This window comes from Callorhinus ursinus, unplaced genomic scaffold (assembly GCF_003265705.2).
Source record: "Callorhinus ursinus isolate GAN/ISIS: 27379988/994484 unplaced genomic scaffold, GSC_fseal_2.0 scaffold152, whole genome shotgun sequence".
In the NCBI taxonomy this organism is placed as follows: domain Eukaryota; kingdom Metazoa; phylum Chordata; class Mammalia; order Carnivora; family Otariidae; genus Callorhinus; species Callorhinus ursinus.
Window position 1 is genome coordinate 1 of NW_027397214.1, and position 254,162 is coordinate 254,162.

The 254,162-nt window shown below is 40.1% G+C and overlaps 1 protein-coding gene and 1 pseudogene across 5 annotated transcripts; one reads left to right on the plus strand and one right to left on the minus strand.

The window, feature by feature from the left end:
• The first annotated feature begins 5,969 nt into the window (after positions 1 to 5,969).
• LOC141371974 (serine-rich coiled-coil domain-containing protein 2) lies at positions 5,970 to 110,247 on the plus strand. 5 transcript variants are annotated; one of them, XM_073890426.1, is made up of 8 exons: positions 5,970 to 6,056; positions 16,006 to 16,168; positions 28,872 to 29,067; positions 53,424 to 53,507; positions 59,450 to 59,536; positions 79,290 to 79,379; positions 95,870 to 95,954; positions 108,893 to 109,126. In XM_073890426.1, the coding sequence occupies exons 1-8, from the start codon at positions 6,014 to 6,016 to the stop codon at positions 108,985 to 108,987; spliced, it is 843 nt and encodes a 280-aa protein (XP_073746527.1). In that variant the 5' UTR covers positions 5,970 to 6,013; the 3' UTR covers positions 108,988 to 109,126. The 5 variants fall into 5 exon arrangements, with proteins under 5 accessions (XP_073746527.1, XP_073746523.1, XP_073746526.1 ...); XM_073890422.1 differs by lacking the exon at positions 95,870 to 95,954 and having other exon boundaries at positions 108,893 to 110,247; XM_073890423.1 differs by lacking the exons at positions 5,970 to 6,056; positions 95,870 to 95,954 and adding an exon at positions 15,153 to 15,308 and having other exon boundaries at positions 108,893 to 110,247.
• A 116,014-nt stretch (positions 110,248 to 226,261) lies between these two features.
• Positions 226,262 to 226,728, minus strand: LOC112830957 (dnaJ homolog subfamily C member 15 pseudogene; annotated as a pseudogene).
• Between the last annotated feature and the right edge of the window lie 27,434 nt (positions 226,729 to 254,162).

Sequence of the window (254,162 nt, forward strand, 5' to 3'; positions counted from 1 at the left end):
GATATTGGCTCTCAATAAGTGCAGGCTTGCCAGTGAGAGGAGCCTGGTATAACAAACATGGGAACAGAAACTCTTTCTCACATTAACCAATCTCCATGCTACATGGTTTTCTTTCTTTCTATAATAATGATACAGCTCCTAACCTGTGCAGACGACGGATTTCTAAGTTGGTGAAGAGAAATTACAGTAGATCAATTTTTTTTCTTTCTCTCTTTGCCTGGTTCCTTACTGAAAAGTCTCAAATAATATCTCTGATATAACTCAGAGAAACATAGACCTCCTATAAAGATGAATAGGGGGAAATTGTCTAAAACAGATGTTAGAATTCAGTCTTCAACTCTGTACTGTCCCTCTTGTGAAACTCCTTATTCAGCTTTCTATGTCATCAGTGTGGTGCTGACTCCCACACCTCAAATCTCTTTGCCCAACTCCACACTCATATATTGTCATCTGCTGAACATGTCTTCTCAGAGATGCAGTAAGCATGTCAAAATTACCAGGTTCTAAAATTATATATTAATTCTTTTATCTCCTACTAGATTTGGTTTTCCTTTTTTTATACTTTATTTCAGTGAATAGGAATTATCCATTTGTTTCTTAAGCCAGGAACCAAGGAGCTATTTGTGGCTCCTTCCTTACCTCTCAGTGAGCTTTGGTTCTATAGATCCTAACTCCTCAGTATGTTTCCTAACTGCTTATTTTTCATTCTCACTGACACTGATTAATGTCAGACCACCATCATATGTCACATGCATTCTGCAATAGCCACAAAACTGCTTTTTCTTTCCTACTTAAATTCATTTTGTACACAGCAGCCAGAATAATATTTCTTTAATGTAAATCTCAATTTACCACTTGTGAAAACTCATCAGTCATACCGCCTTCATTGACATAAAGTCCAAACTCCTTAATGTGGCCTAAATAGTTTTTCACGATATAGATCTACTTCTCTGTTTGAGTGTTGTCTTAGTCATCTAGGGCTACTATAACAAAATACTGTAGACTGAGAGTGGTTTAAACAACAGACATTTATTTCAGTTTTGGAGGCTGGAAGTCCAAGATCAAGGTGTTGGCAAATTCATTTCCTGGTGAAGACCCTCTTCTTGGCTTTCAGACAGCCACCTTCTTACTATATACTCACATGGTGCGGGGAGAGAAAGTGTGTGCTCTGGTTTCTTTCTCTTCTCTTCTAATCCCATCATGGGGTTCCCACCATCATGACCCTGTCTAAAACTAATTACCTCCTGAAGACCCTACCTCCACATACACTCATATTGTGGGTTAGGGCTTCAGTATAAGAACTTTGGGAAAATACAGATACTCGGTCCATAACAATTATTAACGAACTACTTGCAATTATTTGCATTGAGCAGGTCAGCAAACTGTGTCATATAAGCCACATCTGGCCAACCACCTTGTTTTTTACAGCTTGGGGAAAATGTTTTTTATATTTTAGGTGGTTATATTTTAAATGGTTATATAAGTACCTATATAATATACTGAGTTTGTCTGTGGGCCTGTAAAATCTAAGTATTTACTTTTGTCTTTTAAAAACAAATTTGCTAACACTTAGAATAGGTTATGCTTTTTGATTCCTTGCCTTTAGCATACTGTTTATGCATAAGGTATTCTCCTCTTTCATGTTCTAGAGGCCATATTTGCTTGTTCTTTAGATTTTCTCTGATTTGACTTTGTTTTAGGCTTTTTCTGACAAGCTAAGACTTAGATATCCATCCATTGGGCTTTCATGGTAGTTGAGCCACTATCATACTGTAAAGGAACTGTTTGAGGGAAGACAAGTAGCCTTGGAGGGTTGTTCAAATTTGTTAAATTAACATTTGTGAAGTAGAGCCCTGGAGTGTTGGATGGTGAACCCCAGTTCAATAAAAGACCACAAAGGAAATTGAAATAGAGAAGTGTTTATTACTAACAGATTCTGAAGGAAGTGTTTGGCATGCCTGAAGGGGCCATAAAAGTGCAGATAGGGAGTCACAGGATCTGGGATATGTGACTTTATTAGGGTTGATGACTAGAGTGCTTTGGGATTCCTGAACTAAGTCTGAATTGGTCAAGTCAAACCAAAAAGAGCAGGGTTTTTATAAGTCCCATGGGGGCTTATTTAAGGGGTACACAAGGGGAAGGCCCTGGGAAGCAGGGTGATTATTGCTCACAAGGGCTGTTGGAGAAGTCATATCAGGAATTTACATTTGCTTTTGATGCTGAGGCTGTTACGTAGGGCATGAACTCATGGGAGGGGCTAGTTTCAGTTCAAGACCCCTGTAGGTCCTTTGACCACACTAAATGGATGCCAAGGCAGCAATATCATAGAGTAGTTTAGCTAAACTCTTGACAAAGACGTGCCTTCCATATATTGGTTTTTTTAATGTGTTGAGTTATTGAGAGTGTGTCTTTCAGTTACCACATGGAGGGACAGGGTCTACTTCCCTCCCCCCAAATTTGTTTAGATGTCAAGACTGTATACTGAGAAGGTATGAAACAATTTATTACTCACATAATGATGCTTTATGGGGAGAGCAGTGCAGGTACCCAACGTGGTCCAGAATAGTTTGAGTGAAGTTAGGAGGGGCAGATATCTCTGGTTTTTATTGTTGTTAAGGGATGTGCCAGGTTGATGGGTTCCCACACTCAGGCTAGATTTGTGTGGTTTGAACTTCTCTGCTGATCCCAAGAAAGGTACGCTTTTTCCAACATGAAGTTTTGCATATTATAAAAGCTTACTACAGAAAAAAAAGAATATAAAGAACATAAGTACATATTATCTCACATAATGGAAAATTATAATAATCCTTTGGCTTTTTCAGTATTAAAGATGAAGTTATATTGTACATATGCAATCTTCTTTCCCCTATCCCCATGTGACAGACCATCTTCCCACGTGACTAAATTTATGAAACATCATATGCAGTGATTTATTGTGAGTGTTAAGTTGAGGCATAAATGTGGATGGTTTTCCCTCTCTTCTTTTCTCCCTGTAACTACAGATAACTGTGTTCCCCTTCCTTTTCCACTGGGTTTTCTTAGTACTTTCTCAGTGTGATATCAAAATTATTCTATTACTTTTACGTTCATTGAAACAGGCTCATTCTCATTCTTTAAGATTAATTTTTAAACCTTTCATTATAAAATAAAACCTACAGAAAACAACACAAAACAAATGTAGGATTTAGTTAGTTATTAAAAGTTGAACATCTTTTTGGCAGTGGTGACAGGGCTGCTTTTGCTGATTGGTGTGTCTCAGCAAGGCAAGTAAGTCCTGCTCTGGACTTAGAAAATGAGGTTCTCTATTGCCTTTGATTCTTTGCTGCATCCTTATTTATCAGAGATGGCTTGGGGCACCCACCATTATTTTGTTTCACACATACTTATATATACACAGACAACCAAATGTTTTTATAGGAGATAGGATTTTTTTAGTAAAACTACATGTCAGTGCTTAATGCAGAAAATGAGAAAATGCAAGTACTCTAACAAAAACAAAAGAAAACAAAGAAAAAGAAAAACTCCATAACCCATGTTTTGGCTTCCTTTCAACTTTTTTCTTTGAATTTATATAGTGTGGTTTTTTTTCCCATAAAATGTATAATTCTGTACATACTGTTTTACAGACCTAGTTTTTTAAGTTAATATCTAGGCCTTTTCAGTGGAAAAAATGTATTTTCTCATTTAAGATTAAAAACATTTTGTGTTCATACCAATACTTTGCACTTATATTCAGGAACATAGGGTTTTAATTTAATTTCATTCTTTTTTTGCATCCTTTTTTCTTTTTCCTAATATGAGAATCCACTTTTCAACAAACACCAATATAACCGTTTTCATTTATACCCATATATACACAACTAGAATAATGACACCATACTACCATCCATAATATAATTACTGAAAATAGTTTGGAAATTTTTCCTCACTTGAAACAGTTTGAGTATAATGCCATAAACTTAATATACAGTTAGACTTATGTATTTTAATTTACTTTTGACTTATAGGGGTTCATCAAAACATCTATAAGAGCAAAAGATTAGAAACAACCTAGTCTGTTTTCTCCCCAGTTGATATTTTTCCGTGTCTATAAATATATTTTCATTATTATTTTTTAATAAAACATAATATTCTGTTGTATGACTGTGTCATACTTTGTGTTTAGTCATTTTTCTGTTCTTGGGCATTTCTACTTTTTTGCCATTCTAAATAATGCTGCAATAACCATATTTACACATACATTTTTGTTTATTTCTGAGGGCTAAAAAGACAAAGGAAGAACTTGTCTTTTTAAAAAGGTTTTAGTTAGGGGCGCCTGGGTGGCTCAGTCAGTTAAGCTTCTGCCTTCAGCTCAGGTCCTGGGATCGAGTCCTGCTTCGGGCTCCCTGCTTCTCCCTCTCATTCTGCCCCTCCACCCAACTCATGCTCTCTGTCACTCACTCTCTCTCAAATAAATAAATAAAATCTTTAAAAAGAATAATTAAAAAAAAATAAAAAGGTTTTAGTTAAATTTTGACCAATTGTCTTCCAGGAAGTTTATGAATCTAATCCTATCTGCAATATTAATGAGTACTAGATTCTTTTCAATTGTGTTGTCACCATGGGTGTTAGCATTTTTTCCTACATCATATTTATTGGCTGTTTATTTTATATTTTGTGAATTGTCTATTATGGCCTTGCCAGTTTTTTTCCATGTCCATCTTTTTTTTTTTTTTCTTGGCTTTTAGGAAGACATATATTAGGGACAGCAGGTATTTCATGATGGAAAGAGGTTCTGTGAAATAATCCCTTTTTGTGTCAAGATTAAATAATTATCCAGAGGTGTTTTTTGTTTCTGCTTTTTCAGAAACAATTATTCCATTTGCTTTAGTCATTAGTGCATCCTGGAAGGAAGGCCAACAACACAAAACTGGAAAGTTTTGGATGGAATACCCAACATAGGAAACAAATTCTAATTTTATTCATATCATCTGTAATAAAGTAGATATCCCCCTTCTATAATGGTTTTTCAAGCCCATAATCTCTAAATTGTTTAAAAATTTGTGGATTTTTTTTATCTTTTTTTTTTTATATATACTAATGAAAGGTCTTGCAGTATTGAATCAGTTCTTGGATTGGAAGGATCTGCTGGTGGGCTACAGGTCGAACTAAGTCCTGACTTTAAACTTAGTTTTTATTTTGCTAATTTGACTTCAGAATAAGAGTCTTTGAAAGCAAAACATTACTTTTCTCAGGATAGGTGAGAGCTGGCGAGGTTGCAAATAGAGCCCAGGAGTGGCTGCTTATACCAGTTTGACTAGTCCAGTACTATTTGTCTTTTATAGAAAAACAAATTAAGGCAAACCAAGCCAAGGTAATAGTGGTGCTGAAGTTAAGAGTAGGTGGGTTTGGCATAAGAAAGGAAATGGAATAATCATGTAGTTAAATGCTTTTGTTATTTACATGAGTGGTCCAATCTCTATATATAATCAAACACAACCTCACACCAAATATGAGTAAATTTTGGGAGATTCTTTACCATCTTTGATTATTCAAGGAGATTGGTAAAAGCACGGACTCAGGAGGTAGACTTTTTGTGTTTGCATCCTATTTTGGCTCTCTGTACATTAATTTCTAGTAATCTTACTAGTCATTAAATCATAGAGTTATTTTGAAGATTAAATAAATGAGTTAATATTTGTAAAGTACTAAGAACAATATCTTGTGGACAGTGAGCATTGTGTAAGTTTTTAAAAATGAATTAAAAATTTCTTGGTGGGAGGAAGAGTAGGAGAAGAATGTTACAAATAGTTTAATAAGTAAACCAATTGAATCTTTTTTATTAAAAAATTTTTATCTTAAAAATTTATTTTTACAACACAAACATTGAGTAAATTCGGACTATCATGAGTGATGTTTTCAAAAGTAACGATTACATACGTTTCTTGAGGGAGGTTATAGCATTTTTTACTGCTTTTGTTCACAGGATATTCTGAATAATCTTGAATCATGTGACCTTGAGGATGATGACCTTATGCTTGATGTGGATCTGCCTGAGGATGCACCTCTTGAAAATGGTAAGTGAGGACAATATTGAAATTCCAGAGGCGTATATAGTTGAGCTGCTTGTCTAGGGCCAATTTACTATTATTTACAAACTTCTTAATCTCAGTGAAGGAAGTCTTTCAGACTGAGAATCAGTCTTAAGTGATATTAAATAAATTCATTTGCAAACTTATTTAAATGTTTAAAACCTCGATTTCGTAGGTCTTAGATATAATTCTGTATGATCCAATAAAATTGTATATCTGTATTATAAAGTAAGTAGTAGATAGGATGTGTCCTTTTTGCCCCGTGTACATATCCAGCTTTTCTTCCCTTTCATTTTGATTCTAAGAAATACATTTAGAGAAACAGATTTCATTTGACTTGTGATACAGCAGTAAAACTCATTAAGTTTTACTTATGATAAATAAGTTTTACCAAGAATAAATATTTTTAAAAGATCAATTCTGAGAAAATTTTAAAAAGATTAATTCTGGGAAAATGGTGACCTTCTGAATGAATCATTCCACTTTTTTTTTTACTCCCAAATCCAATCTCTCATCCTCTCTGGATCCCAGTAATGCTGGAGTAGGGATTTAGACAATCCATATGCAAGAGAGGCCTAGGTACTCTTGCCCCCACTGACTTAATATTTGTAGGATTTCCTATCTTAAGGACTGATCTAGAATCAGATAGCAGCCTAAAAAAGCCCCTGGGGCAAGGGTTGAAATGGGAATTCTCTGGAAAGAGGAATGGCTCCAGAAGATCTGTGGATTCCCTGTCAGTCAACATTTGCCTGGTCTCTCAGGCCTCCCAGGGGCAAGAGATGAACCACAGAAGGTGGTGAAGTCCTTTTTATACATGATGCTAGAAAAATGCAGGGATATTTTGAAGAGGGCAGGTGTTTGTTCTGGTGCTATTGAAGGTACTAGGAGCTCATGTTTGTCACTCCTCCCTCCCCCGCCCCATGCTGCCAGGATGCTCTGTTAACAATCTCAAAATCTCAGTGGCTTTCAAAATAAACATTTATTTTCCGTATTCATGAATCTATAGATTAGCTGGGACAGCTCAGGCTGTAGGATTGAGTTCAGGTCTACTCCTTGTTTCTTCATTTTGAGACCAAGATTACCTGGAGCAGGTTGCTCTCATGGCAGATGGCAAAAGGACAACAGGTTGAACAGAAACGAAAATATATTATCTCTTAGGGTCTTGACTTAGAACCAACACACTGTTACTTCTGCCCACATCTGTTGGCCAAAGCAAGTTATTTACCAGTGGGACTGGGAAGTGGATTCTGTTTGCAGTTAGAAACTCTGTGGCGGAGGACACTGAATATATAATTCTACTAAAGGAGAGAGTGAAGAGCTGAGAACAATATCTACTCTACCACAGGGGTAGAGACTCTAGCACCTTCTCATGGTTCTGCTGTCACCTGGGATACTCTGGCAACCAGAGTTGAGTTCCAGTCAACTGAGAAAGAAAAGTCGCAGCCAACATCCAGGAAGAAGAATAGGGAAAACAACAGAACTCCCAGGATTAGAGTGGCCCAAGGAAATAATAATGAAAGCACTTAAGGAAATAACAATTGCAGTACAGTGCTTTCTGGAGCTATAAAAGATTTCCTAATAGAACAGTTCAGTAGATGACAGAAAGCATAGCTGCTGTTGAAATCCAAATTAGTGTCCTGGGAGATCAAGTGGAAAAATACTGGAGAACAGGGGGAAAACATAAACCATTGACAATTATGGGGGGAAAATGAGATGATGATCTAGGAGAATTCATGTGAAGTTTTAAGGGCTGACAGTGAGGAGTGAGGGATATACTTCCTTGGAATAAATCACATCCTAGATAATGCATTTTACTTTGACAGATTTTAACTTCTCTTTGGAAACTTTATACCCTTTCTGAGCTATAGGAATTGGTATTAGAACCTGCCTCATCTTTAGAGGACAACATAAAGTTATCCTCATGATAGATAAAATTGGAATCATAGGGAAATTTAAAATCTTCGAGGTCTTGGTTGGGGACTTATGAAAAGTAGTAGGGAACCCCTGAGGTATAACATCTCACATATATTGTAGATTTTCCTCAGAGAAGGCAAACAGATTTTGACTGTTTTGAGCTAACTGAACACTGAAGAAAGCAGAACATAAGTCTAAAATATGTAGCCTTCTGAGGCACCAAACATAAAATAGTATTCAGGTTTGGTACTACTGGGGAGTAAGGAGTGACTGTTCTCTTTATAGCTCTGAGGTCCTGGATGACTATACCCCCCCCTGAGTTTTTTGATTGGGAGGATAGGAATGTTACAAGGACTGGTACTAGGTTTAAAGGAGTTTTCTAATATACTTTTGACTATTGATTTTCATTCCCTTTAGCTTCTGGTTTTGGTGGCTATTATTCAAATTTGGGTAGAGTTTTGAATGGGTCACTCTGAAGCTTGGTGTGTTCAGCATCACTAATTCTGCCAATATCAGTGAAATTTTTACCAACAAGAAGTCTGAGACTTTGTTGAGATCTTTAGTTTGGGTTTGACTTTGGACACAAGCTTGTTATGACTTCATTGTGAATAAGGGATCTTCTGGGATTTCAAGGAAGAGGCCATGAGAATATTCATCTGGCAATTATATTTGTGTAGTAAGTCATGACCTATTAGGTAGCATATGTGATAATACAGAGGAGGAAAGAATGTTTGTTGGTCAGGTGTTTCTTGGATTGTTATGGGCTAGGATTTGGGAAGTGAGAGTTTTCAGAAATATCCATAACTGAGTTGTTTGGTGACACTGAGGGGGGCGATTTTACAACTATAGTAGGATTTAAGGTTGATATCCTAGTGCCTGTAGCAATAAAACATTTGCAAGATTTTCTTTTAATATTTAGAGAAAATTTGGGGCACCTGGGTGGCTCAGTTGTTAAGTGTCTGCCTTCGGCTCAGGTCATGATCCCAGGGTCCTGGGATCGAACCCCGCATTGGGCTTCCTGCTCAGCGGAAAGCCTGTTTCTCCCTCTCTCAATCCCCCTTGCTTTGTATTCCCTCTCTCACCGTGTCTCTCTCTGTCAAATAAATAAATAAAATCTTTAAAAAAATATTTAGAGAAAATTATCTTTTGAGTGCAAGGATAAAATTGGAAATTGAGTACTTGATCTCCCCTTCAGAACACTTTGATTAATCACCTACTTTATTTTTTTCTTTTATTTCATAGGTGATGCAGGACACTTGTTTTTCCAGTGCCCTGCTGTTGTAAGTGTACTAAGAGACTTCTTCCTCTAGTGTTTAATTGGCTGTGGTGGAAGCATCTAGTTGTGATATATGAAGGATATCATTTTATTCTGAGTTGTATTCTACTTTTTTCTAAGGCTCTTTCCAAATATTAGAAGTCTGGCAATGAGGCTATATTTATCCTATTTCTGCCTTAAAATCCTTTACAGAATGTGAGAAGAGAGACTGGTCACATCTCTTTCAGAATCTACCCCTGAATGCTATCTAAAGGTGTTAGTCTACTCTTGAAGTCTGCAGTGGATTTATCCTTTCTTTCCTTACAGAACTGAATCAGAGCCCAATCTACATTTATAGAGAAGACTTTGTTGACAGCCTCTGAAAGTCCTTTTCTAACCTCTTCTAGTTTCTTATAAAATTGATGGAGTTCAGTATGGTACTACCCCAAAATATGGCACCTGGCATATTGAATAGTTTAAGCTCAAGGAGTTTGAGAAAATGGCAGAAGCAAGAAAGTCACTTTGACCTCCTCCCCACCTCACCGTCCTTCCCTGAAACAGATCATAAAACCCTCATGTGAGAGGTACCCTCCCTATACCCAGAGGAAAGGCGCATTCTTTTTTTTTTAAATTTTTTATTGTTATGTTAATCACCATACATTACATCATTAGTTCTTGATGTAGTGTTCCATGATTCATTGTTTGTGCATAACACCCAGTGCTCCACGCAGAATGTGCCCTCTTTAATACCCATCACCAGACTAACCCATCCCTCCACCCTTCTCCCCTCTAGAACCCTCAGTTTGTTTTTCAGAGTCCATCGTCTCTCATGGTTCGTCTCCCCCTCTGACTTACTCCCCTTCATTCTTCCCCTCCTGCTATCTTCTTCTTTTTCTTTTTTCTTAACATATGTTGCATTATTTGTTTCAGAAGTACAGATCTGTGATTCAACAGTCTTGCACAGTTCACAGCGCTCACCATAGCACATACCCTCCCCACTATCACCCAGCCACCCCATCCCTCCCACCCCCCCACCACTCCAGCAACACTCAGTTTGTTTCCTGAGATTAAGAATTCCTCATATCAGTGAGGTCATATGATACATGTCTTTCTCTGATTGACTTATTTCACTCAGCATAACACCCTCCAGTTCCATCCACGTCGTTGCAAATGGCAAGATCTCATTCCTTTTGATGGCTGCATAATATTCCATTGTGTATATATACCACATCTTCTTTATCCATTCATCTGTTGATGGACATCTTGGCTCTTTCCACAGTTTGGCTATTGTGGACATTGCTGCTATAAACATTGGGGTGCACGTACCCCTTCGGATCCCTACATTTGTATCTTTGTGGTAAATACCCAGTATTTGCAATTGCTGGATCGTATGGTAGCTCTATTTTCAACTGTTTGAGGAACCTCTATACTGTTTTCCAGAGTGGCTGCACCAGCTTGCATTCCCACCAACAGTGTAGGAGGGTTCCCCTTTCTCCGCATCCCCACCAACATCTGTCGGGAAAGGCGCATTCTTAATTCCAAGACAAAGAGACTCCCAAGAAGAATCCTAAAAAATAGGGCTTGCTAAGTTTCCCTCAGTTTACTACAGTTACCTCGTACTCCTTAACCTGTCATATTCCTCCATGACTGACCACTTTTTATCAAACCTAGCATAAAAATACACAGGTCTGGGGTGCCTGGATCGCTGAGTCGTTAAGTGTCTGCCTTCGGCTCAGGTTATGATCCCAGGGTCCTGGGATTGAGCCCTGAATCAGGCTCCCTGCTCAGCAGGAAGCCTGCTTCTCCCTCTCCCACTCCCCCTGCTTGTGTTCCTGCTCTCGCTATCTCTCTCTTTCAAATAAATAAAATCTTTAAAAAAAAAGTACACAGTTCTAACTCTTTCTTTGGGTCTTTATTTCCTTGTGAAGGCTCCCCTGTTACATATAATAAATAAGTTTGTATGCTTTCCTTCAGTTTAATTTTCTGACCCTACAAGATCAAGAAAAACTCTTTCCTCTTCTACACAATCAATCATGGTTCTTAAGTTACATGACCTTCAGATTCTTCACACTGTGCCTTTTCCATTTTATTTTTTGCACCTGGGTTTCCCTCAGTATATGAACTAATAATGTGTAATAGGGATCCTGGATTATCAATTCCTGAAACTATTCTAAATTCCTCTGCAAATTTCTCCCAATCTTATTTAGATCTTAGAAAACATGCAGCCATGACTCTCAGCTTAGAATGAGTCCAGGTCTTAAAAATCAATCTTATGGGGTTTTCCCTCTTCTGAAAGAGGTTTAACTTTAAGAGATAATGAGACTTTGAGGTTTCTGGCCAGCTTCAGGGTAGGGAAACAGGTCAAGGGAGAGATGGGGCAGAACAAAATTGAGGAGCGTAGAATGAGGGAAAAAGAATAAAACGAGAAAGGACTTTAGGTTTCAGTTGTGATTAGGAAGGATCTGAAAGACAAAATTGTTTTAATTCTTTTAAATTTTTTCTTTTACCTTTGTCAAGGAATCTCTTAAGGAAACAGTTTTGGTTCTGAATTTCTTTTGGCAGACTGTTAAGTATTTGATATTTTCACCTTTTTTGTTCTACAGTGTCTCACAAATGAACTGTTCAGGTTGTATCAAAAACACAATTGTATGGCTTTATTCTCTTGCTGTGGAACATCTAATAGTCACTCATTGCCGACAGATTAAAGCCTAGCATTTGGCATATTTATAGTTTAATCTTCAGGTTTATGATGTTTCCATAGTATATACCTTGTTACATGTGCTATTTCATCTACTCCTTCTGTTTTTAAACTTTTCTCTGGAAAAAGATGTCTTCTGGGGCGCCTGGGTGGCACAGTTGGTTAAGTGTCTACCTTTGGTTCAGGTCATGATCCCCAGGTCCTTGGATCAAGCCCTGCATCAGGCTCCCTGCTCAGCAGGGAGTCTGCTTCTCCCTCTCCCTCTGCCTCTCCCCCCCACCTCGTGCTCAAATAAATAAATAAATAAATAAAATCTTAAAAAAAAGAGAGATATCTTTCTAATTACTTCCTGAATCCCACACCACAGCAAGTTATGGTTCCTATTAAATTGTACTTATTCTGTGTTATATTTCCTAAGGCCACATTTTTGCTTTTATTGAATTATATGAGTTCTATAGTATTATCCTTGATCACTTTCCAGTTACTGTGTTTTCTTCTGGAAATTTCTCTTTCTTTTTCAGTGCTAATTGTGTTTAGTAATAACAAGGCTCGTGATTATTATTATTATTTTTTTTTTAGATGAGCTTTTCTTCTTTTGAACCAAATTTTAGTTCAGAGCTTTTCTGATCAGACTGTAAAACCTCCTGCAAAGCACATTCTTTCTAGGCTTTGTAATGTGTAATTTCTTCCTGCCATCTTCATAGCCAATTGTTATTCACAGGTGGAAATAATACCTATGTCATCCATTACCTTCCTATGACTTTAAATAATCAGAGAAATAATCTAGGTTACTTTTGGTGTTATATTTTTTCCTTTATCAAATCAGAAGAAATGAGTGTGATGAGTGGTAGATCTAGGCATCCCAAGTCCCATACCTTTCAGTTAGCTATCTATATTAGATCCTCTTTCCCTACTCCTACTCACAGTAAAAGAACTAAAATCTGCTGCCTCTTACTTTTGGGCCTGGAAACCTCCTTCACAGGCCCTTTCTTTTCTTTAAAGATTTTATTTATTTATTCATGAGAGACAGAGAGAGAGAGGCAGAGGGAGAAGCAGGCTTCCCGCAGAGCAGGGAGCCCGATGTGGGACCCGATCCCAGGACCTGGGATCATGACCTGAGCCGAAGGCAGATGCCTAACCATCTGAGCCACCCAGGCGCCCCAGGGCCTTTATTTTCTAGTCCTAAATGCATAGTTAGGGCAAAATCTGGTGTGTAGAGAGCTGTGATCAACATACTGGGTTAAAATTTTTCAAACCAGGATATGTTTTGGTTTGCCTCATCATGCCTTATGGTATTTCATGTTCAGAGGGATTTATTTCCTTTCTTAGTCTTCTTTGTCCTGTTCCATCATTGGCTGTGGAAATGGTTTTGATTTATCTCCATCGTGTAATTTTGCTTGCTTTCCATTTTCTTCTCTATGTTATTTCTTTCTTTCTGTCAGAGAACCCCCTAATCTTATCTAAGAAACCACCACTAATATTATTTCACATTATCTTCTTAGTAACATTTTAAAGTACATAAATATATGTTTGATGGATGCCTCAGATAGGAATATAGTTAACCCTTGAACAACACAGGTTTGGAATGTGTGGGTTCATTTATATGTGGGTTTTTTCAGTTAATAAAGGACAGTACTGTAAATGTGTTTATTTTCCTTATGATTTTCTTAATAACATTTTCTTTTTTTGATACAGTGCAGTACTGTAAATGTATTTTTTCTTAAGATTTTCTTATTTACATTTTATTTTCTCTAGCTTATTGTAATACAGTATATAGTACATATAATGTACAAAACATGTCTTAAATGACTATGTTATTGGTAAGGTTTCCGGTCAACATAAGCTATTAGTAGTTAAGTTTTGGGGGAGTCAAAAATTATACACGGATTTTTGACTATGCAGGGGGTCCCATACTCTAACACCCACATTGTTCAAAGGTCAACTATATAAGCAGAAACCTTAAAAAGTCTTGGAGCAGTCTTTTATCTGAGAATTTAGGCCTGTCTATCTCAGTGTTTACCAGTAGTCTTTTGTGGTCATGGCAAATGTTTGTTTCCACCGTTTATTTGCCATTGTGTCTGTGGTTCAGTTCTTGTTTCAATAAAGGGGCTTTAATTTGTAGCCTGTGTGTAGTATCAACAACCTCTTTAGCAAAAACAAAAGTGGCACATCAATTTTATGCACTTTAATTTCCCACAGTATTTAACCCCATCTCCTGGCCTATTTGCCTGGTTCATTTGCTTCTTGCTACTCTGTATGCACTGTGTTGATGATATCCTAATTACGTATCAGATTTTTATTATGACAGAATTTCTTGTTTGGGGAGTGAGTGGAATTTTACTTGCCTGAATTAAATATGAATTCAGATAAAAGTAGATACAGATTATCTCTAGCTTTATAGAATTGCTTAAACTAAAGTAACATTTTAATGACATGTAGAAATACTTGATGAGCTTAACTGAGTCTTTGAGTGTAATAGAAATGTGAACTAAAATCAGTTTTAAGCCTTTCTGGGATATTTTTAAATTTATTTTTTTTTTCCGATCTCATCTTCTACTCCTTATTTTTTTCATTATAATGGTCACCATGTCTTTATCTAACAGTTAGGTTTTCTATAATGAACTTTAAAAAAAATAGATTGTAATTTATCTCAATAAAATGACAAGAAATTGAAATAATTTCAAATGTAAGGCTTCTTTAGAAAATGTTTTCTTTAAATTTGTTTGAACTATAAAATGTATAGTTTTCCCCCAAAATTGATTTCTTTAATGGTTATAAACAAAATTTCAAAGTGTTTTAAAAAGTTATACGAAATTATTATGCATTTAGAAGAAACTATGTTACAGTGAGTTTAGTGTATATGAGAATTGAACATCTGCACTTTAACTACTTTTTTGGAGTGGGGTAGTTTGTTTTTATCTGGTGTACTGTAATGAAACACTTCCCTATTTCAAATTCAAGTTTTAGGTTAAGTGAAAATAATCACTTAAATAATGAATTTTTTTTAAAATTGGGGATCACATTGATTTCTGTAGCTTCTTTATTCTAAGCATTTCGGATTTGAACTTTCTCATGTAATAATTCTAAGACTAGAGAAACCTTTTCTGTTCCTGGCTGAGTTAGTGTTTAGTTGTATTTTTAGTAACAGTCCTAACTCAGTAGCTATGTAACCACTGAGCGAAGATGGAGTCACAGGGTAAACTGGGCTTGCTTCCCACAGGGAGGGCTGGGAGTTGAGCAGGAAGGAAGGCCTGTTTGTCAGTGCCCTGTATGCAACTATGTCTGAGTAGGCAGCCGGCGACACAATGTCTCCCTTGTACAAAGTAACTCTCTTAGTGAGTGCTCAGATATGTGAGGAAAAAGTGTTTGGGTAAGTGAAGGAGAAGCTTGGGGTGTTTGAAGGAGGTTCTTCTCGTGTTTTTGTGGCATTTGGATTTCAGGGAGTGTACTATTTGTTGCGGCAAAGTACTGGCTTTGTTTTCAGTGACATTTTAGACTTTTTGAACAAGCTCTACAGTAGGCATATTGAAGCTTCTTACTTTCTAAACTGTGAGTTTAATTTAAAAAAAATACGATTTGTTTGTGATGAAAACTTAATCTGTGCTTCTTGAAATCAGTGAAAGCTAATTGTGGCATTTATTTTTGGGAACAAGTTCTCTGCTAGACTTAAAATCTTATACTTTTTCTAATCATTTTCATTCTGAAGTCAGAACCAGCTAGTGATAATGATGAAAACCACTAAAAACTAATTAGTGGTGTTTAAAATGTATACTGTTGATAACAAGGGTAATTTGCTTGTTTTAAAACACTGGGATAGTTGTTACTTAAGTGCCTATGATATGAAAGTTTTATAATTTTCAGTTTGAATACTATAAAGTTCAGTTTTCACCAAAAGAACTGGTTACTTTTCTTCTGGATATTTTGATTTTGTGATTAGCTAATATAAATGGCTGGTGTTTTTAGCATATCATTTTTATATTCTGAGCAGCATTTAATTATCAAGCTATAAGTAGTTAACTTTAAGAGTGTGTGCATGTTTATAGTGTTTTGCTTTTGAATCTGTCTAGTGGAGTGTGACAATATGAACCGCTTTGACCGGTCAGACAGAAATGTTCGGCAGTCTCAGGAAGGATTTTGGAAAAGGCCACCCCAGAGGTGGAGTGGACAGGAGCATTACCACCTCAGCCATCCTGACCACTATCATCACCATGGAAAAAGTGACTTGAGCAGGTGAGTCTAATTTAGATTATATTCCCTATCTTTTGATTAATTTTGAATCCTAATATTCCCCTGCCCCCTCAAAACTATTTTTTAATTTGGTTTTTAGAGGCACCAAAAAATATTTCAAATTATATATGGTACTAATTGGAATAATTTGTCCAATTCTTTCCTTTTGGCCCAAATCTTTTTTCATTAGCTTTATCATAAATAAAAGTATTTTATTTATGTCTGCTATTTGTACTTCATATTTTGGTGTGATTTTCTAGTTCTCCTTTGGGAATGATTATATGTTGAATTTGTTAAAGTTAATTATTTTTAAAATAATATATGAAATTAGTGCCAAGTGATTTGTCTTCTTTTGCTTATATAATAAATTAAAACTTGAAAGTTCCTCAAGTACTGTTAGAAACGAAGATACTGTACAATGCCAGGATTCTTTTCCTTTTTGAAGCATAGCATAGTTTTTAATTTGATAAGATATGTAATATGGCTCTGTAGTCAGTCAAACCTGAGGTCAAACCATGGCCTGACACAGATTAGCTTTGTGAGCTTAAATAATTTATTTAAACCCTCTTTATTTCAGTTTATCATCTGTAAAACATAGTTAATAGTACCTTTCTCTCACTGTTCAAGGATGAGAGACAGAAGTGCTTGAGCAGTATATGGCTTAGAGTAGGTACCCAGTGATGGTAGTTATTATTAATTTTTTTCCTTTTCACTTCCTCATCTCATTTCACTAGGGATTTGAGATCATTTGGGGGCACAGTTACCAAGCAGATAATAAAATTGGATAAAGAATCAATGGAAGGGAAATGTGTGGGCCCATATAGTTCTTGAAGTAAGAAAAAAAAATTGGCTCTAAGAATCCTTGCAGCAAAAACAAAGAACAAACCTCGATGCATTACAAGATTTATTCTATACATAAGAAAGAATGTGTTTCTCCTGAACTGATTTGCTTTCATGAGACAGAAACCTGAAAGAAGTTGCTTTGCATGAGTTCTTAGAGAAGGGGAATACTTTGTGATACAGTGAACAGGTCTCAGCTTCCCAAAGTGGAAATGATAAATTCCTTAAGTCAGTTTTTTACTTATGTTCTCCAGTGCAAGCTACAAAGAACTCCAGACTAGTGAGAAAAGGCAGTTCTGCAATGGGCACAAAATAATGAGGTTTAACTAAGGATCCCTCTGTTGGTATAATTGGATAAAATGATAAAATGTAGAAGATCTAGAATACACGGAGTATATATTTTTCCAGGCATTATTTTGGCTGTTGGTTTTTTATAGCAGCTTTTGATAAGGAATGGACATCAGAGTTGTTGTCAGGCAAGAATATGAAGTAAAGATAGTCATGATTGTAAATAATGAAGATTATGCTTCCCTTATTTTTGATGGTTGGTTTATAAGAAGGTAAATTTGAGGCCAACTTATGAAAATTTAGAAGCCTAACTAAAATATGAATTGCTTATACTTCTGATAATATTTATTCATCCATTTAACAAATATTCATTGAGAACCTATATGTTGAACTCTGTGCTAAATTCTCAAGCTGGGTTGAATTTGGAAATAGTGTGAGAGGTGATAGCTGTGGATTGGTAATGGCTTCTTAGAGCATTGTTCTGAGGATTCTAAAAACAATTATGTAATGCATGAGCTCAGTTGGAGTCATTACAGTTATTGGTTATGTAGAAGATTCATGTTCCTCTTCCATACGAAGTTGAGTAGTAAATATTTCTTGGATGTTGAGTCTGTGGGAGAGGCAGGTATATTACAATATTAGTGCAGTACAATGATGATGGGTGCCTTAATTAAAGTGATTTATATAGGACTCCAGAAGCATGCAGCATCTGTTTTTTGTCTAAGGTAGTGGTGTGTAAAGGAGGTTACTATTGAATGGGTAAGTGTGACTGTAGAGATTGCAGAGGAGTGGTTTCTATAGGAGAAGGATGAGTATTCAGATGGAAAAAAATAGCATGTACAAAACCATATATCAGTACTGTGGCATTTTTAGAGAACTAAGTTCATAGCTGGATTGCTAGGTCATTTGGAGGAGTGAATAGATGTGCTCTCTAACTCTAACAGCAAAACTCTCTATTTTAAGATAACAAGTGACAAATTGCAGCTTAAAATGGGATTATAAATCAGACTGTCCCAAATGGAAGGAGTTACCTGGATGGAGGTAGTAATCTCTGTCCCTGGGAATGATCAAGCTGAGACTGATTAGTCATCTTTCAGAAAAGTTAAAGAACATTTTCCAAAAACCATATTCCTAGATGTTAATAGGTGTAGAAGAGCAATTATCTGATCAAATAAGTACAGGAATAAACAAATTAATATTAAATGAGTTTTTTGTAAAGTGGACTTTGCATTGCCTTTAATATATATAGTACTATGATTTTGCAAAATGTGGTAAAAGATACAATATGTAGCCATTTTGTAAAACATATGACTGCAGATTCCTTTTACACAGTGTATTTTGAGGGACTAGTAATTTGTGGATCACACTGTTGAGTCTCAGGGAGGAGAGAGAAATGCACCATATTCTTGGGGGTTGCTCATTTGACTCAATGCAGAACTTCCCAACAAGTGGGCACACTGGTTTGTCATGAATAGTTATAGGTTAACCGTTTTATTGATCCCTTCAGGCTTTCGGGTGGCCAGCTGGGTGTGGGTTATCTAGATCCCCTAGAACTAGTTATGAAGTTGGGTGGTACAGAGGGAAACCCCATTTAAGACAAGGCTTACTCTCCAGTTTACCTTAAAACTATTCTTTTCTCTCCATGCCTTGATTTTTAAAAGCTTGGATACACTAATCCCAGGGCCTTTTTGACATTACATGTGTAAAAGTATCTCTTCCCATTCTATGACTTCTTGAGTGTAAGTTCCCTTTCCTTTCTGTCCTTTAATTCCCATCATTGTCTTTTTTTTTTTTTTAATTATAGGAATCTGTCTTATCCATAATTTAGGGGACTGGTAGTTCAGTTTCCTTTATATTTTTATCATAATACTATGCTCTCTTTTCATCTGGCCTAAGCTTTCACTCCTCTTTCTCCTGCAACCTCCTTCTTTCCCTATACTTTTCATTATGCTGTATGGAATTCTCTCACATCCTAACAAACTCACATTTTTTACCCCTTTGCCTACATTCTCCTGATTGCAACTGAAATCTCACTCTTTCCTAAATGTACTAGTTCCATAGTAGTATTTTTATATGAAGGATTCTTATTTTCCAATCACTCTAGTACTTTACTGTTTAGAGGTGGGGTCTTTGTCTTCACTCCTTATTTGCTTCTAATCAAAATATTCTTCAGTCTCTTTCCTCGAGACTTAGGGCATTTGGCTGTATCAAATCCTCCTTATTGGTCCCTACCCCTCGCTCACAAAAATCTTGACCCTTGGCTTATTTTCCCTCTTCATTGTAAGCTTTGCTGCAATCCTGAATGCCTCCAGCATTCATGTACATGATTCTTTAACCTCCTGGCTCCTTAGTTTCTTAGAATTCTCTGTATATGAGATCATGTCATCAGAGAATGGAGATAGTTTTACTTTTTTCATTCCCATCTGGGTACTTCTCTTTTTTTACTCCTGCATAATTCCTATGGCTAGAACCTCCAATATAGTGTTGAGCAGGAGTGGTGAGAGCAAACATTTGTGCCTTTCTAATATTACGGGTAAAGCATTCAGTCTTTCACTGTTAAGTATGATGTTAGCACTGCTTTTTCATAGGTAGTCTTTATCAGTTGAGGAAGTTCCCTTCTATTCATATTTTGTTGAGTGTTTTTGTCATGAAAGACAGTTGGAGTTTGTCAGATGATATTTCTGTGACTATTGAGATAATCATTTTTTGGTGTTCATTCTCTTAATGTGGTATATGACATTGACTGATTTACAGATGTTGAACCAGCCTTGCATTTCTTGGATAAATTCTACTTGGTCATGGTATATAATCCTTTTTATGTATTGCTAGATTCAATTTGCTAGTATTGTGTTGAGGATTTTTGTGTATATATTCATAATAAGTATTGGCCTATAATTTTATTTTTTTGAGATGTTTTTGTGTGGTTTTGGTATTATGATCATATAGATTGAATAGGGAAGTGTTTCTTTCATTTCTGTTTTTGGAAGATCTTATAGAATTCACGAATGCAGTTATTTGGGTTTAGGCTTTTCTTTGTGGAAATTTTTTTGATTACTAGTTTAATCTCTGTAGATGTTCTGTAGGTATCTATTGGGTTTTGTTAGTTTGTGGTATTGTTCACATCTTCTATTTCCTTGCTGACCTTTTTTCTAGTTCTGTCCATTAATGAGGAAGTATTAAAGTCTCCAACTGTAGTTTATCTTGTAGGGAAGGTCTGATAGCAACACATTCTCTCAGTTTTTGTTTATATGATGATGTTTTAATTTCTCTTTAATTTTGAAGACTAATTTTGCTGGATATAGAATTCTTGGTTTACAATCTTCCCTTTAACATTTTGACCCCCATGCTTTCTTATGAAAAATCAGCATGTCTTCTCATGAGTCATATTTTTCTTGCATTGTTCAGGATTCTCACTTTTTCTTTAGCTTTTGATAGTTTATGATGTGTTTCTCTTAATATATTTTGGAGTTTGTTGAGCTAATGACTAAACAATTTTTTTTTAAATGTTTTGAACCTGTAAGTATCCCAGCCTTTGCCAAGGGGCTCTATATGTGTATGTGTTTAGGGATACTTTGAACAACCTGGTATTGTAGCTCTGCCTTAGCCTTCGTTTCCTCCTTGCTCAGAGACTCAGGGTCAGTCAAATGTGAGAGGTGAAGGTCTTTCCATGTATTTCCTTGGCATGCATAGCCCTACATAGGTGTATGGCCTTCTCTATGTCCACGAATATGTTGGGGCATTTCAAAGCCTCCTGTAGGCATCTCCTTCCTCAGGTTTTTCTTTAAGTTTTTTGATCACCATCTCTGGCAGCTTGAAATTTTAAACAATTGCACTGATTTTTTCCAACAAATGTGCTAGAGATAAGGCTGTTCCCACTGAGAAACCTTGGAATTGGGTCAAATAAAACAACTGAGAATGGGCCTTTTCTTAGGGAGGTGCTAGTTAGGTCAAATAGTAACTATTTTCTGGAAATGGTGCTTTTCCAAGAATTCCAAACTCAGTTTACCATTCACCCCTCCCCCTAGTGATTGCTGAATTTCACTGCTATTATGCTTGTAAGGCTCTTGTTTTTCAAGCTACCACGGAGCTGGGGAGATAGGCATGGCAATAGAGTAAATTAAAATCCACAGAGCTTGTTCTCACCAAGATTCAGCTTTTTTTTTTTTTTTTGGTAAGTGCTCCTTGGTTGTGGCAGGCATTTGGTTGATTTCCATAGTACTGAATAAGTTGATTTTGACAAATTCGCCAGTGTTCTCAATGCTTTTATGGAGGAGTGGACTTTTTGGAGATCTTTATTCTGCCATTCTAGAAATACTTCCTTCTGTCTTTTTTTTAATTAATGGACTTCATTTCTTAGAGCAGTTTTAGTCTTAGCAATATTGAGCAGAAAGCACAGAGAATTCTCATATACTCCCTCACCTTCTTTTATACAATTTTTCCTATTATTAACATCTTGCATTAGCTGTTGCAATTGATCAGTCAGTATTGATACACTTTTTTTTAAAGATTTTATTATTCATTTGGGACACAGAGAAACAGAGAGAGAGAGAGAGAGAGCATGAGCAGGGGGAGAGGGAGAAGCAGGCTCCCCACCGAGCCAGGAGCCCGACGTGGGGCTCGATCCCAGGACCCTGGGATCATGACCTGAGCCGAAGGCAGACGCCCAACCATCTGAGCCACCCAGGCACCCCAATATTGATACACTGTTATTAACTAAAATCCATAGTTTACATTAGGGTTCACTCTTTTGTACATTCTGTAGCCTTTGACAAATGCATAATGATCTGTATCTACCATTACCTATCATACAGAATAATTTCACTCCCTTAGACTACCACATCCTCCTTGTATTATCCCTTCCTTCTCCCTCAACCCCCACCAATACTAATGGCAACCACTGATCTTTACTGCCTTCATAGCTTTGCCTTTTCCAGAATGCCATATAAGTTGTAGTCTTTTCAGATTGGCGTTTTTCACTCAGCAATATGCATTTAAGTTTCCTCCATGCCTTTTCATGGCTTGATAGCGCATTTGTTTTTATCACTAAATAATAGTCTATTGTGTACGTGTACTATATAGTTCATTTATCCATTCACCTCCTGAAACACATCTTGATTGCTTCCAAAATTTGGCAATTATGGATAAAGCTACTCTAAACCTTTACGTGTGTAAGTTTTGAACTCATTTTGATAAATATCAAGAAGCACAGTTGCTGGCTCATATAGTAAGATGTTTAGTTTGGTACAAAACTGCCAAATTGGCTGTACATTTTGCATTTTCTCCAGCAATGAATGAAAGCTCCCGATGTTACACATCCTCACCAGCATTTGGTGGTGTGTTTTGAATTTTAACCATTCTAATAGGTAGGTAGTGATATCTCATTGTTGTTTTAATTTGTAGTTCCCTAAGGATATATAATATTGAGCATTTTTTCATATGCTTATTTGCCATTTGTACATTTTCTTTAGTGAGATGTCTGCTTAGAACTTTTGCTCGTTTTTAAATTTGGTTTGTTTTCTTGTTGAATTTTAAGAGTTCTTTATATATTTTAGATACCAGTCCTTTATCAGATATTTTACAAATATTTTTTTCCCAGTCTGTGACTTCCTTTTCAAATCTCCTAATGATGTTTTTTCAAAGAGCAGATGTTTTAAATTTTATGCAGTCAGGTTTATAAATTTTTTCTTTCATGCGTTGTACTTTTGTGTTGTCTCTAAAAAGTTATTGCCCAACCCAATGTCACCTGGATTTTCTTCTTTGTTACCTTGTAGTTTTATGTTTTACATTTAGGTCTTTGATACATGTTGAGTTAATTTTTGTGAGCAGTGTGAAGGATCATTTTTTTCTGTATGGATTCTAGTTTTTGGAGTATCACTTGTTGAAAAAACTATCCAGTCTCTTTTGTTTTTTTGTTTTTTTTTCTTTTTGTAGGTTTTCTTTACTTTTTAATTGAAGTATAATTAACATACAGTGTTATTAGTTTCAGGTGTACAACATTTTGATTCAACAGTTCTGTACATTACTCAGTACTCACCATAAATATAGTCACCGTCTGTCACCAAAACAGCATTATTGTAATATTACTGACTAAATTCTCTGTGCTGTACTTCTCATCTCTGTGACTTATTTATTTTATAACTGGAAATTTGTACCCACGAATACCCTTTACTCATTTCACTCATCCCCCGACTTAGATTCCCATTGGCAACCATCAGTTTGTTCTCTGTATTTAAGAGTCTGTTTCTTTGTTTGTTTCTTTGTTTGTTTTTTAGATTCCACATATAAGTGAAATTATGGCATTTGTCTTTTTGTCTGACTTATTTCATCTAGCATAATACCTTGTAGGTCCACTCATGTTGTTGCAAATGGCAAGATCTTTTCTTTTTCTTTTTTAAATAGCTGAGTAATATTCCATTGTGTGCATACACACACTTACACACACCACATCTTTATCCATTCATCTATCAGTGGACACTTGGGTTGCTTCCATATCTCAGCTATTATAAATAATGCTGCAGTAAACATAGGGTGCATGTATCTTTTCAAATTAGTATTTTTGTTTTCTTGGGTAAATACCCAGTAGTGGAATTACTAGATCATATGGTATTTCTGTCATCCTGTCTCCTTTGAATTGCCTTTACTCTTTTGTCAAAGATCATTTGACTATATGTGTGGATATATTTTGGATTCTCTCTTTTGTTCCACTGATCTATTTGTCTATTTTTTCATCCATACCACAGTCTCGATTACTGTCACTTTATGTAGTAAGACTGGAAATCAGATAGTGTCAGTATTCTGACTTTCTTTTTCTTTGTATTGGTTATTCCAGCTCTTCTTCCTGTTCATATAAACTTTAGAATCACTTTGTTGATATTCACAAAATAATTTGGTGGGATTTTGATTGAGATTGTGTTGAATCTAACATTGAAAAAATATAATAACCATGAATATAAAATACATATATTTAACTTTTAATATACAATTTTTATTAAAGATGAAAAAAGAAACACTAAGGGTTTTGTGAAGTTGAAGTGCGACTCGGATTAGGAAATAAATGAAGAAGAAAAATTCTCTTTCTCCCTGTCTCTTACACACACATTTCCACTTGCTATTCTAATGTGTGAATCACAAGCCTTCAGATTAGCACAGAATCATACATCTTAGTAATTGAGAAGCTTGGGTAGAAGTGAAGGATATAAGTATATGGGTACAGCCACGTAATTTGGAGAGATTCCTTTAAAACTGCAATAATGATTATGCAGTGATGTGATTATTAGGTGTGTGGATTGAATATCAGGTGCTGCTATTGTATGGATTCAGTTTAAATGGGTTTTAAAAAAGCTTATCTCTTTGAGATTCCTTTTTAGTTATTCTGATCCCATTTCTGGGGGATGATTTTATTGGCTGTACTTCTAGAACAATGTTAAATAATATTGGTGATGGTGGACAATTCTTTCTCACGCTTCTATAACTACTGGACTCATTTTTGCTGTAACCCATACCTGTATTGGTTCACTTCTTCATATTCAACAGCCTGCTTGGCCTGTGGTCAGCTACATAGAGTCTGCCTGTGCCAACACACTACTAACTGTCCAGGGTATTCCCGCAAACAGCATGCAGTCTTCTGTTGCTTTCACTGTCTGAGTTCTCTACCAGAAATCCACGATTGTTAAAATCTGTATACAAATACAGATTTATGCCTGTCAACTTATTATGAGGTGTTGGGTCCAATAATTCCTCTGTTGTGTCATATTTATTTTTCTTTACATTCTTTATGTCTTCAACCCTCGGTTTGTGCTTGTACTCTTGGAAAGTGATTTTGCCTCTCATTCTGTTTTAAAGGTTCAGATTTCCATGTGTGAACTGCATCATTCTCTCAGAATGTGGAATCTCAAAATCCTCATTATCTTTCTGTCCTATTTTTTTCCTCTCCTGTCTTTAATAGTGTCCTTTTATTTTCTGAAAATAACCCCTGTTTTATATTTGCTTTCTGTTCCATCTTTGTTTTCTTTTGCCTCTTGACCTTTTCAGTTATCTTCATTTTTTTCCAGCAAAGTTCAGTAAGGTGTTAATGTTATTTCCAATGTATTGTCAGATGGTTTCACACCAAATACACAAGTATAAACAAATTGTGTTAAAATTTACCAATTGGGGAATATAGGTGAAGGTTGTATGGCTTTATAGTATTCTTTTGACATTTATGTTAGAAAATTTTTTCAATATAAAGAAGTTGGAAATTATCGTAACAACAATAATACAATAGCAATTAGTTTTTATTTAACATTTACTATACGTCAGGCACTGTTCCAAACACTTTAACATATACTACCTCATTTGAGACTTATACCAACCTAATGAGGTAAGTACTCTTATTATCCTCATTTTATAGATCAAGAAAATGAAGGATTGCTAAAGTAACTTGTCCTGTTACTAGCTAATTGACAAAGCTGAGATTTGAACTCAGGTAATCTGTGCAGATAATATAAAAATAGGACATGGTCCTGCTTTCAAAGGGCATGTAATCTAATTAGAGGTAACAGCTATATAGATTTCTTTAATTGTACTAAATAAATTAAGGATCCTAAAGTGCTAGTTTTATCTAGTTGAGGGGATCAGGAAGGGCTTTAGGAGGAAGTAGCATTTTAGTATGAGGAGAATATGTAAGTTTCATTTTGGATCTCATAGTGGAAGTATTTGAAATGCAACCTAAGGTATATCAACTTTATTTCGCACTGGAATTTCGCACAAGAACATTGAGAGTTAAAGAAATTATGGCCCAAAGATATTAAGTATTTTCAGTAGGTAGTTACTGTCAGTCAGGATTTAAACCTTAATCCTAGGCAAGAGGTGGCTCTTTTATACCACTGTGGTTTTCTAGATACCAAATCTTTGACCCTATATTATTAGTGATAAAGACTTCTGGCTCTTCCTTTGAACGTTTTTAATTCATTAGTTCCTTGCATGTGGTTAATATTTAGTAAACCTAAAATAAGCCTTGCTCTGTACCTGTTTCTTATAGATTGCAGACCAGTCTCCTTCAGTCTCTTCCCTCTCTAATCTTTGTTTTATTCACTTGGTAACATAGCAGGTAAAGTTTAATTTGATTATTAACTGGGATTTTTTAATGTAACTGCTTCCAGATTATAATTTTAAAGTAGTAGCTAAAGAACTTTAGAATTTCAGCGATGGAAGCTTGAAAAGAAACAACCTAGGGGTTAAAATCTATGATCCTTAATATTCAGTGAAAGCAACAGCAACAAAAATAAATAAAAAGCTAACTGGTCTCTGACATAGAGGAAAAGCATATATAGTCTGTGTCTTCATGGAGTTTATAATTTGGCACAGATTGCAAATGAACACAATATACTATGTCAGGTAATATGGTGGGGCATACTAGAAGGGCTCTATAAGGACACCTGTGGAAGTACCAAGCCCTGCTTTGGGGGATTAAGGAAGCTTTCCCTAGGAAATGCCAACTAATTTAAGATGAAGAAGAGTTACCATTCTCCAGATCCAGTGTGCAGTGGAGGGCAGGGTGGGTAGCCTGGCCAGGAGTACAGAAAGATTGACATAGGTTTGGAGATGGAGGAGATTGTAGCATGCTTCAGGCAATCTCAGGTAATTGACTGTGGATTAAGAAGTCAGTCTGTGGGAGGCAGATGTGTTAAGGGATGAAGTTAAAGAATAAATTGGATTCGGGCTATCTTTGGGCTCTTAAGCCATATTTAAGAGTATCCCTGTCCCTGAAAAACATGCCTTGCACTTTGTGCCATTGCTTTTCATTTTCATTCTCCAGAAAGCCTTCACTTTTCATTCCAGTCAAATTCAAACCTCATACTTTATAGTTCACCCAGGTTCTTTTCTGTCCAAGAAAATCTTCCAAAGTATGTCAGCTTTTTTCTTGGAAAACATCGCTTATCTCACTCTTCATAGGCCAGATGATTCTATATTTTTGTTTTACTGCTTTGCTACCTTATTATTACTATATATTTTTTATCATTTCATGTATAGATTGTCCATTTATTCAGTAATGAATGGTTAAATCATATTAATTGATCAGTATTTGAAATTTAATAATTCAACTATAATTTGAACCAATAAAAATAAAGCAGAATTATATATAAATACATTAGGTCTTAACTATGGATCAAAATTTAAAAGTTCTTAAATTTTTTTTCCTTGGTTAAAACAAAAATCAGACTTGAAATCAAATATGAAAAATAGTTTCAGAGAAATATAATCTTGTAAAAATCAAACTTATATTGAATATTTAAGAGTTTGGGGATTTGGGAATATTTGTTTAAAAACTAGAGAATTTAGTGAAAACCATGTTTCTACTTTTTCAGTCTGGTTAAAAATTAATGTGTGTGGCTTTTGCAAATTTAATGCATCATGAATTTAACTTTAATCCTGATATGTTAACATAGCCATTATATTGGAGAGAATACTCTTTCAGTGTGTTATTTTATATATTTTATATGTTTTTTATTTTTATATTTAAATATACATATATATGCATATATATTGACATATATAAAAAGTTCATGCCTTAAGAACCAACTGGAATTATGTATTATGTGAATGAAGTAATTTCAAAATTGCTGTAGCTTAATGACTTCTAATTAAAACATTGTGTTTTTCACATCTTTGAAACACATCAGCCCTAGTTGTTTATTTTTTTTCAGCATGTATATTGTATGAAACTAAAGGGAAGTTTAAATTTTCTTAGAGTCAATTTTTTTTTTAAAGATTTTATTTATTTACTTGACAGAGAGAGACACAGCGAGAGAGGGAACACAAGCAGGGAGAGTGGGAGAGGGAGAAGCAGGCTTCCTACCGAGCAGGGACCCTGGACCCTGGGATCAAGACCTGAGCCGAAGGCAGCCACTTAACGACTGAGGCACCTAGGCACCCCTTAGAGTCGATTTTTTTTAAATATAGTTTAAGATTAGAAATACGTGGTGTATATAAGACTTTTTTAAAACCAAGTTTAACTTTTATTGGAAAAGAAGATTTATCAATAATGTAAAAACAAAATAAGAAGTAACAGTTCGTCTGTCTTAACTGTTTTCTGGGACTTACAAGAGACCGGAATCTAGGGGTATGTGACCAAACTGGGAATTAACATAGGCAGCATAGTTATGGGGCTAAAAAAAGATGTGAAGTTTAAGAGGCCAATTAAAGTCAAAAGCTAAAGCGCAGACAATCTGTTCAGGCAAGGAAAATAAGTATAGTTTTTTTCAGGCAAGGCCTTTCCCTAGAGTTTTTTGTTTCTCTCCATTTCCTAAGGAATAAGGTTTATTCACCAATGTGTAAAATGCACAAAAAGGGGGAGGAGTGAGAAGATAATTATATTAATGAGAACTAGAACTGATATCATATCAAACCATGTCATTATGGTTTATATGATTGGAAATTTTGGTGGAAATAAATTCAGTGTCTGAGGAAAGCAAAAGTCAAAGGCTATGTGATAATGATAAATGATTTGTAATAATCACTGCAATAATTTCATTACCCTATTTCTTTCTGAAATTATATTGTATATCTTTTCCTCCAACTTCTTCCCCTGCCCTTCCAGAGGCTCTCCCTATAGAGAATCTCCTTTGGGTCATTTTGAAAGCTATGGCGGGACCCCCTTTTTCCAGGCTCAGAAGATGTTTGTAGATGTACCCGAAAATACAGTGATACTGGATGAGATGACGCTCCGGCACATGGTCCAAGATTGTACTGCTGTAAAAACTCAGTTACTCAAACTGAAACGTCTGTTGCATCAGGTGAGTATATGTGAACATTTTTAGCTCTGAAATTTTGAATTGCAAAATGGATTAACTTTACTTTTTTTTTCAGTTAATTGGGTTTCTAACATCTATTCAGATTTCTGTAGAAATAACGCTTGTAAATAATACATAACAAACTTTCGTTGGAGAAAACATGAGATTTTGTGTGATATTTCAGTACAGTCCCCAACATTTATGAGCTGTGTGGTATTTGGTAAGCCAATTTTTCTCCTGTTTGTTTATTTTCGTAGTACCCACATTTAAGATTATTGACAGAATTAGAAATAGTAGTTGTAAATTTAGAGATCTAATACCTGAAGTATGGTATTCAGGCATTCAGTCATCAGTGGCTGCTACTATAATTTCAGCTAAGTAGGAAATAAACAGCAGTTTTTACTTACATAATCATAGTCATATAATTTAATTTTTGTTTGAAAGCTTCAAGTTTAGTCTTCCTCAGTCCTTTCATTTTTTTAATTTTTTTATTGTTATGTTAATCACCATACATTACATCATTAGTTTTTGATGTAGTGTTCCATGATTCATAGTTTGTGCATAACACCCAGTGCTCCATGCAGAACGTGCCCTCTTTAATACCCATCACCAGGCTAACCCATCCCCCCACCCCCCTCCCCTCTAGAACCCTCAGTTTGTTTTTCAGAGTCCATCGTCTCTCATGGTTTGTCTCCCCCTCCGGCTTACTCCCCTTCATTCTTCCCCTCCTGCTATCTTCTTCTTCTTCTTTTTTTTTTTTTTCTTAACATATATTGCATTATTTGTTTCAGAGGACAGATCTGTGATTCAACAGTCTTGCACAATTCACAGCGCTCACCATAGCACATACCCTCCCCAATGTCTATCACCCAGCCACCCCATTCCTCCCACCCCCTGCCACTCCAGCAACCCTCAGTTTGTTTCTTGAGGTTAAAAATTCCTCATATCAGTGAGGTCATATGATACATGTCTTTCTCTGATTGACTTATTTCACTCAGCATAACACCCTCCAGTTCCATCCATGTCGTTGCAAATGGCAAGATCTCATTCCTTTTTATGGCTGCATAATATTCCATTGTGTATATATACCACATCTTCTTTATCCATTTATCTTTTGATAGTCCTTTCATTTTTTTGAGAAAATCTAGACTCATAGCAGTGATGTGACTTGTCCAAAGTCCAAAGACACAAGGTGAGCTGATGTTAGAACCTGACTTCTCATTCAATAGTACTTTTTTTTTGTTCAAACTTACAGACAAGGTCAGATAAATAGCAGGAAACTAAGGAATAAAATACTAATTTTAAATCATGGATATCTTTTGGTTAGTTTTAAAGCTGTGTTTATTTTTTGTAGACTAGCCACGTTTTTGCTTAAAATTATGGTTGAGAATGAACAGTCTAGCTTCTCTGCTGAATTTATTTTCTAGATTACCTTTCTCAGGATTGTATGTTATAGCTTCTTATGAACAGGGACCAATTCTTAGAATTCCTCGTGTCAATCAAAACCAAACTCTTGATATATGCTCAGTAAAGGCTAGTTGAAGTGAAGGCTCCTGTGTTAGTAATAGTAATGACGATTTGTGTAAATATCCTGTTGAATTCATGAAAATTGTTATGTAAGTACTTGATGGTGGATTCTTTGGACTACTCTTCTCCATTCTTGTGGATGTTGGATTACTTTTTGAAAATAAACTCTGTGCTATGGCTGGGAGCAAGAAAGTGGAAGATCTTTTTCAGATCTGAGATCCTGAGACTTCTTTAGAGGGAGAAAGAGATTTCATGATTGAAATATCCAAACATAGAGCTTAGGGTTTTAACTGTAACTAGGAGATATACTCTGGTTTATAGTATTTTTCTGCTCACTAGTCTGGGGAGATTTTCTTATCAGAAGCTTCAGAGTCAAAGGAAAGAGAAGGTAGAAGTGGTGGGGAGTAGCTTAAATATGTTCGATATATACTTTGAATCAGTCCTTGTACTACCTATACCACATACCCTCTTTTTTGTCTGGGTTTATTGCTCTGAAACATGAAGCACGATAAATACCAGCTAACCAGACCAGGCCTAATCTCTAATAATGGGAGAAATAGTATAATTCAGGAGAGAATACGTGAAATGATAACCAATGATAAAATACCATAAAAACAGAAAACTTTTTTTAGACACATTAAGAAAAATTGTGACTCTCTTAATGGTTCTTTTTTGTCATTATGACCTCTGAAATGTTATAGTAAACACTGGTTAAGTTAACTTTACTTTTTGTTTATGCAGTGAAAACAAAATTATGAGAAGAAAAATTGCAGAATCTTTTTAGGGCATCTTTGAAATTTCCCAAAATGCTAATAGAAGTTAAAAGCTGAGTGAGTTTAAGATTTCATATAACTATCTCTATTTTTTCCAGTTTAATATTACTAAATTTAAAGAAGTTCAGTATGATACATATACATAGTTTTAAAACATTCACATAGTATTTAGAGACTTAATGAAAATGCACTATTTCTGTCCTTTTCTCCACCTCAATTAACCTTTTTAGTCTGAACAGATTACCATCTGAAGATTTCTCTAGAGCTATCATGCAGGGCTTTCCTTTTGTCATATTCTGGGATTGGGTATACTATTCCTTGTGTATCTTTTTTTGTTTGTTTGTTTATTCCCTCATTTTGCTAGAGTATATATTTACTTTCTAAGAGAGGGCAAATGGATGGTAAATTTTAGTTACTGCATTACTGAAAATTTCTTTTATCTACTCTAATATTTGATATTAATGATTTGGCAGGGATGGAAGAAATGAGTTTTCCTTTAGAAGTCTGAATGCATTGCTTTTCTAGGATTCAGGTTAGCCACTGAGAAGAGTCTACATTCTGATCCATTTTACATTTTATATTGCCCGTTTTTATTTTTCTGAGAGATTTGTAATTTTTTTTCTGGCACTTTAATCTTTTATTTCTGGCATTATGTAGTTTCGCAGAGATGTCCTGGGATTTGAGTTTTGCTGTAGTTGTTTATATGTTTCCCACTTAATGTATGGATAATTTAGTAGACTCTTTGGAGATTCATATTGTGTGAAATTTTCTTTTTTTTTTTAACTTCACTTTCTCTGCATCTTTCTGGAATTCTTGGTAATTACAAACTGGAACTTCTGAGTTGATTTTCAATCTTTCATCTTTTTCTTTCATATTTTCCTTTGGATTTGATTATCTTTTCTGGTATATTTGCTCAACATCATATTCCAGCTCTTCATTTCTGTGAATTACTTATCTTAGCAATTGTATCCTCATTTCCAAGAACTCTTTATTATATACCACTCCTTATTTATATCATTCAATTTTTGTTTCATCACTAACTATATTAAGTAGAGTGTTCCTGTTAGGTTTTGTTAAGATTTCTTAGGTTCATTGTATTATCTCTCTCTTTCCAAATAGTCATTTTGTTCTTTGTGTTTATTTTGGTTTCTTTCTTTTGGAATCTTTTTTCAAATATCTAATGATTATTTGTTGTTTATTAATATTTAAGAGTGAGGAATTAAAAAGTTGATTCAGGACTCTTTGTACATGGGCTGGGCTGGTCAACTGGCTGGCTTGATTTTATAGTACTAGATGGATAGTGGAGGACCCTGAGTATCTCTTGAGTGGAGGATTTTTCTTTCTTAGGTTGTTCTATTTTCTCCAGAGAAGCAACCTCTGATTTTTTTTGCTTGGAATAGAGGTAGAAGACTGGAAGTCTGTTCTTGCCTTATGCAGACTTCCAGTTAATTCCCATCATCTTTAACTCTGATCGGTCATATTCTTACTTTTTTCAGTATCTAGCATTTTGACCCTGTTTGGGGTTGTGGGGAGCAAATTGGTTCTCTTTTTATCCATGTTCCTCATCTATACATACTTCAGGTCTTTTTCCAGTCCTGCTAAATCACTTATTAAAGTTTCTGTCCCCTTTGTAATGCTCTTTATCATTATGGTTTATATGTTTTTAAAAATTTCTTCTCTGTTGGGAAGCCTGGGTGGCAAAGTGGTTAAGCGTCTGCCTTCAGCTCAGGTCATGATCCCAGAGTCCTGGGATCAAGCCCCACATTGGGCTCCCCGCTTGGTGGGAAGTCTGCTTCTCCCTCTCCCGCTCCCCCTGCTTGTGTTCCTTCTCTCACTGTCTGTCAAATAAATAAATAAAATATTTTTAAAAAAATTTCTTCTCTATCATTTTAATATAGGTTTAAAAGAAAAGATAAAAGTATCTCTAATCAGGGACACCTGGGTGGCTCAGTTATTAAACATCTGCCTTCGGCTCAGGTCATGATCCCAGGATCCTGGGATCGAGTCCCTCATCGGGCTCCCTGCTCAGCAGGGAGCCTGTTTCTCCTTCTCCCACTCCCCCTGCTTGTGTTCCCTCTCTTGCTGTCTCTCTCTCTGTCAAATAAATAAATAAAATCTTAAAAAAAAAAAAGTGTCTCTAATCAAAAGTCCTCTTCTTTTGGGGCACGTGGGTGGCTCAATTGGTTAAGCATCCGCTCTTGATTTTGGCTCAAGTCATGATCTCAGGATGGTGAGATCGATCCCTGCCTTGGGCTCTGCACTAGGTGTGGAACCTGCTTAAGATTCTCCCTCCCCTTCTCCTCCTCCTCCCTTTCCCCCTGCGCCCCCCCTTTTAAAAAAAAGTTCTCTTCTTTTTAAAAATATAGAGAAAATATTTTTAAAATTACTTTAGCTGTGTGAATGCTTCCTTTTGAAATTTCATTGTGTCACAGCTCAAAATTTGATTATTCTTTGTACGTTCTTGTTGTTTGCTGGATTTGCTATTAGAGAGGTGGGGTTTTGCACTCATTTGCAAACATAAGAACTTAAATAAGCACTGGTAACCAGTATCTGCTTGGGCCTACTCATAAGAGATTGATTATTATAGGGAGGAGTCACCCTGATTTCAGTAAAATATGAAGCCCTGAAAGATTTTGACTGAGTACTAGCTCAGAAAGAAGAATGTCCACAAAGAAAGAGGTAGTTGCATTATCTCTTATGTTCTTTTACTTTGCTGTTCTCTTTTCCAGATGGTTTACCTCAAGGCAATGTTCCTTAAATTTAGACAGAAATCTTTTCCTTGATTATTTTTAGCAGTTTAGTTAGGCTATTTCCCTTATAAGATTGAATTAAATTGGGCACCTGGTTGGCTTAGTTGGTCAAGCGTCTGCCTTCAGCTCAGGTCATGATTCCAGGGTCCTGGGATTGAGCCCCATGTCAGGCTGCTTGCTCACTGGGGAGTCTGCTTCTCCCTCTTCTTCTACCCCATGGAGGTTGTTTTGGTAGAAGTATTGTGAGCAAAGAAGCAAAACCATATCCAGAGTAAGTGTCTATTCCAGTAAGAACAAAACATTGTCCTTTCCATGATGGAAGTGGTCTAGTATAATCAGCCTGCCACCACGTAGCTGGCTGATCGTCCAAGGAGTGGTGCCATATCAGGGGCTCAGTTTTGATCTCTGCTGCTGGCAGGTTAGGCACAAAGCAATAACCATAGCCAAGGTGGCCATGTTGCTAAGTCTATGCGTAACCTTCATCTCTGCCATCATTGCCATTTTGTTCATGAACCTGTTGGGGGATGACAGAGGTGGCTGGGGAAAGAGGCTGACTGGTATCCAGGAATGGATCAGACTATCCACTTAATTTTTTAAATTCTTTTTTGCTGAGGTCACCCTTTGGTGAGCATTCACGTGAGACACACATCTTCATGTTTTTTGCCCATTCACAGAGGTCTATCCACATACCTCTTCCCCAGATTTACTTGTCACCAGTTTTTCAATCATGTTTCTTCTAAGTCCCTGACCATTGGCCCATGTAGTGCTATATAATTGCATGTCTGGACATTTTTCCTTCTAAGTAAAGTGAACAACCCATGCAGTGCTTGAAGTTCTGTCCCCTGGAAGGATTTCACTTCCCTGCTATCCTTCCAGGATGTACCAGAAAGGAGCTGTAATGCTGCAGCTGTCCACTTTCAGATGTTGTCTGCGTATCATATGGAACCATCTGTAAACTACACCTGAGTCTTCTCTTCCTCTGTCAGCTGATTCTAGGGAACTCCCCATGAGGCCATAGTGTAGTTTGGGAGAGAGAAGACAGTGTAGGAGGAGTGGGGACCACGGGCATTTGAGCCACTTCTTCATGTGACCTATTTGTATCCTTAGGGCCCATTTAGGCCCAATCACATTTATACCACTTCCATTTGATAATGGAATGTTTCTGTGCACCTCCAACTTTATGACTTTGTGTGTCAGATAACACCCTGTTCACGATGGGCAGCTCAGGTAGCATGGTAACTTGGTGGCCCAAGATTAAGCATTCAGTCACTACTAATACACAGTAGCAGGCCAAAAGCTGTATTTCAAAAGGACAGTAGTTGTCTACAAAGAATGGCAGGATTTTGCTCCAAAATCTTAAGGGCCTGCACTGAGATTCACCTACAAAGGCCCGCTCTAGTCTCAAACAGTATCCCTATCTGTCATTGACACTTCCACATCATGGGACCTGCCGGGTCATATGACCCACAGAGCAGAGCAGCTTGCACAGCAGCCTGGACCTGTTGCAGAACCTTCTGGGCCCTACTGAAAACTAGCAGCTATTTGGGTCACGTGGTAAGTGGGCCAGAATAACACATCCAAATGAGGAGTGTGTTGCCTCCAGAGATGCCCACTACGTACTGTACATCTTTTTTCGTTATAGCGGGCTCCAGGTGCAATGACCTGTCCTTTACCTTAGAAGGGATATTTTGATACACCCATGGTCCTTACTCCTGCACACTGCCTTCTTTCTCTACAAACAATTTTTTATATTCCTTTTGTGTTCCTGGCAGTTAAGGGTAAATTGATGATTGGACAGTGCTATTCAAAGTAGCTTATACAAGTATTTGTTGTTAGTCCATGGAGAGTTAAAGGAGCTCTTGCCAGAATCAAAATAAATGCATTTCATCCTTCTTCCAGAAATTCTTGCTATCAAATAAAAAAACTGAGCCAAAACTAAACTGTGTTTAGTAACTAGTTGATTTATAGTCTGGTGCAAGCTTTTTATTGTGTCACAGACAGAAAATAGTTTGTGCCACAAGTGATCTGCAAATCAAACTGTAAGTAACACTGGTGAAAGATACTATCCTTACTTCTGAAAGAGAAGTCCAGGAAATGAAAAAGGTATGCGACCAAATATTACACTAGAGGTATCTTTTTTTTAAATTTTTTTATTGCTATGTTAATCACCATACATTACATCATTAGTTTTTGATGTAGGGTTCCATGATTCATTGTTTGTGCATAACACCCAGTGCTCCACGCAGAATGTGCCCTCCTTAATACCCATCACCAGGCTAACCCATCCCCCCACCTTCCTCCCCTCTAGAACCCTCAGTTTGTTTTTCAGAGTCCATCGTCTTTCATGGTTTGTCTCCCCCTCCGGCTTACTCCCCTTCATTCTTCCCCTCCTGCTATCTTCTTTTTCTTTTTTCATAACATATGTTGCATTATTTGTTTCAGAAATACAGATCTGTGATTCAACAGTCTTGCACAATTCACAGTGCTCACCATAGCACATACCCTCCCCAATGTCTATCACCCAGCCACCCCATCCCTCCCACCCCCCACCACTCCGGCAACACTCAGTTTGTTTCCTGAGATTAAGAATTCCTCATATCAGTGAGGTCATATGATACATGTCTTTCTCTGATTGACTTATTTCACTCAGCATAACACCCTCCAGTTCCATCCACATCATTGCAAATGGCAAGATCTCATTCCTTTTGATGGCTGCATAATATCCATTGTGTATATATACCACATCTTCTTTATCCATTCATCTGTCAGTGGACATCTTGGCTCTTTCCACAGTTTGGCTATTGTGGACATTGCTGCTATAAACATCGGGGTGCACGTACCCCTTCGGATCCCTACATTTGTATCTTTTACACTAGAGGTATCTTTATGTAGTATACGAAATAGAAAAATTGCTCTGCGATTGGAAATGAAGAAATTCATTCTATGGCATTATGGAGAAGATGTGAAACTGTAAGTTGAGTTTATCAGGTGAAGAATTTGAGGGAGATCAATGGAATCAGTATGAACATAGTTAGAGGTTCTTGAGAGCACGAGCTGCATTTGTCATAATGACTTTGGGAAAACCCATGAGTACATAAGATAATCAGTAAAGAGAAAGCCAGAAAAAGCAGTGCTCACTTGATACATTTTGAGATAACTTTTTTTTATTCTTATGTTAATCACCATACATTACATCATTAGTTTTTGATGTAGTTGAGATAACTTTTAATACAACTTCTTACTTTAAAAATGTTTATTAATAAGAATTAAGCATTTATATTGCATTTGTAGTGGTGTCTATATTTCAGTAACTAAATCCTTAATGAAATAGGATTGAATTTTGCTGAATGCCAGCAAATAAATGTAGAAAGTCTGATAAAATTAGAAAAACATCATTTTACAAAGCCTAAAGAAATTTCTGCTTTATGCCAGGATTATTAATTGTTGCTATAGCTGTTAGGTGAATGGGCAGTGGGTTCCTGGTCAGTTCTTATTGTGCCAAAGTAACACCATATAAATTATTTATGATTGCAAGAGAAAAACATTCTTGTTCACTGGAGAGATCAAACTGGTTTTTTGTTTGTTTGGTTTGTTTTTAAAGATTTTTATTTATTTGAGAGGGAGAGAGAGAGAGTGAGCGAGTGAATGAGAGCGTACGAGCAGGGGGAGGGAGAAACAGACTTCCTACTGAACAGGGCGCCCCATGTGGGGACTCGATCCCAGGACCCCAGGATCATGACCTGAGCTGAAGGCAGATGCTTAGCTGAGCCACCCAGGCGCCAGGAGAGATCAAACTGTTATCATCCTAATCCAGAGATGGTTTTCCCATTACTAATGCATTGAATTATCCAGATAATATGTATTTGCTCATATGATACATGTAATTGTGCATAATATATTCTAGCAAAACCATTTAATTTTAATTCCTCAAGCCATTGCTTACAACTTTCTTTTTATAGGATAAACAGGTGATAGAAGAAAAAGAGAGGAAAGAACCAGACAAATTCGTATGGTTGAAAACTCTAGGAAAAACAGTAATATCCCTTTAGCTTGTTATTGTCCTAAAAAGTTGATGCAGGGAGGTGAAAGTGCTACATTAAAAGAAATTTAATGGACAACTGGATGTAATGTGAGATTCTGAATTGGATGTTGGTTGACAGATCAACTGTAGAAGCCATTTTTGGCCAATTGGGGGATATTTGAATATGGCCTATGTTTAGATGAGGTAGAAATTTACTGAAATGGAAAGGTAAAGATTGTTGACTGAAGATAGGTTATAAAACAGTATGGGCATTATAGTCATATATCTATATATGTGTATCTCCAAAAGGAAATGCACTAAGGTGTTAATAGTGATGATACCCAGATGGTGAGAATGTTATGCCTTTTTTTAATCTACATTTTCTAATTTCTAATTTTCTGTAATATGTATTTATTTGGGGGGGAAAAAGGTATTGAAAAAGTACATGTCCGTATTTTTCGTATGGGATATGGTTAAAACGTAGGATGCTGGAGAAGAGGCAGTAGTGATCATTAGGTTTAGGGCAGATTATAAAGGGCCTATGTGCCACAGAAGGACCTTGAGCATTACTCTTTAGGCAGTAGTAAGCCAGATGAGTGACATGACCAAATTGTTATTTTAAAAATATTATTTGAAGGAATTTGTGGAAAATGAATAGCAGAGGGAATGACTTAAATCTTAATATTTAAGAGGCTGTTGCAGACATCGAAATTTTAGCCTAAATTTGTTAAATTTAATTGCTTTGAAAATAGTTAAAATTGTGTTCTCTTTCATGCATATGTCCTACAGAGTTGTGTATGTAAAACTTTTATATAGTTGTCTATATTGCGTACTGGGCATTTTTCTAGGTTTTCTAATGTTCATTATCTCTCGTCCTTGAAAAGTAGGTGATCATTGCTTCAACTCACAGCTGAAGAAGTTGAGGCTCAGAAAGCTAATTAGTGGGGCAGCTGGGTGGCTCAGTTGGTTAAGTATCGGACTCTTGATTTCAGCTCAGGTCATGATCTCAGGGTCATGAGATTGAGCTGAATAGGGCTCCGAGCTCAGCGAGGAGTCTGCTTCTCTAATCTTAAAAAGAAAAGAAAAAAAAAAGATAGCTAATTAGTGATAAAACCAGGATTTTTTTTTCTCCCTCAGTCTTCATGACCCCAAGGCCTGTCGCACACAGTGGCATTCTTAGGAGATTCACGGAGGACAACAGGGAGAGGAGAATGTGAAGGCAGCTCCCCACCCCTCACCGTCACCCTGCATCCCCTCAGCCAAACCCACAGCTATGGAGTCTTTATTAAACAGGCCTCTATATTTAAGCATTCACTTGAACAGAGTTCTCATTGCACACAGATAAAATTTAAAATTGTGAACCATTTGGCCTTTGATCTATTTTTTGTTTTATATGTAGTTCAAGGTTATTTCATAGTTTAAACAGCACTTTCATGTACACTGTTTTCTTTATTACAGCGACACTGTGGGGCAGAGAGGATTTCAGTAATCTTATTTTAATGGCAGAGAATTGAGAGTCCCAGATTTAATTGTTTTTCTCAAGCCCACACAGTTGCATTCTAATGCAGAATGCATTTTAAACTCAGGGCTTTTGAAATTTTTTAGTTTAGTACTTCTCGTATTGTGTTGGCTAATTTAGAGATATTTAAATAAGAATTTTGATCCTGCTCTGGAACAAGGGGACATACAAAAAAAACTAATCTTTCAGTGGTGTCTTGTCTCCTTACTTTAATTCCGTATACCCTATTTCAAACACTTGAGAAGTTACAGTTAATAAATGTCTATCTCTGTCTTCACAAACTGAAAATACACATGTAGACAGCACCCAGTAAGAAACAGAACTTTACCAGAACCCCCAAACAGAAGCATCACTACCCCTCATTTCTTTTTTTTTTTTTTTTAAGATTTTATTTATTTATTTGACAGAGAGAGACAGCAAGAGAGGGAACACAAGCAGGGGGAGTGGGAGAGGGAGAAGCAGGCTTCCCGCTGAGCAGGGAGCCCGACACGGGGCTCGATCCCAGGACCCTGGGATCATGACCTGAGCCAAAGGCAGACGCTTAATGACTGAGCCACCCAGGCGCCCCACTACCCGTCATTTCTAATGGTGACTACTAGTTTTTGAAAACATAGATTTGTTTGCCTGTGTTTTAACTTTATATAAGTGAAATTGTATATACTCTTTTTGTATCTGGCTTCTTTTGGTCAACATTTTGTTTGTAAGTCATCCATTTTCTGCATTCATTCACGTTGCTGTAGATAAGAGTATTACATAATGTGAATATACACAGTTTATTTGTTCTACAGTTGATAAGCATTTAGCAGTTTTCCAGTTTGGGATTACTATGAATAATGCTGCTATAATATTCTAATATGTGTCTTTTGGTGAACATATGTGTACATTTTTGTTGGGTCTATATGACTGGAATAGCTGAATCATAAAGTATGTAGATATTCAGCTTTCATATATAATGCAAAAGCAGTTTTCCAAAGTAGTTATGCCCATCCATTTTCTTGCCTCCCATCTTTTTTCATTATTTTCCCTGTTTGCTTTTATCATATTATCATTGTCAGCATCTGTTTTAACCCTAGGGTAGGAAATGAAAACTCTAAGATGGAATAACGAGAAGAGCATGATGATACCTCTTTCTGACATTTTCTTTGGGATTGTAAAATATTTGATCCTGATGATTCATACCCTATCTACCTGTTTAGGGGATAAAAATAAGTGTATAACAGTGTTTTATGAACTGTCAAGTGTAATATACAAATGTTTTATTTCATTATTTCCTCTCACCTCCAATGTTGAGAATAAAACCATTAATTTTTCCCTCTTTTTTTTTTTTAAAGATTTTATTTTGTTTTGACAGAGAGAGACACAGCGAGAGAGGGAACACAAGCAAGGGGAGTGGGAGAGGGAGAAGCAGGCATCCGTGGAGCAGGGAGCCCAAAGTGGGGCTCGATCCCAGGACCCTGGGATCATGACCCGAGCCGAAGGCAGACGCTTAATGACTGAGCCACCCAGGCGCCCCTAATTTTTCCCTCTTCTAATGCTTCTTTCTGCCCCTACCTTGGCTCTTGCTCTCTGTGTAAGTGAGTGAGGGAGAGTGTGTGTGTGTGTGTGTGTGTGTGTGTCTCTAATGGATGGAATATTTAAAGCAGCAGCATCCTGGGTGAGTGTACTAAGAATTAAGGAGCTGCTGAAATAATGCCTCTTGGTGGCAGAGAACCACAGAAAAGCCAGGGACATCATGCTTCTTTATCTCCGGACTTCTTTCATCATTCTAGGGGGAAAAAGTTTATGAAATATACATGGAAAGCATATACACAACATAAGGGTACAATTAAATGAATAATGTGAAACAGTTTTGTACTCACCACCCAGGCTAAGCTTAAAGGAGGCATTAAGAAGCTCCTCTGTACTCCTTCCTGATTACAGTGACTTCTCTTCCAGAGTCTAGCATTTCCCTTGTTTTTCTGTTAAATTTTAGCCATCTGTGTTTGTAATCCTGTGATACTGGTTTTGACTCTTTTAGAAGTTTATATAGATGAAATTATACTCTTAAGTGTTTCTCTGTGATCTTAAGGCATTTTAAGCATTTTAAGGTTCATTCACATTTATGTTCTGTTTCATAAATTTTCCATTTCTGTATTTTATGAACAAACAATAATTTCTTTGCCCATTTTACTCTTGATGTACACTTTGTTTCTTTCCAGTTTGGGGTTTTTTCCTGCTATGACAAATAATATGAACATTTTCCTGGTACACATGTACGAAAATTCTTCTGGATTCATTAGGAGTGGAATTTCTGAATCATGGGGCATAGAATTATTGTACTCTAGAAATATCATATTTTCCAAAATTGTTCAATCTGTTTCACTCCCCTTAAGTAGTTTATGCTGTTTTCCATTGTTCTACATCTGTGCAACACTTGCTGTTATCCAACTTCTTAATTTTTGTCATGTGATGGGAATATAATGATACTTAATTGTGGCTTTATTCTGCATTTCTTTGACTAATAATAAAATTGAGCTTCTTTCTGTGTTTATGGAATGTTTGTTGCCTGGTCATGTCTTTTGTCTGTGTGTGTGTTTTAGAGTTTTTTTGTATATTCTAGATATAAGTATTTTGTTATGTGTTGCAGATACCTTCTTCTCTTCTGTAGCCTCCTTTTTCATTCTGTGGTATCTTTTCATGAAGAAATATTCTCAACTCTAATGTAGTTGAATTTATCAGACCTTTTCTTGTGTGTGTGGGTTTTTTTTCCTTTCAGAAATCTTTGTTTAAGAAATCTCTCCTTGCCCTGAGGTTATAGACATAATCTCCCTTTCTTTTCTAAAAAATTAAGAGTTTTGACCTTCACAATTAAATTACAAATACCTTGGAATTGATGTCAGTGTGTGTAAGTGTGAGATAGAGATCCACTTTCATTTTTTTCTATATGAATAATCAGTGGGTTCGGTACTAAAAGTATTAAGAATCCACTCTTTTTCCTCGGATATGCGGTACTTGTCCATATATGTGACATTATCCCAATGTCAAGTCACACAGTCTAACATTTATAATACGGCTTGATAATACATCATCATGGTTCCCTATCTTGCTCTTCTGCTAAAATATCTTAACTATTCTTAGTCTTTTGCTTTTTCATAAAATGTTAGAATCATTTTGTTGAGTCCTATGAAAAATTCTTTTGGGATTTTAATGGGAATAACAATGAACTAATAGATCAATTTCAGAAAGAATTAACATCTTATAATATTTATTTACTTATTTAAAAAAGATTTTATGTATTTGACACAGAGAGAGAGAGAAAGAGAGAGGGAGCATGAGCACAAGCAGGGGGAGTGGCAGAGGGAGAAGCAGGCTCCCCACTGAGCAAGGAGCCTGACATGGGGCTTGATCCCAGGAATAAAGTTTTATACTTTTTTATTTAGAAGACTTGTATAATTTTTTTTAGATTTATTTCTAGTACTTAAAGTTTTTGTTGCTATTTTAAGTGCTATCATTTTCTAACAGATTGTTGCTGGTTTACAGAAGTGCAATAGACTCTTGATATATTGAGTTTGTATCCAGCAACCTAGATACAGTTATTAGTTATTTAATAATTTATCCATAGATTTATTTGGAATTTTTTATTTAGATTATTATATAATTTGCAATAATGACAGTTCTTTTTCCTTTTCAGTGTTTGTATTTTTCCTTGCCTTATGGACTGGCTAGCAATTCCAGGTTAATATTGATTTGTTCCTGTCTTGCTCCTGAACTTAACAGGAGTATTTTCAGTGTTTGCCTGTTAAACATGATATCTACTATATCTTTTTTGTGGATACCCTTTATGAGATGAAGGAAATTTGTTTTTTATTTTATTTTTTAATATGAAAGTTTAAAAAAAAACATTCTAATTCTTACAAAAACATTTTAAGGGTCTCCTGGGTGGCTCAGTCGCTAAGCGTCTGCCTTCGGCTCAGGTCATGATCCCAGGGTCCTGGGATCGAGCCCCGCACCGGGCTCCCTGCTCCACGGGAAGCCTGCTTCTCCCTCTCCCACTCCCCCTGCCTGTGTTCCCTCTCTCGCTGTGTCTCTCTCTGTCAAATAAATAAAATCTTTTAAAAAAAAGATACGTTATAAAGGGCAAAAGATAAGATACAAACTGAGTGTGTGATTGGAACGTATAGTTCTTCCCAGTATTATTTTTATAGATGTAATACCATTTCAGTCTAAATCAAAACACCTTTGTGGTGTTCATGAAAGTGACTCCAAAGCTGTTAACACCAAAAGAGCTTGTTCTTTGTGTTCTTTGAGAAAGACTGAAAGAGAAAGGGGGGTGGGAAGGAACTCTTTAGAGCAGGATTATAATACTGACACAAATAGAAACATAAAGCAGTGGAAAAGAATAGAAATGCAGACATATGCACCCAGTTATCTACTAAAAAACAATTGGACACAGAAAGATTTTAAAGGAAATGTTGAGGAAAAACTCAGTAGTATAGAAGCAGTTATTTAGTTCATACTATAGTAAACAGGTGGTTTGAAGAGTTTTTTTTAATTAAAAAAATTAGAAGAAATTTACAACTAATATTTTCAAGTAACAGAAGAAACCTGTAGAAAAGGATATCCTATCTCAGATATATATAATTAGGGCTCAATATAAAAGCTGAAACAGAGGAAATTTGTAAATACTATTTGCTTAGAATATTACAGACCTGTCCATATATAACAATGTTCTAGTCAATTGAAATGCCAGATTTTTCTGTTTTAAAAATGTCTTTACCCCAACCATTTGTTAGGATCACCTCATCTCTGCAGCTGTTATTGAAAATCAGACTTTATAAGTTTGCGTTCTAGAAATCCTCTCAAGTATAGCTTCAATGATTAGATGTTAAATCCCATAAGTGAATTACAGCATTACTCAAAAATTATTCTCAGTGCACATTGTAGAGTCTATGTGATTGTTCATCCATATACTTTTGTTTTTAAAGAAACGACTTTTCAAAAAGAAAATGAAAAAAATCAATCTCTCCTCTTCCTCTACTCCCTTTCCTAGGATGCCTCTTGTGATTGTGTTGTAGCATATCTGAAAAACAAGGCAGCTTTGTTGACATCACTGATGATGCTTGTCAGCAGAGATTGGTCAACGCTGCCAAAACTTTTTTGTTAGTCATTTCAAGTATCCATGTCCATTGCAGCTGCTCTGGAACTCATAGGAAGATCCCAGTTTTTGCAAACTCATGGAAGAACCACTTGGGTAAGATGGAGTTTGTTATAGGGTTTTCCAGTAAGTTAATATGTGGAAGAGTTAAAATGTTAGAACGAAAGTTTACCTTGATGCTATGTCAAAAGAGAAAAGTGAAAGATGGCTTGCTGACAGTAGTCTCCTAATGCTCTTAGAATAAAGGAAAGTTTATCTATCTTTTTGAATCTTAAATAAAATGTGAATGGCACAAGAGTTAATTAAGGTTAATTATATTTAGAGTTTAAAAATCCTAACTAGAACCCATAGAAACTTCTGAGACACTTCACTTAGTAAAGCGGCCCAGCATACTTGAACAATCAGTTAACTATGAATTGCTTATTTTTCGTGCATTGGTGTGTTGTAGTTATTATGTATTTTTGCATCTGTGCATTTGTTAAATATGTTTATGCAAAATGCTTAGAACAGTGCCAGCATTGTCCAATAAATGTTAGCTTCTTAGTATATGTAATATGAAGCATGAACATTGCATGCATGATTGTTATTCAGTGTTTTTTTAAAAAGAGAAGGTTTTCTGTCCATTTTATATTTTTCTTCCCCCTCTAATGCTTAAAGAAGCTTTTCCTAATTTAGGCTTAGGCACTTTTCATTTGAATCAAGGTTTAATAGGGAGTACTACCATTGGTTAGTCTCAGAGTTATTTGGAGGGGAGATGGTTTAGTTGGAGATTTTATTCATGATCTTTAGGCTCTTGTACTCTGATGGAAATAAATTTTTCCCTGTTTGATTGCCTAAGTCTAGACTGCTGGACATTAATAAAAAGTGGAATTTTTTTTCTTTGAGGCATAGCAAATAACTTAAACATTAATAACTCTTCATTGTCTTGGCCTATACTATAAACATTTTATTTAGAATAATATTTTTTCAGTTTTCAAAAATACTGGTTTATGTATGGGCTTTCATTTTTTATTGATTTCTAGTCTTAGTACATTAACAGTAAAGAACATCTATATGATATAAGTCCTTTGGAATGTGTCAATATTTGCTTTTGTGTCCTAAAGCAGGGGTTGGAAGACTTTTCCTTAGAAGGCCACATAGTAAATATTCTCGCTTTTTGGAGCAAGAAACAAAATTGCAGCTCTTATGTTGATATTTATAAAATCATTTAAAGTGGAATCATTTAAAAATGTAAAAGCCATTCTTAGCTCATGGACTGTAATAAAAATAGACATCTGGCTGGATTTGTCCCATGGACCATAATTAATTATTCCCTGGCTTAGAGTATGTTCAATTTTTGTGACCATTCTGTGTTTGTTTGAAAAGAACATATATTCTCTATATTTTAGGTAGCAGTATATCTATTATATTAAGCTTTTTAATTGTATTATTTATATCTTATTCATTCTTACTAAATTTTTATCTTTGATCTGTGAGTTTCTGAGAGTAGTGTTAATTTCCTGCTATAATTATAGATTTTTCAGCTTTTAATGCTGTCAGTTTTTGTTTTAGTATCTTCAGGCAATTTTATTAGGTATATAAATGTTTGTGATTGGCATATCATCTTGGTGGAGTGTTTCTTTGATCACTAAAGTCCTTTTTTTATCATTAATACTTTTTATCTTTAATTCTTCCTTGCCTCTTGTGTTATAGTAATATTGGTATGTCAATTTTCTTTTTCTTGTGATTGTGAGATTTATCTGGTGTTACACTCTCCCTTTGTTTGCTTTAAAATTTTTTTTAGTCAGGTCTTTTACTAATTTTATAGGGCTGCCATAATAAAGTACAAGCTAGGTGGCATATAACACAGAAATTTGTTCTCTCAAAGTTCTGAAGGCTAGAAATCTGAAGTCAAGGTGTTGTCAGGGCCATGTGCTCTCTGGAGGATCTAGGAGAGGAATCTTCCTTGCTTCTTTAGCTTCTGGTGGTTGCTGGCAATCTCGGGCATTCTTTGCCTTGTAGGTACATCACCACTGTCTCTGCCTCCCATCTTCACATAACCTTCACATGACCTCTGTGTGTGTGTGTGTGTGTGTGTCCAAATTTTTCTCTTCTTATAAAGACACCAGTCATATTGGATTTAAACTTGATACTAATCCATTATGACCTCAACTTGATTACGTTTGCAAAAACCCTATTTCCAAATGAAGTCACATTCCCAAGTTTTGGATTGGCATGAATTTCTAGGAGGACACTATTCAATCTAGTACAGCTCTTTTGAGGTATAATTTACAAGCACTAAAATTCAGCCTTTTTTGTTGTATAGTCTGTGAGCTTGACAAATCTGTACAATTGCACAGGTATTACAATCATCCCCAAAATTCCACCCCCCCCTTTTTTTAACTTTTACAGTCAATCCTTATACCCACTGCTAGCTCCTGGCAACCACTGATCTTTTTTTATGTCTCTGTAGTTTTGCCTTTTCAAGACTGTCATATAAATGGAATCGTATATAGTCCTTTGAGTCTGGCTTTTTTCACTTACCATAAGTAATTTCAAATTCATTCATGCTGTCCTCGTATCACTAATTTATTCCTGCTTATTGGTGAGTAGTATTCCATTGTATGCATGTATCATAGTTTGTTTATCCATTCACGAGTCGAAGGATATTTGTGTCACTTTCCAGTTTTGGGCATTTATGAATAAAGCTTCTATAAACATTTATGCACACATTTTCATGTGTACATGTTTTCATTTCTCTGGGGTAAGTGCCTTGGTATAAGATTTCTGGGTTTTATGGTAAGTATATATTTAACTTAAGAAATTGCTGAACTGTTTTCCAAAGTGACTGTCTGATTTTGTATTCCTACCAGTGATTAATGGAAGTCACAGCTGTTTTGCATCCTTGCCTGTGCCTGGTATTGTGTTTTTCCAAAAGCCCTTCACAGAGATATGTAATGGTATCTCACTGTGGTTTTAATTTGCATTTGCCTAATGACTAATGATTTTGAGCATATTTGCATGTACTTATTTACTATTTGTGTATCTTCTTTGTTGTCTCTTATTTTGCCCATAAACAAAATATCCGTTTTATTATTGATTTTTGATAGTTCTTTATGTATTTATGTATATAAGTACTTAAGCAGGCATGTGAATGATGAAACAAATGAATATTGAAAAAGTGGAATTTGCTTTTTAGGCAGCTATGTACAATTCTGAGTTAATGAAGTCTGTACAAAACCTCACATTATCATTATTTTTACTGTCGCTATTGTTTAAAAAGTAGCTAACAATTTATAAATGCTCTCTATGAGTTACACACTATGCTCAGTATTTTACCTGAATTATTGCAAATATTTTCTCCCAGTTCATAGCTTCTCTTTTCATTCTGTTAATCGTTTTGTAAAGAACAGAAGTTCTCTTGAAGTCAAAGTTGTCAGTTTTTTTATGGTCATTTCTGCAGTATCATATTTAAGAAATCTTTGCCCAACCCAAGGTTACAAAGATTTTCTGTTTATTTGGAGAATGTTTTAAGTTTAACATTTAGGTCTATAGACTGTTTTGAGAATTTTTGTGTATGGTGTGCGGTATGAGTGAAGTTAATTTTATTGTATATGGATGGGTGTTCTAGTACCATTTGTTGAAAAAACTTTCTTTGTTGAATTGCTTTGGCACTTTGGTCAAAAATGCCTTTGAACATATATGTGGGTCTATTTCTGGACTCTTTTGTTTCTTTGATCAATGTTTGTCCTTTTGCCAATATCACATTCTCTTGATTACTATAGCTTTATACTAAGCCTTGAAGTAGTATGGTATCTCCCAGCTTTATTTTTAAAAGTGTTTGGCTGTTTTAGTTCTATTACCTTATGGTATAAATTTTAGAAGCAGCTTTTCTATTTCTGCAAAAAATTCTGCTGGGAATTGGGGGAGGGCACTGATCTGTAGTTGAATTTGGAAGAGAATTGACATTTCAAAAATACTGAGTCTTTAAATTCATTAACAGAATATGCCTCTCAATTTATGTAAGTCACCTCTGATTTCTTTCATCAATTTTTTTTTGTTTTTAATATAGTTTATCTGTTTTGTTAGATCTGTACCCAAATATGTCTTTTTTTTTTTTTAGAATTTTTGATTTTGATTTTTTTTTTTTAGTTTTGATTGTTTTTTATTTCTTGGATTTTGGTTTAATGTAAATAGAAGTAATTTTTTTATTTCAATTTTCAGTTCTTTACCACAGAAATGGTAGATTTTTGTATATTGACCTTGTATTTTGTGACTTTCCTAAATTCATGTATTAGTTCTAGTAGTAGTATTATAGATAACTTGGGAATTGCTATGGCTAAAATTATATTACTGAATGGAGATGGTTTTATTTCTTCTTTTCCTACTTGTGTTTTTTATTTCTATTTTTCTTGCTTTATTGCACTGGTTCCTGGTTTTAGGGGTAAAACATTCAGTCTTTCACTTAATATGATATTAATTTCAAGGTTTTTTAAGATTTTATCAGGTTGAGCAAGTTCTCTTCTATTCCTAGTTTGCTGAGGCTTTGTCATGAATGATGTTGAATTTTGGCAGAAATGTTTTCTGTGTCTGTTGGTGTAATAATGTAGATATCTCTTGATATGTGGAATCACATTGCTTTTTAACTGTTGAATAAGCTTTACATTCCAAGGATCAACTCCACTTGTGTACGATCTTTTTTTCCTTTTTACATATTGTTGAATTTGATTTAAAGATGTTTTGTTAAGGACTTTTGTGTCCTTAGGACTTTTCATGAAGGTTATTGATCTATCAGTCTTCTTTTTTCTTTCTTTCTTTCTTTTTTTTTTTCTTTAGAGAGGGAGAAAGGAGTGGGGAGGGGCAGAGGGAGAGGAAGAGAGAATCTTAAGCAGGCCCCACGCCCAGCATGAGCCTGACATGGGGCTCCATCTCACAACCCTGAGATTATGACTTTGAGCCGAAATCAGGAGTCAGATGCTTAACTGACTTGAGCCACCCCAGTGCCCTGATCTAGAAGTCTTCTTACACTGTCTTTGTTTGGTATCAGGAAAGTACTAGCCTCATTTTTTTTTTCTTTTTTTTTACCAGGATAGGGGAGAGGCAGAGGGCGAGGGAGAATCTTAAGCAGGCTCCATGCCCAGCACAGAGCCTGAAGCAGGGCTCAGTCTCATAACCCTGAGATCATGTCCCCAGCCGAAATCAAGAGTTGGATGCTCAGTCAGCTGAGCCATACAGGCACCCCAAGGCTCATTAACTTGATTAATTTTCTAATTTAATTTGATTTATGTTTTTGGTAAGAGATTATATAGAACTGATATTATTCCTTTAAACTTTGGAAGAATTTGCTAGGAAAACATCTGGCCTTCAATATTTCTTTTACAGAAGGTTTAAATTATGAATTAAATTTATTAATAATCACAGATTCCTCAGGCTGTCCGTTTCATTTGGAGTGAGTTTTGATAGTCTGGTTTTTGAGTAATTCTCCATTACATGTAAGCTGTCAAATTTGTGTGCATAGAGTCACTCATAGTATTATTGCCTTATTTACTTTTAATGCCTGAGACATCTGTAGTGATATCCCTGCTTTCATTCCTGATGTATGTTTTCTGTGTCCTGGTATGTGTCTGATTTGTGCCTTCTATTTTGTTCTTTGGCAGTTTTGCAATTATCAGATAACCAGTTTTTGGTTTCATTGCTTTCTTTCTATTTCTTGATTTTCAATTTCATTAATTTCTGCTCTTTATTATTTTTTTCTTTCTGCTTGTTCTGGGTTTATTTTGCTCCAGTTGTGGATTTGACACCTTTGTATTAATATAAGCATCTCCTACAGTAATTTTTCCTCTAAGCATTGCCTTATTTGAATTCCACAAATTTTGATAATGTGGTATCTTCATTTTCCTTCAAATCAAAATAATTCCTTATTTGCCTTCAGGTTTCTTTTTTGACCTACGGATGATTTAGAAGATTGTTGTTTACTTTCCAAGAGTTTGAAGATTTCTAATTAAATTCCCTTATATTCAGAGAGCATGCTTCATGTGTTCTAGTCTTTTAAATTGAGATACTCAAATATGTAGATTTATGTCTTTAACCATATTTGAGGTGTATATATCCATTATTTCTTCAAACATTTTTTTTTCTGCCCTCCACCCTTCCTTCTGTGACTTTAATGGTATGAGTTTTAGATCTTTCGTTTTTGTCCCATAGCCCCCTCAGCAGGCTGTGTTTTTTGTTTTTTGTTTCCACCAGTCTTTTTTCTTTTCATGGCTCAGATTGCATGATTTCTGTTGATCTGTCTTCAAGTTCAGTCTGTCATCTCAAATGCTGGTATTCAGCCCTGCTAGTGCATTTTAAAATTTGGCTATTGAATTTTTTCAGTTTTAAAGTTTGCATATGTTTCCACTTTATATATTCTGTTTCTTTGCTGAGACTTTCTCTTTCTATTCCCTTCAAGAGTTCTCTTTTACTTTTAGAGAATTTTTATAATAGCCCTTTTAAAATCTCTTTCAATTAATTCCAACCTCTGTCTTGTTGTGGCATTGGTGTTTGTTGATTGTCTTTTCCTGTGTGAGTTGAGATTTTCCTTGTTGTTTGTAGGTTGAGTAGTTCTGGATTGTATCTTAGATCTTTGCATGTTTTGTTATGAGACACTTAATTTTGTTTAAATGAACAGAGAATACTGTGGGATTTCTTGGGGTTTTTGTTTTTGGTTTTTGTTTTAATTTTAAAGCAGGTAAACACTCTGGTTGGATTCAGGCTATAATTTACAACTAGCCAGCTACCTTTTGTAATGTCAGTTCTATTTCAAAGCCTTTGCTGTGCTTGTCAGATCTGTTCTTAGTATACATCTTTCAGAGGCTAGATTAGGTCTGGGCAATGGTCTTAGTTTATTTCTCCAAGTCTTTGATATACTGTTTAGATTGAAGCCAAAGTGCTGCTGAGGGGTGAACCTAGAAAGTTACATACAGCTTTCTGGAGTCACTTTCCTGAGCTGGTACTTCGTGGTCTCCCTGATATTTTCTCTTTACCTGGGGATCCCCTTTTTGTTCCTTCACCCTGAAAGCTGATGTTTTATTTTTCCTGTTCTGCTACTTACTTTCCACAGCTATGAACATGTGCAAGACAAAAGTGGTGTATACTTGTGTTGTGTCCCATTCTTTGGGGTTCCTGCTTTGTAGTGGGCAGGAAGATGATAACTGACATGTTTGAAAATAAGTGAGATTTTACAGCTCCTCTTTTCTCAAATATATAGTTATATGTAGGACTGTTTTTATATGTCAAGGTATTTACAGCAGAGATGAACTTTTACTGAGATGAATCTTGTAAAATTTCTTTCTTTTTTATTTTAAACATTTAACATTCTAAAGACATTTAGTTATTCATTAGGACATTGCCTTCACTCTCAGGTCAAATTCTTAATCTCCAAAAAATATAATTTATTTATTGTAGAAATTTGACAAATGCTTATTTTTTGCTGTCAGTCAATATTACCTATTGAACTTTACTAAATACACATTTGTAGACCCCATACCTAGAGATTCTGATTCAGTGGGTATATAGTATAGTATATAAAGAAGAAAATGACCTACATGCTATGTCTTCTACTTTAACATTCTTCTTTTAATACAGGACATTTCTATGGCCTAGACTTCCTCAGAACAGATATGTCTGAGGAGGATTATGATAATAGCACTCTTGAAGGTTGTTGATTCAATGGGTGTCCCAAAGCAGCTAGGTACCATCTGAACAAACCAGGTGTCCAGCCACACTTGTGCTGCCTTCTTGGTCAGGGGCTCAGTCCCTCACCATCATCCCAGGCATATTCTTTACTGGTTCATCTTTCTCAAAGTTGTCTGTGAATTATTTAACATGCCATTTCTTAGTTGGTTATTCCTAACCAGTTCAGCAAGGGGTAGGCCTTAATTCTTATCTTGTCATTTTCGTTATTGCATTTAAGGATGAGAGTTTAAGGTGCTTAAGGTATACCAATTGTAAGTGTATAACGAACTTTTCGTATATACTTACCCACATAACCACCATACAGTCAAGACATTTCCAGCATCCTAGTAGATTTGCTAATGCTCTTTCCCAGTCAATAGCCCCTTTCCCCTGAGTCAATCCCTGTTCTTATTTCTAGCACAATAAATTAGTTTTTCCTACTCTCAGGCTTCGTATAAATAGAGTCATGGAATGTGTATGCCCCTATCTAGTATTTTTAATTAAATGATTTTTGTGACCACGCCTTGTTGGGTTATTGTTTCTGACTAAAAAGAAAAAATACTCAAAAAACTATATTTAAACTAAAGCAGATTTAGTTTGACTTTCATTTTGTATTTTTTGTAGGTGAGTTAATCTTCAAATTTTCTAGGAAATTTTCCATATTCCTTTTCCCACTCTAAAACTTTCAGTGGCTTTTTGCTTCTTGCTTCATCCACTCATGTAGTATCTTATTTATTTCCACAAATTATTCTTGCCCTAGCTCTCTTTTTCCCTCTTCCACATTTTCTTCTACCTGTGCATAGGGATAAAAAGGAGATTTCTGGAATCTTATTTCCTGTTTGTTCTTTGCCATTGCTAGCATTTGGTTGGGGTGAATTCAGGTTGAAATGAGTGTCTGCAGATACTGTATTAATTTCATGTTTTCCTTCTCTTCTGACAGCATGATGGAAGTGGTTCATTGCACGATATTCAACTCTCTTTGCCATCCAGTCCAGAACCAGAAGATGGTGATCAAATATATAAGGTATAATTAGGAGTCATGGTAAATTTTTCAAAATTCTTTTTTATTACTAAAATTATAAAGTAGTAACAATTAAAACATTTAATAATAAATATGTTAAAACCTGAAGCTTTGCTGTGTTGAGTTTTAATCAGGTCTGTTTTTAACTTTTGCTACCTTACTAAGTTAAAATGATATCACTGTGGTACTTTAATTTGAATTTATTTTATCATTTGGGTAATTATTTGTCTATTACTGGTGCAGGATTCTTTTTCTTAAATCAAGAAATTATTAAATTTTTAAATTCTTTTCGATAATTATGAATAGCAGTTTTTAAAATATAACTACCAATTAAATGATTAACAGGTACTCCTCATATATAATCACATTGAAGAAATATACAGAAAATGAAATTAATTTATCTTTTTTCAGGTTTAAAAGTATAATTATAGAAACCGGATGCATTTTAGTTTTTGAAAATATATTTTTTATAATTTTCATTTTTAGTTGAAAAAATTTTTTTCTGGGTACCTGGGTGGCTCAGTCAGTTAAGTGTCTGCCTTCAGCTCAGGTCATGATCCCAGGGTCCTGGGATCAAGTCCTGCGTTTGGCTCCCTGCTCTGCAGGGAGTCTGCTTTTCCCTCTGCCCCTCCCCCCACTCCGCTCAGTCTCTCCCCCTCTCAAATAAATAAATAAAATCTTAAAAAAAAAAAAAGAAAGCTCTTTTCTTTTGCAGTTATTTCTGAACTACTATTTCTTAAGCACACTAAAGCATTCTTGGTTTAATGTTTCCAAGTAAAATTATTTTTTTCTTTTACATTCTATTTTCAGGGTTTGCTAGTCAACAAATAATCTTGAAATACTGGTGGCTTACAATGACAAGAATGTATTTCTCACTTGTTATTTTTCTGTATGTTACATATTGACTAGATATCAGCTGGGACTCTATGCTTCTCCTTCATTCTGGGACCCAAGCTGAAGGATCAGCCCCTATCCTGGGACATGTCTTTGTACCTGAGGGAAAAGAGCACTGGCAGAACCACGTGTGGATTCTGCTCGCATGTTGCGTATTTCACTTCCAAATCAAGTCAAGTAGCCAACAGCTGGTATTAGAGGTCAGAAAAGCATAATTTTCTCGTAGGATATAGGGTGACTTATTGGGAACAAGACTGTATATAAAACAACCAAAATCAAAAGAATATAGGATTAATAGTCACATCTGGTTATCTAGTCTTGGTTTTTCAACATGTTATCTTACCTGTTTTTGCACAGATTTCTTCCCATCTCTGTGCTTCCATCCTATTGTGGGTATGTGTAGTATTCTAAATCAGCAGGTCTGCAGTAGGACATCTCTTTTTTTAAAAAAGCTTTACATATACACCAGTTGAGAACCATTGACTTAGATGGTCTCTGATCATCTCTCAATTTTGTTTTGTGACTGACATTTTTAAAGTAAAGTTGACTTTTCCTGCATTCTTTTTTGTGAAAAACTTTTAGAAATAAAATAATTTTTAAAGAAAAAATTTAATTCCAACTTTTTTACACAACTAGTGTCTGTTTTTTTTCTGTGTTCCTTTCCAGTTTGTCTATATATTTAGTGTTACATGATAAATATATTGTTACACGGCATTTATTTCTTGTCCCTATTCCATTTCCTTCCAAGCAGGTAGTTCCTAGTCTTCCTTCTTTTCCAAGGTGAGATGCTATAGCTGATACTGTTTCCAGTACACTGGACTCTCTTGCACTTTGATCATCAAATTCCCAGTTATGTCCCCTGTTCATCCAAGATGGTTTAGCATACAAATATGGCGACTTGTGTCATTGCAAATTTAGGGTCTAAAATCTCCACTGGACCTGCCATATCTCTAATCTGTCTTTTATCTCAGGACAGCTCCCACTTCCATTCCCCTGATGAGCTAGTCTCAACATTGACCACTCTCTTCAAGCCTCATTCTTAGCTGCTCTTCTGTTTCTGCAGGTGGCCTTGTGTTCATCAAGCAAGATCTGCTACCTTCCTTTCTGCCTTCTGACTTACCTGTGTCTGTTATCATTCTCATTCACTTTGTTCCAGTTATAGGACAAAAATGGCCACTATGCTGTGGAAGACCATCCTTTGTTAGGTTCTTGACTATCTTCTGCTGCTGTTAAGGACCTAACTAGCTCCTCCTCTCTCATCTCTCTTCTCAATGCTTTCTCTACTTTCTCTTCATTCTCAGTTTATAAATTTCTGTATCATAAATTTGTCATAAATTCAGTAAACCAAATAAACTTTTCCTTGACTCTCCTTAAACCTTTTTCCAGTTAACATGGAAGCCTGGAAAGATGAAAGCAGCTACTTATTTTAATGCTATAAACATTTGTGTGACTGTTGTTTTAAAAGCTTTATCCTTTATTTTTATGTCACTTCTCTCTAAAATTCCTTACACTCCTCAACATTTTTCCATTTTCCCATTTCCTTCGTAGGTTCCTTCTCTTCTGTAGAATAGAGATTTATATATTTTGTCCATTTCTTTCTGAACTTTTTACTGTCGTGATTTCATATATGATATATGTGTTGATAACATATACAATTTCCCTTTCGTACTTGGTGATCCACTTGCCTACTGGACATTTCCACTGTGTCCCTTCCACAGGTATCTCTAATAGTATATCTAAAACTCACAAATATTCCTCCTCTTTTATTTATGTATTTCTCCTCTTTTATTCTCCATATCTTTTGGTGGCACAACTAATCACCATATCACCCAAGCTAGAAATACAGGTAATCACTCTTGACTGCCCCTTGTGCTCTTTCACATGGAGACAGTCACCAATATCTCCTAATTTTCATTCCTGCTCTTCCTTTTTCTCCCTGTTATCACTCTCTTGGGTCAGATTCCTACTGTCATCTGAAGTATTACGACATCTTGGTAACAAGTTCCCTAGTCTAATTTTGTTGTTGTTGTTGTTATCAAGTGTGTTCTCTAAACAGTTGTCAAAGACATCTCAAATGCACTGTCACTCCCCTGGCTTATTAGGCCATGCTTGATGTTCATGGCCCTCTATGATTTAGCCCTTGCCTAGTTTACTAACCACATTGGTACCCACTCTTCGCTATAGCCTTTGTGTGACAACATCACTGCTTGTAATTCTCCAAATATGCTATGCTTGCCTTCATCTCTGTATTGTATGATACTGAGACTCTCTTACTCTAAAATCCAAAGCCTGACATACTTCGGTGTCTTCAGAACTTTTTACTTCTCCTTTAAAACTTCACTGGAGTTACCCATTTCCTGATATGTTTTTGCCCATCTTTATGTGTAAAATTCTTAGAGCAGTGCCTGTCATAAAGTTAAGTACTATGTACATGGTCATTAATACATTATCGCATCGTATTTGGATTTCATTTTCAGGTCCGTTTCTTCCAACACTGGCAGGACCTAGCAGTGACTGAAAGATGGCTACATAGTATTTCATCAAATTGCTACATTTTATTTCAGTTGCCCCCTTTTTGAACAATTATAAATTTATCTCTTTCATACTTGGTGATCCACTGGCCTACTGGACATTTCCACTGTGTCCCTCCCACAGGTACCTCTAATAGTATATCTAAAACTCAACATTGTTTCTTTTTTTCTTTTTTAAAGATTTTATTTATTTATTTGAGAGAGAGAGAATGAGAGAGAGAGAGAGAGCATGAGAGGGAAGTCACATTGTTTCTTTGGCATAGTTTCCAGGAGTGGGACAGCTGAAGCAGAGTGCAAGCATTTTTATGACTCTTCTATGTACAGCCATGTGTTTGTCCAGAAAGGCCAGTTTTGATGTCTGATAATGTATCATTTTTTCCTGCAATTTTGTTAATCACATTGACTATTTCTCCCCCCAACTTAATACCTATAAAATAATACCTTAATACTTGAATTTATATTTCTTCAATGAGTCATATAGAACATTTTACCAGTTATCTGTATTTGTGAGAACTGGTTTATTTGTCTTGGGGCCTAAAAAATGATCTGTATGTTTGAACAGGCTCTTAATATACTTGAGTATAAATCCTTTGTCATAATTGGATAGGTTTTCACCAGCTTTTAACTTCAATGATAACTGTATAGATGCTTTAAAATTTTATATAGTCAAATATACTTATCATTTCTTAATAGCTTCATTTGCCACATAGCTTAAAAGTATATCCTTCACGATCTGCAATCCGATTCTCTCTTTGGTTGGTCTTGATTTGTGATTAAAAAAATTAAATTCTTTAAATTCAACTGGAAATCATTTTTTATATATAATAAACAGTCTTGTCCAATTGCAGTATACATAACAGCATTACAAAAATCTTTTCTTCCCCAAGATAACAGGAGAGGAAGAAAAGGGGAGTATGTCAGAGGGGGAGACGAACCATGAGAGATGATGGACTCTGAAAAACTGAGGGTTCTAGAGGGTAGGGGGGTGGGGGGATGGGTTAGCCTGGTGATGGGTATTGAGGAGGGCACGTTTTGCATGGTGCACTGGGTGTTATGAACAAACAATGAATCATGGAACACTGCATCAAAAACTAATGATGTAATATATGGTGATTAACATAACAATAAAAAAATTAAAAAAAAAATCTTTTCTTCCCCATTTTTGTGATGCTTATATGTATTGTTAAAGCCTTTGTAAAATGTCTGTTACTGATCTCTTGTTAAAGCGACTGCAGTATTTTGTGTTTGTTCCCAATGTATCTGCAAGAGATGCCATACTTTGCTCAGTAACAACATATTATAATTATTTGCTTACATATTTTTCTCTCTAGAAAGATATATCATTCACATATATATATTCTTATTTCCTTGCTTGTACTGTTTCCTCAGTATATATTTCTGGATAATTGAATAGTAGTAAACACGGTGGACTAACTATAAGGTAATGATACTTTACACTTCGAAATGTAACTGGATTCCTGCTTAAGAAGCTTGACAGTAGGTTTCCATTTAATACTATTAGGAATTTCTTATAGACTAAATTGACAGGCAGTTCTCAGGAAAGTGGCTCATGGAAAAAAGAATCTCCCTGTTACCCTGCCATGCATATTTATCTTTCTGCTGATTTCTGAACCAGCTGTGAAATGACTCTGTGCCTTTAATTATGCTGTTCTTCTGTTAGTTGTGCACAGCATTGTTCTTGGTAGGCAACTCTCATACATCTCTTTAAATCTACCTGAAGTTTCTGTTTTATATGTAATTTATTTTACTATGGGCCTCTGTCCCTGTTTCCTTATCTGCAAAGGGGGATAATAGTATCTACCTCAGGTTCTCAGGGTCATACTCAGGATCAAATGCTTAGATATCTAAAAGTACTTCGTTCTTAGCACCTAAAAAGTACTTAATGTTAGCTGTGTTGCTATTATTGTTCATTTTTCACATGTTGGTCTCCATTACAAGATGAATTCTTTTTTTCAAAGATTTTATTTATGGGGCACCTGGGTGGCTCAGTCATTAAGCATCTACCTTAGGCTCAGGTCATGATCCCAGGGTCCTGGGATCAAGCCCTGCGTCGGGCTCCCTGCTTCTCCCTCTTCCCCTACCCCTCCTTGTGTTCCCTCTCTCACTGTGTCTTTCTCTGTCAAATAAATAAATAAAATCTTTAAAAAGTAAATATTTATTTATTTGAGATAGAAACAGAGAGCATGAACGGGGTGAGGGGCAGAGGAGGAGGGACAAGCAGACTTCTCACTGAGCATGGAGCCCCATGTGGGGCTCAATTCCAGGATCCTAAGATGACCTGAGCTGAAGTCAGTCGCTTAACCAACTGAGCCACCCAGGCACCCCTACACTATGAATTCTTAGAAGACCAAAATGGGTTTTTGCTTGTTTTGTTTGTGTATAGGTTAATAGCTGGCATATTTAAGAAGAGTTCTCCCTTTAATTTCCCCTTAACAAAAACCATTCATTCTTCAGTCTTTATCATTGATTTAATGATTGATAATTTTTTAAATATTTCAGAATGAAGATTTATTAAATGAGATAAAACAGCTTAAAGAGGAAATAAAGAAAAAAGATGAAAAAATTCAACTATTAGAACATCAGCTTGTAAGTATTATAGTATAGTACATAAAGTAGAGGCTTTTCAAACTACACAATATACGTGTTTGTTTGTTTTTTATAAAAGTCTGGCCAGAATTGAAATTTGACTTTATTTTTGGCTCTCAAAGTTGCACTCTTGTATTATATTTAGATTATATGCACTCTAAAAGTATGTGATCTACTTCAGTCTAAATATTAAGAAAGTTTTGTCTAAATATTAAGTATTCAAAGTGTAAAGAAAATCTTCATCAATCCATTTTCAGTGGCCTTTATTTGGAGGTTCTGAAATTCACCAACTTATCGTTCATGTTATTTGATGAAGGGTAAATGTCTTTCTTCATATATGTTAAAGAAATGAACTGGTGAGTTGAGAGCAGTATTTTTTTCTCTCTGAGAGCAGAAATTAAACTGGATTTTAGGGTTAAGTTTCTGTCAGTAAGACTGTCAGAGTGAACAGTAGTCCAAGAAAATGTTTCTTCCCATGGATGATATTGAGTGATCCCTCAGAGTCATGTTTGGATCTTTGTAATTTTATAATTGTTACAATTTCAAGTGTTAGTCTCATATAAAAACAATTTGTACACTCTTGAGTGTAATTATAAGTTAGTTCATAAAATCTAAAAGGCAAGGATAACAACATAATGGCATAAAAATGACAGCAGGCCAAGGAAAATCTTTGTTGGAAGTCAAAGGCATATTTTGGTATAGCAAAGCTTTTAGTAATATAAAATATTAATAGCACTTAGAATATAAAGGATATAATATACTGAACTCTGAGCCACTGAGGTCAGATCACAGAGATCCAATTCATGAATAAATAATAAGGCCAGTCAGATGTTATGTTTTAAGAGTATGAAGAAAACTTAAAAATCTGAAAAATGAATGAATGAATATTGCAAATTGAGGGCCTACCAAATATAAAATTAAAAAGGAAAATAATAAGACCTAATGTTTGTATTTCAAAACTAAAGATAAAAACCTAGCTAGTTTGCAGGGAGAAGAAAAACAGCATTAGGATATTACAGAGCACAAGAATTGTGTCTAGTGCACTTCAGAAAAAGGTTATGCCCTCATATTTTATATCTAAACAAATTTTTATTCATATACCAAGGTAAGTTTTCAGACCTTCCATCCAGTTATCTTTGTAAAATTGCATTTTTTTTAAATAATGCATTCCAAATACTTGAGGGAGAGATTTAAAAATAACTCAAGAATTAGGAGGTAAAGGGGGCGCCTGGGTGGCTCAGTCAGTTAAGCATCTGCCTTCAGCTCAGATCATCATCTCAGGGTCCTGGGATCAAGCCCCGCATTGGGCTCCCTGCTCAGGAGGGAGTCTACTTCTCCCTCTCCCTCTGCCCTTCCCCCTGGCTCATGCTTCTCTCTCTCTCTCTCAAATAAATAAAATGTTTAGAAAAAAAAATTAGGAGGTAAAGATTAAAATGAATGAAGAATGAAATGAAAACCATTTTGGGGGCATCTGGGTGGCTCAGTCAGTTAAGCGTCTGTTTTTGGCTCAGGTCATGATCCCAGGACCCTGCTTGGTGAGGAGCCTGCTTCTCCTTCTGCTTGCTGCTTCCCCTGCTTGTGTGCATGCTCTCTCTCTCTCTTCTTCTCTGTCAAATAAATAAATAAAATCTTTAAAAAAAAAAAAAAAAGGAAAGACCATTTTTAGGTAGGCTAGATGAGATAAACTTAGTAATGGGAGAAAATTTATTGCATCTTACGTAATTATATATCATTTGAATGTTGGACTTTTTGAATTTATACATTCTTATTTTCTTGAAATTGAAAGTTTTTAGTTTTTAAAATTTTAAATTACTATTAAATTCTTGAAAATGTTTACATTCAGTAAAATACAGGTTTGAGGAAGGAAATGAGTATCCTGAAGAAGTCGTATTGAAGTTTTAATCTTCTGCAAATGGATATTAAAATTATTTTTAAAATTATTTTGATATACTTACATAAATTATAAAATGTTTATGAAATGCTTTAAGATAACTATTAAGTTAGAATAATGTATCTTGCAAAAGATAAAATTTAAAAAAGACATAAGAAATAGAAAAATACCAAGGATATCTAAAAACAACAGAACTAAGGTGACAGAAATTAGATCAAATGTAATAAATATAGCAGTAAATGAAAATGGTCTTATCTCCCTTAGTTTCATTGAGGATTTAATGCAAAATCCATTAATTTTCTTTGTATATAAAAGAAATTTAGATCAAGTAAAATGGTACAATAATGCTGAACATAAAAGGTTGGGTGAGGCAGAATGAAATTATTCTCATCAAAAAAGCTGGGGTTGCAATAGAAAAATAAGTTTAAGACAAAAAATTATGAAAAGAAGTCACTTTATATTGATATATGATTAATAAGGAATGAAAAGGTAAAGCTTTTTATGCTGGGAAGTTTTAATAGTGTTCTGTTAGTCTTAATATGTTTCTTTAAAAAATAAGAACTGCTTACAGCTGAAATATTAATCTTAACCAACTAATATTAAATCCTTAATGTCTTCTAATATGTAGTCCATCTTCTGATTTCCCTAGTTTCAAAAATATCCTGTGCCTTTGTACATTACATCTAGTTGCATCTCTTAAGTCTCTTTTCATGTAACCATTCTTTTTTGTTGCTGCTATACTGACTTATTGAAGAGACTGGCCCAATTGTCCTGAAAAATATCTTACCTTGCAAATAACTTTTAGAAAGATCTTAGAAATATCTAAGAGAATCCTAAAGAAAGAAAACAGAAGAAAAGTGAAAACATTACTTTTCAGCAAAAGATGCTTTGGACTTCTCTATATTTGCTATGTTAATTTTTTTTGTTTTTTTTTTTTTAAATTATGTTCAGTTAGCCACTGTATAGTACATCATTAGTTTTTGATGTAGTGTTCAGTGATTCATCAGTTACGTATAACACCCAGTGCTCATCACAGCACATGCCCTCCTTAATACCCATCACCCTCTTACCCCTGTCCCCGCCCATCTTCCCTCTGAAACCTTCAGTTTGTTTCTGGAGTCCAGAGTCTCTCATGGGTCATCTCCCTCTCTGATTTCTCCCCTTTCGGATTTCCTTCCCTTCCCCTGTGGTCTTCCGTGCTATTGCTTATGTTCCACATATAAATGAAACCATATGATAATTGTCTTTCTCTGCTTGACTTACTTCACTTAGCAAAACCTCCTCCAGTTCCATCCATGTCTATGGAAATGGTGGGTAGTCATCGTTTCTGATGGCTGAATAGTATTCCATTGTATATATGTACCACATCTTTTTTATCCATTCATCTGTTGAAGGGCATCTCAGCTCCTTCCACAGTTTGGCTGTTGTGGACATTGCTCCTATGTTATGTTGCCATATTAAACCTAGGAATCATATTTATTTTGGAAGAGCTCATCACCTATCTTTAGTTTAGTAATGGAACTCTAGGAAGTCACTTGTTCAAATCAAGATAACTTAAAAAGATATGGATAGGGGACTTTGTTTGCCTTCAGTATTAATTAGCTGAATGACATTGGCAGGTCCACCACTCTCCAGTGCTTTTCTTATCAAAAATGTGAAGGTTTTGGAAGCTGGGAAGGTGGCGGAGCAAGAGGACCCTAAACTCAGCTCCTCCTACAGATACAACTAGAAAATACTCCCATCAGTGTAAATAACCCAGAAAATGACCTGAAGATAGGCAGAACAAACTCCATAACTAAAGGTAGAGAGGAAGCCACATTGAAGAGGGTAGGAAGGGTGGAGATGTGGCTGGGAACGAAACAGACTGCAGCCATCTGTGGAGGGGAGGGAGCCCCAGGAACAGAGAAGGAGAGAAACAGACTATCATACTGGGACACCTGCGTGGGGAAGGTGAATCCCCATAACATTTGGCTTTGAAAGCAAGAGGGGCTGAATTTCATGAGTTCTTACAACAGGGGGACTTAAAGCCTAGAATTTTAAAAGTCAGTGAGCTTGGATTTGGGAGAGTCTGAAGGATGAGAGGAAGTTGAATCCCTGCCCTTAAAGAGACAGCATGACAACCCACGGAGATACAGTAAAGAAGCAGCAGTTTGAAAAACAGCTGGGACATATGTAAGGGAGAGCAGTTTACTTATTTTGGAGCATGTCCAGAGGGGCAGGGACTGCTGAGGGATTTCTACAGGAACAAAGGAGATGGCAGGCACCATCTGCCTCCTCCACCCCCAGCATAAACACATGACCACCTGTGTGAACTAGCCAAGTACTGACATTCACTGCTTAACTTGGTAACACCAAGCCCTGCTCAACCCCTCGTGCTTTGGGGGATCTGCCCTTCTGAGTCACATTTGCCTCAGTCCCCAATACTGCAGATCCCCTCCCCCAGAAGACCTGTACAAACCTTACCAACACTGTCACCTGACCCAGGCATTTTGCAAGGCTGGGTTGGCAGCAGACCCATTGGCAGCAGGCCCTGTGGAAGCCCAAGGTGTTAAAATTGTGCACCCCAGCCAGGGACCAAACACTGCCCACAGCAGGCAAAGAGAACCTCTGCAAACAACTGGACTAAAAGAAAAAGTGACCAGGAGACAATAGCAGGGCACACACAACACACATAGGAGAACCCTCACCCCTGAAATGCTTGGAGAGCAGGGGACACTGCACTGCAGGGTACTGTAGGACCTCTGATTCATACGGGCTTTACTTTTCAAGAGCAGAAGACATAGCTGACTTTCCTGACATGAAGAAACAGACGCAGAAAGTTAGACAAAATGTCCCAAATGAAAGAACAGGACAGAATCACAGTAGGAGATTTCTAAGGGAAACAGAAGTAATATGCCTGATAAAGAATTTAAAGTAATGATGATAAAGACATGCACTGGATTTGAGTAAAGAGTGGAAGACATCAGTGAGATCCTTAACGAAGAGATGAAAAAGAACCAGTCAGAGAAAAAGAACACAACAAATGAAATTAAAAATACAACTAGATGGAATAAATAGCAGGCTAGAGGAAGTAGAAGAATAAATTAGTGGCCTGGAAGACAGAGTAATGGAAGGTAATCACGCTGAGCAGGTGAGAGAAAAAAATTTAGGCAGAATGAGAATGAACTTAGGGAACTCAGAGACTCCTATCAAGCATAATATTATAGGGATCCTAAAAGAAGAAGAGAGAGTAAAGGAGGCAGAAAATTTGCTTGAAGAAGTAATAGCTGAAAATTTCCCTAATCTGGGGAAGGAAACAAGACATCCAGATCCAGGAAATATGGAGATCCTTGAACAAAATTAACCCAAGGAGGTCCACATCAAGACACAGTAATAAAATGGGAAAAAGTAGTAAAAAAAGAGAAAATTTTAAAAGCAGCAAGAGAAAAAAAGAGACCCCCTAAGGCTATCAGCAGATTTTTCATCAGAAACTTCAGGCCAGAAGGGAGTGGCATGATATATTCAAAGTTCTGATAGGAAAAATCTGCAGCCAAGAATAGTCTATCTAGCAAGACTGTTGTTAATAGAAAGTAAGATGATGAATTTTTCAGAAAAGCAAAAGCTAAAAGACTTATTGACCATTAAACCATCCCTACAAGAAATGTTATAGGGGACTCTTTGAGTGGAAAGGACAGACTATAAGTAAGAGTAAGAAAAGTAGGACACATAAAAGCAGTAAAAATAAGTATATCTGTAAAAATCAGTCAAGGGATTCACAAAATTAAAGGATGTAAAATATGACACCATGTACCTAAACTGTGGAGAGGAGAAGAGTAAAGAAAGGGTTAAAACTTAACTGACCATTAACTTAATATAGACTGCTACATGCAGATGTTACATACAAACATAATGGTAGCCACAAATCGAAACCCAGTAATAGATACACAAAAAATAAAGAGAAAGGAATCTAAGTATATCACTAAAGAAAGCCAGCAAACTGTGAAAGAAAGCAAGAAAAGAAAAGATCAGAGAAGAATATAAAACAGCCACAAAACAAGTAACAAAATGGCAATAAATTCATATCTATCAGTACTTACTTTGAATGTAAATGGACTAAAGGCTCCAATCAAAAGACTTAGGGTGACAGAATGGATAACAAAAACAAGACCCATTTATATGCAGCTATGAGACACATTTCTGACCAAAAGAAACCTGCAGATTGAAAGTGAGGGGATGGAGAAACATTTATCATGCAAATGGATGTGAAAAGAAAGTCGGGGTAGCAGTACTTATATCAGACAAAATAGACTTTAAAACAAAGACTGTAACAAGAGATAAGGGTGCTATATTCATTGAAGGGACAATCCAACAAGAAGATATAACAATAGTAAATATTTATGCACCCAACATGGGAGCACCCAAATACACAAAACAGTCGATAGCAAACATAAAGGAACTAATTGATAGTAATACAGTAATAGCAGGGGGCTTGAATGACACACTGGGCAGATGGACTTAACAGATATAATCAGAACAATTTGGGAGGAGGGGAGCAAGTTTGTCGCAGGATAGGGGACCTTGTTTCATCTGGTCCCTTGAATTTAGCTTGATATCTATCAAACCATTCCGAACACATGCGAATTCAACCTGCGATGTAAGAAGATTTATCTAGATCTCTACAGGCAAAAAAACGACTACTTTTTGCAAGGGAGGAGGTACAGAACCTTGAATCTTCGGGGAAAATACCAGAAGATAAATGGAGGTGGGGGAGAACCTCCATAAGCCGGCCACCGGAAAGTGATATAACACTGTGCAAAAAATCGGGACCTTGGAAATCTGCTCTAGTGAAAGACACCCCTTTCTGAAAAGGGCACAAGGGATGAATAGGGCAGAATTCTAGGTGGATGATTGTGGTCTCAGGATTCCGGGAGACTCAGAAAGAACAGGGGAGACTGGTTATGGTCAGTGAGTCCAGAAGGGACTCTCAGCTCCAGTCAGCATAAACTGAGAGTCGAGGTAGGGAGACCGCTCTCTGCCTGACCACCCTGAAAAGGATTAGAAGGTGTGGACTGTTTAACATCCTAGCGGAGATATAAAACAATTTGCACCCACAACAGCGTAACAGCTCTCAGGGTGGTGTGACCCCCGAAGGGACACTAGGGCAGCACCCAGCGTGACCTGGGAGCTGTGAAAGAGGGTGCATATGAAAGCACACAGCCGCCAGCAATGCAAAGTCACAAAGTGCAGAGACACTCGCAGGTCCCCATAACTCCCCACGGGAGAGCTGCAGTGGGCATGAATAGTATGAGCTGGATATCTATCAAATCACTCTGAACACATGCAAATTTAACCTGAGATGTAAGAAGATTTATTTGGATCTCTACAAGCAGAAAAACGACTACTTTTTGCTCTGGGCCACAGATTCCCACATGGCCATATATGCTCTGACCCTCTAAAGAGAAGTGGAAAGACACCAGGGAACAAAAGCCACACAGCGGACCAGCTCACATTAAGCCCATCCCCCTGAGAAGGGATGGGGCATCTCCACCCAGGCAAAGATGCCTAAGAAGCCGAGCAGCAGACCCTTCCCCCAGAAGACAGACTGGAAGAACAGGTGAATGATAAGCTTAATTTCCCACAGGACTGTAAAACTCCAGCAACAGGGGAAAATAATATAGGAAGCTCCAGGTGTTCCCTCATGACTCATTTATACTTCAGGCTAAAATTTTACATTTCTTTTTTTTCTTCTTTTCTTTTCTTTTCTTTTCTTTCTTTCTTTTCTTTTTTTTTTTTCCTTTCCTTTTCCTTTTCCTTTTCCTTTTCCTTTTCCTTTCCCTTTCCCTTTCCCTTTCCCTTTCCCTTTCCTCTTCCTCTTCCTCTTCCTCTTCCTTTTCCTTTTCCTTCCCCTGTTCCTGTTTCAAATAGATTGTTCCCAACTTATGTTTTTAAGTTGTTTTTTAACTTTTAGGTTTTTCACATCTATGTTTTATAGATTTATGCCCCATACTAGCCCGTTTTTCACTCTATTCAATTTTATCTTGATATATATATATATACATACATATCAAGAATATATATATATAATATTCTGATTTCTTTGCAATTTGGGGATATAGTGGACTTTAACACAGAGACCAAAAATCAGTCAGGAACAGGCAGATCACCCTGCTTTGTCCACCCTGAGAGATTATAATCTCTCTCCCCTCCCCCCCTTTTTTGTTTTGTTTTGGATCATCTTGGCTTTGGTTGTGTATCTCTGGTAGCTTTTGACCATTTTGGATTTTTTCTGAGGTGCATTTTGCTTGAGATATTTTGGACTCTGTTCATTCACTCAACCATCCCTCGACAGAATGACTAGGAGGAGGAACTCCCAACAAAGAAAAGAACCAGAGACAGTTGTCCTCTGCCAGAGAACTAATGGATATGGATATAAACAAGAGGTCAGAGATAGAATTCAGGATAGCAATCATGAAGTCAATCGCTAGGCTGGAAAAAGGCATTAGTGACAGTATAGAATCTCTAAAGGTAAAAATGAGATCCAATCAGGCTGAACTTAAAAATGATATGAATGAGATGCAGTCTAAACTGGTACTCTAACAGCCTGGGTAAATGAGGCAGAAGATCGAATCAAGTGATCTAGGAGATAAGCTGATAGAAAGGAAGGAAGCTGAGGGAAATAGGGATAGGCAGCTATCCCTAGCCCATGAAATAGACTTAGAGAGATCAGTGATGCCATGAAATGTTCCAGTGTCAGAATTATTGGGATCCCTGAGCGGGTAGAGAGAGAGGACTAGGAGGTATATTTGAGCAAGTCATAGCTGAGAACTGCCCTAATCTAGAGAAGGAAACAAGCATTCCTGTCCAAGAGGCAGAGAGGACCCCTCCCCAAATCAATAAAAATAGATCAACACCCCAACATATAATAGTGAAGCTTGCAAATCTTAGAGCCAAGGAAGCTAACCTAAGAGCAGCTAGGAGGAAGAGATTTCTTACGTACGGAGGGAGGAACATCAGAATAACATCAGACCTATCCACAGAGACCTGGCAAGCAGAAAGGGCTGGCAAGACATATTCATGCAGGCAAGAACACTTTATCCAGCAATGCTGTCATTCAGAATGGACAGAGATTTAAAGAGCTTTCAGGACAGGCAGAAACTGAAAGAATATGTGACCACCAAGCCAGCCCTGCAAGAAATATTAAGGGAGGTTCTATAAAAGAAGAAAGATGCCAAAAGTAATATAGACCAGAAATTAAGAGAGACAATCTATAGAAACAGGGACTTTACAGGCAATACAATGGCACTAAATTCATATCTTTCAATAGTTACTCTCAATGTGAACAGGCTGAATGTTCCCATCAAAAGAAACAGGGTTTCAGGTTGGATAAAAAAGCAGGACCCATCCATATGCTGTCTACAAGAGACTTGTTTTGAACCTAAAGACCCCTCCAGACTGAAAGTGAGGGGATGGAGAACCATTTATCACACCAGCAGACCTCAAAAGAAACCTGGGGTAGCAATCCTCATATCAACAAATTAGATTTTAAACCAAAGACTGTAGTAAGAGATGTAGAGGGACACTATATCATACTTAAAGGGTCTATCCAACAAGAAAATCTAACAATTGTAAATATCTATGCCCCCAACATGGGAGCAGCCAATTACATAAACCAACCAGTAACCAAAATAAAAAATCATATTGATAATAATACATTGATAGCAGGAGACTTCAATACTCCACTCACAGCAATGGGCAGATCATCTAAGCAGAAGATCAACAAAGAAACAAGAGCTTTGAATGACACATTGGATCAGATGGACTTCGTAGATATATACAGAACATTCCATCTTAAAACAACAGAATACTCATTCTTCTTGAGTGCACAGGGAACTTTCTCCACAATAGATCACATGCTGGTAACAAATCAAGTCTCAACTGATACCAAAAGATTTGAGATTATTCCCTGCATATTTTCAGACCACAATGCTTTGAAACTGGAACTCAACCACAATCAAAAATTTGGAAGGAATGCAAACACTTGGAGGTTAAACAGCATCGTGCTAAAGAATGAATGGGTCAACCAGGAAATTAAAGAGGAACTTAAACAATTCATGCAAACCAATGAAAATGAAAACACATTGGTTCAAAACCTATGGGATACTGCAAAGATGGTCCTTCGAGGGAAGTACATAGCCATCCAAGCCTCTCTCAGAATATTAGAAAAATCCCAAATGCACAAGCTAACCTTACACCTAAAGGACCTGGAGAAAGAACAGCAAATAAAGCCTAAACCAAGCAGGAGAAGAGAAATAATGAAGATTAGAGCAGAAATCAATGAAATAGAAACCAGAAGAACAGTAGAACAGATCAACGAAACTAGAAGCTGGTTCTTTGAAAGAATAAGATCGATAAACCTCTGGCCAGACTTATCAAAAAAAAAAAGAGAGAGAAAAGACCCCAATAAAATCATGAATGAAAGGGGAGAAATCATGACTAATACCAAGGAAATAGAGACAATTATTAGAACTTATTACCAGCAGCTGTACGCCAACAAACTAGGCAATCTGGAAGAAATGGATGCATTCCTGGATACTTCTAAACTACCAAGAATGAAACAGGGAGAAAATAGACAATCTGAACAGACCAATAACCAGCAAGGAGATTGAAAGAGTAATCAAAAACCTCCCCAAAAACAAGAGTTCAGGGCCAGATGGCTTCCCAGGGCAATTCTACCAAACATTTAAAGAAGAAGAAGTCATACCTATTCTATTGAAGTTGTTCCAAAAAATAGAAAAGGAAGGAAAACTTCCAAACTCATTCTATGAGGCCAGCATTACCCTGATCCCAAAGACCCCATCAAAAAGGAGAATTACAGACCAATATCCCTCATGAACAAGCATGCCAAAATACTCAACAAGATCCTAGCCAGTAGACTCCAACAGTACATTAAAAGGATTATTCACTACAACCAGGTGGGATTTATTCCTGGGATGCAAGACTGGTTCAACATTCGCAAGTCAATCAACGTGATAGATCACATTAACAAAAGAAGAGACAAGAACTATATCCTCTCAATTGATGCAGAAAAAGCATTTGACAAAATACAGCATCCTTTCCTGATTAAAACTCTCAGAATATAGGGATAGAGGGAACATACCTCAATATCATAAAAGCCACCTATGAAAAGCCCACAGCAAATACCATTCTCAATGGGGAAAAACTGAGAGCTTTTCCCTTAGGTCAGGAACACAACAGGGATGCCCACTTTCACCACTTTAGTTCAACATAGTACTAGAAGTCTTAGTCTCAGCAATCAGACAACAAAAAGAAATAAAAAGCATCCAGATTGGCAAAGAAGAAGTCAAACTCTCTTCACAGATGACATGATACTTTATGTGGAAAACCCAAAAGACTCCACCCCCAGATTACTAGAACTCATACAGCAATTGAGCAATGTGACAGGACACAAAATCAATGCACAGAAATCAATCGCATTTCTGTATATGAAAAATGTGACTGAATATTCAAAGAGAAATTAAGGAATCCATTTATAATAACACCAAAAACCATAAGAAACCTGGGAATAAACCTAACCAAAGAGATAAAGGATCTATACTTTAGAAACTACAGAACACTTGTGAAAGAAATTGAGGAAGACACAGAGATGGAAAAACATTCCATGCTCGTGGATTGAAAGAATAAACATTGTGAAAATGTCTATGCTGCCCAGAGCAATCTACACTTTCAGTGCAGTCCCTCTGAAAATACCATCGACATTTTTTCACAGAACTGGAACAAACAATCCTAAAATTTTTATGGAATCAGAAGAAGTTCCGGATAGCCAGGGGATTGTTGAAAAAGAAAACCAAAGCTGTAGTCATCACAATGCCTGACTTCAAGCTATATTATAAAGCTGTGATCATCAAGACAGCATGGTATTGGCACAAAAACAGACACATAGATCAGTGGAACAGAATAGAGACCCCAGAAATGGACCCTCAACTCTGTGGTCAACTAATCTTCAACAAATAAGGAAAAAATATCCAATGGAAAAAAGACAGTCTCTTCAACAAATATTGTTGGGAAAATTGGACAGCCACATGCAGAAGAATGAAACTGGACCATTATCTTACACCATATACAAAGATAAACTCAAAATGGATGAAAGACCTCAGTGTGAGACAGGAATCCATCAAAATCCTAGAGGAGTACATAGGCAGTAACCTCTTTGACATTGGCCAAAGCGACTTCTTTCAAGACACATCTCTAAAGGCAAGGGAAACAAAAGGAAAAATGAACTATTGGGACTTCATCAAGATAAAAAGCTTTTGCACAGCAAAGGAAACAATCAACAAAACTAAAAGGCAACCTACGGAATGGGAGAATATATTTGCAAATGACATTACAGATAAAGGGCTGGTATCCAAGATCTATTAAGAACTTTTCATACTCAACACCCAAAAAACAACAATCCAGTCAAAAAATGGGCAGAAGACATGAACAGACACTTCTCTAAAGAAGACATACAAATGGCTAACAGACACATGAAAAAATGTTCAACATCACTAGCCATCAGGGAAATACAAATCAAAACCACAGTGAGATACCACCTTACACCAGTTAGAACGGCAAAGATTAACAAGACAGGAAACAACAAGTGTTAGTGAGGATGTGGAGAAAGGGGTTACACTGTTTTTGGGAATGCAACCTGGTATAGCCACTCTGGAAAACAGTATGGAAGTTCCCCAAGATGTTAAAAATAGAGCTACCCTATGACCCAGCAATTGCACTACTAAGTATTTACCCCAAAATACAGATGTAGTGAAAAGAAGGGGCACATGCACCCCAATGTTCATAGCAGCAATGTACACAATAGCCAAACTGTGGAAGGAGCTGAGATGTCCTTCAACAGATGAATGGATAAAGATGTGGTCCGTATATACAATGTAATATTACTCAGCCATCAGAAAGGCTGAATACCCACCATTTGCATCAATATGGATGGAACTGGAGGGGATTATACTAAGTGAAATAAGTCAATCAGAGTAAGGCAGTTATCATATGGTTTCACTCATATGTGGAACATAAGGAATAGCACAGAGGACCACAGGGAAAGGGAGGGAAAATGAATGGAAGAAATCAGATAGGGAGATCAACCATGAAAGACTCTGGACTCTGGGAAACAAAAAGGGTTACAGGGGGCGGGGGGAATGGGGTAACCAGGTGGCAGGTATTAAGGAGGGCACGTGTGGTGTTGAGCATTGGGTGTTATACGCAACTAGTGAATCATTGAACACTACATCAAAAATTAATGATGTATGTTGGCTAATTGAACATAATAATAAAAAAAATACTCGGAACGTTTCATCCTAAAGCAGCAGAATACGCTTTCTTTTCAAGTGCACATGGTACATCCTCCAGAATATAACACATATTAAACCACAAAACAAGTCTCAACAAATTCAAAAGGATCAAAGTCATACCATACATCTTTTCTGACTACAGCACTATGAAACTAGAAATAAACCACAAGAAAAAAATCTAGAAAGAGCACAGATTCCTAGAGGTCAACTAACATACTATTAAACAATGAGTGAGTCAACCAAGTAGTCAAAGAAGAAATAAAAAATTATATGGAGGGAAATGAAAATTGCTACCTTAAGCAAGAAACATCTCAAATAAACAACCTAACCTTACACCCAAAGGAGCTAGAAAAAGAAGAAACAAAACCCTAACCAGCATAATGAAGGAAATAATAAAGACTAGAGCAGAAATAAATGATACAGAAACTTAAACAATAGAACAGATCAATGGAATCAGGAGCTGGCTCTCTGAAAAGATCAGCAAAATTGATAAACATCTAATCCAGACTCAGAAAAAAAAAAAAAGAGGACTCAAAATCAGAAATGAAAGGAGAAATAACACCCAACAGCACAGAAATACAAATGATTGTAAGAGAATATTTGAAAAATTATATGCCAACAAACTGGACAACCTAGAGGAAATGGATAAATTCCTAGAAATGTCACCTTGCAAAACTGAAGCAGGAAGAAATAGAAAATTTGAAAAGAGCAGTTACTCGGAATGGAATTAAATCAGTAATCAAAAAACTAACAAACAAAATCAGGTAAAGACATCACAAAAAGAACTTTAGGGCAGTATCTCTGATGAACAAATTTGCAGAATTCCTCAACAAAATATTAGCAAACTGAATCCAGCAATACATTAAAACAATCATTTGCCATGATCAAGTGGGATTTATTGCTGGGATGCAAGGATGGTTCAAGATTTGCCAGTCAGTCAATGTTGATACATCACCTCAATAAGAGAAAAGATATGATCATTTCAAGAGATGGCAGAAAAAGCATTTGATAAATTATAACATCATTCAAGATAAAAATCCTCAACGAAGTAGGTTAGACAGAACATATCTCAACATAATAAGGGTCACATATGAAAAACCCATGGCTAACATCATACTCAATGGGGAAGGACTGAGAGCTTTTCCTCTAAGGGCAGGAACAAGAAAGGATGTCCACTCTCACCACTTTTATTCAACATAGTACTGGAAGTCCTAGCCACAGCAGTTAGGTAACAAAAAGAAATAAAAGTCCTCCATATTGGTAAGGAAGAAGAAAAATGTTCACTTTTTGCAGTTAACATGATACTGCATATAGAAAACACAAAGTCTCCATCAGAAAACTTACTAGAATTAATAAATGAATTCAGTAAACTTGTAGGATACAGAATCAACATACAGAAATCTGTTGTATTTCTACGTACTAATAACAAAGCAGCAGAAAGAAATTAATAAAACAATCCCATTTGCCATTGCACCAAAAATAATAAAATACCTAGGAATAAATTTAACCAAAGAGGTGAAAGACCTGTACTCTGAAAAGTATAAAATATTGATGAAAGAAATTGAATATGACAGAAAGAAATTGAAAAACATTCCATACTCATGGATTGGAAGAACAAATATTGTTAAATTGTACTACCCAAAGCAATCTACAGATTTAATACTGTTGCTATCAAAATACCAACAGCATTTTTCACAGAACTAGAAGAAGGAATCCTAAAATTTGTATGGAATCACAAAAGACCCCAAATAGCCAAAACAATCTTGAAAAACAAAACTGGAGGTATTTTAGATGTCAGGTTATATTACAAAGCTGTAGTAATCAAAACAGGTTGCCTCTGGAATAAAAGTAGACACATAGGTCAGTGGAACAGAATAGAAAGCCCAGAAATAAAACCACAATTATATGGTCAGTTAGTCTACAAAGGAAGCAGGAATATGCAGTGGGAAAGATCGTCTCTTCATCAAATCGTGTTGGGAGAACTGAACAAATACATGCAAAAGAAGGAAACTGGACAATTTTCTTACACTATACACAAAAATAAACTCAAAATGGAATAAAGACCAGGGTGCGTGGGTGGCTCAGTCAGTTAAGTGTCTGCCTTCAGCTCAGGTCATGATCTCAGCATCCTGGGTTGAGCCCCACTTCAGGCTCCCTGCTCAGTGGGGGCTCTGCTTCTCCCTCTCCCTCTGCCCTCCCCCCACTCATTTTTTTCCTCTCTCTGTCTCTCAAATAAATAAACGAAATCTTTTAAAAATGGATTAAAGACCTAAATATGAGATCTAAAACCATAAAAATCCTAGAAGATTGCAAAAAAAAATCCTAGAAGAAAGCAAAGGCAGTAATTTCATTGACATTGGTCATAGCAACATTCTTCTGAGGCAAGGGAAACAAAAGCAACAATAAACTATTGGGACTTAATCAAAATAAAAAGCTTCTGCACAGCAAAGGAAACAACCAACAAAACTAAATGACAACCTACTGAATGGGAGAAGATATTTGCTCATGACCTATTCTAAGAAAGGGTCAGTATCCAAAATATATAAAGAACTTAAACAATTCAATACCAAAAAGACAATCCAGTTTAAAAATGTGCAGAAGACATGAACAGGCATTCCTCCAAAGAAGACCTACAGATGGCCAGCAGACACATGAAATGATATCATTTATCATCAGGGATAATCAAAACCACAGTGAGATATCACCTCCCACCTGTCAAAATGGTTAAAGTAACTCAAGAAACAACAAGTGTTGGTGAGGATGTAGAGAAAAAGGAACCCTTGTACACTGTTTTTGGGAATGCAAACGTGCAGCCACTGTGAAAGACAATATGGAAGTTCCTAAAAAAGTTACAAATAGAATTACTCTACGATCCAGTAATCGCACTACTGAGTATTTACCCAAAGAATACAAAAACACTATTTGAAGGGATATATGCACCCCTGTGTTTATTTTAGCATTATTTACAATAGCCAAACTATAGAAGCAACCCAAGTGTCCATCAATAGATGAATGGATAAAGAAGATGTGGTATATATATATAGATATATATAGATATAGATATGAGAGAGTGTGTGTGGATGGTATGTAATACATATATGTGTAATATATATGTATATGTATATACACATATATATATATTTCATTACACACATGCTTATATGTATGTATATGTATTGGAATATTATTCAGCCATAAAAAGAGAATGAAATCTTGCCATTTGCAACAACATGGATAGAGGCAGAGTATAATACTAAATGAAATAAGCCAGTTAGAATAAGACAAATGCCATAGGATTTCATTCATGTGTGGAATTTAAGAAACAAAGCAACCAAATAATGGTGGGGGGGGTGAGAAACAAACTCTTAACTATAGAGAACTAACAGATTGTTACTAAAGGGGAAGTGGGTGGGGGGGTGAAATACGTGAAGGGGATTAGGAGTGTGCTTGTCTTGATGAACACAGTAATGTATGGAATTGGTGGATCACTATGTTATACATCTCAAACTAATCTGTCACTGTATGTTAACTACACTGGCATTTAAGGAAAAAATGTGAAGGATTTTCTAGGTGATTTCAAAGTCCCTTTCTCGTTCTAGCTTTCTATGCATTTTATCTTTTTTTTTTAAATATGCACTCACCCCTAACCTGGGTTTGCATGCAGACTTTCAGAAAAGTGACAATATAAAGTGTTGAATTCATATTTTATGTGAAATGCATATATAAAAGCAGATTGCAGTGCTCCAAGTATTTAACTGGATCATGTAGAAGCTCAGCCATTTAAACCTTATTTAAGATGCTGAGAATGCCCTTTTATTTTCCCCTCAGTATACTAGTTAAGTAATAGTTAATTTAGATACATTTACTCATTGAACCCTCAGAATAATCAGTGAAATTAATAGTGTAGAATTTTCTTTATAGAGCCATAGAAAGTAGAACTCTGCTTAAGCAGTTAGCACTGTCATATATTTGAAAAACTATGACCAGCTATGAAAAGCTGCATATATCTGGGTTCAAATCCTGCCCTGAAACTTAATAACCATGTTGTCCTAGGGAAGTTACTTAATTTCTCCTAAACCTCTTCTGTATGTGGGGGTAATAAAAATAATACCATATAGGATTATGATAGTCTTATAAACTATGTGTGCAAACTACCTAATGCTATACCTGGACCATGGGTGCATAATAAATATTAACTCTTATTTGATGACTTACCCCAGATCACCCAGCTTAGTAAATCAATGCATATCTTAAGATGTTGTAAGTTCCAAGTAAAAGTCCCTAACTAAAAGTGACTTAAAAATTAGAACATTTGTAAACTCAAATAGCAAAATTGTATAGATCTCATGGTTACTTAAATGGTCATTTGGGTAATCATGAAGTTCTAGGTTGGCTTTTCTGGAATCTTTTTGTATGTCCTGTGATGGTTACAAGATGTCTTCTTTGGTTCTATGTGTCACATACTTCTGTATTAGTCCCCAAATGTAGGAAAAGGACCTGTTTTCTCTAGCATGCCTATTTTTTTTTAAAGATACTTATTTATTTCAGAGAGAGAGAAAGAGAAAGTTAGGGAGAGGAAGAGAATCTCAAGCAGACTCCATGCCGAGCACAGAGCTGATGCAGGGCTCAATTCCATGACTCTAAGATCATGACCTGAGCCAAAACCAGGAGTTGGATGCTTAACTGACTGAACCACCCAGGCACCCCTCTAGCATGCCTATTTTTAAAATCAAGAGCACTTTCTCAGAAATTACCCAGACTTTTCACATGTTTTATTGTCTAGGTTTAGATTCTTTGTCCCTTCCTAAGCATGGGATTAATCTGATTGGTTCAGACTAATCAAAATGTATCATTGGGTCAAAAGGTAGGATACGCAAAAAAAAAAAAAAAAAAAAAAAAAAAGGTAGGATACGCTTCCCTGAATAGGGACTACATAGAATGTGATCATCCAAACAAGCTATTAGCAAAAAGAAAAGCATGTGGACAGGGAATGATTTGGGTAGTCGTTTTACATCTATTGAAGTGTCACTAAAAACTAGGTTTTTCAAATTATGAAAAATTCAAACATTTGCCAAATAGTGTTCTTCATATGTTAGCAGATAGATTACAAAAAGGAAAGGAAATTACTTCTGGAATTTCAGTAGTCAGGATAGAATACATAATGTGCTTGCATTAAGATAAATATTCTATCTTTTTTATATACCTTCCATATATATTAAAAGTTACATCCTATTATAGTGAATTCTATGACTTTTTTTAAAGATTTTTTTTTAATTTTATTTTTGAGAGAGAGTGTGTGAGCAGGGGGAGGGGTGGAGGGAGAGGGAGAGAGAGAATCTCAAGCAGACTCTGCACCACCCCAGACGCGGGGCTCTATCTCAGGATTCTGAGATAATGACCTGAGCCGAAACCAAGAGTCGGACGCTAAACCAACTGAGCCACTCGGGTGCCCCCATGAGACTCTTAATTTGCCTACTTATATAGTGAATTTTTTTCAGTCACTATCCCATTTCTTAGGAATGGGGAATATTTCACCTGTACTATAAGGAATGGAAAAATGTCTATACTACAGAGATTTTTGTTTTTAATTAGATCTTATTTTATATATGGAAAATAGAATGATCTGATTAAAATTAAGAAAAATGCTGAATTTTGGTAAATTTTTAAAAATAAAACACCTAATTTTAATTTGATGCAGTAGTTAAGAATTTGTTATGTGGGTTTTCCTACAAGAAAGTATGTTTACCTCTGGTGAGGTTGTTTAATAAATAATATGGTATATTCCAACTTCACACTAAGGAGAAATTCTCATTATCAATCTTTTCATTCTTTTTTTAAATTTGATCATTATTTATTTGAGAGACCAGAGTTTCCACGATAGGTACATTGTTTTGTGTTGTATAAATGACTAAATGAGTATGCTTTAAGTGGAATCATATATAGAGAATTCATTTGTGAACTGAAATGGTCAGATATGTCTTGTCAAAAGGCAAGGGTCCTTCAAATTCTTTAGTTCAATAAGGTCAACACATCATTAAGGAGGCTTAAAAGCACTACACATATGAATAGACAACCTTATCTGTAGACTGTGGTATTTAATATCCATAGAGTGCCATCGAAAATGAATTTAAGAAACTGGTGTAGTGACTGTAGTACCATTGTAGTTTAGATAAATACATTATATTTTGCAATTGTATGCTTTATAATCTGTATGTTGTATATATATTCTACATTTATATACAATAGTATTGTATATATTTATGTACATAAGATCATAGTGTATTTATGGACAATGTAAGAAATTCCCAAGGTTAATTTTTACTATTCAAAATTTTAGCTTTACTGACTGACTCTAGAATCCAGTCTCTAAATGAGATGGGAGACTACTGAATAGACCTGGATGTTTGCCCTTTTTTTGTGATGGTGGTCTTTTACCCCATAAGAAAGCCTCTAATTATTTTTGTATGTATATGTGTGTTTATAGAATTATACCAGTGTAAAAATTTGTGGTTTTATTCAGGCAACTCGGTGTAACTGTCACCAAAAATCTAAAGAGGAAAAATGCACATATGCTGATAAATATACTCAAACACCCTGGAGAAGAATTCCTGTAAGTAACATGTGCCCTTAACCTCTTCTCATGTCATTTACTCTTTTGATGTTTGTTCCACTCTTTTTACTCTAATCTAATAATTTTGAATCTGCCATGGCTGTAATTTTTTTTTTTTAGGTAAGTTGATTTTTCTTGTCTCTTAGGTGTTCATGTACTTTCTAAAGCTTCTCTTGTGTGTCTTATATAAATGAATGTGCATTTAGTAGCTTTTCCATTCTGCACACTATATAGCCCATTTTATTTGAGTGTTTAGTCTCCTCTCATTGCATGTATTTATGAGAGTAGTATCTCCCTATGCCCTAAAAGAAATAGAAATCCAAAAAAGCAGTCTTCCCTCTTTAGCAGCATGACTCTTTGGAAATATGTGATGTAGCTTATTCTTTTGTTGTTGTTGAAATTTTTCAAATATATTCTATTATAATTACTCAAATGTTGAGGCTGTTAAGAAGTATAAATGCATTAAGATATAGATAGTAAAGGTTATGTTTTAGGCATGGTTAGGGAATGGTTTCTTCTAACCATGCTTTCTTGTTTTTCAAAACATATTTAGGCTAACATACACTGAGGTCTGAAACTAAGTTCAGGATGTGCCTGAGCCAGAGAATCATCACAAGGCCATCCAGTCATCATAATCCTGTTGTTGGGTGCCAACTAATAGACATTTTTTGTTAAGAGAATGCCTAATAAGCCACCTTTGACTCTTCTTTTGCCTTATTTTAGCAGTGGAATCCTAGTAACAGAAATGAACAGGGACCTACAATGGTTAATATCAACAATCCAATATTTAAAACTTAGCTACGGGCTTTAAAGTTTGTAAAATACTTCTTTTCATTTTCATCTAATAAGTAATTATTTTTTGTGTGCTCTACATAAGGTATAATGCTAATAATTAATTTATTCAACAAAAGTTTGTGAGCTTCTCCCATCTCAGTTATTAGGTTCTTGAAGTAGAAATAAGAATTGGGAAAGAAAATACAGAGACCAATAAGGATTCCTTCCTCCATTAGCAAGTGTTTATTAAAGGAACTGGTGATGTGATACAATTAAAGTGTAGTGAGTTCTGTTAGGTTCAAAGGATTGAGAAAGTCTAGTTGGAAGAATCAAGGAGCTTGGTTAAAAAGGTGAAGGTTGTGGTTGAATTCTAGAAAGTAAAAGATGCCCGTAGACAGAGATGATATATTTCTTTAAAGGATGTGGAAACTTATCTATTTGAAGGAAATTGCAAAATAAGACTATGCCTCTTGCTTCTAGATGAGGGTTTAGGCTTTCCCTGTTTCTCCAGATGTTTGTGATTTCAGACACTTACTAAGTAGACTGGTGATTTCTTTAAATGTGAGAAGTTCCATTTTCCCATCCTCATGGGAGTTTTTATATACCATCTCTGGGTTCCTCGATCTTTCTGTTCTGAAAACTGGCTGTTAATCAGACAAAAGTAAATGGTACAAAACAACCCCAACACATTCCTCAGTTAGTTTTACTATAATTTTGGGTGAAATGAAGGTCAGTTTTCCAGCCTAGCACTGCTAACAAACCCAGACCTTAGGCTTCCTTGTCATCTACTACTATAGGAATCACCTGGCTTAGCACTTTTGTTTTACAGTTATCTAAGTTAATAAAAAGCAGGGAGATCAAATGGCATATTAAAGTTTCCATAATTAACAAGTGGCTGAGATAGTACTCTAACTTCAGGCCGCCGACCGCTAGTTCAAGGTTCCTTTCCCCAAAGGCACACTGAGGAGCCTTGCAGGATTGAGAGAGGTTTGGCAGTTTGAAATGGGAGAAATATCCTTTACAAAAGGAACAGTACAAGTAAAGGTGATGAAGTAGGAAGATGCATTTGGGCAATAGTAAGTGTATGATTTTGGTTGCAACACAGTTGTATGTTTAGGGAAATAGTTGAAGTTGGTGTAAAGTCCACATGAAAATAGAATTTAAAATTTTACCCAGGAATTACTGGAAAAGTAGTTTTACTGAGTTGGATGTAGTTAAAGAGGTCGTTACATATATTTATTTACTTAGTTAAATGATGATTATTAGCTATTAACATTAAATATTGAGTTTATTCTCTGATTTTTATGTTTTTTGGACTTAGCATTCATTTGAAATAAAATTATTTTAGAAACCATTTACTATAATAAAGATTTTCTTTTCTCTTCTAAAAAGTTATACTTGACTTTACATGTTCGTTTTTTAGCAGGAACCCAACATCTTTAAACAAAATGTTGATGATGGGGAGGTGCAGTGGGATTCTTCTTGTCCACAGTGAGTTTGTTAGGTAGCAATTTGGGGAATCAAAATGTGTTATGTTTCAAAATCCCCAGGTTGAGTATAGGTAACATTTTTTGATCTGGCTAATAAGACTTTGGGAAGATTAAAAGTTATAGTCTGAGTCCTTGTTCTTTACCATTCCCTGAATATCTTGGAAAATTTAAATGCCCTTCTTGACACTCGTAGTTGAGGATCTGAAGTAGAATTACTTCAGAGGTTTGTGAGACATATGTAAGCATGTCCTCGGAACATTACCTGGCATCCGAGGAAGAAATCTGGTTGTAGTAGAAAGCAGAGAAGGATGGTGGACAAGAGAGAGATACCGTCCATAATACTTGTTGGCAGCCACTTAGGATATGGAAAGAAGCATGAAAAAGAAATGGACATTTTTGGAAGAAATGAAGGAAAATAAAGGAGATGGATTTCAAATTTAGGGAGGGAAAGAAAGAGGGAAGAGAGATAAGAATGAGCTATAGGAGAAGATGCTACTTTCAGAGGAGAGTGGATAAGTCTGCTTCTGGTGAAATATTCTCATCTGAAGGACAGAATACCAATAAAGTGGTGAAATGGGTAACATGGAAAAGAACAACAACAATGTGGAAGATATCTAATCATTCACGCAGAAACAGTTTAAGTAAGCTAGGAATCGTAGGAAGATGGTGATTATGTGAAAAAAGATGGTGATTATGTGAGAAGGTTCATGTTAAAATGTATAAACTTATAAAAGTTTATTTTTAAAGATAGTATGACATTGATTTGTGTACAAGCATGTTCTTATAAATAGCATTATCTTGGACTGAAGTAAATATTTTTAATGTATTTCCAGTATTGTTTCAAAGCATTTAACATCAGTGTTTGAAGATTTGTACATTAAGTAAATTCTAAATTTTCACAGTATATACATTTTACAGAGCCTTTGTTTAAATATCTTAAATGAACTAGAGAAGCCAAAATATCAAAAAAGAAAACATTTCTAGACTCAAACCATCAACTCTCTTATTATTTATCCCTTTGAATCTCAAAGAAGGGATTGTAAGATGAACCCAAAGGATCTACCTGGCCTGTCACATAATGGCCCACCTGTATTACTATTAAAATTGAGTGTAGAAATAAATGCTGTTGTATCAGTATCAGTGGGAAAGTTGCCTACCAGTTGAAATTCAGAATATACACAATTAGATCTGTTACTAGTTTTCTCTCATATTCTAAGAACTCACTTTATTATATGGCAAAGAGGTAAGAAAAGATGATTTTATATGCATTTTAAAATGTTCTCTTAGAATTAGTTTCTAGTAGTGAATCAAAGATTTAATCAATTTTATGGTGTATTTAATAGATATGTATGTAACATATAAATTCAACAATTAGAATATGATCAGCATTATCAGCAATTCTTTGTGCTTACAATTAGGTTCTCATGTCTGAGATTTACTGGATTATGCATATAGTTCAAAATATCATAGTCATGTATGTTCCTATCATAACTATTTATAAAATAGAAAAGATAAAATTAGAGAACTTTATCACAGACATATAACAGAATTCATGTCAACTGTTCATAATTTCCAAAGGAGAAGGAGTTTGCCTACTTCCTAGCAGCATGCTATTATGTACTATTAAAGAACTCTGCTCCCTCCCTTTTTTTGCTTGCCTGGGCGATAAGATAAAATATTAAATGAAAGGAACATCACAACCTAAAGATTTGTCTTAAGAGGACTCTCTCCTAAGTCCTTTTTCTTTTACTCTGTACGTCTTCCTGATTTGGGAGTGGGCAGCATTATTAATTTTTACGTGAGATTAATGTCCTGATTTTATACTTTGGTATTTCATTTTATCCCAATTGGAGAGGTGTTACATTACTACTCATATATATTTCAGAGGGAATTAAAGATTTTATTTCTTTGTGGAGGTCTTTATTTATATTCACTATTGTTTATATATAGCATATGCCACTAGAAGCATTTTTTAAGTGAAATATACATATACTTTGGTGTTTAAACAAATAATTATAATGTGGGCATGTAATTATTTTTAAGTTATTGATGTCTAGTCATTTTTATTGAATATGGCCCATGTTTCAATGTGCTAAATGCTGACAGGAGCCATCTGTGTGACTGAGACATCATGCTAGCCGCATGTATTTATGACAATACAACAAGAATCCTATTATGTGTATCTTTACACTGATTTTTAAACCATTGTACTGTTACTTTTGTGGATGCCTCTGAAACCACTAACTGAAAAATAGAATTGTTTTTCAAGGCTAAGAACAAATTAAATGACTATTTTCGCAATTTAGTGACTTACCTGGTCATAAATTTTAAGGGTATCTAAATCGGTGCCCTCTAATACCAAATGCCAGAGCTATAGAAAGCATTTTTAGAACTTTGTTTAAAGTATCCATTGAAGAAGCAAAGTTTATCTACACTGTAGTTAGAAAACAGAGGATAGCACCAAAGTTTTCTACTACTGGGATCCATTTCATTTGTGTAATACAGAGTTTAATTTACTGACTTGTACACCAAGGGTATAGGCAGGACATAGATTTTACTCTTAGAAATTTAATGATAGCAATCACTAAGAAATGGATAATCCTGTTATCTTTCAAGAAGCAACTTGATCAAATCAGTCTTTCAGGAGAAGTTAGGTGGAGATGTAGATTCAGAGTGTGGAGGGGACTTGAGTGTATGGAAGGCAGAAATCTTTAATGATAGAGCGTCATCTACTAGGAAACCTCAGTGTTGTAGTGCCAAATGCCACAGACCCTTTGGGAGCAAGTAAGACCATTCCAGGAAGCTTCCTAAACTCTCCCAGAAAAGGGAGAAATAGGCAAACTAATCATGAATCAGGAAGAATTTTATCTCTTCGGTGTTAAGATAAAAATCCCTCACACTCTAACTTCAGGTGAAAACTCTCATCTGTTCTCACCTTTGCGTTTAGAAAAAGCAGCTGTTTAAGGGAAGAGCTACAAGTGTTCTGGAGGAATTGGCTCACAGTTCCTTGTCTTATCCCACACAGAGCTCACACAGTGTTTTATGTGAAGACTTGGTAGGCTTTATCTTGAGAGAAATGAAGTTACCTCTAAAACCCTGAGTTCAGACACTTCTGTTTTTCATGTTTTCTTCTTCCTTTATTTTTTTTTATGTCCCACCAATTTTCAAGTATAATTAGAATATTATGCACATTGTTAAACTATATGTCAGATATCCCAGGTATGTTTTTCTACAACTAGATTTTATTTTTCCCCTTGGGTGGAATATATTCATATGCATACCTACTTCTCTTTGTTTGTAAAACAAAGTGTTTTAGAAAAACCACCGTGGTTTCTGTAGCAGAAAGCATCTCATATCTGCCATTTCATCTTGAAAGTCATCAGAAGCTTAAAGTAGGCTCAGATGAGCAAAAGGTACTTTCTTGGCTAGAGCTTAGAGAACTTGAGTTCATGGCATCAACTAAGAAAGACTTACGCACTCTCTGCCCTCTAGATTAGTGCTCCAGTAGAAATATGTGAGCTGCATATGTAATTAAATGCCCTAGCATCCAAATTAAAAAGAAACACGTATTGCAATGAGCACTGGGTGTTATATGCAAATAATGAATCATGGAACACTACATCAAAAACTAATGAAGTACTGTATGGTGACTAACATAACATAATAGTAAAAAAAAGCACACAGAATTAATTTTAATAAAATATTTTATTAACCCAGTAGTACTATTCAAAAATGGAATCAATATAAAGAAGATATTGAGATATTTTACATTCTGAGTTTTGGCTTTTGTTTGTACTAAGTCTTTGACATTTGGGGGTATTTTACATTTATACAGCATTTCATTTCAGACTATCCATAATTCAGCTGTGTGGTCGTCATTGGATTAGGCTTTAAACCTGAACTAAGTAGCAGGAATTAATGACCATCCCCCCCCCCAAAAGGTACATTCCTTCAGCTTTTAAACCATAGGTTCATTCATTCATTCATTCAGTGAATCTTGACTAGTTTATTCTATATTTCAATCCCAGTGTCCTAAGGGTTTGGATACTAAAAAGACATTGCCTGATTCTTAGTTTATGATCCTCATGAGCAGACAGCAAAGGGTAAATCTGAGATGATAGGAGGGTGAGGCTCTGTTTCTAGACCAGAGGAAGGTGGGCGTGTGTTCCAGACTTGGGGACTAGACCTTCTGGCTCTCAGATCCATCTTAAAACTGCCATCACTTAATGGTACACTTCAGTTCAGGAGTGTAGCATGTTCAGCACTCACTGATGGAACAGATCCGTGGATCTGGGAATTTGTGTTGCTTCTGCTCTCTTTTTGCTGAAGATCAGGTCTCCCACCCTTTCCTTATATCTTAAAAATCCTAAGTCTTCTAAGTTTCTAAGTTAAGTTCTTCTTCACAAGTTCTGTTTTATTTTAGAAACACTTCCAATGGATAGGGAATCATGGGGAGGCAATACCTGCTCTTAGTGCTGCTGCTTAGTGTTGTTCAGATGTCTAGTATTTCTGAACTGGCCTGGTCTTGGGGTTTGGTCATGTATTTTACAGCTATTTCAGTTGTTTACTGTTGAAAGGAGTAAATAATCTTTCTTCTTTTCATACTCAGGGAAATTACCTTTAGTTTATAGAGATGAGAATATCCTTAGACATGTTTTCCATCTCTCCCCAAGAAAATATGACTTTACCAATATAATCAGCATTTTAAATAATCTTCCTCGGTATTATTCTAATGTGCATTATGGTTTTATTCCTCTATTTTTTATTTTTATTTTAAATACTTAAGATTCATAAAAAGTTATAAAAATAGTACAGAAAGATCCTTTGTATGGTTCACCCAATATCCCACAATGATTACATTTTATATAAGTATAGTACAATTTCAAAACCAGGAAATTGACAGTAGTATATATGTAGTTCTATGCCATTTTATTACTATGTAGATTACGGCAACAACACCGTATTTAAGATGCAGAATTATTGCACCACTACAAAGTACTGCCTTGTGTGCTGTCTTTTTTTTTTTTTAAGATTTTATTTATTTATTTGTCAGAGAGAGAGCAAGCACGAGCAGGAGGAGGGGAAGAGGGAGAAGCAGGCTACCTGCTGAGCAAGGAGCCCAATGTGGGACTCGATCCCAGGACCCTGGGACCCTGACCTCAGCCGGAGGGAGAGCTTCACCAACTGAGCCACCCAGGCGCCCCTGTGTGCTGCCTTTTAATAGTCACAATAATTCCCTTCTTCCTCTACCATTCCTAATGGCAACCACTAATCTGGTTTTCCACACCTATAATTCAGTCATTTCAAGAATGTTATGTAAGTGGGGCGCCTGAGTGGCTCAGTTGTTAAGCATCTGCCTTTGGCTCAGGTCATGATCCCAGGGTCCTGGGATCAAGCCCCGCATCGGGCTCCCTGCTCAGTGGGAAGCCTGCTTCTCCCTTTCACACTCCCCCTGCTTGTGTTCCCTCTCTCGGTGTGTCTATCTCTGTCAAATAAATAAAATCTTAAAAAAAAAAAAGAAGAATGTTATGTAAGTGATATTATATAGTGTGTGAGCTTTTGAGGTTACTTTTTTCACTCAGAATAATACCTTGGAAATTCATCCAAGAAGTTGTGTCTATCAATAATTTGTTCCTTTTTAATGCCAAGTAGTATTCCATTGATATGGGTGATCCATAGTTTAACCACTTCATCTGTTGAGAGACATTTTGATCACTTCTAGTTTTTAGCTATTACAAATAAAGCTGCTGTGAGTATTTGTGTAGAGGATCTTGTGTAGATGTACATTTTCATTTCTCTGGGATAAATGCCCCGTAATGTGATTTCTGGGTCATATGACAATTCTCTGTTTAGTACTCAAAAAAATTCTCAAACTATTTATCACAACTGCCAGAACAGATTCTCATCAACATTGTATGAGTAATAGTTTCTTTGCATCTTTATCAGCATTTAGTAGTGTTATTATTTTTTAATTTTAAGCCATTCTGGTAAGTGTATATTGATATATCAGTGTAGTTTTAATTTCTATTTCCCTAATGGCTAATAGTGTTAACTTCTTTTTGTGTGCTTATTTGCCATCTTCCTTGAAATATATCTTCATGTCTTCCTATTTTCTAACTTGATTTTTAATTTTTGTACTGTTGAATTTAGAGTTCTTTATATACTCCCCAAGTTCTGACATAAGAGTAAAGTATGTGGTTTGTGAGTATTTTCTCCCAATAGTTTGTCTTTCCATCTTCTTCACAGAGTCATTCAAGAGTAAAAGATTTTAATTTTGAAGTCCAATCTATCAATATTTTTTTCTTTTATGGATTGTGCTTTTTACATTGTGTCTAAACTCTTTACCAAGGCCAAGACACTGAAAATTTTGTTTTCTTCTGAGATGTTTATAGTTTTACATTCTACGTTTAAATCTGTGGTCCACAGGGTGCCTGGGTGGCCCAGTCATTTAAGCATCTACCTTTGGCTCAGGTCATGATCCCAGGGTCCTGGGATCCAGCCCCTCATTGGTCTCCCTGCTCAGTGGGGAGCCTGCTTCTCCCTGTCCCTCTACTACTCCCCCTGCTTGTTCTCTCTCTCTCTCTCTCTCTGTCAAATAAATAAATAAATAAATAAATAAATAAATAAATAAATAAATAAATAAATAAAAATTTTTTAAAGATTTTACTTATTTATTTGACAGAGAGAGACACAGAGAGAGAGGGAACACAAGCAGGGGGAGTGGGAGAAGCGGGCTTCCTGCTGAGCAGAGACCCTGATGTGGGGCTCGATTCCAGGACCCTGGGATCATGACCTGAGCCAAAGAGACGCTTAATGACTGAGCCACCCAGGCACCCCATAAATAACATTTTTAACATAAATAAATCTGTGATCCATTTTGAGTTAATTTTTAGGTAAGATATGAGGTTTGGATCAAGGTTCATTATTTTCCTACAGTTACCCAGTTGCTTTGCACCATTTTTTAAAAATATCCTTTCTCTATTGAATTACTTTTACGGTTTTGTCAAAAGTCAGTTGACTATATACTTGTATGGATCTATTTCTGGATTTTCTATTCCACTGGTCTGTGTCTACCCCTCCACCAATACAGCACTGTCTTGATTGCAATAACTATAAGAAGTCTTAAGTTGAGTGATTCCTCCTACTTTTTCTTTTTCATAATTGTTTATATATTCTAATTTATTTGCTTTTCTGCATAATTTTAGAATTAGCTTGTGTTTATCTAAAAAAAATCTTGCCAGGATTTTGACAGAAATTGTGTCATACCTAAATATCATTTTGGAGTTAACATCTTTAGTATGTTGAATATTCCAATCCATGAATAAGGTATATCTCTCCATTAATTTAAATCATTTTTTAAATTTCTTTAATCAACATTTTCTCATTTTCTGAATACAAGTTCTACATATGCTTTCTTAGATTTATTAAGTATTTCATCATAATGAGTGGGATTATAAATGGTATTGTCTTTTAAATTTCAGTTCCATGTGTTCATTGCTGGTATTTAGAAATACAAATGAGTTTTGTATATGGATCTTGTATCCTTTGAATTTATTAAACTCACTTTCTGGTTCTGAGTTTTTCCTGTAGATCTAGATATTCTATGTGGATTGTCGTCATCTGCAAATAGGAACAGTTTTCTCAATTTTTTTATCTATATGTCTTTTATTTCCTTTTCTTACATTATGCCACTGGCTAGGACTTTCAATAGTATGTTGAATAAGAATGATGAAAGTTGATGTTCTTGCCATGTTCCTGATTTATGGGGGAAAGCATTCAGTCTTCCCATTAAATAAATGTTAGCTATAGATATTTGAAAGATGCTTTTTATCAAGTTGAGAAATTTCCTTTCCATTCCTAGTTTGCAGAGAATTTTCATCATGAATGTGTGTTGGATTTTGTTCAGTCCTTTCGCTATACTAATATATGAACGTGTCATTTTTTTCACTTTAGCCTGTTGATTGCATTGATCATTTTTGGAATCAGTCTTATTGACCTAAACCCTCCTTGATCATGGTGTATAATTCTTTTATGTATTTCTGAATTCTAATCAATAATATTTTGATAAAGCTTGTTTATGTTTATATTCATGAGGAGTAATAATCTGTTGATTTCTGTTTTTTGTTTTGTTTTGTTTTGTACTATCTTTGTTGGTTTTCTCTTAGGGTAATTCTAGCCTCATAAATGAGTGGGGAAGTATTCTTTCCTCTAGATCTGTTTTCTGGAAGAGATTATGTAGAATTGGTGTTAATTCTTTAAACATTGGTAGAATTCTCCAGTGGGACCATCTAGGTCTGGAGATTTCTTTTTTGGGGAGTTTTTTAATTGTTATAGACCTATTCAGATGATCTCTTTCATCTCAGATGAGTTTTCATATTTTGTGGTTTTGAGGAATTTGTCCATTTCTTCTCATTTGCCAAATTTATGACTGCAAAGTTGTTCATAGTATTCCCTTTTAATGGTTGGAGGATCTGTATTGTGACTCTGTTTCATTCACGATTTTGGTAATTTGAATTGTCTCTCTGATCTTTATCATTTGTAGTGGTTTGTCAATTTTATCAAACTTTTCAAAGAACCAACTTTTTGTTTCCTTGATTACCTCTGTTTTTCTGTGTTCAATTTCTGTAGTTTCTGCTCTTTATTGTATTCTTTTTTCTACTTACTTTTATTTTGGTATTTTTTCCCAAGTTTCTTAAGGTGGCAGTTCAGCTTATTGATTTGAGGGTTTTTTTCTCTTTTCTGTTACTGTTGTAGCTGTGTTCTACAACTTTCAATATATATTTCTTTTGTATTCGGTGTGTGTGTGCATGTGTGTGTGTTTAATTTCCCTTGAAACTTCTTTGATCCATGAATTATGTTGTTTAGAATCCAAGGGTTTGGAAATTTTTCTGTCATTTTTCTGTTACTGATTTCATTTTTTTTTTTTAAGATTTTATTTATTTGACAGACAGTGAGAGAGGGAACACAAGCAAGGGGAGTGTGAGAGGGAGAAGCAGGCTTCCCGCCGAGCTGGAAACCCATGACCCTGGGATCATGACCTGAGTTGAAGGCAGATGCTTAATGACTGAGCCACCCAGGTGCCCCTCAGTTACTGATTTCTAATCTGATTCCATAGTGGTCAAAAAACACATTATGTGCAATTTTTATTCTTTTAGTTTGCTGTGGCCTACACTGTGGTCTGTTTTGTTAAGTGTTCTATGGACTCTCGAATGTTTATTTGGCTTTTGCTGGATGGAGTAGTCTATGCATGTTGAATAGATCCTGATTGTTGATGGTATCCTTGAGTCCTTCTGTATCACTGCTGATTTTATTGTCTAGTTGTTTTATCAATTATTAAGAGAGGAGTGTTAAACTTTCCATCTGTAATTATGGGATTTGTCTGTTCTCCTTTCAGTTCTATCAGTTTTTCTTTCATGTGTTGCACAGTCCTATAGTTTGGTGCATACACATTTAAGATCACTATGTCTTTTTGGTAGATTGACCCTTTTATCATTTTATAAGGTCACTTTTTGTACCTGGTAATTTGCTCTGAATCCTCCTTTATTTGATATTAATATAACAACTCTTACTATCTTTTGATTTTTTGCATGGTATAACTTTTTCCTGTTTTACTTTATTTTTTTTTCTTCTTTCACATCTTTAATATTCAACAATTATGTCTCTCCTTAATATCCTTTGGCATTAAATTTAATTGACCCTGGTTGTGTCAATTAGAAGCACTTGTATTATTTATGGATTTTTTATGAATTGTCTTTATCAGGTCTGTAGAGCTTTAGGCCACTTGCTTATTCATCACCTTGTTCGTCAAATCCCCATCTTAAAATATGGGGATTTCTGAAATAGTTTTTAATACAATAAAACATCCACTCTTACTACTATATCCTGATGTAGGTGGCAAACATTTTCTGTAAAGGACCAGATAGTAAGTATTTTAGGATTTGTAGGTAACATACTGTCTGTCACCTCTTCTTCTTCTTAGCAACCTTTTATTTTTTTTATTATTATGTTACGTTAATCACCATACATTACATCATTAGTTTTTGATGTAGTGTTCCATGATTCCATGATGTAGTGTTCCATGAAACAAGTGTTCATTGTTTGTGCATAACACCCAGTACTCCACGCAGAACGTGCCCTCTTTAATACCCTTCACCAGACTAACCCATCCCCCACCCCCCTCCCCTCTAGAACTGTATTGTTAAATATAAAGTGAATTTCTTGTGTCCGGCATATGCTTGGATCATGATTCTTTATCCACTCTGCCAGTCTGTCTAATTGGTGTCTATACACCTTTATATTTCATGTAATTACTGATAGGTTAAGTCTGCCATTTTATTTTTTGTTTCCTCTCTGATTTCTGGTTTCTTTTTCTTGCCTTTCTGTATGTTACTTATACCTCTTAGAATTCCATTTTGTTTTATACATAAGTGTTTTGAGTATATCTGTATGGGACTGTTATGGTTGTTGTAAGTATTATACATACATATGTAGTCTACTACCCTTTAAGTCCCTTTCTCTCCCCCATTTATAATATAAGTGTCTTAAATATTTCCTATACATATATTAAGAATGACATAAGAAAATATTAGAGCCAGGGAAGGATGGAAGCCTAGGCTCCCTCGTTGGGCTTTTCTGTTGGGAATAGGGATGGAGCTGCAGTTTTTCCTGTGGCATTTAGCAGGTTCTTGTGTACAGGTTTTGTGAACTGCTAGGCTACCTCTTTCCTGGTTCTTTGGCATGGTTCAGGATTTTCTTGACACTATTTCTATTTTCGTTTTTGTCTGTGTCCAGTGGTGTTTCTGTGTGCTGGCTTTTCCATCACCTAGTCTAGGATACATTAGGCAAAAAGATACCTCAGGAATTTTCTACTATGTCCTCAGATTTCAAGGTCCCTAGCTGATCTATCTTCTTAGCTCCACCTTTCAGAGTTTTATGTTTGTTTTATATATAATGTCGAGAGTTTTGGCCTCTACTTTGCAGAAGGAAAAGGGGGAAGTGTTATCTATTCCATCTTGTGCTAGAACTGGAAGTACCGCTTCAATTAAATTTTAATCAAAGTATATTTCTGCTCTGTGAAAGTCACTTACTGAAGCTATAGTTGACACCAAGAAAAGTAAGAAAGCTGTTATTCTTAGGATGGTTATATTTCGTAGAAGAATAAGAGAAACATTCAAAACAATATAATGAAAAGCAGAAGAAAAATTCCCTGAGACAAGTGCCCACCAAATGATGTAGATATTTATAAACAAGAATGATCATAATCAGTTCAGGTAGGATCCAGAGAAGCTTCGGAAGGCTGGATAGGAATTAGGTAGATGGGGGTGGAGAGGTGGAAGGAGACATTTGAAGTGAAGTAAATAAAATGAGTAATATTTTTTGCCTTTCTAGGCATAAACTGAAATGACAGCTGTTCAACTGGTAATAAATGGGTGCCCCTTGGCAGGAGCAGGCAAAGCTATTTATGTATTTATTTCACAAGGTTGTCTCTCTTTCTCTCTCATGCTCAAGCCCATCCCAGAGATCAGGGTTTGTTGATCTTGGGTGAGGGAAGATGGGTATCATTGTTTTTGTTTCTAGAATTCTTAGGTGCTTGCAATGTGTATCCAGTCCTGATGTTACAGCTTTATCTCTAGTTAAATACAAAAACTGCATTTGTTTTTTAATAGCTTCATTTAATTCAGTTTAAATCCATAAACAGTTATTTAGAGTCTGCTGTGTGTTAGGGACTGTTAGGCAAAGAAGGTAGGACATTTAACATCCTTTAAAACTCCTGCCAGGTTCTAGGTATTGTGACAGATACTTTCACTTAAATTATTTCAGAGAACTAATGAATTATCATGAGACACCATTTAATACAAAGTTGGTTGTTTTAACTGCCATATAAATAGTTATAAAATTAAAAAATAGGGGCACCTGGGTGGCTCAGTTGTTAAGCGTCTGCCTTCGGCTCAGGGCATGATCCCAGGGTCCTGGGATCGAGCCCCACATCGGGCTCCCTGCTCCGCGGGAAGCCTGCTTCTCCCTCTCCCACTCCCCCTGCTTGTGTGCCCTCTATTGCTGTCTCTCTCTGTCAAAAAATAAATTAAAAATCTTTAAAAAATATTAAAGGATAACAATGATTGGAGTGGGGATAAGGACAGGTAAAGTGAGTAACTGAATTCTAAGAACTGAAAGTGAGAATCTTCTTAGAGATGAACCATTCTGTCTTAGTCTGTTTGGGCAGCTATAATAGAACACCACAGACTTATAAACAATAGTTTATAAGTTATAAATAGTTAAACTCTTTCCCACAGTTTTGGAGGTTGGGAGGTCCAAGAGTAAAGACACCGGCAGATTCAGAGTCTGGCAAGGGCCTGCCATAGACAACTATCTTCTCCTTGTGTCCTCCTGTGGTGGATGGGGCAAGAGAGCTTTCTGGGGTTTCTTTTATAAGGGCACAAATCCCATTCATGAGGGCTCCACTCTCATGACCTACTCACCTCCCAAAGTCCCCACCTCCAAATACCATCACACTGGGGGAATAGGTCTCAACATATGAAATTTGGGGGGAACACAAATAATTCATTCTCTAGCACATTCTAATCCTGCAAATGAGGAAACTGAGGCTCAGAGAAGATCAGTGACTTTTTTAAGGTTATAGGACTTATGGAAGATCCAAAGAAAAACACAATTCCCCTGGCTCCCAGTCAGTACTATTTTCAGAAACCTCCAGAGAGAATTTATTTCTTTGAAAAGGAATCTCTAACTGCTGGTTTAGCTTATATACAAAATCCCCATCTGAAAGTGTCTTTACCCAGTACAATGGATAGAACCTTGGCCCCGGTGAAACTCATAGGAAAAGTGCAAGCCCCTTCTTGGTTGAGGATTTGTTTTGTGTAAAGCTTTTGAACCAAAACATATCTGAAACAGCAAAATAGAATTGTATCAGGCACTCTCTTTGGAGAACACTTGGGATTATCACCCTATTAAATATTTTCTAAGCTACTTTCACAAACACCTGTGGCTAAATTAGTGGAGAAAAGATAATAATTTCAAAAAATAGGATCTTAACTTACTAGGATATTCTAAAAATCATTAATTCCACATGGTTTCTGGGAGCTGTTTTTCCCCTTCATTAACATAGAAAGTGAATCATTCTGTTTTTGTTTTATAGTGAGCAGTGTAGATACAATTACTCTTAAATTTAAATTAAGTATCTGATTATACTGAACTGAGCCAAGAAATATTGATACAGAAGTGGAAAAAAATTTATTTGGACCAGTGTGTTTATGAAATCTGTAAACACCAATAAAAACTACATTAGTAATTTTCTAATTATTTCTATGTCAGATTAATTTGTCTGAAAATTATGCATACTTTTGCAAATTGAACTGGGTATGATGATTATATTATTTACAGCTCATTTTCCTTAATGATTTTGTTAGTGTTTTAATAGTTTTATTTGTGGCTATATTTCAGTTGGTGAGGGTGCTAGGAACAGACCTGAGACCCAATCTGGTTCTATTTGTGAGACATTGAACAAATCTTTTTCTTGATAACCCAGTTTTATCTGGAAAGTGAGGAAATTGAAGTAAATGCCATTGCAGATGTATTCCAATTCTGATAACCTGTTATTAAGTAAATCTAAGAAACCATAAGTTACTCATATTAAAAAGCATGCATGTTTAACCTGTGGCCTGTATGTCACATTCTTGATAGTACTCACTCTTAGAACTTCCTAAGTCTTTTTAATGCTGTGTTGGTTCTGCTATCTTCAGCCAATGTTCTTTATTTTACCTGCTAATCTTCTGAAAACCTATGATTTAAAAATTTTTTATATGATAGTTTTTTTGTTGCCTGATTTATAATTGATGCAATTTCTGTGTTTAACACTTAAAAGTCTATCTCCCTTTTTAAATGCTTTCACATTTTAAAAAGACTGGAATCTGCTATTTAAAAAAGAACTATATGATGATAAATGTAATGTATATGAGAAAGAATATATATTTCATTTCTTATGTATTAACTATGTTAGGGGAAAATAATTTTTTTCTTAAAATATATGGTAATACCTAGGTTTGGATTATGATGTATTTTTAATCATTTGAACTACCTATATTAAAAAAATGAAATCTGTCTTATTAACACTATTGTTGTTATTTTTTTTTTTTAAAGTATGACTTTGGTTTCTCTATTTTTCGGTTCCCTTTTTTATTATACCTCCCTACCCCATCTCTCTCTGCACAGGGTGGGTATTCTGCTCCCTCCTTCTCTCCTTGGCAGGGCTCCTTCCAGGGGATCCCACGGACTGTTCCGCCGCACCGCAGACAGAGTGAGTCTGTGTCTCTCACTCCTATCCTGCTCTGGCTTCCCGTTCATGGTATTTCCCTTCTGCATGACCTGTACCTCCCCCAGCACCCCATCTCCTGTCCAGAGTGACTTGCAGGCATGTGCTAAACCAGCACTCCCTGGGCTCTCTTCTCTTAATTAACCCTTCCTTTGACTGCATGTGAATAGACTTCTCCTTAGAGCCTTAGGAGAACTATCCGAAGTTAATCTCATTTTAATGCTGTTTAAACCTATTGCCAATGACCCTAGATCTACTGACATGCATCTGCCTTTAATGTATTTTCTCTTTTTGTGACCTTGAGATCTATGAATAACAAAATTTTTTTATCTAGTTACGTCAAAAACGTACACACTATTTGCAGCGATATGGACAGATGCATACTGTTTGAGGGAGCAGGCTTACTAGACCATTGCACATTTCTTTAAATATTTCCTAATCAAGAAGCATTGATTGCATTTCACTGTCATCTAAAAGCAGTCTTTTTATCTTTTTAATTTAATCATTTCAAGGGTTCTTTTTTTTAACAACTAATGTTTTTTAACAACATTTTTGTAATTCATCAGCTGCTTTACAGTACAGAAAAAATGGCTTTTGAATATGCATGGTTTACTAACATTTCTAATGATTTAGTAATTGTTTGACTTAAAAAATTTTTTGTTTACATTGAATCTGCTTTCCAAAACAGTGTTTATTATTTTATATTATGTGCTTAAATACACCTGGTAAGTTGGTTATATTTTATCTTTTTTGAAAAGTCACCCAAAAAAGCTAATATTAATGAAAAAGAGATATTAATATTGTCAATCAGTCACTTCTGTGCCTCCTGCATGAATTTACTCTGATTTTTGATTCAGACCAATTTTTTCATAAATTATCTTTATCCATGTGAAGTATCAAAGGTCCCAAAGTTTTAAGCAGTTAAAAATAAGAAATGTGATTTATTCAAATAATTCATTTTTTGAATTAGGCAAAATTATGAGGTATTGGTATGAATTTGAGACAAGGTTTGAGGTTTATTTTTTGGCTATTATGCCTCTGCTTCCCTTTTGTGTTTTTTGTTTCAAAGAAAACAGAATAATAGAAAGTCTGTATAGGCTTTTATGTCAGATTATTTCGTAGCAAGTTAATTTGTTTAGTGGGAGCAATGAGAAGAGGGATTCTTCCTCCTCCTCTTCCTTTCCCATCCCCTGCCACCTCTGTACGCCTCCTTTTTACTTCTCTTGTCTTCAAGTACTTCCTGTTCCTTTCTCCTAGCACATAAAAAATTACTTTAAAATGCTAGTGAACTAATCTGACTTTCAAAGGGCAGCTATAACATGATAATATATTTTTAGGCTTATAGCTAGTAAATGGCATGGTTTGACAGATTTACCCCAGATTAACATCCCTGCCTTGAATTTACTGTAGCTCCCTTTTAGTTCCTGCCCTCTTTCCCTACCATTCTTCTCCCTCATTCTCCTTCCCTTCAGCTAGCTGTAATGTGGAATTGAAGTTTAAGGTTAATTATTCCATATTGCAAACAAAGATTTATGTTTATTTTTAAAACATGTTTCTCAGAAACACTCATTTCACTAGTTTCCTATTTGTATAGCTTTAGAACTTTCTTGTCTCTCCCTTGAGTCATTGGCCCTCCATTTTTAAATGTTTCTTCCTTCTTTCCTCTTGGGTTAGAGCTGCCTTGTTCATTTCCCAACTATGAAGGAGCACTGTCCTGCAACACTATCAAGATCTGTCTTTCTGGCTTTTGTAGATCAAACCTTCCTTATCCTCATCTTCACAGTAGTAAGGAGAAAGTTTTGGTTCTGTAGAGTTTGGATGTGTTAGCCACCTATCAGAAGGTAATACATATTGGAGTCTTTTCTTGAGTAAGTTCTCACGGCTTATGTAGCTAAGAGAACTGGCCCTGGAATTTGATCTTGGAGACTTGTAGGACCCTGTTTGTGGAAAGTGATAATCAGATGACTTGTTCATGGCTTTTTGATACCTCTTACTGAGTGGGGAAAGTTCCTTTAGAGGAAAAATATGTTCTAAACTACACTATTTTGGATTTACCCAGAGAACAGCTAAAGCAGCTTACTAATAAAATTATTATTATTTTAATTTTTAAAGAATATTTTAAATTTCTCTAAAATATAGAATTTTTATAGAATATAAAATATAGAATTATATATATTATATATAAATTATCTAAAATACAGAATTTTAATTTTTTTAAAGAATATTTTGAATTTTTCTAAAATATAGAAAAGGGGCGCCTGGGTGGCTCAGTCGGTTTAACATCTGCCTTTGGCTCAGGTCATGATCCCAGGGTTCTGGGATCGAGTCCCACATCTGGCTCCCTGCTCAGTGGGGAGTCTGCTTCTTCCTCTCCCTCTGGCCCTCCCCCTGCTTGTGTGCGCACGCACTTGCGCTTTCTCTTTCTCTCAAATAAATAAATACAATCTTTTAAAAATATAGAGAGAAGAAAGGTATGGAGTCCAGTGGTTTTCATAGGGTTTTGGAATAGATCTCCCCCTACCTACACTAAACTTATATTTAGTGAAATAATATTTGTCTCCGTGTTTAGTTAGTATATGATTCCTAGGGCTGAGTTTTGGAGAGGTTAATTCTGTAAGTGATAGTAGATAGTTGAGAGAGTTCTCCCTTATTATAATCTGTTTCATTAATAAGTTCTTTTTGAGGCCCTCTTGAACATCAACATAAGTGAACTGACTTTTCTTCTAAATGCAGAAGTCAAGCAGGCTTTAGTAAGGGCAGTCTGGTTTTGTTTTTGTTTTTAATTTATAGGAATAGTAGACCTTCCAGCCTAATGAGAGCCTGTTCTGGTTATGTGGAGAGTGAAATAATTAACGTTTACAGGGAATGCTTAGCTCTCGTCACTCAGGAAAGCTGCATTGGCCAAGGATGTTCTTGCTGAATTTAAGAATAACTCTAGAAAAATGGAGAAAAAAGGAAAATCCTGGTCTTTATATATTTTTCTCTTTCTCAGGGAATTTTGACTTCCATTTCTTTTCTTGAATATATTACTAGTCTCAACTTGATAATGCTTGTCCTTCCAATTTCAAATTAAATTTTTCTCTAGGTTAGTAGAAAATAATCTACCTTTGGACGTAGAAGGGGTCTTCTTGTTGTTGACTTAACTAACATTAGTTTAGTCTTTTTGATTTCCAACTGTATAAAATTAGAAATGATAAATAACCTACTTCGTAGTTGGAAAATTTAATAAAAATAATTGCTTTTGGCAAGTAAAAAGCCCTAATGGTAATCTGAAGTAGCACTTCTTGCCAGAGCATATACTTTTAGGAATACTTGACTTTTCAAAAAGTATGTTTTGAAGTAATAGTTTTATTTTGAAGTAATTTTTTGTCATGCCTAAAAAGACTATTAAATTTGCTCTTTAACACCTTGATTGGAAGAATTTAGAAATCTTATCAATCTTTACCTTTATCTTTAATGTGCAGTAACTTCAGTGAGACAAAAATTGTTTTTAAACAACAAAAATAAGACAAGTGCATCTACCTATGTCTTAATAGCTCAGCAGTTTCTTGTAGCATTAGTATTGCCTGATTTCTAAATTTATATTATAATAACTGTTCCACCCAGAATTACATTAAGAATGATGATTACATTGTCTTATGTCCTCCTCCACCTCTTACAACCCTCAGAGGATATTTTACAAACATTTTTGACAAATGACACTTAAAATTCATTTTATATCACAACCCAGTATGTATTTACTAAACGAAACTATGTACTTAACAGCCCAGCACACATATGAGTGTATTTAAAATTCAGATAAAAGTTGAATGAAATAGTACTTTCTCTTAGAACATATAATACTCTCATATTTTCTTCTTAATTTTTTGTTTTGCTTTTTTTCACATAGTATCATTATATGAACATTTTTGATATAGTACATATTTCTTGAAAGCATCATTTTAGTGGGTACATGATAATACATTATTATGTGGCTGTACTATAATTAATCTTTTCCTATTGTTGGGCATTGATGTTGTTTACATTTTTCCCTGTTAAATAGAGGTACGCTTGCAATGACGTTTATCCTTGTGTACAGATCAGTATCACCATCTCTCTTAGGTAGATTACTAGAAGGATGTTGCTTAATCAAAGGGTGTGTGCACTTTCTAAAAACACTTGATGTGTATTGTTGAAATGCCAAACATCTTCATAAGGTATACGTTAATGTAGCTCAATCTGATTGGTTCCACCATGTGACTGTAATCAATTTTATATGTAAGGGTAGCATTAGCTTCAGTGCTTTACTGAGAAATTAGCTCTGGGAGTGACTTTTCATAAAAATAAAATATTTTCGGTGAAATGGAAACTAGGGTAACTCAGTAAAAACAACAAATAATACAGAATATGACACTCTGTCCATTTTTGTAGCTAATTTCAAGGCTGTTTACTTTAGTCATTGGTTAATTGACTAGAAATGTGCATTAAACTCATGGTCCAGGAGGCTGTCCCATAAACTAGTTTCTCTGGGCACTTTGTAATTATGAGAAACACAGCAATTGCTGTTTTCTGCATAAGACTTTTATGACAACCGGCTCTGTAGATTGCGGAACTGTTTTGTTAGCCATATTTGTTGTACCATAACGCCTGCAGTATCGTATTCGGGATAAATATACCATGCATATTGGTCACCGCAATGGAATGGTACTATTATGATGTTTAGTTTGTTTTCTGAACTACTCTGAATCCCAGAGGTTAAATGCTAATGGGTTCTGTGTCTTAGAGATAAAGACCTATGAAAATTAAGTATTCACACTGTGCTTGGGTCGTAAGTGCTTATTATTTAAGTCAATATTAATCAGTTTGATAGTTTTTAAAGAAGTTAACTGATCAACTTAGAAAGCCATTGAACTCCTTATTTCAGAATTTGTTTATATATAATTTCTGTTTATCAATCAGTTATCGTCTCTAAATTCTCTGAGATCTAGAGGCATCATTCTGAGATCTAGAGGAATAAGAGCATTCCTGGTTCCCAGAAAACTTTGGAAGTTGTGATTGGTTTCATGTGAATTACAGAGCAAAATTCTTTGAATCTAGTTATACTAGGGATCTAGTCATATCTTCTATCTTATAGTGATGTGTGGAGCCTCGCTTATAATTTAGAACATCATATTTAAGACAGACACATACATGAAGATCAGATAATACTTTAATTGGTCTTTAATGCAGCAGTAGTAATAAAGGTAAACTAATATTGAATTGTATTTAGTTTATAATGTACAAGGCTTTCTGAAATTATTAGAGAAATAATTTCTACTTGCTTTATAAGGGATTACATGTGGCTAAACCTTTTTTAGATCTTTGGAGTATGACTACTGTGTAAAAACCCTTTCAATATTTTATTTGGTAAGATTCTTCAAATGATTCCTTTTAAGTGTGAGAAGTTTTACATATACTATTCTGTGGTTATGAATATTTATATTAACTTGCAAACCTCTTTAGCAAGAAAGTATAAATTTATTAAAAATGTTTTCATTTTACATAAATATACTAAATAAAATAATACTGCCTAGAAAAACACAACAAAAGCTAAGCAAATACTGTTGGCTGCTATACCCAGTCATGGCAATTCCTTGGTGTTGTGTGTGGTCTCTGACACCATTGTCCTGTCTTTTTCTTGTCTCTGCTCTCCCATTATGCCATTGGCAAGGAGTTGAGAAGTTAGTCCATTACTTCTCTGACAAAGCGTGGTACAGTACAATTTCAGATTTTTTCCTACCACCTTCCTCATAGTCACTTTCTGTTTTTGTTTTTTTTCCAGTTTGCATGATGCATGTCAGAGCCTGCATGAAAATACAGGCATGTTACAGATGGCTCCATTTCCATCTTCCTTTTAGCCTTTAAAATGTATTTAATAATAATAAACTTATATGTACCAAGAAAATAATTTTAAGTAATTCCTGTGACTGCTATGCAGTAGCATTATTATGCTTTAGAACATTTCCTGCTTTCTACCTTACACACCTAGACATATTTTTCTCAGTCATGATTTGATGTTTCTAGCTGGCATCTTCTCGTTGGTAACTCTAGAACAAAATGTTTACAGAAACTGCTATGAGTTTTTTCTTATGCTAATTCTAGAAATCTTTGAAATGGCAGGAAACAGTGAAGGTGAAGTTTTTCTCAGTGATGAGTGCTATTTTGCCTTTCCTTGTGTTCGGTGTATTTCCTCCAGTAGGTCACTTGGAACCATTTTTTTTCTCCCAAAATACTGCTGCATAGTGTGGCTTGAGTTTGGTGTCTGAGACTTAGCTTGTGTAGGATAGATCAGCTGAGAAAGACATAGGATATTATCCAGGAAAGTTAGTACCTGAATGTTGGTATTGAATTTGCCTATTAACTTTTTAAAATAATCATCCTGCTATACTGCATATTCTGAAAGTCTGTGAACTCATTGGAATTACCCAAATAACACAGAATAATAAAATTTTAGTGCTGCATTTTAAATTCTCTGTCAGTTCAAATTCTGGCTTTACCATTTGCTAAAGTATGTGAATTTCAATATATTACTTAATTTCTTTTAACCTCTGTTTACTCATCTACAAAAATAAGACAGTACTTTCCACTGAGGCTCTTATGATAATTAGAGATCATGCATGCAAGCTTAGTGTTTGGCTATTTACTCTTGGGAGAAGAGAAATGCTGTTCTCTCAGAGCCCAGAATATCATTTCTCAAGTATTTATAATGTGTCAGGCACTATATTAAGCACTTTGGTCTGCATGTTATCATTTATTATTTACAACAATTCAGTGAGGTGTAAATACTGTTATTATCATCATTTTATAAATTATGAAATTCCTTTTTTTAAGATTTTATATTATTTATCTATTTGAGAGAGAGAGATAGCGAGAGGGGGCACCAGCAGGCTCCCTGCGGATGTGAGGCTTGATCCCAGGACCCTTCCATCTCAGAGTAGTAAGATGATTTACCCAGTATCTCACCAATAATAAGTGATGGAGTCAAAACTAAACCCAGATCAGTCTGATTCCAAAAGCTGAGTGATTCAATATTGTATTGTACTAGCTCCTCCATATAGCCATATATAAATTCTTTCTATACTTTAAAGTGCCTTGCATGTCCTAGCTCTGTTTTATTTTCAGGAAGGTACTTAAGGAACCTTGACTTCTATATCATATCAGATATGCCTGCTATGGATTTAAAACACTTAGATATAACTGACATTACTGAAATACTTACTTGAAGCCTAGAAAGCTCTTATTCTATAGCAACTAGTTTATTATACTGCTATAAAACTTGCCCCCTTTTTTCAAAACCCAGTTACAAAAGGACCATGGGTTGAATTCATCATTCTCACACCTTTTAATAATCATAGGTGACATTTATTGAGCACTTTTGATGACTAGGAGGTCCTATGCTACATGTTTTACATGTATAATCATATTTAATTATTAGGATTAGAAATAGAAAATAGTTTAATGTTTGTTAAGACAGTTTTCCAACTTATTTCATCCAGAAATGTCAATCTCCAGGTAAAAAATATTTGTAGCTTAGGTAGTAGGTCATGGGAGGTGCTGTGTTCTAGTTAACGTATAATTCTTCCTGCTGCCCTTCTAAGCATTAATCATTATGCTAACCCCAAATTTATTTAGAGAAGACTTTTTTTTTCCTAAGATTTCTTTTTCATCAGTGTTTTTTTTGTAAACTTGTTTTTATTTGGTTATTAGTGCTGTATCACTGACCTAATAGGGAAGTATCATTTTGATTATTTATTACCAAAGAAGCAATTTTGGAATATACCACTTACTAATTTCATTTATTTATTAATTTATCTAGAAAATATATATTTAATCCTGACTGTGTGCCAAATACTAGGCATACCAACTACAACAACAAATAAAGCATGGTACACTCCTGTAAGGAGCCCATGTCTCTGGTTATCTTTGTAAGCAGCCCAAAATAGACATTTAAGATTATCTTTTTTTTTTTTTTTTTAGATTTTATTTATTTATTTGAGAGAGAGAGAATGAGAGATAGAGAGCACGAGAGGGAGGAGGGTGAGAAGGAGAAGCAGACTCTCTGCCAAGCAGGGAGCCCGATGTGGGACTCGATCCCGGAACTCCAGGATCATGACCTGAGCCGAAGGCAGTCGCTTAACCAACTGAGCCACCCAGGCGCCCTCAGATTATCTTTGAAGATCCTACCAATCCCCTGCACAGTTACCCAGTGTGCCTCTGGCTCTCTTGACCTTGATACCTGTAACTATTTTTCTGAGAATTCTCAGAATGGTGTGCTGAGGTATTTTTATCTAACTAAAGTAAGACATGAAATCACTGAGTCTAGTTAGAAGTACTTAGTTCTTCAAATCTGGGGATGTGTCCACATTTTGAAGCTTCAGTAACCAACCATTCTGTAAGTTGCAAGGATGGAGTACTAAAGCTCTACTTATTTGTGACTACAGGATATTTCCAGAAGTCTGCCCCACCCCCCAGTAGGTGGTGGGATTCCTTTTGCCCTCTGAGTCTTTTGGGCTGCTGAGGCTATGAAATGAATGGCCTGGTGGGCAACTTTTTTGGATATAGATTAGTACTTCATCATCCATCTCCAAAGCAAGAAACCTGTAACTAACTCATCTTGAATTCCTTCCAAACAGCTGCTTACCTAATCACCGTTAAAAAAAATCTCTTTCAGTCCTTTCCAGTTTTTCTTTCAGTATATTAATTTTAGACCGTTATAATTTATCACCTGGGTTATTAGCAATAGCATACTGCCTGGCTGTTCTGCTCATAATCACCCTTCCTGTACGTTCCTCACTAATTCCACCAAAATAACATTGTAAAATACACATTGGATCTTAGGATTCCTCTGTTTAAAATTTATCTGCCATCATCTGTTGCATAAAGTCGAACCACTTAGCCTGATATGAGTTTATTTATGAGCTGGCCCTTTGCCTATGCTTTCCCACCAACACTGTGATCTCCAAATTCAGTCTAACAGTTTGAAGTTACTAGAACATACCATATTCTTTTTTTTGCCTTTGTGCTTAGCATGTACTGGTGCTCTACCCCGAATGTTCTTCCCTTCTTGTCTACTTGGCAAACTCTTAACTCATCTTAAAACTCAGTTCAGATGTTTGTGATTCTTGGATGCCTTCTATGACCTCTACAATCAGGCATATTTTTTCTTTTTGTTCTCATATGTTGTTATGCTTGAGACATGGTTCGTCATTTATTTACGTATCTCCCTCACTAGGTCTCTAGGTTCCATAGGAACAGCATTGTAAATCAGCTCCATATTTTTCTATACCTAGTAAAATGCATGATATCTTGAAGACCTTTAAAAAAAAATGAATGGTCTTTGATGTTCCTTCCTATTAGTCTTATTATTGGTGAGAATATGGAGTCTTTTTTATTTATTTCTTTAGAATTCATTCTAAAGGTGTCTGAGGGCATAGAAGCAGTAATAAATGTGGGCAGGAAGAATTGTTAATATCTTGCCTTTTGTTAATAAAGTTGAGTGCTTAGAATTTGGAGGAAATAGTGCTGCAAGCAACAAGCTATCCAAACCCATCTTTGCTTTGTTTACTAGAGGTTAAGAGGCAGCTTGTTGTTTAACTCGCCAGCAGGTAACTAATGACAAGTCAGTCCTTCATGGGCAACCAATTCTACACAGTCATCCACCTTTAGGAGAGATCATTTTCTTGGTCCTCACTACTGTAGTCATTTCTTCATCTTCTTTGAGAGACTTTTTTCTTATGGTAATGGAATTGATTTCAAAACTAGTTTCCAAATAAATAATAAAACAGGACATTTATTTGGGCATAGGGAAATTAGCTCACACCACTAAAATTAACTTTTAATAAAAATGCAAAATCTGCATTATTTATAAAGCACTTAGAAACCACTAATTTATTCACTGTAGTTAAGTGATTGGCATCTTTTATATAATTGTTCAACCTAACTCCTCTCAGAAGACTCAAAATTTTACTATTTTTAAAAACCTGATTATGGGGTGCCTGGGTGGCTCAGGCGGCGGTTGAGTGTCTGCCTTCGGCTCAGGTCATCATCCCAGGATCCTGGGATCAAGCCCCGTCAGGCTCTCTGCTCAGTGGGGAGTCTGCTTACCCCTCTGCCTCTGCCTACCACTCCCCCTGAGTGTGCTCTCTCCCCTTCTCAAATAAATAAAATCTTTAAAAAATAAAAAAATTAAAACCTGATTATTTCCTAATTCTTTAATATTTGATACGGAACTTTATTGCATTTAATACATGCAGCACATCTTCCTGCTGTCCTTCCATTTAGTTCTCAGATAAGCAGGAGTCAGTTGGGTAATAAAAGGACAGTAGTCACCCCAGCCTTATCCACAGTTTTGCTTTCTGTGGTTTCAGTTACCTGCTGTTGACTGCCACGTGGAAGCAGATGATTGTCTTTCTGACATGTTGTCAGAGGATCAATAGTAGTCTTAATGCTGTGTCACAACTCCTACATCATTCACCTCATTATGTAGATCTTTTATCATCTCACATCACAAGAAGAAGGGTGAACACAGTACAATAAGATATTTTGAGAGAGACCACATTCACATAACTTTTATTACAGTTATTGTTATAATTGTTCTCTTTTATTATTAGTAATTGTTGTTAATCTCTTATTGTGCCCAATTTATAAATTAAACTTTATCATGGGTATGTACATATAGGGAAAAACAGTAAATATAGGGTTCATTACTGTCTGCGGTTTCAGGCATCCACTGGAGATTTTGGAACATAATCCTGCAGATAAGGGGGGCTACTATAATCAATGCAAATGGATAATTTATCTACAGTTCACAGTGCCCCTTTTCTGGAGGTTTGGTTATCTTGATGATAAGTTTATTAATTAGGAAATCATACCTTTTTATGCTTTGATAGCACGTGTTGATAACTTTTTTTCTTACTAGCAATAGGAATATTACAATAAAGTCATTTTAAATTGTTATATTTTCAAAGGTCTTAAGTTGTTTTATGATTTTTTTTATTCAAGATTAGAGTCTCTTTTGATATTTTTGAAGGTTTTGAAAAGATAGGAAAGGGGAAAGTAAATCCCCATTTCAATCAGCCATTTGGTGCTGCACCTTTCCCTTTGGTTGCTTTTTTTCCTTTTGGTAGTTTTTGGTTTGCTTAATATGATCCTGCTCTATATTTTATTAATCTTTTTAAAATGTATGATCACTTTGGCACTGTCATTTTATTCTAGGGAATCCCAACTGATTGTCATTACCTGGTGATTTTAGTACCTGCCTTCTTGAAGGACAGTTTTATTCATCTCTGTGGTGATTCATTGTGAAAATGCCAACTGGACTTTAAAGTTTAGAACATTTAGCTTGAAGCAGAAACTGAGATGGCTTATTTGTTTTAAATATTCTAAAATAAGACTTAATGTAACATATTCTGTATGAATTTTGAGTAGTCATTGTCTTGATTTTACTATTTTTTTGAATGGCCAGTTGGCCATCTACCGTCCTGGCCAGCCATCCCTCTACAAGTCATTAAACTTTGCTGTCAGTCATCCTAACCCTGCCATAATTTGCCTGACTCCTGGCCTCAGCAGCCATAATTAGTACTGGTCAAGGAGGTGAAAAAGTGACAAAACATGAATGCTGCAGTATAAATAGATTTGCCCCTTTTGTTGGAGAAATTAGAGATACTGTGTAGATTTATTTGTGGATTAGTGTAGCAAAAAAAAAAAAAAGTTATTTTATTAGTAAAAGCTGTCCCTTTAAAGTCTGTGTTTCAAAGCCCTTTGGCAAACATTTTTATATTTTCGGTCTACGTTATTTAATAGAAAATTATGTGTATTTGTGTTTATACATTGATAACAACCTCTCCTGTATTAGGACATGACCAGTAGGCTCTGCCCCATATACTCTGTCCAGGCCATTGAAAGATAACTTTAAGATTCACATTTCTTTACTGACCACCCAAGAGTAATAGAAGGCGCATGTTTCCTCTGATTTATATAGAATATAATCACACAGTGAGCTCCAGGGAAGTGTGTGTGAGCACATTGGCCTAAAGAATTTTGTTATTATAGGCTTCTCAGCTTTAGTTCAAGTTACAGGTAATTTCACATTCGTTTTACTCTCAGTTGTTATTCAGAAAAGCTGATTATTTTAAATCTTAAATGAATGTTCACTCATAGGCAGGGTAACTGTTTTCCATTTACCAAAACCTTAGTTGATCCCTCATATGGCAGTGAGACAGAACAAATAAGCTGTGGAAACATTTTATTCTGAAACTTTTCAACAAAAATGTTAAAGGTAGGTTAGTATTAGCTAAATGTATTGACCTATTTTTGAATAATTAGAATTTCACATCAAGGGAGAATATAATCAATCTAAGCCTTGTTTATCTGCTGGTAACTTTAACTCTTGATAGAAGTACAGCACCTTGACACTTTTAAATTAATACTTTCTCTAGCCAAGTGTGATAAAGTGTTATACCTCTTTCCTTTTAAAAAAAAAAAAGTTTAAAATGGGTAATATTCTGAATGATCACAGTTTTTATCTGTGCTTTTTGAAGATTAAATCCAAGTGCTATACAAATCATTCTATCAAGCTATCTTACATATAAAGTTTTAAAAAATGAATCAAGGCAGGAAATCTTTTTTCTACAATAAATAAATACTTTAAGATTTTTCTTTTTCCCTGTTTGATTTCAAATCTTGTTCAGTGTTTACTGCCTGTATCATTTTTTGTTTGCATTATCACTCTTGTATGTGTCTCATGAATTCACTTGAATATTGCAGTTTATTTTTCTATTAAAAAAAAACCCACATACTTTTCATATTAAAACATAAGTACCAACACAGCCTAATTGGAACTTACATAAATCTGGGTGGCATTTGTAAAATGAATTGTTGCTTAATGTTTTTTTTTATTTTAATAGCCTCAAGTACTACAGCCTTCCAGCAGCCTTCCCAGACCCACAGACCACGCCCAGGGAAAACTAATAAAGCCGCAACATATCGAGGCCCACAGTGAATGCACAATCCAGGACATACAGCGGGGTGTTGCACATCTGGATGAAAGCTTTACACATGGCTTACAACAAGAAAGCAGCTATGGTCTGGAAGACCAGCCTTTTTCTTCAAGCCCACAATTCGCTGAGGATGTGGCTAAGAATACATCTTCTGAAGCAAACTTGAACATGACCACGAATGCTCAAGAGCCTTATCATTCGGCAAATAATCAAATTAGTGACATGCAATTTGTACCTACTTCCCTTCAGACACTTCCCCAGTCAAGTACAGTAGATCATACTAAGAGAGTTGGAAGAAATCAGTCTTCACTGGAGGGCTGCACATCCCAGCCCAAGTCCTTACCGCTTTTTAAGCCATCCATCTCAAATTCTTTGGTACCTCCTCCAGTTTCTGAATCATCTCCAAGTAGGACTCCCACTTGTAAAAAGTCACCAATAATCACACCATGGAATTCATCAAAACTTCAGCCAACATCTAGTCAAACAAATCTTGCAAGCAATCCAAATCCAAAAGCATCTAAGCTCCGTCCCCCTTCTGGCTCTTTCAGACAAAAACAAATAAGCAGCTCCCAACTAGAGCCTCAAAACTTCCAGGCCAAGACAAGCATCCCAAGGCCTCTAACAAGAAGAAAAGAAATCATGCAGAATCTGAACAGCAATTTGAATTCTGGGGATTGTTTGGCTTCTAATCGATACTCCCGTCTTCCTAAACCAAAGATACATTAAGTGCACAGCCATCACCTGCCAATTTGTTTTTTAAAAAAACAATCTGTTCTGTAATAGCTTTATGTGCAGTTTGCTACCATGATGGAGGTTTCATTGAAAGCTTGCAAATCTTAAAATTAAAATGTGGAAGCTTCTAATAGTTTGGCTCTTCCATTTTATATCCTGGTTGAAGTACACAGCATTTGAGTATATTTGTCTCAGGTAAACACAAAAGTTTGCTTGCCCATTTCAGAGACCTACAGAAGGCTCTAATCATGTTATCCATCCCTCTGCACATCAGAAAGTTCATAATATTCCACTTAGCAGGCAAGAAAAGTGCTTTGTTCATTTAGTCCTTTTAAGGTCTGTATTAAATGTGGTTCTTAGAGCCTCACCCTTTTTCACTTGTCCCTCCTGTGAATATGGTTACTGTTTTAACTGAAGATATGGTGATAATTGAAGATGGTAGACTGTAAGTAAAATTCTGGCCAGTGCTTTGTGTATTCAAAAGGTCTATGCAAAAGCTTTGTGATGAATAAAAGAGATCAGGCTTTTAATGGGAAGTCTATGTAAGTTTTATTTTTCCTTGCTAGGATCAGCCAGTTAGTCTCAGTATTTATTTATTTACCACATAAAGAAACAAAGATGTTTCATGTGATATAAAAACCAATTCTATGTTGCTTTAGCATCTTGTTTTGCATGTGTGTGAGTACACACACACACACGCACACACACACACGCACACACACCCACCCACCCCATTTGTATTTGTTTTTGCTACTCCATAAATTTTGGAAAGCTTGGGTTACATTTTGAAGCCTGTACCTAAAGATGTATTCATTTTGTAACATGTGTTGTTGGTGCTAGAGTTTTGCTGGTAATTGTTTTGAACCCTGTAGGCTTATGGATCCATGATAACTGTTTTAAGGTTCCACAGCTTATATTTTAAATTAAGTCTTTATTATAATATTTATATTTATTGACTTTCTGCTAATATCTGAAGACTGGAATAATGGACTTGAAATGTTTGCACAAACCTTTGATGAGCTATAAATACCCCACGGAATAGGGATTGAAACTATTTTCTATAGCAAAACAGTTAAAATATTTTGAGAATAATTATAAACTTAAGTAAGACTATCTTGAGAAAGCTGGAATTCTTAATAGTTTTTGTTTTTCTGAGTTTTCCAGGTTTCCCTTTTATGTTAGTGTGTTTGGCAGTTTCTTGAAAAGTAGATTTGGGATGAAAAATAGAATTGGAGAGGGACATTGTGTTTTATTAAAAGGTATTAAAAGCTATCTTAATGTTTTAGGAAGGTAGCTGGGGAACCGCCAAGGGACCATATACACCAACCCAATCATGGTGCGGGCCACTCATCAGATGGTTCAATAAATTTACCCTCTGTTCTCCCAAATCATGTCATCTTTAGGCAGTTCACCTGTTGCTGCTTTAATTAGAATTAATGTTTTTCAGATAGCCTTTTACAAAGTCAATTTTTGTTGTGATCAGCTGACCAAAACTGTATCATAAGGGATTATGACCAAAAAGTTAGTCACTCAAAGTTCCAGGGATTTCATTTTAAAAATGGACACTGGTGAAATTGCCCCTTTTAAGAAAAACAACAGCAAGTGCTTTTGTGGAAATTTCGAAAGAGCTGTTTCCTGTCATTTTGATGTAGTCTTCCCTTGCCTACCAGAGGACCATTTGAGTGAATTTGCCATTCACTGGATACAAAAACCATTCTTGGATTTGGTAAGAGGTGAGCGACACAAATCTAGTACCATAGTCTCATTCAACAGAGAAGCGCTAAAGTTCAGAAAGATTTTCACATAGTCCAGATATTGTTAGTGTAAAGTACTCAGACATATCAGCAAAGCTCTTCTTTGTTCATAGAGACAAGAAGTGATGGCTGGCAGCTGTAAGTGGGTACATGTGGTGTATCATCTTGAAGAGGAACAAAAACTGATCTCATATATTGCAAATGGAATGTTATCACACTATATTTTCCTAAAGTAAACATTGATGAATTGGTTTTGGTTTATTTAGAAGTTGGTGTAGACTCTTGTGAAATATTATTTACAAGTAGTCCTTTAATGGAAAAGTTCAAAGCTTTTACTTATTTTTGACCCCCTAGTCTGAGGGAAATATCTTTGTCATATAAAAATGTTGACTCCTGCAATTTGTTTATTCCAGTCTTTTTCCTGCTCTATTTTTTCTCCCTGATGAATTTACAGAAATATTAACCCATGAGTTTATCAACTTCTCTGTGCTTTTGTTGAGCCTCAGTCTTGGCTCAGCAATATAATTATGAAGCATAATATATTTAAGAGAAAAAATCTAGTATGCTTGTACAAAACAAGTTTTGCCTGCAGTTTGCTTTTAAAAACTGCATGAATATTTCTTTAAAAACTGCTCCATAGTAATTAAGTCAGAAATGAGGTGAGGATGTAACTCACCTGAATAATCAGGGATCACTCTCAGATTTGGCTTGATCTCTGTTTAGTGCTTCTATAAGTCAACTCTGTGCCAAATCCTCCTCTACGGGAACTCAGATCACTTTTTTTCTGAGTTCTTGTGATTTCGGTGAAGATGGCTGCAGTATATGAATTGTAAATCCTGAAGAAAAAGTTTTGTGGGGGTTGGTTAAGTTTCACATTTGTGAATGAGAAAAGTAATAGAGCATGTAGAATTTGACATTCGGCTGTTGATGGAATGGATGTATATCAAATTCTTTAGAGAAGGCTTGGCCTAAGGAGTTAATCAATACAGGTGCAGATGATTTTAAGGCATTAAACAAAGGATTATATAGTTATATCATTTAGAATGTTTCTAATAACTGAGACCCTCTAGCATTTTTCTTTTGGAGTCTCATTTTAATTTGTGCAATATTTTCAGGCATATAGACTACTGTTCATTGTATTTATATAGACGTTAGGGAACTTAGTAAGTATTTTAACAAGTAAAAATCTGAATAATGAGAGAAAGTATCAGATTTGCACTTTAAAATAAGCTTAATTGCTTGGAGTTGTGCCTGAAATATCGAAATGCCTCTTGGGCGTGGCTTTGTTGTTGAAATGAATTTCTCTATAACTGTTGCTGTTTGAAGTACAGCCTTTCACAGAATTATATCCTCAGCATGTCACTTTACTCATTAAAGCACTAAGTTCTTTGAATGTTTCATGGTACCCTTAAGTATTTTACTCAGTGTGTCAAAGAGAACATGATCCACCCCCTCCCGTAGCTACTGTCACTTCTGGTCTTCCTGTAGATGGTTGTTACAGACACAGAAGTGCACTTCTCATTTCTGGGCAGAGTTGTCATGATGGTTTCCTGGTCTCTGGGACACTGACGATGTAATTTGGAGTCACCAACTAGGCTTGCAATGAAGTTCAGTAAGACTGCAGCATAGTTTCAGTTTACTCTTCTCCTACACAGTAGTTTTCGTGTTTATAAATTAGTTCAGGTGGTTATGTTTGCATGCCTATGCATACATTTGAAAATTAATTATAGCTGTAATACAAATACCTGATGTTTTTCCTTGAGGATGATGGCCTTGCTGTTTTTCTTAATTCTGATGCTTGAATTATATTTTCTAATTTTCTTTCCACACCTCCCTTCAATTTTTCTGCTGCAGCAATTTGAAAGAATACACTTGGATAAATGATTATGATGGTGGGTGCCAATCTACAACTATGCTATTAATTAAAGATACATCATATATTTTAACTGTGTTGGGGAAAAGCTACCCACTTTCTCCTCATTAGAGTGTCACCATAACAAAATAATACTGACCCTACAAATTTAAAGTCTCTAAGTCATTACTAACTAAAAAACACCACAGTCTTTAATACCTGCAGTATTGTTTTCCCCATTGATTTTAAAAACCAGAGTAAATACTGTATATTAGAATTTGCTTGTAAAATGAGTTATAAAAACTGGATGTAAAGTCTCTTTCCTGAAAATGTTGGCATAGTAAATAAAAATAAAGTTCATAATTATAAAAGTTTTCTTGTCCTCAACACTGCCTTCCATAGTGTACTTTTTCTCGGATATATTTTTCTCCACAAAGATCCAAAATGCTCTTCATTTGGTTGATTTTCAAACTGTCATTTTACATGCTCCCTTCTACACACGTATCACACTCCAAGCCCTGATTAAGTAGGAGGTGAACAATAATTTAGTGTTTCCACCGACTCTGTAAGTGATCTAATGCATCCGTTTCCATTTTAATCAAATGCCTGCTTTATCTCAGAAAAATAATTGGGATAACAGATAATTTTTACTTAAAAAAATATTAGCACCTTGAGTGAGAATACTGCATACAAGAGGAAAACTTTGTAATTTTAATTATTTTTTTAGACATATACAAAAAAAGCTTGAAGCAACAAGAGTGCTTAATGAAATTTTACATAGTTTTTAGGAACAAAAGGAACAAGGCATTTATAATTTTCCAATTCAACTATATGTGGTAATATATAATGAGATATAATGAGATATAAAAAGTTGATGCAGTGATATTAATTATTAATTCAAAATGGTTTTATAAATGTTGGAAAAAGAATGAAGGAAATTTCATTACTAATAAATTTAATAATGGCATTTACCACCTCTTAAGTCATCTCTATCAGTTTTAAGGCCCTCTGAGTTATTAGCAAGTACTTTCTTAGTTGGATTAACTCTAAATTTTTCTTTTTTAGGCTGTTATCAAGTGTAATTTCATTTGTTCCTCATGTTCATTCCACATTTTCCATTCTGAAAATCTTTTTTTTCCCCCACAGAAAGACAAGTAGAAGTTGAATCTGACTTATCCTTCTATTAATGGGGTTTAAGTAATTTTTGTGGATGTCTTATGGGTGTCAGTCCCTATGCTAACTGCTGGGTGTACTGAGGTTGAAGACCACGTGGTCCCTGCCTCATGGAGCTTAAGGAGCTGCAGGTGGTTTTAACATCATGCCATCCTATTCAGGAATGCCCTGTTTATCATCTCATTTAGAACATAACAAGAAAACTCCTTTCCCCCTCATTTCATTTTATTCTGGGCTTTAACTGCCTTTTACTATTCACATCTTTGCTTCTGTATTAATTATTGGTTACATGCTTTCATTTCCCTTTGATAATCTGATTTGATTCGAGAACTTCTTTAGCCATATCAAATATTCTTAAATTCTCTGCCCTTTCTTTCTTATGTCATCAGCCAGGATTTAATTTTGAGGCTTCTAACTCTCTTAAACCACCTTCCCTTTTAGGCCTTGGCCCATAGGATCTCATATTCTGAAGTCTACCTTTAACATTCAATTCATACAGTTTACATCCAGGCTTCATTTTCCTTCTGTCCCATTCTCGTATACATATAAAATCTAGTATGGCCTAGTTGATACTTTTGGTTACCTGCCATTTTTTGCTATGTGATCTGTGAGGAGAAATTTAGGTCATCTGGAAGAGCCTTTTCCTCATTCATGAGTTCTTCCCCAAAAATCCTCAAATTAGCATCCATGTCTTATAAAAAAAAAAAAGAAACAATTCCTCACAGACCTTTCTCTGATTTTCCAACCATAGAAACGGTATTGCTGTTTTCCAGATTTGGGAGTATGACCTGTTATCTGATCTAATCCACACATAAATTTATTCAGGCATACATTTTGAATATGAATAATGCTTCTTTGGTGATATTTTAGGTGATTATAGTTTTCTGCAAAAGCACATCTCAAATGTTCATCTGTTAAAGTGAAAGATACCAGCTTTTCTTTGATTCCTCCCAGTAAATATTGTTAAAATGCTTGTTGTGTGCCAAACCCCGGATTTGATCTTGTAGGGGATCAATGAGACACATCCCTGCCGTGGAAGAGACCACATTACAGCAGAATAGGTCCCCAACTGATGGAGGGCTACCTCCAAAACCATTCTCCCTTAACAAATGTGCATTTGCCTTAGAATTTTTTACTGAATTACAAGTAAAACTTAGATCATTATCACATATGTCATAGGTAATGATACATTCAACCAACTTGAGACCTTTTTAAGCACATGACTAGTTCAAAATACTTTTGAGTTCTAAGGAATTTTCACGACAAATCTTAGATGAAATGTTATATTTATGTACTGTAAATTAAAAGTAGTTTTCATGAGTTGCAGTGAAAAGAAAAAATAGGATCTTTGATGAATTATTTGTTCATGGTTTTTCGTAAGTTGTATCCCAGACTAACGCTGAGATGCAAACACATGTACTCTAAGCACCTTGCTACCTCGGTCCTGTTCAAAGAGCCAGGGTTAGAGCTTAGAGGAGATGTTTGGGATTGGGTTTATGCCTGACCTGGGCAGCTCATCTCAGGACTCCCTGAGAACCCTAGACCTTGGTCTGACTGTTCTTCTAAAGGGAGCTTGGGCTGAGGGCAAGGGAATAAAGAACAGTGAACTCCTGCCTTTCAGAACTCCCCAAGAATCTGAGAAGCAGAGGAGACCGTGGATTTATAATCATTTGTGAATGTTGCAAAAAGCATTACTTAAGTTGCAGAATGGACCAACCACAGACAAAAGTACAATGAAACATAAAAACTTGACCTTTGCTAGTAGAGTGAGGCAAAATAGAATGGCAGGCCATTTATACACCTTTGTACGCAAAGATCTATTTAAATTAAGAATGGAAAATAAGAAATTTCTGATGGGGTGATTAAATTATTCACATATGAAGGGTTCTTGAGGGGAGGGGGGTGGGGGGATGGGTTAGCCTGGTGATGGGTATTAAAGAGGGCATGTTCTTCGTGGAGCACTGGGTGTTATGCACAAACAATGAATCATGGAACACTACATCAAAAACTAATGATGTATGGTGATTAACATCATAATAAAAAAGTAAAATAAATCCTACTTCATCATAGTAAAAAAAAATCCATTATGAAAGTAATTATATGGTCTCTTAATGTCTTAAAGAATATTTACTCAGAGTGTTCACATTATAACATTTACTCAAAGTATTTTGTCCCATAACTGGGACAAAAGCAAAATAACAAAGCTGTGAATGCAGTACACTCCCAGTATGTATGTGCCTATAAATACCTAGACAAAAGAACAGTAGTTAAGAATAGGGATAGAATTATGGGTGGTTTGGGCGCCTGGGTGGCTAAGTCGTTAAGCGTCTGCCTTCGACTCAGGTCATGGTCCCAGGGTCCTGGGATAGGGTCCTGGGATCGAGCCCGGCATCAGGCTTCCTGCTCAATGGGAAGCCTGCTTCTCCCTCTCCCACTCCCCCTGCTTGTGTTCCCTCTCTTTGCTCTGTCTCTCTGTCAAATAAATAAATCTTAAAAAAAAATTATGGGTGGTTTTATTTTTTAATCTTCATCTTTATATTTTCTATGTTTTTAAATTAAGAGACCATGCTCTTATAATCAGAAAAGGGTTTTTTTGTTTCTTTTAACTAGCCAGGTCATTTCTATTGCCTAGGCAGCATTTGTAAAGCACCTGGCACAAAGGCACTCACTAATTGATCCTCCTTACTCCACACCCCCACTTCCCCTAAAACACACACACTACTTTGAGCCTAGAAAATAAAGTTTTATGGAAAGGGAGAGTTGGGTCACCTTGTCCTTAGGAATTTCTGACTTTACTCATGGCTATCACCACAATCCTATAGTCCTCATTTAAGTTTTGAACCCAGAAGTAAACCTAGAGCCTTTCCTGAGCCCAGCTGACTTGGGCTATGACTTAGTGAAATTAAGGAGCACAGGAATCCTCAGTGCAGCCAGGCTTCCTCCAAGCTCCTGGTGCTGCCTGGTCTGCCTTTAAACTCTTACTCATCCTTCAGCGTTGCATCTTCTTGTCCAGCCTTTTCTGGTTCCACTGGATTTGCACACACCTGAAAGCCATCTCCTCAGCGGGAGCCCTCAACACCCTGGAGGGAGCTGGTCCTCTCCACCACTCATGCCTCTCTATCTGGTTACTGATACATTGTTACATGAGTAGACAAATGGAAGGTCAGGATAGGACCTGCAGAAAGAGTGACCATGAATTTGAAAACCCCCAACCAATTGAGCTGAAGTTGGGAAAGGGTGAGGGATGGAGTGGGGCATTTCAAATTCTTTAAAATTTCTCTTGTTAACTAGCAACAGCAAGTTAAAACATTTGAAATGGAAGATACTTAAGTTTTCTAGGAACAGGATATAATAGGATGTGAAATGTCACTAGTATGTCAACACATGGTCAAATTGGCCTCAGCTAAATTTTATTCCTGTGCCCCACCAGACTTATCTGGAGCAAGGACATGTTTGGGGCTATTGGACAGGAACTAGAAATGTTACTAAAATCCATGGGTACAAAATTGTTGCATTTTCTTTAATGGTTACCTTTATTAACTATGTTGCCCCACTCAACAAAATGTGTAAAACACTAAAGAGGAAGGCACTCAAAAAAGATGTGGCAGGTAGTGATGATCCTTACATGTAGAGAGTCAGAGCCAGAAGAAAATGGCAGGAGCTTTGGAAGCCTCCCTTTCCCAGCCTCTGGGCCCATTGCCCTGGCATAACCCTCAGTATCCCATCAGTATATTGGTCAGTATCCATTAGAGCCAATTCCTTCTCACCTACCTGTTTAAGTCTACCTGCACCTGTCCCCTTCCTATGGTTGCTTGTTCCCTGTCTCCTGTGCTCCTGTACACTTCCCTGGAGCAAGAAAAGATGTGTCCTGGGCTTCCTTCATCTCCCTGCAGGGTCCGCAGGCCCAGCAGTCTCTGGTTACAGGGGTACAGCCATGGAGGAGTGAGCCATCTTTGTTCACAACGTCCTGTTACAGGATGATGTGTCAGCAAATTTTAAGTCACTTATGCAAAGACACAGCTAGTGGCAGATCTATTTGACACCAAATGTAGTACTACTGCATCATTGTTTTACTCCATTTTGCATTCAGGTAATTGGGATTTGCATCAGAGATAGGGCCTCTATCAGTGACAAAATACATTTCTCCTGAACTTGAATAGATTACACACTTAGCATATACTAACTGGGCCTGGAGATATTCATCTTATATCTACACCAACCCTTCTCCATGTAGTATTTTCTTATTAGTCATGGGTTTTATTTACAACCTCTCAAATGTGAGTGCCATGAGTGAAATTCTGTAGAGGTTGATTAATCCTTACCTGGATCCTACGGCATCATTAGGGCTGTTTGCTGTGGGATGTTAACTCTTCTTATATAACCAGAACTTCAGGGCTGGTATCATGCAATTGTATAGATTTTTAAAGTATGGTTCGGTGATGCTGGAAACCAGAACACACAAGTCTCAAGGCTTTGCCTGGCCATGCTTTGGTTACAGACCCAAAGACTCATCTGATCAGTTCAGCTCTGGCTCTGCTGCCTCCTGTCTTGGCCAAACTTGGGCAAGCTCAAGAACAGTCCACCCAACTCTGCTTGTTCTGAGCCAAGGAGGAAGACCTCAGCCTTTTAGTATACCATTTATTTATGGTTTCCTTAACATTAAGTTTTTACTGCAGTTTGGGGTGAGTAGGAAAATCTGCCTGAGTCCAGGTGCCCAGTGTTGAACAGCCCAGGTTCAGCTCACAGTTTCTTGCCCTAAGGAACACCACACACAACTGCACACTGTTGAGAAGTAGAACAGGAAAAGGAATCCCTAACAAGCAACCGGGTGAAAATCCAAGCATGTATTCATTCAGTGTGCAGAGAAACAGAATTCTTCCCATGACAACTGTGTCTCTTGTTATCAATACTTGCCTTTCTGTAGCTGGTGGCCCAACCTCACCCCCACTTCCCCAATAGCTTCTAACTGCAAATGAAGTTACTAGACCAAAGATTGTGTTTCTCTGCCTTAGGGAATGGTAATTTTTCCTTTTATCTGAATAAGCCCCCCATGCTTAACTATTTTGTCCTTATGCCACTCAGCCCTTGTAAATCATATGTGACAAGTTCAGCACTTCAAAGACAGGTGCCTTTGTGCCACGTGCATCCAACGTCTGATTCTCTGCAGAGCCTGAGAAGAGGGAAGAGACGAGTGTTCAGAGTAGTGAGCTGTGCAGATTAGGGTGTGGTGGCTCTGTGGGGAATGGGGCAAAGAACTGTTCCTCCTCTTCTGCATGATGTGGGCAAGAAGACACAATGCTCTTTCTAGCCCCTTTGAATTCCTGCTGACTATATTTTCTCTCTCCAGCTTCTGAGTGTTCCCAATATGCAAGAGAATTTTGCCCCAGCTTCCCTGAGTTCTTTGTATTTTACACTGATTAAGCATCTTTAAATAAGATATCATTCCCCTGCCTGTCACACCTCCCCCTCCCAGAGTTGATACTCACTGGTAGGGAGATAAAGTAGGTTGTTTTTTCCCAAGCTGCGTGGCCTCACTTTACTTTATTTAAATGCTACTTGATCAAGGCATACTTTGCATATCATATAATTCACCCATTCCAAGCATACAAGTCAATGCTTTTTTAAAAATTTACCAGATCGTGCAACCCTCAGCATACATCAGTTTTAGAACGTTTTCCTCACCCCGGTGAGATCCCATATGCTCATTTAATATATTCCCTGCGCCTGTCTTAAGCATCACTATCCTACTTTCTATCTCCATAATTTGCCTTTTCTGGACTTTTTATATAAATGAAATCAAATAAGATATAGTCTCTTGGGTATAGTTTCTTCTACTTAGCATAATGTGTCGAGGTTCATCCAAGTCATAACATGAATCAGTTCATTCCTTTTCATTGCTAAATAACTTTTCATTTCATGGAAACACCACATTCAGCAGTTGACAGATACTGACATCGTTTCCAGTTTGGGGTTACTGTGATTTGTGTTGCTAACAACAGTCATGTGTAAGTCGTTGCGTGGACATACGTTTTCATCTTGCTTTGGTAGATACATACCTTAAACAGTGGAATTGCTGGGCCATAGGACAAATTTTTGTTTAAACTACCAAACTGTTTTCTAAAGTTGCTGTACTATTTTATGTCCCTACCAGCAACGTACAAGGTTCTTATTTCTCCACATCCTTGACAACATTTGTTATTGTTTGGCTTTTATTATAACCACCCTACCAGGTGTGAAATGGTATCTCATTGTGGTTTTGCTTTGTGGTTTCCTAACGACTGCCGTGCTGAGCATCTTTTTGTGGGCTTTTTCACCATTCATAGATCTTCCTTGGTAAAATGTCTATTTAAATTATTTAAATCTTTTGTCCTTTTTTTTTTTTTTTGTAGGCTTGCTTGTCTTATTATTGAGGTATGGGGATTCTATTTATATTCTAGGTAAAAGTCATTTACCAGATATGTGTTTTGCAGGTATTTTCTCCCAATCTGCTGCTTGTCTTCATTTCAGAGAAATAATGTTTTTTGAAGTCCAAAAGCTTGCAATTTTAAATAGATCAATTTTGTCAATTTTTAAAAATATATTGTACTCTGGGTATCATATCTAAGAAATCTTGGCTTAATCTAAGGACTTGAAGATTTTCCCCTATGTCATCTTTTAAAAAGTTTTATTATTTTAGCTCTTACATTTAAGTCTGTGATTCATTTTGCGTTAATTTTTGTGTAGGGTGTGAGTTAAGATTTTAAGGTTTATCTTTTCATGTGTGGATATCCAATTGTCCCAGCTCCATTTGTTAAAAAGGCTATCCTTTACTCAGTGGATTGTCTTGGCACCTTTGTTGAAAATAAATTAACCATAAATACAAGTAATTTTTTTTGGACAGTCAACTCTCCTCTATAGTCTACAGATTCGTATGTCTGTCTTTTTACAAGGGCCTTGCTTTTACCCTAACTATAACTTTATAATAAGTTTTGAAATTAGGAAGTTAAAGTTCTCCAAATTTGTTCTTTTTTTTAAGGATTATTTTGACCTTTCATGTCCTCTTATAATTCCATATATATTTTAGGATCATTTCATCAAGTTCTGCAAAACAGCATGCTGAAATTTTGATAAGAATTGCATGCAATGTATTCAATTTGGGGAGAATAGTCTTCTTAACACCATCGAGTCATCTAATCCATGAACATGAAATATCTCTTGAGTTGTTTAGATCTTTTTTTTTAAGATTGTATTTATTTTTTTCTTTAAATTTTTTATTGTTATGTTAATCACCATACATTACATCATACACTACATAGTTTTTGATGTAGTGTTCCATGATTCATTGTTTGTGTATAACACCCAGTGCTCCATGCAGAACATGCCCTCTTTAATACCCATCACCAGGCTAACCCATGCCCCCACTCCCCTCCCCTCTAGAACCCTCAGTTTGTTTTTCAGAGTCCATCATCTCTCATGGTTCGTCTCCCCCTCCGATTTCCCCCCCTTCATTCTTCCCCTCCTGCTATCTTCTTCTTCTCTTTTTCTTAACATATATTTCATTATTTGTTTCAGAGGTACAGATCTGTGATTCAACAATCTTGCACAGTTCATAGCGCTAACCATAGCACATACCCTCCCCAATGTCTATCACCCAGCCACCCCATCCCTCCCACCCCACTCCCACTCCAGCAACCCTCAGTTTGTTTCCTGAGATTAAGAATTCCTCATATCAGTGAGGTCATATGATACATGTCTTTCTCTGATTGACTTATTTCACTCAGCATAACACCCTCCAGTTCCATCCACGTCATTGCAAATGGCGAGATCTCATTCCTTTTGATGGCCGCATAATATTCCATTGTGTGTGTGTGTGTGTGTGTGTGTGTGTGTGTGTGTGTGTGTGTGTATATATATATGTATACCACATCTTTATCCATTCATTTGTTGATGGACATCCTGGCTCTTTCCACAGTTTGGCTATTGTGGACATTGCTGCTATAAACATTGGGGTGCATGTACCCCTTCGGATCCCTACATTTGTATCTTTGGGGTAAATACCCAGTAGTGCAAATGCTGGATCATATGGGAGCTCTATTTTCAACTTTTTGAGGAACCTCCATGCTGTTTTCCAGAGTGGTTGCACCAGCTTGCATTCCCACCAACAGTGTAGGAGGGTTCCCCTTTCTCCACATCCCCGCCAACATCTGTCGTTTTCTGACTTGTTAATTTTAGCCATTCTGATGGGTGTGAGGTGGTATCTCATTGAGGTTTTGATTTGGATTTCCCTGATGCCGAGTGATGTTGAGCACTTTTTCATGTGTCTGTTGGCCATTTGGATGTCTTCTTTGGAAAAATGTCTGTTCATGTCTTCTGCCCATTTCTTGATTGGATCATTTGTTCTTTGGGTGTTGAGTTTGATAAGTTCTTTATAGATTTTGGATACTAGCCCTTTATCTGCTATTTCATTTGCAAATATCTTCTCCCATTCTGTCGGTTGTCTTTTGGTTTTTTGGACTGTTTCTTTTGCTGGTCAAAAGGTTTTATCTTGATGAAATCCCAATACTTCATTTTTGCCCTTGCTTCCCTTGCCTTTGGCGATGTTTCTAGGAAGAAGCTCCTGAGGCTGAGGTCGAAGAGGTTGCTGCCTGTGTTCTCCTTTAGGATGTTGATGGACTCCTGTCTCACGTTTAGGTCTTTCAACCATTTGGAGTCTATTTTTGTGTGTGGTGTAAGGAAATGGTCCAGTTTCATTCTTCTGCATGTGTCTGTTCAATTTTCCCAACACCATTTGTTGAAGAGACTAAGATTGTATTTATTTAAGAGAGAGAGAGAGAGTGAGAGTATGAGTAGGGGGAGGGGCAGAGGGAGAGGGAGAAGCAGACTCCCTGCTGAGCAGGGAGCTCGATGCAGGGCTAGATCCCAGGACCCCGAGATCATGACCTGAGCCAAAAGCAGACACTTAACCGACTGAGCCACCCAGGCGCTCCTTAGATTTTTTTAAAATTTCCCTTAGCAGTGTTTTATAATTTCCAGTGTCTAAGTCTTATACTTCTTTTGTTAAACTGATTCCTGTTTTTTATTCTTTTTAATACTATTGTGAAAAGAATTGCATTCTCAATTTCTTTTCAGATTATTCATTGTTCATATATAGAAATATAATTGATTTTTGTATCTCGATCTAGTATCCTACAACTTACTGTACTTATGTATTAGTTCTAATAGCACTTTTGTGGGTTCTATGGGATTTTCTACATACAGGGTCATGTTATCTGCAAAAAAAAAAAAAAGAGAGAGAGAGAGAGAGACAGTTTTACTTATTTCTTTCCAATGTGGATGTCTTTTTCCTTCTCCTTGACTGATTGCATGGCCCTCTTGAGGCTGATGCTGCTGATGTGGGACACACTTGAGAGACTCCCTGTGGCCATGAACTCCTTCTGTGGTCTTTAGTGACCTCGAGGACAGCAGCAGTGAGTCAAGACAACCTTCAACCTTTGGGGGGCAAGGATGGTAAAGCCCGTGCTGTCTTTGTCAGAGGCCTGTCACACTGGCCCATGGAGCCAGGAAGCACATAAAGTGTGCAGGGCCCCTGGACGGACCCTCTTAGTTTGGCATCTCCTGGCTCTGAGAGCCCCACTGAAGGCTTTAAGTATTTTATTCCTACTTCATTCCTCCGAACACACATTGCCACAGGTGCTGACTGCTTAGGCCCCAAATGGTGGCCCTACATTGTAATAAAATTCATCTTGTATTTTCCCTTATTGAAATATCCAGGATCTTAGAAATAAAGTATAGAGGCATTTGGGAAGCCGAGCGTGCCAGACTGTAGGGCTTATGGTTTTAGATATATGCTCCCCAAACAGAATATAGAGCCTCATGCCTGATACATATATTTTTTTCAGCACAGTAAGAGGTATAGAGATGAGGAGTAGGGGTGAGAGGAAGAGATTACTTTTCATGGGAACCAAGAAGCTTCAAGGAAGGTTAAGCTGCCTTCAGTGGGGCAGATTACAATGTCTGATGGGTACACTTTAAAGAAGGAATATTCAATTCTACAATTTGAATTTTGTTTTCCAAATCAACTCCTTTTGCTGTGATATAAACAAAAAAATCAAATTTAGCAAAGTCCTCTTTGTTACTGAAAATTGCAGAAGATACAGCGAGTCTCAAAGGAAACATGGAATTGTAGGGGTTGCTGTAGTTCTCGTAGAGACTACACTGGGGAAATACCATTACTGTGGCCCCCAGGCTTGTGCCCAATGAGGAAGTTTGGCACATAGTAAGACTTAATGTTTGTTGAGGGCTTTCTATTTGCAAGAATAGAGTTAAATGCTTTATAAATGCAACTGTTATAAATGAAGGACCCATTTTGTTCAGTGTTAATCCTAGGTGAAATGGAAAATACAAAACACAGTCTGGCTACCAAAAATAATTTCACACTAGTGTAAATTCTTTACTTGCCTTGGGAAAGACTACGATGGAATCCAAATACAAGTTCTTCACACAGCAACATTATTAAAGAGGTCTCTCCACCTGTCCAGCCCACCTCCTGCAAGCCTTCCCCACATTTGAGTCACTCTGAGGTATCTTTCTGCCCTCTTCACCCACTGCGTCCCTCCACATCCGTCCTTACCCCAGGGCAACATGGCCAGGAGCCAGTCCCACAGCCTCACACACAGAAGAGCCTACAGGCCAGATGGAGGCCCCATTTCAAACATCTTAGATATTCACAGGCACAGTAGTATAAACCTTGGTGTCTAAGTAGGCACCGTGCCAAGCACTTTGATGGGTGCTTTATGTGTTAATTATAATGATAAAAGGCAATAACCCTGAATTCTGTGTGTGCCATTGTTCTAAGCACCTTATATACTGCCATGTAATTCTCAGAACAATCCTGAGGCAGGTGCTAGTACCTCTGTTTTTCAGAGGAAGCTGAGGCTCAGAGAAGTTAAATAACTTACCTGAGACCTCACAGTTATTAAATGACAGAATAGAATTTGAAAGCAGGCCATCTGGTTCAGAGTCCTTGCAACTAATCCCAAGGCTATCCCCACTTCTCAAGCTGTATTTCATCTCAGTTCATTTTCACAATAGCCCTTCCTTCCTCACATGATAAACTGAGACTTAGGGTATTAGAGGTCGCTCACCCAAAGTCACACCATTAGTAAATAGAATAGTCCCGACGCGGCTGAAACCAATATAGTCTATTACACAATGCTGCCATCTAGTGGTAAATATGGAAACTTCCTTACACATTTCACACCCTGCCCATTTCCGAAAGACTTCAAGGTTTCTTAAAATTTCAGAAGACAGAAACCCTGCAAAATCTCCAAAGTATTAAAATAAGAGTGAAAGCATAACTAGTTAATAATGAAGGTATTACTGAGGTGGTATCTTTGCACTGAGAACAGACCCGACTCTGAGTTTCCTAGTAGCTAAGGCAAAGAAGGAAATTTAAGTGTTCCATTGCACTCACCGCCCCAAAATAATAGATCAGTTGCAAGAGTTTGCCTGATCTTGGACCTCATCAGTCCTTCAACAACAACAGTACTGAGAAAAGCTGTCCATGTAGACATTCATTAACTTGGAAAAGCCAACCTAGAGTTTCAGTGTAACAGGTGTGCCTGTTTATATAGCAGCCCTACCCAGCCTCCTCCTCGTCTCGCTGAGCCATCGCTCCCAGGATGGAGATGCCCTGTGAAGGCTTTGGCAAACTCTATCCACTTGGTCTTTCAGCCCCAGTCTCCCACATTTCAATACTTTCGGCTCAGTTATGTTTTGAAAGCAGCACTGAGGACCTGACCCCCGGGGTTAGGACTTTGGAGAACAGCAGTAATGTTGCTCAGTTGTGCCCTGGGCTCCCAGAGTTGGACTCCTGACCTGCACAGTCCAGTGGGGTAGCCATGAGTCACATAGAAAGGCTGAGTGTTTGAAATGTGGCTAGACTGAACTGAGATGTCCTGTAAGTATAGAATCCACACCAGATTTTGTATTTAAAGAGGTAAAATATTTCATTAATAATTTTTATACCCATTACATTTTGAAATAAATTATTTCATATTAGGTTAAATAAAATATGTTATGAAACTTAATTTCACTTCTTTTTAAATTTTTAAATGTGTCCTCTAAAAAGTTTTAAATTACCTACGTGGCTGGCATTGTATTTCTGTGAAACAGAGCAGGTCCAGACCATCTCCCCTCCCCTCCCTGGCTCCTACCAGAGGCCAGATGGACAAGGCACCGTGGTGGTCATGTGCAATGCCCAGGACCCCAGAAAATCTTCTGTGCCATCAAGGGGAGGAACTTTGTCCTTGTCCTCTAAACACAAGCTGGTTCCAGAAGGGATTTTCAAGACCTTGATAGGCGCCACACCAAAGCTGGGTTAGATTTGGAGAACTCGGCTAAAATGTTCAGTACGCCCAAACAGCTTTGCTTTGCCAGTTGGGACATCTGGTTTGCTGTATGCGTATGCACAGTGCTGGGGAAGGGGAGTGTTGCCAGCCGTGGGAAAAGAGGAAGGGGAAAGCAGGTTTGTTTTTCTGGAGTCCAGAATGAACAACCTTGTGTACCTGAAGGGGGTCTCTCTTTTGTAAAGGGTTCCCTAGTCTCCAGGTATATATTGCTCAGTTCTCTGCAGGGTGTAGGCCTGGGGGCTAGGGTTTGCACTATACCAGCTAAGGCAAGCTCTGATTTGCTACTACATCAGTTACAACGTTTTTTTTTTTTTTTAATCATCAAGGTAGAATGTATTTCTCTTAATGGCATAGTCATACAACAGAACATTATATAGCAATGGATGATCTACAACCACATACAGCAATATGGATAAACTTCACATATATAATGCTAACTGAAAGAAACAGACACAAAAGAGTACAAACTACATGCTTTCATTTATATAAAGTACAAATATGGGTAAAAATAAATTATGCTATCAGGAGTGGTTAGTCTTGCAGGAGCAGTGACTGCAAAAGGATATGTGTTCTTTTTTTGTTTTGTTTTGTTTTTATTTATCTCATTACTTTTTTAAAAATTTTATTTTATTATGTTATATAGTTACAACTTTCAGAAGCAAATCTCTGCAAATTTCCATTGGATTTTGAAAAGGCTGGAGGTGGGGATGGGCGCGCCTGGGTGGCTCAGTCGTTAAGTGTCTGCCTTCGGCTCAGGTCATGATCCCAGGGTCCTGGGATCGAGCCCCACATTGGGCTCCCTGCTCAGTAGGAAGCCTGCTTCTCCCTTTCCCACTCCCCCTGCTTGTGTTCCCTTTCTTGCTGTGTATCTCTCTGTCAAATAAATAACTAAACTTTTAAAAATAAATAAATAAATAAATAAATAAATAAATAAATAAATAAATAAATAAATAAAAGAAAAGGCTGGAGATGGGGAGATTCTAGCACACAACTTTCACAAGCTATCCAAGTCCCAAGTGCATACATTTTCAACCATGCAGGAACCACAAGTCTCCAATCACGAGCTCATCGAGCTCATCATTGCTGTGATTCTATTTCTTCTGCATCATATGCTACAATATTAAGAGTCAGTTTCCCAGGAGTTTTAACAGCTTTTCTCTGTCTGTATCAATTATATGAATAACAAACTCTCAGAGTCACATCAAGTGAATGTCAGGAGATCCCAGGGCACCATGTTTGCATAATTACCAAAAGAAACAAAACTCCTTTAGAGACTTGTTGGAACACGACAGATCACAGATTTGGGAATCTTGCACAAAAATCTCAAAAATGGCATCAGGCTCTACTGTGTATCCTGGCACAGTGAAGGCAACTTGTCTGCATGAGCTTCCTCAAACTTTCTGGTTTACTCCTAGTGCATCTGAGGTGACACACCAACTCTTAGGTAAGATATGGGTAGGAATGGCACCGCCCAGATCACTGGAGGGCTGTGTGTGCCTCCCACATGATGACTCTTTCTTAAATATGAGTCACCGTATCAGAGGTGCATGGGGCCTTCTCCTGGGGCACAAACCTCAGAAGGGAGCGATGAGAAGCCCCGTGCCGAGGTACACAGGATTCACAGTGGGGCTTTGGTCCTTTGCTAAGTCTGAAATTCAGTGGGTAGATTTGACAGCCTGTCATAGTAGGTAGCGTGCTGAGTAGGTAGGTAGGGGCTCAGTAAGTACTGCTGGATGGATGAAGGAAGCCGAGTGAGCTGTGCTCTGTCTTGTTGCCTGTTACTCTGGGCCATTGCTTTTGAGCTGCCCTTAAATCTCCAGGGAAACCCTGGTGGGGCCTTGTACCCAGACCAGGGTAAAGGTGTCATGGGTGGGCAAAGTCCTTGGAGAACAAGAACCCTGGGATACAGGAGTGGGAGCTGTGCCACCCGACAGCCCTCTCCTCAGGGGAATGCTCCTCAGGGGGTGGCTGTCCTAGGAGATCCAGTGTTGGCAAGTGCTTTCCAATTTGAGAGGGGCTCCCGGCGGCCTGAGCCTGGGGTGGCCGGTTTCTGGGACCTGCGTTCCCAGGCACGGCCACAAGGGGGCCCGCGGCTCCCTCTCCTGAGCAGCTTCATCTTCGGTCTGGAGGGGGAGGGGAGGGAGAAAGGCCAGGCGGGATGGGGCGCGGGGCGGGGGGGGGGGGGGGGGGGGTGTGGTCAACGGTGTAGAGGAGGACTTCTCTTAGGGTCGCAGGAGCCCTGTCTGAGGGCGGGATCTTCCTTGAGCATCTGAGTGGCCAGGCCCCTGTGCCTGAGTTCTCTTCTGACTTTGCATCCAAGGATGCCAAGGACAACCCGGAGGGGACTGCTCACTGTTGGAGGTGGGATAATTCTTTACCCTTCAAGGTCTAAAAGCGGGATTAAGAATTAAATTTACATGAAACAGATTAACTGAAGGAAAAAAAACAGTTTTATTATGTGCTCACAGAGGCCTAATAATGAAAATGAGACCCAAAGAAATGACCAAGGCAGGCAATTTTTATATTTTTTAGACAGAGACAATAAATTTAGGAAGAATTGACAGGATAAAGAAAATAGATGTTTGAGAGCTTCTAAGTAGATTATTAAAAAGTGACAAGGTTTGTTTCTACAGCTTTCTTGGATTTAAAGTTCCTATCTGGGGGTGACTGCCTGGCTTAGTCAATGGAACATGGACTCTTGATCTCGGGGTTGGGAGTTCGAGCCCCACATTGGGTGTAGAGATTGCTTAAAACTAAAGCTTTAAACAAATAATAAAATAAATTGGGGCGCCTCAGTGGCTCAGTTGGTTAAGGGCCCGACTCTTGATTTCAGCTCAGGTCATGATCTCGGAGTTGTGAGATTGAGCCTGTGTCAAGCTCTGCACTGAGCATGAAGCCTGCTTAAGATTCTCCCTTTCCCTCTCTATCTGCTTCTCCCACCACTCATGCACGTGCTCACTCTCTCTCTCTGTCTCTCAAAAAATAAATTAAAAATTTTAAAATAATAAAATCTTAAAAAATATTTTTAAGTTCCTGTCTGGTGATAAGGATGTCTTTTTACTTCTTAGCACCTGGAGGGTACCCTACATGTAGGAGATCTGTTTGCTGCTTTCAGGGGGCAGAGGAGGGTCTGAGTGTCCTTGCACCTGCCGTTTCCCAAGTAGCTTCAATTCAAAATAATCAGTACGCCATTGGGGTACGTTTTGGGTGGCCTGCCCTTGGCCTCTATAGCCGCCTGACCTGCAGTGCAGCCTGGCTTCTATCTGGTTATCCAGGAGCTATGATGACAGTGCCCTCCTTGCAGGGTTGTGGAGAGATGAAAGATTTCACTAGTTTACAGGGCATGCTTCGTCCTTCTCAAGTGCAGGGAAGATGCAAGGGGGTCTGTTCCAGAACGGAAGTTGCCGGCAGGGAGGAGGGCAGTCCTGCAGATGGCAGGGTGGGCAGGGTACCGATGAGGACTGGGAACCTCAGTCAAGCAGAGGGCTCCATCAGGGACCCTCTGCAGTCTTGGCTGTACTGGCCAAATCCCCCAGGGCGGGGGTCTGTCTGTCTGAAGTCAGTAGGACCCAAGCCTGTGCCATGAGCTGGGGAGCTTCCACGGTTAGACAAAGGCACTAGCTGCAATTTGACAACCGAAGCAGAGGTTTCTGAGCCTCAGTCCTGCCTTGAGTGATACTGGGAGTCACAGGAGAGGCTGGGGCCCACACAATGACAGCTCCAGCACCCAGCACTTCCCCTAGGCCGGCCCTCCATGCCTGGAGTCCTCACTTAATCCCACCACTGCCCCGGGACGTTGGTGCTCCTGATCCCTGGTTTATAGTTGAGGAAGTAGAAGCACAGTGGCTTAAGGAGCTTACCCATAGCTGCCCAGATGTAAGAGGTACCACTGCAGGACCGAGACTCTCCAGGACCCAGACTCACCCCAGGGTTGAATCCCCACTCTCCCTGTAGCCAGGCGCTTCTCAGCTTTCCTACCTGAGCTCAGCATTCTTGTCTAACAACACCTAAGCCTTCCCTCACTGCCCGGGCGACATGAGTTTCTTGAAAGCCCGTGAGGGCAGGTCCAGGCCCAGAGTGGGGGTTTACGAAATAGTTTTTCTAGTGAGCCAGCAGGCAGCTGCCGAGAGCTCATGGACTCAGGGCACGGAGATCTAATTGCAAAGGGTCAGGGAGGTGTCTCTTAACTCCTAGAGGGTTTTTCTGTGTCTTATAAACGAAAGTCTGAAGTTCATTTATTCAATAAATATTTATAAGGTGTTTGTTCTATGTTAGATCCAGTTCTGGGTGTTAGGGATGCAACAGTGTGTGTGGGGGGTGGGGGGGAGGCACAAATCCCTACCTTCATGAAACTTGCATCCTGGTCGGAAGGAGAGAAAATGTGTAAGATAAATAGAACTTTAAATGGTGCTGTGCGCTAAGAAAGAAAAGCAGGAGAGGAGAGGAGCGTGTGTATGAACGTGTGAGTGTGGGATTCCTGTTTTGACTGGGAGGCCAGGGCCGGCTTCCCTGAGATGGTACTGTTTCATTAGATCCCTGAGGGATGTGCAGAGGTGAGCCAGGTGATCCCATCCTCTGACCTGAGGCTGCAAGGGCTGGAGAAGCACAGTTTCTAAGCCCTGGTACAGATGGGTGCGTAACGAGGCCCCTGGAATTCTCAGCGCTGCATCTGTAGAAAAACAGTGGGTCATGACCTCCAAGGCTCCAGCGACAACAGTTCTTGCAAAAACAAGGCCAGGGACGCGGAGACAAGAAACTCTACAAAAAAGTGAACATCTCTGAGACCCGTGGCTGGTTACAGTTGTTATATTTGACCATTTGATCCTCAGAATTTAAACATTTGGATAGCAGGCAGAAATGCTTGAATCTGACCTTAAAAACTGTTTTATTTAAAAGCATTAGAAGTTTTGTCAGCTAATGTGCTGAGGAGGCGTTTGCAAGGCCCTCAGCCTGGTGTATGTGCCCCCGGGGTCCTACTTCAAGAACTCATTAGGCCTCCTGTGGATGGGCCTGCAAGAGGTCACCCTCTTCGAGGTTGCCCTAGAAGTCAGGGCTCTCTGCCAGCACGATTCTCGCCATCTCCTTGAAAGGTGGATGCTCCAGCCCTAGTGTAACTACAGTCCAGGAGTCCAGTTCTCTGTTGACCACCCAGAGTTTGGTCATCTTGTCCTGATTTGGCCCAGCTCTGGGCCATCTGACCACCAGGGAGGTCCCCTCAGTCCCAGGAAAACGTGGATGGTTGGTCACCCTGCTGCCCAGGAACCTTGGGAGACCAGCCATCCTCCTGGGCCCCTGCCTGCCTCCCCATCTGTGGCCTCTGGACAACCTCTGAGGGCCTGCGAAACACAGTTGCATTCCTGCAAGGGCTGTGGACTTGGCTGACAGCCTAACCCAGGCCCCAGGCTCTGAGGGTCCCCCAAGGCTCACTCTAGACTAGAACCGTAGGGACATGATTTTGAGTTTTGTGGTCTGACCAATGTCAGTGCAAACCTATTGTGTGACCTCGAGCAAGTTCCTTACCCTCTCTGAGCCTCAATGTTCCTGTGATAGTAACAAGAATAAGGTGAACAGAAAGGAGGGCTCAGGAAATGTCCTGGGCCCCATCGGCCTCCCTTTCCCCTCCTATCTGAGAATGCGTCCCGGGCCTGGTACCACTGTCTCTATGGCACTCTATGCCTGGAGTCCTCCAGAACCCCCTCCTCTGAGTTCTCATTCCTGGGGTCTGCTTGGGGAAGTGTACCTTGCGCCCCCCTCTCTGATGGGTGCCCAGCGCCTGTGCCTGCCCCTGGCCTTCCCCTCGGCCTCACTCTCCCATATGGCAGACGTGCTGTCGGGCTGTAGTCCTGCCTGTCATGGTGGACTCTCCAGTGCCAATATTGTGAAGTTTCTGTGGTGTTTTCCTCCAATCCTGTAAGCTCTGGAAATTTCCTGGGTTTTCCTCTCCTGGGCGGATATCAAAGGCACCCACCTCACCGCCTGCAGCCCTGCAATCAATTTATAGGGAGGAGCCATCTTCTCCAGGTAACACCAGCCCTGGTGGCCTCCATGCTGCCCAAAAGGCCCTTCCTCCATCCTGACTGCCCGGTTCAGCCCCCTGGGGGCTCACGTGTGCTGCAGGGTCCAGGCACACTGTTAGATGTGAGCAGACCAAGGCTTCTGGATTGTGGACATTAGTAGATGGAGCCTAGGGGTGTTTGTGGGAGTGTGTTGTGTGTGCGTGTTTCTCTGTATGTGTTTCCATGTGTTTCTGTATGCGTATTTATGTGTGTGTTCTGTGTTTGTGTGCGCTACGTGTTTCTGTGTACAGGTGTGTATGCATGTGTATGTGTCATTCTGTGTGTATGTATATGGTTCTGTGTGTGTGTGTGCGTTTATGTGTGACTGTGTATGCATGTGTTTTTGTGTGAGTGTGAGAGTGTGCATGTGTGTGTTTCTCTATGGTTTTCTGTGTGTGTATGCATGTGTGTTCTGTGTATGTGTACATGATCTACATGCATGAACGAGCCCAGGCCCTCAGCAGGGGTGCTGTGTGGCAGGTCCTGTTCCTCATTTTGCCTGAGGTCAGGAGCTTCTCAGCCTGTGTCCCCCTCTGCCTCTCTGTGCCTGAGGACTCAGCGGGGAGGAGGGGACCCAGCCCTGGTGCTGATGCTGCTTTCTCCTTCCCAGCCCCGCAGTGTGAAGGCTGGGGGCCATGGGTGGGACACAGAGCCAGCACTCAGGCTGAGTCGACCCACCCCTGTGCCCCTTCACGTGGCACCGGCACCCACGTGTTCACCACTGGAAGCAAAAGGAGAGGAAAGAATCTTAAGCCCAAGCCAGCCCTCCCTCCCGGGGCCGAGCAGGACAAAGGAGCAAGAATCTGGTCTGGCCCTTAAGCCTGGCACGAGGACATCTCAGTCCCACACAGCAACGTCTGGGCTTCTTCTCTGGCCCTTCTCGGGCCCTCAGCCTCCAGTCAGGGAATAGCCTTTGTCTTCTTTTCCTGTGGCCTCAGGACAGCCAGAGTACCAGCTCGGAAGGGAGACAGTGCTGCCTCGGGGGAGCTGGGCCCTAGTGGCGTCCAGTCTCGGGGCACTTTCTGTCCTCTGGCCTCCGCTGGGGGGTCACTGGCCCAGCTGGGGTCAGGCGACCCTGATCCACCATCACCTCTGCTCTGCCCCCTCTTCATCCTGCCCCATGGCCTCTTCCACCCACCCTGCTCCTGAGGACCGACACACACGAAGGAGCGCCCCCTGCAGGCTGTCGTGCTGGGTCCTAAGCAAGGAAAGGCCTTCTCTACTGCTTGATGTTTCAACCAGTAAGAACCCAAACTGCTAGCAGTTACCTCACAGTGAACAAAACCAGGCTAGGGATGACTCTGCTGGCATGCAGTCATGCTTCAGTGGGTGCCCCCCAGTGGGTCCTGGCCCATCCCTGCCTCTGAAGGAGAACGGGACAGTGTGAAAGAGGGAACACTGGATAATGAGCAAAAAGTGGAGAAGAAGTAAAAAAGCCCAAGGATGACCATCCTTCTGCCCTGGTAGGGAGGTTCAGGCATGTTTTTCTTTTGGGGGGTAGGGGGTTTGCCCAGGGTGACATGGTCTCTTTGGGCAACTATCACAGAATGTCCCAGGCTGGGTGGTTGTAAACAATAGAAATTTATTTCTCACGGTCTGGAGGCAAGAAGTCTGAGATTAGGGCGCCAGGCCAGCACAGCTGAATTCCTCACTGAATGCGGTCTGCTCACTGTAACCTCACTTGGCCAAAGGGGTGAGGGCCCTTTCTGGGGTCTCTTTTGAGTGAGTGGGTGTATGTGTGCAGGGTGCCAGGGCTATTGTTCCCCAGACCTTCATTTACAACCTGGGCCGTCCATGCTCTCCATAGCCCTGCCATGACCCATTGTGATAAAAAGTTTCCTGGGTCTGAGTTCTTGAGCCCAAGCCCCCCAACAGGTACCCAATTAAAGCGTTGATTTTCTGCATTATCCCTAGCTTTAAACTCCTGTGTTCTTGTGAAAGTTGTCAGCTAACTGCTTAGAAATCTGAGGATCTCATCCATAAAATCCCTGAGAAGTTACCCTAGGTAGATTGAAGTAATGGTCCTGATCCTTCACCAACCTGTAATAGGATCCTATACCTGCCCTTAACCATGCCTCATGCTGTGCAGAGTGTTCTTCCTGGCCCCAGACTTTGGCCTTGGCCATATGGCTGTGGCCAGTAGCATGAGGTTAGCCAAGGCTTTGTAACATGCTTGACGGATTGGCTTTGCTCTCTTGCACTCTGGGGATCCAACATGAGACCAGCTTCCCCAGGTAGATGCTGGGCCCCAGAATGAGCACATGTAGCAGCAGAGGCTTGGTCCTATCATGGGGAAAACACACCTGCCATGGAGCTACCCAGCTGAGCCCAGCCTGGCCAGCGATACTCAGAGGCCCACATTCGTAAGTGTGAAGATGGCCATACACCACTGAGAGTTTGTGCTGGTTGTGCAGCAAAGCTGACTGACTAGTGTCCTTTACTACCCAGGCCTGAATGAGTTACAGCCCAATTCCACGACATAAAGGACATCATTGGGACGATAATATTTTGAAGATTTTGCAAGGCAGATTGCTGTTGTCCTACCTAGGAAAGGAGTTTTGGTGTGTGTGTGTGGTATGTTCATGTGATATTGTGTGTATGTATGGTGTGTGTATGTGTGTGTGTGGTATATATGGTATATACATATACATATAATATGTGTGTGTATGGGTATGTGATGTGTGTGTACGATATATGGAAGGTATGTATGGTGTGAGTGCATGATGTCTGATTTGTGGTGTGTGTGTGTGTGTGTGTGTGTGTGTGTGTGTGTGTGTGTGTGTGAGATAGGGAGTCAGGGCTCAGGCAAATGGCCTACACACCAGTCCAAGGTGAGGAGCAGGCTTCCTGCCCAACATCAGTGGGTAGGGCATTCCTTGTGGACTTTCTAGATGAGATCTGCTCAGTGCTTGGTGCTACAACAGTGTTATTAGCCATCTCGCACTCCTGTGGCCTTCTGCTCAGGGAATGATTGACCCCCATCGACAGATTCTGATTCTGTCTTCTCTCCCCTGGCAGGTGGAGGGGGGGCCGTTGTCCTGTCTCCATTCTGAAGTCACAGAAGCTACTGCTGCCCGTGAGATCAGTGTTTCCAAGTATTATGAACTCTGGTCCTCCTGTAATTTAAGCCGAACATGTTCTAAAGATTCCAACTTGCCTTGAGCTCACACACACTGGATAAGTGGTTTCCTTTCCGACAGCCATAAAATACTGTGGCTGGGGGCCTGAGGGCTCAGTGCAGACAGGTGTCCCAAAGCAATTCGTCACCAGCCAGGAAAAGCCATCACGGGAGCAGTGGGCCAAGGTGTGGTGAACAGGCCATGTCCCGTGCATATTTGCTGTGAGAACTCGGAGAAGTAGGAGGCAAGGCTGAGTCACAAGATTCTCTCTCTGGTTTGACAGGTGGGTAGACCTCCCCAGGCTTCATGCAGGCTGTTAATATCTGGACTTTGGTCATCACTGCAGGCTCCCCTTCCAACCTCAGAGCCAACCTGGACATGGTGAGTGACCTGGGGGACTTTCTGGCCATCTCTGGACCCCTCCCCTGTCTCCCCGTGCCCTTCTACTGTGTCTTCCCTGGGCATTGCTTTGTGCAGAGACAATGCATACCTGGGAGTTGTCATCAGAAAACGTACCCTTGTGCAGAGGCCCCATAGGATTCACTGCATGTGATGTCCAAGCTTCTATTTTGATATGTGGCTTCTAAAACTCAAAAAACAGGAGCAGATTTTAGCAGCCGCTCCAGTTCCTCTAGGTATGATGAAATAATAAGACAGTTGCCCCGTAACATCTGACACAGAACGTTCCTGTTTCCAGTTTACCCAGATAACAAGATAGTTTCATTTATAATGAGATAAATGGATAGCGATGCTCAGTAAGGCTTGGTGTCATTATAGAGCTATTTCTATGTTAATAGGGATGAGAAGAGAAGTGGCTGTCACCGCTGGAAAGGAGTGATGTAAAATATGCCTGTTGCCACGCAGCCATGGTGGAAGGCCCCATATCCATAAAGAGGGTGAGCAGGCAGTGTGTAACTTGCATGTTTCTTGGAGAAGAGGGTGTTTTTGCCTCTTCGTGCCCCCTCCCCTGGAGTCTTTCAAGCAATTGCTCTGGTCTCTCAATGGGCATTTGGCCATTTAGGGGCAGAGCTTCCTGGCAATGACCCAAGCAGGTACTTGAGAGAGATGCACACTGCAGGTCATCAGCCTGGGCACCAGCAGGCTAAGGAGGAGACAGACCATGGTCTTAGGGGCCACGCAAGGGCCCTGACATTGAATACAGAGAAACTGACTCCAAGCTGAGCCAGGGGTGAAGCCATGGGATAGACTCAAGTAGATGGCAGGAAACTAGATCCAAACTGGCTTAAGCAGAAGGAGTTCAGGTGTGGCTTGATTTGAGCCTACAGGAAGCCTAGAGGGGGCTAGTTCTCATTTTTCCTTCTTGTACTCCATTCCCTTCCACCTTGCGTCTTGTCTCAGGCTCCCCATCATGGTCAGGCTCCACCTCCTGGCAGTGTACTCATCCTGTCAGGCTCTGGGGAAACAGAGTGTCCCTTTCTAAGCACCCACTAAAAGTGTCATTGCTGACCTTTGACACTGATCGGGCCATGTGCTCACCCCTGACACAACCCCTATGCCTAGCAAAATACTTGCTGTGCTCAACCATGCCAGGGCCATGGACTCCCCCTGAACCACATGGTCCCCAAATGGTGGTCCTCCATGAGTCACTGTCAGAAGTCTAGCGACTCATACTTGCCAGCAACGCTTGATGACAGGGAGGCAGGCTGGGTGAAGCAGGGTCAGCCCCAGAGCCTGCTGGACTGTTGTAGGAAGGTGGATCAGCATGGATCCCACAGATGTGGGGTTCCCTTCCATACAGCTCTTAGGTTTGTCCTTTTTTATGCCTGCATTGCTACAGTCCTATTTATTTGTTTATATTTTTCCCTCTTGAGTTACTCTTGTCTGAGAAAACTTTGAGGAACGCAAAGGAACCACTCCCCTTTGGATACAATGGTGGCTCCCACTCCCATAAGATGAGGCCCCAGGACCTTCGTGTGTCCCCACCTCCAGCCTTCTTGGACCAATCTAGGTCCCCTAAACATCATGCTTTTCCCATGCTTGGGCTTCGCACCTGCACCTGCCTGAGGTGCCCAGCCATCTCCCTGACCCCTGCCAGCTAGAAAACTCCTCTATATCCCTCAGGACCCAAACTGTGTCACTCCTGTGATGCCTCCCTCAGGTTCTCCCAGGCAGTTACCTTGTCTATGCTCTGGCTCTCTGTGCTGGCCCTTTATTTATCAGTTTTAATAGTTGTCTCCTTGTCTCCTGTCCCCAGGAGTCTGGAAACTTCTTAAGGACTGTGCTATAAAATATTCTTTTAAATGTTTTATTATGAAACATTTCAAACATTAGGAAACTGCAGAAAATAACAAATATGTATTCACAACCCAGATTTAATAGATAACAACAGCTTGCCACATTTGTTTTATCTTTCTCTTTGAAGAAATAAAAATTAGAAAATACAATTAAAACCCCAATCCCCCACTCCCTTTCCCTCTGCTCCCAGGCTCCTGAAATTGGATTGAGTCTCTATTCAACATCACACTCTTGAGAATTATCTGTGTTGATTTGCGTAAATGTTTTGTTCCTTTGAGCAACAACGGAGTGCTTCTTTTTTAAATTTTATTTTTTTATTTTTATTTTTTTTAAAGATTTTATTTATTTATTTGACAGAGAGAGACACAGCGAGAGAGGGAACACAAGCAGGGGGAGTGGGAGAGGGAGAAGCAGGCCTCCCGGCCGAGCAGGGAGCCCGACGCGGGGCTCGATCCCAGGACCCTGGGATCATGACCTGAGCTGAAGGCAGATGCTTAACGACTGAGCCACCCAGGTGCCCCTTAAATTTTATTTTTTAAAAAAATTTATTTTATTATTTTATGTTAGTCACCATACATTACATCATTAGTTTTTGATGTAGTGTTCCACGATTCATTGTTTGCATATAACACCCAGTGCTCCATGTAGTACGTGCCCTCCTTAATAGCCATCACCAGGCTAACCCATCCCCCTACCCCTTCCCCTCTGAAACCCTCAGTTTGTTTTCCGGAGTCAGCAGTCTCTCATGGTTCGTCTCTCCTTCCGATTTCCCCCCCTTCATTTTTCCCTTCCTACTGTCTTCTTTTTTTTTTTTTTAACATATAATATATTATTTGTTTCAGAGGTACAGGTCTGTGATTCATCAGTCTTAGACAATTGACAGTGCTCACCATAGCACATACCCTCCCCAATGTCCATCACCCAGCCACCCCATCCCTCCCATCCCTCACCACTCCAGCAACCCTCAGTTTGTTTCCTGAGATTAAGAATTCCTCATATCAGTGAGATCATATGATACATGTCTTTCTCTGATTGACTTATTTCACTCAGCATAACACCCTCCAGTTCCATCCACGTCATTGCAAATGGCAAGATTTCATTTTTTGATGGCTGCATAATATTCCAGTGTGTGTGTGTGTGTGTGTGTGTGTGTGTGTGTGTGTGTGTATCACATCTTCTTTATCCATTCATCTGTCGATGGACATCTTGGCTCTTGCCACAGTTTGGCTATTGTGGACATTGCTGCTATAACCATAGGGATGCACATACCCCTTCGGATCACTACACTTGTATCTTTGGGGTAAATACCCAGTAGTGCAATTGCTGGGTCATAGGGTAACTCTATTTTCAACTGTTTGAGGAACCTCCATACTGTTTTCCAGAGGGGTTGCACCAGCTTGCATTCCCACCAACAGTGTAGGAGGCTTCCCCTTTCTCCGCATCCCCGCCAACATCTGTCATTTCCTGACTTGTTAATTTTAGCCATTCTGACTGGTGTGAGGTGGTATCTCATTGAGGTTTTGATTTGGATTTCCCTGATGCCGAGCAATGTGGAGCACTTTTTCATGTGTCTGTTGGCCACTTGGATGTCTTCTTTGGAATAATGTCTGTTCATGTCTTCTGCCCATTTCTTGATTGGATCATTTGTTCTTTGGGTGTTGAGTTTGATAAGTTCTTTATAGATTTTGGACACTAGCCCTTTATCTGCTATGTCATTTGCAAATATCTTCTCCCATTCTGTCAGTTGTCTTTTGGTTTTTTGGACTGTTTCTTTTGCTGTGCAAAAGCTTTTTATCTTGATGAAGTCCCAGGGGTAGTTCATTTTTGCCCTCACTTCCCTTGCCTTTGGTGATGTTTCTAGGAAGAATTTGCTGCTGCTGAGGTTGAAGAGGTTGCTGCCTGTGTTCTCCTCAAGGATTTTGATGGATTCCTGTCTCATATTTAGGTCTTTCATCCATTTTGAGTCTATTTTTGTGTGTAGTGTAAGGAAATGGTCCAGTTTCATTCTTCTGCCTGTGGCTGTCCAATTTTCCCAACACCATTTAACAACGGAGTGCTTTTGATTTTAACAATAAACCTTACTTACCCTTTTTCCTCCCCATGAATGGATTTGTCTTTGATATTTCAATATTACAAATTTGCTACAGTGAATGTTGTTGCATGTGTCTCCTGGGCTCACAGGCAGGAAGGCATCAGCAGATATACCGGTAGTGGTGGAATTGTTGGCCCATATGTAAGTGGGTTCTATGCACCCTCAACTTTAATAAACATTGCTTGAGTTCTCGCTGGGATGTTCCACCTGTTTACACAACCCCCCTAAAGGATTTCATTTCCATGCTGCCCTCAAATCTCACCAACACTTACTGTTGTGAGACTTTTAAGTTTTTGTCACTCTGACTAGAAGGCAATGATGTTTTGTTTCATTTGCATTTCCTCATGACTGATGAGGCTGAGCCTCTGTCTTAATGTTTTTTGGTCACTAGAGTTTTCTCCTGTGAGTTGCTGGTTTTCCTAATGGCTTGTTTGTCATTCTGGGAGTGTTTTAAAGTCGACTTCTTTGTCTGTTATACACAACCCTGTCTGACCCATCATTGCGTCCCTGCATCTCCCTCAGTGGTGGACAGAGGGTCAGCCCTTGGTGCATGTCTGCTGGAAAGGGATATTAACCTTAAAAATAAAATAGTTATTTTACTGGAAAAAATACATTTGGGAATAGCAGGGAATTGCAATTTAGGACATGCAAGCTGTGGCAAAACCTTAAACAAGTCCAAGGAACAAAGGAGAAGAATGTTATTTTATGAAGAAGGAGGAAACTGGGCGGGGTTGCTTTGAATGGAAGTCCATTGTAGAAAAGCAGGACTTCAGGATGATGATGGTTTCTCATTGCCTGAACTGCAAGTGTGGTCGATTTCTTGCAGGAGATGCAATGTACATCTTTCCTTGTTGGGACCTGAAACTGATGGTCCTTTCCAGTCTAGGATTCTTCTATTAGAGTCTGTAATTGACAGTTTTTTTCCTGTAGTTGACATTGACATTGGCTCCCCCTTCCAGCCTCTGCATTCCATTTTAGTGAGGTTTCCTCTTATTAATTTTCTCAGGGAGAATGAAGGAGGTGAGCCCAGGGGTCCGGAGAAGTTAGTAGCCTCACTGTGCATGTGGGGTAACCTGCATGAGCACAGGGCCTGCTTAGGAGATGGGTCTGCCTGGAAGCCACGTGCTAGGGACTAGAATCTGAGTGAATAGGAAGGAGATAATAGCCAGTGGGGGCAGGAAGATGGAAGTGGAGGCCCTGAGAAGGGATTTGAGCCAAGGGTAAAAAGATGTGCTTTAAAGAAAGCATCTGTTGAGGAGCAGGTTGGGAAGGAGAAATCTGAGGGGTCAAGCAGGAGCAGCTCTCCTGAGAAATGAGACCACAGCTCCAGGAGGCCAGGCAAGGAGGTGGGGAGGTTGCAGAGTCTAGGGGCCCTTCACAGTTTTACCCTCCATGAAGAGTCTCTGGGTCTTGCTGACTTTGTCTGCAAGTTATTCCCTAACTTCTTTGGGAGACAGTAAGAAAGGTGCCCGGACAAGCCAGGATCTCAGTCCACTTCCTAAAGTGAACCCATTTGCCACGATCCTCAGGACTCAGATGTAGACATTTTATTTCCAGTTTCTTCCTATCTTGCTACTGTTCTGGGTCATTAAACAGGCTCCTATGCACTCTCCATTTGATCACACACACTCGAGGGAGGGCAGCCCCCGGGTGCTTTTCAGGGACAGTGAGCTAGCAGCCCTCTCTTCCTGTAGTCACCATAGGAGAAGTGGGGAATGGAGTCATGAGTCCTGATCATGTCCTTTATTAGCCAAGACCCACTTGCACTCACAGCCGGAATTCAACTCTTACCTATGTGTAGAAGAATTCTTTAAATAAATATAACGTTCAGAATAAGCTTTGAGAGGACAGGAATCATTGCTGACATTGCCCAGTTCCCCAGCACCTGCATTACACTTGGCACAGAGGAGGCCTGGTAATGATTTATTCAGCCAGTGAATGAAGGGACCAGAACACTCAACCCTCTAAAGGTGGCAGTCCTCCCAGAGCTGTCGATAAATAGAATTCCAGTTCAACTAAAATATTACTGGGGCCTTATTTTATTTTTTAACTTTTAACAATGTTCATCTAAAATAATGAACGCGGACCAGCCAAGAAAATCCTGAGATGAAAAATTTTCAGATATTAAGCTTCTTCCAGATATTAAACCATTATAAAGGGACAATAATTGAAAGAATATGGTACTGGTAGAGAAATGGTTACATTAGTGGGCAATATTAAAATGCAGAAATAGACTCAAGTAATATCAGAATTCAGTTCATAATAAAAATGGCATTTCAGAACAATAGAAAAATTAACTAACTGGTAATGTTGCAACCCCTGGCAAAATATTTGGAAAACAAGAACATTTAAGTCTTGGCTTCATCCCATGCACAAAAATAACTTAAGGTCCCAGGGGGAGTCTTTTCTAGAGTGCATTTCCAATTCCCATCAGGCCAGGCTACATTGCTCCTTGCCTCCAGCCTTCCCAGTAGAGGGGTCTTGGGCCCATCCCCCCTTCCTTGGCCTGTCATGAAAGGATGGATGTGGGTCCCTCGATCCACACCTGTCCTCTCTGTTCAGGAGGCTGCAGTCTTGTAGGGGTGTGAGGGATCAGAGGGGGGCAACCAAAGAAAAACGTATGAGCTCAAGATGCAGTAATACACAGTGAGTTCTGTTGGATGAAGCTTGGACACGGTTGCATTTCAGGGAAGGAAACTCATTGCAGCAAGAATCTGTCTAGTGGCTGTGGCAGTTCAGGGTCACTACTCAGAGGGGAGGGGGCAAGAGAACTCCCTGGGAGAGAAAGTAGTCTGGAAGGGGGTTTATGTGTCTGGTGAGGTGCTGAGCAGCGTGGCGTGGCGGGGAGTCTGAACTCTGAAGGGCCTTAGCAGCTTGGCACCTTCTAGCTGCAAAGCCCGATCCTATCAATAGGTAACAGCTGTTGGGTGAGGTGGGGTATGCAAAGCAGGCAGGCTCCAAATGGCTAAAAACTTGCTTGTTTGACTATTTTTTAAAATAACTGGTTATGTACATATTTGAGTTTGGCACCTGCAGGCTTTTGAGCTAATTGGCCTCAGCCTGCAGGGAAGAAAGACACAAACTAGAGGTCAATACACGGAGCCCATCTTTGGCTGATTTCTAGAACAAGCACCCCTTAGGACTTTTGGTGGCTGTGGCTGGCAGGGCCACCTCCTCCCTTGCCAGAGGAGCTGTGTACGAGCAGACCCTGTGAGTAGGGCCCACAAGCTAGGATTTTTGATTCTAACGTTTCAGCCGGTATTGAAAATCACAGCCCTATGTCCGTGGTCCCCAGACCTTGCGGAATATCCAGCTATTTGGGGCAGAGGCATGAGGTGATAGTGACAGAACTTTCTGGACCTATTAAAACCTGGAACCTGCTCCCGGAAGTTCTAATTTCATTTTGAGATCAGGCAGGGCATTGGTGGTGTTTTGACTGTGGTGGGGAGTGTAAGGTGCAGGCATGGCTGAGAGCCGCCGTGCAGGGCCTGGGAGGGAGGACAAGCTTTTATCAGGAGGGTCGCAATGCCCAGAAGTCCAGGGACCGAGAGCCACCAGTTACTGACTGCCTACACATTACACGTGCCGGGTGTCGTGCTGCTCGAGGGAGCTCGTGTCATTTCATACACAACAGCATCCACACCTTCTCCTACTCCCTTCTCCATATCACAGGCTTTGCCAAGTTTCCCCGTAACTGGCAGCCACACGGCCCAGAGCTGGGGTCCCTTGCAGTGGTCATGTCTGCAGAGCTCCTGCTACCACCGTTTGGTGGCTCTTTCCAAGGTGTTTGAAGGAGCTTGTCCTTTGCCTGGATATACCTCCAGGTTGGTCAGAGGAGTGGTCACCTCGCTCAGCTTCTTAGGGAGGTGGTTGGGAGGTGTCCCTGCCCAATGGCTCTGTTCCAAGTGCAAAGTGCCACTGGAGGAGCCTGAGGATATGGGAAGGGCCACACACTCAGTCCTCAACCCCAGGGACAGAAAGCTCCGCTGGGCAGCGGGAGGGTACCTCCCAGGTTCCAGGAGGGGTTGGGAGCCCTTGCCAGGGCTATGCACTGACGTGGCCCAGAGGGCTCCCCGCTCGCAAGGCTTCAGGGTCAGGCGAGCTGAGTGCATCACTTCCTCTCAATGCAATAGCTAGCCGTTGCTGGCCGTGTGGTCCTGGGCAAGCTGTTGTACTTTCTGCATATCACTTTCCTCTGCCCTCTGATGAGGATCGTGACGACCATCATCACGATAATAGGCAGCATGTACTGCACATTATGCCAGGCCCTCTGCCAAATGCCCTCACTTAACATATCATTACATAGACGGAGCAAATTTAGGTGGCACGGACTGCTATTGCCTCTGTTTTACAGATGAGTAAACTGAGGCATAGGGAGGCTAATCCACTTGCCCAAGGCCACAGACAACAAGAGGCAGAGCTGGGTTCAACCCCACAGGCTAACCCTCCCCACCACACCTGAGCAGGTGGGCTTCCTCACCCTCATCCCTCACCCCTCATTTGTTCTCCTTTTGGTACAGGTGTTTCTCACGCGGCCCTCTGCAAGGACGCCTCCTGGTTCTGGTCCAATCCTTCTGTAGGGGTCCGGAGCCACAGGAGCCATTCGAACAGAGAGCTCTGAATACAAAAGATTCTCACCAGACACAAAGTTGTTTGTTGCATGACTGAAAGGGTCAGAGGACTCTAGGGTGTCCCAGAGGAAGTGGCTGGAAGAAGCCAGACGCCACACCACTCACTCCTAGGGCTGGAGCAATGGAATTGGTTAAGACTCCAATCTTGGAGCTGGAACTCCGCTTGCTGGGGAGGGGCACGGGGCGCAGCGGGGTCTCTGCCCGGCTGGCAGGACAGGTAGAATGGGACGAAAAACCCGCAGACAAACTCAGCTCCTGCTCCAGGAAGCAACTGCCTCTGCCAGGGTGAAGACACGATGCTGGGGAGACCATCCCAGGAACAGGAGGCAAATGGAAAGGAGCAAGCCCGGCTCCCTCCTCCAGCCTCACGGTCTCTGCAGCGTCCCCTACTGGCAGAGTCTGATGGGAGCCGCCGTCCACACGGGCCCGGTACCCGCTTCAGCACCGTAGAGCTGAGACAGGACGGTGGGTTTGGAGCTGAAGGACACTTACTTACCAACTGGCCCATCATCCCTTGTCTCTCATATCTCGGGACATGCCCCGGACCCAGGTGGACTCTGCTTGGTTGCAGTGCCCTCCAGTGAACCCTGAAATGCCTCAGTTTCCACACAGCCGTTGTTACATTTCCACGGGATGCCGGTGGCCGAGAGCCAAGGTCTCTCTTCAAACCGAACTGAGGAGTGTCTGTGATATGCCCTCATGCAGGGGCTGAGCCTCCTGGGTGGCCCGGAGCCCGTGTTCAACTGTGAGTCCCTGCAGTGAGCGAGCCCCTTCCCGGAGACGGTCAGTCTGGGCAGGGAGGGAGGGAAGCCGAGGCCGTGCTTTTCGCCCTTCCCTCCTCAGCCTGTCCAGCCCCTTTCTGTCACATGTGTTCGCCCAAGCGTGACACCAACACCTCCAGTGGAGTCTGACCTTTACGGAAAGGAATAATTTGATTTCTCAGGAAGGTAGAGAACATAAGGTAGACTTTAGCGATATCAAAGCCGCATATCAATTAAATATCTGCCTAAGAGTTCTCCCTGGATTTCCATATTCCAAAAGGCTCACAGTAAAATTAACTCCAAAGTTACTGAACTGAGAAATGTACAATTACTGTCTTGTTGATGCAATAAAATAGAAAGGACTGTTTAGACATTTAATTGGCATCCAACAACAGGCGACGGTATGTTAATTAGACATCAATTACCACAAAGTACTAATTGACATTTGATAAGCATTCTAACTGATAACCAGTGTTTGCTCTGCCAAATTAAATGGTTTGGTGGGCTGCATTTGACAGCTGGGAGGGGGTTTATAAAAGGACCGCAAGTGCCTGGCGGCCTCCAGGAGGCAGGGGCTGTCCTTAGAACATCCTGCCCCTCCTTGCAAAACACCTGGCAAGAGTCAAGTGATTGTTTTCTGGTCTTGGGTCTTCCTTGAATGCTGCCTCAGACCCAAATTTGAGCCCAGTTTCTGTAGGCTCTAGAGTCAGACCTATTTGAATGCTAAGCCTGGCTCTACTTTGAGGCTGTGGGCCCTGAGCAATTCTCCAGCCTTGAGTTTCCTTCTCTGTGCAACTGAGACATATTGTCAGCGTTGGGGCTATTGGGAAGAAAGTTCTGGCCACAATTCCTAGCACAGAGCAGTAGCTCAGTACCTTACCGTTCCTCTTCTCTCTCCTCTCTCTCCCTTCTGATCTCCTATTCCGACTCCTGGGCCATGGCTTTGTTCCACACTGTTGGACTGTGGCCCAGGCACCATCTTTCCCAAGGGTCCATCTGAGCTGAGATCGAGTCTTGACAACTACCAGAGAAACAGTGTGTCTTGGCCTCTGGATTTAAATGCAGGTTCCAGGGGCGCCTGGGTGGCTCTGTCGTTGGGGGTCTGCCTTCGGTTCAGGTCATGGTCCCAGGGTCCTGGGATCGAGCTCCGCATCGTGCTCCCTGCTCCGCGGCAAGCCTGCTTCTCCCTCTCCCGCTCCCCCTTCTTGTGTTTCCTCTCTCGCTGTGTCTCTCTCTGTCAAATAAATAAATCTTTAAAAAATAAAAAATTAAAAAAATAAATGCAGGTTCCACCACTCGTTAGCTGTGTGACACTGAGCCAGTTACTTCACTTCTCTATTCTTTGGTTGTTGTGGGGATAATAAGAATGCTCACCTCCAGAGTTGTTGGGAAGACTAGGATGATGCCTGTATTTATAGAGTACTCACTATGTGTTGGTTACGATAATCATCAGAACTGGTCATCAGCGTGAAGCCACTGAACTTGATTCTGAACCAGGTAATTTGTTTATTTTTTAGCAACCAACTCTTGAATATATCCAGGCTTCCACAGTCCCTTGTTTCTGGGTGGCAACATGCTACGTGGCCTCATCCCAACCTCTTTGCCTCCTTTCTCTTGAGGACTGCCAGATCTGTTCAGGTAGACTCTGGCTGCTGCAATGTGGCAACTGCATCCTTTGTTAAAAGTGTGTGTGTGTGTGTACACTCACATATTGGCACACACACTGATTAAGAGTTAGTGAGTCCCGGGGCGCCTGGGTGGCTCAGTCGTTAAGCATCTGCCTTCAGTTCAGGTCATGATCCCAGGGTCCTGGGATTGAACCCCGCATCGGGCTCCCTGCTCCATGGGAAGCCTGCTTCTCCCTCTCCCACTCCCCCTGCTTGTGTTCCCTCTCTCACTGTGTCTCTCTCTGTCAAATAAATAAATAAGATCTTTTTTAAAAAAAAAGAGTTAGTGAGTCCTCTTAGAGTATAAGAAAAATGTGACTCTTTCTTTGCTACCAGTTGGGATTTTGTTCTGAAATACCACTTGGGAACTTAGATTGCCAATGGAACTAGGTCAGTTCGATGAAAGCTAATTTATTGAATGGCTAATTGCCAAAGCCAATTCACCAAAAGTTAATTTGCTGAAAATAAATTTGCTGAATCATTAAATAACTTACTGACCAATTCACTGAATAGTGTCCAACCCTCAACCATGTTTTAGGTGACTAGCTGCAGACGCTGTGCCATCAGAGCAAGAGGCACACGGAAAGAAGACTCAGAAGCAAAGTAGGGGTTAGGGAAAGATACTTAAAAATAAAGAAGATAGGAACTGAATTTAAAAGAAAGTCCAGCTGTTCATAGTTAGATGCTGTTCATTTTAAGCAGTGCTCTGCCTTTGAACTGTGAAACACAGAAGGATTTCAAATTCAGTTGACCTGAGCACTCTGCTCTATAGTTAAATAGCTGCAAGAAACCTATGATGAAACTAAAGCAAAAATTAATTCTCAATAAGTTGGTAGCTCAATCATTTACGAATTGACTTTGGCAAACTGATTTTCAGTGAATTAGTCCATATTCTTCCCCAGAACAGCTTAGCCCTCAGGTATGCTGAGAATGAAGTGAGAAATGACAACTGGGAGAGGTTTACTGGCTGTCCACAGAGAATGACAGGTAGGAGGCTTTCGGGCTCAGCTAAGGCTGGGCAGGGAATCCTGAGAGTGGCATCGGGGCTCAACAGCCTGACTGATGATTAAGTCAATAGGAGTTCTCTGTTCCTGGGGGCATGCTTAGAGGGATGCCAGACCCAGATACTGCCAAGACTGGGACATGTAAAAGCTTAGAGGAGGTGACCTCAGCCCAAGAAAATAGGCAGGGCTCTGGGGAAGGACCCTCTTCAGTCCCAGAGTGCCTATTAGAAGCAAAACAGAATTGGCAGGGACCTGGGGACAGCACTGGCACGCCAGACTGAGCTAAGGACCCCAGGCTCCCTGTATGTGGGCTCGTTTATTGAGGGGAAAACAAACTGTTGTGTGCATCTATGGCAAAAAGAAATACTACCTGAATATATTGGGCATTCACTATGTCCCAGAACCATGCTAAGTATTTGCGTGCATTGTCTCCCTTAGTCATGGCAATGAATCTTTAAAGGAGTTGTGGTTTTTATTTCCATTTTACAAAGAACTGAGGCTCAGAGATATGAAGAAGTTTGCACAAATTTACAAAGCTAACAAGAGTCAGAGATTGTTTTCACATCTAGCTCTGTCTGGTCCTAGATCTATGCTCTGGACCCAAACCTCATCTGGCCTTCTCACCATGAATCAAACTTTGAACTGGATTCTGGGAACAGACCAAGCACACCTGTTTTCTGCTTCATAGAGCTTATGTGCCGTCACATGTTGTCACCAGACCTCCCATCCTATGCCAGTGGGTCCTTCCAGGCATTTGTAGGCCTTGGACAGAAGGGACTGAGCCCTGAGAAGGACTGAGTATGCAGTGAGCAGGTGTCAGCAGCAGGCAGAGCTGATCTCCCACATCTTACCTACTCAGCCTCATACTTCCCCTACAGGCTGACGACTTCTTTTCCAGCAAGCATTCTCCAAGTGCTTGCCGAGTACTGCTAGACAGAGTTAGGATGGGCTGGGAAATACCTGGGAAAAGAGCTACAATGAGCTAAAAGACTGGCTAAAAGTGAAGGGTGGATAGTGGAAACAGAAAATTTTAATCACTAAATATGGCCTCATACCTAGTGTAGAAATGAGGATTGCAGTATCCATAATATTCATCTTTATGTTTATATATGTATATTTTTATTTACTGATCAATTTTCCCTCTCTTCTCTCCATACTAGTTTGTATTTTATGTGTTATTTGGAGTTAGTCTTGTAATATAGTTTAGGTTACGCAGGAGAGCAAAAGGGAATTGTGACTAAATGATATGAAGAAATATCATCCAAATATGCATTTAGTAACTTATGGGTTTTGGGTCATCCCTTTTTGGGGAGAGGGCTAGCATATCCTTATTTGTGCTAGTTGCACTATGTTAGGAGGAAGCATGGTATTTTTTGGAGGTATAAATACAGGCACTTTCTCTTTGCAATATCATAGATATAATGATATATTTTAGCTAATTATATTCGTCCTTCATCTTCCTTTTTTGGTAATTTTATGTAGGGTGTATTATGATGTTGGAACTCTACCATTTAGTCCATGATTTACAGAATGTCAATACATGATTATCACAGAACTAGAGGAAGAATGGGCATTTTTCGGTAAGCCTAGATAAGGGGTTGGGTGAAGTATCTAATAAGGCTTTGTATTGTCTCTGTTTTAGGGAAGATCATGAGTACATCTTTCTTGGACAGATAGTTTCATTATTCTTGGTGGGATCATTGTGATTTGGAAGTTTAAGGGAGAAAGTCATATGTTGATGTTGGATAATTAAGGAGTGGACTACAATTGACATTCCTCATTCCCTCTGGCTGTCCAGGAACATTGCACTTATTTTCTATCTTTGAGGAATTTCCCACTTTATGCAACTTAGTGAGAGGCAGAGACCGTCTCTCATACTGAAATTTCCTTGCCTCCCTTGTAGCTGAGACTCACGCATTTGACTCTGGCTTTGCCACTTAGTTATACTTTGCCAGACTTGGAGTCCGAAGCTAATGACCTAGAAAAGCTTTACTGAAAGTCTGGCGTGGTTTGAAGGAGCCACACAAAGTTTGCGGAAGCACATTTTCTAGTTGTGACATACAGTGCCTAGTATCCATAGGCTTGATGATGCCAGCTGCAATGTTTTCTCCTAGCAATGGTGACCCTGTTGCTCCAGTTCTGTGAAGTAGTTTGACTCTAACTCAACGCCAAGCCTGACTCTCTGACCCTCTAAGAGATTTCATATCTTTTAATACATTTCTTTTCTGTTTAAACTAACCCAAGTTGGTTGTGTACATTTAAGAATTCTGACTGCTACAGGGGGAAATAAAAACCAGAACAAAACAGTCTAGTGATCTTTATATAATTATCTTGTATCTAGCCACCATATCCCATTCACTTATTCTTCATAGTAGTATTTTAAAAATAAAGTTATTTGTTTATCAAGGAATACTGTTATTTTATATATAAATTTAGATAATTTGGGGTTTTTTTTACAAGTAATACAGTTAGTGAAAGTACAGATGGTAGAATTAGCCCAGTTACCATTCTTGAGTTCTGCTGAACTGGCTGCAAATCCTAGGTTCTGATATACCTTTGCTCAAGGTTGTCCTATGAGTAGAGTAGGGACGCTGTAGTCTAGAAAAAAGCAAGTTCTTGCCCAGATATAATCAGTACTAAAACTCCCTGTAGATGCTATATAGACTTAGCTTGGTTTTGGCCAAGGGTATTAGGACTGTGATTTGGGTCTTAAATAGTAGAGAGTGGTTACCTACCCAAGTCAGCTAAAAGTTGAAGGAACCAAATTTTTAGATATAATAAAAAGCAAATCAAAAAACCAGACAGTGTTGAAATGACAAAAGTTAGGTAAAAGCAGAGATAAAGCTAAGAAAGTGAACCCAGAGTTAGGTACCAGGAAGGACTGGGATGGATCAGGAATAAGGTTAGGATCAAAACAAGGGTAGTAGGGGATAGGCAATGATGGATCTGGAATTTCTCTGGATCACTTCTATCAGTAGAATAGTGTATGAATTATTTGGTCAAATCATAGGCATCCAGAGTGTACTAAGCTGAACCCTCACTCCCTCTATAGGACTAGACTTCTGCTTTGACTCTCCACTCTGCAGTTACCTTGGTGACCTGCATGTAGCAGGACTATGCTTCTGAATGGGATGAAATGTTTTATTGCCCCGAACTAAGGCTGTCCTCAGAGGCAGATTGGGCTATTATCTAATCATTGCCAGAATTAGAGATTAGGTTGATATTCTAAACCTCAAGTCATTTTTTTTAAAGATTTATTTACTTATTTTAGAGAGAGAGAGAGCACAAGTGGAAGGGGCGGAGGGAGAGGGAGAGAGAATCTCAAACAGACTCTGTGCTGAGCGCGGAGCCCAATGCTGGGCTGGATCTCATGACTGTGAGATCATGACCCGAGCCAAAACCAAGAGTTGGACATTTAACCAACTGTGCCACCCAGGCGCCCTCCAAGTCATTTTTAAATAAACGTCTGCCAACATATAGAAGTTTATAGTAACTTTAAAACAAGATTTAGACATTAAAGCAAAGAATGCATGAATGTGTGTGTGTGTGTACGTGTGGTGTATATGAGTATGCACACACACAAACACATATGAAGAAATATATGCACATGTTAATTCAAACACTATGAATTATTAGAGCTTCCCTCTATCCTCTGTTCTATTCCTTAAGAGAAACGGCTACTAACACTTTCTTGTGTATATTTACAAAAAAGTTTCTATCATTGTAAGTGTATTAAAATATGTAAATATATACGCATACCTGTATCCTTTCATTTTTTTAATACATATGAGATAATACACTGTTCTTCCTTTTCCTCTTCTCATTTAAAAATATGAATTGGAGTTCTCCCTATGTAAGTACATATAAATACCTCATGCTTTTTATTTTTTTTTAATTTTTTATTGTTATGTTAATCACCATATATTACATCATTTGTTTTGGTGTAGTGTTCCATGATTCATTGTTTGTGCATAACACCCAGTGCTCCATGCAGAATGTGCCCTCTTTAATACCCATCACCAGGCTAACCCATCCCCCTACCCTCCTCCCCTCTAGAACCCTCAGTTTGTTTTTGAGAGTCCATCATCTCTCCTGGTTCGTCTCCCCCTCTGACTTACTCCCCTTCATTCTTCCTCTCCTGCTATCTTCTTCTTTTTCTTTTTTCTTAAAATATGTTGCGTTATTTGTTTCAGAAGTACAGATCTGTGATTCAACAGTCTTGCACAATTCACAGCGCTCACCGTAGCACATACCCTCCCCAATGTCTATCACCCAGCCACCCCATCCCTCCCACCACCGACCACTCCAGCAACCCTCAGTTTGTTCCTGAGATTAAGAATTCCTCATGCTTTTTAAAAAACTGGGTATTTCATTGTGTGGATCTACTGAACCATAATTTATTTAAACGTATATGAGGGTTCCACTTGTTATACTTGACAATGCTTGGTATTGCTAATCTTTTTAAGTTAGCCATTCTGGTGGGTGTGGAATCATATTTCATGTGGTTTTAATGCATAATTTCTTGATTACTGATGAAGTTGAGGAGATTTTCATATGTTTATTGGACATTTGCCTATACTTTTTAATGAAGTACCTTTTCTATTGCATTGTCTTATTCCTATTTACTTGTTACAGATCTTTATATATTCTGGATTAAAGTCTTTTGTTACATATATGTATATTGCAGAAGTTCTCTCATTCTATGGTCTGTTTTTTCTTTTCTTTTGTTTTTGTTTTTGATTCTCTTAATAGTATCTTTTGGAGAATGAGCTCTCAATTTTAATCAGATCCAGTTTAGCAATTACTTCCTTTAAAATTAGTGGTTGGGTCCTTTTGGGTCCTACTTAAGAAATCTTTTTTTATTCCAAGATAATGATGAAATTTCCCTATATTATCATCTAGAAGCTTTATTGTTTTATGTTTTTATTTCAATGTATGATCCAAATGTGTTTACTCTTTGTGGATGGTGTAAAGTAGAGGTCAGGATTCGATTTTTTTTTCCAACTTTTTTTTCCAATTTACCCAGCTCCACACTGATTAAAAGAGCATCATTTTCCTCCCTGGCATAGAATGTTACCTTTGTTATAAACCAGCAGTCACATTGTATGGGCCTATTTCTGGACTCCATGTTCTGTTCTATTGGTTTAATTAACTGCCTTAATTATTTTGGCTTTCTAAGTTTTTATATTTATTATCCTACCTGGTTCTATTTCAAGAGGTTCTTCCCTTTCCTTGGACATTTGCATTTCCATTTAAAATTAAAAATCAGCTTAACAACTTCCAAATTGAATTGGAAAATCCTGCTGGAATTTTGATAGGAGCTGCACTGAATCTCTAGACCAATTTGAAGAGAAATTAATATCTGTATAAGACTGTCTTCTGATCCATATATACAGTGTGTCCTTCCATTTATTTAGGTCATCTTTCATTTCTCACAATATTTGGTAGTTTTCTGCATAGAATTCTTGTAGCTTCTTTGTTTAATTTATTCTCAGGTTTATATTTTATATCTTATAGTATTTTTGTAATCCTGTAATTGAAATATTTTAAAATTTCATTTTCTGCTTGTTCATTGGACTATAAAGCTACAACTACTTTTTTGTGTATGAACTGTGAGTTGTGTATTGATATTGTATCCAGTGCCTTTGCTAAATTTATTTATTAATTTTAATGGTTTATCTATATATTTTCATGTATTTTCTATCATATATATCATAGCCTATGTAGTAGCTTGTAATGACTCTTACATCTTTCTTTTCAATCCTTAACTCTTTAATTTATTGTTCTTGCTTAATTGCACTGTTAGGATGTCTGGTATCATATTGAATAAAGTTGTGACAGCAAGTATTCTTGCTTCATTTCCAACTTCGGAGGGAAAGATTTTAGGATTTCACTAAGTGTAGTGTTGGTTGTAGGTTTTTTGTACCTATCACAGATTTAAAAGATTCCCCTGCAACTCTAGTTTGCTATGAGTTTTTATTATGAGTGAGTATTGAATTTATCAAATAACTTATCTTTATTTATTAAATTATGGGGCACCTGGGTGGCTTAGTTGGTTAAGCTTCTGCCTCAGGCTCAGGTTGTGATCCCAGGGTCCTGGGATGGAGCCCTGCATTGGGCTCCCTGCTCAGCAGGGAGTCTGCTTCTCCCTCTCTCTCTGCCCCTCTCCCCTGCTCACGATCTCTCTCTCTCAGATAAATAAAATCTTTAAAGAAATTATTATGTGATTTTTTTCTCCCCTATTCTGTTTGTGGTAAATGAAATTAATTGATTGTCTAATGTCTAATTTTCTTCCATTCCTGGAATAAACACATCTTGGTTATGATGTATTATTTTTTTATTTGTAAAGATTTTATTTATTCATCTGACAGAGAGAGAGAGAGCACAAGTAGGCAGAGGGGCAGGTAGAGGGAGAAGGAGAAGCAGGCTCCCCACAGAGCAGAGAGCCCGATGCGGGGGCTCGATCCCAGGACCCTAGGGTCATGACCTGAGCCGAAGGCAGACGCTTAATTGACTGAGCCACCCAGGCGCCCCTGTAGTATTATTTTTATATATTGCTAGCTTTGTACAATTTTTGATTCTATGTAAGAGAGATTAACTTCGATTTTCTTTTCTTGTAATGACCTTGTCAGATTTTGAATTCAAAGATTATACTTGCTTCATAGAAGAAGTAGGGAAGTGTTTCCTATTTGCTGTTTTCTGGAAGAGTTTGGGCATGACTGACATTATTTCTCCTTTAAATGTTTAGAAGAACTTACCAGTGTAGCTCTCAGGGCCTGAAGTTTTCTTTGAGGAAAGGTTTTTAGTTATGGGTTTAATTTCTTTAAAAATGCATTGTACAGCTCAAATTTTCTATTTTGTTGGGTCTTTAAAAAATGTATCCTTTTCATCTACATATTTAAATACATTGGCAAAAGGGTTTTTATCATTATTTCCACTTATTTTCTTTTTAATACCTGTCAGATGTGCAGGCTTATCCCTTTTTCATTTTTTTTTTAAGTTTTTAAAATTTATTTGACAGAGAGAGAGAGCACAAGTAGGCAGGCAGGCAGAGGGAGAGGGAGAAGCAGGCTCCCCGCTTAGCGGGGAGCCCGATGTGGGGCTTGATCCCAGGACTCTGGGATCATGACCTGAGCCGAAGGCAGACACTTAACCGACTGAGCCACCCAGGTGCCCCCCGTTTTTCATTTCTGATATTGATTTATTGTGCCTTCTTTCCCCCCCCATCATGTTTAGTCTTCCCAGGGATTTATAAATTGTATTAGTGCCTTTAAAGCTTTGTTTTAAGCTTTCTTGATTTTTCTTTGTTCCTCATTTGTTTCCTTTTTATTATTTTCTGATCTGTTATTTTCTTCCACATTCTTGGAGTTTAATTTGCTGTTCCTTCTTTCACTTCTTAAGATGGATGTTTAGATCCTTATCTTTGGGTATTTTATGTTCTCTCATGTATACATTTAATGGTAAACATTTCCTGCTATTCATAGTTTTTACTGAATTGCAATACATTGTGATATGCCATGTTCTCACTGCCATTCAGCTCCAAATATTTTCTAATTTCCACTGTAACTTTTTCTTTCACTTATGTGCTATTTAGAAATATACTGCTGAATTCCTAAGTATTTGAGAAATTCTAGTTAATTTTTTGTTACTGGGTTCTAACTTAATTTTCATTACAGTCAAGGAATATACTCTGAGATTTTATCTCTTAAAATTTGTTGACACTTGCTTTATCAACAGTATATGGTTGATATTGGTAAATTTTCTATGTGCACTTGAAAATAATGGCATATTTTGTAGTTTGTGATACAATGTTTCATGTCAATTAGGTAAAGTGTGCTAAATAAGGTTGAGTAGTCTCTATTTCTGAATTTTTGCCTACTTATTCTTTTGGTTATGGAGAGAGGTGTGTTAAAATTTTTCACACTGTGGGGCGCCTGAGTGGCTCAGTCGTTAAATGTCTGCCTTTGGCTCTGGTCATGATCCCAGGGTCCTGGGATCGAGCCCCCCATCGGGCTCCCTGCTCGTCTGGAAGCCTGCTTCTCCCTCTCCCACTCCCCCTGCTTGTGTTCCTGCTCTCACTCTCTCTCTCTCTCTGTCAAATAAATAAATAAAATCTTTAAAAAAAATTTTTTTTAAATAATAAAATTTTTCCACACTCAAATCGTGGATGCATTTTTTTCCTTTTAGTTTTGTTAATTAGTGAATTATGTATTTTGATGCCATGCCATTAGATGTATACAGTTTTAGACTTTTTCCAATATTACTGATGATTGATTCTTTTATTGTTATGAAATATCCCACATTATCACTTATATTGGCCTTGAAGTTTATTTTTTTCTGGCATTACTGTAGCTATACCAGCTTTCTTTTAGTTAGTGTTTGTATGGTACATTTTTTTCCCTTTTCCTTTCATCCTTTCTATATGCATATTGTTTGGGTATATCTCTTGTAAGAAACATATAATAGTTGAGTTTTAATTCATACGATAATCTATCATTTAATCAGAGTATTTAGTTAACTTATTTTAATGTAATTGTAATACGTTTCTTTCTCGCAGTTTTTATTTATTTCCTTCTTTTTCTATTAGTTTAATAGCGTTATACTCTTCTACAGTTTTTTTAAATGGTTACCGGAGACATTACAGTAGGCATCCTTAATTTATAAAAGGCTAAGAAATCATCTTTCATATTCTAATTAGTCTAATTTAGAATACGTTACCTTAATGTACCTTCAGTCTTTTGTCCTATTCTTTTAAAGATTTATTTATTTATTTTAAAGAGAAAGAGAGAGCATGAGCAGGGGGAGGGGTAGAGGGAAAGAAAGATCATGAACCTAGCCAAAATAAAAAAGCGAATGCTCGACAGACTGAGCCACCCAGGCACCTCTGTACTATTTTCTTTATGTGTCTTAATTGCATGTATTTTTTTGCAGGTATATTTTAAAACTCCACATGATGTCATTATCATTTTTGTTTCATACAGTCAGTATTCACTGAGCTCTGTCTGTCTTTCTGTATGTGTGGAATTCTCTTCTTTTATTTTTGGAAATCCGTGCTTCTATCTAGAATTATTTTTCTTCTGCCTGAAGAATTTCCTTTAGTGTTTCATCTAATGCAGCTCTGTTTAGTTTTTGATTATCTGAAAAAGAGGTATTTTGTCTTTATTTTGAAGGATAGAAAGGATTTTTATTCTCATGCAAGATTCTTGGTCATCAGTTACTTTGCTTTAGCACTTTACATATATCATTTCATTATTTCAGACACTCTTCTCTTGTTCCCATTTGGGAGCAACAATCCTTTTTCCCCGTGATAATCAGGATCAGGTAGCCCAGTCTGTGTGGTTGGCTCCACTTACTGCATGCTGCTTTAATGGCATGTGGAGCTCAAAATTGCCGTGTGGGAATTTCAACTTGCAGCTGTCTCAGGTAGAATAATTTCTCCCTTTGTAATTAGGAGCTTGAAACCATTAGAGCTCCACATTGCGTCACATTAAACTCATATCCCTGGGTTATGCTGGGATCTGGTCTTAGTAATGGGTGTTCAAGACAAGAAGGGCCCCCCGGGGTGGCTCAGTCGTTAAGTGTCTGCCTTCAGCTCAGGTCGTGATCCTGGGGTCCTGGGGTCGAGCCCCGCATCAGGCTCCCTGCTCGGTGGGGAGCCTGCTTCTCTCTCTCCCGGTCCCCCTGCTTGTGTTCCCTCTCTCACTCTCTCTCTCTTTCTCTGTCAAATAAATGAAATAAAAAAAAAAAACACACACACAAGGAGTGGTGGAGAGTAGATCTTAAGGAGAACGAGACACCTCTTGCAATTAGAATCCTCTTGATACCAAGTAAGCTCAAGAGTCTTTAAGCAAGGCAGAATATGCATGGCCACTGAGGGAAGAGGGGAGACTTCTTTTGGCAAAGGGTGACTCAGAAGGATTGGGGAGTTCCAGGTGTTCAGATGTAGCTAAGTCTACCCAAATAACCCCATTCTCAGAGTGCATCACCATTATCACGCTGACTTTCCCATAAGAGACGTGGTAGGGGTGTGAATTTAACTTACATTGTGATTCTGGTTCTTCAAGCTACTGATGCTTTGAATCGGGAAACTGCGGGAGACTTTCTTACAACAATTACACAGCCTTAAGGTGGATGAAATGGAAAGTTACTCGCAAGTCTGAGGAGAGCAGAGTCATAGATGATATCAAAAAAGCCAATGGTAGGGCTAAAGCATGTGTGCAACATTTATGCTGACAATGGCTAACACCCTTTTTTTTTTTTTAAATACAGTACTTCCATACATTGTTAAATGTAGTAGGCAGTCTCATGGCTCCCAAAGATACCCATGCTGTAATCCCTTGAACCTGTGAGTAAGTTGGTTTATGTGGCAAAATGGCTTTGCAGATGTGATTAATGGACCTTGAGTTGGAGGTATATGCCTGGATCATCCAGATGGGCTCAATCTGGTGAATCCTTAAAAGCAAAGAACCTTTCCTGGCTACAGAGAATCAGGGAGAAGGCAGTGTGAGAAGGAGTTGATTTGTCATTGGTGGCTTTGAAGATGTAGAAAACAGCCAGAAGCCAAGAAATGTGGGTTGCCTCTAGAAGTTGGAAAAGGCAAAGAAACAGATTCTTTTCTAGGACCTCCAGATGGGAACACAATTGGTCACCATCTTGATTTTAGCTCAGTGAGACCCATTTCTCACTTCTGACCTCTGTAACTGTAAGATAATGAGCTTGTGTTGTTTAAGCTACCAAGTTCGTGGTAATTTGTTATGGTGGCAATAGAAAACTATACAGTAAGAAAAAGACAAATAACTCAACAGAAAAACAGGCAAAGGATATGAATAGACAATTCACAGAATTATCCAATTAACATTTGAAGAGATGCTTAATCTTACTAATGAAGCAGGTAAAGGTAAGTGAAAATGAGATGCCATTCTTCATCCAACTGGCAAATGTTACAACAATTGATGACACACCTTAATAGTGAGAATAATAGTGAGAAATAAATACTTTTAGATATTGCTGGTGGGACTGTGAATTTCTGTAACTTTTGGGAAGGTAATACAATGATATCTAGTAATATAAATGATACACAAATCCTTTGACTTAAGAAAACCAATTTTGGCTACCTTTGTTACAGAAATTATAGGGTCATTTATTTTTCCGTAAACGTACCAGAAAATTTATTGTGGTGTCAAAAAGCTGAAACTAATCTGAAGGTTCATCTTGGGGAATGGTTAAACAAATTTTGAAAAAATCCATAAGATGAAATATTATGCATAAGGTAAAATTAACTATATTTCTATGCAGAGGTCTAGAAAGCAGTCCATTTTATACTATTGACTAAAAGAGCAGGTTGCAATATAACACCCATAGTATGGATCCATTGAGATTAAAAATAATACAACCAAGCATTTGCATACATATGTTTATAGACATTTTTGTTTGTGTAGAGAAAGGTGTGGAAAGAAACACACCAAGCAATTAACATTGGTTATCTACATACACTGGAGGTAAAGGGGCATGTGGGAGAGCAAGAGAATTAACTTTTTCCTTACACAACTCTATTGTTTAACTTTTTACAATGGTCATCTAGAACTTCTATAAAATTAAACATTTTTTTAAAGATTTTATTTATTTATTTGAGAGAGAGAAAGAGAGAGATAGTGAGAGAGAGCATGAGCAGGGAGCGAGAGGGAGAAGAAGGCTCTCCGCTGAGCAGGGAGCCCGATGCGGGGCTCGATCCCAGGACGCTGGGATCACGACCTGAGCCGAAGGCAGACGCTTAACCGATTGAGCTACCTAGGCACCCAAAATTAAACATTTCTAATACAATATTTAACAAAGGGAAGAAATCTTGCCATTGTGGAACTTACACATTTGCCCATTAGCTGATAAATGACCCTTTCAGAGGGGACTTGTGGTCCACCTGCCAACAATCTGGTTTTGGCCACAGCACACCTTTTTTGTCTACACAACAGCATACCTTTATGCAAGTACTTGAGCATTTTGTGGAATTTTGTCTCTCTTTTATAAAAATGAGGGGAAGATGGGAAAAAATGAAAGTACATATAAGAAATGTAGTTTTCATAAGTTTAAAACAGTAGAATCAAAGACCAAAATCATTAGGCATACCAAAAGTAATCCATCTCTTACCTGAATCAGATACTCACTGGACTTGAACCAGCTGATTGAGTTTGGCTGTGAAGAAAAAGAACAGATTTAAGGAACAGAGGCAAAGATGCTGTGTCTTTGAGACAAGTCACTGGGGATTACCTAATATATTTATTTTTCCTCTCCAAGATGGAACTGCCCCTAACCACACTTAAAAATGCATAGGTCTGTTACAGGTTTTTCTCACATGAATATTTTTCAGGTATGTGTTTGGTGTGTACAATAATAATTTGAAATATTATTCTTATTGTTTTCCCCTGCCATTTCTTTGTACACATTGCCTGATCCCCACCTCTAGTCAGTCAAGACACTCATGGGGTCTTCAGGATGAATAAGGTAAATAGGAAGAACACCAATCAGAAATAGTCAAATTTCAACTATATGATTCCCCAAATAGGCTTTTAAGATTCAAAGGGGCAAACCCAAGTGAAGGTACAGAATTTGTACCACAATGCTAGGACGAGAAAGAAAATAGAGGAAGGTAGAGGCTGCTTCTCTCATGACAACATGGGAGCTGAGAGAAGGGTGGCCTGGGCTGGAGAAGAGGAGACGAGGAAGGGGTCTTCACGGGGGTATGTGTGTGACCAGACAGGGAGCTATGACAGCTGTCAGGCTTTGCTTTCAACAGTAATGAGTATGCACCCCCTCCTTTTTAAAACACAGACATCTTTGTTTATTTGTCAAGAGGCAAATCTGAGGTGCTCAGTAAGATTATTTATGCTTTAATATTATTTGCACTTTTTTCACTTCACTCCACTATATTTTTTTAATTTTTATTGTTATGTTAATCACCATACATTACATCATTAGTTTTTGATGTAGTGTTCCATGATTCACTGTTTGTGCATAACACCCAGTGCTCCACGCAGAATGTGCCCTCCTTAATACCCATCACCAGGCTAACCCATCCCCCCCTCCCCTCTAGAACCCCCAGCCCATTTCTCAGAGTCCATCGTCTCTCATGGTTCGTCTCCCCCTCTGATTTACCCCCCTTCATTCTTCCCTTCCTGCTATCTTCTTTTTTTTTTTCTTAACATATATTGCATTATTTGTTTCAGAGGTACAGATCTGTGATTCAACAGTCTTACACAATTCACAGCACTCACCATAGCACATACCCTCCCCAATGTCTATCACCCAGCCACCCATCCCTCCCACCCCCCACCACTCCAGCAACCCTCAGTTTGTTTCCTGAGATTAAGAATTCCTCAGGCCATATCACTTCACTCCACTATAAGCATTAGTGACCTGGTGACTCCTTTGTTTGCCTATCACCCACCTTCTCATATTGCTGATAGAGGAGCAGTGACTAAGCTAACCACACCCCTGGCTATCACCCTCATACATTGCTGGTAAGAATGTAAAATGGTGCAATCACTTTGGAAAGCTGTTTGAAAGTTCCTCAAAAAGCTAAGCATGGATTTACCATATGATCCACTAGTTCTACTCCTGTGTATATACTCAAGAGAAATGAAAGCATATGTCCACACAAAACCTTGCCCATGACTGTTCATGGCAGCATTATTCATAATATCCAAAAAGCAAAACCCACTGAAATGGCCATCAGTTGAGGAATGGATCCACACAATGGGATATTATCGACAATAAAAAAGAATGAAGTACTAATACACACTTCAAATGGATGAACCTTGAAAACATTATTCTAACTGACATGAGATGGTCACAAAAGACCACATGTTGTATATTTCATTTATATGAAATACCCAGAAGAGGCAAATTCACTGAAACAAAAAGTCAATTAATATTTACTAGAGCTTGGAGGAGGGTTCACTGGGTAGTGACTGCTATTGGGTACCGGGTTTCTTTTTTAGGGTGATGAAAATATTCTAATATTAGATAGTGGTGATGGCTGTACAACTCTATGAATATACTGAACCCACTGAAGTGTACACTTTGAAAGGATGAATTTTGGCGATAAGAAGTGGAGGTAGTCTGTGTTTGAGTATGTCAACAAGAATTGAAACTTTATCACTTCCTAAAAATCTCTTCTAATTTAAAAAAAAAAATGAAGGTGTACAAGCATTTATACCAATGCCTGTTTTGGAGAGTTTACTTCATCAAATAATATTATGTATTTCGAGAATATATTTCCTCATTCAAGGCCTTAAATATTTTAAGAGGTGAAGCACTTCTTTTGCCACAAAGAAGAATTCTGAGAAACTACGAAGAAACAAAAATGAAGTAGAGATGAAGTAAAATGAACCCAAACACTTGAATGAAATGCTGGAGTCGTGAGGATCCGCAGAGCACACTGAGTAGAGAGGACAATACCTGGGGTAGAGAGGAATGAGGAGTCCCTTAAGACCAATCAAATGACAGTACCCGGTCTAAAATGATCAGCAAGCTGGAATGAGCAGACAACAATGAGGGAAACGTGTTCCAACCCAAAGATCAGCAATGCAAGGCACTGCAGATAGTAGTTGAACACATCCAACACCTGTAGAACTACCTAATAATAACTACTGAGATCTGCTGGAACTATTTAAATTATACTAGGTACAGCTAGCCAGATAAGGAAAGGCTTGAAGAGCAAGTATTCAATAAATGTTATTTTTCTCCCTCCTCCCTGTGCACATTTTCCTAGTTAGACTTCCTACAGTTAATGTTTTGTGTCCTTTAAGTTGTCCATACTTTAAGCCATTGTCAAGGGGCTTATTTTCCACTGACAATGTCCAGCACACTGTCCCGCTTCAGTTGGGGAAACAATTCATGGAGAGCCAGGATTGTTGCTGCAGTGTGAGTAGAAATGATTGGTGGCTTCTGAAGACTCGGTGAACTGGCTGTGTGTGCATTTTCATGTCTCCTTTCAGGCAAAGTCATCAGAGGTACATTCATGAAAGCCTGCACAGCTGCAAGGATTGCCTTTCCTTCTGGTCTTTCAGGACCACCCAAGTGGGTGTAGTGCTGCTGCAGTCCACCTCTGCAATGGGCAGAGCCTGGCAAATCGACTGTTGCTTCGCCTCTTTGCTCTGTTCCTCCTCTTCTCTCTTCTCCTTCTCCTGTTGCCTTTTGGGCAGTGATCACCACAGAGAAGAGTGGCCCTCACGTGCCCACCACAGTGCAGACACTCTGCACAGGGGCAGTGTGGAGTGACAATCTTGAGTGTGGCCAATCAGCATTATTCTGTTCCTAACCAGTCTCCAGAAGGTCTGTGCCAAGTCCCTGAGTAGAGGTGTCCAATCATCTAAAACAGAGGCATATGAAAGAGCTGTAAGAAAAAGTTCTTGGGGCGCCAAGTGGCAGAGTCATTTAAGTGTCTGACTCTTGATTTTTGGCTCAGGTCATGATCTCATGGTCATCAGATCTAGCCTAGCATTAGGCTCTGTGCTCGGCAAGAGTCTGCTGGAGATTTTCTCTCTCTTCCTGCCTCCCCCCCAAATAAATAAATAAAATCATAAAAAAAAAAAGAAAACTAAAACTTCTCTTACTGGTCAACCCTGACCAAGGAAGAGAAAATCCAAAGCTGGGGTGTTAGAACACTTTTTCTTTCTTGAGTGCTTTGGTTAGAAATGAGGAATGAGAGAATCCCAGCTCTGCAGTGGGGTGGCACCAGAAGCTACAGGGACAGCCAGTAAGGGTGGGACCCACTTACTGGTCACCCAGTAGTGGGTGACTGAGATAGATGTTGGGGGGGGACTGAGGTAGATGGGGACAGTGGAAGTAGAAGTGTGACAGCTACTAAGGAGCACCATGGGATGCTTGGCACTGAGAGGCAAGATCTTGACTGATTGCTTTTGGGGATTTCACCCCCAGAACTGAAATCAGGAACCACATTTCATGGTTTTGGTTTTCCAGCCTGGCTGGTGAAATGGACACTGTTTCTAGTCTTGCTGGCTGCTTCTCCCTCTAATCCCTGAGGATGCCTCCCACCCATGCCTCTGGTGGTTTACACTCATGCGTGTGCACACACACACACACACACACGCACACACGCACGCACGCACCTACACACACATTGATCAGAAGTCTGTGAATACCTGAGGAGATCATCTACACATCTCTGGGAGTCTCTCCCTGCACCTCTGTCCTCATCGGCCCTCTGTCCTGTGAACTCCAGGCCCTGTGGTCTTCCACGGCTCTCCCCGCTGTCTCCTCAACTCCAAGTGACTGGTGGGCTCTGCCTGGGCTTTCCCTAGAAGCTCTCTCAAGGCAATAAGCTCACCGTGTTGGTTTCCCATCTTTCAGGGACCACAGTCCTTCGCAGCTAGACATCCAGCATCTTGAAAGCCATTGTTTCATCCATTTTATCTGCTTCTTTTTTGGTTGTTTCAGACAGGAAAGTAAATCTAGTCTGCTACTCCACCTTTTTCAGAAGCAGAAGAAACCAGGTTTGAACTTGAACAAAGCTTACCCTCAGTGCACTCCTCAACCACACTGTTCCTCAAGATACTCTCCATATAGACTACTTTCAGAGCTAACACCTGTTCAGCAAATCCCAGGGGACATGTCACCTCCCCAAGCTCTTCCTGGTCCCTGAGTTTGGCCTCCTCATTTGTGCCTCCAGAGCTCGCCCCCTGGCCCCTGTGGCTGCTCACTGACAGGAATCTCCCCCAGCCTGAGCTTCTGGGCTTACCACCTCCCCTCATGCTTAGCAAAGACTGATCCAGTGAACAGATGAATGAAACTCAGCTCCTTGGTCAGGTGAGCCCTGTGCAGACTGGGAAGGAGACACTTTGGAAAGGAAATGAGCTGTTTTGATCCTGACCTAATAATACTGGAAGAAAGTCCCTCTGGGATACACAGTCTCTAGGCTGGTTGACCAAATCTAGGGAGCTGTACCTGTGAAAACATAGGGGCATTTTATAGAGAAGGCTTTGACTTTCTGTCTGTCTGGCATGTTTTCAAATGGTAAGGCATGGTCCAGTGAGGTCAGAATTGTGGCTCATGAAAATGATCTGCTTTTGTGGCCACCTTCTCCATGGGGGACAAGGAAGTAGGGTCAGGCTTGAGAATGTTTGGCATGATTCCCAACGTCCAGGGAAAAAATTGGGAAATGCATCGCTGATGATGACAAAGCCAGGCTCTGGAGGGGTGAAGTTGAGAGAGGAGGGCCTATGCAGAGTGGGATGAATTGGGAACATCACGGAGAGAAAGATGAGAATAGTTTGTTTTTAGGCAGGGGCAGTGTAATCTCTTCTATTTGTGACATAGTGGAAAGAGTGTGACTTTTGTGGCAGACACACCTGGGTGTAAAGTGAAGAACATTTGAGCTAATTGCTTCACCTCTTGGAGGCTTGATTTTGCTATCTGTTGAATGGGTTGCCTGTATAAGAGAGACAACAATGGGAAGCACCAAGCTCGACACCATATAAGTTCTCTTCCTCTCCCCACCTCTCTCATCTTCTTCTCATTCACAGAAGATAGGGGGAAAAGGCACCGGATGTATATGGTTTTCAGTTCCTTAAGGACATGATGACAGGGGAGGGAATTATCTCTACCAGCCCATCTGGAGGCTCGGGGATGGATGACTGAGTCAGTGCTTCCCTGGAACTGGCTGGCTACATACCATAGAGGGTTACATACCCAGAGGGGTAAGAACACGAGCAATTTTATTTTTCCCCGGTCACTTATTTTGTCCATACCCTACTGAATCTCTTTCCCCTCTTTAACAGTATCTTGGTCAGATCTGTAACTTTCAGATCTCTTTTGGGTATTAAAATTTAATCCAAATTTATACCTTCAATCTCAACCTTGATTTAAATCTCATCTCTTCAGAATATAGAAGATGTTGGTAGTGGGGGCCCTAATCACGAATTCCTAGGCAACAGGAAGAATGTCACTCAGCAGTGTGTTTTGGTCCTCTGTGGTGGAAGGGCAGGGATGGGCTCCTATGGAGCTCTTAGAGGGACTGCACTTTTCTCGTCACTTTCAGCTGCTGGTGACTACCCAGGAGGGAGGAGTGGAATCTGTCAGGTGTGGTTGTGAGTGGGGAGAGAGCACTGTCTCTTGCTCTTATGCTCTATTCCTAGGCACGTAGCTCTCCATCTAGGAATTGGGCAACATCACTTACGACCTACTGAAATCATCTCTACCCCATGTTCTAACTAGACAGTTTGGTTGTCCTTCTTCCTGGGTCACACCTTCTGCTGAACCATCAAGAAATATGCTTACCAAGTGGAAAGGTGTCTGCTTCATAGACCCACCACCCTTTTCTTATCTGCTGGTAATTGTGGGGGATCTGGTGAGGGCTCCTGGGAGGCCATTTGGTCCTCTTTTTTCTACCTCCAAGCATCCACACTCCTTTCTGAACTAAAATCACCCATCCTGGCTCTACAGGGGCTCCTGTCATTGACCTTTGTAGTCTGATCCATTCATCACTCCTGAGATAGTGGCCATTTGTCTGACCACCTCTCTAGGCAGGCCGGGCCCACACAGGTCAGGGCAGATACCTGGCCCCTGGGTCCAAAGTGAGCACCGCAGTAGTGTGGTGAATGGAACTAAGGAGGGTCATCCAAGGGCACAATGCCAAAGGCACCATTATCCAAGGGCAGGGAAGAGAGTGCAATTCTGGGTAAGGCAGTAGGGAGACTCCAAGGGTGTTGGAAAAGGCAAGAAAGCTCAAGAAAATAAAAAGGTACTTTTCTGGTTCCATGCCCCAAGCTGTCTCTGAGGCAAGCTGGCGGGGCTGGCTTCCTCTAGCTTCCAGCGGAGGCTGCTTCCCACTAAACACGTGGCAAGGGATCTTTTCTGCTCCTGTGGGGGGTCCCATGCCTGTGGGTTGGTCCCCGGCCTTGGCTGAGTTCCTATTTCCCCTTGGACCTACTCACAGATGCCTGCCCTGCCCAGATATGCAATGACTGCTCTCTTGGTCACTGCTCATTACACTTATTTTTATCCTCATTGTGCACACCAGACATAAAACAATCTAATTTATGTATCTGGAACTGAACATGCTCAGGAGCCCTCATTTCCTTCGAAGGCAGGACCCCCCCACCACCACCACCTACCTACCAACCAACCAACTTTAATATTGGTAATGCAGTTTCTTCTGGTTTAAGATATTATAAATTTGGTTAAATATTCAGCCAAACTTGTAACTGACCCCTTCCCCTCCTCTTTTCTTCACCTCTGGGGTTAAATAAGTTTTCAGTGTGTGTTTCTGTGTTGTCCTGGCTTTGGAGGAAAGCTGCAGGTCAGGGTTCAGGCAAATACAAGGAAGGCGGGGTGAAACAAGACACCACACAGAGCTGTCCCTTTTTGGATGATAGCTGAGCCCTTTTCAACTTGGCCATGGGCATTGCTGCCACCAGATTGCTGGACTTCATCCCACCTCAGCCACCATGGAAACCAGCTACCTGACCCTGAACCCATGTGTCACTCAAGAACCAAGACCTGGTAGTAACACCTGATTGGCCACACTCATCTCATTCATATATATATCACATCTTTTTCCATTCATCTATTGATGGATACTTAGCCTGCTTCCATATCTTGGCTATTGTAAATAAATAACGCTGCAATAAACATAAGGGTGCATATGTCTTTCTGAATTAGTGTTTTCATTTTCTTTGGGTAAACACCCAGCGGTGGAATTACTGGATCATATGGTATTTCTATTTTTAATTTTTTGAGGAACCTCCATGCTGTTTTCCAGAGTGGCTGCACCAGTTTGCATTCCCACCAATAGAGTGTGAGGGTTCCCCTTTCTCCACATCCTCATCAACACCTGTTATTTCGTGTGTTTTTGATTCAACTTTATGCTGTATTCACAGAGCTCTGGTTCCTGATTATCCAAGTCAAATATATCCTTTGAAATTCAAAGGAAAACCATTCCCTTTTAAGCACCCAGCTCTTGGAATGGGGCTCAAAGGTAAGAATTTACCTTACCTCTTTGTTCTGGTCTAAATCTTATCTCCCTTCCCCAGGGCAGTGCTGAGGAAAAAGCCAAGGGGAGAGAAGGGTCATTGGACGTGTAGCCTTTTAATATCTGAAGATATCATACTATTACATTTTATTTTTTGTTAGGTCACATTTTTATTAATTATCTCTGGAGGGCTTATTAAATTTTGAAGATTATGGTATGAAATTATTAAAGATGACTTTATAAATGGTAATGCATTTTCTAGTCCAGATATTAAACTCAATCAAAGACACTCAATCCCTAGATGGAGATGCATTTGTGGGAAAGTCAGCTAGAGATCCTGCTTGCCTCTGGGGAGCAAATGTGCTGGAGCCCAGTATTCCTACTCCTCCTAGCCCTTCCCTGCAATGCCCAAACCGGAGGGCTCATGGCTACTGCTGTCCATGGATGGCACCCTAGTCACTCAGAGTCCTTCCTTTCCCCTCCCCCCCGGGCGAACCCCTGGGATTTGCCCAGAAGTGGATTCAATCAACCCAGCCACAGTGAAGCCATAATGAGGAAGAGCAGAGCCCCTGTGGGGGAGACAGAGCGCTAGGGGTGGGCAGCTGGTGCTGATGGACCAGAAGAGCCTTAGAGGAAGTTTCTAGGCCTGCCTCCTGTGCCCTCAAGCCACAAGTAGCTGAGGCCAGAATGATCTCTAGGGGGAGGTAAGAAGCTTTTGGTGTCCTTCTAGATCTCCTCTTGAGGAGAGATTTATGGGCATCTAAGGGCAATCAGGAGCTTGCATCCTAAACAACGTGAGCCAGCTGAGGCTTGGTGACCTGGGATGGCACGGCCACAGAAGGCCCTGGAACTGGGGGTGGGGTAGGCAGAATTGGGCAGTGAGCTGGAGCTGGCAGCAGGGGAGAGACCTGACCCAGGAAGCAGAAGGGGTGAGCTTTCTAGCAACAGTGTCCAAAGAGCTGGTACTCCCTTTGGGTATATATATCACAGTCCTGCTTTCCTCCCCGCCCTGGCCAGAGGGTCCAGAGGTAGGTTCCCAGGACCGTGATCTCTGTGGAGTCTGTGACAATGGAGCAGATAAGAGGCACTGTGATGGCTGGCCTGACTCACAGGCAACAGGGTCAGAACTGAAGAGGGAAAACTGGGCAGGTGGAGAGGGTGTCAGGCCCCCTCTAGCACCTGGCATATGGGATAGGACCCTGCTCTGCAAGGAACAGGGCGCAGGAAATGAGAGGGGCACGTGTGTCGGAGTCCAGCCAACCTCCTGCTCCCCTGAGAAGGAGTGGATGCAGCAGGCCAGCCCAGGAGGTCCTCTCTTCACACATAGGAAGTGGAGTCACTGGACAGATGGAATCAAAGGTCGAACCCCTATACCTGGTGCCTTCAGAAGGTGGAGGCCGCAAGGACTGTCCTTGGAAAGATCCAAGGAGGAGCTTCCTGTCTAGTCCTGTGTTCATTAAGAATGGTTACAAGTAACAGAAAGCCACTCACACCCATTCAAATGAAAAGGGGGGAGATATTTAAGAAAAGCCTCCCCCAAAGGCCACTGGGGCTGTCAACCCAGGAGACCTTGGCCAGGAAAAGGGGAGGACCTATCCTGCAAGACTAAACACTTGCTCCTAGGATTTAACCTGAGAAAGGCCGTTTTCTCTCAAAACAGATGGACTCACCTTTGCCTGGCAAATAGAATGCCCTCCCTGCCAACTCACACCTATGCGGACGTGGAGAACCAGGAAGGGCTGCTTCAGGAGCAGGGAGGACACTTCAGGGAAGATGAGGGTAGAGATGAAGAATAAGAAAGCTATTTTGTTTTCAAATCTGAGTGATAGGACATAATTTTTGACTCTGATACATAAGCAAAAAGAAATTGTTGTTTTTAAGTAAGTCTGGGCTTGGGAAGGGAGGGAGACCCTGAGCTGAAGAGCCAATGGGAAGAGCCTCTCCCCTCTGCCTCTTTGACTGGTCAGCTTTATTTTTCTTTTGTAGTTGGTCTTTATTTGCCTCTTGGCCCACAGGATATAAAATACTGGTCAACCACAGTTCCAGTTTACTTCTTCTCCATTAAAAGCCCGGCTCTCTTTCTCCTAATTCTGAATTTTCAGAGACAGAATCTCATCAGATTGGCTGAAATTCAGAGTCCATACCAGATACAACCAGCCGTGGGCCCAGCGCAGCGTTACGCTGATGAGTGTACTAGGAAGGTGGGTCCTGACTTTCATGGACATTGTCTTGTTCTGATTGGTTGGTCCCATGTCATACCAGTTGTTAAATGTTTCAGCTGTCACCCTGGTGAGACTCTGAGTACACACGTGCGTGTGCGCATGTGTCCTGGTTTTTCTCTGCACACACATGGCTACCCGGGATTCACCTCTATGGGAGGGGGGCAGTTCATGGAATATGGTGCGCTGAGACTTGAGGTTTTCTGAATGTTGAAGCCATGAGAGCCAAGGAGACACCCTGGCCAATCCCAGGATTACACAGGAAACTGACAGATTAAGGAGGGAAAGGGTAGAGTTGCTATAGGACATCTCAGCCATGTTCCCTCTTGGCAGCTGGTCATTCCCAACACACCTGCTTGCTGATGCTGTCTCATAAAGCTCCCACCCACATGACCCCGTGTCTGACAAAAACTTGGCACTTGGAAGTGGCTTCAGGAGGCCTGCTGTGGTTGTCCCCACTGTGCCTGGGACAGCATCCCCTCTCCCACCCTAGTCTCCAGACAGACGGACTGCAGAAGCACCTGCTCCTAGTTTCCACCTGGGCTGGTGGAAGGAACAAAGGCTGGGGCTCCAGAGGCCTGGATTTTAACTGTGACGCTAAGCCTCAAAGATACGCGGCCTGGAGAGAGTCACCAAGACCTGTGAAGCCTCAGTTTTTCAGTCTGTACAAAAGGTTCAACAATATTCTCCTCATACCATGATCGTGAGAAGCAAATAGGATGGCCTTTTAAGCGCTTCTGTTTCTCCGTCTGTCACTTGCTAAGAGCCTTTGAATCTGTGCTAGTTTTCTCCCCCTGCCCCGCCCCCACGCGGGGAAGAGACACCTTTGTCACTTGTAATTAAGAAATAGAAGAGTACCATTGTGTTCTTGGCTGCTCGCAGTGGAGGGAAGAATGTATTTTTTCCCGAATGTCTTACCATGCCAACTTCTTATGGATAATAATGAGGCTTGCTTATGGCATTTCGGATTTTTGCTTCAGAATGAGCGCGGGGGATCTTGGCCACTTCCCACTGCCTGGCTCTTGGGTTCAGGTTGGCGTGACCAGGGCCCCGGGGCTCAGCTGCTGCAGTACAGTGGGGCAGAGGGCATTCCTGAAGGAAAAGCAGAAATTCGGGCCTCAGGATCAGAGGGCCAGAACCAGGTTGTTTAGAAAGCACCCAGCTCTAGCTGGAATTCAAACGCTTGAAAGGAAGCCTGAAGAATCAGACCAGGCAGGCCGCTTTGTTCTCCCCAGAGCTGCTCGCCGCTGAAAGAGGCTTTCCGTTCTGCATTACCAGCCGCCTGGAACACCAAACCCCCAGAAACCAGTTTTACTGCATCAGAAAATGATTTATCCTCTGAAGTTAATGATCTGGAACAATAGATTGACCTGGGTCAGAAATCAATTTCTTATTATTTGGAGAAGGGGGCTGGATAAAGTCTCCTTTTCATTATCAGACCTGCAGATGACAATTCTAAATTACAATTGTTCAAGGACAAAGCTTCATTTGGATTGTGGTTTGGGCACATTCTGCAATTTTTTTCCTTTCATTAATTCTTAAAGCTTAAATCCATACTTGGTGATGACTTGTGTAACTCTCACTTAAAATAAATCAGTTCGATTTGGTTTCCACCTAGAGAAGAGTGGCCGGGCACTCTTGGATACAGTCCTGACTGGGTGGTTATTAAGCGGGTTGTTTGTTTGCTCGCGGCTGCCCAGAACAAATCGGGCCGGCTCTGGGAGCTCGCAGCAATGAGCTACTCTAGCTCCTGGAAGGCACTTAAATGTCGTCCCAGGACTCACACAAACCACAATTCACTGGGTCCTTATATCTGGGGTGAAGAGGAGGAGGGGCAGGGTGGCTCCTGCCTAACAGAGGAAGAGACAGGAGCCCAGGAGAAGGTACTAGACTGCCCAGAGCCCGCGAAGACACAGCCTTTTCATTCCTGACGCTCCTTGCTCCCCCTCTACCCCTTCTTCTGACTGGAGCAACTTTTCCCCAGAGCCAGGAGTCCCAGTGGCATTCCTGATACTTTCTGCTTTATGAGGACTCAAAGACGCCCCCACCTTTTCTCTCCAGCCCGGCCCCCTAACCCCAAAGACCTTCCACGGACAGACCACCACAGCTTGAGGTCTCTGTTGTTTCTGCCCCCCCTGCTTGAACTGTCCCTGCTCCTTTGCTTTAAGCTTAGAACAACTGTCACCTTCTGAAGGCTCTGTGCCTCCCTCCCACCTAGGTGGCATGAATGGTCCTCTCCTGTGCCCCCAGCCCCCTGAGGGACTTGAATCAGAGAGATTGTCACAGGTCCACAGTCAGTTGTCCCTATAAGGCTCTGAGCCTCTTGAGGGCAGCTCTGACTTCCCTCTGTGTTCTCAGAGCTTGGAGCAATGCCTGGCACACTCCTGGGAAGTGTTCCATAAATATTCAGAGAAAAGAACAAACACATTTTTTTTTTTTCCTAAAATGCCTTCCTGGATTCCTCAGCACACCCTGACCTTGCGCTTTTCTGAATTTCAAATTTCTTGTTGTCTGTGCTTTTCCTTTGGCCTTAGACTATGGGCTGTTGTGTGTGGTTATAGCTGGTTTCCCTGGCCAAATATAAACCCTGTCCTTCCTGCAAGCAGCTGTGTCCTTGGAACCATAGCTCAGTGCCTAAGATGGTGCCTCTTTTCTTTGAATCTCCTTGAAGAGGGGCTAACCCCATATGTGTATATGATCTGAATGGATCCCAGGACCGTCAGCAAGCGATCACAATAAGATAACTTCAACATTAATAACCCAAATGCTGGTGGCTGATTACTTCCGTAGCAAAGGCAGGATCTCAGCCTTCTAATTGTGCTTAGAGATCTTGGAGTCCCTGGGGAGTGTCAGATGTGATCTCAGCCCATCCACTCATTTTCTTCCGTTCCAGTATCCTTGTTGGGTCATTTTTGGCTGTCCCGTTAGAGAGGTCCTTCACCATTTTGACCCTCCCTGACCTTTGTTAGAGCCTCATTTTTGCTCCGACTCCTGCTTCCCAGTGCTCTCCAAATGGGGCTCAGTGTTGCATATGCTTCACTCTTCCTGAAGCTAAGTGGGCCCTGGGCCAGGATGAAATGGAGCCCAAACTCTGTTCCACCATTTTACCTGGGGCCCCAGCATCTCAGCCTGTGTCTGGAGCTTTACAGGTGTTCATGAAAACAACTTTGTGGTCACTTTGTCCCTGCAGGCTAAGTTAGAAAAAGACATCAATCTAGCCTTCATTGTTTCATCTCTACTTTCCTCTTTTGCCTAGAAAACTGTGTGCCAATTTATGCAAAAGTCCCGGGGCAGAGGGGCACCTGGGTGGCTCAGTGGGTTAAGCATCTGCCTTCTGCTCAGGTCACGATCCCGGGGTCCTGGGATTGAGCCCCGCATCAGGCTCCCTGCTCAGCGGAAAGCCTGCTTCTCCCTCTCCCCCCTCCTTGTGCTCTGTCTCACTCTCTTTCTCTCTCTCTCAAATAAATAAGTAAAATTAAAAAAAAAAAAAAGTCCTGGGGCCGAAAAGTGGCACGAGGAAGCTGGCTTGACCAGGAGTCTTGGCTTGTGTGTAGTGAGGACACTGGCTCTGTATGGCTCTGTATGGCTCTGTATGGCTCTGTATGGCATGCCTATAGCTTTTGATCTTCCAAAGCTGATTCCATGGATCCTCTGAATTTGTTTATCTAAGCATTTTTTCTCCATGGATGAGATTATTAGGCAAAAGGAGGTTGTGCCAGGGAAGAATGCCAGCTGGAGTCTGCAAGTGGCATAGGGAGGAAGGCCAAAGGATGGGTCATACTGGAGAGGCTGAGCTGGCCAGGAGCTCAACAGCATGGGGTCAGTGCTGAGGTGGCTGGATATGAAGCGAAGGATAGGTGTGTGGAGAGAGCAGGGTGGCCACTCCATCTCCTGGGACTTGGTGACATACCCTATGGGTCCACACTAAGATTTCCTGTAGTCCCTTCTTTACCCTCAGTAGCTTTCTTTTTGCTGTCACCTTGGCCATTGTACTGCACCTTCAACACTGTCTCTGAGTTCACTTTGACCCTGGGTCTTTTCTTTATCACCACTGGGATTCCCATTGTCTTTGCTGTCCTCCATTTCCAGTGGGAAAGAATCTTGCCTACCTTGGGCACTTTCCCTATGTCTGGACCTCTTTTCAACATTTATGTACATCATCTCATTCCTCATGAAAAGCCTGTGAAAGGTAAGAAATTTTAAATCATCTGCCCAAGGAACACAGCTGGTGAAAGGCAGAGTGAAGACCCAGGTTGGCCTGATAGCAAAGGTTGTGTCACCACTTCCTCCTGCTTCTGCTCAGTGATTATCTACCCTTTTCTTTACTGAGGCATAGGCACTCTTCCAGTTGTAGTGCTCCTAGATTGAGGGCTATCAGTCGGGAGAAGAGTGGAGCTGTACCCAGCAGTTGGTTCCTTGTACAGGATGATCACACCCTTGGAAAGCCATCTCAAACAGGTAAGGGGAGGGAGGTGATAAGAGACCCTGATCAGAAAAAGAAATTTAAGTACATAGAAATTCTTAAGTTAGGTAATATGAGGGGGAAATTTATCTCATCAGATACTTGTGCTTAGAAATATTTTGTGTATTATGCTTTTTTAAGAAGAATTAGGATGTATCGATTCAGTGAAATCAGACAAATCTATCTAGGTCAACAATATATTAAGAGAGGCAAACACAAAAAGGTGGAAGAAACTACCTTTTTTTATTCAAAAAAATCTTTCCTTTATGAAGAATTTAATACCTACACAAAGGCAGAGAGGAGAAATTCATTTCCTCTATGTGTCTATCACTTAGTTTCTGTAATTATCAACAATGGCTGACCTTGTTTACTCTATTTCTGGATTCTTTTGAAGCAAATCTCTGACAAATGATATGGACTTGTAAAAATATATATAATTATTACATCTAATAATTTAATAATAATTCCTTCAACATCAAAACCCAGTTAACATTTAAACTTCCCTGAATGTTTAAGAAATGTGATTTTTTGAAATAGTTTATTTGAATCAGGATCCAAACGACGTCCCTATTTTGAGATTAACTACAGTCTTTTAAGCCCTCTTTTTAATTCATTGCTTTTTGTTGCTGTTGTCATCTCTTTATAAAGTTTCCCTCAGTCAATTTGGCTGATGGCATCCTCATGGAATTGATTCCATGTTCCTCGTCCCTTGCATTGCCTGTAAATAGATACAGAGGCTTGACCGGATACAGGGGAGATTTGATGGCAAGACCACGTACTTAGGTGGTGTTGTGACTTCTGTTGGAAGGCATGGAGTGTCTGGTTGTTTCTTTTTCATGATTAGCAGCCATGATGATCATAGCCTAGGCCCATTAATTCATTAGGGCTTGCAACATAGTGTCATTCTAAATTCTTCATTTTCTCCATTTATAAGCTGGAAAACATCTACAAAGAAAAACTTCAATTTATTGGCTGTTGGATTACCCAGAAATCAATTTTTCTTTTTCTTTCCTTTGTATAGGAAAGAGAATTATGCTTAATTCTTCCCCTTTACTTATAAACTTTCAAAATAGTGATTCTATAATATCCTTCAAAGGTAACCAATGTAGATCTTTCCCTTCTATTGAGCATTATCATGGAACCTAGTTCTGTGCTGCTATTGATGCTGTTGAGCACCATCATGGAACTCAATGGATTGAAACATATTTGGTTGAAGCTATTATCCTTACTCATGCTCAAATTGCCTCACAATACCTAGGAGAACCTATTCAAATTGCCTTGAGTCCAGTTGATGTGACCTGACTAGTCACTGATAGCTTCCTTACTTTCTGGTTGCACGAGATGTAATAGACTAATCTTGTTCATGTCCTGATCCACAATCTGCCATTTCTCCTTGGAACTCTGACTCTGACTCCATTCATGGGAAATGCTATTTGGAGACCACCATCTGAGTGCTAAGGATGCTCATTGCTATTGGATCAGTTGTTGTTTTTAGATGTTTTCAGTAAACATAGCTAGGAAATGGGTGTTTGTTTTTAAATAAAAGACATCATGAATTCATAGTCCTACTTCCAATTCTAATTCAGGATCACTGAGTTTTTACTTAACCTTTACTTATGAGCCTGATATCTGTATCTCCTTCCTCTTACGCTGAAAATTCCCCGTCTCACTGATACCAACATAGTCTTCTAGCATTTTTCTATAAAATGCACAACAGAGGCTGAGTTTTTAATTTTCTGGCAATCACAGGAGAGAGAGGAACTTGTTTAGAGTTTGGGAGGAGTCTACAAGAATGTGTATAATTATTCCATGTGTATGTGGGCCAGTTTGATTTGAGGGTAAAGAAAAAGGAGTGTATTGGACCTGAGATATTGAAAACTCTTGAGCACTTCCAGTCTGTGGTTTATCCTACCAGTTGGGTCTCAGGTCACTGAGTGTTTCCAAATGCACCTGTTCTACCTATCAGCTCCACTTCATGAGGAAACTCTGTCCTGGGAGCAGTAGAGCTCATGTTGCTGGTGACTCTAGTTAGTATGGGTTACTCATGATGGTGGTAGGTTGGTTGCCTCAATTAATCTTTTGTCCCTTGTTTCCACCAAAGGAAGTTGAGCTTATTCATCCCTCAAGGGTAAGATAAATGGGATGAACCTCCTTCAGCCACCATACAGATGCACTATCTGTTTCACATTGCCAGCTTGTTTTTAGCAAAACCATACCCTTGTTGCCTCTCTGGGGTCCATTCCTATTTTTACATGTGCCATGCATATTTGGGTCCTTTTTTATGCTATTAAAATAGCTGAATACTAAAGTGGGGTTGGAGAAACACACAGTTACCTTCACATGTGCCAAAGCTTTTCTCTGCTCACAATCTTCTTAGGTTTTTTTTTTTTTGAGGAAGAAGCAAAGATACTGATTTTGCATGGTTTACTAGGGGACAGGGTCATCATTCACTAATGGTTATGCATGGAGTGGGAAAATCTCCTTTGGCACTTTCAGATTACACTCTGTAAAATCACTCGCTATCACTGGAGTATCCTGATCATCGCTCCACAGGGTGACCAGACAATGATAAGGTAACAAGTTTTGCTTTGTAACATAGGAAAGAATTGAAGGTCTGGCTTGATCAAAAGGAATGAGATCTTGCCATTTGCAACGACGTGGATGGAACTGGAGGGTGTTATGCTGAGTGAAATAAGTCAATCAGAGAAAGACATGTATCATATGACCTCACTGATATGAGGAATTCTTAATCTCAGGAAACAAACTGAGGGTTGCTGGAATGGGGGTGGGGTGGGAGGGATGGGGTGGCTGGGTGATAGACGTTGGGGAGGGTATGTGCTATGGTGAGCGCTGTGAACTGTGCAAGACTGTTGAATCACAGATCTGTACTTCTGAAACAAATAATGCAATATATTTTAAGAAAAAAGAAAAAGAAGAAGATAGCAGGAGAGGAAGAATGAAGGGGAGTAAGTCAGAGGGGGAGACGAACCAGGAGAGATGATGGACTCTCAAAAACAAACTGAGGGTTCTAGAGGGGAGGGGTGTGGGGGGATGGGTTAGCCTGGTGATGGGTATTAAAGAGGGCACGTTCTGCATGGAGCACTGGGTGTTATGCACAAACAATGAATCATGGAACACTACACCAAAACAAATGATGTAATATATGGTGATTAACATAACAATAAAAAAAATTTAAAGGAAAAAAATTTAAAAAATGAAGATCTGGCTTGTGCTCAACCTTCAGCCAAATATTGGAGCCAGATTTATCAGAGCTCTACTCTCTGGGTTCTAGACACTGTCCCTGCCAATAAAGAAAGTGACATTTTGATTCCTGTCTTCTATTGTCATTATCTGGGTCTTCAGGATCCTTAGGGTTGGGCAAGACTTTCCCATCTCCTATATCCTGAACATGATCTTATTTAACAGCTTTCAAACACTATCTTTATTTTTACTGTAAGAATCTGCAAGGTTTGAATCTTAAAGGAACTGTCTAATACACATCAGGTCTACTTTATGACTTAGGACATAATGAGCTGTGGAGGTGGCATCAGTGTTTCAGTGGGGTGGTTTGAAGTAGGGCGGAATAGAGATTGATTCTGCCACTGCCACTTACCAACTGGATGACCTTGGCTAAAGTAGCTGACTTCATCAAGTCCCAGTTCTTTATCTCTACACAGAAATGTTAGTACCTACTTTATAAAGTCCTCAGAGTTTAATGAGTCAATGGCACAGACAATTGCAGACTCAGTAGATGTGAGTTTCCTTCCCTATCTGGATTGCCACCTGAATTATTGCATAAAAATAATAAAATGATTGAATGAAATTGTTTCCACTTGCAAGACTACCCAAAACACACTAACCTTGCTCTGGAAGAATCAGCTGAGGGCACCATCAGTCTTGTCCCTTCATCCCGAAAAGTGCCAAGCTGGTCTGGGAGATGAGTCCTTCTACCCTCTTCCGTTGCTTTGAAGCTGTCTTTCCCTCTTCCCTTCCCTCCTCTCTTTTTCCCTTGGCCCCTCTCTCGGACTCGGTTATCTCTCTCCCTCCCTTTCCCCACCTCTCGCTCCAACTGAAGTTGAAATAGGACCATATTACACACCATGACATGGCTCTTGATTAAAACAATAATGCTACAACTCTGGAAGTGCTCAGCTCCAGGGGCTTTCTGGAATTTCCAAGATGAAATATGATCAGTTTTCATCTGCTGCCTTTCTTTGTTAGAGAGTCAGTGAATTTGGCAGCGTCACAATGCAGGATGTGCAGAAAGACCATATTCTACAACAAATCTACTTTGTGGCTTGTGTTCTAGGCTCCCTTAGCTCTGTGTGCAGGAACAATGGCTGGAGGCAAGGTTGCTGCTTGGTTCCCAATGCTTTACCTGTTCCTCTTCTAGGAAGACAATTTTTTCCTCACCCAGCTTTCTGGGGCTTATCCAAATATGAACTGGGTAAAAACTGAGAAATGAAGTCAAACTCATGTCTTCCCAAATTCAAGGAGCAGACATTTATTTTTAGTTTCCCTGTTTGCATATATAAGGTATTTCAAGTCCTGGTCTTCAACTTACATAGGGATGTCTTTTCAAACACTAATTTGGGGCCATGCCAAGTTAAGCTCTATTCTTATCTATAGGACTGAAGGACCACCCCATCCATCCATCCATCCATCCATCCATCCATCCATCCATCCACCCAAGTATCTACATGTCTGTTTACTCAATGAACCATTCATTAATATATTGAACAAATATTTACTACGAATCTGAGTTGTGCGGGACACTGCCCTAGCCACTGAAAGTTAGTATAGAATAAAATTCATACTAATCCTTCCCTGAAGGAGTTTTCAGTCTGGTAGGGAAGTGGGGACAAATGTACATTTTTTAATAACATGACAGACCATGATAAATCTCACAGTGGTATGGGCAAAGGTAGATAGGAGTACAGACAAGGGAGGGATCACTTCTGCCTAGAGTTAGGATCCAGTTATGTGTCATAAAATAGGTACCCCTTGAGTTCCAAGAACTGGGTGGAATTTCAACAGGGGCAAAGGAATGAAGAGCATTACATGCAGGGGAAATGAACTTATAAAGGCAAAAGTGAGAAAGTGCAGTATATTTTTAAACATAGTAGATGGTGGATATTAGGCAGTGCAGGGGTGGATTAGACTAGAAACTCAGGATGGGATCTGACCCTGGAGAGTTGTAAGCATTCAGCCAGGGGGTTTTGACCTGCAGTGGGAATCAGTCCACAGCAACACATTCCTTTATTTCTCTTAATCAGGATTAATTTGCCCTGAGGCCCCACCTGTCAAGCTGGCAGGAGATGCAGTAGCAATTAAAATGAAACTTCATTCCCTCTTGCATGGTTTCATCAAAGAATCTCAAGCTTATCTGCTGTCCGAAAAATTGGGAGAGAACTCGGGTCTGTCTTCCCTCTGGCGATCTTCTCCAGCTGCCTAATGCAGCTGTAGCTCTTATCCCCATCCTCAGCTGGAAGTGTCTCCTCTCTGTGGGCTTCTGCTTCTTTTCAGAAAGCTTTCACTTTATCGTCTCCTCTTACTGGACACATGAAAGACTAATTCTCTTTAATGGACCTATAGCAGGTACGTGTGCACACATATACACACACTTACTCATGTGCAGACACACACACTCATACATTCACACAAAACTCTTAAACTGTCCCAAGAGTAGGGAGAGGTGATGGTAAAGGCAGCTTAGAGTTTCAGAAACAAGACTGGGCTCTCTCTCCTGGAGTGGGGATTGGGAAAGGAGATACAGATACCAGTTAGTTTCTTTCTAAATAACTCCCTTAAGTACAGAGCTACTTCATGAGATAAAGGGAACTGTCTAGAAATTTTGAGTAGGAAAGTGACAGGTTAGCGCTGATCTTTGGTAAGAGCTCCCTGGTTTGCGGCGGCAGAAGTACCTATCCTCAGGGCCTAGTTCAGGGCATGGCCACAGTCACAACTCAATGCATGCTTATTCAGAGTGTGTGCATAAAAGAATGGCAAACTAGACTAACAGTGTGGAAGGAGAGCCAATCCCTGAATCACAGATGTTACCATGCAAATGAAGACAAATCACCCAACAAGGAATTTCGAGAAGTGAAAGGACTCTGGCTGGAAATGAACGGGAATGGCCACAACCTCTGGGTGGTTTCCCCTATGAAGTGGGGCTATAGAGACACCCTGTGGCTATGTATCAAAGACTACTCCTACCCTTGGTTTCCTCTCAACATGGAGTCTGTCATGGGCTTTGAATGACTCAGACAGGAAACTGGGGAGCTGGGAAGAACCAGAGGAAATGGAAGAATATGGAAAGGAAGATAGAGGCTTCTTTGCAGGGAGAGGCATACTTGACTTTGCCATCTAAACTCCAGGCCAGAAGGGTGGACCAAAACAGGCACTGAGGCTGGTAGACTATGTGACAAGGGCCAGCTCTGACTCAGCAACCTCAGCTCCTGGAGTCCTGATTCGCTTAGGGTCTGGGAGGGATGGGCTCTGCAGGCAGTGGCACTGATGGCCACATCTTAGAAGAGCTGAGAATATAAAGGAAATGAGATGGGTTGACCCCTCTCAGAGTTTAGGGAGGATTCTAGGATTCAGGGAACCATGCTTCCACCATCTCAGTAGGAATTTTGACTCTTTACTTCCTATGAGCACCAATTTAAGGAGGCTCTGGGGTTGGGTCTTGGATCAAGAATGGGAAACTTATTACCAATCTAGGGGGAGTCTTGCACTATTGCCAGAAGTTGTGGCCAAGGCAGTCTGGTTCCGTGCTTACTCCCTAGTCTTTAGTTGGAGATTACCGCAGGAGCCCACCTTTCCTCTCCTTGAAGGGCGCCCTTCCAAGGACCTCATGACCAGATCAGGTATCACAGGTGCTTTGAGACTACTTTCCTTTGATTCCCTACTCAGTTTGGGCAAGTTAGATTTAAACCCAGCACTTTCCCATGCTGGGAAGGACCAGGGTATCAGATGGCAATGAACACACTGTCTTCACTTCATGCCTGAGTAGCTGTCCCATCTCCTCCCCTTGGGCCTTCAGATTTCCCTGAAGCACAGGGTATTTCCCCCTAGTCACCTGGAAGTCAGTCTGTCATCTGCATGACATGTGAATCTCAGACCTGGGCACACACCCAGCTTCTGAATGGTCAAGGACAACAAGTCCTTGGATGTGTAACCCTCCATAAGAGGTTGTGTAGCCCTTCATAAAGGTAGAAACCCATGCTGAGGCTCATGAGCAATAACAAGAAGGGTTAGCAATAAACAAAGTTGGTAGTGAAGCTAAATGGGCAGGCATTTTTTAATCTGCCCCTGGTCTGATTATCTGGCCTTCATAGAAGCTTCCAGTGATCATGTTGTGCTCAGGGGCTTTTCTCCCCTCCCTACCCCCTTCCTCTGCCTCTTCCTCCTTTCTTCCTTCCCTTCTTCGTCTTCCTTCTCCGCTTCCTCTTTTCCCTTCTCTTTCCCCTGATGCTGCTGCTCCTCCTCCTTCTTCCTCTCTGTCTCTCCATCTCTCTGTCTCTCCTGTCTCTTTGTCTCTCCTTGTCTCTCTCTCTCTGTCTCTCCTTGTCTCTCCATCTCTCCTTGTCTCTCCATCTCTCCTTGTCTCTCCGTCTCTCCTTGTCTCTCCATATCTCCTTGTCTCTCTGTCTCTCCTTGTCTCTCTGTCTGTCTCTCGCCTCTCCATCTCTCCTTGTCTCTCTGTCTCTCCTTGTCTCTCCGTCTCTCCTGTCTCTCTGTCTCTCCTTGTTTCTTTGCCTCTCTGCCGCTCTTTCCATCTCTCCCTCCTACTCTGTCTTTCATAATTGCTTTATTTTTTTTAAAGATTTTATTTATTTATTTGAGAGAGAGAGCATGAGAGAGGGGAGGTCAGAGGGAGAAGCAGACTCCCCGCTGAGCAGGGAGCCCGATGCGGGACTCGATCGCGGGACTCCAGGATCATGACCTGAGCTGAAGGCAGTTGCTTAACCAACTGAGCCACCCAGGCACCCTTTCATAATTGCTTTAGAAGTCCTTTGTTAATTCCAGGACTTCCTGGCCAGGTACCCAGCCCCACCGATACATAGAATTTACATAACTTGGCGTTCCAGAAACAGAATGGTAAGCTTATTGCTGGGGTTGAAAATTGAGAATATCCTAGAAGGTGATAAATCTCCTGGACAGGATTTCACCAAGACCCTCTTCTGCTGCCCACCTTGGGGTGGGGCAAGAACAAGGATCCTGAGAATGTTGATTGAGTTCTAAGTTTGCCCTTCTGTGCTGTATTCTCAGACAAGACTTTCTCTGATACGTTGTTTTACTTAATCTGCTCAACAAAGCAGAAAATAAGGTGTTTTTAAAGCCTTCTGCCCTTTTTTATTATACCAACCTTTAAACTATAGAGAATTTAAGAGACTAATATAGTGAATACCTATATATCTCTCACCTAGATTCAACAATTGTTAACATTTTGCTGAATCTGCTTCTTGTTCTATCCTTTCTGTTCTGCCCTGAACCATTTCACAGGAAATTGCAAGCCTCATAAAACTTCACCTCTAAATACTTCAGCGTGCATCTCCTAAAAATAAGGACCTTCTCCCACATAACCATTATGCTGTTTTCACACTTGAGAAAATTAATAATAGCTTGATATCATTTAAAACCTAGTTCATACTCAAATGTCCCCAGTTGTTCTTCAAATGTCTTTTCTGGCCTTTTTTTGTTTGTTTTTTAATCAAGATCCAATTAAGTTTTGTGCATCAAACATCCAATTTTTTTTTAAGGATGTGAAAACTAACACTTCCCCAGCCATCCCCTGGAAGCGAATAAGCTTGCCTAAGATCAAGTAAACCCCTGGGCAGTGAATCTGGGGTTCGCAGCCATGGCTGTAGGACTCCAAGTCTACACATTCCTTATATCAAGAGTCCCCAGATCTGGCTTTCACAGGCCAGCCCCATTTCCAGAAAGAATTTCAGATACTGACCCAACGTTGTCAACTTTTATTATGACACATGTAAGCACTAAAAAAAACCTATCATCTATTATTGCTATCACTTAACATAAATAATAACATTTTAATGCCCAAATCAAAGACACAGTTTCAGAATATAGAATGGTCCTATAGGAATCCAGCTCCCACGGTGGCTGTGGGATCACAGGGCTGGGTTGGAGAAGACTCTAAGTCTGCCAGATGGTTGAGCTTATCGGGAGGGCCTCTGAGGACCAGGAGCTCATTAGTTGGTGCTGGGAGCCATGGAGTGGGGGCTGAGGACCTTAGGGATTTTCACATGAACTTCTGTAGCCCTATATTCTCCTGTCCTCTGCAGATGCAGATGTGCCCCTGCCCCACCAGCGTTTTATTGTAACAAGTTTTGAACATCTTCCACCACTGCCAATGTTTATCCAATGTTTTTAGCTGGAGCCCTCTCTGTGTTTCTGCGCAGATCCTTGTAGTCGGCTCCTCAGTTGTGGGGAGGCTTCTGAATCCCGACTGTCCTGGTGGTAGGGTGGCCTGCCCTCCCGCTTTCATCCCCCGTGTCTGGGAGGGGCCGTGGGACGGCTCACAGGGAACCGGACTGCAGCCCCTACATCATTCACACACTCTCTGGTGTGTTGCGTGAAGGCTCATTCGCATTGCAGAGCAGGGTGAAGGCTGACCAGCCCCGGCCCACGGGGAAGTCCTCCCTCCAGGGACATGCATGCTGGCCTCCTTCCTGTACTGGTCCTCAGTCCTCAGCTCCGTCTTACCACCTCTCTCGGCCTCTCTTGGGTCAGACCCCTGCAGCAGCACCTGCTGGGCAATCCTTGAAGTTTGTTGTCCATCGTGGAAGATATTTGGGAGAGGGAAAGATTTTGGATAGAGCAGAGGCCATGATTTTCTGCCCTGACAGTGCCTCCTAACTCCTTGCTGGGGGCAGGTGATCCCCCAAGGAGGCAGCCTCACCCTGCTTTGCCCTCTGCACAGGGACCTCTTATCCTTCTGTCAAGCCACCCCACGCCCGGGGAGGTGCCACCTGGGAAGACAGTCCTGGGCTCTGGCAGACCATTCCTTGCCCGGAGGTATAGGAAATCTCTGGGGCTTCTGCTTGCTTCCATCTCGCCACAGTGTTGAGAGCAGGCTGGATGTGCCACTGGGGAGCCCTGCCTCTATTTGTGGGTGTGGATTCATCTCTCACAGCCCCTGCCTCTCAGGAGGGAATCCAAGGAGTACACGGGGAGGAAGCATGGGGACCAGCAGGCATCAGGGTGCAGGGGTCGGGTGAGGGCAGGCTAGTCTGGGAACCCACCCGAGGGCCCGTGGGACAGAATCACAAAGTGCAATGGCAGGCTTCCCGCCCCGAGCCAGAGACGCTGCTCCAAACGGTAGGCCGGGAGGCTGAGACGACAGCTGTCTGCAGACAGCGGCCTTCCCCTCCCAGCGCAGGGGGATTGGCTTGGCCCCTGGGAGACTCCCCAGTCCCCTAGAGGCATGGAGACAAAGCCCCACAGGGTCCTGTGTGGAAGCTTGATCCAAGAGAACGGGAACCTTCCTTCTAGGGCACCACACCCGCTGTGAGGCCCAGGAGGCCCGGGCTTTGGTTCCCAGGCTAGCCAAGCTATGCTCTGTGTCCAGCCTCAGCACTGAATTCTCTGCCCGGGAGGCGGTGCCCAGCAGACAGTGAGCCACACAGAGGCTGGCCCGCCCGCTGGGCAGCTTCCCAGACCCCGGCTTCAAGGTGAGCTAATCAGAATACGGGGCCAGATACCACCTTTCCACATGCGGCAGGAAGGTTATTAGCTCCATTGCTTCCAGAACGGAGAGCACCTGTCGGAGAAACTGCACACACACACACACACACACACCCATCCCCACACACATTACACATAGACACACAAACACCACACACTACACGCAGACCATGCACAGACTACACGCATACTATACACACCATAGCACAGATACACATACCACACGCTACACACACGTACTCCACACAGACACCACACGCTACACACAGCCCTGTTCTCAGTGGTCACCTCTCCCTCTCAGGCCCTGTGTTCCTGGAATGGGTGGTGCTTGCCCTTGGGTCCCCCTGTGCCAGTGTGACAGAGAGAGGCCCTGGGGCCTCCCTGGTGTCCCGGTGGAGAAAGGCAGGGAGACAGAGAGGACCCCATGGAGGTGCTGAGGGATCTCGGTGCCTTGGCCTCCCTCTCGCTTGGCAGGCCTGGTCTGCCCTTCAGGTGCACATGTGTCAGGGTGGGACCCGCCACAGGGCAAGCGAGAGGTGTAGCACCTGGAGAGCTCAAGGAGCTTCAGTACATCTACTTGGGGAAGTCTCTCGGAGCCAGTCTCGAGATCTGGCCATGTTCCTCAGTGTCTCTTTCTTGGCTGGTCGTGGCTTGACCCCACAAAGCTGACCATTTGGCTGCCTCTGGACCAAAACCAGGCAGAATATTCATCGTGTATACCTGTTCTGCTGTGGCTTTCTTCACTGGAGGGGTTTGAAGGGTAAAGAGACTTTGAGTCCTGAAAACGCTTGACTGCTCTGGAGAGGAAGAAAAATCAATGTCATAAAAGTTGGAATGAAGAGAGGGTGTCTGGTACGTATTAAGTGCTCAGCGAACATTCAGTGAAGGCACAGTGGAGCGTGCTCTGTCAGAAGACATGAAAAGCTTGCTGCCTGTTTGCAGCACACAACCACCCTGAAAGGCTCTGCACGCACCCACGGAGGACACAAGGTAGACAGCTTCAGGAGTCGAAAAGACCACCACCTTCCTCAAACCAACAGCCCCTCCTCCCCCTCTGCAGTCTTGGCAGCTATGTGGACCCTTCCAGGGCCTTCACTTCTGCTCTGAACTTTGAGGCTGCTTCTGTAGATAGGTTTGGGGGCATTCATTAGAAAAGGATTTGGAGGTCCAGGCAGGGAAGGAATTTCTGCACAAACCAGAACTGGCCTCATAGTGTAACCCATCTGAAACCAGAGAGGAGAGAAAACACGTTTTCTTTTTTTTTTTCTGCAGGAATGGAAGGGAGACTTTTCAGCTTAGGGAAGAAGGGCATTTATACTGAAATATTTCCTGAAACTCTGGTTTGTGTCTAAAGGAGAAAATCTGCTGCGAACCTGCTGCGAACCTGAATTCTGTGAGTGGAGGTAGGCCCTTGTCTTGGCTGACTAGAGACGCTTTGGTTAGAAGTCCAGAGGATGAGGGGCTTGGGGATACAGCAAGCTTTTGCAGAGAAGAAAGGGGCTTCTTCCAGTGTCCCCCAGCTGCATACATCTTCCTGTTCATCCAGCATACCTGGGATGCAGATTTGGGTCAAAGTTGGCAGAACTCCAGCCATCTGGGAAAGGCTACACCTTTTCTTGGGTTTGGAGCCCGTTTCCAGAAGGTTCCAGGGCCAAATTGTGTCAGGCTGAAGCTTGGCTGTGCCCTCTTCCTGTTCTCTTTTTTTTTTTTTAAAGATTTTATTTATTTATTTGAGAAAGAGAGAATGAGAGACAGAGCATGAGAGGGAAGAGGGTTAGAGGGAGAAGCAGACTCCCTGCTGAGCAGGGAGCCTGATGTGGGACTCGATCCCGGGACTCCAGGATCATGACCTGAGCCGAAGGCAGTCACTCAACCAACTGAGCCACCCAGGCGCCCCCCTCTTCCTGTTCTCTTAAATGGGGCCAACCAATATACTGTGGTACTGAGGTCTGAAAAATCTGGAACAGGTGAAAGATCTGGGCAAGAATTTTTTTTAAGATAGAATACTTCCCAAAATCAGGCTGCTGAGCTTGGTAGATAAAGTGTGAATACAGGGGTTTCTAATGGAAGGAATAAATGACTTCTGAGTGACATTTAAAAACACAGGAGGAGTGGGAGGAGAGTGGATGTCTTTATTTATTTATTCGTAAAGATTTATTTATTTATTTGAGAGAGAGAGAGAGAGAGAGCAGGGGGAGGAGCAGAGGGAGAGGGACAAGCAGACTCCACGCTGAGTGCAGAGCCCAATTCGGGGCTTGATCCCATGACCCCGAGATCATGACCTGAGCCAAAATAAAGAAATCAGATGCTTAAGAAACTGAGCCACCTAGGTGCTCTTCATTTTTTTGTTTCTTAAATGCTACATATGAGTGAAATCATATGGTATTTGTTTTTCTCTGACTGACTTATTTCACTTAGCATTACACTCTCTAGCTCCATCCACATGTTGCAAATGGCAAGATTTTATTCTTTTTGATGGCTGAATGTATTCCATTTTATATATATATATATCTCACATATATAAAAATTTATATAAATAAATATATAATGTGTTATATATATACTTATATATACATATATATACCATTTCTTCTTCTTCTTTCTTTTTCTTCTTCTTCTTCTTTTTAGAGAGAGAGCATGAGTGGGGATGTGAGGGGCAGAGGGGGAAGGGAGAGAGAGTCTTAAGCAGACTCTACACCCAGCACAGAGTCCGACACGAGTTCAATCTCACGACCCTGAGATCATGACCTGAACCACAATCAAGAGTCAGACACTTGACCGACAGAGCCACCCAGGTGCCCCTATATACCATATCTTCTTTATCCGTCCACCTATCGATGGACACTTGGGCTGCTTCCATAATTTGGCTATTGTAGATAATGCAGCTATAAATATAGGGGTGCATATATCCCTTTGATTTAGTGTTTTTGCATTTTTTTGGGATAAATACCCAGTAGTGCAATTACTGGATTACAGGGTAGTTCTATTTTTAACTTTTTGGGGAACCTCTATACTGTTTTCCTCAGTGGCTACAGCAGTTTGCCTTCCCACCAACAGTGCGAGAGGGTTCCCCTTTCTCCATGTCCTCATCAACACCTGTTATTTCTTGTGGTTTTGATTTTAGCCATTCTGACAGCTGTGAGGTGACATCTCATTGTGGTTTTGATTTGTATTTCCCTGATGATGAGGGATGTTGAACATCTTTTCATGTGTCTGTTGGCCATCTGGATGTCTTCTTTGGAGAAATGTCTATTTTTATCTACCGCTCCTTTTTTAACTGGATTCTTTGACTTTTATAAGTTCTTTGTATATTTTGGATATTAACTGTTTATTGGGTATGTCATTTGCAAATATATTCTCCCATTCTGTAGGTGGCCTTTTAGTTTTGTTGACTGTTTCCTTCACTGTGCAGAAGCTTTTTATTTTGATGTAGTCCCAATAGTTTATTTTTGCTTTTATTTCCCTTGCCTCAGGAGACATATTTAGAAAAAAGTTGCAATGGCTGATGTCAGAGAACTTACTGCCTGTGCTCTTTTCTAGGATTTTTATGGTTTCAGGTTTCACACTTACGTCTTTAATCCATTTTGAGTGTATTTTTGTGTGTGCTGTAAGAAAGGGTCCAGTTTCATTCTTTTGCATGTAGTTGTCCAGTTTTCCAACACTGTTTTTGGAAGAAACTGTCTTCTTCCCATTGGATAGTCTTTCCTGCTTTGTCAAAGATTAATTGACCATATAATTGTGGGGTTATTTCTGGGCTTTCTATTCTGTTCTATTGATCTATGTGTCTGTTTTTGTGCTAGTACCACACCGTTTTGATGACTAGAGCTTTGTCTCATTTCTCGCAGAATAGCTCGCTCTATGCTGTGGTCTGTGGTGGCAAATAAGACCACCAGCTTCTTTCACGTTCATAGTCACAGACCAGGGCCTCCACGGAGATGGGCGTAAACTTCTCTGGATCCCAATGCCAAGTGTCCAGGCATAAGACTCTCTGGCCACTCAGGGCAGTTTCCCCAGCAGGGCCGGGACTGTGAAAAGCTGGAATTTCTCATTTCAGGACTAGAGCCCAATAACTACGTGGCTCTTACTCCATGCTAGATCTCCAGCGCAGTGTAGGGGGCAGGACAGACAGAATGTTGCCACCCCCTCCTCCTCTTGCCCTGCGATTGTCCCACCCTCGGGTCTGTCTCCTGTGTGGCTGCAGTCTCCTGAGAACAAGCCTGTTCCCAGGTCCTCTGCTTAAGGACCCAGCACGCTCCCTCTGCCAGAAGGAGGGACTCCTATCTCCTCCGTCCTGCAGGCAGAACTGGAGGTTCAGCTCTAACCACTTTACCACCTGCCAAACACCTCACATGCTCGCATTTGTGTGTCCCTTCCTTTGCTCATGCTGTTGCCTTTGCACAAAACGCTGACCTGTCTCTCTTCTGTCTGACCACCCCTCATCTATCAGGCATCCAGCCCCGACACCCTATTCCTGGCCAGCCTTTCCCAGACACGGGGTCTGCCCCTCACCAGGCCACCCCACCGGAAGTGGCATCAGTCCTCCTGCTAATCCAGTGTGTTGTCATGAGTCTCCCCTAGTGGAACTGACCCCTCCAGGCAGGGGCTGCTCAGCTTCCCCCCGCCCACTGCCCCGCCCCCGGAAGCCCTGATTAAATGCATGTCAAAGGAAGAAGTGAGTGCACAAGGGCTGTTGCTAAAGCCTCATGCGTGGTCCTGGGTGACAGCAACTGACAAGAGGGGGAGGGGACAGTCCCTTTTACACTCTGGGTTCCCAGATGCTCTTCTGGGACTGTCCTATGAGAGGGTGGGACACACTGCAACGCAGCGCAGGGGAGTTTTCCAGAGGCGCCCGGAACGGAGGCTTCACCGGGCAGGCACTTGTAGGGGGCAGTCGGGGCTAGGTGTCTGGTTTGGAGGCTGCAGAGCTGAAGACGCAGACTGGCGGGGGAGGGCAGGGTTGGATGCAGGCTGCAGTCTGGCCCTTCTCCAGGGCCTACTCAGGTGAAGCGAGAAAGGAGAACAGGAGGGCGGAGAAATCAAACCCAGAGGCCCACCCCCGCAGAAGGCCTTGTTTTCCCCGGGCGCAGAGGCCTGCTGGGAGGCTCTGGGGCAGGCTCTCCATATGGAACCAATCCAGTCTGGGCCTTTGAAGTGCCTGGGAAAGGGGTGCCACACAGTTTTCAAGCCGCAGTCAGGTATTAAATATGCCACCACCCTCCTCCCCTCATTGTAAAGCCATGCATGTGTATTGTGGGAAACTGAGATACAGAAAAGTCAAAAAGAGAAATAGGCACCGGGTAAGTCCATCATCTAGAAGTAACCACTGTTAGCATTTGGTGACTTTCCTTTCTGGCTTTTCCTCTTTTAATTTTTTTTTTTATATTGGTGATCTCATGCTGTAAATATAAATATTTGTCTATTATTATTATTAGTTTTAGATATAAGCACTTATTTTCATAGCCATAAAAACACTCTAACTGTGCTTTTTAAGGGCTCCATAATATTCTATTTCTGTATGAATCAGAATTTGCTGCATGATTTCAGGCCAGGATTTAAAAAGTCCATTTAGAACGCTGCTACCACCCTCAGCCTGCGGAGAAAGGGCCGTGTCCCCACTCGGTGGCAGAGTCTGGCTTGGGTAGCTGTAGAGTTTGCCCAGAGATGGGGACTTGGGTCCAGGCAGCCTGGGGTCACACACCCTAGTTGTGACTGAGAATGAGACCAATCCAAAGAACCGATACAGAGGAAAAGGCACAATCCCATGTTGCAGGGAGAGGTAGATTTGCATTCTGTTCGTCACTTACTAGCTGCAGGACTTTAGCTAAGTTATCCAAGCCTGCTGGACTTCCATTTTCTCATCTGAAAAATGGGATGATAAATAACGGGTTCAAATGACTGTAAAAATATGTATATAAATAAAATATACAATAGGTAACACGGGATCCATATAATATTTAAGTATATAAAAACTAAATGAAATTGTAATACATCATGTATGATACAGTTTTATTCCATATAACATGAGATATAGAAAATACAGTGGAGACCATAGGAAACAGATATGGCTTAAGGGAGAGAATGTCTGAAAGCCTCACCAGTGTCTGGCACAGGAATCACGTCCCAACGCCTGTTGGAAGGAGTGCTCCTTGTTCGCTGAGCTGGGGTAGGTGCAGGGGTGCGTCCAGTCCAAGTCACCAGGCTAGTGAACTTGATCTAACAGCAGACGCGGGACAGTCAGCGAGCCTGGCAGCACCTGACCTCTTCCGGACATTTCTGTGTCGAGCTAAACCAAGCTCTCAGAGGCCCTGTGGAGCAGGAGAGGATCTGAGGGTCCTTCCCAGCTTCCTCAAACCCTTGACCTCCCACTTTATTTCCCATCGGGCTGTTCTAAGAGATTGAAATCCAGTTTAGGTTTTCCTGTTGGCTCTCTGAATTAATCAGCGGAAAAACTTTGTAAAAAGTATTAACTTCTCCTTCAGAGACAGGTGTGGAGTTGGCCTGGCATGGGCTGGAGGGACTCTCTGGAAAATAAACAATGTCTACTGAGGTGCTCTCATTCAGGGATTCAGTGAGATTCCACTTGAGAGGTGGGTGTGTGGGAAGAGCTGGGCTTTGTTCAGACCTTCCAGTATCCCAGTCTCTGTGGTCGGGTCTCTGTGGTTGACCTTGGTTACGGGTGTGGCCTGAATGAGAGCTTCGTCACATACGAATGGTTGTATGTCCTTTGGCAATTCAACAATCCTTTCTGTAGAATGGGTGTAGTAACACTCGGGGTGCAAGGTTGGGGTGAGGACTGAACGAGGTAACGTGTAACATGTCTAGCACAGTCCCCTTTCCCCCTCCTCTTTCTCCCACGAGACACTCCTGTCTCACCATCACTATGTTCACACAGAGACACTCACGTGGACACACACACACACACCACGGCACCTATGCACTCAAGGGACACACATGGTCACACGTCCACATGCATGCATGCCCTCAGGCACATGCATCCGTGTGTACACACTTGCACACACAGTCACACACACACACAATGCCACATACTCATGTGCACATTCACACGATGCACATCCAAACACACACACACACACACACACACACACACACACATGCACACTGTAGTCTATCCACATTGATCCATCCAGTTCCTTAAGCATGTGGTGCATTTTCACATTCATGTGTCTTTGCAAGGGTGCTCCTCTCAGCAGGAAAATGTCTTTGTTTCTTCACCCAGTACACTCCTCCTCATCTTGGATGAGCCCTGTCAAATGCCACATCTTCTGTGAAGCATTTCCTGGCTTTCCTCGACAGAACCATTAGCTCCTTCTTCATTTCCCTGGAAACTGTGAACAGAAGGAGAGAACATGTCATGCTCTTTGGATCCTCGGGATCTGACATGGAGTTGGGGCTCCCAAAATGATAGCTGAATAATGAAAAGGCAGGTGTGAACCTTATTCTATCAGGTTCCTCAGGCTGGGATCCCCTGAAAGAAGTGCTGTTTGAGAAGCACTTGGAGGGACAGGTAGTTTGCAGGATGCAGACTCAAAGGCTGCCACCTGTGGCAGGAAAACAAAAGAGAAGGAAGAAAGACACTCTGTGCCCAGAATGTTATCAGCCCAGCCCTGCCTGGGGCCAAGGGCACAAACTGGGGTAGGGTAGAGAGATGAGGGAGGGAGGGCACCCAGGGAGAGAGGAGCAGGGGAGAGTAAGAGAGGGAGAAAGAGAAAGGGAAAGAGGGAGCACTGTGGAAGGGTGCTAGATGTACCTCCATGAATAAAGGGATGACAGAGGAGGACCATCCCCTGTAGGTGGGGGAAACTGGCAGGAGATCATGTCAGGACCAGGCAGGGGTCGGGGGGAAGGCCACAGAGTGTTGAGCTGGAAAGTCAAATTAGAGGTTCTCAAATTGTTTGGTCTCTGGATCTCTTCATGCTCATAAAAATTAATGGCAATCCCAAAGAGTTTTAACTTATGTAAATTATATCAATGACATTTACAATATGATGAATTAGAAATGCAAAATGATATATATATACTTATTTGTGAACTTATTAAAAATAAAACGATAAGCTGTAAACATAATAACATTTAAAAGAACTATATTTCCCCATTTAAAAAATTAGAATAAAAAATGAGAAGAGTGGCATTGTTTTATATCTTTGCAACTTTATCTAATGTCTAGCTGGATAGAAGACCGCTGGTTTCTCATCTCTGCCTTGGCATTCAATGGAGGAGATCAATAGAACCAAGTTCGCACCTTCCTTTTCATCATTCATTTGACAATCATCTCAGAAGCCGCATTCAATGTGTTGCGACATCACATGTCAGGTTGCCTTTGGGAAGGTCCTTTGTATGCTCATGCAAGAATGAGAATAAAGAAGCCAAACTGTACCTTAGTATTTTTTTTTAAGATTTTATTTATTTATTTGACACAGAGAGAGAGAGAGAGAGCACAAGCAGGGGGAGTGACAGGCAGAGGGAGAAGCAGGCTCCCTGCTGAGCAGGGAGCCCGACAGGGGACTCGATCCCAGGACCCTGGGATCATGACCCGAGCCAAAGGCAGATGCTTTACTGACTGAGCCACCCAGGTGCCCCAAACTGTACCTTAGTAGTCATATGGAAAAAGTTTGGATTTTGTAGACTGAGTCTGTGGGAACTCCCAGAGCACACTTTGAGAACTATTGGATGAAATCATATAAAAGTCCTGGTACTCAACTGTTTCCTTTCTCAAGTGGAGCTCTACAGTATGTCTTCATGTGACAGAGGGACAGGAAGACCCACCAATACCACCTGAGCTTGGCTGCTACCTACCTGTGGGCTTCATGGAGCTGTGGGTCCTTGCTGTGTGTGGTGAGCTTCTGGCCACAGCGATGGGAGGTGGTGAGCAGCAAAGAGAAAGTAGGGGCCCTGAGTGCAGCAGGAGTGAGGTTGAATCCTGAGGTCCAGGGGGTGCTGTGTGTCCTTGGGTGAGCCGCTGCCCCTTCAACAGATCTCACTTCTCTGGTCTGAAGTACAAGGTTGGGTAGATTCCCAAGATCCTCCCAGTGTGACAGATGCTGAGTCTCTGATCCTGAGTTTTACCTGGTTCCCGGACCTGCCCCCTTGGGGGAGGAGCTTCCTCATGGATGAGACTGCCAATCAGAGTGAGAGACAGTGGGCAGCTTCCTGATCCCATCACTTGCATTGTTATCTCTTTCATTAAAAAGGTAGTAAAAATTCATTAAAATAGATGAGACAGACAAGCAGACAGAAACCTACAAATAAGCACAGCCCCAGAGATAACTACTGCTAACGTTATGGTGAATATCTGTTCAGTTGTTTTTCTTTTTTTTTTAATTCTTTTTTTATCTTTAAATTTTTTATTGTTATGTTAATCACCATACATTACATCATTAGTTTTGGATGTATTCCAAATGGAATACAAATTCCAAATACATTTGGATGTATTCCAAATTCCAAACATGATTCATTGTTTGTGCATAACACCCAGTGCTCCATGCAGAACGTGCCCTCTTTAATACCCATCATCAGGCTAACCCATCCCCCCACACCCCTCCCCTCTAGAACCCTCAGTTTGTTTTTCAGAGTCCATCGTCTCTCATGGTTCATCTGCCCCTCCGATTTACTCTCCTTCATTCTTCCCCTCCTGCTACCTTATTTTTTTCTTAATATATATTGCATTATTTGTTTCAGAGGTACAGATCTGTGATTCAACAGTCTTGTACAATTCACAGCACACAACATAGCCCATACCCTCCCGAATGTCTATCACCCAGCCACCCCATCCCTCCCATTCCCGCACCATTCCAGCAACCCTCAGTTTGTTTCCTGAGATTAAGAAATCCTCATATCAGAGAGGTCATATGATACCTGTCTTTCTCTGATTGACTTATTTTTTTAATATTTAAAAATGGTTTTATTTATTTATTTTTTAATAATTTTTTATTGTTATCTTAATCACCATTCATTACATCATTAGTTTTTGATGAAGTGTTCCATGATTCATTGTTTGTGCATAACACCCAGTGCTCCATGCAGAATGTGCCCTCTTTAATACCCATCACCAGGCTAACCCACCACCCCACCCCCCTCCCCTCTAGAACCCTCAGTTTGTTTTTCAGAGTCCATCATCTCTCATGGTCCATTTCCCCCTCCGACTTACTCCCCTTCATTCTTCCACTCCTGCTATCTTCTTCTTTTTTTTTTTCTTAACATATATTGCATTATTTTTTTCAGAAGTACAGATCCGTGATTCATCAGTCTTGTACAATTTTGACTGACTTATTTCACTCAGCATGACACCCTCCAGTTCCATCCACGTCGTTGCAAATGGCAAGATCTCATTCCTTTTGATGGCTGCCTAATATTCCATTGTGTATATATACCACTTCTTCTTTATCCATCCATCTGTCGATGGACATCTTGGCTCTTTCCACAGTTTAGCTATTGTGGACATTGCTGCTATAAACATTGGGGTGCACGTACCCCTTCAGATCCCTACATTTGTATCTTTGTGGTAAATACCCAGTAGTGCAAATGCTGGATCATATGGGAGCTCTATTTTCAACTTTTTGAGGAACCTCCATACTGTTTTCCAGAGTGGTTGCCCCAGCTTGCATTCACACCAACAGTGTAGGAGGGTTCCCCTTTCTCCACATCCCCGCCAACATCTGTTGTTTCCTGACTTGTTAATTTTAGCCATTCTGACTGGTGTGAGGTGGTATCTCATTGAGGTTTTGATTTGGATTTCCCTGATGCCGAGTGATGTGGAGCACTTTTTCATCTGTCTGTTGGCCATTTGGATGTCTTCTTTGGAAAAATGTCTGTTCATGTCTTCTGCCCATTTCTTGATTGGATTATTTGTTCTTTGGGTGTTAAGTTTGATAAGTTCTTTATAGATTTTGGATACTAGCCTTTTATCTGATAGGTCATTTGCAAATATTTTCTCCCACTCTGTCGGTCGTCTTTTGGTTTTGTGAACTGTTTCTTTTGCTGTGCAAAAGCTTTTTATCTTGATGAAATCCCAAGAGTTCATTTTTGCCCTGGCTTCCCTTGCCTTTGGCGATGTTTCTAGGAAAAAGTTGCTGCGGCTGAGGTCGAAGAGGTTGCTGCCTGTGTTCTCCTTTAGGATTTTGATGGACTCCTGTCTCACATTGAGGTCTTTCAACCATTTGGAGTCTATTTTTGTGTGTGGTGTAAGGAAATGGTCCAGTTTTATTCTTCTGCATGTGGCTGTCCAATTTTCCCAACACCATTTGTTCAAGAGACTGTCTTTTTGCCATTGGACATTCTTTCCTGCTTTGTCAAAGATTAGTTGACCATAGAGTTGAGGGTCCATCTCTGGGCTCTCGATTCTGTTCCATTGATCTATGTGTCTGTTTTTGTGCCACTACCATACTGTCTTGATGATGACAGCCTTGTAATAGAGCTGGAAACCCAGAATTGTGATGCTGCCAGCTTTGCTTTTCTTTTTCAACATTCCTCCGGCTATTCGGGGTCTCTTCTGGTTCCATACAAATTTTAGGATTATTTGTTCCATTTCTTTGAAAAAAGTGGATGGTATATTGACGGGGATTGCATTGAATGTGTAGATTGCTCTAGATAGCATTAACATCTTCACAATGTTTGTTCTTCCAATCCATGAGCATGGAACGTTTTTCCATTTCGTTGTATCTTCCTCAATTTCTTTCATGAGTATTTTATAGTTTTCTGAGTACAGATCCTTTGCCTCTTTGGTTAGATTTATTCCTGGGTATCTTATGGTTTTGGGTGCAATTGTAAATGGGATCAACTCCTTGATTTGTCTCCCTTCTGTCTTGTTGTTGGTATATAGGAATGCCACTGATTTCTGTGCATTGATTTTATATCCTGCCACTTTACTGAATTCCTGTATGAGTTCTAGCAGTTTTGGGGTGGAGTCTTTTGGGTTTTCCACATAAAGTATCATATCATCTGCAAAGAGTGAGAGTTTGACTTCCTCTTTGCTGATTTGGATGCCTTTGATTTTTTTTGTGGTCTGATTGCGGTGGCTAGGACTTCTAATACTATGTTCAATAGCAGTGGTGATAGTGGACATCCCTGCCGCGTTCCTGACCTTAGGGGAAAAGCTCTCAGCTTTACCCATTGAGAATGGTATTCACTGTAGGTTTTTCATAGATGGGTTTTATGATATTGAGGTAGGTATCCTCTATCCCTATACTCTGAAGAGTTTTGATCAAGAAAGGTGGCTGTACTTTGTCAAATGCTTTTTCTGCATCTATTGAGAGGATCATATGATTCTTGTTCTTTCTTCTGTTAATATATTGTATCACGTTGATTGATTTGTGGATGTTGAACCATTCTTGCAGCCCAGGGATAAATCCCACTTGGTCATGGTGAATAATCCTTTTAATGTACTGTTGGATCCTATTGGCTAGTATTTTGGTGAAAATTTTTGCATCCATGTTCATCAAGGATATTGGTCTGTAACTCTCCTTTTTGATGGGGTCTTTGTCTGGTTTTGGGATCAAGGTAATGGTGGCCTCATAGAATGAGTTTGGAAATTTTCCTTCCATTTCTATTTTTTGGAACAGTTTCAGGAGAATAGGTATTAATTCTTTTTGAAATGTTTGGTATAATTCCCCTGGGAAGCCATCTGGCCCTGGGCTTTTGTTTGTTGGGAGGTTTTTGATGACTGCTTCAATTTCCTTAGTGGTTATAGGTCTGTTCAGGTTTTCTATTTCCTCCTGGTTCAATTTTGGTAGTTGATACATCTCTAGGAATGCATCCATTTCTTCCAGGTTATATAGTTTGCTGGCATAGAGTTGCTCATAATATGTTCTTATAATTGTTTGTATTTCTTTGGTGTTGGTTGTGATCTCCCCTCTTTCATTCATGATTTTGTTGATTTGGGTCATTTCTCTTTTCTTTATGATACGTCTGCCAGGGGTTTATCAGTCTTGTTAATTCTTTCAGAGAACCAGCTCCTAGTTTCGTTGATCTGTTCTACTGCTCTTTTGGTTTCTATTTCATTGATTTCTGCTCTGATCTTTATGATTTCTCTTCTCTTGCTGGGTTTAGGCTTTATTTGCTGTTTTTTCTCCAGCTCCTTTAGGTGTAGGGTTAGGTTGTGTATTTGAGACCTTTCTTGTTTCTTGAGAAAGGCTTGTATTGCTATATACTTTCCTCTCAGGACTGCCCTTGCTGTATTCCAAAGATTTTGAACAGTTGTGTTTTCATTTTCATTGATTTCCATGAATTTTTTAAATTCTTCTTTAATTTACTGGTTGGCCCATTCATTCTTTAGTAAATGCTCTTTAGCTTCCATGTATTTGAGTTCTTTCCGACTTTCCTCTTGTGATTGAGTTCTAGTTTCAAAGCATTGTGGTCTTAAAATATGCAGGGAATAATCCCAATCTTTTGGTACCAGTTGAGACCTTTGGTACCGATTTGTGACCTAGGATGTGATCGGTACCTTTTGGTACCGATTTGTGACCTAGGATGTGATCTATTCTGGAGAATGTTCCATGGGCACTAGAGAAGAATGTGTATTCCATTGCTTTGGGATGGAATGTTCTGAATATGTCTGTAAAGTCCATTTGGTCCAGTGTGTCATTTAAAGTCCTTATTTCCTTGTTGATCTTTTGCTTAGACGATCTGTCCATTTCAGTGACGGTGGTGTTAAAGTCCCCCACTCTTATTGTATTGTTGTCACTGTGTTTCTTTTCTTTGCTTTTGTTATTAATTGCCTTATATCATTGGCTGCTCCCATGTTAGGGGCATAGATATTTACAATTGTTAGATATGCTTGTAGGATAGACCCTTTAAGTACGATATAGTGTTTCCTCATCTATTATTACAGTCTTTGTTTTAAAATCTAATTTGTCTGATATAAGGATTGCCACCCCAGCTTTCTTTTGGTGTCCATTAGCATGGTAAATGGTTTTCCACCCCCTCACTTTCAATCTGGGGGTGTCTTTGGGTCTCAAATGAGTCTCTTGCAGACAGCATATGGATGGGTCTTATTTTTTAATCCATTCTGATAGCCTGTGTCTTTTGATTGGGGCATTGAGCCCATTTACATTCAGGGTAACTATTGAAAGGTATGAATTTAGTGCCATTGTATTGCCTGTAAGGTGACTGTTTCTGTATGTTGTCTGTGTTCCTTTCTGGTCTATGTTGCTTTTAGGCTCTCTCTTTGCTTAGAGGACCCCTTTCAATATTTCTTGGTGGGCTGGTTTCGTGTTTGCAAATTCCTTTCATTTTTGTTTGTCCTGGAAGCTTTTTATCTCTCCTTTAATTTTCAATGACAGCCTAGCTGGATATAGTATTCTTGGCTGCATTTTTTTCTCATTTAGTGTTCTGAAGGTATCATGCCAGTCCTTTCTGGCCTGCCAGGTCTCTGGATAGGTCTGTTGCCAATCTAATATTTCTACCATTGTAGGTTACATATCTCTTCTCCCGAGCTGCTTTCAAGATTTCTTCTTTGTCTCTGAGACTCATAAGTTTTACTATTAGATGTCAGGGTGTTCACCTATTTTTATTGATTTTGAGACAGGTTCTCTGTGCCTCCTGGATTTTGATGCCTTTTTCCTTCTGCACATTAGGGACGTTCTCTGCTATAATTTGCTCCAATATACCTTCTGCCCCCCCCCTTTCTTCTTCTTCTGGGATCCCAATTATTCTAGTGTTGTTTCATCTTATGGTATCGCTTATCTCTCGAATTCTGCCCTCATGATCCAGTAGTTGTTTATCTCTTTTTCTCAGCTTCTTTATTTTCTGTCATTTGGTCTTCTATATCGTTAATTCTCTCTTCTGCCTCATTTATCCTAGAAGTTAGTGCCACCATTTTTGATTGCACCTCATTAATAGCCTTTTTGATTTTGACTTGGTTAGATTTTAGTTCTTTTATTTCTCCAGGAAGGGTTTCTCTAATAACTTCCAGGCTTTTCTCAAGCCCAGCTAGTATCTTTAAAATCACGATTCTGAACTCTAGGTCCGACATCCTACTAATATCCATATTGAGTAGGTCCCTGGCAGACGGTACTACCTCTTGTTCTTTTTGCTGAGGTGATTTTTTTCATCTTGTCATTTTGTCCAGAGGAGAATAGATGAATGAGAGAACAAAATGCTAACAGGTTAACAACGTCCCCAGAAAATATACTCTAAACAAATCAGAAAAGACCTGAAACCAGGGGAAAAGAAAGGGAAAGAAAGAAAAAAGAGAGAAAAAAAAGAAAAAGGTAAAGATAAAAACAAACAAAAACAGAACAAAACAAAAAAAAAGCAGACTATGATCAAATATGATCAGGCTAGTGCATAGATCAGTGCCACACACTAGAATTTGGATGTATTTTGGTGTGTTAGAAGAAAGTGCCTCCTAAAATTTTAAAGAAAGAAAGACATATATGTACAAAATAAGCGTTGATACAATGAAGGGATGGAATATGACTATAAAGATGAAAATTGTAAAAGATTTTATAAAAAGAATTAATAAGAAGTTGTTTGAAAAAAGGAAGAAGATTAAAAAAAAAAGGGGAGAGAATGTGATCAGGCAGGAGACTAGAACAAAGTCATACACTAGTGATTTAGGATATATTTTGATCTGTTAGAAGAAACTGTATCTCAATTTTAAAGAGAGAACAACATACATATATATTTATGCCAAAAATAAGGGTAACTACTATTAAGGGATAGAATATGACCCAGAAATTAAAAATAAAAAAATTTTTTTAAAAAGGGGTTGATAAGATGTCGGTTGAAAAAGGGAAAAAGAAAAATTAAAAAAAAGAAACAGTTAAAAAAAATTAACTTTGAAAAACGAATGAATCATGGTAAAAAAGCCATGAATTCTATGTGCAGTATTCCCCTAGCGCTGGATTTCTCCCGTTCTCCTTGATTGGTAAACTTGGTCTTGGCTGGCTGCTCATGCTGATCTTCTGGGGGAGGGGACTGTTGCCGTGGTTCCCAAATATCTTTGCTGGTGGTGGAATTGCCCTGCCCTTGTGAGTCCGGGCTAAACAATCTGCTCGGGTTTGCTCTTGGGAGCTTTTGTTCCCTGCAAGCTCTCGGTACAGCTTTGGAGGACCAGGGTGAAAATGGCGGCCTCCCAATCTCTGCCCGGAGGAGCCAAGAACTCGGGGCCCCGCTCCTCAGTGCACCCCCAGAGAAAAGCAGTCAGTCACTCCTGTCTCCCTGGTCTCCAGCCGCACTCCGTGCTCACCCGGCCTGTGACCGAGTGTTTCTATCTCTGGCACCCCACCCCGTGTGGAGTCTCCAAACCCAGCAGATCCCTGTGGTGCGCTCCCGCGCCGCTCCTCCCTGGGGAGAAAGGGGAGTCTCCCCGGCTCTGCCGCTTGTTGGGTCCCTGCTGGAGGAGCAGTGGCCCGACTGGGCCGCGGATCACAGTTTATGGCCACCCCGAGCTGAGAGCCCGCGCCTCGGCTCTGTCTCTGCAGCTGGCTTCCCCGCTCCGATACCTGGGAGCTCTGCCACACTCAGGCACCCCCGGTCTTTCTGTGACCCCGAGGGTCCTGAGACCACACTGTCCCACGAGGGTTCCACCCCCTGCTTAGCCACTGCAGCGACGTACCTCAGCGGAACCGACTTCTAAAAGTTCCGATTTTGTGCTCCGCGGCTCTAGCACTTGCCAGAAGCGGCCAACGGAGGTCCCTCCCCCCGCCGTCTATTCTCCCGAATATCGCCTCGGATTCACTTCTCTGCACGTCCTACCTTCCAGTAAGTGGTCGCTTCTCTGTTCAGAGTTGTTGCTATTCTTTTCTTCAATCTCCTGTTGAGTTCGTAGGTGTTCAGAATGGTTTGATCCCTATTCAGCTGAATTCCTGCGACCAGACGAAATCCAGGTCTCCTACTCCTCCGCCATCTTGCTCTGCCCCTGTTCAGTTGTTTTTCTATGCGTGTAGTTTGTGCTTTATTTTTGCAGCATTATTTCTTCTTCTTTGTTTTTATTTATTTATTTATTTATTTATCTGAGAGAGAGACAGAAAGTGTGGTGGGGAAGGGCAGAGGGAGAGGGAGAGAGTCCCAAGCCGACTCTCCACGGCGTGAGGACCCCAGCGTGGGGTTCCATCCCACAACCACGAGAACACGACCTGAGCCAAAACCAAGAGATGCCCAACGGACTGCGTCACCCAGTCGCCCCGCATTATTTCTTCTTAAATACAATTTTGTCATGTGATTTCCAGCAATCTAATACAGCTTAAACTCTTTATTGTGGCATTCAAAGCTCTCTCTTTTCAGACTTGTCTTCTACTCTTTTCCTGTCTGTGCCCCCCAATCCTTGCCTCTCACCGAATCAACCATGAGAATGTGCCCTCCACACTTAGTACTCCATCTCTAAATTGAATCTATTCTGCAAGGCTCATTCCTCACCTTGTTTCCTTGATGACTCCAAAGTATTCTTTGAGATTCTGACCCAGTGTCACTTATGAAATCTTACCTTCTCCTCAGCTGTTTGTCCCTCCTTCTCGGAGCTCCCACAGCTAGCATACCTACTTTAATTGGCACTTTGCTCACTGGGTTGTAATTGCCAGCATGCCTCTCATTACCACCTGGTTCTGGAGTATTGCACACTGAGTATGTGCTGACTGGGTTGGAATCCTTGTGTGTGGCAGGTCTGACGCTGTCATAGGCTGTATCACCCAGTGTACGTACGTTGTGGGTTACTTGGGTGTCCTGTTGGTCGGTGAGCCTCCTGCAGGCAGAGTGCCCCCAGGATTGTCCCACTCCCACGTGTAGGGCTGAGAAAGGCTCCTCCTGGCCCGCCTGGGGCAGCTTTGGAGGCAGGCAGAATTTCCTACCACAAGATGGCAGTGTTGTCTCAGCTACTGAGGACTGGCCAGGGCCATGACTCCTAGACCTGCCTGGTGCTGGCAGAGCCAGAGGAACTAAGACTCGGATAAATGCCCCCCCGCAAGCCATGGCCTGATCCGGAGGAAAGTCAAGGATATGGTGAAGGCAGAATTCTGTCAAGCGGAAGGCACTGGACAGGGGCAGTGAGTGGTCTCAGGCTGCATTCGACGTGGGAGATGGGGTATTGGAGTTGGAATAAGCCGCCTATTATCCTGCCCTGTGTATAGTTGAGTCTGACTGCAGGGTCAGAAAGGGTCATTCAGTGACCTGGCTGAGCCAGATTTAAACAAAATGTGAGTGCATGCGTATCATCTTTCCCCCTATCTTCAAATCCAGAAGCCAGCAGAAAAGGAGCTCCCTGAATTCACTGAATCTACAGAGACAACTTGTATTTGGGGGGAACTCGAGGGGCCACTGTGCTCAACCTGAGCTCTAGTCCAGACTATCAGTCAACCCAAGGGGGCCGCCTGGAGCAGCATCCCGTCTCCTCGCTGGCAGATGAAGAAGCTTCTGGGTTTTTTACCTTTACCATGGAAAATGGAGAGGGCGCTAGGCAGCGAATCAGATGGGCTGGCTCTGTCCTAGCTCTGTCCCTTGATTCCTAAAACCTGGGGTGAGACGCATGCTTCTCCAAGCCTCCAAGCCTCAGACTTGCATTTCCTCCCCGACCCCCAGCCCCCTCTATGGGCTGCCTGCCCTCCAGGGGCATGGCTTCTGCCTGTGGCCTCCGCTGTTTCTGCCAGGGATCAGAAAGCTGCCTTCTCATTGTTTCTTCACACATGGCCTAGATATAAACATTTTAGTGGCCAAAAGCAGCAGTGTATTCTAATTGATGTTAGATAAAGTTGGGACTATTCCAAAGCTACCTCAAAAGCTATTTTTAATTATTTATTTTTTTAAAGATTTTATTTATTTAATTTTATGTTTTTGTTTATTTGAGAGAAAGAGAGAGAGAGAGCACAAGCAAGGGGGAGGGGCAGAGGGAGAGGGCCAAGCAGATTCCCCACTGAGCAGGGAGTCCAATGTGGGGCTCCATCTCACGACCCTGAAATCATGACCTGAGCTGAAATCAAGAGTCGGACGCCTAACCAACTGAGCCACCCAGGCGGCTCAAAAGCTATGTTTATTTTGAATAGAAAAAAAGTAATTACGAGTAAACCTGTTAATTTGCCCTGACTTTATTCTCTTGCAAAAATTTTGATGGCCTGGATGCTTTCCATGGGCCCTCCAATTCTATTCTGGATCTTAATGAGAAGTTTTCCAGAAAGCCCAGCACCTCGAGGTCTTACAAATCCTGTGATTTTTGTGCACTGTTGAAAATATCTTCATAATAAAACCCAAGTTCATTGCATTATTTAATATCTTTTAAAGGTATCACAGATTATCGATTTTTGAAATTAAAATTAAGAAGGAAAAGAAACCCACACAATTGTTTGTAATTCACCAGATGTTTGGATCTGGGATCCGCTTGAAGCAAGAGTCTCATTTTAAAAATGTTGAAAACACAGTTCAGTGCAAAATCAATAAAATACATGACAGTAACGAAAAGATGAATAATGATCAGAAACAGCCCTTTAACCCCCAAGTCTATGTTATACAAAAGCATTGAAAATATCCAAAATTCTACTTGCGCATAAAGTTAAGGCTGGGATTGGTAGTGGGTAGGACAGGGATGGCCAAGGGAGGACTTGGGCACTCAGGATTCCCAATTGTTTACAATATGTTCAATATGGGAATAAATGGTCTAATCTCCACTGCTGCTGGAGTAGCTCCTATTATTGTCATTCCCATTTTTCAAATACTCTCCTTCTAGTAATCCATTTGATTCTTACAGTAGCCTACGGGACACAGCTATACTATTTTTAGTATTTCCACTCCACAGAGGGGGAGACTGTGGTTCAGAGAGGTTAAATATCTTGTTTAAGGTCAGATAGCTGTAGGGGCGCCTGGGTGGCTCAGTCATTAAGCGCCTGCCTTCGGCTGGGATCATGGGTCCTGGGATCGAGCCCCGCATCGGGCTCCCTGCTCAGCGGGAAGCTAGCTTCTCCCTCTCCCACTCCCCCTGCTTGTGTTCCCTCTCTCACTGTGTCTCTCTCTGTCAAATAAATAAATAAAATCTTTAAAAATAAATAAATAAGGGCGCCTGGGTGGCTCAGATGGTTAAGCATCTGCCTTCGGCTCATGTCATGATCCCAGGGTCCTGGGATCGAGCCCTGCATTGGGCTCCCTGCTCCGTGGGAAGCCTGCTTCAAAATAAAATCTTGAAGAAAAAAAAAATAAGATCACAGAGGTAGTAAGCAGTGAGCCAGGATTTGAACCTGGGGAGTCCAGCTCCATAGGTTGGGCACCACTGTGCCATGCTGAGTAATATGAATTGATGACCTCTGTGGAAGGAAAGTCCCCACCTGATCCACCATTTGGAATACGTGCTTGGGTTCTGAGGAGTGGAGATTTTCCAGAAGCATTTCTGTTTCTGGCAGAACCTTAATGGCCCAGGAGCAGCTGAGTTACTTTGTTCATGTGGGGGAAATGGATTCCAGTCCGAAGAAGTGACAAGGTCAAAGGCTGAAATGAACTTGGTGGGTCCTCTGAATGTGGCAGGAGTGGAGGAGTGAAGGGCTGAGCAGAAGGAGCAGTAGGAAGGGAGGGTGTGTCCACATGACCTGAGTTCTTTTCTGAGTGTGATGGTGTTGAATCTGGGAAATGACATAACCCGATTTCTGTCTTTCAGCTTATCATTTTGGCTCTTGTATGGAGTGTGGCTATGGAATCTAGCAAGAGAAAACCTAAGGGGGTCAGTGTGGGTGTTCCTGGGGAAGATTCTTGTGGGAGATGATGGGTCTGGGCCACAGTTTAAGCATGACCAGATTCTTATTTTTGAAACTTCACTTTGGTAGCTGAGGGTGGAGGTCTGGGGAGGAGAGGGCTGGAGTTAAGGCATCACTTAGGGGTTCAGAGGAGAACTGATGAGTTTCCAGACTTCACGATAAGTGTAGGGGAAAAGGAATGGATTGCAATGATGTTTGGGCCGTAAAGGAAATAATTCACAAGCTGCTCCTAAGGGGACCTTTGTTATCAGAGGGAGCCTCATTTCTACAGGGAAAGCCCAGCCGCGGGTGTGACTAATCTCTCATCCAGACCTGGTTCTCCCTGGGTCTTCCTTCCTTCTGCCCAGTCTGCATGCCCCTCCGTGTGGAGTGGAAGGTACCCTTGAGGGAATATGAGAGGAGGTTGGGTCAGCAGCCCATGAGAGGATACCCCTTCTGCTGTCCCAGGCCCCTCCTGGGGTCTCGGTGGGCCATGCAGAGGTTAAGCTACACTTTGACAACAACACAACTTGCCCCTTTGCAATGATCTTGTAGGCACTTCCTGCCGTGTCGTTGGCTGAATGTGTTGGGTAACCTGTGAATGATAAAGGAGAAGAGGGGCTAGGAAATTTGAAGTCCATTCCTGCCTAGAGCCAGGCTGCTTGAGGGCCACACAGCCAATACACGGTGGGGCAGGCATTCTCCTCCAGGTCCCTCTCAAGCCCATGCTTCTCCAACTTGAGCAGAAGGGCAGGACCAAGCCCTCGGCGGGGAGACGTGGGGGTGGCTGCTTACAATTCTATTTTGCAGCAAACTGTCAACACTGAAGTCCCAGGGGCTCATTCAGGCAGGTTCCTGGATACCTCCTTCTTGATTTTTCTTTCTGATGGGAGTTTTCCAGACAGGAGTTTTATGTCAGGAGATGCTATTTCCCCATTCCAGAGCAAGAAGAGCATGCCATGGTGAGCTTAGTGACTCTGTTTATGCAGGAATGAAAATGCGAGGACTTGAGGAGCACAGGAGAGCCTGATCCAGTTCTAATAAGTAACAAGGAAAATGTAATTGTATTTCCAAGTTTCAGTCTCTCTGCGTCATTACTTACAGTGTTATATTCTCCGAGATCAAAGGGTGGTTCTTCAGATCTGGGTGGCAAACTGAGTTACTGCACTTTGGAAGCTAACCGGCTGCTGCCTAGTCCTGTCGTGAGATGGGGCAGGTGTGCCAGGACAGAAGGATGACTCCACAAATCCAACAAGGCCTTGAGGCGCAGCTTTAAAACGAATTGGTGGGGGAGAAGGAGGGTTGGAGAGGGACATGGGACGCAATCACTGAGCACAGAAAAATCCCAAGAAGAAGGAGGTTTCCAGGAAAATGAGCTTGGAAGCTGTTCTCTTACATCAAAGGTGTAGCATCAACAACCCTGATCCTCTACCCCACGGTAGCAGCCAAGAGGAGAAGGTGTTCTGTCTCTGGTATTTGCAGTGATTTGGAAGGAAGTGTTGTTCCTGAAGTTCCAGTAATTGCATGCATCTGTCACTAACAAATGGAAAATGGAAATAACTCAAGAAATAGACTTCCACTTGCTGAACTTAGTGCTTGCAAGGCTAAACTTGAAGCCATTTGAAACAGTTTGAAGAGCCTCGGAAATGAGTGTATTGACCCTGATAGAGGAAAGAGACCGATTCAGTATGGATCAGTCAGCGCGCACGTGTGTGTGTGTGTGTGTGTGTGTGTGTGTGTGTGTGTGTGTGGTGTGGGGGATATTCTTTTGGTCCAGGCCATGCCAGGTGTGTTACAGACTCAGGTATCATGATGCTCATTTGACCAGTAAGGAATCTGATGCCCAGAGAAGTTAGTGTGCCCTGTCACAGTCGATTGAATCCATGTCTGTGCAGTGCAAACCTCCCTGCTCATTCATCCATTCATGGGTGGGGTAGCTCTGAGGTGGGTGTTGGTGGGGCAGGAAGACCAGAAGGTGCAACATGGCTGGAGCAGAGCTGCTCAGCCTCTCCTGGCATACTGTTACTTACACTATTATGCACATCAGCAAGCATCAGCCTTTCTCAAACTGTGTAACTTATTGCCATATAACTAGTGGTCTATGAAATGTTAACACATGTCCTATGAAAAGGCTTCTGTGTTCAAAGAAATTTGGGTTAAAAAAAATGGCCCTTTAATGGGAGGACTCTTCCCAGCCTCAGGCTCTTAGGCACGGTGAACAGGAGAGAGAGTATGTTCTGTTTTCTAAATTTATTGGATCTCGGGAGCTCTCCTTGTTTTGGATGGTCTCTATTTTCTAGCTGTATTCATTATCATTCTCTTTCGTTTGGTAAAATTGTATATGTAGTTCATTCCTGGGAGAGAGTTCAGGTCTTTTATCTTTTTCTTGAAAATGTTCTGCATTATGAGAGCTTCTATACATTGATTGTATAGCTCAGAACTTTGTTGGGGCACATGGAGAGCAAAAAAGGAGAGATCAAGGAGCAGGGTTTAGACCCTGGGGGTCAGCAGATCTGGCTGCATGGGAGGAGATACACAGCCCGGAGAAAGAATAGGTTATGGAGAGAAAACCAAGAGGCGGGCAGCCATCCAGGCAAGGGGGATGTGGAAGGGCAAGCCGGAGACGCCAGACTTGCAGTAAAGCGGAGACAAGGAAAAAGAGAAGGCGAAACTGCTGTCCCTTGAGCCTGCGTGGCCCTGGAAGGGGGGATGCCTGCACGGCCTCTAACGGCTATGTGTCACTTAGAGGGCCACCGCGCCACCGCCAAGGGTGAGGATGAAATCAGCCCAGCAAGGCAGCAGAACAGATTTGCATTCAAATCCTGCTCATTGGTTCCTGGTGTGTGACTTTGAGTAAATGCCTTCAACCCTCTTGATGCTTCTTTCAACCCTCTCTTGTCTCTTGACGGCTCAGAACTACTGAGGAGGTTCAATGAGATACTGAATGCAAGCCTTCCCCCTCCCCGAGGACACACCCGAGGCCTGATCCTCAGCCCTTTTACTCTCACCTTGATGTGGGGCTCAGAGGCTCTTTATCTGTCTTGGACTGGCCTCACCTTCCCCTCCAAGCCTCTCCCTTTCACTATTTTTTTGGGCTCAGGGCCGTTCACACCTTGGGGATTCTGGATAAATGGTTTCCTGATAACCAGAGCTCCGCTGCTCTGAGAACGGACTGCCCCCAGCCTGGAGATGGAATCTGCGATCAGAAGCTGGACAAGGGGAACAGCTGCCCACACCAAATGACCCTGTCTCCTGGTGGCCCTCTCAGACTGAAGGAGGGCAGCACGCAGTCCCCCTGGGGACCAATGATGCCTGCTTGTCCTGCTTTATCTGTTTCTCTGTGCTTCATTAAATCAGTGCCAAACAGATTTTTTTTTTAGCGAAATGTGTTTTTTTTTTAAGATTTTATTTATTTATTCATGAGAGAGAGGGAGAGAGAGAAGCAGAGGGAGAAGCAGGCTCCCAAAGAGCAGGGAACCCGATGCGGGACTCGATCCCAGGACCCTAGGATCATGACCTGAGCCGAAGGCAGACACTTAACCTAATCTGAGCCACCCAGGTGCCCAGTGCCAAACAGATTTAAAAAGAATTTTTAATGCCAATATGAAAGACCTATTGGCAGTGTGAGATTAAGAAATGTTTTAATTTGGTGGGTTTTTTCTTTGCCACTTGACTCTATTCATTACATATTCTTTTTTCAAAATGTGACTCTGAACTTCCACTGCATACTTTTTTTCTGCCATTATTGTACATGATGATCTCTGTCTATTACATTTGAGAGAAAGAACACTGGAGGGTCTGAAATGACTGTTGTCAGCTTTTGGAATTCCAGACAGATGACTTCAATCTCTCTGAAGGAACAATGGATTATTTAGGAGAGTTGCTAAGACCGCTAACCTTGCCGAACACTGTGCTTTTAAAAATGTTGAATGAGTAAATTTAGAAGATTTATTATTTTCCCTCTGATTTGTGAGTGGAATAGAAGTTCACTGTGAAAACTAGAAATGCAGAGAAGAAAATTATCATCAAAATTAAAATTATGGCATATTCTTTCAGTTCCTAAGTCTCTCTCTTTCTTTAATTAGCCATCACACTGCATGCATGGGTTGGCTTTGTTCATTTAATACTATATTGTGAAGAATTTCTTACCTCATTAAATAATCTTCCATTTGTGATTTTAATAGCTACTTCACCATTTAGACGTACCACAGATTATTCAACCTACCTCTTATTGCTGCACTCCCCTATTGTTGGATATTTAGGTTGCTGCTAATTATTTTGAATGATAAGTATCACCGTGATGAACATCATTGTACAAACACCTCTGTGTGCATCTCTCATTATCTCCTTAAGAGTTATTTCCGAAAGAGCCGGACCTGATGAAAGGCCCAGATCTGTGGTTCCAAATGGACCCACTTACATTCTCATCAGAAATTGATGGCCATTCTGCTGCGCTTTGCTAACCTAGGTACCAAATGACACAAAACAAAGCAAAAGCAAACAAAACAATGTTGCTTATTTACTGTGTGAAACCGTCACCTCATCCTTGTGTTACGTTATATTTCTTGATTTCACATGAGGTTGACTATTTTATCTAGTGTCTACAGTAGCCTCCTTCTCTGTGGTTTTGCTTCCCCTAGTTTCAGTTACACCGGGTCAACCACAGTCTGGAAGATGATCCTCCTTCTGATGAATCACATGCTCAGGAGTTCAGTGTTAACCTAACACTGCATTCCAGGTCCGTATCATTCACCTCCTTCACCTCATCATGTAGGCATTTTATCATCTTACATCATCACAAGAAGGGCAAGTACAGTACTGTAAGATATTTTGAGAGAAAGACCACATCCACATAACTTTTATTATAGTATATTGTTAAAATTGTTCTATTCTATTATTAGTTATTGTTGATAATCTCTTACTGTGCCTAATTTGTAAGTTGAACTTTATCGTAGATACTATGTATAGGGAAAAACATAATATATGGTTTGGGACTCTGAGAGTTTGGGCATTGGGGGTCTTGACTCATTGGGGGTCTTGGAATGTGTCCCCAATGATAAGTGGGGGACTAGCTGTGTTTTCCATTGATTTTCTTACCTTATAAATTGACTTAGGCCCTTTGCCCATTTCTCTATTGGAGCGTTTGTTAACCCATGGGAGCTCTCCCTCACTCTGTTACATAGGAAGCATATTAATTCTTGATCTGGTGAGTAGGTTACCCATATCTTTCCTATTTTGTTAGAGGTTTTGTTTATTTATTGTTTTTTCATTTGCTCTTATGATTACATTTATTGTTTCTTCATTTGCTCTTATGATTACAAAGACCTTCCTTACTCTAAGAACAGATAGCTATTCACTTCAATTTTCTTCAGTTATTTAATTTCTTAGATTTAGCTTATTGATTGGAATTTATTTTAGTGCCTGGTATGAGGTAGGAATCTAATTTATTATTTTTAAACGTTTAAATAATTTTCTCAGTATTATTTATTAAATAAAACTCTTGTACTTGTTCTCTGGTTCCAAATCCCTCTCTTATATAAGCAGTACTTAAAAATACTTGGATCATTTTCTGAGCTTGTCAATTTTTCCCCTCATTAATGTCTTAATTCTTCATTAGTAACACAGTTATATGGCTGGAAATACATTGTACTCGTCTTTAAGAAATATAGATACTGGGGCGCCTGGGTGGCTCAGTCGTTAAGCGTCTGCCTTCGGCTCAGGTCATGATCCCAGGGTCCTGGGATGGAGCCCTGCATCGGGCTCCCTGCTCTGCAGGAAGCCTGCTTCTCCCTCTCCCACTCCCCCTGCTTGTGTTCCCTCTCTCACTGTGTCTCTTTCTGTCAAATAAATAAATAAAATCTTTAAAAAAAAAGAAATATAGATATTTTCCTTTCTTTATTCTTATGGTAAATATATTTATTTTAGTGAGATACTCAAAAACTCCATTGCAATTTTGATTAGCATTCCATTAAAATTAAAAATAATTTTGCTCTTTGGGGCACCTGGCTGGCTTGGTCAGAAGAGCATGATCTCAGGGTTATGAGTTCAAGCCCTACGCTGGGTGTAGCAATTACAAAAAATGATAATAAACTTTAAAAAAACTTTAAAGATAATTTTGCTTTTAATTTTTCATGTATGTTTGTGATATAGCTTTTATTTTTACAAAATACTTAGGTTTCTTCACATTTTGTTAATCAAAGATCAAGTGTTTTATACTGTTATGATTATGATTATGGAATGTGGAATACACATTAAAGTATTAGGTATTTTCCTGTGGTGTATAAAAATCTATTGGATTATGCATATTTATTTGTAATTATCTAACTTACTGAGCTCTCTTTTGGTTCTAATAGGTTTTTGTTGATTTTGAAAATAAATTATATATATCTTTAGATATTATCTATGATTCTTTATTTTTTGTTTTTATTTACTATACTTATTTTTATTATCTTTTGTTTTTATTTTATTTTTTTCCTTGTTCTTATTCTGCTGAATAGAAATTCCCAACCAGTGGCAAAATAATGGTGATCATGATGAGCATTTTTTTCTTTCTACTGAATTTAATGGAAATGCTTTCATTTTCATTTTATTTTACTTTTTAAAAAGATTTATTTATTTATTTTAGACAACGAGAGCAGAGGAGAGGGAGAGAGAGTCTTAAGCAGGCTCCCTGCTGAGCACAGAGCTTGACCTGGGACTCTATCTCACAACCCAGAGATTAGGGCCTGAGCTGAAACCGGGTCTGATGCTTAGCAGACTGTTCCACCCAGGTATCCCTTTGGAAATGCTTTTAAATTGAATCATAAATCGTCTTGGCTTGACATGTATCATTTTTTCACATTAAAGAAATAAACTTTAATTTTTAATTTGCCTAAGAGGTTATCCACACCGCACCCCCAGTAATGTGGTTTTGGGATATCGGTGAGGTTCGGTGGGGTGAGGTCTGGAGCCGACAACCAAGTCTTGAGATGTCTTTGGTGCAAAATGGTGGTTTAACAAAGCACAGGGTCAGGACCCGTGGGCAGAAAGAGCTGCTGCGAGGGGGTCTTGAGGAGTAGTGATTATATACTTGGGAGTTGGGGGAGATATGGAAAAAAAAGGGAAGTTTTCAAAAGAACTTTCATATGCTAAAGAAGCCCTAGAAGATACCTGAGGCCTTGCCATTGTCAAGTTAAGGTTGTTTTTCCCTCTAGTAAAGCATTAAGAGTAAGACAGTTGGGAGCTTCCTGGAAGAATGTCACACGTGTCCCACCCAGGAGTGGGGGTGAGGGGAGGTTGCAGGGTGTCAGCTTATGCTTTGTCTTCAGCTAGCCTTCTGCTTCCTCATCACCAGCATAAACAAGATATTGACTGAAACACTTTTCCTACCCCTATCCAGGTGATAATGTAGATTTTAAAAAGTAACTATTAATGTGCCACAGTATTTTATTTTATTTTTAAAGATTTTTTTATTTATTTGACAGAGAGAGACACCGCGGGAGAGGGAACACAAGCAGGGGGAGTGGGAGAGGGAGAGGCAGGCTTCCCGCTGAGCAGGGAGCCCGATGCAGGGCTCGATCCCAGGACCCTGAGACCATGACCTGAGCTGAAGGCAGACGCTTAACGACTGAGCCACCCAGGTGCTCTGTGCCACAGTATTTTAATAGCTTTGTAAATATTAAACATTCCTTGTATTCATGGATGATTCTTTACATAGTTATGTTGTATATTTATTTGAATATATTGTGGATTCAATTTCACAGATAATTGCATATAAATTTGTAACTGATTTTATGCTTTCCCTTTATTTTGTACTCCTTTTCCAGTCATTTAGAAGGTAGTTGAAATATCTCTTAAGAGATTTGAAGGAACTCACCTGGAAAATTATCTGTGCCATGATCTGTTTTGGACTTAATTATTTGACAATTCTTTGACATTTTCAAATTTTTTCCTGCCTGAAAATTTTCAAAGCTCTCATTTCATTTTGGGCTAGTTTTGATCATTTCTATTTGGTTATTAAAGTGTCCCATTCCTTTAAGATTTTAAATCCATGTACATGGACTTTATATATATATATATATAAAATTCTCTATTTAAAAAAAAAAATACCCTGCCTATCTTTCTTTTGTCCTTTTCTCACAACTTATAATATTGTGCATGTGAATTTTCTCTCTTTTTTTATTGCATATTGTAGATTTTCCTTTCTTCCTCAAATTCAGCCTTTGAATGTACTGGTTAGTTCTACTATTTCCTGTTTTATAAATAATTATTTTCTATTGTTATCTTTATTATTTCATTTTTAAAAAAATATTTCTTAGATGTGCTTTTATTCAGAATTCTTTTTTTAAAAAAATGTTTTATTTATTTATTTGTCAGACAGAGAGCGCACAAGCAGGGGGAGAAGCAGAGGGAGAGGGAGAAGCAGGCTCCCCGCTGAGCAGGGAGCCTGATGTGGGGCTGGATCCCAGGACCCCCTGGGATCATGACCTGAGCCTGAGGCAGAAGCTTAACTGACTGAGCCACCCACGGATCCCTTATTCTGAATTCTTAAGTCAAATAATGCATTTCATGTTATCCCTTCTTTTCTAAAGCAGTAAATTTGAATGAGACATTTGGCCACATCCCTGTGTATGTATGTGTAGTAATATTCTCCATTGCATTGTTTAAAAAAATAGTTTATAATGGGGATTTTGATTTCCTTTTTGATACCATATAATTATTTCAAAAAGTTGTATTAAAAATGATCAAGTCTTTTCTTTCCCTTTGTTTTTAAAAGGAATACTATTAATTTTCGGTGCCTTCTTTTGTGGCTATGGTATTTGGTCTATAAATTTTTACTTCTTAACATTTATTGAAATCTCATTTGTGGTCTTAAAAATAGCAAGGATTGTCAGTAGGGGAAAAAAATCAATGTAGCTACTAAATCATTAAACTATTTAGGCCCTTGAGAGCCAATAATATCCAAAGTGGTTTGTACATATTTCAGAAGATATTCAGGTTTTAGAAAGTAAATAATAAAAGATTTGTTTTTATTTTAATAAAACAAATTAAGTTTTATTAATATTTACTGTACTCCTGATACGACCACTCTGATTGCAGTAGATTGATTCTAAGAATTGTCCAACTCTTCACCCCTCCCTGCATCTACACCACTGGTACCCAATTCACTCTGACTGTGAGCTCAGCCATATAACTTGCTTTGCCCAGTGGGATGGAAGCATACTGTAATAAGCAGGGTCTTACAGGATTGGGTTTGCTCACTCTAGCCCTGTGTCATTGCCATGAGAACATACCTGGGCATAACTGCTGGAAGATGAGAAGTAGAAAGATCTAAGCTCCTCCAATAATCCCAGCTGAGGCCACCCTAGACCAGCTGACAGTCAGTCAACCCTCAGACACGTAAGCAAGCCCAGCCAAGATCAGCAGAACCTCCTCGCTGACCCACAGCTGACCTCAGAGGTATGAATGTGCAAGCCCAGCTGCAAATCAGCTGATGCACTCAGATTTCTGAGTGAAAGAAGTGTTTACTGTTGTATCTCATTAGGGTTTTGTGGTTGTTTGTGACACAATTTTATTTGGGCCTTAGATAACGAATGCCAGAAAGTTACCTGCCATATGTTGAAAGTAAGTTTTCCTAAAAGATCTATGGACATTTCCAAACAGGAGGGTTGATGGCATCTCCATCCTGTTTTTATTAGCTTTTAGCATATTGTGATACATTACAATTTACCTGTTCCCAGCTAGGTAGATTTAAAGATTTTCTAGTTTTAACAAAACTAATTAATTCTGCCCTCCAAATGGAAAGTGGATTATAAAGATTCTTGCAAAATGACCCTAGTACAAGTAAACAATAGCAAAAAACCCACAAAACCTCCAAAGTGGCTGAACAACATTTCTTTTCTGCCTAGTATAAGTCTTCATCCATCACACCAAGAGGTCGAAGGAACCATGATGTAATCAGATCTTGCAAGAAGTCTTAATACGTACTGTACTGTGAAAGCTATCTATAAGTAATGGGACGCCCTTAGAGTAGCCAGGCATTTAAAACTAAGCATTCAGAACCTGAAGACAAGTATCTGTATTTTTTCAGCCATATTTAAGTTACATGCTATCCAATCCAAACAAGAAGTGTTTGAAAACAGGTAAAATCCATTGCTATATACTCGAAGAAACAAGTTTTAGAACAAACTGCTCAGTATGGGAGGTTTTCTAAACTCGGTTGGAAAAAAGTACAGATGTCTCGGTTAAGAATGTGTCCAAGATGATCTTTCAGTAATTAAATGCACAAAGCACATTGTGCATGTATGGTGAGCCACTCTAATACATTCTCTAAGTGTGCTCGAGAAGATAGTTTTTCAACAGTACATTACTTCTTTAATAACAATTTTTTAAAACCCCACTGTTTTATGGAGGAGAGGAGTGGAAAACAGAGTAAGTGTAGTTACAGATGGAGCAGCTGCTTCTACTGGAATAAAATGGGTCCTAGGGTGAGTCACGGATTGCATCCCATGGGAAATTTATCTAATGCCCCCATCATAGACAAGGAAATACACTAAACTCAAATCAGAAGTGTTTTCGATAGTTTAAAAAAAAGTGGGAGAATCTTTATAACAAACTCAGAAGAGAAGGGCCGTGACCATAGGTATTATTTGTCCCTCATGGAGGAGAGGTGGTTATCTCATGGTAAAATGTTTGAAAGGCTCATCAGATTTCAAGATAAAATGAAATACATTTCTTTGCTCATGCAGAAAGATAAGCATTCCAAATTTTGATGATTTGTTTTCCCTCTGGTGACCCAGCAGACATTTTTGAAGAAACTAGCCCATTTAACGTGTCCATTTAAGGTTGAGGTGATGTTTTAACAAGTTGAGAAACTGGTTTTTGACAGAATCTGGTGCTAAGGAAAGAGCATTTTGAAAGCAGGTCTCTGGAATGTTTCATCCTTACCTAATTTTGTGGCTGAAAACAGTATGCGTCATTACAATATTTCTCACATGTACATACCCAAAAACCTCATTTAAAAATAAAATCTAACTTGCTTTAAAAATCATTCAAAGAATGTTGTTGTTTTTGAGCTTATTTTGTTAAAAAAAATCAAAGCACATCACCTTCCAATTATTTGGCATGAATAACTGATTGACAGCTGGAATAATGGAAATTTACTAACAGAATTTTAGCAAAAAAACCCTTTGCAGAATAGATTCAGGGAGTGCAGGCAACGTTTGATTCTTTGATGTGGTTCTGTAGGCTTTTGTAAGTAGCTTCTTGGCCAAGGCATCCATTAAAACTAAATACTGACCCACACTGAATTTAGAACCTGACTTTTGAATCAATGTCATGGACATTTTTAAAAACAATGAAGCATATTCAACCCCATTGCCTTCTCCGGGCTGTGTTTTTCAGATGCAAGGTCTTGTGGGATGCTGATAGATGAGGATGGATGGTCCAAACTGATCCGCAAGCAGCGATCTGACAGATATTCCTGGTTTGCAGTGTGAATGTCCCTAGAGAGCTTCCGGAGTGGCTGCATAGTAACAGGCATGGAGATTGTCCACACATGAGCTGTTGTGCTGATTTCTGTGAAAGTTACATCAAGTTGTCCAGCTTTAGTTGCATGGCTTCAGGAAAAGGGCAGTTTTACTTTTATAGTGATTCCAAGTCAGAAGAGTGAGAGGAAATGGAAAATGTTAGTTTGGAGAGTTCTAGCTAAATGTTGGAGGAAACTTGGAAGAATTCAGGATCTAGTCCAGTTGATGGGCAGAAAACAAACCCTCAAAGACAACAACACTAGAATTTGCTATCTACAGAGGTGTATTAGTGAAACAATTTTTCTCTTTTTAATCATCCCCATTTCTATCAAAAGTAACCACAGTAAGACTAATTTGTTTGCAAGTTAAGTCTAGTTTCAATAAACTTGGCCTGATTATTTACATAAGTGTGGCAAGAATAGTGATTGACCATATAGGCTATTTTAAATCTGCTTTGCTGGAACTTCTCATAAGGAATTTCAGATTGGACTTTCAAAACCCTCTTGAGGCTAGGAAGCCAAGCCTTGTCCAGTTGTGTCCTGTTAAAAGGAGAACAGATTCTTTTTGAACTCATGCAAATTTATACATTGTCATGAAAAACAAGAATATTTAGTAAGAGTTTTCCAAAGTCTGGAGGGATCAGGTAGGGAGCAAAAGATAAATGTTTCAAACTTTGTTCCAAAATTGTTTTTAAGTTATAGATAGCTTAAAAGAGAGGAGAAAAAGGAATCCCTTGAATCTGGGAGACAAAACATTAAAGAACTAGCAATGGTTTGTTTTTTGTTTGTTTGTGGGTTTGTTTTTTTCCCCTTCAGAGTTTCTTATCCTCACGGAACTCAGTACAGACCTGGGAAAAGGTTCTTATCACAGAGAGAACTAGCAGTGTTTTAAATGAAGTCATAAAAATTATGATCATCTTCGTCAGTTCATTCAGCATTATGTAATTGTTTTGCTTCATCTTGGGTTAGCAGCTTTATGATTCAATCAGTTTTCCATTAAAAGTTTAGAAATTCTTACCCAGTTCAGTGTTATGGTCTTAAAGTCACCAGAAACCTGAAACCTGCATTGTAAAGTACTTGTTAGGGTCCTTTCCGTGAATCTCTTTGAGGATGAAGCACTTTTGTTTGTAATGATCTGAATGCTTTTAAGGAAGAATCAAGAGGAAAAGAATAATTGTGATTGACAAAAGCCTTAAAAATAGCCATAGTTAAAGATCTAAAACAAGATGCAATTGACTTATTCATTCAACCAAAGTGACAATTAAAAGGTTTCAAAACCAAATACAGAAAGGTATATAGTTGTAAAAAAAACCTTAGCTCTTTTAATAGCAACCTCTCGGTCATTTTTTGAAGTAATCAAAGACTTGAAAGAGACAATGTGAAGCACAGGAAATATTTTCATGAAACACAGAATCTTTGTTTCCTAGGCAGATTACATCATAGGTGAAGAAACTTTATCTATAATTCCTAATAAAAGGCAGACCAATAATCTTATTAAAAAAATAACCCCACTTTACCCTTTTAACAGAGAGAAAACCAAATTTTAATTCTGCATCAGTATACTTTTGATAGTAAAATTCTCTTTTAAAAATAAATCCATCCCAATCTTAGCTTGACCACACATAAAATTCCTTTCTCAAGATTCCTTTTCCACAAACCTTTGACAACTTTTTTTTTTTTTCTTTGACAACTTTCTATATCCATTTAGGTTTTTGTCCCTTTTCCTTTCTTATTCTGGAACAATCATTTTACTTTAGGACAAAATTACCTTCTTTTTTCCTTTACCAGAAACCCAAACCAAACCAAACCAAAAAGACACCAAAGAAACAAAAGCCCCCAAAACTCATGACTTTCATATCTTTCCTTACCCATAAAATCCCACCATATTCTATTTTCCTTACTTGCTTTTCATATATAGTCATTTTTTACCTTTATTATTTCTATTTTTACATATCGATTATAAATTGTAACTATTGGTAATCTTTGCTTTTCAGTGAATATTAGGAATCAGGCAATTGTGAACTATCATATTTAGTATCCTGTAGTAGATTATGAATTATATTTTTTTCTTAAAGATTTTATTTATTTATTTGAGAGAGAGCGGGAGAGCACAGAGGGAGAGCACAGAGGGAGCATGAGAGAGAGAGAAGCAGACTTCCCGCTGAGCAGATAGCCTGACATGGGGCTCGATCCCAGGACCCTGAGAACCCAAGCCGAAGGCAGATGCTTAACCGACTGAGCCACCCAGGCGCCCCTAGATAAGCAATTTTAAATACTTTTCACAATTCCTAGAAGTATTTTCTTCCTTGTAGTAAATATTTCAGTGTGGAACAAAACATGTTTATTCAATAGACCCAAATATCTTTTCTCTCTCTATAAAAAATTAAAAAGCCCAAGTAGATAACCATATTTAGCATTTAAGGTTTATCTTATTTGGAAATGATTTAGAACTTCAAGGAATATCCATTAAGTTAGTGTAAACTTTTATCTTACGTACATTTATTTAAATTATTTGCTTTTAACAAGTACCAGCACCTGTTTGCTCACCCACCTGAATCGTTGGGGGTTTTCTTTGGATCCCACTCCTGATGCCACGGAATGTCTAAAATTCAGATATAACAGAAATACAACAAATGAGTCGCCAAAGCAGTAATTAGTAAAAGCGTATTGTACACACCCCAAAAAGACAGCTTGCAAACTGGGCGCACTTAAACCAAAACACGGAGTGAGGCTCGGGGGTATATTGTTATAAAGCTGATACGGTGAGAAAGCAGTCACTGTTTATCCTTCACAGTTGATGGGGTTTTGGAATATAGGTGAGGTTCGGTGGGGTGAGGTCCGGAGCCGACGACTAAGAAAGAATTCCTGAGACAACTTTGGTGCAAAATGGTGGTTTACTAAAGCATGGGGACAGGACCTTGGGCAGAAAGAGCTGCTGCATGAGGGTCGTGAGGGGTGGCTGATTATGTACTACGGGGTTGGGAGAGGTACGGAAAAAGGGAGGTTTTCAAAAGAACTTTCATATGCTAAAGAAGACTCACAGGCTACCGGAGGCCTTGCCATTGTCAAGTTAAGGTTGTTTACCCCCCTAGTAAGGCATTAACATTAAGATAGTTGGGAACTTCCTGGAGGAACTTTACACTCTGCCCAATTCAAGTATCTGTGGATGGGCTGCAGGTTATTAGGACATCTACATTTCCTTCTGGAAGCTAGGCCATTGATAGAAACGCTTTGTTTTTGTAAATTGCTAAGACATTTGTAAACTGAGGGAGACTCAAGTCTTGCAGGATTGTGATCTCTATAAGTTAACTATTTGTTTTCCTTTCCTTAGCTTTAGGGCAGCCAGGTGCCTGAGGAATGTCACATATATTTCATGCTGGGGGTGGGGATTGTGGGATGTCAGCTTCGGCTTTGTCCTCAGCTTGCCTTCTGTTCCATCACAGTGATTGGTTATAATATTAGAATTTCTTTAAATGACAGGAAATTGGTTAGTGGTTACTTCCTGTCATCCTTGGGAAGTAGTTCAAGTTTTGCTTATGATTCCCAGAGGCAAAAGCAAGAAATGACCCAGGTGAAGTTAGTCTTGCAAAATAAGCTGACTTCAGCTTTGTTTGTATGACTAAACTGGTTTTATCTGTTCAGGGAATTTTGGAGGCCGATCTCTGTTTTTTATTTTAACACTACTACTTCAAATCATTTCAATACTATATGTAATGTTTTATTAAAAATTTCTTTCTCTTATAATGATTTACAATTTACACAACTTGGTTTAAGTTCTACAAATAAATACATTTAATTAAAAATACCTCACTATAGTTTCCTTCGATTAGCATCAAAAAATTTAATATATTTTTTCCTTAACTTTAGCACGAGGAAAACACATATTTACTTTCCCTTAAATTTCACGTTCTTTAAAAAAGCCATTTTGATTAAGATTATTATTAGTAGTTTTGTTAATTTTTATCTTCTCTTTTCAAATAAGTTCTGACTTTTTTTTAAAAGATTTTATTTATTTATCTGACAGACACAGCGAGAGAGGGAACACAACCAGGGGGAGTGGGAGAGGGAGAAGCAGGCTTCCAGCAGAGCAGGGAGCCTGATGCGGGGCTAGATCCCAGGACTCTGGGATCACGACCTGAGCCGAAGGTAGACGCTCAACGACTGAGCCACCCAGGTGCCCCTGACATTCATTTTATTCTTTTTTTGTGGGAGGGAGAGAGAGAGCTTACGTACGCACACAGTGGGTTGGGGTGGCAGAGAGAATCTCAAGCAGGCTTCGGGCTGGGCCTGATCCTACAACCTCAAGACCATGACCTGAGCTGAAATCAAGAGTTGGACACCTAATCAACTGAGCCACACAGGTGCCCCTCACTTTATTCTTTTTTTTTTTTTTAGGGTTTTATTTATTTATTTGAGAAAGAGAGAGCTCGAGCAGGGGGAGAGAGGTGGGGGAGAGGGAGAAGCTGAAGCAGATGCAGACTTCCTGCTGAGCGGGGAACCCAACGTGCGGCTCAATCCCAGGACCCTAAGAGCATGACCTGAGTGGAAGGCAGATACTTAACCGAGGTGAGCCACACAGGCACTCCCATTTTGTTCTTTTTAGCCTATTTACAACAAGTATTTACACAAAGCTATGCTTATGGAATTTCAGTGCTCACTGATAATATTTGTATCTTAGTTTTGAATTTCTTAGTGAGATTTGTATTTAGATGGGCTCCAGTATTTTCAAAGCGGGTGTTCGCTAAGGATAGGGCAGTCATCTGGTGTGATTGAAAGGCAAAGTCTGAATCTAGCTTGATATTTTAGTCTGGGTTTTTTTTTTTTTTTTGGTGCCATCAGTTTTTTTCTGTCTTCATGTTCATAGAATTTTTTCCTTTATTCTTGTAATTTTGAAAGTCACCGTGATATATTGGGATATATTTATGTGTTCTTTTTAAGTTTTTATTTTAATTCCAATGTCGTTAAGCTACAGTGCTCTGTTAGTTTCAGGTGTACATACAGTGATTCAACACCTCCATGCATCACCCCGTGCTCATCATGACAAGTGCCTCCTTAACCCCTGTCACCTGTTTATGTGTTGTTCCTTCTTATTAATTATGGCTGGTTCTTAGAGAACAACTTTAAGTTGTTATCTATCTTCAGAGAAGTTTTCTTTTATTATATCTCTGATGATTGTTTATTTTCAAGGTCTTAGGCTCCCTTTCCGGTACATTTGCTTATGTTTCTGTGGCTTTTCATTTCATAGCATCTGTGGTTTTCATCTTTTTATTATTTTGCTCTTCTTCTGTGCACTAAGGGAAAGTCTTTTGAGCCTTTCCTCCTCTTCACCAGTTTCTCTTCTGCAGTCTCAAAAGCAATACTAAATTCAAGCACCACTTGTTAATCCTTTTGTATCCTTCCCTTAACCAGGACCCTGCTCTCTTTCTCTTTTGGTTTATAGATTCCATGTTTTCTTGAACTTAAATGAAAAAACCAAAGCATGTGGTTTAAAAAATATTTTTCTAAAGCATAAAAAAAAAATCCCCTCCTGAATTTTGGGCTCTATATTCTCCTTTTAATGGAACTTTATTTATTGCTTGTCTTTTTCTTTGGAAGCCTGAGGGTTTGATGTTCCCTCTGTCCCTTCCCCTGGAAGCCAGGACTTGGTTCCAAGTGATTTTTAGAGGCAGGGGCTGTAGCGGTGGTGTCCAGGGGTGACAATATTGGTGCTTAGCAGGAGTGGCAATGATGTCCTTCCCAGAACATTCCTTTTAGGGTGTTGATTGAGTGGTCATTTGTCTAGTTCCTTCACTGCCCAGTGTATGGTCTTTGGGGGTGGGGGTGGGGGTGGTGGTGGTGCTGAGTCAGTCTACCACAATGGAAGTTAAAAAGCCAAATATGAAGTGTCAGGTCCTGCAAGAAGCCAGGAGTTGGGGGTGCCTGGGTGGCACAGTCATTGTGCATCTGCCTTCGGCTCAGGTCGTGATCCCGGGGTCCTAGGATCGAGCCCCACATCAGGTTCCCTGCTCAGCGGGGAGCCTGCTTCTCCCTCTCCCCCTGCTTGTGTTCCCTCTCTTGCAGTGTCTCTCTCTGTCAAATAAATAAAATCTTTAAAAAAAAAAAAAAAAGAAGCCAGGAGCTGAACACATGACTTGGCCAATAAGATGGACTTACCTAGATTCTGAAGCTAGTGATGCTAATACCTGGGCCAGTAGAGAATTCACGGTTTGTCTGCAGTGGTGACAGCCATGGCCAGTTTCCAGGGGTAGAAGTGATGGTAGCTTTGGGTTGTCACTTGGGACTGGTGTGACATTAAGGCACCCTGCCTTTAGCCTCTGAGGTAGATGTGCCATCTTCAGACTCACCCTGTGGAAAGAATCCACATGTCTGTGAATGCAGAATTCACATGTCTCTTCTTGATCCTGACCGTTTTCTGAGCCAGATTCTCCAGTCTTTCTGTCAATTCTTGGGCCCTCAAAGATGCTGCCAGCAAATTTATTTTCTTAAATCAGCCAGGCAATTTGTGTAGCATTTAAATAAGAGTCTAACTGATACATCCTGCTCTTTAGGTCTCTGAATTTGCTGGTTTCTGCCTCTTTTCAACCCTTATCCCCTAGCCATCAGTTACGTCAAAGCTTCCTATTTTGATTAAGATAATTATAATTGTTTTCCATTTAATGCAACCAAGATCCCTGACCAATACCATACATCTTCCTATAAACTGCGACGTTTTCCTGGTTTCCTTAGAAGGTAAAAGGTCTGTCCAGGTCTGCTGTTTCCTCATTAGCTGGTGAATCAATTTGCATTGACTGTTTCACATTTATTTTGTTGCCATTAGAATCATCATCTCAGATCTTAAACTATGGGATGGCTGGCATGCACATTCCCCAACCACATTTGCTGATGTTTAGCAATTATTTATGATATGTAAATCCATTGAACTAAGAACTGTCTTGCTTGATTTCTTTGACATTTGCTCTCAAGAGGGCTTTTAAAAAATGTGATTTAAAATGTAGCTTTGTTTCCGTAAGACAGGACTGAAGAACTCATGCTCATCACTTCCCATCTCTGCCTCCTAACGGCATACCCATCTGTGTCCAACCACCAGGCTCTCCAAAGTCCAGCCCTTGCCTCCTGCTGACCTCTTTACCATGGATAGAGACATAACCACAAACCCACTTATACCTCTGGTTTATGTGGTTGAGAAATATTGTCTTTGAACTAAACCGTCTAGAACTCTCTGGGGGGAAGAAAAAGCTACCCACGTGCAGAGGAATTCACACACACCTTGGAGCCTCAGAGAGTGGCTCCTTTCCTGTCTGGTTGTGTCTTACCATGTGGTCAGGGAAAGACTCTTCTTTTTGAGGAAGAGGTATGCATGGGGGTGGGTGGACAGGCACTTTCCTTTATCTTGTATTTGCTAGTGGACAATCCTTTGCACATCTGGCAGATGTTTACCTAAATTACAGTTTCAATACCTGTTGAAAATTTACAAATCCTTTTATATTGTGTATCTTAGGAATAGTTAATAAAAAGGTGGAATAGAGCATTAGATGTCTCTAGCTTTCTACTGGCATAATCTGTTCTGTATTGCTGAGCGATATTGTAAGCATTTTGAAAGTCTAATATTTCTAACTCTGAAAAAGAGCTTATAACAGTGCCTTGTGGTAGAGTATGAAAGCTTTTATTATCAAGGCACCGACTTAGGTAATAATCTGGAAAAAATAAGTTGGATTTTACCTAACTCTTTATACCAAAATAAAAATGCCATATATATTGAGTACTAAAAATAAGGGGGGGAGGGGAAGGAAAAAAATAAAAGAACTAGAAGGAAACAGGAAAGAAAACTTTTATAAACTTAAAATAAAAAAGACCTTTGACAGGACTTCATAAAATCCACAAGTCTTAAGAGACAAGCTGGAGAAGTACAACCATAAAATGAAATGATTCTCCATGGTAAAAAATACTATAAACATGGTCAGAAGACAAATGAAAAACTGGAAAAAAATATTTGCAACACATATGATAAAGCAACCCATCCTGTAACATATAAAGAGCATTTACAAATCAAGAATATAAACATAACCTCCCTAGTAGGCACAGAACATGATAGATAGTTCATAAAGTAGAAAAAAATAGTCTTTGAACTTGAGAAAAAAATGCTCCACCTCACTCATAATAAATGTAAATTTAAACCATTGATTTGTGCACCTGCATAGATTCATGAGGTACAGCAGGTTTTTTTTTTTTTTTAGATTGTTAATCTTTTATTATTTTATACCTTAATAGTGGAGTAAGTGATTGTGGTCAGTACATGTATGAAAATTATGAACACCGTGGTTTAGACTACTTTGCAGGACTTTTTTGTTTTATATTCCCCCTTTTTTTCCTTCAGAATGATTCTTAAGCATCAATCAATGTTTGGTGGTTGCTTCTAGCAAGGTTTTGCTTCATTTATTTTGGTTGCTAAGTAAGGAGATCCACCTTTATCTGGGTGATTCAAAATCATGATTCTCCTATGAGCTGTTCTAATCTTGGCCTTGCCAGCAGATGGGCTTATACCCAAAATAAGACTAGCTTCTCGCCTACTCATTTTCTCTTCAAATCCTCCTTTATAGTAGGATGAAAGTTTCAGTCCCTGGTCGACGTCCGCATCAGGCCGTTTGGTCACCGGCAGCGAGTACTCAGCGCAGGACAGACCCTCGCCGGCAGGGGCAATGCCACCACGGGGAGCCATGGCAATGCGACGCATTACAGCAGGTTTTAAACTAATACTGATGTCACTTAGATTCTGAAGGGATGCAGGGGACAAGTCATATTGATGTGGTTCTGGAATATAGGTGAGGTTTGGTGTGGTGAGGTCTGGCGCCAATGACCAAGAAAGAATTCTCGAGACATCTTTGGTGCAAAATGGTGGTTTTATTAAAGCACGGGGGCAGGACCATGGGCAGAAAGAGCCGCGCTCGGGTTGTGAGGAGTAATTGATTCTATACTACGGGGTTGGGGGAGGTAAGGAAAAAGGGAGGTTTTCAAAGGAACTTTCATATGCTAAAGAGGACCTACGGGATACCCGAGGCCTTGCTTTTGTCAAGTTAAGGTTGTTTTTCCCTCTAGTAAAGCATTAACAGTAAGACAGTTGGGAGCTTTTGGGAAGAAAGCAGCACATGTCCCCCCCAGGAGTGGGGGTGAGGGGTAGGTGGCAGGGTGTCAGCTTATGCTTTGTCCTCAGATAGCCTTCTGCTCCCTCATCAATATAGCTGCACATATCTTCATCTCCTGAGAAGACCAAGCAACTTCCTAGGTGGGCAAACCTCAAGGTCTGTGTGGATCCCTCCCACACTCTTTTATACCCTTGTCCTCATGGTAGCCTGAGGTGGCATGTGGGTTCACGGTTCCCCCCGACCAAGAGCAGTGCCACACTGCAGATGAGACGGACACAACGTTCCACATTTGCTTAACTTTGTACTTCCTGGAGAAACAGGACTCTGAGGTTAACCATTAAACCAGGTCTGAGGTTAACCCTTTGCCTCCCACAGTATAACATAAATTCACAAAGAGCAAAAGCACCATGACACACTGTGCTGGGTGAGAGTGTCCTGTAACTGTCACTCTCATGAATTGTTGGTAGACTTGGGAGGGCAGATTGAGCTTACCTATCAAAATTGTAAATGCACATTCCCTTTCATTTAGCAGTTTCAGTTATAGGGGTTTGTCCTATAGATATGCCCAAAGAAAGAACACTTACTACATGCCTGATTATATTAGCAAAATAATAGAAACAGCCTAAAAGTTCATCCATAGGGGTCTAAGGAAATAAAATATGGTAAATCAATCCAAGAAAATACCATACAGCCATTTCAAAATGAGAGGGTGATATATATGCACATATTGTTCCGATATGGAACAATCTCAGAGCTATATGAAGTAGAAAAAACAAGGCAAGGAACGGTGTATATAAATGTCAAAAGGGAATACATACACCTATATTTTTTTTTTAAGTTTTCTTGTCTTTTTGATTCTAGCCATTCTGACAAGTATAAGGTAATATCTCATTGTAGTTTTGATTTGCATTTCCCTGATGATGAGTAGGGTTGAGCATCTTCTCATGTGTCTGTTGGCCATCTGTATGTCTTTTTTGGAAATATGTCTATTCAGATCCTCTGCCCATTTTTTAATTGGATTATTTATCATTTTGGAATTCAGTTGTATAAGTTCTTTATATATTTTGGGTATTAACCTCTTATCAGATGTATCATTTGCAAATATCTTCTCCCATTCAGTAGGTTCCCTTTTTGTTTTATTGATGATTTCCCTAGCTGTGCAGAAGCTTTTTATTTTGCTGTAGTACCAATAGTTGATTTTTGCTTTTGTTTCCCTTGCCTGGGGAGATGTATCTAGAAATAATGTTTCTATGGCTGATGTCAAAGAAATTACTGCCTATGTTTTCTTTTATGAATTTTATGGTTTCAGGTCCCACATTTAGACGGGAGGTTTTTTTGTGTGTATGGTATAAGAAAGTGGTCTAGTTTCATTCTTTTGTATGCTCATGCACTGTTGGGAATGCAAATTGGTACAGACACTGGAAAACAGTGTGGCGGTTCCTCAAAAAATTTAAAAAAATAGAAATACTTAGGATCCACAACTGGGTATTTACTCAAAGCAAACTAATTTAAAAAGTTACATGCACCCCTATGTTTATTGCAGCATCATTTACAATAGCCAAATTATGGAAGCAGCTCAAGTGTCTATTGATAGATGAATGAATATAGATGTGGTATGTACAGTGGAATATTATTCACCCCAGAAAGAATGAGATCTTGTCATTTGCAACAACGTAGATGGACCTAGAGGGTATAATACTAAGTAAAAAAGTCAGACAAAGAAAGACAAATACCATATGATTTTACTCATATGTGGAACGTAAGAAACAAAGCAAATGAACAAAGAAAAAAAAAAGAGACAAACAAAAAACAGACTTAAATACAGAGAAGAAACTGAGGTTTGCCAGAGGGCAGGTGTATGTGGTGGTGGGGGGGGGAATGGATGAAACTGATAAAGGTGATTAAGAGGTATGCACTTTCAGTTACAAAATAAATAAATCATGGAGATGAAAAGTACAGCATAGGAAATATAGTAAATAAGATTGTAATAATATTGTTTGGTGACAGATGGTGACCGTACTTATCACGATGAGCACTGAGTAATATAAGGAATTGTCGAATCATTACATTGTACACTTGAAACTAATATAACACTATGCATCAATTATACTTCAATAAAAAATAAAGTTATTGCTTTTTCTTTATTGAAGTATAATTGACACACAATGTCACATTAGTTTCAGGTGTATAACATAGTAACTCTACAACTTTATATATTATGCTCACCACCAGTGTAGCTACCATCTGTCACCATACAGCACTATTATTATACCATGACTATATTCTCTATACCGGACCCTTTGTTGTTGCGACTTATTCATTCCATAACTGGAAGTCTATATCTCCCACTCACTTCACTCATAATAAAATATATATTTCACATCTCCATTCCTCCCCTCTGGCAACCACCCATATACCTATATTCTTGTGTATAGACTACCTCTAGAAATATTGGCAAGACACTGGTAACTGCTTTTAATGGGAGAATGAATAAGACAAAGAGATTCACATTTTACTTCATACTCTTCTATACTCTATGAGCTTTTTAAGAAGTCTCCATGAGTGCTCTTTTCTGGGGTTGACTCCTTGCTTCCCTTTCTATCTTACAGCCTCAGCCACTAAAGATGAATGGATTTTCTCCATTCCAAATCCAAATATCCCAGGAAGGTGATTAAATTAAAAACTTAAATATATACATTGAGGAAAGATTTATTAGTTTAGGATTATTGTGGCTGATGAGAAAAAAACACATTTTTCTTTGAATGAAATAAAATATTTAACTTATTTTATTTTAAGATTTTATTTATTTATTTGACAGAGAGAGACACAGCGAGAGAGGGAACACAAGCAGGGGTAGAGGCAGAGGGAGAAGCTGGCTTTCCGCGGAGCAGGGAGCCCGACGCGGGGCTCGATCCCAGGACCCTGGGATCATGACCTGAGCCGAAGGCAGACAGACGCTTAAGGACTGAGCCACCCAGGTGCCCCTGTTTTTAACTTATTTTAAAAAACAGAAGTAGGAGACATAAAGCTGCTGTCAAAAAGTAGAGTAATTTTACTTCCATCAAGTTGAATTATCGTGACAACATTGGACACCAGAATTATAGGATGAAAATAGTACTGGTTGATGTTTTTAGTGGACTTGAAGCTGAGTGAATAATCATTTTTTTAAGTTCCTTTCCTCACATTTCCTACTTAACCCATAGCTGTCTGGTTAGGAGTTTCTGAATTGCTACACCCAATCACCGCTTTCCAATATTGGACCTCTCGGTCCTCCTTTATGGGGGGTGTATCATTGAGTGTGATATTTTTTTTCCTTAAAAGGATCTTTTTCCTTGGCTTTCATGACATTTCAGAATCTCCTACCTCTTCGTTTTCCACCTACCCCTTTGATTTCTGCCCTGGAAACATCTCTACAACATTCCCTCTTCCCTTTATCCCGGTGCCGTTGCCTTAAGTTCATCTCAACCATGCTCCACTGTCATTGAGAACCTCTTGGTTACAAGTGGGAAAACCCAGCTAGAGCTTGGTTTATCAAAGACGAAACTTTATTGGAAGGATCCTGTGGCACCTCCTGAACGACCAAGCCTTGGAGCAGGTCAGGGTAGCCATGGCATCAGGAACCCCCGGAGCCAGGACCTGAATGTGGTTGGGGCCCCTCCACCTCTTTTGAGTGCTCTTTTCTGGGGTTGACTCCTTGCTCCCCTTTTTATCTTACAAGCTCAGCCACTAAAGATGAATGGATTCTCTCCATTCCAAATCCAAATATCCCAGGAAGGTGATCCCATGGCTCAGCCTGGCCTAGGAGGGAAGAATCTGGAAAGATCATGGCAGTTTCTCTGCATACTGTTTGATAGGACTGGGGACGTGTAGCTCCCAGTGTGGTTGGGTATCAGCAGCCAAGTGGCCCAGATGTTCAGACCCCTTAGCATATACCTCCCAAACTGTGCTTTTCAATGCATTCCTTCTCGTGCCCAGACTCCCTTCTGCTTCCATGAAGTCTAAATAACTCTCCTCTTCCCCATATACGCAAATACAAAGGTGTTGACCATTTCCTCTGCAATTTCATTGCTCCTTGCGTGTACTGTTACTAGCACTTAACCACACTGTCTTCTAAAAATATTGCTTTATCACTCTGCCTGGACCAGCAGACCACCAACCCTTCCTAACATCTCTCTGTCTCCCATGCATCCCACTGTCTGTCATCATTTAATAGAGGTCTGTTGAGTGAAGGAGTGGGGAGGGAAAGGAGGACCCCTCACTCCCCAGAGCATTATCCTCAGGTCTGCTCTCCCTTCTCTCTTCCTCTGGGCTGTCTGTCTGGGTGAACTCGCTCGGCGCTTGGGGGCTGGAGGCAGAGCTGTTCCTCTACAGGACTGATATCCTAAGGACCCTGGTCTCTGTTATTCCCATGTGCTAAGAACAACAGGGACTCCCAGCTAAGGGGGCCTCAGGCGGGGCAGGTGGGAGTACAGAGGCTGAACAGAAACCAAATTCTCCCGGGAAGGGCTGAGTGCCTCTGAAACCCTCAGAACTTCGCTGGTGTTTCCTCCGCTGGGATCTGATTTCTATTAAAGTCACACCCAGTTCCCAGGCATTAGGCCTGAGGGGAGGATTTCCCTCTCATCCTTCACAGGGAAGATTTAACGCTCAAAATGCAACCAGCTCAGCTGCTGCCTTTGCAAGGAGGCTCCCCTTCTGTCTTGGTCATCAGAGCTCTCCCGGAGTTGGTTCACCTGCTCTGGGATGAGCAGTACTGGGTAGAGGGTGGGAGGACAGCCAGAATGACCCCCATCAGTTAGGTAAACAATGAACTGAAAGTATCCTGAGTACCGGTCCCTGGGGGCGTGGCCTCTGACCAAGATTGGGGGGCTACAGCTTACAACCTGAGCCTCAGTGAGCTTTCAGATCCCTGTCCCTGGCATTCTGTTTTCAGTAAAAGATGGGCACATTGAGTTCTGATGACAGGAAGAGCAAGGAGCCTGACCAGGGGCCGGAGGAGCTTGAAACTCAGGACTTTCCAGCCTGCAAGGCTTCTGATTGATCAGTTTCCTCCAGATCTCCCAATCATTGGGGCTGCCATGAGTTGGCTATGATCTAACAGCTTGATCCTCAACTTCCCTTAGGACCCGGCCCGGTGTTCTCCATTGTGTTGTTGGGGCCAGGTGGCATTTAGGTGTTTATTAGGTCCTTGCTCAGGTGCCCCCTTATCTATCTGTCTATTTATAAAGATTTTATTTATTTGAGAGACAGCGCGGGAACACAAGCGGGGGGAGGGGTGAGGAGCAGGGGGTAGGGAGAAGTAGACTTCCCGCTGAAAAGGGAGCCAGAAACAGGGCTCGATCCCAGGACCCTGAGATCATGACCTGAGCCAAAGGCGGAAGCTTAACTGACTGAGCCACCCAGGCGCCCCTCCCCCTTACTTTTAAATAAGTATACTGTTAAGGCTAAAAATGATTGCAAAAGTAAGATCCTAGTGGCAACCATCGACTTCTTGCCCAGAGCAGAAGAAACCCTGGGGGAGAGCTGAGGAACAGGGTGACTTTTACCTCCCAAAGTGTCTTTGTGACTCCAGAGAGGGCCGGGTCCTAAGGGAAGTTGAGGATCGAGCTGTTAGACCACAGCCAACTCATGGCAGCCCCAATGGTTGGGAGATCTGGAGGAAACTGATCAATCAGAAGCCTTGCAGGCTGGAGAGTCCTGAGTCATACCATGTGTGGTTTCAAAGCTCCTCCGGCCCCTGGTCAGGCTCCTTGCTCTTCCTGTCATCAGAACTCAATGTGCCCATCTTTTTCTGACCACAGAATGCCAGGGACAGGGATCTGAAAGCTCACTGAGGCTCAGGTTGTAAGCTGTAGCCCCCCCAATCTTGGTCAGAGGCCACGCCCCCAGGGACCGGCACTCAGGATACTTTCAGCTCATTGTTTACCTAACTGATGGGGGTCATTCCGGCTGTCCTCCCACCCTCTACCCAGTACTGCCCGTTGCAGTGAGTGACAGCCTGTTGCCCAAGCCCGAAGCCCAAGAGACAGTCTCCTCGTCCCCTTTTCTAGGTAGATGGAATTTCTTCAGTTCAGGGACTTGGACTAAAAATGTCTCTGGAATCCATTCCTTTGAGGCCCCAGCTCAAATCCTGCTCATTTCTTATCCCCAGTGAGTACAATAAAGGCCCTTCCTACTCCCCATCTCCAACAAGCCACCCTCCTACTGTCCCTAGAGGTAATCACTGAACTAGACATCTGACAGGTCACTCCCCTCTTAGAAACCCTTTTGCTGCCTTGGCACCTGAGTGTTGCGAGTTTAAGGTGGCTATGCATATCTTTACACTTTCTTTTTTTATGCTCTGAGTGTCTCTATGTTTTTCTGGGCTCTGTGGGCCCGGGTGTGATATGCCCAGGAGTGTTGGTGGGTGTGGTGTGCCTGGATCTGGAACTAAACATCTGTGTGTTTGAGGCTGCGTACCTAGGTCCAAATGGATGAATGCCAGTTTGTTTCCGAATCTAAGCGTCCCTGTGAACAGGTGCCCGAGGATTTGTATGTACCGAGTGTGTGCTTACCTGGGTGTTTGTGTTTGAATTTTGGGGTGTGCCTATGTGTGTTTTTATGTCCCTGTGCATCCTGCATATTCTCTATCCTATGTTGTTTCTCCTAGCCTATCTCTTTGGGAGGGTGAGTGATTGCTGTTGATGGGGAATGTTCCAATAAGGCAGTGTGAAAGAAATCATTTCACACTCCCCATAGTGTGGACCATGTGCTCCATGCTTGGCGAGTGAGTGGTTGCTGAGTTACTGAAAGTCAGCTCCTTTCCACTCCTGCTATGAAGCATCGACTGGTTGTTGGCTGTTTTTAACATCAGCTTCCTTTCCTTTCTGTGATTTCTCGGAGGTTGGGAAGCACAGAGCTGGGCAGGCCCTCATTGTTTCCTGAGATTTACGAGTCAGGGGGGAGTGCAGGGCAGCCGTGCGGGGAGGGCGGAATGTGCCAGGCTCCTGAAGGAGTGCCCGGGCACCACGCAGGATTTGGGGGCTGAGAGTGACTTTTCATTGCTGTGGCTTTTCTGGCTTTAGGGCCATTTATAACGGAGCAGACGAAAGTGAAACCTTTATAGGAAAGTGTTTATTTGAAAAGAGCTGGCTGAGAGGAAATGAGAAGTGAACAAGTTCAAGCAAGGTAAGTCTGGCCAGTGAGGAGTTCAGTGAGGTTACAAACACCGGGGCAAGCAGGGCAGAGCCTGCATCTCAGGCCCATATTTTCCTTCAGGGCCTCCTTGTCCTGGGTTCATCCTTAGATGGGACAAATACAGCCTGTTCTCTATTCCTCTTCTTGTCCCCTAACCTGTCATCTTATCAACCTTTGTGCCTGCTTAGAGGCCACTTTGACAACCAAGCCTTGTCAGTGTCATGCTTGTGACGATTCGAGGTAAACCCTAAGCAAAGATCTTTGGCATGTCGGACAATCTGTCTGCCACCCCAGCTTTCCCCGCTTGGTCCTTGTGTGAACGAGAACGGAGCCCTTGTGAGAGCACCTGGGTCTTGATCATATGTAGATCAGCCGCAGAGCAGTGACTGTAACTCAAGTGTCCTGACACCCCATCAAGTGTCCTCTCCATCACACAAGGATGGTTTGGGATGACTTTTGGGTACTTTTGGGATGACTTTTATTTAAAACCAGATAATACGTCTACTTAGAGGACCATACGAGTGAAGTGGAAACTCGTATAACGAGAGTTAGGAAAAGAGCTCGTGACAGTGGAAGAGAAGGCTTTCATCTGGAAGGAATGTTCCTGCCTTTGAAGAGGCAGTTGCAGGAAGGTTTGATGTAGGACAGAGATGGAGAGTTCTGAGAATGAGCGGCATAGTGGCCAACTTAGACAGTCAGTTCACTTCAACTCAAATTTACTCAAGACCCAGCATGGGCCAGGGCTGGAAAGGTGCCAGGCATTCAGAGAAGGCCAAGACATGGCCCTGCCTTCAGGGAGCTCACAGGCTGGTGGGGGAGATGGAAAGTAAAGAATTTTTCTGATGAGAGTGTGTTGCGTAGAGTGAGAATGTTGAAGGATCTCAAGACATTAGAGCTGAAAGGGAGTAGATGAGTACCTGGCACAGGAGGGGATGACGCTAACCAGGCTTGCTACTTGAACTGTAGACCAGATTTTGGTTTCCAAGCACTGACACTTTCTCTGCTGTTCCTGGTTCTCAGAAACCACCCATTCCTTAGGGCACAGTTGTTCCAAGGGTACCTTTCCCAAGTGCACCTTCTTTCTCCCAGGAGGTGGGACTGGAATTTCACACGAGGACCTGGATTGCTTTCTCCTTATAAGGAAGTGATGATGGTCCAGTGAGCGCCAGGGTCTCATCTTCCCGTTAGGGGACTCAGAGAAGCCACAGAACCATGTGAGAGAAAGGTGTCACCCGAGCCATTGCTAGGGCCCTTTGCTGTTCTGCGCTGGTTGGCTTGGCAGACTTCTGTCCAAGAAAGTGCATGTGTATATGTGTGTGTTGTGATTTGTTGATGACAACTATCCTTGGGAATGAAAGCAGGGTCCATGCCTGTAGGGATAGTACCAGTCTATTCCTTAAATAGGGAACGGCCTCTGGGTTGGCCTGTGGAACAGCATGGGGGAGGCCTGGGACACTGTTTGTCCCCATTGTCAGGCTGGGGAAGGGACCCAAAGGACAGAGAACAGATTGGAAGGAGGAGAGGAAGGAGCTGAGTCTAGGAGGCCTAGGAAGGCCAAGCCCAGAGCTGGCCCGGCCCAAGAAATGGACTGGAAATAGAAGTAGAAAAGCCTTAGGGGATTCTCTGACAGTTCCTATATCCCTGAGGGGCTTTTTAGATGGGTTTTACGACTACTATAGAGCCACCACTCCCGTGGTTTATTCCCAAAGCAGTGTTGTGGTTAAAAGAACACAGCGTATACAGCCAAAAGTAATTTCAAAACAATTTATGTTTTTTTCTTATACATCTGTGGGCCCATAAAGGGAAAGTGTGGTCTCCGGCAATACTTTTAAAATTCTCCTTTTCTTCCTCCTTACATTGTTCCCTCAGTGCAGCTCTTCCCCAGGCCTTGGTCTTCAAAAGCCCTGAACGCAGCCATGGGCTCTCACCCTCAGGGGCCCCAACCTCCGTGTCTGTCTCTTCCTTTCCATTTTCCCAGTCAAGAGGCCTAGTAGTGGTATGGCAGGGTTGGGGACCCCGGAGGGTGGGGAGGGGGAGAAACTGCATCAGGCCAGGCCTGAATGCTAGTCAGTGAGCATGGGCTGGAGGCTGGACCAAAGCTGCATTATATTAATAAAGTTAGTTTTAGTTTTTTCACCACTTAAACAATATAACGAACTCTGCAAAAGACATTCAATCCCTCAGTGAGCTCCTTATCACCTCTTTCTGCTCACATTCACATGTCCCTCCTCCCAGCATTGTCTTCTTTTACTATGAATATGTGTTAGCATTTTGGGAGCCTCCAGGTGCCCGGTTGAGTTTACTCATACTCTTCTTACCAACCTCAGGATCAGGAGATGGACAAGCCCATAACGCTGAGAAGAAGCATTTAATCTCCTTCCCTTCCAAGACCAATGTCTCTGCTGTGAGGAGTTTAAAGGGACCCTGAGAACTTGAAACCACTTGACCTTTCTGGTTCTCACAACCAAAGCAATTGTTGGACCAGCCTCACCTCCTGAACCAATTCCAGGACATGCCAGGGGCCCAGCGCCCATGTCTGCAGGATTTTAGCTTGGGGCCCCTCTTCTGCCTGGGAAGCACAGTACAGACCAACTCTTCAACCAGTGTTGGCCAAGGACCAGCTTATCTCCATCCACTGGAACCATGCCTGGTTAAGCTCCGTTTCTGAGGTGTGAAACCCCAGTGGCCTCTCTTGGCTTCTCCAGCCTGCTCTGGCTGAGCTCCTTCAGCCTGAGCTGCTATTTCCTGCCAAGCTTCCATCCCTTTTCCTACTTCCTCTGTCCTGACTCGATTTGCCAGTAGGGAGATGGGGTGGTTCCTGGGAATCAAGATTAATGCTGCTTATTGATTTCAGACTACTTACAACTCCCTCCCTTCCCCCTCCCCTCAATGTGTTTAGATGATTTGGAGCCTCTTTTTTTTTTTTTTTTTTTTTTAAGATTTTATTTATTTATTTGACAGAGAGAGACACAGTGAGAGAGGGAACACAAGCAGGGGGGAGTGGGAGAAGGAGAAGCAGGCTTCCCGGTGAGCAGGGAGCCCGACATGGGGCTTGATCCCAGGACTCTGGGATCATGACTGGAGCCAAAGGCAGACGTCCAACAACTGAGCCACCCAGGCGCCTTTGGAGCCTCTTAAGACCTATTTTCTGGTCTCTGTTGATTAGCCTCTTTCAAAAGAAGGAGGCCAACGTTGTTTGTAGAGTATCTGCTACAGGGACCTTGTGCAAGTTATTAAATAATTGTCTCTCGTGCCCTCTGCTTTTCCAGTAGGGGGCCCTGGAAGGCTGCTGCAGGACTGGAGGAGGCGGAGGGAACTCAGGAGGCCTGTTCACCCCAGCAGAGGCAGTTCCTTTCTGTAGCAGCTGCTGAATCCCATCTGGCTTTGCGTCACTCCTCGTGGCCACGGAGACCCATCACTGGCTGGTGCCCCCTACTCCAAAGTCTTGAGTTTCAGCTTGAGGGTCTCCTTCGCTACTTTGCTAAGTCTTAATCATTCCAACCTCTCCCCTCTGTTCCTCTAGTCATAGCCCCAGTAGCTGCTCCCTGCAGTTGCTGCCTCTTGTTACTCTTCCCAGCACCTGCTTAACTACTTTACACTTGGGTAACAACTCTCTGTATTAAGTTATGTCTGTTCCTATGATGCATGGGCTCTGTCTCCCTAGTGCACATAATGATCTGGTGGACGGGCCTCAAGCCCTGTCCACACACAGAACTTGCAGTAGTTATGGCTTCGAGTCTGTGAATATATCCTGCAGTGCGAGGCCACACCAGCTGTCCTGGCGGGAGCAGCTCTGTCTCAGGGACACTTCCTACTTACAATGTTTCTCTGGTGCCTTCTAAACATCATTCATGTTTTTTTTTTTTTTAGTTAAAAATCACGTTTTTATTGGGTTGTGCATATGTTATTGATTTACAGGAATTCTTTTTTTTTTTTTTTAAAGATTTTATTTATTTATTTGACCGAGAGACAAAGAGAGAGAGAGCGCACAAGCAGGGGGAGTGGCAGGCAGAGGGAGAAGTAGGCTTCCCGCTGAGCAGGGAGCCCAATACGGGGCTCCATCCCAGGAGCCCAGGATCATGACCCGAGCCGAAGGCAGATGCTTAACCAACTGAGCCACCCAGGCACCCCTGATTTACAGGAATTCTTAATGTACTCCTGTACTACATGCTACAGATATTATCTTCTGAGTGACCCTTGTTCTTGCCCTTTAACCTTTCTTTTTTTTAACATTTAAATTCAATTAATTAACATATAGTGTATTATTTGTTTCAGAGGTGGAGTTTAGTGATTCATCAGTTGCATATAACACCCAATGCTCAGTACATCACGCGCCCTCTTTAATGCCCATCACCCCGTTACCCCATCCCCCCACCCCCCTCCCCTCCAGCAACCCTCAGTTTGTTTCCTAGACTTAAGAGTCTCTTTTGGTTTGCCTCCCTCTCTGTTTTCATCTTATTTTATTTTTCTTTCCCTTCCCCTATGATCCTCTGTTTTCTTTCTTAAATTGCCCTTATGAGTGAGATCATATGATAATTGTCTTTCTCTGATTTATTTTGCTTAGCATAATACCCTCTAGTTCCATGCACGTTGTTGCAAATGGCAAGATTTCACTCTTTTTGATGGCAGCGTAATAATCCATTGTAAGTATACACCACATCTTCTTTATCCATTCATCTGTTGATGGACATCTAGCCTCTTTCCATAGTTTTGCTATTGTGGACATTGCTGCTATAAACACTGGGGTGCAGGTACCCCTTCGGATCCCTACATTTGTATCTTTGGGGTAAATACTCAATAGTGCAATTGCTGGGTTGTAAGGCAGCTCTGTTTTCAACTGTTTGAGAAACTCCGTATTTTCCAGAGTGGCTGCACCACCTTGCATTCCCACCAGCAGTGTAAGAGGGTTCCCCTTTCTCCACATCCCCGCCAACATCTGTTGTTTCCTGACATTAATTTTAGCCATTCTGACTGGTGTGAGATGGTATCTCATTGTGGTTTTGATTTGTATTTCCTGCTGCTGAGTGATGTTGATCACTTTTTCATATGTCTGTTGGCCATTTGTATGTCTTCTTTGGAGAAATGCCTGTTCATGTCTTCTGCTCATTTCTTCACTGGAATATTTGGTTTTTTGGGTGTTGATTTTGGATACTAGCCCTTTATCTGATAAGACATTTGCAAATATCTTCTCATATTCTGTATTCTAAACATCACTCTAAATCCTTTTCTGCAAACCCTGGTATACTACTTCCCACTGATTCCTTAAATTTCATGCCAGTGCTTCCATAGTAAGTGACATGGTGACAACCAAGTCCCCAGGGAATGGAGACCTGACTGATATTCCCAGGCCATGGCTTTGGGGTCAGGGGACAGGGTTCATTGGCACTGACTGACTCCCAGCAGCCCCAAACAATGAGTTCTTAAGACCCTGGGTGCCTGCGGAGCTGGCAATTTAAATGAGTATTCTAGATCTTTCCTCTACTTTAGTGAATGCACCTAGCATTATGTCTGTCAGGAGTTAGCTATAGAAATCTGAAAAGGAATAACTTAAAGGAGAAGGAGGGTTTATTTATTTATCGTGGAGCTAGCCATCTGGGATAAGAGTCCAGGTGTGGGGTAGCCACCACATAGTGGCATCTGTACCCCAGGCTCCTCCTCTTTCTCTTCTGCTGTTCTCTGCTTACAGATTTCACTCTCAGGCTCACCATTTGCTGATGAAACAGTGGCCTTTCCCTCTGTAGCCTCTTGTTTACATTCCAGGCAGGGAAGTGACTAGGGGAAAGGGGCAGGGCTATCTATGGGAACATAAGAAACCTAGATTTCTACTGCAGACTCTTTCGTGTCTCATTGGCACATGGGCACTACCTCTCAGCTGTGAGGGAGATTGCAACATGAAATTTTCTAGCTGGTACATTGCCACTCCAAGGGATTCTGGCAGTAAGAGAGAAGGGGGTAGTGGCCATTGGACAGGCACATTGCATTGTCTGTCACACATGTGACTCCGGTGCTCTAAGTACAATGTGTCAGTCTGAACACGTCAACCCCCAAATTTACTTCCAACCCTAACGAGGTCTCCACAGTATCCCTGTGGCTCTGGGGGTATTCCAAGAGCCCTCTTGACTGATGCTTGCCTCGGGTCCTTACACCTTGAAGGCAGCCTTCGTGTACTTCTGGAAGAAATGAACTTTCAGGCCATGCATAGTTTGATTTTCTTAATCTGAAATTCAGATGTGTGCACCTTAGGTCCAATCCCTAGAGGGCCTAGCCATCCTCCCTCCCCTACCAATAATGTGCCACAGTGGCATAATGTGGCACAGAGACCCCAGCTCCATTCTCAGCACGGAGCCCTCCGGTCAGCTCCCTTGGCTCTCATTACAATCTTTCCCAGCCTCCTCCAGTGCTCACCCCACACACTTCTTGTTGACCTCCTCCACTCCTTGTCATGTTCTATCACAGAAGCCTGAGGACCCGTGTGGCAGAGCAGGACGTTTGGCGGAGAGTAGAGAGTGGGGAAACAAAGAGATAGCCTTAGCAAACTCAGGGAGGGGAAATGCTGACAGGCTAATAGTCACCATCTCATCACTTGTGTTTTGCTAAAGGAGCCTCATCCCGTGAAATGGCAAGGAAAGGGACAGAGGACTGTCAGGGAAGGGCCAACAGGGACGTGGGGTCCCTGGAGAGGTTGAGGAGGTCCCTTCTGTGGTGATGGCTGCTTGGCAGGGAAGACATAGCATTGGGACCTCCTGGGGACTTCACCTCCCCAAGTTCCACTGTCGCAGGACCCAGGATCCCCAGCTCGCCATGGCTGGGACCCCTCCATGAGGTCATGGTGGCAGAAATAGGCTGGAGCCAGGTTTTCTGTGGCCGTTTCCAGTCTCACCTGCTATTTGTTCATCCTTCCTATCTTCCTCCTTTTCTGGGAAGCTCTTCAACTCCCACCAGCCTCCCTTGTGTAGCTTCCTGCTTCATGCTCTGGGTGTGTTTGCCAACTGAGGCCCGGGTGAGCACTGATAGGTGCTTAAAGTCCTTAATAAGACCTGTAAACACACACCGCCAGCAGCATCACTCTTGCCTGCCTCAGAAGCTTCTTGCTTAAGTGAAATCTAAACAGCCTTTAATGATATATCACCTCTCAAGCACCATTTAAGAACCAAACCAGTATTTACAAATGGATTTGAAATTTTCTCAGTAAAAGGAATTAATTCTATCTGTTACCTCTTAGTATCTAGAAAAGCAAACAGAAGAGAAGGAAGGCTTATTATTTGTGCAGTGAGATGGGCACTGGGGCCTCTGGCTCAAATCAGGCAGCCTTAGAATTTTATCCAGTTGAAAACACAAATTTATAATGTGTTTGATTAGAGAGGACAAGAATTGCTTCAGAGAGGGTTATTGGTCCTCCTAAGTAGAATTTACCTGAGTCAAAGAAGCAAGAAGTTAAGAGAAGTGTCAGCATCTTCCTTCCACCACAGGGTGCTGATGGCATCATGGAGAGCCTCCTCCTGGGGGACTCATCAGAATAGTCCCTGAGCCAGGCCAGTGTCCGTGACACCTGGAGTTATAAGGTCAAAGCCGAGGTGGCCTACATCGGGGGAGTCCTAGGGAGCCACAGTGTTCCCTCATCCCAACAATGCAAGCTCAACCCATTTCAGTGGCCCAAAGCCTCCGTTCCCTTGTTAATCCATCTGTGCTTTATTAAGCTTAAAACTGTACTCTGAGTTTTTCACTTTTTTATCTGGACCCCTGATGCCACCACGGACCCTTGCTAACAGATACTTCTACCCAGCCCTCCAGAGCACCACTGGACAATGGAAATTGAATGCAAATCACATAATATGATTTGACATTTTGTAGCAACCCCATTAAAAAAGTAACAGGAAACAGGTAAGATTAATTTTAATAATATATTTTATTTAACCCAATATATCCAGATATTGTCATTCAGTATGTAATCAATATAAAATTATTCATGCGCTATTTTACCCATTTTTCTTTGGTGCTAAGTCTTTACAAGCTGGTGTTTTGCTATTACAGCACTTCTTAATTCAGACTAGCCATATTTCAAGCATGCAGCTACCCTATTGAACAGCATCCCTCCAGAGACTGGCTGGGGTCCTCTTAGTTTCTGTGATGATTCATTTTATGTGTCAGCTTGCCTGGGACATGGGTTACCCAGATATTTGGTTAAACATGATTCTGGGGGTGTCTGTGAGGTGTTTTTGGATGAGATTATCATTTGAATGGGTAGATGGAGTAAACCATATTGCTCTCCCTACAGTGAATGGACCTCATCTACTCTACTGAAGGCCCATATAGAAAAAACGGCTGAGTAAGGAAGAATTCTCCCTCTCTCTGCCTGTCTTTAAGCTGGGACTTTGCTTTTCTCTTGCCTTTGGACTTAGGCTCGGGCTGGCATTTAGACCATCAGCTCCCTGGTTCTCAGTCCCTTGGACTTGGTCTGGAACTTAACACCATTAGCTATCCTCGGTCTCCAGCTTGCTGGCTATGGATTTCAGGTCTTGTCACTGTCCATCACTGCATGAGCCAACTTCTCACAGTACATTTCTTCATGAGTGTGTGTGTATGTATATGTATGCATATACATATGTACATATATATGTAAACAAATATGTGTGTGTATGTGTATATGTATCTCCTATTAGTTCTGTGTTTCTGGAGAACACAGACTAATATGGTTCATCATAGAACAAATACATGGAGCTGTAATGTTAATGCCCACCGTGCTATGAAGATACCACTTGGTGGATCAAATCTCTACATATCAAGGTACAGTGGAGACAGTTTTCTGAATTAATCTGGGTCAGGATACAGGGAGAAATTAGTAGGCAGTATGGAAATGATCCAAGTAACAAGGTGGCATTGAGAAGTCCTCAGCAGAAGGTATTATCAGAGAATGGAACCAACAGTCCAAAAAGCTGGAAATCTGAGGAATCATGCTAGAACTGAATCAGAAAAGTGAGAGGAAGGTATTTGCTCTATGGAAGTCAAGAAAATTAATATTTGTGGGTGTGGCTGAGCTTTGCAGTTCTGTTGAACCTGGGTGTGCCTTCCCTGAGAAGTGATTGGAGATCATTACCTTCTGTGATGCTTTTGTTACTGAGGCTATCCCTCGATATGTAGCTCTGGGTTACTCGTTTCTGCTTCCTTGGCTCTAGCCGTTCCTCACCCTTCAGGGATCTTTACATGAGGCAAATATGATCATGTCAGTCAATCCCTGGCTTGTGACCAGTTTGCCTGCGGTGTGATGTCCAAACTCCCAGCAGTGTTTTCAGGAACCTTTATATCTGGGGCGCCTGGGTGGTGCAGCTGATTAAGCAGCTGACTCTTGGTTTTCGGCTCAGGGTTGTAAGATTGAGCCCTGAGCTTGACACAGCGCAGAGCAGAGTCTGCTTGAGATTCTCTCTCTCCCTCTGTCTGCCCCACCTGCCCCCATCCCCCCCAAAATAAATAAATAAACCTTAAAAAAAAAAAAGAACCTTTGTATCTATCTTCTGCTTATCTTCTTAGCCACTCCTATTCATTGTTCCCAATTCCCAAATACACACGATATTTTCTGTGCTTTGCCCTGTAGTGCTTTCTCTTTCATGCTTGTTGCTTTGTGAGTGGTTTTCTCTTTGACTGGAAATCACTACATTTCCCATTCCTCAACTGCATTCTTCGATTTCTCCTCTAAGAAAGATTATGGAGCCTTCCTCCAGGAGCCTTCTCTGACTTTCTCTGTTCTCTTCATTCCAGGTTAGATAAGACTGTGGTATCTTGTGCTGGCAAAAACACTCTCAGCTTACCTCTATAATAGCCCTCATCTTACTACATTTTAATCACTAAGGTGATTTTAATCATTTTAATCACTACATGTTGCTTCTCCCACCAGACCAAGATTCTTGAATGCTGTTCTGTGTTCTCAGGACACAGCACTGGGTTCAGCCTGGGGTGGCCTCAGAAAAGTTTATGTAATGACCAGGACATGTGTCTACCCAGCTTCTGTGAAGACCATTGGCTGGAGCTAGGGCTCAAACCAAACCTGCCTTCTCTGAGTTTCCTACTCCATTCCTACTGTGATTCCCCACCTGCCTCATGGCTAAGTCACTGTATACTGGGACCCACACCTTTGAGAAAGCAATTTGTCAATATGTATGCACAAAAGGCCGTGTGTCCAAAGATGTTCACTGCAGCATTGTCTCTGCTAGAAAAACAGAGGAAACAATCAAATTACAATGAATAAGTAAATTATAGCATGTCAGCGAGTTGGAATTTATGCAGCCTTAAAAACCATGATTATGAAGACAGCGGAACAGCCTGCAAGACGAAAGACTCAGCACTTTGTGTGCACCCCACAAAGAGAAAAATCCAACTCCATCAAACATTCTTTGTTGAGTTATTTATTAATTCAATAAAGATTTATTGAACACTTACAACATGCAAGGCCCTGCTCATTAGAAGAAGTCTAGATTTTAATAAGGATCTTGAGGGGAAATGGGAGATAAGGTTACATCACCTATCCCATAAGAGCATTTGATGTAGAGCTGTTCCCATTCTCCATCTCTCCCCTCACCAAGTCCCTCTTTTAAATGCTCTTGAAACTTCTTCATCCCTTGCCAGTCCAGGCTCATCTTTCTTCCCTTCCATCATTCCCCATCTTTATTTCCCTTCATAGGTTAAGTGAGCAATTTCTCTGTCGTTCTCCTAGTATCTCCAATCTTGCATCCTCATACCTGTTATCCTCCCTTGGCAAACAAAGGGGTCTTTTAGAACTTATTTTCCTTAGAAGATAGGGGAGAGATTGTAAATAACGAGTTATGTTTTCCTGGCGCCTACTCATTCAGTCTTATCAGATGTGCCCTGGGAGTGGGACACCGAATTGGAGAGTCCATCCACCCTGGATGCTGGTCCACACCAAGCTCAAGGTGGTGCAATGGATACAGCAAAGCCCCTGCCCCTCTGGGGACAGGTTAGCCACTCCTCGTGAGCTGTCAGGAGGGGCTGAAGGATGCTTATAAGGGATCTTATGGACCATTTCATGGCTACGGAGCATTCTTGCTATAGCTATTCGCTCCCTCTCAGAGCTGGGAGGGAGGAAGTTGCTGGAAAGAAGAGAGAGAATGCCAGTTGGCCTAGTTCTAGGTGCTGCCCAAAGGTATGTAAATAATTCATGTATTTAAAATAACAAAATAAATACTTTATGGCTCTTTAAATTTCAGGAATCAGCTGCATCCTTGAAATCCACAGATTAAAAACTAGCCTGGGTCACAAATACCATTGCGCAGTAAAGTGTTGCTGTTAGTGGGCGCATAGTTCCGAGCGGACAGAATTTCATGCTCAGGAAGTTTGATCGCCTGGCCTGCCTCTTGTAGGATACAGAGGAGGGGGTTGCCTCTTTCCTCCTGTAAGAGGCCTCTGTGTCCTCTGAACAACAGGCTCTTGACCCAAACAGGGTATGATTCTTGTCTGCACCCCATTATCGCTGAGGGAAAATTTACAATTCATTTCTGACCATCTTGGGTAAATTCAAGAAATCTCGTTAGTAAAACTTGGTGGGAAGGTGTGTAGTTATAAAGCAGAACAATCAGGTTGGTGGGAGTTGCGTAATTTTTCTATTTGTCTGTATTCCCCATGAGGATTTCAGAGATGATGTAAAGTGCTTGCAGTGATACAAGTAGAATATTTCTTCGAAAGGGTTGCATATTCTCATTCTGTCCATTTTAGATACAATGCTTATTGAGTTTTTTTATAATTATAGAAGTAATGTATGATCATTACGTAAAATTTGGAAAAATATAAAAAAGCGTAAAGAGAGAAAGAAAAGGCGTCCATAATTGGTCACACAGAAACAAGCACTCATTATTTTGCAGAAGAGCGAGAAGGCCTAATTTCTATGCTTGCGAGTCTTTTCTCTTCTCTTTCTTCTCTTATTAGTCCTCTTCTGGTTCCTTTGTTACCTGGGTTAAAAGCAGCTTTGAAGAAGGATATCCCTCTCTACAATTTGCATTTCTCTCTCATCTGTATCACAGGTCCTGACTGTGGCCCATTTTTGGAATTAATTACAAAGATTTCTCTTCCCTTATCACATGGAAGATAAAATTTGTGTAACTTGAGCTTTTGATATAATGATCCTGGAAGATTGATGAAAAAGATTTAAGGCAGCATTTCTCAACCTTGGTATCAGGGACATTTTAGGTCAGAAGATTTTCTGTTGTGTGGGCTTCCTTGTATATTATAGGGTGGGGGTTCGGCAGCATTTCTGGCCTTTACCCCCTAAATGCCCGTAACAAAATCCCTTCTGCCCAGTTGTGGCAACCAAAAATGTCTCTAAAAATTGCCAAATGTCCCAGAGCAGGAAGGGGCAAAAATCACCCCACGTAAGAACCGTTATTTTAACACGTCCTCCTGAACACCTAGGATTTAGGAATGCTACAGTTCCAGAACTCTTAATTGGCCATATTTTAGATCAGGAAATGTCAAGAAGATAAACATTTTAATGGATATCAACAGCTGTGTTGCTATTTTTCATTCTTGCCAGTGCTTTTTTAAACAGGATGTGGATTGTTATGGAGACACTAGAAATCTGCATTTGGAAGTCCTATCAGCTAGGGGTTAGTTGGGGATAGAGTGGCCACCCTAGGTATTTTAATCAGAAAGAGAATTAATATAGGAAACTGGGAGTTTACAGAACCCTTTGAGGAGCAGGGCAAGTAGAGTAGAGGTCAAGGAGGGTGTTACTGGCTTTCAAGAAATCTGGAAAGCAGGAGTCCTAGAGAAGCTTGTTTGGAGACCAGAGGCTGCAGGAATCCCAGAGGGGTTGCTACTGGTGATTCCACAGCTTGTAGCTGCTATGTGTATCAGTTTTAGGGGGTGACCTGCAAGCTGCTGGTGCATCCACATATCAGCCATCCGCTGATGCCCACGAGCCTGTCTGCAGCTGCTGTGGGACAGAATAATGGCTCCTCCTTCTCCAGATCTCACACGAATGCCTCTTGGCAGCCAAATCCAACCATGATGCTGCTGGCAAGGGAGTCTCTGAAATGTAGTTTCCAGGCTTTGAGCCCTGGAGTAGCAGGAAGGTGCTGTGAAGGACAGTATTATGCAGGTTGAGACAATGGAGAGGATATTGCAATAGGGCGGGGCATCCTTCATGTAAGTGTCCCTTTCATAGCATCAGATTCTAGAGGGGACATAGCTTACTCCTGTGATGCTCTATTGATAAAAATAACCTTAAGATTCTTTGATCTAAATGATTTGCCAAGTTTTGTTCATTGTCAAGAGCCATAGAGGTGATAGTTACGGGATATGTGGCAGGGAAGAAGCTTCCTGGTGCCAATAAGACACACAGACATGCACTTGCATAAAAATATAGGAAAAAATAGAATGGCACTGCATAGTTTCATATACTGTTTATTTGTTTAATGTTATCTCATGAGGTCCCCCTGTAATATCTATTATTTCAAGTGTTCGGGTATTACTTTTATCATGAGAAATCAGCTCAAGTAATTGGAACAAGTATTACTGTTATTAAAAAACCCCAAAGCATGATGTCTATTTTGTTATATATAGTTCAAAAACATTATTTTAAATACTATATATTTAGTCTTGTAGATTTACATGTGCACATAAATCTTTGCCGCCAATTTTGGTTAAATCCTTAGGGGTTTCCAGAAATTTACTCATGTAAATTTGTGAATTCATTGCCTTACCAAATGTTGTAGTGATTAACTGCCACCAGTGTTATTTGAGATTTCCCATTTTCTGCCACTTTGTGAGCATGGAGAGCAAACTATTTATCTTAAAACAAATCAAGAGGACTTTGCCCTTTTTATAAGCAAATATTATTTCATTGTTGTATAATTTTACATTTCTTAGGTTTTACCAATGGGGCTACACTAAGTGATTTTCTTTAGTTCCTGCACATGTCTTTAAAAATAGTTATTATTGGGGCACCTGGGTGGCTCAGTCATTAAGCGTCTGCCTTTGGCTCAGGTCATGATCCCAGGGTCCTGGGATCGAGCCCCGCGTCGGGCTCCCTGCTCAACGGGAAGCCTGCTTCTCCCTCTCCCACTCCCCCTGCTTGTGTTCCCTCTCTCACTGTCTCTCTCTGTCTGTCAAATAAAAAAAAAAAAGTTATTATAATATAATATAGGCTCAAAATTCAAAATGAGCAAAAATGTCACATGGTGAAAAATAAGACTCCTTTCCACACTTCTGCCAACCAGCGTACCTCCCAGGAGACAACCATTTGCCTATTTTTAGTGTATACCCCAGAGAAGCTGGACGTAGATGTAAGCTGAAATATATATTTGTGCATATATATGGGAATAAATACAATTACATATGTATATATGTATATATGTACACATAAATGTATGTGAATTATAGCATGTGAATTTTATATGAATTATAATATGTAAATTCACACACATATGCACACATACATTTATAACTTTTACCAAAGGGTAGAATATTATGCATGCCATTCTGAAACTTTAAAAAAGTCAATGTAAATTAGAGTTCTTTCCATGTATTAGGACATAAAGATATTTCTTGTTCTTTTTAATGACTGTAACATATTCTATTTTATGCATGTGCTATATGATATATTTAATGAATCCCCTATTGATGGACATTTTAGGTTGGCCTTGATTATTCCAAACAATGCCATAGTAAATAACTTTGTATCTACAAATTTTGCAAACATACATACATATCTGTAGGATAACTTCTTAAATTTAGAGGTGCCTAAGCATAGGTTATATGTATTTTAAATTTTAATGGATATATGCACAGTTATTTCTCATTTAATTCTAAAGTCACTAGTGCTTGTTATTGGAGAAAAACAATGACCTACTTCTTTTAGTCAGATGGAGACCCTAGCCTAAGAATTTTTTCTATTAGTAATGGCTATTGCTTATTATTTGCCAGGCACTCTTCTGAATACTTTATGTATAGAAAACAACTTAATTTTTATCACAACCACATGCATTGGGTGTCATGGTTAATGCCTCCACTTTGCTATTGAGGAAACTGAGGCCTCACATTTAAATAATGTGCGAAAGTCCACTAGGGAGAGTGAGTGGGGCGGCAGGTCCTGGACCCAGGCAGGCTAGCTCTAGGGCCCAAGGGCTCTGCTACACCCACAATCAACCTGAGCCATTTCTTCTCTTTTTTTTCTCTTCCCCCCCCCCCCCCCCAGTTTTCCACTGCTTTCTAGGGAGTGTGGATACCCATAAATTTAGGGACCTTTATTTGTTGGGTTCTTCCATCCCCTCAGCTGTTTCGTACAAGCAACAATCTCAAATCTTTGTTTAGTTTGTTTGGTGTTAAGACAGAAGTCCTTAGGTAAGCACAACACAGTGAGGGATTGCTTAACTAAGTTTTGACAGATCCACACGTACACAAGTTTTGATAATTGTGACTTGATCCTTTTTTCATAATATTTTAATTTCTTTAAGTTTTTGAGGTAGACACCATGTAATCTATGGATATTGATAATTTGATCTCCTTGATGATATTGCATCTCCTATTTATTTTTTCTTTGTTAGGGTATTGGCTTGAATGTCCAGAACACTGTTGTATAATTTTGATATTCTTTTTCTTGCTTCAGGTTTGAATGTCTCTAGTGGTTCATAGTGTGCACAGTGTTCATATTTTGGACAGAGATTTGTGATCATGCTCAGGGACTCTCTTTCTTTTTAATTTTTTTTTAAAATGTATTTATTTGAGAGAGAGAGAAAGGGAGAGAGCAGGAGCAGGGGGAGGGGCAGAGGGAGAGGGGGAAGCAGGCTCCCCGATGAGCAGGGAGCCCGACGCAGGACTCGATCCCAGGACCCTGGGATCATGACCTGAGCCAAAGGCAGACGCTTTACCGACTAAGCCACGCAGGTGCCCCCAGGGACTCTCTTTTCCTCACTTGCTAAGAGTTCTTAATAAGGAATGGCTATTTTATCAAATGCCTTTGCAGGGGTCACATATGAATATTATCGCATATTATTATATTAATTGATTAAGTTTATTTTTTTAAAGATTTTATTTATTTATTTGAGAGAGAGAACAAGAGATAGAGAGCACGAGAGGGAAGAGGGTCAGAGGGAGAAGCAGACGCCCCGCCGAGCAGGGAGCCCCATGTGGGGCTCGATCCCGGGACTCCAGGATCATGACCCGAGCCGAAGGCGGTCGCCCAATCAACTGAGCCACCCAGGCGCCCTTGATTAAGTTTAATGATTAGATATGTCCTGGTTGTTTATTGCTGTGTAATGAATTTCCCCAAAGCAGTGGCTTCAAGCAATAACCACCATTTATTTTCTTTATGAATCTGTGAGTTGATCAGGCTCCACGAGGCAGTTCCAACTTGGGTTAACTCATGTGTTTGCAGTCAGACAGACGGAGGCTGGGCTGGAGCCAAAGTCCTAAAGGCTTCCTTCCTCCCATGTCTGGTGCTGCGGCTGGGAAGACTCACACTACAGGGGGTGGAGCATCTGGGGCTCTGTGGGCATCTCTCTTTCTGTGTGGTCTCTCCACATGGGGGTCCAAATCACCGGACTTCTAGAGGTTTCCAGGGTGAGTGTCCCAAGAGAAACCAGCAAATATGCACCACCTTTTCACACTTAGCATTGGAAGTCATGGTACATCATTGTGCCCCATTTTACTTGTTGAGGCTGATACAAAGGACCACCTGCCCAGGTTCAAAGGAAGGGAACACAGACCCCACCTTTGATAGAAGGAGTGTCAAGGAATTTGCAAACACGTTGCAAAACATTCTACTTTATGTATCAAATCATATATGTAGCAAATTTTACTTGTTCATGCCATCTTTCTCTTTGTATGGCTAGACTTTGTTAGTACTTAATTTTGAATTTAGTATAACCACATATTCTATGATTTCTTTCGATGAACTGTGTTTATCTGATTTTGGTATCTGAGTTGTGCTAGCTTTCTAACATGTCTAATTACAGAATAGTTTAAATAACAGGAATTAATTTATTTGGAAAAAAATTAAAAATATCACTTTAAAGTCTGTTTAGGACTCCTTCTTTACTCATTTTCTGATCCATTCAGCTATATTCACTTTTCTTGAATTATTTTGGTAATTAATTTATTTCCTGGGAACTCATTAAATGTTGATATTTCTCAACTTTGCTAGAATAGACTTAAATATTTATATATAAGTTGTAAGTATCCTTCTTATGTAATTGCATCTTATTTCTCATTTGTAATTTTGGTTACTTATATATATATTGTTTTGATTTGATTTTCCTGAAATGTATCTCTCTTAATACTTGTCCCAAATATAATCTCTTGGCTTTGTTTATATTTTCTTCTTATTTTGGATTTATTATGTTTACTTATTTTTCTTGATTTCCTTAGGTTTCTTAAAAATCTCCTTAAGTTAATAATTAACTTAGTTATGCTCTTCATTTTCAATAGCAGACACATTTATATTTAAAGACTTTGCCACTAAATTTTCCTTTGGCCTTCTCCTCTGCATTTTGACTCAGGAAACAGGGGAGCCAGGGAGCACCAAGGACCCCGGAGAGGCAGTGCCCATAGTGTGTGGTTTTGTCAGCTCTGTGTGCCTGTGGGATTCCTTCAGCCACACTTAGGCCCTGGTAGGCTGGGCTCTTGCCTTGTGGGTGTAATATGGCAAAAGCTATTAGGTAAGGAAGTAGTTGAAACGGCTATCATGGAAGCTGCCTCCGGCTGGCTCTATCAAGACTCCTCTCAGAGCAAGGGAGGGTGGGGACTGGGAGGCAGGGAGTGAGGATGGGAAGTGAGAGGTAGGATGGGGCATAGGAAGTGGGGAGTCGGGGTGGGAGTGAGGATGGAGGTAGGGCATGAGAGGTGGGGAGTGGGAGGCAGGGTGCTGTTTCTGGTATAGCTCTCGGGCAGTCTGGGTCCACGCGCTTAAGATGGTGGGGCACCACGTTACCCTGATATGCATGAGAAATCCTTGAGTGGCCTTGGGAAAGAGATAGCCTGGCTCCCCTGAGAGGCTTGTGAGAGCCCAAGGGAAACAGCATCCACCATCCACAGGGAGCAAAACAAGCCTGGAGGCCTGAAACACAGAGGACTTGTACAGTGAAAGAGGGGCTGACAGGGACATGAAGGAGGAATTGATTTAAACCCCACCAAAGGCTTAAAAAGGATCACACTTGAAAATTCACTCTGAAGTTCGCATTGCATGCACCCCAGAAAGACTGTTGGGAAGCAGGATATGGTTTAAGAATATTTAGGCATAAAGAATAAATACATAAAGGAATCCATGAATAAACAACACTCCTGGAGATAGGCACTTGCTGGGGGGAGTCCTGTGAAGGCTGTGTTCCTTTCTCCCCTCTTCCCTTCAAGGACAAATCCCTTTGTCTGCAAGTGCTTCAGCTCAAGGGACATGATCCCCTAACTCCATGCCTTAACCTTGACCTTGAGCAAGTGGCTTAATTTGTGCCTCACTCTCCTTATTTGTAAAATGGGGACCGAAATGGTACTTATTGCCTAGGAATAGGAAGAAGATTTGAATGAGTATGTATGAAGGTATGTATCTATCATCTATCTATCTGTCATCTTCCAACACTATCAGGCACAAAGTAAGCCCTTTCAATTAATGTCATTTATTATTATAATAATGTCAGGTGGTTTTTTTTTTCTGGTTATATATACAGCCACCAAATCACTCAAGATCTCTCCTCTGAAAATTCTTACCCATTCCTGCCATGTCTCATCGACCCTTGCTACAACCGTATGGTGCCCTCGCAACCTTCAGTTGCCCTGACTCAAGCCTGATTACCTCAGTTTACCTTGTACAACTTTTCCCACCAACTGTTTGAAAGCTCAGCTCTGCTTTAGTGGTCTCCTTATTTTATGATTCTTCAAGTCTGAACTCCTTTGCTTAACATTCAAGGCTTTTCTCCATCCCTTACTATGGAGATACACACACACACACACATACACACACACACACACACGCATGCACGCACACACGCACACGGACAGAGAGTTTTGTTTGTGTTTTATGTAAATGGTAACTTATTCATCTTACATAACATTTCCTCCTTAACTTTCCAGTTTTTGTATATTGAGCTAGCTCTTTTTTTTTTTTTTTTTTTTTTTTTTTTTTAAGCCAGTGGCTTCCTGATTCACAGGTGCCTGGTTTTGTGAGTGTGTTCATCCTCTGTCTGAAGTCTATGTTTTAGGGAAGATGGACTCAATCCTCTGCCCCAGGAAGGTGGGTTTCAATTTATCTATATTAGTCATTTTGGTTTCATTCCCCCAGTGAAGTCCTGTACAGGTATTAAAAAAGAATGGGCTAGCTCAGCACATGAAGATGTGAAAAGGTACGGGGAAAACATACTATATACATATATGGTAAGTTATTACTGTTGGTGGTTCTGACCAGATGTTGGGGACTCCCAGGAAAGGCTTCTTTTCTTTCTTTCCTTTTTTTTTTTTAAGAAGCACAAGGAAGAGACAGTGCCTTTTCTGGTGTCCGGACTCTGTCATGTCTAGATGTGACATTTGGAGGTGCTAAAGCTGTCTTGTACCCAAAGGGAGGCCTCATGAGCCCCAGCCAAGCAGGGAGGAGGCAAAGCCAGGGCCACCACAAAACAAGGATGGGGGCCCCATGTGTGGACTGCTGTCTCGCGAGAACACATTTCCTTAGGCCTGAAGGCCTTCAATGGGGTTTCTGTCACTTGGAGTTGAGCACTTTCTAACTGACAGGTCTTCTTTACTTTCATTCCAAGGAGTCTTTCCAGGCTCGGGGAGGGCAGGTTTCCAAGCTGAGGGAGGATGTTTCCAGGCTGAGGGAGGGCAGGTTTCCAGGCTGAGGGAGGGC

Coding starts and splice junctions, on each gene's coding strand:
- LOC141371974 (XM_073890422.1), top strand. CDS start 6,014: ATGCTTGATGTGGATCTGCCTGAGGATGCACCTCTTGAAAATG. Junction 29,068..53,423: donor TGAAACGTCTGTTGCATCAG/GTGAGTATATGT, acceptor CTCTTCTGACAG/CATGATGGAAGTGGTTCATT. Junction 59,537..79,289: donor AACTATTAGAACATCAGCTT/GTAAGTATTATA, acceptor GGTTTTATTCAG/GCAACTCGGTGTAACTGTCA.